The 260445-nt window shown below is 37.0% G+C and overlaps 6 protein-coding genes, 1 non-coding gene and 1 pseudogene across 24 annotated transcripts; 7 read left to right on the forward strand and 1 right to left on the reverse strand.

Annotated features, from left to right (window-relative positions):
* Positions 1-2969: 2969 nt before the first annotated feature.
* Positions 2970-20984, reverse strand: RMI1 (RecQ mediated genome instability 1). 7 transcript variants are annotated; one of them, XM_057720043.1, is made up of 5 exons: positions 20853-20984; positions 17697-17772; positions 15715-15775; positions 6457-6654; positions 2970-5708 (listed from the first exon to the last, which is right to left on the reverse strand). In XM_057720043.1, the coding sequence occupies exon 5, from the start codon at positions 5675-5677 to the stop codon at positions 3797-3799; it is 1881 nt and encodes a 626-aa protein (XP_057576026.1). In that variant the 5' UTR covers positions 5678-5708; positions 6457-6654; positions 15715-15775; positions 17697-17772; positions 20853-20984; the 3' UTR covers positions 2970-3796. The 7 variants fall into 7 exon arrangements, with proteins under 7 accessions (XP_057576026.1, XP_057576028.1, XP_057576024.1 ...); XM_057720045.1 differs by having other exon boundaries at positions 6457-6553; positions 20853-20953; XM_057720041.1 differs by lacking the exon at positions 17697-17772 and having other exon boundaries at positions 6457-6553; positions 20853-20983.
* Positions 20985-21083: 99 nt separating this feature from the next.
* On the forward strand, positions 21084-32670 carry HNRNPK (heterogeneous nuclear ribonucleoprotein K). Of its 5 annotated transcripts, XM_057720049.1 has the most exons (18): positions 21110-21233; positions 21543-21592; positions 23225-23303; positions 23411-23495; positions 23937-24034; positions 24694-24750; positions 26193-26236; positions 27116-27188; positions 27721-27792; positions 28295-28408; positions 28727-28855; positions 29431-29738; positions 29853-29907; positions 30198-30281; positions 30562-30577; positions 30655-30737; positions 31133-31302; positions 32014-32670. In XM_057720049.1, the coding sequence occupies exons 4-18, from the start codon at positions 23438-23440 to the stop codon at positions 32045-32047; spliced, it is 1395 nt and encodes a 464-aa protein (XP_057576032.1). In that variant the 5' UTR covers positions 21110-21233; positions 21543-21592; positions 23225-23303; positions 23411-23437; the 3' UTR covers positions 32048-32670. The 5 variants fall into 5 exon arrangements, with proteins under 5 accessions (XP_057576034.1, XP_057576031.1, XP_057576030.1 ...); XM_057720047.1 differs by lacking the exon at positions 21543-21592 and having other exon boundaries at positions 21098-21233; XM_057720050.1 differs by lacking the exons at positions 21110-21233; positions 21543-21592 and adding an exon at positions 22143-22302.
* Positions 32671-38768: 6098 nt separating this feature from the next.
* Positions 38769-40047, forward strand: LOC130846031 (homeobox protein NANOG-like). The gene has a single exon (XM_057723992.1). The coding sequence runs from the start codon at positions 38769-38771 to the stop codon at positions 39669-39671; it is 903 nt and encodes a 300-aa protein (XP_057579975.1). The 3' UTR covers positions 39672-40047.
* Positions 40048-40750: 703 nt separating this feature from the next.
* Positions 40751-42985, forward strand: LOC130844374 (phosphoserine aminotransferase-like; annotated as a pseudogene).
* Positions 42986-50768: 7783 nt separating this feature from the next.
* On the forward strand, positions 50769-63143 carry QNG1 (Q-nucleotide N-glycosylase 1). Of its 2 annotated transcripts, none has more exons than XM_057725074.1 (4): positions 50769-50813; positions 51876-52135; positions 57994-58189; positions 61995-63142. In XM_057725074.1, exons 2-4 carry the CDS (start codon positions 51962-51964, stop codon positions 62225-62227), a joined length of 603 nt encoding a protein of 200 aa, XP_057581057.1. In that variant the 5' UTR covers positions 50769-50813; positions 51876-51961; the 3' UTR covers positions 62228-63142. The 2 variants fall into 2 exon arrangements, with proteins under 2 accessions (XP_057581057.1, XP_057581056.1); XM_057725073.1 differs by having other exon boundaries at positions 50783-51364; positions 61995-63143.
* A 9814-nt stretch (positions 63144-72957) lies between these two features.
* LOC130846851 (5S ribosomal RNA) lies at positions 72958-73076 on the forward strand. Its single transcript, XR_009051646.1, has one exon. It is a non-coding gene; the product is annotated as a 5S ribosomal RNA (ribosomal RNA).
* A 1560-nt stretch (positions 73077-74636) lies between these two features.
* KIF27 (kinesin family member 27) lies at positions 74637-159232 on the forward strand. 4 transcript variants are annotated; one of them, XM_057722349.1, is made up of 18 exons: positions 74637-74758; positions 79849-80233; positions 87857-88057; positions 91948-92891; positions 98370-98513; positions 109394-109600; positions 115546-115715; positions 116194-116297; positions 117877-118032; positions 120716-120921; positions 125340-125537; positions 131240-131353; positions 133731-133907; positions 139683-139898; positions 144998-145204; positions 146639-146837; positions 148794-148958; positions 155836-159232. In XM_057722349.1, the coding sequence occupies exons 2-18, from the start codon at positions 79936-79938 to the stop codon at positions 156318-156320; spliced, it is 4191 nt and encodes a 1396-aa protein (XP_057578332.1). In that variant the 5' UTR covers positions 74637-74758; positions 79849-79935; the 3' UTR covers positions 156321-159232. The 4 variants fall into 4 exon arrangements, with proteins under 4 accessions (XP_057578332.1, XP_057578334.1, XP_057578335.1 ...); XM_057722351.1 differs by lacking the exon at positions 148794-148958; XM_057722352.1 differs by lacking the exon at positions 125340-125537.
* Positions 159233-173552: 14320 nt separating this feature from the next.
* Positions 173553-241381, forward strand: GKAP1 (G kinase anchoring protein 1). Of its 4 annotated transcripts, XM_057724829.1 has the most exons (14): positions 173822-174064; positions 174506-174635; positions 183093-183345; positions 186391-186534; positions 194056-194133; positions 197372-197495; positions 200242-200264; positions 222216-222372; positions 231121-231218; positions 234969-235032; positions 237896-237966; positions 238661-238738; positions 239862-239948; positions 240960-241372. In XM_057724829.1, the coding sequence occupies exons 3-13, from the start codon at positions 183136-183138 to the stop codon at positions 239910-239912; spliced, it is 1098 nt and encodes a 365-aa protein (XP_057580812.1). In that variant the 5' UTR covers positions 173822-174064; positions 174506-174635; positions 183093-183135; the 3' UTR covers positions 239913-239948; positions 240960-241372. The 4 variants fall into 4 exon arrangements, with proteins under 4 accessions (XP_057580813.1, XP_057580812.1, XP_057580811.1 ...); XM_057724830.1 differs by lacking the exon at positions 173822-174064 and adding an exon at positions 173553-173598 and having other exon boundaries at positions 239862-241381; XM_057724828.1 differs by having other exon boundaries at positions 239862-241381.
* Positions 241382-260445: the final 19064 nt, after the last annotated feature.

Here is a 260445-nt window from a genome sequence, read left to right on the forward strand (position 1 = left end):
AGATGATGAGAAATCACTAAAAGATATTAAGCAAGGCAACACAGATGATCAGAAATGTTGATTCATTTATAATAACAATAAACACTTACTGGAGTTACAAAGGTAAATCACTTAGCCATACCCTCAAGCAGCTTATATTCCATTAAAGCAATGGCTCTCAACCAAGGGCAATTTTGTCTCCCTGGGAATATTCTGCTATTTCTGGAAAGATTTTTGGTTGTCACAACTGGAAGGATTCTACTGACATATGGGTAGAGGCCAGGATGTTGCTAAAGGGAACCTGTAACAGCTCTCTACAAAGAATTATTCGGCCCAAAATACAGCAGTAGAGTAAGGGAAGCAAATAAGTACAATAAAACATAAACAATATTAGTCTGTACAATGCACAGAGGGCATGAAAGTGGGCAGGGGAATTCATGAAACACTTCAGTGGGCATCTAAAGCTTAAGCTGAGTGGAAATATGAATGAATCTGGGAGGTAGAGGTATTACTATGAGTCATGCATGAGACATATTCCCTACATTTGGGTAACAACAATGACTAAAATTTAGTGGCAGACCAGGTAGGTGAAGAATAAGGAGCCAAGATGAGGCTGAAAATGAAGGCAAAGGCCAGGTTGCAAAAGGCCTTGAAGAAATATAGATGATGAGTTTGGAATTCACCCTGTAGGTAAGGAATAGGAGGAGATTGATATTAAAGGTTAATAAAGAGAAAACAAATTTATTCAAGAAAGATCATTCAGGCAGAATTATGGGAAAAGGCTTAAGGGCAAAATAAGGCACAGGCCAATTAGTACACCTACTGGGATACTTAAGGCCAGAGAAGACTAGAGCCAGAATCAAAGCACCAATCAGAAGGATGGATGGGTGTAAACTGATACAGCCACTATGGAGAACAGTATGGAGGTTCCTTGAAAAACTAAAAATAGAATTACCATATGACCCAGCAATCCCAATACTGGGCATATACCCAGAGAAAACCATAATTCGAAAAGATACATGCACCACAATGTTCACTGCAGCACTATTTACAATAGCCAGGTCATGGAAGCAACCTAAATATCCATCAACAGATGAATGGATAAAGATGTGGTACATATATACAATGGAATATTACTCAGCCATAAAAAGGAACAAAATTGGGACCTTTGTAGAGACATGGATGGACCTAGAGACTGTCATACAGAGTGAAGTAAGTCAGAAAGAGAAAAACAAATATCATATATTAACACATATATGTGGAATATAGAAAAATGGTACAAATCAACCAGTTTGCAAGACAGAAAGAGACACAGATGCAGAGAACAAACATAAGGACACCAAGGGGATAAAGTGGGGGGGCGGAGGTCATGAACTGGGAGATTGAGATTGCCATATATACATTACTAATAAGAAAAAAATATCAAATTGTACACTTTAAATATATGCAGTTCATCGTATGTCAAAATAAAATGGATTGGGACTTCCCTGGTGGTCCATCCTAAGAATCCGCCTTCCAATGCAAGGGATGTGGGTTTGATCCCTGGTTAACGCAGGGGCAACTAAGACCACACACTGCCAATGACTGAGCCCTCGAGCTCTAGAGCCCGTGTGCACAACTAGAGAGCCTGTGTGCTCTAGAGCCTGTGCGTCACAACCAGAGAGCCCACATACCACAACTACTAAGCCCATGCGCTCTGGAGCCCATGCACCACAACTAGAGAGCCCTTGAGCTGCAACCAGAGAATCCACACCCTGCAACTACTGAGCCCACACACTTTGGAGCCCAAGCACCACAACTAGAGAGAAGCCCGTGCGTCTCAACAGAGATCCCGCATGCCACAACTAAGACCCAACACAGCCAAATAAATATTAAAAAAAAAAAAAATTATAGGTTGATATGGCAAAGTACTATACTCAGTCTTAAGTGGTTGAATATGAAGAGAAAATAAGGTTTAATCCCAGCTTTCAAGCATTACTCACAGATAAAGTACAGGAGAACATTTAGAAGATAATAAAAGATAATGCCATTTGTTTAGATCTCTTTGTAGTAAAAGAGCTTTGCAAGTATATAAAAGTGGTTATTATCAGAGGATACTGCAGCAAAATCTGGACTGTGTCTTGGACTCTGATTATCATCCTTCAACCAACAATAACAAAAGATTTTTAGAATATTTTTCTACTACATCCATATCATATTTTTATATGTATTTATTTTACTTCCAAATATATTCCTATTACATTATTTTAACTAAAAACATGTCATTTAATTATTTGTTTGTTTTAAAATTCAAGACACTGAGATTTTTTAAAGACAAAAGAATAATAAAAATAACTTTACCTTTCAAATGTGACTATTTTTTTTTATAAATTTATTTTATTTATTGGCTGCGTTGCGTCTTCGTTGCTGCACACGGGCTTTCTCTAGTTGCTGCGAGTGGGGGCTACTCTTCATTGTGGTGTGCGGCTCCTCATTGTAGTGGCTTCTCTTGTTGTGGAGCACGGGCCCTAGGCACGTGGGCTTCGATAGTTGTGGCACATGGGCTCAGTAGTTATGGTGAACGGGCTTAGTTGCTCCGTGGCATGTGGAATCTTCCCAGGGCAGGGCTCAAACCCGTGTCCCTTGCATTGGCAGGCGGATTCTTTACCACTGCGCCACCTAGGAAGTCCTCAAATGTGACTTTTTAACAGCAAAGCAAAGTGGGAAAACAGTCTCCCTTTTATTTATTTATTTTGGGGGGAAACAGTCTCCCTTAAAAGAAAAATCAGCACTTACAACAAAACTAAAGGAATACTTACATGTAAGAGCTAATTCAGAAAGGAGATAACAACTAAAGACATGGATAAATATTTTTTTAAAGCTCTTTATTGGAATATAATTGCTTTACATTCTTGTACCAGCATATGAGGTACACCAAAGTGAATCAGCTGTATTTATATACATATCCCCATATCCCCTCCCTCCCGCGACTCCCCCCCACCCTCCCCGTTCAGGCCCTCCAAGGCATCACCCATCATCGAGTTGATCTCCCTTTGTTATACAGCAACTTCCCACGACCTATCTATTTTACATTTGGTAGTATATATATGTCTATGCTACTCTCTCACTTTGTCCCAGCTTCCCCTTCGCCCCCCGCCCCCCCAACCCTGTGTCCTCCAGTCCATTCTCTGCATCTGCATCCTTTTAATCAAAAAAAAAAAAAAAGAAAGAAAAAGAAAAAAAAAATACTTACTGGATCTTCTTAATAATAGATTATCCTTGAAAATAAGGTTTTTAACTATTCAATATAATCTCTGAAATAGTATCTAGTTAAGATAATATTTGCTTTAAATATATCAGGTAGCTATTCACAATCAGCAAAATAAAAACCAGCAAAACAATCTGCATCTGAAAGTCTGACATTCTAATCCACTGGATTTACATTTTTTCCTAAGAAAAATAATGTAACAAATCTTTTGGGGTACTCCACATACTAGAAGTACTCTACCTATTTATAATTGTTAACTTTCAACAGTATGACTCATCAATAAATACCAATACAATACGTTAGCAGTCCGCTTACGTGAAATAACAAGTGAAAAACAAAATTTCTCAACAACAGTGGGTCATCAAATTCCTTCAGCAAATAGTCACTATAAAAACTTTTATTAAAAAAACTTAAACACATAAACATGATTAAACATTTTAAAATTAAACTGAAATCAGTTATGAAACTTCCCTTTCCCCTTTTACAAAAAGAAAGTTGCAAAAGGACAAATTTAATTCTAAATATTTCCTTGGTTTTTTTTAATTGTTTTCTAATAATCATTTTAGTAAATTATTTCTGTAATCGCCTCTTTAGGTTCTCAAGGTGCTCCATATTAACATCTTGTAATGCCAGTACCATTGCCCTAGACAAGGAGGGATTAAATGAAATAGTCATTAGACAGCACAAATCTATTAGAGCTCTCTGACATTTCTGCAAACCTTCCAGGAACTTTTGGTATTTACAAGGATTCTTTTTTAACTGTTTCATTTCTGGTACTGAAAACCCTATCAGACTAGTAAGTATTTCATCTACAAAGTCTACATCTAGATATGCAGTACCATCAGAAATTTTTGCTGTTATACTCCAAATGCCACCAGAACTTGAGAGATTTCCAGTTAAGGTTACAATAAATGCTTTGACTTTTACTGTTGTAACTTCCTTTGGTTTGCTGGCCATTAGAACAGACAAATAGATGAAAGGTGGAGAATACAAATCCATGGTGACAGAAAGATTAGTGCTATTCTCTGATGATCTTAAAGAACAAGTCTGTAAATGGTGCTCATTTTTATGAGAAATGTGTGAACGCCTTTCTGGGACACAATTGACCAGCTCTCCATCTAATATTTTATTATTTAAGGAATGTCCATCTGAACTGCTGGTTTGTTTTATTTCATTGTATGTCTCTGAGTTCTTATCTTTATTTGTAAAATCAGGGGGTAGGGGTACATTATGACTAACTGAAAGAATACTACTGTTTTGGTCTCTAGCAGATGGACAACTAAAAGATTTGTCTTCATTAGTCATTTGCTCAGATAAATTATTTTCATTCCAATTATTGTTTCCATTTTTGCAAATCAAAGAAAAATTATTCACAGTGTTAGATCTATGTGAAAATCTCTCTATACTTTCATCTGTAGTCCTGTTCAAAGTCAATGGCTGTACTTCTTTGGTCTCCATTTGTTCTTTCTGGACAGCTTGTTCTAAAAGCAACACCTCCTCCAACGAAAAGTCATCTAATTCCTCATCAGTAAAAAGCATAGATTGGTTTCGTGGTCTGTCCTCTGGTCTTGGAGAAATAACAAGTCCTGGTTCAAATTCTGACTGTCTGATGGGAACAGTATTTGAAAAACTACCTGTGCTAAAACAACTTCTTTCCAAAGAGGTGTTATTATTTGCTGCAAGCTCATCGTTTTCATCAAGACTTGCCAAGAGTTCTTCATCAGAAGGTCCTGACGCAGGATGTAGATCATCTGTAATTCTGGGGATGGTTTGGTTAGAATTATTTGGTATGACTGGAACTATAGGATCAGGTTCCCCAATTAATCTTGCAAGAACTTTTTCTTGGGCATATTCCTCTAAAAGAGCATCTACTTCTCCTCCCAACACCTTAACATTTTCTGGTTTCAATAAGAGAACACCAAGACGGAAAGAAATGTTTCCATAAATCAAAATTTTTGTACCTGGAGGAAGATCACTATGAAGAGCTGGAATAGACTGATATTCCATTCCCTGTATTTGTACAATTCCATCAGTTAGCTGTAGCATCAACATCCGTGAAGGCTTTGCTTCCCAAGGTTTTGGGGTTACTTGTGTTTCAGCTGTAATTAGGTCATTGGTTGTATTCTTTCCTCTCAATTTTTGTATCTGGGCATATGCAGGTTGACTTACATCAACCAGTGAATTAATCTGCAGAGCAAAAAATCCATTCAGTTCTCCTTTCGGAACTTCTAAAATGCCATCAGGTAAAAGACGATGCTCCAAATCTCTCAGATCAGTAAGGAGCCATTGCTCAAACACTTGTTTATTCACTTGTGCCTGACTCAAGTTAACGTTATCATTTTCTTCTTGGATCCAGTTAATACAAGCTTCCAGCCACATTAAAGGCACTTTAACATGCCATGTAGCTAAAAGCCAGGTTTCAACTCTTAATGCAATACTAGTTACACTCATTTCTTTTACATAAAGGAAATATAGGCATTACCTGAAAACAAACAAACAAAAATTATGATAATTCAGTACACCTAAATATAGTTTCTACAATTCTCTACAGTGCACAAACAGGAGTAACCAAACTTTTGGATTTTTCTCTCTTCAGCATCTTTATAATTCTTTGACTTTCTACATGGCAAAAATTCAAATGCCACAAGCAATCAGATGGTATAGTGAGAAAAACAAAAGGTTTAAAGGCTAGCTCTGTCAAATTATAAGCTCTATGACCTCATATAAATTTATCTTCTCTAACTTAATTTTTTCATCTATAAAATGTCAATACCACCTCCAATCTAAGAGGGCTGTTGTGAGGATTACATGATTAACATTTGTAAAGCATAATGTCAGACCTATGAAATACATGCAATAATTAGTAGTTATATTAATATAATAATCAGATTCTAACCATTTAAAATTTAGTTAAGAAAATATTTACTAAGGTTCTTTCTATATCTGTAGTTTATAACCTATTAAAATTTATACCACTGTATTCCATAAAATTATAACAAGTAACAACAGATTCTGAGCTGATATAAAGCACCTTATTTGTTTGGCTAAATAATACTCAACAGTCCTAACAGGTAAATATACTTCTGATTTTCTTAATATGATAAAAAAAAGTAGCAAAACACTAAAGACTCACCTTTTTTTCCACAAAAGTATATTTTTTCCTTCTACAAACAAAGATATCTAAGAGTTCAAATTTATAAAACTTTTAATATGCCGATGAGAAAACTTACCATACAGAACAGGAGCACAGGATTTGATGACAGGATTTGGAACTAGCTGTTCAGTGGGGTACTTGTAACCTCTATTGCTCAGAAATGGCCCCAAGAGCTAAGACAAGAGGCAGTAAAGGTTATATGAGGAAGCTGTAGAAAGAATCACTGGCCAATTTTCATAAGTGCAACAGTTTGATGGTATGGTTTTGAAGGTTCCTATTATCAATGAGGGTAGAGTGGAGGTAGTACAGAATAAAAACATGAGGTTTGGAATAATATAAACAAAAGTAAGTGACCACTAGAAACTTAGATACTCTACCTTAGCTTGTTTCCTTGCCTATATACTTACTTCATAGGGCTACTGTGAAAATTAAAGGATAGGAGAAGATGGCAGGCAGAGCACCAGCACAGGCACAGCTGACCCGAGGTGGCAATCCAATCATTTAGGCCGCTCACTTAGGCCCCAGCAGAGAAGCAGGCCACCCAAAAGGTGTCCAAGGCCCACAAGCAACTTGAGGCTGAAGCCGACCAAAGCAGCTGAAAACAGAAATTGAACAGTACCACCTGCAGAAGGAGAAAAGGTTCAAAGCCAAAGAAGCTGGAGCTCTGGGATCCATGGCAGTGGCAGCACTGGCGTAGAAAAGGAGACCCAGGTGATAACCATTCTCCAGATCTACTTCTGACAAAACAGGGATGAAGACCTAGATAACTTCTTGGCCTTTGTCTGCAAAACCTGGCCAGAGATCCATGAAAACTATTGCATAAATGGATGGGAAAGAAGCCTTTTTCCATAGACTGGCATTTTAGATGCCTTCATGGAAAATGAAATTTTAACAAAGCTGAAGTTATATTTTTGTGAAAAGAATTAAATTACCCCTGTATATTATACAGTAGGTCCTCGCACTTTCTGGAAAATAGCAAATCCAGCTTCCTTGTAAAAACTTAAATATTATCCAAATATTTCATTTCTTTAACCTTGCATTTCTTAGAAATTTAATAGGCATATATTATCTGGTTTCCTAGATCTTTTAGCTCAAGCAACATATATATATCAATACTGACTTTTTCTTTTGTAGATGTAGCTTTTTCTTGTTTGCTGTTTTGTTTTGTTTAATTTTTAAGAAAAAAAGGGATTAAAAAAAATTTCCCCTAAAGTTTTCTGAAGGTCAGGGGCTTTATCTATGAAAAAATAGTAAATAGTTATTTGTAACCTGTGCTAGTCTTAAAACAGCCTTTTTCTGGCTAAAGCTTAGAACAATGAATACTAGTATAACTGTTTGGGCTGCTTTTAGTATCTTTTAATCAAAATTACTAGATGACAGAATTCAAGAATTTGTTACATGTTATAAATTTGGTGTACTGATAGTCATTTAAAAGCAAAACCCCTTATCATGTAAAAAAATGAAATAAAACAAAGGAGAGCCAGTATATGATCCAGTGGTTCAGAGTACAAGTCTGGTGCCAAATTATCTTTCACTTACAAACTCTGTGACCCTCAAGAAGTTGTCACATTATTAATTTAACAAATGGTTAAAATTTAAAGGAAGAGTTACAGTTATTGTGAGGAATACAAGAATGACATTTTAAAGGAGGAATTAAGAAGGTCATAACTGGGATTTCACTGGTGCAGTGGTTAAGAATCCTCCTGCCAATGCAAGGGACACAGGCTTGATCCCTGGTCCGGGAAGACCCCACATGCCCGTGGAGCAACTAAGCCAGTGCGCCACAACTACTGAGCCCACGTGCTACAACTACTGAAGCCTGCACGTCTAGAGCCCATGCTACGCAACAAGAGAAGCCATTGCAATGAGAAGCCCACACACCACAATGAAGAGTAGCCCCCACTGGCTGCAACTAGAGAAAGCCCACGTGCAGCAACGAAGACCCAATGCAGCCAAAAAAATTAAAAAATTTTAAAAAAAGGTCATAACTACCTACTGATGAATCTTTACATTAAGAAAATAATTGAGAGTACAGATATATATATTTTAATTACATATGAAAAACACTGTAAAAATTCAAAGGTAGGAGAGGTCCCTGCTCATTGTGATAAAAATAAACCATGTAGACCCAAATCAGCACAAAGAAACCAACAATCTCTACATGAGCCCTCTAATTTATCAAATGGAAATATTTTCTAACTTGTGGCTAAATAAGAAAAGCAAACAGTGTGCTAACTTTTGTGTACAGAAGAAAGGAAAATAAGCATGTTTTTATTTACTTTATACATAAAGGACCTCTAGAAGGATATACAAGAAACTACATAGAACTTTAAATACATAGCTACACTCAACAACAAAGAATAAAATCTTGTGGGCCAGGAACAGAGAAGCAACCTAGAGTTTTAGTGCCAATATAAGTGGGCACTAAAGCCGTCAGGAAAAAAGGGACTTACAGGCTAAAGCTCCAAGGCTTTAAGGATCCAGTGTGCCAATTATAGGGCAGAAGACCAGAACAGACTACTTGTCAGAACTGGGCCAAAAAAAAAAAAAAAAATGTTCCACTCAACACCTACCTATGGCCTATGGAGGGAACAGAGAAAACCCAAGAACAGAAATGGGGACTACATAACTTGTATAGTACATATAACATGGTCCAGATCTAGGCTATTCACATAAAGTAAAAACCCAAGTCTCTAATGACACAGCTGATCTAGAGCTATGCCAGCCAGAGGTTCAGGTTGAAGCAACTCCAAAAATACACAAAGCAGAAAAGCACACATGGGAAAAAACTCTATCCAACATGAGCTCTCAAACCAAAATTATAACATATTTGAGGAAAATTATCACATGATCCACATCAACACACACAACAAACAGGAGAATTTATACCTGGAGAAATCTGTTTTTAAATTAAGAATCTTAAATATTTTTAAAATCTCCTTGAGCATACTAAATACACTTTAAAAAGTAGGACTAACATCCTTAAAGAAGAATATAAGATAATTAAACAGTAACAGGCATTTATGAAAAGAATTAACTGCACATCTTGGAAATAGAAAACAGTCTCAGAAATTTAAAACTCAGTAGATGGGGGACTTCTCTGGAGGTCCAGTGGTTAAGACTTCACCTTCCAATGCAGGCAGTATGGGTTCTATTCCTGGTCAGGGAGCTAAGATTCCACATGCCTCCAGGTCAAAAAACCAAAACATAAAACAGAAGCAATATTGTAACAAATTCAATAAAGACTTTAAAAATGGTCCACATCAAAAAAATCTTAAAAAAAAAAACAAAAACTCAGTAGAAGGGATAGACAAAAGGCTAAAAACAAATGAAGACAGAACTTACACTTTGGAAATTACCTAGAACAGAGTGAAGATTTAAGAAATTAAGCAAAGAAGGGGAAAAAAACCTAAGTAGGGAAAAGAGACTCCTACCTTGAAGTCACAGTTTCAGGAGAAACTAGAAGAGGTGAAGGAAACAGGTGTGTGTGTGTGTTCGCACTTAAGATAATGGTTGAAGGTGGTCAAAAGGAACAAATTTCCAATTATAAGATAAACAAATAATAGCGATGTAATGTACAACATGATGACTACAGTTAACACTGCTGTATGATATATACGAAAGTTAAGAGAGTAGATCCTAAGAGTTCTAATCACAAGGAGAAATTTTTTTTTCCTTTTATTGCATCTACATGAGATGATGGATGTTAGCTTAACCTACTGTGGTAATCATTTCACAATATATGTAAGTGCTATAAGCCTTAAACTTATATGGTGATACATGCCAATTATTTCTCAATAAAACTGGAGAAAATATATAAATAAAAGTGAAGTTTTTTCATAATAAAAAAAGATAATGATTAAAATTTTTCTAAAGTTTAAGAAAGCTATGATCCTGTAGGGTATAAAAGCTCAATACTGCTAAGCAGCATGTGTAAAAAATCTACCTCTAAACATAGCATGGCAAACTGTAAAACATCAAGAACAAAGGAAAAAAAATCTTTTTCTTTTTATTAAGGTCTTAAGATTCAGCAAGCTGGATCTAAAATTTGAGATAACAAAAATGTAGAAAATACAAAAAGAATTCAGAGGGAAGTTAAGATATTATGTTTTGTCAAGGAGGATAACAGAGATTCTGATTGCGTTTACAATTTTATGAAGAAAAAATATAAAATTATGTGTTTAAGGGTAAAAATGAAAGACTTTAAAACCACATTCTTATAATCCCCGCAAAACTCAGACAATGGATTTTTAAAAAGCCATAAAACTCTAAGAACAAAGAAAATGGAAGAAAAAACAATGGCAACAAATTTTGGAAACTGGAAAGCAAACAAATTAGTACATGATTTAGCAGACACTAGAAAGTTGAATTCTAAGGTAGTATTAAAGATGGCTGATATAAAAACCCAGAACCCATAAAAGGCAATACTAAGTATACTTGGAAGTAAAGGGTACTCTAAAAACAAGATTGGTTAGACAATTCTTTAAGCATTTAAGACTATAGTATCCCTATCCCGCATCAGTAAGACTGCTTTCTACCTTCTGGAGAGGGTAAAATAGAGGCTCTCTAGTCTGGGGGTCTAGAGTACAGTTGAAGGTAGTATACTGAAAATAGGGAAACAAAAGAATTTATAAATACTAAATACTGAACACATGCTACTCTCTTCCTCCACAAAGCTCCAAGAAATACCAGCTACTAGGCCTATATTCTCCAAGGAGACTAGAAAATCTTACTTCCCTAAGAGAAAAGACGTAAAGATACTAACATGAGAGGTTCTACAATTAAACAGCCTATATTTGAGACTGTGTGCACAGACTCAGAATTGCAACCAGCTTTTTTTTTTTTTTTTAGTATTTTATTTACTTATCTATTTATTTGGTTGTGCTGGGTCTTAGTTGCGGAAGGTGGGCTCCTCGGTTGAGGCACAAGGGCTCCTTAGTTGTGGCATGAGAACTCTTAGTTGCAGCATGTATGTAGGATCTAGTTCCCCAACCAGGGATGGAATCCGGGCCCCCTGCATTGGGAGCTCGAAGCCTTAACCACTGTGCCACCAGGGAAGTCCCCCAACCAGCTTTCTACTTCCTCTTAATTATGAGAAGATATCTGAGGAAAACTTCTAACAAAAAACCACATTGTAGGAATTCCCTGGTGGTCCAGTGGTTAAGACTCTGCACTTCCGCTGCAGCGAACACAGGTTCCATTCCTAGTCAGGGAACTAAGATCCCGCATGCAGTGGTGTGGCCAAAAACAAAACAAAGCAAAACAAAACAAACAAACAAACCACATCAACAGAAAGAATACAATGAATTGACTATGAAGGAATATGAAAGCTTCAAAAAAACTATGATTAATATCCTCAGAGAAGACATCATATCCATGAAGTAATAGGATGCTACAACAAGGATGACAGCAGAGATGAAAAACAGTAGAATGAATGGAAGATAAAGTTAAGAAAATTTCTTCCAAAAGTAAAACATCACTACAAAGAAATCAATGGAACATAGGAGAAAAAAGGATAGCCCAGGAAATCTAACAGACTAAGAGTTCCAGAAACAGAAAACAAAGAGGGGGTAAATAATCAAAGAAATAAATTTTTAAAAATTCCCAGAACATAAAGACTTCCAGGTGGAAAGGACCCAACACAATAGATAAAAAGAGACAATATGGAATATCTTCATAAATTCTATGATACAAGGACAAAGATTCTGTAAGTTCAAACAGGTCACATTAAGAAGATCAGGAACTTTAATAAATAAAAAAGATCAGGAATGAAAATAGCTTTAGATTTCCCAACAGAAGCTAGAAGGTAAATGAACAAATCCTTCAAATTTCTAAATTAAAATTATTTCCGGGCAAAGTATCTACCTGGGAAAAGTATCAATCAAGTATGACACTGAAATAAAAACATTTTCAGATCAGCACTGTCTAAAACAATTTTTGTAATGGAGGAGGTGCTCTAACATAACAGAGGAATAAACCAAGAAAGAGGAAAACATGATATCCTCAATCTTACACAAAAGAGAAGCAAAGCATTACAGGGAAGATATTTGCAGGATTTAAAGACAAGCAGCCCAAGGGACTTCCCTGGTGGCATAGTGGTTAAGAACCTGCCTGCCAATGCAGGGGACAGGGGTTCAATCCCTGATCCAGGAAGATCCCACATGCCATGAACAGAGCAACTAGGCCCATGCACCACAACTACTGAGCCTGCGCTCTAAGCCACAACTACTGAAGCCTATGCGCCTAGAGCCTGTGCTCTGCAAAAGAGAAGCCACAGCAATGAGCAGCCCACGCACCACAGCAAAGAGTAGCCCCTGCTCGCTGCAATTAGAAAAAGCCTGTGTGTAACAACGAAGACCCAATGCAGCCAAAAAAAAAAAAAAAAAAAAAATGTAGTGAATAGTGTCGTTACACAGAAACACAAATAAAACAAGGTTATATACTGATCAGTTGGTGAAAATGTCATGCCCAGAGGCTCACAGGAACATAACCCTGTCTTTCCCCTAGGAACAATGGTTCAGTATTCCCTAAGTCAGTGTTCACAGGGACTTTATATAGAACATAACTACCAGGGAATAATGAGATGATGAACAAAGAGTACAATTTACAGTAGCCCCAAAAACTTCAATCTCACAGAATATGTGTAGGATGTATATGCTGAAAACTATAAACTACTGTTGAAAGACAACCTAAACAAATGAAGAAATATGCTGCGCTGAAGACTGTGATCAAGTTTCAATTCTCCCCAAACTTATATGGAGATTCAATGCAATTCCATTCAAAATCCCAGCCTTCTTTTTTTTCTTTAAAAAAATAATGGCAAGCTGATCCTAAAATTTACATGGAAAGGCAAAGGAACTAGAATAGCCAAGGTAATCTCGGGAAAAAAAAAAAGGTGGAGGGAGATTCACACTGAATTTAAGACAGTATAAAACTACAGTAATTAAGACTGTGAAGTATTGGCAAAAGAATTAACATATAGGTCGATGGGAAGAGAAGACAGTCTAGAAATAGACCCATTCATATATGGTGACTTGATTTTCTACAAAGTTGCAAAGACAATTCAACGGAAATAGGATAGTCTATTAACAAATGATGCTAAAACAATTGGACATCCATTTGCAAAAATATGAACCTTAACCAATACCTCACACCATATACAAATTAACTCTAAACGGACCATAGACCTAAATGTGAAAACTAAAACTATAAAATATCTGTAAGAAAATTAGGTGTAAAAAAAAAAACCCAAGCATAGATAACAGAGAACAGATTGGTAGCTGCAAGAGGTGGGGTTGACGAAATGGATGAAGGGGGTCACAAGGTACGAGCTTCCAGTTATAAAATCAGTAAGTCATGGGAATGCAATGTACAGCATGGTCACTACAAGCAAAATACTATATTGCATACTTAAAAGTTGCTGAGAGAGTAGATCTTAAACCTTCTCATTAAAAGAAAAAAAAAATTTTTTGTAACTAAGTGTGGTGATGGATGTTAACTGGACTTATTATGGTCATCATTCTGCAACATATACAAATATCAAATTATTATGTTGTATACCTGAAACTAAAATGTTATACATCAATTATACCTCATTTTTTTTTTTAAAGGGGAAAAGAAGTTAGAGGAGAAAAGTCTTTGTGATCTTGGTTTCTTAAAAGTTTTCTTAGATACAACACCAGAAGCATAATCCATAAAAGAAAGCAATAAATGGAGCTTCAAAATTTTAAAATTCTGCTCTGTGAAAGATGCTGTTTTTTTGTTTGTTTGTTTGTTTTTTAAAGACACTGTTAAGAGTATAAACACAAGCCAAACACACACAAAAGACAAGCCACAGACTGGGAGAAACACATAATTGACAAAAGACTTACATACAGACTATATAAAGAATTCTAAAACAAACTAATTTTAAAAAGAGTAAAAGATTTGAGTAGACATTTCACCAAAAGATATGTAGATGACAAGTAAGACATTAAGGAAATGCAAAATTAAAATCACAGTGTGATATTACACATCTATTAGTGTAGCTAAAATAAAAAATAACTGACAATACCAAGTACTGGAATTCTCATACATTGCTGGTGGGAAAGCAAAATGGCATAGCCACTTTAAAAAACAGTTTAGCAGCTTCTTAGGAAGGAAAACAGTTTAGCATTTTCTTACAAAGTTAAACTCACCACACAACCCAGCATTATTAGGTATTTACTGAAGGGAAATGAAAACTTACACTCATTAAAAAACCTGTATGTGAACACTTACAGCAGCTTTCTTCATAATCACCAAAAATGAGAAACCACCTACGTGTCCTTCAACTGATGAATGGATAAGCACATTGTAGTACATCATTACAATGGAATACTATTCAGCAAGAAAAAGGAATAAACTACTAATAGATGCAATAACATGGATGAATACTGCTACAGATGGTATCCCTCATAAAATTAACATGTTGAAATCCTAATGCCAAATGTGATAGTTTTAGGAGGTGGGGCCTTTGCAAAGTGCTTAGATTATGAGAATGAAGCCCTCATGGGACTTCCCTGGCGGGCCAGTGGTTAAGACTCTGCACTTCCACTGCAGGTGGTACAGGTTTGATCCCTGGTCAGAGAACTAAGATCCTGCATGCCGTGGGGTGTGGCCAAAATAAATAAAAAAAGTCAGAATTCTGAAAAAATATTAATTAAAAAAAAAACTTACAACCTAATAACAAAAAATAAATACATGGAGACGTCTCCACACAGCTACTTACCCCTTCTGCCACAGGAGGTTACCGTAAAAAGACTGTCATCTAAGAACCAGGAAGCATATCCTCATCAGACACCCACTAAATCTGCCATCACCTTGACCTTGGACTTCCCAGTCTCCAAAGAAATAAATTTCTGTTGTTTATCAACCACCCAGCTTATGCTATTTTGTCACAGTAGCCCAAACAGACTAACACAAATCTCAAATGAAGCATACTAAGTAAAAGAAGCCAGACAAAGACTGCATAATTCCATTTATATAGCATTATGGAAAAGGCAACACTACAGAAACAGGTGGCAGTGATGGTGATGTGACTGTTTGTCAAAACTCATAGAACTATACAACAAAAAGAACATGAATTTTACTGAATGTAAGTTATGCCTTCAATAAAAATACTGAGGACAAACACCAAAACGATAGAAATATAATAACTAATTTTCAAACTTGCTGAGGAAAACACAGAATAAAGAAAACACTCCAAAAGGAGGCACAAAAGGAAGTGGCAAGTACAATAAATAGAAACAATAAACCAGATGGCAGAAGTAAGTCTAAATATATCAGCAATCATAATGAACATAGATTAACTCACCTGTTAAAAGATCCTCTCAAAGTGAAAAAATGAAGTTCAGCTGTATGCTTAAAAGATGGACCTAAAACAAAATAACATCAAAGCATGAAATTAACTAAAATAAGGTATGTTAAAATCTCCAAGCATGATTTTATGAGGCCATGGTTGAGTGACATCTTTAAGATAGAGATCTGTACTTGTATAACCTAAGATTCTCAAGTGCTATTTTATCACATCTGTTGTCATTTTTTTAACCTCAAAAATTAAGCTAGATCCAAAGCTCCAAGGTGTGCTTCTTGAATAATAAGTTACCTTATTTCCTCTACTAAAATTTAAACACCACAGCACTGGCAAGTGGGTGCAGTATATTTGGCAGAGGTGTAGAAATGAGATGACAGTCATTAAGTAAACTGAAATCAAGACAGCATACTTTCAGTAGAGCTATATTTAAATGAATTATCAAGTAAAAATGCCACAATCAATTAAGTTGTTTGCAGAATGTTTTGTACTATAAATTACCCAGGGTATACAGTATATACCCCTAAGTTATTATATGCAGCTATTTAACACAAATGCTATCTTCTACCTGAACTTGTTAAATAGTAGAAGTTAATAGTTAATACTTCTAGGAGGAGGAAGGAATCAATAAAAAAGGAAGAAAGACTGACTGATTGCCAATTGAAAAGATCAAGGCTGGAGAGAAAATGAAAGAAATGAATTTCAGTGGTGTTAATTCTATATCCCAGCAGTAGGGAGAACTGAAGAAAAAGGTTTAATAAAAATTAAAATCTCTGATTTGTAAGATTTTAAACTTTTTCAAAATACATACTCTTACATCTGTAATATTATCTAAACCTCAAAATAATCATTTATGATAGAAAGGGTAGGTATTGTCATATTTGGGTAAGAACGACACAGGCATGAAGGTTAGGATCTAAAGATCATACACAGAAGCAGACCCAGAACTAGATTTTGCTAATCTCCAGTCCTATATATTTTTCTAGATCTTGTTTCACTTAAGTGAAAAGAGAAAGTAAAGCCAGTCCCTCATTTACATATACCCACTTGCATATAAAACTCATTCATAAATGACCATTCTATAAGCACTACACTATTACAACGAACAGACTTTTCTCAGATCTCATTTAAACAAGCTCACATAGTACATTCTCAATTATTTCTTTTAAATAGTCAAATGAAAGAAACACATCACCTACTGCATCTATCCTTGTAACAGCTTCAAAAAACAGTGCTATCATTAAGTACTACTTTTTTTTTGCTGTAACTCCACTAAAATATCACACAAAAGTTTTTTTTTAATTTTTAAATGTTACAAACTGACATTTTAAGGCTTATGTACTCATTTATTTTATTTTTTTAATTTTGTAGTCATTTCAAACATGCACTTCCTTGTATTCTGTTGTTGAACACAGCAAGTGAGAAAGCTCCTTTCAGATGATAGTTGGGACAAATTCTGAGAAATTAGTGCTTAATGAACCACAGGGAAATTGTTCTATTAATGTGTGGCAGTCCTAAGTAATAATTTTCTCCAAATACTACCTTCTATTTTGAATCTCCACTTCCAGAGCTACATGGTATACTATAATTTTATACTATTATCATAACCAAATGTACATTTGCTACCTAGAATTCTTCATTTAACAGCAAAGTAAGTAAAGTGGAGGGCACATTGATCTGAAACATGGTTTAGTCCGCATAACTGCATGTTAAAACAATTTTAATAAAAAAAGATGTTTCTTTGTATAATAGGATTTTTTTCCTACAGGTAAAAAAGAAAAGCTTATTAATTTTTTAATTAAATGGAAAAAGTATTATTACATGGGATTATAAAGTTTAGATTGGGTTTCAATAACCGAGCCCCTTAATAATTTAGTAAATTGTATTACTTGCATCTACTCCTTCAAGAGAATTCCTAAGGTTTTTGTTCCTCCCTTTCTTGAGAAATTGAGTAACCATAGTCACTACAGGTAGAAGCAACTCACAGAGGAGGTGTTAGCTAGAGCAGCACAACTTCCCGTCTGCTCATACATAAAGAACAGCTCCTGATCCTCAAGAACACTGTCCAGGAAAAAAAAATTTTTAAAAAGCATACACTGTTGAAATTGTACATTAAGAAATGTTCACTCCATATGATCTATTTCCTTTATTTGCAAAACTTAATCTTGAGAAAACTATCAGAAATGAGGACAAAGATTTACATGCCAGAGTATTTATCACTGTGCAGTTTTTTACACTGGAAAAAAAACAGAAACAATCTATTCAACAACAGTTAAAAAATTTGATTACATTGGATCCATGAAAGTCTTGTAAAAAAACATTTTTAAGGACTATTTAATGACATGAAAATATGTTCATATTTTGTTAGGAAAAAAATGCCAGATGTAAAACTACATACATCTTAATCTCCATTAATTTTATAATCATGAAATAAATGTTAAAATGTTAAAAAACTGATTTACATCTTGCACCTGCTACATGTGGCTGACCACAGTAATCTACACTCTAGATCTTGACTGCAGGAACTGAGCAGAAGAGAACAAAGTAGAATATTGCTATCATTCACCACTAACACTTACGCAAATTTGATTTATAAGTTAATTTTCAGCCAGCCTCACATTTTAATTTTTTAAAAAATAGAAAAAAAGGCATTTTTGGACACTGTATGTGGCATTCAATCAATAGCTAAGACTTAAAAGCACTAACAAATATTTAAGTTATAACCAGTTCATGTTTCCACTGTCTTCATCTAAAAAATACAGGTAAGTCTGTGTTTTAACTCCTCGGGGATGACTTTGAGAAGGCCCACTCTGAAAATTATGGGAAAAATTTTTATATTTAATGACTGAAATCAGAAAGAAGTAATTAGTGGAGCTGTTTGTGGATCCTCCATAACCTAATGTAAGGAAAAGACAGAGGGTTAAGGAGTCTGAATCCCATCTCTTCTATGTGACCTTAGACATGTTCCTTAACTTTGTCTTAACCACAAGTTACTCGCAGGACTGTAATAACCATTAAACTGTCAACATGAGGTCTGGCAAAAACTCAGAAAATGGTAGTTATAAAATTTTAAATAATCATCCAGTGGCAAGTGTACAATCTCAATTATATTAGTTTATCTAAAGTAAATCCCACAAATATTTGCTCTAAATTAATCAGGGGTCCAAATAATCATACAATTATTTACATGAGACAGGAGCCACAATGTATCAATCAAGTTGGTAAGTCCTTGAATAAGCACAGATATACCATAGTTTGGCTGAAAATAATAGAGGATGAAAGGATGGTGAAATGACAGACTTTCCTCAAGCTAGCAAATTCCTGAATGAAGCAGGTATAATATAGTTTGGTTGAAAAGATGGTGAAAAAAACAGACTTTCTTGTTATTAAAAGAGGTAAGAAAGACAACAAGCAGAAAAAGAAAAAAAAATCTAACAATGGCATCTGGAAAAGGGGAATAAGACCCTTCAGCAGTTAGGGTCCACTCAGAAGACAGTGAATCTAGAAAGTTCTTAGAGCTGCTTACTCTGCATTCCTGCCCATCAATCATCACTGTTTATCAAGGCAGAAAATGATGGTTGCAAAAGAAATACTAGCTTGAAAGAGTCATTAGTACAGTACCCCTCTATGGCCTATTTGTGTTAGTGAAGTGTCCCAGGTTTTAAATGACAGGTCAAATTATATGTTGCAAATCCTGACTCACAGATTAAATCTCTATAATCCAAGTATCCTCAGCCACTTAATACACTCAATCAATTTTCTTGGTTGAACATTAAAAATCCGAACTAAGTATCATAAAACAAAATGCAAGGTAAGTTTTACCTCCCAACAAGACTATAATATTCTTCATGGTGGGGGCCATTCAAAACTTATATTACAATTCAAAGAGCCTTTTATAAACTCCACAATCCCAGATACTATGCTCTAACAGTTTTTGTTAACTATCCTCCCAGTCAGTAAATTTGGTGCTTCAAGAAGTCCCCAGTTCCTCCTAAAAAGTTTTCTTCCTAATTAAGCAAGTAAAATAGGATGGCCGAAATCCTAGACATTTTTTAAAATGCTGGTTACATCGAATTTGCCAAGTATTCAAGAGGGAAATCAAGTTAGAATGGAATGAATCAGCACAAATTCATCATTACACACAAAAAAAGTGTATTCTAACGATGGATTTAGCTTCATATGTAAATTATAACATTTTCATGCTTCAACATAAGTTTGGGGTTGCGGGTGAGGGTTAAGACTCAGGATGTGGATACTGGGTACTACTGACAATTTCCCAGGTTTGTCGCCGATTCAGAGTGACGTTAAGTGCCTTAACAAAAGAAATCATCAAACCCTGACACAAAGGCCTTAGAAGTAACCGAACACAAAGCAAGTATAAACTGAACACGCTAAAACGGTAATATATCTGAAGGCGAGGGTTTTAGTCTGTTTTAGCCACTGCCGAATACCCTGACACACGATGGGTGGCTTTAAAGAGGTGAAGGAGCGGAAAGCGGAAGTCTATAACGCATTTTGCGATCTGCATTCATTGCAGGAAATGAAAGCAAATGAAAGCAATACTTCCTGAAATTTGTCACACGTAACTGCAGCAACAACACTACAAAATACTCGTATCACAGGCCCCATTAACAAGAAAAGAAAGAAAGAAAGAAAGAAAGAAAGAAAGAAAGAAAAAGAAAGAAAGAAAGAAAGAAAGAAAGAAACAGAAAGGAAGAAAAGAAAAGAAAAATTATAAAGGAAAAAGAGAAGAAAAAGTTTCATCAGAACAGAGAGCCCTGTAAGGACCCCGGTAGTACAGGCTCAGGGCCGGAAGCAAAGGGGACGAGTTCTCAGGGCTCAGAAGCTCGCCCGCCACAGCCCAGCGGGACGGCCCGCGTTTCCCGGAATCCCGCCCGAGCCGCCAGCGGACAACGGGCCGTGACCCGCCGGCCAGGCCCCCGGCCTGGGCCACGCCTGACGGGTGCTGCGGCCCGTTACAGACAGCGGGTTACCGCGGCGTGGGCCGGGCCGGCGGGCGGGCTGCACTTACCGACGCGCAGCTCGCCTCGCAGCCCGGGCGGGAGGGGAGTACCGGGGTGGGAAAGAGACGCGAATGTGGGCTGTGAAAACGGGGGCATTCTTCTGGGCCTAACACCGACCTGGGCGTCCCACCTTCCCCTCGCGCAATAGCGGTTCCCCGGCCGCGCGACTGTGAGGACAGGAACCGCCACGGCGCGCGCCTAATCCTCTTTTGCTCCTTCCCGCCCAATTTGCCGCGCGCTCACGCCCCTCCTCCAAACCCAGAAGACTCCTCCAGGCCCCGAAGCCGCCCCTTTACCCTCCCCCTCCCTGTGCGCGTGAACGGGACAGCCTTTAGTTCTCGCGAGAGGTTTCCGCCCCCTCCCCCCAGCTAGTGAGTGCGCGAACGAGAAAGGAGGAGGGCGCTCCAGGCGAAAGCACTGCAGACGCCATTATCCTCTGTTTCTCCGCTGCAGCAACCTCGACGTCTTGCCTACTTCCCGCTTATTTGCGGCCCAGAGGTAATTAGGGTTATTGGGCCTTGGGTATTATGGGTTCGGACAGGGGTTTGGCCTCCCTCAAGCCTGCGTTGACTTTTTCTAAGTCTGGTTTTTCTCGGGCCCTCAGCGGCCTTACAGCCTGAAGGGAGGCGCCGGCAGGAGGCGGGGCTGTCGCCGCCTCTGGCACCTTGATTGACGCGGCCTTGGGCCAATCGCTTCGCCCTCGCGCCACCGCTGTACCCGGGGCAGCCAATCGGGCCCGGCGGCGGGGTAGGAGAGCGCGGGGAGGCGGGGGAGGGCGGTGGGGGCCTACGCTCGTTCTCTGTCTAGCTGTGACCGGCTGAGGCGGCGCGGCGGCGTAGGGACGGTAGCCTTACCAGGTGAGGAATGGGGCTGGGCGAACGGCGCGTGGGGGCAAGGGCCGGAGACCAAGTTCTCCACTTGGGGGAGGTGTTCGGGGGCCGCTTGGTGGTTGGCCGGTTCTGGGAGGGAACGTTGCTGGGTTTCCCCTCCCCCCACCTCCGCCATTTCCCTGAGCGTATATCTGCAGTTGGCCTTGTGGTAGAGGCTTCGGGGAATCGCGAGGCTTGTGCTGGTGGGATGAGCTGTAGTTTTGTAGTGTTGGGAACTAGGCCTTGTGTAGGAAGGAGAGAGGGCCGGCGGGCGGGCGGGTCCCGAGGGCGGTAGAGAAGGCTGCCGCTGTCTTTGTGTGGGCCCCGCCGCATTTGGGCGCTCCGGGCCTGGAGCGGGAGCGGGCGAGCTGGAAGGGTCGGGGCTGCCTCCGTTGCTTTGTCTCTCCCGCGGTGGGGGGAGGGTGCGGGGGACGAGGTCTCGGGACCGCGTGGTGGGTGGGGGAGGGGGTCCGCTCACGGCTCCGCCTAGTAGCACGTAGTCGCCATTACGCGGGCCGCCATTTCCTGTCGGATCCGGGTGAGGAGAGGTGCGGCGCTGGTGCTCTCGCCTCGGGAGCTTTTTCAACTTCTGTTGCTTGGCAGTTGCCGATCCCGGTATCGGGCTTTGGGGAGAGAACGGCATGTTTGCGCTCGGCTGGTCGTGCACGTACTTAGCGGTTTTTGCGGTCTGAAAAATGGTGACTAAAGGACCTGAAGGATATTTGTTTATTCTTGCAGAGTCCGCTGTTTGTCTTTAAACCTCTTTTTCCAAATTTTCCACCTCCTCTCCGTATTTAATTGAATGATGGGCCAGGTTAGAGTTTCAGTTAGTCGTTGGAAGAGCGGAAGGCGTAAATGTGGCCTTGACTCGTAGCTCTAAGCTGTTTACCTATTCCTCTTCCAGCGGTGGCCACAGGTCGCCTCTTCCTGCTATTTATGAGAGGGGAGCTAAAAGGCTGTTGGCGTTCCTATCGCCAGTCTGGTGTTGGAGATAAAATTGTCAGGTTATACCGCTGTTAACGTGATTTAAAATATCCCGCTAGTGATGGTATTGGTGTTCAAGGGTTCTCTTGGATAGTCGAGTAGTATTAGCATTTTGGGTGTTCTCCTGCATCAGGTTTGCAGGTTTATCGCTCCAGTAGATTGACCTGACGGTTGGTTATGGCTTGAAATCGCCTTTATATTTGTAAACTTCAAAGATTTCAGAGGATAGTTTTTCAAATCACCAATGGGAAGAAACCCAAAAGCGGTTTAAAATCCCATTGTAAAAATTTTGTGTATCTATTTATAAATGTATATTTCCGCGAGCAATGCTGAGACTCGTGGGATTATATCCCATTAACATGCGTTTGGCTCCTCTAAGTATCATATAAAATAACTAATTGCTACGGTTGGACTTTATCCAGTGGCTGAAAATTAGTGTTTTTTCCTTTTACAAAAAAAATCAGATCTGGCTTTTGGTTTGTGTTTTTGTGTTTTAAGGCAATCGTTTGGAAGTTTAAGACCCTAAAATAAAGAAACAAGTTTTAGAAATAGCTGCTTTGTTTATGTCCAAATTGGTGTTCATTAGTATTCAGTAATAACCAGAAAAGCAAAACTGATTTGTGTTGGTTTTTATAGGCTACTGCAGCACTAGGGTGTCAGTTGGTCCTGCCCAGAACACTTCAGTTCTGCCCTGCAAGGATATATTTAATAACTGGTACGTTCTAGAAACAGTCATTCCTTTCCCTTGTTTTTAACACTTAGCAAGATGCACAGTTTACTTTGCAATAAGCCAAATGTACTAGCCTCTTTATTTTTCAACAGATTGGTGTGTTCCTTTAATACAAGAAAATGGAAACTGAACAGCCAGAGGAAACCTTTCCCAACACCGAAACCAATGGCGAATTTGGTGAGAAGACATTTTAACAACTTCATTTTTGTTGTTCTGATAGTTTCATTATGTGTTTAATTTGAGATCTGTGTCAGTTAGTTTGGCTTTTATTTATGAACTAGAAGTAATTCATTTGCATAGGTAACTATAAACTGATTACGAGAAAGCCAGTAAATATAAAACTAATTTTTTTTAAAAGTTTCTACTTTGAAGTTTGCCACAATATCCTGTGTTTAGAAAATTGTTATTTGGAATGGAATGTGCTTCAATTCATGCTTAAAAGTCCAAGAAAGAGTGCTTTTGGCCTTTTTTAAAACATACTTAAGATTAGCAGCAAATCCCTTCAAACGAATGAAGTTAAACTTTCTCTAATCTGTAGGCTAAAACTAAAATGCAGTTAAAAGTAACCTTTCTTGAAGATGCTGGTGCTCTCTTGAAATCTGAACTGTTGGTTTCTAGGTAAACGCCCTGCTGAAGATATGGAAGAGGAACAAGCTTTTAAAAGATCTAGAAACACTGATGAGATGGTTGAATTACGCATTCTGCTTCAAAGCAAGGTAACTTTGAAAGTGGTTCTTCAAGTAGAAGTTAAGTTCTGATTGAGCCTTCTGGGAAGCCTTCAAAACCTTAAAGGCTGCAGATCATAAAAGATTTGTGTGGCTTTTTCTAAACATTAGACTTTGTAGACCATGGTAATTCTGTTGTTTTGCTAACAGTTAAAATGAAAGCCCTTAATATAGTGAGCTACTACAGGCCAAACTAGGAGATGGGTGTGGATGATCCTTAAAACATTAATGGATTAAAGATTATGTGTGATTACATTGTGGATTCATTAGAAAACATCCTGGTTGGAAGCATACCTGATTGATAACATACCTCACAATGTGAAAGTACCTACCAGCATTTAAATTATTTAACTGGCTTGCAGGAAGGCATTGTAAAATTAGTCGTGCTAGTTGCTTAAGTTTTATACTCAGTGTATTTCTGGCATTCTCAGTATTTAAAAGCTCTGTCTTGGTGTTTAGTCCTTAAAGCACATAGACTCAAATGATAATTTGATGGTTTTGATAACCCCAACTAGATTTTCATCTCTGTAACCAAAAAAGAGGTTAGACTTGTGTGGTGTTTGTGGTTTTTTTGCTAAAGGCTTAAGAGCATAGGAAGGAAGACACATTTTTAGGAAAAGACGAAGTAAGTTTCTCTTTATCTTCTCCAGAATGCTGGGGCAGTGATTGGAAAAGGAGGCAAGAATATTAAGGCTCTCCGTACAGACGTAAGTATTAAAGACTTTAAATTACTACACCGGCAGCTTCAGTTTATGTGTTTGTAGAAATTTAAAGAATTGCATCATAGAAATCATTTAATAGTCTAGATACAAGCCTTTTATAATAATTGATTACATAGATGATTTTCAAGGTTTGCCATTCCTCATTTAACAGTGCCCAGATTGAGATGGAGGGGTCTATGTTAAACCTCCTCACTTTCTAATAACTTTACACCAAATTATTCACTTCAAGCAAGATAACGTCTTAGTTAGAAATAACAGTATAAAATCCCTTAATTGCACCATTTCCCATGTGTGAATCAAGTACAGTATTACTGAAAACCATTGCAGGTGGCTGATTAAACTCCAAAATTTTTATTCCCTTTTTTTTCCAATTGGCCCATCTATTCTTTAACAGCTTGCACATGGAGCACAAAGAAATTGAGGTTGCATGATTTAGATATTGGTAAAGAATAGAGTAGGCACTTAATCTTATAACTGGGAGGCCGTTTGTCAATGCCAGTGATTTGTTTGAGTCTTCATATTTTATAGTGGGTTGACTCCTGTGATTAGACACATTGATTGTTGGTATCACCAGAAGTGAGCGTATTTATAGGGCTTGGGTACACCAAATTTCTTAAATTTTTTTTTCTCATTTACACACTCTTGATGTTTCCTTGCTAAAGTTGAGGCAAATAATGACTGTGTTAAATACTTATTTGATAGTATTTCATTTTCTCTCTTGGTCGCAGATCTTTGTATGTTCCTCTTGATTACTGTAAACTGAACTTGAAATGTTAAATTTTACAAACTTGCCTGTTAGGATCTAGGAATGCATTTTAAACCTCCAGGAAACCAAACTAGTCTTTTAAGAGTTAGGGTTTTTGGTGGTATGGAAATTTTTGTTTTGTCTTATAAACCTCTTTCCTCTTAATCCAGATGTTCTATATAATTATCTGGGTTAATAATTTCCCCATTTCCTCAAGAATTCGAGTCATGACAGGTTTTGTGTCTACCCTCATGAGCCAGCCTGCTAGTGAAACATCGTTTGTTTAAAAAAAAAAAGTACCATCATTAAAGGTCCTTAAATGTTAAGCCACAATCAGATATAGAGAAGTCCATTATTGTGTTAGTCTTCAGAACAACTTAAGCTTGTTTCATTAATTGAGAGTATGAGTATAGTTTGTATTAAATTAAAATTTATTGCTTTTCCCCCTTTTCCCTCTCCTTGTTTTTTTGGCCATATATCTCCGTTGCCCATGTACTGGATCGACTTACCCCTGCGTTGCCCACCATGACGTTGGCCCATCCGCCCCTGAACGCCCATGTGAAAACCCTGGTTGGCTATGCCCAAAAATGTGCTCGTTGCCAAACGGGTACCATACTTGACAACTTCTGATTGAATGCCCATGCCCAATGCCAACATCCACGAACGCCAATGACCAATGCAGTACAATGCCAGTGTTTCAGTCCCAGACAGCAGTGGCCCCGAGCGGTATGTCCCAACAGTTTATGCCTCACTGCCTGATTAGAAAGAGAGAAATGTATTTTATTACCTGCCTTTTATATAATTAAATAGTATCCCCTTTAGACGGTGTATTGTTTTTCAAGTTTCTGTCTTATTTTCCCCATTAAGTCTTTTTGTCACTGAACTTTTACCGTGAGTTGCCCACCCAAACGATCCACTAATTTTATTTCGATGGAAGGAGCACAGCTTCAAGTGTTGCATATTTGCTGCATTGTAAATCAAATTGTTACCGAAATAGTCTCTCGCTCTGTCTTTGTGGCCCACCTTGCTTCCCAACATTGCCTGTTCATAATTTTTTCTGATGAAATGCTAACTCTGGTTCACTTTTCTTCACTTCTCATTTGTGTTGTCTTTGTTTTTGTCTCGCATTTGTATTTGTTTTCTTGCAGAGCCCATTAGTGATCTAATTTCTAACTGGTATCCATAACCTTACTCCAAATATAATGTTCACCACTTGCATATTCCCCCACTTTGCCTAAGAGAAGGTGTGCCAGTTTTACCAATGTAACAGCGAGGGTATCCTTAATTAACTTAGTGGTGGCGGGGAACATAAATATTCAACTCTGCTTCAGTTCTGGTCAGTTTATTGCCCACTTAATCTGAGCCCTTCCAAGAGCCCATTCTTTCTGTCTCTCTGCAAGTCTCCTAATATTGTTACCATGTTTGTATTGGGCATAAAACAAAATGCATGTGAAAAATGTATAAATAGGCTACTTTAAATGGGGAGTATTAAATAATTGTATGTTCTTTTCTGTAAAAGTTTGTTTGACTACTGGTGATGACCACAAAACTCATTTTTCTTTTCCACCTTTTTTTGTATTATCTGGTATTTGTGATGTTTGACAGCATATTGAGTATCAGTGCTGATATTGAAACAATTGGAGAAATTCTGAAGAAAATCATCCCTACCTTGGAAGAGGTAGGCTAATTTTTTTAATGTATTTGGCAGTTGGGGGGTGCTTAAAGGATGTTTTAATGGGGCAAAGTGGGGGAGGTGGAGAGACATTTTATATAACAGCTTTGTAGCAGCAATGTGTTACACTCTGCTACTTAAGGTTCAGGGTTATTATACCCACATTACTTGCTTAAAAATGTAGTCTAGTCACTCTGGGGTGGATAGGAACTACCTGTGGTCATGCACTTTCATGGGGTTTAGCATGTATTTTATGGGCTTTAGTTTTAGAGGAGGTTTTCAGTTAGAATAATGATTGCAGGACTGTTGGAAAGGATTATGTTTGATCTAGTTCGAGGATTTTTAAATTCTCTGTAATCATTTATTTACTAGGTGTATAGAGAAAAGCATTGTACATTGATTCTTAGTGTAGATAAGCAGTTTCTTGTTACTTAATAATATAGATGTGAAATATGTTGTAGTAGCTTTACCAATATATGCGACAATAGCCTGATCACACTAGACACTTAACCTATTACTCTTATTTTTCTACTTTCAGGGCCTGCAGTTGCCATCACCCACTGCAACCAGCCAGCTCCCGCTCGAATCTGATGCTGTGGAATGCTTAAATGTATGTCATAGTGCCATTGAACCCCACTGAAGTATGGAGCCTGGCCCATAGGATCAATTTTATTTTCAACATAGTGTACTTTTCCCGTCTCTATAGAAAAAGGCTTAAAAACATGATAAATGAATGGTCTTACAACTCACTGTTGACCCTGCTCCATGCTGCAGTGGGAATTAACTACATTTGCAAAGTGCTTTGCAGTCATTTTTATTATGGTGTTATTTGAATGTTAATAATAATTTTGTGGTAACAGCGACATGCTAAATGGCTGCAGTGTGGGTATGGTGTTGCAGGACCTGAAAATAAAATAGTTTTTTAAGGTGGTGCAGAATGTCCTTTTTGGGCCTGGCTATTGAGGATAATAAGCACATAACTGGTAAAGTTATTGAAATATAAATTCAGGTTGCTCACTGCAACAGTATATTGGTATGCTTATAGCAGATAAGTGTGTATTCTTGGGGATTCCTTGATTTGGGACTAAAATTTTATAACTCTCCCTCTGCAGTACCAACACTATAAAGGAAGCGACTTTGACTGCGAGTTGAGACTGTTGATTCATCAGAGTCTGGCAGGAGGAATTATTGGGGTCAAAGGTGCTAAAATCAAAGAACTTCGAGAGGTAAAGCCATTGTTTTGTTTTTTCCTCACATTTGGCTTGGTGGGCTTCTCATTCCCCCTTTGGAGTTCCTCCCCTAAGATTATCTAGTTTGCTAATTAACAAAAAGGCACAGCCATGCTAGAGAAGTTATTTTGCCAAAAATTTATCATGCAAAGTCCTACTGTTACTAACAAGGTTTTTATTTGGGGGAAAATTTTACTGAAATACAAATTTAATCTGTCTAAACGTGGGTTTTCTGGTGGTGGGTTTTGTTTTTTCTCTAGTGCATTTCCTTTTTTCTGATTAATTAATGCTGCCTCTTTTGTAAACCTATTACAGAACACTCAGACAACAATCAAGCTTTTCCAGGAATGTTGTCCTCAATCCACTGACAGAGTCGTTCTTATTGGAGGAAAACCTGATAGGGTTGTAGAGTGCATAAAGATCATCCTGGATCTTATATCAGAGGTACCTTTAGAACCCTTTGTTTTATTTACATTTAATTTCATAAAACATGTCATATTTAAAAGTAGTTTCAGAACGTTTAGACAAATGGCTTTTACTTTTGCTTTCCCTTCCCCTGACAATTTTCTATCACCCTGCTTTAGCAGGAGAATCTGGAGAGTTGTCTTTTGATTGTTGGAGAGGTTATTAATAGCCTTTGTTCCTTCAACTGAAGTTTCTATGGTTCCTCTATGGTTCTACATTGCATACCCAAGATACTGATCCCCTCAGGGTGGTCACTTCATAATCCCCACTGTGAAATTTGAAAGGGGTTTGTGGTCTGTTACTTAAGCTCTAAGAATAAAATCAAGTTGTTAATCCTTAAGCAGTAAAACTCAATTTTTTTGGTTTGAAACTCATCAAAAATGAATTTTTTAAATGCTTCCTATTATCTTTGCATATATTCCTATCCCTATCTTGGGTACCTCCCAGGATAAAATACAAAGGGCTTGCTTGGTATGTTCTGATTGTTAAAAGAAATGGTTGGTGTGAACTAAGGCCTTTTCTCATCTTGTAAAGTTGTTATGTTTTTGTTTCAGTCTCCCATCAAAGGACGTGCTCAGCCTTATGATCCCAATTTTTATGATGAAACCTATGATTACGGTGGTTTTACAATGATGTTTGATGACCGCCGTGGACGTCCCGTGGGATTTCCTATGCGGGGAAGAGGTGGTTTTGATAGAATGCCTCCTGGTCGGGGTGGGCGTCCCATGCCTCCATCCAGAAGAGATTACGATGATATGAGCCCTCGTCGAGGACCTCCTCCACCTCCTCCTGGACGAGGTGGCCGGGGTGGTAGCAGAGCTCGGAATCTTCCTCTTCCACCACCACCACCACCTAGAGGGGGGTAAGTTTCATCCACACATTAATATACAAGAAGCTGCACTTTATGGGTGGAGGGGGTAGGTTTTTATTTGATAATTGTGACCAGCTGAGATTACAACAAGTACTATGCTTGCAGAGATCTAATGGCCTATGACAGAAGAGGAAGACCTGGAGACCGTTATGATGGCATGGTAAGAACTTCAATAATTCATCACTGTTTTTATGAGTGCTAAAAGGGATCTTTCAAGTCAGACAGCTAACATTTTGTTCGAGATTATTAACTGAAGAGCTTGTCTTACAAATGGATTTTTTATCCACTTAAATCATTGTTTCGGGTGTGTACTTGTTTGAACTTTGTTTCCCCCAAAATATGATTACTGCTAATTTATATAGAGGTGTGAAATAGAGATGGGTTGTATAAAAATGGTGGTTCAGACAAATGTAGTGCAGGTTCATGTTAATAGTTTTATCTCTAACACAGGTTGGTTTCAGTGCTGATGAAACCTGGGACTCCGCAATAGATACATGGAGCCCATCAGAGTGGCAGATGGCTTATGAACCACAGGTTGAGTATTATGGGTGTTTATATTCACGTCGGTAGTAATTTTAAGATGCTTGTTTACTTATCAATAAGTGTTATATTTCCCCCCATGTAACATTTTTGGTTCTTGGAATGCCATGTACCTGAATGGTTTCTTCCCCTGAGGATTGTCTTCTGAAATTTACTTACTGGGAAGATATGGGAGGACTTCGGTTTCCTAACTATGGGGGATTTTTAGGAATGTTAAAATATCTGAAGTTTTGAAGGCAAAGTAATTTTCTATTTTTTTCTGTTCTGTTTTTAGGGTGGCTCTGGATATGGTAAGTTTTCTTCTTTTTGAAATCAAACATTATTTCATGTTTTGTAAAAAGAACTTAATACTCATTATTTAAATCAGATTATTCCTATGCAGGGGGTCGTGGCTCATATGGTGATCTTGGTGGACCTATTATTACTACACAAGTAACTATTCCCAAAGATGTAAGTATCTTTAATATTACAAGGAACATTTAATGAGTCATTTTAAGTTCCCTGACTTTCAATAAAAGGTTTTAACAAAAATATTCCATTTTAGGATTAAAATTGTATTTCATGGACTTCTGTGAGGTGTCATTCTCCAGTTTAAGCTTTCACGTTCAGTGCTATTAAAAGCAGTTGTGGAGGTTTTGAGCCCCTGGTTCATTTGTTAAAGGAAATGTCAGTGGGAGGTGTAAATACATTGTACTTCAAACCATGACTAGTTGGGGGTCATTGTTTAGCACAGCATAGTCAGTAAGTTGGACAAAGTTAATACTCTTGATGACCGCTGAACACACAGGATAATACATTTTCTTTGAAAGTATATCATAAACACTTGTCTTTAAAAATCTTTTCAGTTGGCTGGATCTATTATTGGCAAAGGTGGTCAGCGGATTAAACAAATCCGTCATGAGTCAGGAGCTTCGATCAAAATAGATGAGCCTTTAGAAGGGTCCGAAGATCGGATCATTACCATTACAGGAACACAGGACCAGATACAGAATGCACAGTATTTGCTGCAGAACAGGTCAGTTTGTTTAGCTTTGTGTTGGCCCACACATACTAAAATCTTAAAAAGCTTCTCTTCTCAACTGATTTTCCTTTTTAGAAGCCATGGTGTCTCAACCTTTTGGGGACCTAACTTCTAAACATTCTAATGGCTTTGCTTTAATTTTCTTCTGCTCTCTTACTAAAAAACGAAGACATTCAATACTAATCTTGCTGGAAGAAGCCTTAACCAAGCAAACTTCTCATTTCTCTGGTGAAAACTGCTGCCAAAACCACTTGTTATAAATTATACAGAGCCTGTAGAAAATATAGAAGATTCAGTGGATGTTGGTCTAGTTCTGTGTGGAAGACTAGTGATTTTGTTGTTTTTAGATAACTAAATCGACAACAAATCACAGTCTGCCATATGGCACAGGCCATGCCTCTACAGGACAAATGATTGGTGCTGTAAAATGCAGCATTTCACACCTTAACTGGCATTTCTTTGTCTTTTCTACCAAATATTAACAACTTTTGATTTTCTTAATTCTGCTCTACTAATGTCTAATATACTATTAATCTTTTTTCTTGGATTTTACATTGCTCTAATTTGTAATTGCTAATGTTTTAAATCTTATCTCTGTAATGGACATGTTTATCGTTTTAATTTAGCATTGAAATTGTCTTAATGTTGATTAAGATGTTACGAACAAAAATTCTAATTCGTACTTTTTTTTCTTTTCTTTTATAGTGTGAAGCAGTATGCAGATGTTGAAGGATTCTAATGCAAGATATTTTTTCTTTTTTATAGTGTGAAGCAGTATTCTGGAAAGTTTTTCTAAGACTAGTGAAGAACTGAAGGAGTCCTGCATCTTTTTTTTTTTATCTGCTTCTGTTTAAAAAGCCAACATTCCTCTGCTTCATAGGTGTTCTGCATTTGAGGTGTAGTGAAATCTTTGCTGTTCACCAGATGTAATGTTTTAGTTCCTTACAAACAGGGGTGGGGGTGGGGGAGGGTGTGCAAAAAACTAACATTGAAATTTTGAAACAGCAGCAGAGTGAGTGAATTTTAATTTTTGTTCATTGTTGGTGGTTTAAAAAAAATCCCCCCATGTAATTATTGTGAACACTTTGCTTTGTGGTCACTGTAACATTTGGGGGGGTGGGACAGGGAGGAAAAGTAACAGTAGTCCATATGTCCCTGCCATCTATTCAGAGCAGTGTGCAGAATGTAATGCTCTTTTGTAAGAAACGTTTTATGATTTTTAAAATAAATTTAGTGAACCTATTTTTTGGTGGTCATTTTTTTTTTTTAAGACGGTCATTTTTCAAATGGCTGAATTCCCCCTAACCTGCCCCCAACCTAAACACTAAGTTTAATTTTCGGTCCTCTGTTGGATATAAATAAGTACATCTCTTCTTGGACTTAGGCAGAATATCTTGACACATTCAGTTCTGGTGATTTGAAAGTCCATTGCTTGGGAGGAAATTCCACCACACATTCATGCTTATAATAAGCTGGGGATTTTTGTTTGTTTTTGCAAATGCTTGCCCCTACTTTGCAACGATTTTCTGTTTGTAATCGTGAAGAACCAAGGTGGGGAGCAATACAGCAGATGGAGTAGTTGGTATAAGTATATACCAGAAGCCTAATGGCGGCAAGTTTTATTAATCAGAATAATACTTGGTTATGGAAGTGACTGATGCTAAATAAATTTCTGATTATTTTTTATTAGATAATTTCTCACCTATAGACTTAAACTGTCAGCTTGGTAGTGTCTATTAGTTAAACTTTGTAAAATATATATATATTCTTGTTTTTCCATTGTATGCAAATTGAAAGAAAAAGATGTACCATTTCTCTGTTGTATGTTGGATTGTGTAGGAAATGTTTGTGAACAATTCAAAAAAAGATGAAAAAAGTTCCTGTGGATGTTTTGTGTAGTATCTTGGCATTTGTATTGATAGTTAAAAGTTCACTTCCAAATAAAACTCCCATAATGCTAGATTTGATGTGTGCCCAATTTGAACAAGGGTTGATTGACACCTGTAAAATTTGTTAAAACATTCCTCTTGTAAGGAAATACAGTAATCTTAAATTATATATTTTTCGTGTGAAGTGTTTTTCTAGCATTTATAAACCAAATTTGGTAGGGGTGGTAAGTTAAAAATTCCAGTAGTTGGGCTGTTATTTTTAAAGGGGTGTCCAGCATATTGAAAGCTGTCATTCCAATTCTACAGATCCTCCTGTTCTCACATTATCTGTGAGATGCTTTGAGTTTCTTAGGATTTATCTTTAAAACAGCGCTGGTTTGTTGTCAGGATAATTACATAAAAACAAAATATTTTTTTCTGATTCTCGGCTCATTAAATCCTTCAAATGCTACCTGTTAACCTCCAACTGTCCAGAAAGCCTGAGAACAACTCAACAGTAACATGGAAAGGAATTCATGGATGCAATTTTGTTAAAGTTTAGAAAAGAGACTTGTGTATGATAGAAGAATGTAGAGTGAGCAGAATTTTCTGAAATATGTATGAGTAGTACACACAGTGGTGTTTAAAACTTCATTGATACTCGTTTTTAGGGAGGGGGATTGGGTGTTCTCTTGATAGGTGACAGTGATATCACAACATTTAAAATGCTACCTGTGATAAGGTTTCCCCAAAGGTGAAATTAGTCTGAATTGCCACTTGGGTATTAGTAGCTTTCCTCTTGGGTACTCTTAAGTATGGCTAAGTTTGGATTGTGTAGGTTTAATATAGTTACTCATGTTGAAATGTGCCCCTCCCCTAGAGAAAAATTGTCAGGAATGAACATTTTAGTCAAATTGTTATTCCTACTGGGGGAAAGTATCCCTGGAGAGAACACTGGCTTTCAGAGTTTTCAATTGTCATTCAAAAATTAGTTATGTAAGTAGACTATTGGCAGAAAGTGTTCTTATTTTTGCCTTTTAAAAATCAGATCTTGAACACAACCTACTTAAAATATTTGATGTTGGTAAATTGGGACTATAACATTGCAGAGAGAGGCCTTTTTCATTTCGACTCTTACAGGTAAATGTTTGAACATGGGCTGGCAATTTAAGAAAATTCTCAGAAGTAAACAAGCTTAAAATTCACTGAACAAATGGAACACAACCAGTTTTGTGAAAAGTAGTATTAGGCTGATTTAAAAGTTTAAACGTAGTTTCAAACATGTTTTTAGCTTAACTTCTTTAAAATTGGTATGTGAACAGACTGTTGGAAACCAGATTGCACTAAAGTTTTATCAGGAGTGAGGAAAGAAATTTAAAACTTTTTGCTACTATTCAAATGTTAATAATTTATGTAATGAAACTATGATATAAAGTACTTGAAATTTATTGAGTGATCCAACGGTTACTCCTGAATCTGATCACTGATACCACTGGAATACATAGAGACTAGGAAAATGGACAAAGCAGTTTTTCTCTTAACCATATCAGTGGTCTTATATTTAAAAGCCTTATGTTGTTGGTACTCAAAATGGAATTACAGTTCCACAAACACATGATAGGTTGTGGTTTGCTTAAGACTGCTGCTAGATAAGGGACCTATATTTTAAATTTTCCCTTTAGACCAATGGAAACCTATTGTCCATAAGCGTTCAATGCCATTAAAATCTTCATTGAAAAGGGACTTAATCTTGGTGTTGGCTGAATGTAAAGTAGCCTTGAATAGCTATATTTTACATCTTACACTTACCAAGGTTTGCCCATTGTTGCAAAGCTTGAAGTGAAACTGACCCAACCTTTTTTTTTTTTTTTTTTTTTTTTCCTCTTGCGGCCTGTAAGATCCCCAACAAGGGATCGAATCTGTGCCCCTTGCAGTGGAAGCACAGAGTCTTAACCACTGTACTGCCAGGGAAGTCCTGACCCAACTTCTTGGTGGCACTGAACTCTTGGGAAGGAGTATCTCAAGTGTTTCTCAAACTGTTCTTAAGACCACATTCAAAATCAACAAGTGCTGGTTAAAAATAAGGATTTATGGATCACAGTTAAGCTCTACTGAACAACAATCTTTATAGAGAGGTGCCAGGAATCTGCATATAGCAACATGTAGTAAGAGAACCACAAGTTTTCCATTTTTTTTTCATTAATTGATCAAATATGTATTTAGTTCCTGCAGTGTACAGTGGTAGGCGCTGAAGAGGCAGTGGTTAGCAAAAAGTATTTGGAGAGACCAATAATAAACTGGCATTGAAAAAGAAACAGTACTGTGAGATGTGTTTAAGAAAAGAAACCAACATACATCTGTACATGTATGTATATACATGCACAACAATAGTTGCTTGAAACAAAACTAGTTAAACTAGCAAAATCCCAGTGTGTTGACTAAAGTTCGACCCTCTGTTCCTCTTAGATGAAAAAGTAAAGATGTTGGGGCATATACGCACAGATTAACATTTACCCAAGCCAGGCCTCAACACTGCCAGTCAGGGAAAAAAAATTTGACTTGAGGAAAAGGAGAGAAGGGAATACCTGGAAAATTAAAGATTAGGCAGTTATACATTTGTATTTAAAATGGGGAGCTAATCTGATAAGTAAAGGTTGAATGTGTAAAATGGAAATGTTTTGTGAGGCTGGGCTTCCATGTTTGCTAACTGAGCAGCAGGCACTAGCAACAGTGTTGGGTAAAATGATAAACCAGCTATCCTATGACATCAAACCTTTCTATCCTCCATCTCGCTTTTTGTACAGAACCCGTAAGAATTTCCTATCTTCCCTTTCTACAGCTCTCCCCCTATTTCTCCCTGCTCCCCTCAAACTCAGACTTGTAACACCCGAACCTGTGATTGTGAAGGAAATAAGGGTTGGTCACCGAAACCTCACACTTCAAAATCTCAAACTCCACCCACCCCCCACCTTTTTTTTTTTTTCCTGGCCACAGAAAATCTTAGTTCCCAGACCAGGGATGGAACCTGTGCCCCCCACCCCCACCCCGGGGCATTGGAAGCTCAGAGTCCTAACCACTGGACTGCGAGGGAATTCCCCATTTTCCCCTTTTGGACATCTTATTCCCTTTGACCAGTTTTTCCCTGAAGTCTTTCTATCATTGACAGATTTCACTGGAAAAGAAGGGCCACCTTGTTCACCTAGTACGAAAAAAGTCTGTAGAGTAGGGAGGGAAAGCATATAATATCTGCTTATCAGACCAAAATGGGGAGGAGAAGTGATTTTGATAGTAATGAGACAGATTTGACAGAGTAGAAAGTGTCAGCTAGGTTCCTCAGAGACCACCCTGGAGTTCAGCCTGGGGCAGGGCAAGTGAGAGCAGAAATTCAAGGTTGAATAAAAAGCCAAAAACAGAGAAGAAAGGCTCAAGACTGACTTCTGTTTGGAACCCTGCAGAGTGTCCCTATGACCAAATAAGCTTGTAAAGCACAGCAGAATTGAGGCATATCATGTTTGGGCATGGACAAAACCTGAGGTTTCTTTCTCGTTCTCGCCTCAGAATTCCCTTTGATTCCTGTGTGGCATAGGAGGAACACTAGTTAAGTGCTAAGGGGCTTGCCATGGAGCCACCATGATGAAGGAGGCAGTCACTGCATAGCAGGAGCTATAAGGTAGACAGCCCAGCTAGGGACTAGATGGAGACAGCAGAATCTCAAAGGACTGTCAATAGCAGTGAAAGCCAAAATGAGATCGAGTTGGTCAAGGAAGACCACTGGGCTGAGTGCTGAGAAACCAGACCACCAGTTATACTAGCTTTGGTCATTCACTGGTAACTATAGGGAGAGTAGGTGGCAAAATTCAGACGCCAGACAGATTACGCCTCAGAGGTCAGAGTTTACTCACAAAGGCCCTTTCCTTCCATTATCAGAACATCTAAACCCTTTGAACCCAGACCTTGGAAAGTCTTGGAAAGGTGGAGGTGAAAGAGCTTTTTATGAAAACAAACAGCTCTAATAAGAGGTCTGACCTGTAAGTTAACTGAATAGTTATCTACCTTGAATTAGATCATTATAAACTGGAAGAGATCAACTTACATTTACTTGGAAAGTTTGTGTTTTTTCTAACATCAATGGGACTAGAAACTTCTGAGGAGGGTATAAGGGAATTTGGGACCTCTAGAAGTCCCCATTTTAAAAGCAGGAGAGGGACTTTCCTGGTGGTCCAGTGGTAAAGAATCCGCCTTGCAATGCAGGGGAGGCCAGTTCGATCCCTGGTAGGGGAACTAAGATCCCACATGCCACAGGGCAACTAAGCCCAAGTGCCACAAATTACAGAGCCCACACACTCTGGAGCCCTCACACAAGTAGAGAGAAAACCCACACACCACAGCCAAAGAGAAGCCCGTGCACAGCAACAAAAAGCCCACATGGCACACTAAGACCCAACGTAGCCAATAAATAAATAAATATATACATATGTATGTATATAAAATAAAAGCAAGAGAGGTAAGGCTAATACTACTAAACTATATGTTCCGGGTGGAGGTGACCCTAGTTGGGTTGGGGCCTTCATTTGGTAAATCACGTTGTCTTTTTATCTAGATCATTTATTCATAGCTGTGTTTCAAATTGGCACCAATTCTGTGTATAGTCCGGACTCCAGAATTCTGTGGGCTCAGGCTGACACTAATCTCCAGCTGAGACCAAATCATGGCTTGACTGATTTCTTGCCCTATCCTGCTAAACTCACTCCCTTTCACCTAAAAGCATTTCCCCAGCAAGTCATTTGCACAAGGATCCCTGGGTTGGGCTCTGTTTCTAGGGACTTGATCAAAGACAGCTGAGCTAGAGCTAGAGCAGAAATTTATTTCACCTAGACATCCTTGACAGATTTTGATGCAGTAAGTAATGAGACACTGAAGTATTTCCTTCCGAGGGAGGAGTGAGACTTTTTTTACTTTATGAGGAATAGCTGCATTCTGTTAGGCAGGAGTAAAAGTATATATATGGGAATGAAATTGTTTGGATGCTGAACAGCCATAGGGGTGAATTTTGTTAACACAGCATAGTTTTTCCTTTCTAATCTAACCCAGTTTTCCTTTTAGAATTTTTCTCTCCCAGTTGTATATAGACTTGATGAGATAGAAATCTTGGTCATTAAAGACCCCTTATCATCCAAAAATGTGGACATTTGACTCAGGCTTGCCCAACAAGACACTTTGTCCTGGGAATTTGAACCTTGAACAAAATAAAGGAAGCAAGTTAAAATGATCATAGTTTTTTCAGCAGCACCTGTAGAAGAGACCTTCGGGCAGATTTCTGTTTACACATCTTGTTCCCCAGCCTCCCCTTCCAACCTGAGAGCTTTCTCATAACTTTTTTAAAAATTCATTTTCCTGATTTTCCTAGATTGGGCTGGTTGGCTCCTGTTATAGCACAGGTGACTCGCTCCATCCCATCTTTTTTTAATACTTTTATACCTGGAGATCTTCACCTTTCTCTGAGTTCTTCTACTTAGATTCTGAAGCCTGGACTTTTCCTACCATCTAGCTATTTGGTTTTTGGTTTTTGTTTTTTCCCTCTCCTTCAACAACATGAGTGTGGACCCAGCTTGTCCCCAAAGCCTGCTTGGCCACAAAGCATCTGATTCTAGCCAATCTTCCCCAATGCCTGAGATTTATGGGCCTGAAGAAAATTATGCATCTTTGCAAATGTCACCTGCTGAGGCCCTCAACACGGAGACGGTCTCTCCTCTTCCTTCCTCCATGGATGTGCTTATTCAGGACAGTCCTGATTCTTCCACAAGCCCCAGAGGAAAACTACAGCCCACGTCTGCCGAGAAGAGCACAGAGAAGGAAGAGAAGGTCCCGGTCAAGAAACAGAAGATCAGAACCGTGTTCTCTCAGACCCAGCTGTGTGTGCTCAATGACAGATTTCAGAGGCAGAAATACCTCAGCCTCCAGCAGATGCAAGAACTTTCCAACATCCTCAACCTTAGCTACAGATTCCAGAACCAGAGAATGAAATGTAAGAGGTGGCAGAAAAACAACTGGCCAAGGAATAGCAACAGTGTGACTCAGGGCCCAGCAACTACAGAATACCCAGGCTTCTATTCCTACAACCAGGGATGCCTGGTGAACTCTTCCACAAACCTGCCCATGTGGGGTAACCAGACCTGGAATAACCCAACTTGGAGCAACCAGAGCTGGAACAGTCAGCCTTGGAGCAACCACCCCTGGAACAGTCAGACCTGGTGCCCTCAAGCTTGGAATAACCAGACTTGGAACAATCAGTTCAACAACTATGTTGAGGAATTCCTGCAGCCCCAGATCCAGTTTCAGCAAAATTCTCCGGTCAGTGATTTGGAGGCTACCTTGGAAAATGCTGGGGAAAGCTATACCCTAATACAGCAAACAGCTAAGTATTTCAGTTCCCAGCAGCAAATCATGGATTTATTCCCAAATTATTCTATGAACATACAGCCTGAAGATTTGTAACGATGGCTGTGTTATTCAGCCTTAATTTCAGCAGTGACTATATTCTCTAAAATTTTTCTTTTAGAATTATGTATCTCTCTGACTTGATAAGCTGCTTTTCATTATGCCTTTTGTGTCAGTTTGGGGGGGTATGATTGGAATCTAATCAAAGAGGTTTCAGAAGCATGGGCTTCTACGGACAACATGATAAAAGATGTCTGGCTATAGATAACTAGATTATAATACTATTTTTTGGATAGCTTTAGGATCTAGAACCTAAAAAATACAAACTATGTGACGAAGGATTGTTCATATTTTCTGGGATGGGTAGGCTTTACTTGTTAAGAACCTCAGTTGTGTTAAGGTGAAGGGTTAAGCTACAATGTGCTTTACAGACTTCCTCTGCCATTTTTGCTATTTTGCTACAACCCCTAATTTGTTCATCACTCTAGTATTTGTAGAAAGATGTTTTGTATTTGGCCACATCATAATAGTACCAGTTTGGCTGGTTCATTTATAAGTACAAATAAATAAAAAATATCCATTTAAAAAAAAATTCATTTTCCTTAAATTAATTAGGTAGCCAGTTGTTATTATATGCAGCCCATTGAATGAAGAGGCTTTTCTAATTATTGATTGATTGATTGATTTTTTATTGAGGTATAGTTGATGTACAATATTATTGCAGGTGTACAATACAGTGATTCACAATTTTTAAAGGTTATACTCCATTTATAGTTATTATAAAATATTTGCTATATTCCCTGTGTGTACTATATATCCTTGTAGTTTATCTTACACATAGTAGTTTGTATCTCTTAATCCCCTACCCCAATCTTGCCCCTCCCCCCTTCCTTCTTCCCACTAGTAACCACTAATTTGTTCTCTATAATCTGTGAGTCTGCTTCTGTTTTGTTATATTCACTAGTTTGTTGTATTTTTTAGATTCCACATGTGAGTGATATCATACAGTATTTGTCTTTTGCTGTCTGGCTTATTTCACTAAGCATAATACCCTCCAAATCCATCCATGTTGTTTCAAAAAGAGGCTTTTCTTGTACAGGCAGCATTGCTAATTTCAGGGAGGAGAGCCACAAAGTATGGGTGAGAGCTTCCTGCTCCACCTCACCTGCCACTGCTGCAACCAATGCCACTTGAGCCTTCACAGTTATGCCATCTGGGGCATAAATCAGTCATTTTCTAGGAGAGTTCCAGGCCCTATGTCAAGGCCGCCACTGAACATCCAGAGCAGGTAGCAATGTGCTTCGAGTTTCTGGCTTTTTCTTCTACTTTCAGACTTTAATAAAATGCCACACCTCACAGGCAAGGGATCTGACTTCCCTAACAGCCACCAAAGGGGCTGTATGATGTGATCTGGAATGATGGAGGAGTTAACTCCCTGTGGGGAAAACTCTGACCAAACAGAAATAAGAGATAGGAGACAGATGGGCACTGTCCCATGATGGATCCTCTCTGGCCAACTCCACTCCCCGTGCAGCCCAGGATGCACTGCGGACACTTGAAGGTAGGCAGTCAATTTCAGCTCAGGCCACCAAGCTGCTGAGCTCTGTGTTGTCAAGAGATACAAAAAGATTATTAGACCACAAAGGAGTTGGCATTAGAGTTCTTGAAATGAGCCACAGGCTATCAGCTTTACCTGAGATTAATAACAGCACATAGAGTCTCGTGCAGAAATTGTTAGCCATTCCAGATAATGATTTTTGTTCAAAGAGGCGGGTTGGTTGAGTCACTTCAGTGCTGTCCCCTTAAACCTGACTGACCTGAAAGTAGGAAGGTGTGCCAACTATGTGATGACAGGAGCTTGGTCAGCTAAGGCCCAGAAGCCTAGAAGTTTGGGAACTGTGAATGTCATCCATTCTAAACTTAGAAGTTATAGGAAAATTCTGGATCCAAGCCCCTGGAACCTCAATTAGGTTGCCTCCTATATGTATTACTGCACAAATGAGACCAGGCCCAGAGGAGAATTTTACTTTATCCCTGATGTCAAGGGAGCACTGCCGGTTTTTGACACATCCTCAAATTTCCCATATAAACCAGTTTGGTGTTTACAAGTTTGGTGCAATTTTTGATGGTGCCCAGAAGAATGCTGGCTCTGCAGGGGTCACAGTGGTGACCTATCAAGATATTCTGCTAGAGTTTGCCCTCAGAGAGTGCCCCTCCATTCTGGAATACAAAGTGCAGACCAGAAACAACTCTTTATTCAACACAGCTTCCTGTTTCAGCTTCTACAGCATCAGCTTGGTCTTGGAGTAGATTAAGAATAACGGTGGTGAAGGACTTCCCTGGTGGTCCAGTGGTTAAGACCATGCTTCCACTGCAGGGTGCACGGGTTCGATCCCTGGTCAGGGAATTTGCACCAAAAGAAAAAAAAACAACAACAAAGACTAACAGCAGTGAAGCATCCATGAAGCTTAGCTCTATAAAATCTCAAATGATTTATGATATTATTGGTAATTCTCAAGCATCCTATGTATATCCAATGAAGCCCAGAATAGAAGCAAGATGAATATTCCATTCTACATTGGCAGTGCCTAACGAGATGATGCTTTAAAATAAAAGATTTCTCGACAAAGCTCTTGAATTAAAAATAATCTCCTTGAGGGCTTCCCTGGTGGCACAGCAGTAAAAACAGTTGATTGAACCTGGTGTACCCCCCAAAAAAAAAAAAAAATTAAAAAAAAATAAATAAATAAAAATCAACGAAGAAGGATAAAAAAAAAAAAAAAAAAAAAGACACAAAACTCCGGACAAAAAAAAAAAAAAGAATTCGCCTGCCAATGCAGGGGACACAGGTTCAATCCCTGTCCAGGAAGATCCCACATGCCACAGAGCAACTAAGCCCATGGACCACAACTACTGAGCCTGCCTTCTAGAGCCAGCGAGCCACAACTACTGAGCCCATGCACTGCAACTACTGAAGTCTGCACGCCTAGAGCCCATGTTCTGCAACAAGAGAGGCCACCTCAGTGAGAAGCCTGAGCACCTCAATGAAGAGTAGCCCCTGTTCTCTGCAACTACAGAAAACCCATGTGCTGCAATGAAGACACAGTGCATCCAATAAATATAAATAAATAAATAAATAAATATTAAAAAGAAAAAGATGTAAGAATACCAACAATAAAGAGATATTAAAAAAAAATAATATCCTTGAAAGGGCATAGATCTGTGGGAGGTGTCACGGTTTCTCTATTTTATTTTATTTTTTCAGATCTTTATTGGAGTATAATGGGCTTTCTCTTTATAATGCTGACAGGATAGAAGATGTTCAGAAGCTGGTAGCCTTCATGAAAAATTCTTTGGAGATACATCTATGAACACATCCTAAACCAATGTGTACCTGTCCTTGAACAACATACAAAATTCAAAGTAACTTGGGAACGGCTACAAAAAACTTAACAAACATTTATTATAGAGTCTTCTGTTTTTTCAAGGAACAACAGCAAAATATCCACAGCTGGTGGGACTTAGACACCTCAATTCTGACTTGAACTGGAAGCATTTTAAAAATCTTCTTGCTTTTCTAACAAATACTAGTTTACGTTGCCTTTGCTGCTACTCCTTCTAGCTAGATCTCAGTATTCAAACTTGATTTATGGACTTATGAAAAGTGCAGTGAATTGTTTCTAGAGGCACACAGACACACAGGGTGGAGGGTGGAAAGTGTCCTCTAGAAGCACGACTCTTGGTCCTTTACAAAATGACAGCAGTGAGGTCTCCTGGGTTCTACAGCTGTTAATTCAGATCTGGACTGACTGTGTGCTGTGTCTTCCAGACTGAAGGGCAAACTGGAGATCTTTCTTTATACTGTTATTCTCATAAAGAGATATAAGTGACATACTACATGTTTATATAGGAAGGTCTGTTTTTACTACCAAATAGCTTATATCTCTATGTGTTTATATTTCCAGTAACTCAGTAATACATATAGAGACTTTCAGAATTTGTTAGAATCCTTGACTTCCTGCATTATAGCATTACATTAGCAACAGTCATGCTCCCCCCCTTCCACCCTCCCTCTCTTTTAAAGCTGCTTTACCAAAAAAATTTAGAAGTTCTTGGGTTCACTTTTGCTTTCCTTTCAAAGAGTAGAGGTTGGTTCATTGGCTCTTTTTCAGTTATGCTGTTGAACTAAAATTCTCTGTTCAACTCCCTTATCCTTTGTTCACGTGAATATTCTCTTTATAGTGTTTGACCAGAGGGATACTGTGAGTTCTGGAAGATCTTTGCTGAAGAGTCTATACATTGTCAGTATTTTATGTTGAATAAGTGAAGAACATTAAAATCCTAAAACATCTAAAAAAAAGAAAGATACAGAGAGAGAGGAGAATTTCCTTTCCTTTCTCCCTCCACAAACTGCTCTGAGGCCGTTTCTTCACGTAGCTTGTCCAGTGTAGTGTAGACTGTGCCAGTGCTCCTACACAGTGAAGCTGTGTCTCTTCCAGGCTCACCACGAAGCAGTAGCCAGCACACATACTATGGCCCCTTGTATTACTTGCCAACCGAACCTCCTCTTTTCCTCCCCCTGTCGATGCTCTCGTAGATAAAACATCACCTCATAGATAAAACATCAGCACTTAACCCCTGCCTCAGTTTCTGTCACAATAAATATTCCTTTGTATCTGTTTATTTTTGCACTTTTTTTTAATTGGCTGCATTGGGTCTTCATTGCTGCGTGTGGGCTTTCTCTAGCTGTGGTGAGCGGAGGCTACTCTTTGTTGTGGTGAGCAGACTTCTCATTGTGGTGGCTTCTCTTGCTGCGGATCACAGGCTCTAGGCTCGCAGGCTTCAGTAGTTGTGGCACATGGGCTCAATAGTTGTGGCTTGTGGGCTCTAGAGCACAGGCTCAGTAGTTATGGCACATGGGCTTTGTTGCTCTGCGGCATGTGCGATCTTCCCAGACCAGGGCTCGAACCTGTGTCCCCTGCATTGGCAGGCAGATTCTTAACCACTGTGCCACCAGGGAAGTCCTATTTTTGCACTTCATTTATTTATTTATATATTTATTTATTTATTTATTGCACTTCATTTAAAAATTTATTTGATTTTTTTATTGGCTGCATTGGGTCTTCGTTGCTGCACATGGGCTTTCTCTAATTGCTGCGAGCGAGGGCTACTCTTCATTGTGGTGCACAGGCTCCTCATTGTAGTGTCTTCTCTTGTTGTGGAGCACAGGCCCTAGGTGCGTGGGTTTCAATAGTTGCGGCACATGGGCTCAACAGTTGTGGCTCACGGGCTCTAGAGCACAGGCTCAATAGTTGTGGCGCATGGGCTTAGTTGCTCCGTGGCATGTGGAATCTCCCCAGAGCAGGGCTCGAACCTGTGTTCCCTGCACTGGCAGGCAGATTTTTAACCACTACGTCACCTAGGAAGTCCTATTTTTGCACTTTTTAAGAGCAAGTTCTTTACATATGTTATTGTTGTGAATCCCCTTTCCGTACACACTTTTTTTTTTTCACTAATATCTAAGTGATCTATTGCCAACTGGCACCAATTCTGCAAATCAAAGTATGCATTGAGGGACTTTCTAGGTGGTACAGTGGTTAAGAATCCACCTGCCAATGCAGGGGACACGGGTTCGATGCCTGCTCCAGGAAGATACCAGATGCCGTGGAGCAACTAAGCCCTTGCATCACAACTGTTAAGCCTGCACTCTAGAACCCATGAGCCACAACTGAGCCCATGTGCCACAACTTCTGAAGCCCATGCACTTAGAGCCCATTCTCTGCAACAAGAGAATTCACCACAATGAGGAGCCCGCACACCGCAATTAGAGAAAGTCCATGTGCGGCAATGAAGATGCAACACAGCCAACAACAAAAATAAATAAATATTTTTTTTTAAAGTGTGCATTGCAAACATGATTGTGTGATCCTCTTTACTAGAAGATACACCAGGCAATCTGTCTACTTCTGTTCCCCAGAATCTCTCCCACATATTTGGGTTTTTTGGTTGATCGGTTGGTTGCTTAGTTGGTTTCTTCCAGTTTTATTGAGAAATAATTGACATACAGCACTAAGTTTAAGGTGTACAGCATAATGATTTGATTTACATACATCAATTTTATTATGAAGTAATTATCACAATAAGTTCAGTGAACATCCATAATCTCATATAGGTACAAAATTAAAGAAATAGGAAAAAAATTATTTTTCTTGTGATGAGAACTCAGGATTTCTTCTGTTAACTTTCATATATAACATCCAGCGATGTTAATTATATTTATCATGTTGTACATTACATCCCTAGTATTTATTTATCTTATATCTGAAAGTTTGTATCTTCTGACTGCCTTCATCCAATTCTCCCTCCCCCTGCTTCCACATATTTAAATATCAGTTCTGGAAGTTTCTTTAGCTTGTCTGTGGGCAGTGCAACAACCCTTTGCTTGATAATTTCCAGAACCCATTCCACTGACAGCTCAGCTCCAGCTTGTAGCAATCTTGAGCTAAAGAAGATGATTACCACATCAATATTTTATGTTATATCCTGAAATGAAGGCTGAGTTCAAAGTTGTTCAAAGAGATCGCATGTGTAAAGCAATGCATACACCAAGTTTGGATTGTGATGAAGAGAATTTGGCAGGCAGGAACTGATGGTCTCTAATATCATTCAAATCACTTCAGTGATTGAAGTCATGTTTGCAGTCTGCTAACGGAACATAATTGGAACTCAGCAAACCTCTCAAGGACAGTCTGGCTTGTTCCAGAACTTTGCTGTGTTTTTCAGACAGCAAGGAAAGGATTATCAGTTTACTGTAAAAGGATATAACTCAGGAACAGCCAGATGAAAGAGACACATAGGGCAAGGTATGTGGGAAGGGGTGTGGAGCATCCAGGCCCTCCCAGCATGTTACTCTCCTCGAATCTCACCAATCTGGAAGCTCTGTACTGTTTTTTTTAAATAATACTTAGTTCCTCCTCCAAAGCAGGAAATATTAATATTAATATTTCACTGGTCAAAAACAAACTAAGGCTCAAAAAAATTCTAATTGGTTTTGAACTGTAGTGAGAATGTTAATATATGATGGAAATGATATATTTCTTCCATTATAACTGCATCTTTTAAAATAGAAACTGAAGTATTTAAGAGTCAGGGCTTTCACTAGAAAAAGTCCATTCTGTCCCTAGGCCAAGCCTGTAGATAGGACATTGTACATACAATAAGAAGAGAGTAAGAAGAGAAAGAGCCTTCAATGGTACTAAGAAAACTAGGGTAATATTGGGTTGGTCAAACCCCATATAATGCTCTAGAAATCAAGGGTGAATTTTAAGAATGTAGTCAATTTTAATCGCTATACATGGATAAATCAAGGAGAAAATGAATGGAAAAATTACATAGTAGTGAACCATATCTGTTTTCTGTTAAGCCTTCTTCGGGCTTTAGTCTATTGGTCACTTTGGGAGAGTCAGGAGAAATGAAAATAGCAGATATCCTACCTTCACAAAATCCATTTTACTTCTTTGCTTTCCTCCTTCTGTATATATCAGAAACTACTCTCTAGCAATGTCTATTGTCCATACGTTGCTCTAGCCAACTTTTGCAAATTTTGCTCAAGAATACATTTTAACACACTTTAAGTATCTGCCATAGCCAATCAGGGCAGAGAACAGTGGATGCAGCAATGATTGTTGCCAGTGCTTAACGTTTAATTTAGCTATTCAGAATGATGGCTTTCCTGACAACTGGAATAATTTAACTTGATTACTTACTGTTCGGGAGGGGGAAAGTAATAGGGACACAACGTCACTGATCATGACTCCCTCCCTTGATCTTCTCTTCAAAAGCCTATGCCTATGGCGTAGGGCTTCTTTCAAAGGTTTTCAAAAGAAACTTACTCAGTTGGTATGTTTCCTTGACCCCTTGCCCCCTTTATTTTCCTCCTTCTTTTTGTGGACACGATGCCAGTAAGGGTAGCGCCATCATACAACCATTAAAGCCACATACTACTGACAGTGAGGCAGAAAGCGAAGAGCCTAGTTCCTTGCTGGCATTCTCAAATAGCTGCACTGGCCCTGGAGTGCCTACCTTTGGACTTATTATATGAGAATAACAATCCCCTTTTTGTTCAGTCACTAGAGTTCAGTTTTCTGTTGCTTGAAGTATAATTCTACCCAGGCATTTGATCGTCTGCCTTCCCCACTAGATCATAAGATCTCAGATAGCATGTCTGTATTTGGTACCTGTGTAAGATAGGAAGCTTTCATAGCAAATAATAGAAAAAGGAAAAAAAAAGAAAGAAACAACATAGCAAATAATAGAAAACCCAGCTCAAAACTGCTTTAACTATAAGGAAGTTTATTAACTCAGATAACTGGAGATACAAAAATAAGACAAATTTAAGAGTTAACGTAATCCCATGACTCCAGTTCTGATATGGAGGAGGGTCCTGTGGGGCTCCTGGGCACAAAAGACTTTCTTTGCCCCCCATTTCTTTGATTACTGGAAATGGGCTTCATTCAGCCTCCATGATTTTCCCTGAGTTCCAACAGGCAGATTCAAGCAGTTGTTAATTAGGTAAGGGAGGGGATGTGAGACAAGGGAGAAGCAAACAGTCAAGAGAAACAACAGTACAGCCTTGGGACAAGGTCCAGGTTCCTCATCAACGGATACACACAACAATATCTTTGAGCTGTTTTGCACATACTGAAACTCCTAACAGGTGGGAGAAGTTAACGGAAGGTGTGCTGCCCACAAGCACATAGACCTCAAACTGGTTGGAACCAGAAGGTTGAGGATGCTGACTCCCACTTACCTCACCATTAACCAATCAGAAGAATGTCCACGAGATGATCACGATCTCTTTGAACCATTACTATAAAACTTCTCACTCCCTTCTCCAAGTTGGGACAAGCAGTTTTTTGGTTTTTTGTTTTTAATTTAATTTAAAAAATTTATTTATTTTGGTTGCATTGGGTCTTTGTTGCTTCGAGGGCTTTCTTGAGTTTCAGTGAGCAGGGGCTACTCTTCATTGCGTGCTCAGGCTTATCAGTGTGGTGGCTTCTCTTGTTGCAGGCTTCAGTAGTTGTGGCATGCAGCACAGTAGTTGTGGTTCGAAGGCTCTAGAACTCAGGCTCAGTAGCTGTGGCCCACAGGCTTAGTTACTCCGCAGCATGTGGGATCTTTCCAGACCAGGGATCGAACCTGTGTCCCATGCATTGGCAGGCGGATTCTTAACCACTGCACCACCAGGGAAGTCCTGATGATTATTTTTACTTTTTTTTTTAATTAATTTATTTATTGGCTCCGTTGGGTCTTCGTTGCCACACACAGGCTTTCTCTAGTTGCTGAGAGAGGGGGGTTACTCTTCATTGTGGTATGCGGGCTCCTCATTGTAGTGGCTTCTCTTGTTGCAGAGCACGGGCTCTAGGCACGTGGGCTTCAATAGTTGCAGCACATGGGCTCAATAGTTGTGGCTTATGGCCACTAGAGCATAGGCTCAGTAGTTGTGGCACATAGGCTCAGTTGCTCCACAGCAGGTGGAATCTTCCGGGAGCAGGGCTCAAACCCACGTCCCCTGCATTGGCAGGCTGATTCTTTTTTTTTTCTTTTTAAGAACTTTTATTGAGATACAGTTAACATACAATAAACTGCATATATTTAGAGTGTACAATTTGGTATCCCAATCTCCCAATTCATTCCCCCACCAACCCTCCCTGCTTTCCCCACTTGGTGTCCATATGTTTGTTTTCTACATCTGGGTCTCTATTTCTGGCAGGCGGATTCTTAACCACTGCGCCACCTAGGAAGTCCCTGATGATTATTTTTAATAGTTGATTTTCAAAGATGTGAATGTTTTATTTGATCCTTGGAGATTTAAGTCTCTGCAGATGAAAAAAATTCATGCCTCTATACTAAAATTTCATCACTAGGCAAACTTAGATCACTAAATTGACTCCTAAATCTCTCTCCTAATGCTGCTAGAAAGTGTATGTGTGTGTTCTCTTTTGTTAAATTTGCGGCTGTAAGGTGATACTTATATCGTATAATATTAATGTCTCTTGAGTTGGTTAGAGCCACTGACATAGTCCCTTACTTGACCAGGATGGTTGGCATTGGTGAGCTTGGTTTGTGGAAAGTGCCTTCGACTTGGAGATCAAATCTCAGCCCAGACCACTGCTGTGATTAGGGACTAAGCCCTGAACCACTTGGCTTCTCTTACAAAAAAATGGGGATTACAATTGCTGCTTTTGACATGGCTGGAGACTAAAAGGGATTTGGGCTTCAAGCACAAACCCAGGCACACAATATTAATTAATTAAATTAATTAATTGGCTGTGTTGGGTCTTCCTTGCTGCATACAGGCTGTCTCCAGCTGGTGGGGGTGGGAGGGGGGCGGTGCTACTCTTTGTTGTGATGTGGGCTCCTCATTGCCTGTCGCTTCTCTTGTTGCACAGCACAGGCTCTAGGCACGTGGGCTTCAGTAGTTGCAGCACATGGGCTCAATAGTTGTGGCGCACAGGCTTAGTTGCTCTGCAACATGTGGGATCTTCCTGGACCAGGGATCAAACCCGTGTCTCCTGCATTGGCAGGTAGATTGTTAACCACTGTGCCACCAGGGAAGTCCCACACAACTTAATTTAACAATTTAACACACTTGTTTCCTCATCCTTTTCTCCAAACATTCCAACTAATCCTAAACCTCCGAATGAGCCAGGATTCAGCAAAGAAGTGGCCTGCCTGGGGGATGGGGATGGGGAGAACCGCCGAGCCTGCAGTACTCTAGGGGTGGCTCTGCACCCCGCACCGAGACCCGCGGCCAGAAAGCTCCTCGCGGCCCAGGAACTGGATGCAGGGCCTCGCCAAGGCTGTCTTGGCCAGACTTCACCCTCCGTGGAGAGAGGGACCAGAGCCGAGTGAGGACAACGCAGTACACCGCTTGGACTCATCGCGATTCGGGCCACAGCGGCGCACGCACCCGAGGGAGGGTGGGAGCACCCGCAAAACCGCTGAGCCGCACGTCTCAGGGTGGGCAACTCCCGGCCGGCGCGCGCCGAACACCCCGAGGCCATTATTTCCGAAGCTTCAGAACCGGAAGCGGGTCCCGGGCGCGCGCCCGGGCGCGAGGGGGCGGGGTCGCCCTCCCGGAAGTGCCTGAGGCCTCGGCCCGGCGCCCGGCCCAGCGGTCTGCACAGTTTCCCGGTGGTGCGCGCGGGGCTCTACGGGGTCTGGCGTCCGGGGCCAGTCGGTTCTCCTAGCCTGTCTGAGAGGGCAGGAGCCTTTTAGGGCGGCGATCCCGCGGTGGGAAGGGAGGGAGAGTCGTAGGGGACCCTGGCCCTTGCCCCAGCTAGAAAGGGAAGAGAGTTTGGCCAGCCCACGGGCGAAAGCGTCGGGTCCCTTTCCACAGGGGAGGGGCGGGATGGACGGGCTTCTGACTCCCAGGGAGTCCGCAAAGTTCATTGCTGAGAATAGTCGCGATGTGTTCATTGACGGCGGAGGCGTGCGGAGGGTGGCCGAGCTGCTGCTGGCCAAGGCCGCGGGGCCCGAGCTGCGCGTGGGAGGCTGGAAGGCCCTTCACGAGCTGAACCCCAGGGCGGCCGACGAGGCCGCCGTTAACTGGGTGTTCGTCACAGACACGCTCAACTTCTCCTTCTGGTCGGAGCGTGACGAGCACAAATGTCTGGTGGGGTACGGGGGGAAGATGTACACTGGGTACTGGTCCTTGTGCGCCGCGGTCAACAGAGCCCTGGACGAAGGTTGGTTGCCCTTCTCCCGGTCAGACCCAGCAGCTTTGAGGTTTCCGTTTACTGGGAGGGTCCCCCAGAGCGGGTGGGGAGATGGAATAATGTGTGGATAAGGCGAACTTGAAGTTCTTCATTGCCGGTACCTCTGCTTAAAGTGTGAGAAGCGGCTGGCATGAAATCTTTATTCGGTGGGAAGTGACTCTACTATTTATCATTGTCGCAGCTAAGTCGAAAAGTCAGTTTTCTAAAGAACGCCACTTTGATGACCTCTGAGGGCAGATACTGTAACACATTTTACAGAGTCAAAATACATCTGATGTAATATTACAGTTGTTAGAAGTGGGTGAATAAGTACAGATGAACAAATAGAGAATGAGGGTTCTACTTTTTAAATTATTCATCCAGTTTTAGTGCATTCCTGTAGCAGTTACGTGGTTTCATTTTAATTGTGTGTTGGAAAAGCAAGGGCTTAGTGAATGTAAAAGTATGACGTTGTTGCTCTGCATTTTCTTTTCTTCCTAAGGGATACCAATAACTAGTGCTTCGTACTATGCCACAGTGACCCTGGATGAGGTTCGGCATATACTCCGTTCTGACACAGACGTTCCCATGCCTTTGATAGAAGAGAGGCAAAGGATTCTTAATGAAACCGGGAAAATTCTGCTTGAGAAATTTGAAGGTTCTTTTCTTAATTGTGTCCGAAAAAGTGATAAAAGTGCTCAGAAGTTATTGCACCTGGTAGTTGAAAGCTTTCCTTCTTACAGAGATGTGACTCAGTTTGAGGTAAGTTGCTTCTGTTGGGGATTTTAGAGTTCTTAATTATCTTCTCGTAGTTAACTCTTTTACTTCCAGAACTCCTTTTGAGAATAAAAATTTTAATTTTGAAATTTTTTCCTTATGGAACAAAGGAACAGTAACAAAATTATTAAATAGTGTTTCAAAGACATTTCTTAATGTGTTCTAATCAGTGTATTTCCTTTATTCTTTTGTCCTTTTCTCTTTGTCCTTTAAAATGTTTCAAACCTGAAAAAACACTAGACCTTCAACATGATGTTGTCACCTAGGAATAATGAGGTCCTTTTAGTACTTAAAAAAATTTACTTTATTGGATGAGTATAAAGATGTATACTAAATTCTCTCTAATAAAATATATTTCTCTCTGAGTTCTAATGTATATATAGTATGTGTTTTCTTTTTCATGCACAGGGTGCTTGCACAGTATTATTTGCTTTATGGTATAAAAAAGTTTAAGTAGGTGTACTTTTAAAATGATGAACATTCTGTATACTCTCCAAAATTTCGCGTTTTATGGCTTCAGCCACCAGGGAGAGAGGGAGAAACTTTCTCGCTTGCAGTTCTAAAACTCCTGGGCAAAGACTGATTGACCTGGCATGGATTATGACCAGTTAAGTGTGGCTGTGGAGACTAGAATGGATGGGACAGAGGTAGTTCCTGGGAAAGAGGCCCTAGGCCACTGTTGAACTTCACTTCTTCTGAGGAACCATTTTACTAATGCAGAGGTTATTTTTAGATTTATCTTTGTCTTTAAAGTATGTCATTTCAACCCTGTTTTTCAGGAAATTTGGATCAAGTTCCTTGGTCCATCATCCTGACCATTTATAAATGTATTAAACAGTGTGTAAAAGAAATCAAACTGCCATTCATGTGGCTAAGAATCTATATATTCCAGAACTGACATGCTTGTTGTAGAAGGAGGGCTAAGATTAAATTTAACATGACTTTAGGATGGAATGAATCAGGACACCATGTAGTTTGTTTACTTTCAGGTTGTCCTGAATTTTTGTTTTTGTGAAGGAAAGGAGTGATTTTTTTGGTAGATTATAATATTGATTTAGTAAGCATTTGCTGAATTATCTCTTTTATTTACAGCATAGTGCTTTCTTTTGATTTGTTATATATGCTGAAAAGTTCAATTAAAAACTGTACCAGGATATAGATTAATTTTAAGGCTGATACATTTTAAAATGAAAATTAAACCATTTTCCATCAGTACTTATTTCTAAAATACATTCTTACAGAAAAAATCCCCAAAATGTAACAAAAATCAGACCTAAACATTTTAACACTTTCTTAAAGGAGTATTATGTTTTTTCATTTATTTTTTCATAAGATTATCATTATTGTTACCCAAAAGTACTGTTTCTGGAACCCATGTGATTCCTAACATAACACTGAGCATATAGTGGGTGTTCACTTAAGCCTTTAATTAGTTAATTTACAGTTACCTTTGCATACTCATTTAAAAGATATGCAAATAGTTAAAGCACTTTGCTCAATTAATTCTAAGTCTAAAGGAATTCTAATGAACTTTGATACTGCTTCTGAATTCAGAAAGTGCTAAAATAAAATGTCTTTTAATCCATATTTTAAAATTTTGTAATTGCAAAAGTAAAACAGATTAATTATAGAATTTGGAAAGTACAGAGAAGCAGTCTTTATTCTGCCAAGAGATAACACTGTTCACAATTTGTTCTTTTTCACTGTGTGGGTGAATATGTATACATATGAGTGGGGGAGAATTATGCTATATAAACTGTTTTTAAATTAACATATTATGAGTATCTATGTCAATAAAACTTCTTTCACAGCACAATTTTATTGCATACTACTATTCTTAATGGCTTCACAGTGTTCCACTGTATGGATGGACATTACCATAATTATTTCCCCAAACTATTTTACCACAATAATTGATACACAGTTTTATTTTTTAATTGAATTTTTTATCTTATTTTCAGTTTTATATAATAATCTATATTGTACAATAGTTCACACCCACAGTTATTTTCTTAGAATGGATTCCTAGTAATGGGATTACTGAGCTAGAGCCTGGCCAGGATTTCCAGGCTTGTAATCTATAAAAATGGTACCTCTTCTCTAGAAAGACGATAAGAAGGATGGTAAGCAGCATATTGGGGTGCCCTTTTCCCTACTCCTTCAGGAAATGGTCATGGTATTGGTTGCTATATTTTTGAATCTTCAGCAAGTTACATAAAAATAGTTACAATTGTTTTTAATGTTATACTTTTTTACTGAGATTATCATTCATTTTTAGACATTATGAACAAATTAATGAAATTAGAAAATTTGTCTAAATGAGACAGATTTAGATCAATGATTTCCCAGCCTGGCTGTGCCTCAGAATCAGTAAGGAAGCTTTAGAGTTCAGATACATTTCCAAAGCACCACCCTTACAGATTCTGATCTCTGGGTAAAAGAACTATTTTTTTTAAGCTCGTCAAGTGATCCTGATTTAGACTATTCAGTAACTATATAAATATCCTAATGAATAGATTGGCTTCCTTTATGCTAATGTACTGATAAATAACTTGAAAAGCATGACCTTTTTTGATATTTTAACTGATAACAATTTATGTTACTCTTAAGCATTTGTAATTCTTGACCTTTCGAATTTGTTCATGATAAGTTTGTTGCAGAAAATCAACTCATGGTTATAGAATTTTACATTGATAATTATTTTATTAAGATACTATTTTGAAAATATTTTATTTGCAAAGCAATATCATGAAACATGTAGGGAAATTGTTATTTGGGGATTTACTCATATTTTCAGTGATATCAGTTAATATTTTAGAGACGTAGAATTTGGTTACTAAAAACCATATCAGCTTGTTAAGAAAATGTTTTATAGGTGATTTGAATTTACTTTTAGATTCCTCACTTGAATTTGTTTTCATTTTCATTTTAGGTTACTGTAATCTAATCTTTATGATATATGGGTTGGCTACCATGGAAGTAGTGCTCATGATGTGACAATTTGTGTTTTGTTAGATGCTAGCACTGATTTTGTTATATAAGTCTGATTCCTAGATTTTTCCAGTTTGCTCTATGAATCTTGTTAAAAACAGGAAATAACTCCTATTATAGTAAATATTATGATATAATAATTTTGTTTGAAAGTTTTATTTTGCAAATTAAGTTTTATGCCTTACTGTTTGATAAAGTGGACTTGAAACCTAGTTACCATATATAAGTCCAGTGTATGTAGGGGAACAGCTGTCAGATTGTCATATTTTGATAGGTTTGGGAATATACATTATTACTACACGACATAGGGATATTTCTTAGTGGTGATTTGTTCCCCCAGCACTCAGTGCAATTTATAGTCTTAACACTATGTCAAAAAATGAGTATGTGTTTGTCCTAGAAAACAAGAAACCCAGTTTTTTAGTGGTGGCTTTAGAAAATTCAGTTTAAAAAAAAAAAAAGAAAGAAAATGTAGTTTACTTAGTAAAAGTAGGTCTGGGTTGATTGCAAGGGGTACACTTTAAGGTTAAGCAATATTAGATTAATTCTCATTAGGACAGTGTGGCATTGGATTTTTTTTTTTTTAGTTAAAGGAATCTATATCATATGTCATCTTTTTTTTAATATCATCTTAAAGAATTTTTATTTGGAGCCTTTCCTTGAAGAATTTAATTTCATTTTTTATTTACTTCTTTATGTCATTTACTTATTAAAACATTCTCCAAGGTCTTCCCTGGTGGCACAGTGGTTAACAATCTACCTGCCAATGCAGGGGACAGGGTTTGATCCCTGGTCCGGGAAGATCCCACATGCCGTGGAGCAACTAGGCCCACACCACAACTACTGAGCCTGTGCTCTGGAGCCTGAGAGCTACAGCTACTAAGCCCACGTGCCACAACTACGGAAGCCCACGCACCTGGAGCCCATGCTCCACAACAAGAGAAGCCACTGCAATGAGAAGCCCGAGCACCACAACAAAGAGTAGCCCCCACTCGCTACAACTAGAGAAAGCCCAGGCACAGCAACAAAGACCCAAGACAGCCATAAAGAGAGAAAGAGAGAGAGAGAAAGTTTAAAAAACAACAGCAGCAACAAAAACATTCTTCAAGGTGGTCAGAATGTATTTTGGGAGCCAGTGATACTGATTATTCATATTTAGCAGACTAGCAGTTATAAAAGATGATTTGAGGTTATTAGCATTGGTTTTAGGACTAGGAGTAGAGTGTAATTATCTGTTTTTCTCCATAGTCAATGCTAATGAGCATTTGTAGTTTCATAGAGAATTTTTAAAAATATTTATTTATTTTATTCATTTATTTGGCTGCATTGGATCTTAGTTGCGGCATGTAGGCTCTTAGTTGCGGCATTCATGTGGGACCTAGTCCCCTGACCAGGGATCGAACCTGGGTGTTGCATTGGGAGCGTGGAGTATTAACCACTGGACTATCAGGGAATTCCCTATAGAGGATTTTTTAGTTAAATTATGACCTATTATCTTTTTTTTTAAATTAATTCATATTTTGGCTGTGTTGGGTCTTTGTTGCCATGTGCAAACTTTCTCTAGATGTGGCGAGCGGGGGCTACTCCTTGTTGCAGTGCACTCTGCACAGGCTTTTCATTTCAGTGGCTTCTCTTGTTGCAGAGCATGGGCTCTAGGGTGCACGGGCTTCAGTAGTTGCAGCATGTGGGCTCAGTAGTTGTGGCTCAAAGGCTCTAGAGCACAGGCTCAGTAGTTTTGGCGCACAGGCTTAGTTGCTCTGTGGCAAGTGGGATCTTCCCGGATCAGGGCTTGAACCTGTGTCCCCTACATTGGCAGGCAGATTCTTAACCACTGTGCCACCAGGGAAGTCCATGACCCATTATCTTATTAATTTATTTTTTTCTTTAAGAACTTTTATTGAGATACAGTTGACATGCAATAAACTGTATGTATTTAAAGTGTACAATTTGATTTTTTTTCTTATTAGTAATGTATATATGGCAATCCCAATCTCCCAATTCATTCCCCCCAAACATTTTTCCCCACTTGATGTCCATATGTTTGTTCTCTACATCTGTGTCTCTGTTTCTGCCTTGCAAACCAGTTGATATGTCCCATTTTTCTATATTCTGCATATATGTGTTAATATGCAATATTTGTTTTTCTCTTTCTGACTCACTTCACTCTGTCATGACCCATTATCTTATAATGCCTGATTAAATTTGTTTCTTCCATGTATAGATATAATCGGTAACTAATTTTGTTATATGGACTTACATGTTAACTTGGACCATTTCCAAAAAAGATAGACTTGATAAATTCTAGCTAGTGATCAATCTCAGTTGTGTCTTTATCTGTGAAATAAGTTAATCATTTTATCTGAAAGGAAACAGTCAAAAATGGATATTGTAATTCTCTTAAGAGGCAAATTCAGGAATTATTATTTTCTTCTTTATATGCTTCTATATTTTATACAATTAACATGAATTATGTTGCAATCAGAAAAACATATACATATTTTTTAACTTAAGAAACTTTCTAAAGAAATACTACCTAGCCCTTAATGATAGCGAGCAGGTGGATTATAGTGACACGGAAGTATCTGTATGAAGTAATGCCATTGAATAGTGCCATGGTTACATAAATTGTATTTTATGTGCTTTGAAAAATATAGGAAGTAAATTTGGAGTGATAGAGATAATTTAGTATTTATTAGACTCCCTTATTTTTTTCTGTAAAAGGTCTATAAATTCTTACCAAATAGTAAGATTATTCTACCCTTGAAAATGTTTTCTGAGTATGCCTTTTTTTTAATAGCACACATAAAGCTTTCACATACCCAGGTAACATTTATATTCTCTTCACTCATCAGGGAAAAAGAATTTCTTTTTACAAACGGGCCCAAATTCTCGTGGCAGATACGTGGAGTGTATTAGAGGGAAAAGGAGACGGCTGCTTTAAGGACATCTCCAGTATCACCATGTTTGCTGACTATAGATTACCTCAGGTTCTTCTTTACCTGGGAGCCCTGAAATACTCTGATGAACTACTGGAGAAGCTTCTCAAAGGTTTGCCAGCTTAATTAAGACATTCTTTGTTATACTATCAATTGATGTTGAGTCTTTGTCTAGTTTTTTTCACAAAAGGTCTTCTTTCCTTAAAAACAAAACAAAACACGATTATTGTTAAAAGTACATGTAAAGAAGAATGCAAGGGCAATTAAATTACAGAGGACATTGCTTTTTGTTGCTTATACTGTGGAATATAGATATTGTTGGAAATCATACTATTTGGATGTCATCATTTCAGAGTCTTACAATGAAATGAAACCTAAATTTATGTCATGTGAAGGTGTGCAACACTAAGGCAGTTCAGGTTTGTGTTTAAGGAGTGTTAAGTAAGCTAAAGAGTACACTACACTGTGAAATAAAAGGTGGGCTGAGAAATAGGTAATATGGACTGGATTTTGAGTTAGGAGGCTCCATGGTCTGTCATGGGCTTATCTTGTACAAGTCACTCACTTTCCTAGGCATATTTATTTACCATTTTTGGGTTTGATTATTGATCCCCAAGAGTGGGAACCTTATTATAATATATCTATATAGATAATTGTGTTTGGATGAAAAGTAGCTTTTTGGTTTTTTTTTAAACATTTCTTTGTATAAGGAAAATAATTATATTGTACAGTTTTCATGTTAATTTCTCTTTTAGGTCCAGTGTTTTCAGCTATGTTTTTCTTTATTTTTAAAAGAATTAGTTTTTATGACTGAATAATTTTCTCCTGTGAAATAGATTTCAGTCACCCAAAATAAGAATAACAGCGTATAAAAGTACCATTATACCTATGGTTGCCTCTACCAGGTTTTTATGCAGCCTTGGGCAATCTCTTTTGCCCATTTCCTCATTGGAAAAATAACAAGCTATTTTATGTCATAATGTTTATGTCCAGGGTCATTAATTGTTGGATACCTTTAAAGGGACATTTAGCAGTCAGGGCTTCTACCTACAGCCATATTCAGTTGATCTTTTTTTTTTGGTCAATATATATATAGAATGTTCATTCCTATCTCTATAAACACTCTTTTGTCTGGTTTCCCTCACCCACATTTTTTTTTTTCAATTCAAATCCTACATATCCACAAAAGCTTAGTTCAAATGTTACCTCTTCCACATAGCTTTTCCTGATTCTTCATGATTTTTCCATCTCTTTTCTCCTGAATTTTTAGAGCACCCAGTTGTCTCTGCTACTGTGAAAAAAACTCTGAGAAGGGATCACCAAGCATAGTTGTACAGAGTTGTCTGACTTTTCTTCTGCCATCCATTTCACCTCCAGAGGCTCTTTTCCAGATGTCCAGCTGCAGCTGTTACTGCCTCGTATTATGTCCAGCTTTGAACTATCCTTAGCTAGTTTGACATAGGGGGAACAAATTCCTTTGCCTCTTACTTTATTTAAGCAAAGTTGGAATTATTTTTTTCCAGGAAGTACTTTGCAAGCAAACTAGAGTAGAACTATCAATAGAACCTATAAATATAAAGAAGCACACAGAAGTCTAGGACACTGATTTTTTTAAATTATCTTAAGTGAAATCTAGAACCATACAGCTTGATTAGATGAGGTGTGGAACCTTCCTAACTGGTCTCCAGTGATACTTTTTCCAAACTTGAGGATATACTACACGTATAATCCTTCTCTTTTCTTCCAGGTATCTCCAGGGCATCCCTACTTAGATTTCTTTTTGTTTTATCTTTAGCCCATCACTTCACTAAAGGCATATTTTTAAGCCAGTTATGAAGACTGACAGTGCAGTTTGGCTAAATTAGACTCTTCATTGTCATTCTAAGGCTGACTTTTAGGCCTGATATGTTGGCCAGGTTACCTTCCCTGACTCTAATCTACGTCAGTCCTCTCAAATGGTTTCATCCTTTTTCTGTTTCAAAGTCCATGTCCTCTCCCATACTATAAGTTGCTGTATTAGTTACTTTTGTTGGTTTCCTTATGGCTGACATAACAAATTATCACTAACTTGATTGCTTAAAACAATAGAGATTTATTCTCTCACATCTCTGGAGGCTCGAAGTCTGAAATCAAGGTATTGGCAGGGCCATACTCCCTCTGAAGTGTCTTGGGAAGAATCCTTCCTTGCCTCTTCCTAGCTTCTGGTGGCTTCCAGCAATTCCTTAGCTTTGTAGCCACATCACTCCAACCATGGTTTTCTTCCCTGTCTGTCTCCTCTCTTTGTATCCTCTCCTTTTTTAAATGAAGACAGCAGTCACGGCATTGAAGGTCCACCCTAACCCAGTATGACCTCATCTTAACTAGATTACATCTGCAAAGACTCTTATTTATGAGTAAGGCCACATTCACAGGTACCAGGAGTTAGGACTTGAATGTATTTTGGAGGGGAAGGATGAGGAGGAACACAGTTCAACACTAAAGTTATTTGTTACTGTGTAACAAATTATGCTTATATTTAATGACTTAAGAAACATTTATTATCTCACAGTTTCTATGGGTCAGGAATTTAAGTGTTGCTTAGCTGAGTGCCTCTGGCTCAAGGTCTAGTTGTTAGCTGGGGCAGTGGTCTTATGTAATGGCTCTACTTGAGTGGTGCTATCTACCTCCAGATTCACTGTCATGGTTGATTTGGCAAATCTGGCAAATTGATTCGCAAGAGAACTGAAGGATGGGTTTGTATGCTGGCACCTGGGCCAAAGTAAGGAAATCGAGGAACACAGCCATTGTCTGCTCTTCCACCTGCCCCAGGGATCAGGGAGAGATGGATGGAGGGGACATTAATTAAGGTCCTAGGTGACATAGTGGAACTTAGTGGGGCTGGGACATTTTCCCTAGGTCTCAGTGGTTCACAGGGCCTCTCAGGTACTGTGAAGCTCTGAGCAGTGGTACAGATTGGTGGCCAGAGGCCAAATATAGCTTGCAGATGTGTTTTGTTTGGCTTGAACAGTGTTTTAAGCAATTTTTAATTAGTTATCAACACTTGACAAGTAGGGTATTTCACATGAAAATCAACTTTCTGACTTGTAAGAGTAGAGAAATACAGGAACATTGGGTCTACCTTTACATGGGGCAGAACACGCTCACTAGCTCACCACAGTTTGCATCTGGCTGCTGCATTCACTTACTCTATCTGCCTTATCTTTACAGGCAGTTGAGTTGATGAGCCCAACTCTAGTCTCCCTGGCAAAGCACTGCCAGTGCCCACCCTGCAGGATCAGATATACCCTGTAGATGGGCATTGAGTAGACTGCAGGTCATATAGGAGCTTGCAGCTCCATATTCACACAGAGCTGACAAAAAGGATCCTGAATCCAAACACAATCATGTTTTCCTTGCTTAAGCTAAGAACTTTGATTTCTTAGGTTTTCCTTGATGTACCTGGAGTGTCCCCAAGACAGTGTTAAGTGGGGAAGGGAGGTGCTGTTTATTTGGCCCCCTAGGAATCCTCCAGATTTTGCAATAATGTTTTTTTTTCCTGACATCAAACCCAAATTATAAATCCTCTCTTTTAAATAATTTAATAATCTTGCTGTCATATTTTAAAATGTATAGTTACCTCATATTTATTTAGCAAATATTTATTGGGTAGATAGTATATGCAAGGTGCTATGCTATGTCCTAGGAATATTGAGACAACAAAGCCAGACGTGGTCTCTGTGCTTGTGGAACTTAACTTGCAATTTTCAGTGAATGTCTGAATTTAGAAATGGTTTAAATTACCAAAAATAAATTCTGAGATGTACAATTTTAAAATGAGTACTATTTAAATACTGTGTTTTGTCCTACAGTAAAGTTTTGAGTAGATTTCATTTCACTAACTATTAGTGCTTCTTGCTCTGTCTTTTTTCGTCTTGCAGGAGAAATGCTTTCATATGGGAATAGGCAAGAGGTGGAAATCAGAGGGTGTTCACTTTGGTGTGTTGAGCTGATCCGGGATTGTCTTCTGGAACTTATTGAAAAAAAGGGTGAAAAAACTAGTGGAGAGATCAATTCCATTCTTTTGGATTATTACTTATGGGACTACGCCCGTGATCACAGGGAAGATATGAAAGGAATTCCGTTTCATCGCACACGTTGCATATATTATTGACCCACAGTGTAAACTGATCCTAAGAGAACTTCCATTTTTATATCACATAATTATTTGTATAATTTTGCTTTGATATTAGGAGAAGGTGGTAGAGGTTACAGCAATAAGAAAATTGATTACCCAGGCTCTCTTAAAATATTTTTCCTGGGGCTTCCCTGGTGGTGCAGTGGTTAAGAATCCGCCTGCCAATGCAGGGGACAATGGTTCAATCCCTGGTCCGGGAAGATCCCATGTGCTGCAGAGCAGCTAATCCCATGGGCCACAACTACTGAGCCTGTACTCTAGAGCCCATGAGCCACAACTGCTGAGCCCATGTGCCACAACTACCGAAGCCCATGCACCTAGAGCCTGTGCTCTGCAACAAGAGAAGCCATGGCAATGAGAAGCCTGTGCACTGCAATAAAGAGTAGCCCACACTCTCTGCAACTAAAGTCTACACAAGAAACGAAGACCCAACATAGCCAGTTAATTAATTAAAAAATTTTTTTCCTGACATATTACTCTGTATTCCCAACTTTTTCCTTTGTTTGCTGATTTAGTTTTAACTATATTTTCCCCTTCTATGGATACAAGACAGAAATAGTAAAGGAAATTTAATGCTTTCTTTAAATTTCAGATTTCTTAAAATTAATCATGCCTTATAATGTGATTGATCTTTGGTGATAATATTTCATCCATTCAATTAGTATCTTTTTTCAAGGTGTAGTAATATTCTATATACCTTAATCATCTGATATGAGAGAAAGAGAGCAGAATCTTTGCCATATGAATGCTGCTGCTCTTGTAAGAAATCAATCTTGACAGATTTTTAAAAACTTTTTATTGATAAACAGTGATTTTCCATTTAGGATATCTGTTTAGTTTTTTTTTTCTTCAGAGTAACTACATTGGGAATTTATCAAATAAAGATTTTAAAAATTTTTCTTAAACCTGGAGTGAATTCTTTAAATTGATTTTACCACATATACTTTTAAAAGGTTTACAATGAATTTGATTATTTACTTTATGTCGCAGGACTCTCATTACCTACCAAGCAAGCCCTTGTTTCCCACCCTCACCCCCACCTTCCTTCTAACATATCTTGATTTTTGTTAGTTACCTACCTTGTCACCTCACTGTGACTTTGTGTGAATCAGAAAAACCAGTCCTTTTTCCAAGCACTTTACTGCCATCTGCTGGAAACTTGTCATAGTAACTTTACAAATGACAGTGAGTGAGTATGTCAATAGGGTCCCCTGGAGTCCTGTACTGCACAGCTTGCACCACCAGGAGTAGTGGTCCTGTATCTATCTCTCCACTAGGTGACTAAGGGGAAGGTGATCTCGTCCCCAGTTCTGGAGACCCGAGTTAATATGAATGGCTTATTATTCATGATAATCCTATTCTCTGCCTGTGATAGCTCTAGTAATGGATATATAATCTAGTTCTGGCCAGTGACACTGGAGGGAGAGTCTGCAGGGAGGCTTATGGGAAAAGGTTTCTTGACTTTAAAGAAGGGGCCATGGGAGAAGATCCCTCTTCTTCCTCTGAGCAATGTTCTGTCTAAACTCAATAGCTGAAGCTGTAGTAACCATTGTGTGGAGCCAGAGCTCTCCTGTACCTGCCCTGCCTGAGTCCAGCCTAGCTATGGTCTTCATTCCTGAGATAATAAACACAGCACCTTCTTATTGTCATTATTTTGAATCAGTTTTCTGTAGAAAGTATCATAGTTAATAGTTTCCAATTTAACCCGATCTTTTTAGGCTCCAGAAGTGCAAGTGAAAGAGTTGCTTAGACCTCAGGACTGGCCCAGCTCCTCCCCCTGTCGCCCTTCTTGCTCCTCTCCCACTCCCACCCACCCTTGTACCCTCTCTCCCACTTCCTGTCTTTTCCCTCTTTCCCCTCCTCCCACCACTCCCTCTCCTCCCCTCTCTCCTTCCTCTGCCTGGGCCAACTCTGGGCTTCCTGCTTCCCCCATTTACTTCTCCATCATGTAAAGGACAGGGAAGGCAATTTAGGGCTGTTTGGTGCTTTCTGATGTCCGAGATACAGCTGTCTTTTCTCTTGTTGCACTGAGCATAGCCAGACTTGTGATCCAAGATGTCTGCGTTCTAGTCTAGGCAGCAGGATTGAAGAAGCTATGAAGCTGAAGAGTGCAAGTGTTGACAGGAAGGCTCTAGCAGCTACCACGTGGCAGTTTCGCTTTCATTTCACCGACTAGTAGAACTTAAGTCACATGACCACAACTAACTTCCAGGGAGGCCAGGAAAGTATTCTCTACTCCAGGAATTGGGTACCAGCTAAACTAAGGAATCTGGATGGATACTGGGAAACAGCAAGTTTTCATCTCCATGCGTGGCTTTTATACTTTCCATACATAATACAGACTAAGAATTTAAATTAAATAACAATTCACCTAATGGTTTTAATGGCCAATGATGCTCACTTTCCAGATCTATTGTTCCATTAAGGGATTGCAAAATAGTAAGGTTCTAATTCTAATATTCTTGGTTGTGTGGGCCTTGCAGAGAAAGAGCTTTTCTCTTGATGGATTTCAGGATAGACTGAGGAGCATAATGAGTTTGGAGCCAGCTCCTGAAGTTCCAGAAGGTGAGAATGTAGAAATAGGATCTAGAAAGGTTTTTGGCTGTGTTGATTTATTCTGCACAGTAATTTCTTAAAGACAATTAATGTAAATGTGCACAGCTCCTGGAGCACCTTGCGCATCACAGCCCCCCATTCAGGGATGTCCTTTGTTTACTGCCGCTAAACCAGTTCCCTAGCAGAGATGAAACATTACTTCTAATTCCTTGGTGACTCAGTTTCTTTTAGTAGCTTTTGCTTTGTAACAAGTTCAAAAAGCATTTTGGCTTTTGTGGGGTTTTTTTTTGAAACATATTTCATTAATTTCTTTAGGACCATCTGGTGATTTGCCTCCCTCTAAAGACTCAAGTAGTTTAGCTCTGGTACCATGTCAGTATCCTCTAGCCAAAGTAAACAGGTTGGGTTACTTATTTGTTGCAGCATGGGGTGTCTCAGTAAGAGGATGACTTGGGAGAGGGTCTAAGGAAGCAAGGTTCTCTCTAGATTGGATGCTATCAGCCAAAGGCAGTTCTACCTCTGGCTATTTCAAATCTTATCTCTAAGGAGGGCAGGCTGGGGCAAGGAAAAGCTGAAATTGGTAAAGAAGCAGGAGTCACTCATTTCAGCCAAGACAGCAGGATGTTTGGTACTGTGTGTAAGGCACAGGTGGCATAGGCAAAATTATCAAGTGGCCTTATTTTGTCTCACTTTATCAAGGTCTCTGAGTAACCTTGTCTGAGATTATGTTCAACAGGATAACACCATGGCATAGCTGTGAGTGCCAGGTTAGCTTTTATCAGGGGCTGCTTTTGTTCCTTTCTCAACCTTTAACTTCCCCCTGATTAGCACTTACAGAAATTAATAGATTTCATTCAGTTCAATCCAGAAATCAATGAACTCCTTCACTGTTCCTCTCCCCTGAAGCTGAATGGGAAATGGTCTAATAAGCTGGTTGAGGAGGTACAGGTTTAATGAGCCACAGTATGTGACTTGAGGCAACTACACCTTCCTTTTCCTTGTAATTTTATGACCCATCTCTCTCTCAGTGTACTTAGATCACTTTTTTCCTTTTTTCCTCTTTTTTTATTCTCTGCCGTTTGGTAGATGTTATTGCCAAAGACAAAAGCTGAACAAATAAGGAAATTGATCTTATTCACTTAGTTACAATATAAAGAGCACCCCAGATGCAGGTTTTCTTGGCAGGATGGTGTTGCCCTACTCTTTTATAGGGAGGAGTAGACAAGCTACAGATGGGGGATTCACAAATGGGGTTGTTTTGTAATCAGGAGGCATCTCAGTTCGCTGAACAGGAAATTTTTATCTTTGAGTCTAGCTAGTTTGAGGCAGACAAATAGTTCTAATCTCAGCTAATCATTCACGAGACAAAGAATGAGCAATTGGAGAGTCTGTGTCTGGCCAGGTCAGCAGGTTTAGGTGAAAGGGGAAAGATCCGTGTGTGGTCTCGTCACAGTCACAAGTCAACAAGGGAGGCATGAGAAAGAGTCGACGGTTAGTCTCGTCTAAGTCACATAGAGAAGGGTCATCCTTTTGGGTAAACCATCTCTCAGAACATAAAAGGGTGGGGGACTTCAGAAAACAAAAGGTTGGAGGGATTTCTTAATGTTACTGTTTTCCAAAAGTACAGAGCTCAGGTAAAGTCCAACATTGCACCATCAACCATTTCTTGTGCTTGTGCGTTGACTGGGAACAAAATAGGCTGCCATGGCCTAGGTGGCATTTTTATTTGCTCTCAAAGTATGGGAGGTCATGACCCTCAAAGTAAGGAAGTCCAGAATTGTGAGTTCTCCACCGTATAAAATATCCAGAGTTAAGATCCATGGGTCTGGCCTGCCCTAAGGGGAATCACTATGTGTTCACTGCCTTGCTTCTGTCATCAACTGTTGAATAAATCAGTTAACATCTCTATGCCTACTTAATTTACATATGTAGGAGGGTAATCTGAGTCTGATTTTCTAGTTCTGGTTCCAATTTTCTTTTTGTATCATTTTATAAAATATATGCATGTCTCAAGTCATTTACAGGCTGAGGTAGGACAACCCTGTGGTGGTTAATTTTGTGTCAGCTTGACTAGACCAAGGTGCCCAGTTGCTTGGTCAAACACTAGCCTAGGTGTTGCTGTGAAAATATTCTTCAGGTGTGATTAACATTTACAATCATTAGAGTAGAGTAAAAGAGTTACACTCCATAACTTGGGGGCTTCAACCAATCAGTTGAAAGCCTTAAGAGCAAAGACTGAGTTTTCCAGAAGAAGGAACGACTCTGCCTCAAGGCTAAAATATAGAAACCCTGCCTGAGTTTCCCACTTGCTGCCCTGCCCTGCAGATTTTAGACTCAAGACTATAACATCAACCCTTTTCTGAATTTCTAATTTGCTGGCCTGCCCTACAGATTTCAGACTTGACAGCTCCCACAATCACATGAGCCAATTCCTTAAAATGAATCTCTCTTTTTCTCTCTCTAGATAGATGAATGGATGGGTGGATGGATAGATATAGATTATAGGTCCATAGTTAGATCTATACCTATATCTCTCTCTCTATATATATTCTCTTGGTTCTGTTTCGCTGGAGAACCCTAATACAGGTATGAATAAATAATATGGCAAAATAATTTTTGTCTAACTTGGGGATATTGAACATAAAATAAGAAATTAATAAATGTATAATGGGACTAAGTAATATGTAAGATTCCTTTCAGGTATAAAATTTGCTGACTAAAGCAATTGGAAGTTTGGAGGATTTATTATTGTAGCATTTATCTAAGTTTCTCTTTTTCCCATGCACTACATTCCTTTTTTTCCTTTCTGTTTTGATTTCTCCCATTGGGTTAAGGATATTTTAGTTTTAAGTGAAAAAAAATAGACTGAAACTAGCTTAATGAAAAAGAAAATGTAATTATTTAAAAAAAAAAGTATAAATCCGGGGAAAGAGCTGGCCTTAGCAATGCCCATTTATAATCAATACATTAAAATGCACAAAGATCACACCCTGTATTTCGTTTTGCTCCGTTGGAGGAGATGACTCTAATAGCTAGTGATTACAGGCAGAAGAGTGTACATCTTTGCCAATAGCCTATGCAAACATCTGCAAACATCTGTGGCGTGGCTGATGACCCTGGCTTGAGTCCCAGGTGCCCTGCCTGGGGCCTGGAGCAAGAGCCAAGTGATTGGCTGGCCTACCAGGTGGAGCAGGGGCAGTTCTTGAATAAGTAGAGGAGGTCTGCTTATAGAAAGGAAAAGGGATGGTAGGCAGCCAGAACAACCTTGTCTTCTATACCTTTGTGTGATCAGAATTCTTCAGCAGGTGGAGATCAATTCAAGTTGTGAACTATTGAAGAAGAGCTAAGAAAAGGGTAAGTCTTACATTTGGAGTTGGTCTAAGGAAAGAACCAACCTAATTTCCTGTCTGGAGGTGGGAAAAAATCTAATAACTCTCTCCCTTTCTTCTCCATTTCTATTTCAACATTCTCAGGAAGACTGAGGGTTTGTTGGCATATGAATTAATCAGTATTTTTTGGTTGCAGGAATGGAATTCAATGATTAAGATGCAGCAACTTTCATGAAGCCTGAATTGAAAAGAAACAATAATTTAATAAGAAGTCTAGAAATACTTTGAGTGAAAATGGTATTTGGAAAGCAAATAAAAAGTATAAAATTCTATGAGTTCATAATTGCACCCCCCAAAAAAAATCCAAAAAAAAAAGAAACCCTATTTATTGACTTTGGAGTTTGGTAGGGATCAATTCATTAGTCTCAAAATTGATAAATAAAAGAGAAAAAAAAAATCAAGCATGGTTCCTCTACTAACAGCATTTTAGGATAACCTGATAGAGGGAAAGCTCTTATTTATAGAACAATTCTAGCTAATAAATGCAAAAAGGAATACTAGAATTAGAGTATTACCATTTTGAAATCCTTAATGAAATAATAGATCTGTAAAATAATCATCAATGGTTGTTAAAACCATTAGGTAAAATGCTGATGGAGAAATTTTAAAGGGATGGATTAGGCTGAAAGCACCTGAACTCACTGGTAATTGTAACATCAGAAGCGGGATACTCAAACATTATGTGCCTCCTGGTGTGTTGCAATAGGGAAGTACACAGCCCTGTCTATGAATTATTCTTGCCAGAAAAATTGAGCCTGAATCTAATCAAGAATGTAGATCTATAAGTTTACAGGAAATGTAGGAAAAAGAGGAAGAAGTTAAATGGCAACACAAAGATGCGATCGCCAAATCTAGAATGTGAGACATTCTAAAGGACGAATGGCACAGAGACTTTAAAAGGTAAATGATTAAAAAAAGAAGAAGGGTGAGGGTTGGTGAAGATGTGGATAAATTGGATCCCTTGTGCACTGTTGATGGGACTGTAAAATGGTGCAGCTGTTATGAAAAACTGTGTGGCAGTTCCTCAAAAAATTACAGATAGAATTACCACACAATCCAGCAATTCCATTCTGGGTATATACCCAAAAGAACTGAAAGCAGAATCTTGGAAAGATAGCTGTACACCTTTGTTCTGACAGCATTATTCTCAATAGCCAAAAGTTGGAAGCAACCCAATTGTCCAAGAGATGAATGGATAAACAAAATATGTTATGTGCATGCAATGGAATATTAGCCTTAAGAAGGAGGGAAATTCTGACACATGCTACAACATGGGTGAAGTTTGAGGATATTACGCTAAGAGAATAAGCCAGTCACAAAAGGAAAAATATCGTATGAATCCACTTACACGAGGTGCCTAGGGTAGTCAAATTTATGGGGACGGAAAGTAGAATGGTGATTTCCAGGGGGGAAAGGGGTGAATGGGGACTTGTTACTAGGTACAGAGTTTCAGTTTTGCAAGATAGGAAGTTCCAGAGATTTGTTGAACAACAGTGTGGACTTAACACTACTCAACTGCATACTTAAAAATGGTCAAGATGGTAAATTTTATTTGTGTATTTCATCACAGTTTTTAAAAAGCTGGAGAGTTAACTTACTGAGAGAGTAATTAAGGGACATGTCAACCAAATGCTACATGTGAACCATGTTTGGATCCTGATTTGAGTAAATACGGAGAGAAAGACCAAGAGGGAGAGACAGAGAGAGAGAGAGGGAGAGAGAGAGACATAAATTATGTAGAAAGGTATAGTTGAGCTCAATCTTTAAGGAGGCAGTGTTGACTTTGTCATCTGACACAAATAGGCTTCGGTCTTGCCTCTGTCACTTACCAACCATGTAACCTTGAGCAAATTACTTGCTTTCTGTTTTTTAGTTTGTTCTGTTTCAATGTTTATTTGGCTGCGTCGGGTTGTGGCACGGGCTTCTCTCTAGTTGTGGCATGTGGGCTCCAGAGCGTGTGGGCTTGCTCAGTAGTTGCGATGCGCTGGGTTAGTTGCCTTGTGGGCATGTGGGATCTTAGTTCCCTGACCAGGGATCGAAGCTGCGTCCCCTGCATTGGAAGGCAAATTCTTAACCACTGGACCACCAGGGAAGTCCCTGTATTGTAGTTTTTTATTTCCATAAATATTTGTTGCATCTCTGCGACAAGCTTAGTGTTTACTATATATTAAACCCTGACAACGCTCAACCATGGGGTTGAGCAATTCCATTCTGGGTATATACCCAGAATAAATAATAACATATGGTCTCTGCTGATGCTGGAGAATAAAATGTGAGGCAACAAATAGCAGGGATGAGTCTAGAAAGGTATGCGAAAAGTAGATTATGGAAGACCTTGTATACCAGACTGGGCTTTATCATGAAAGCCATTTTATCTTTTTCATAAAGAGCCATGAAGTTTTTATATTTTAAAATTTGTCCTCTATGTTTATAAAAATAATGTTATAAATTTTTAAAATTTAACTGCAATTCCAATAAAAAAATCTCAATGGAACTTTCTTCTGGAAATTGACAAACTGATTCAAAAGTCCTTCTGGAAGAGAAATGCTAAGAATAGTCAAGAAAAGTTACAATAGTGAGGAAGGGCTTGCCCTATCAGCAAAATATACAGTCTGTCTCTCTGAATGTTTGCCTGTATTACATTATGAAAAGTTGTTGCCAACTTTATAAGTGAAAATGGTTTATCATTTTAATTTGCATTGCTTTGGTTTATTAGTCACTGTAAAACATCGTTGACATGTAAGCTACATTTCAGCTTTCTTCTAATCCTCTGCCTTCTAGGTTGCCATGGTTTTGTCCAGCACCAGACTTGACTTAGGGGCTGGCAAATCTTTAAATTGCTACAAACTATCCTCTGTCACAAATTACCTGAGTTAGAAATGCAGACTTTACTGAAGATTTTGCAGGGGAGAGAGTGGAAGGGGTTCACCTTCCTCACAGCATGCAACCTAAAGGTCCCCATTAGCCATTTCTCCTCCCCCTCCCCCTCTCCCCCCTCCCCCTCCCCCTCTCCCCCCTCCCCCTCCCCCTCCCCCTCCCCCTCCCCTCCCCTCCCCTCCCCTCCCCTCCCCCTCCCCCTCCCCTCCCCTCCCCTCCCCCTCCCCCTCCCCTCCCCTCCCCCTCCCCCTCCCCTCCCCTCCCCTCCCCCTCCCCCTCCCCTCCCCTCCCCTCCCCTCCCCCTCCCCCTCCCCTCCCCTCCCCTCCCCTCCCCCTCCCCTCCCCTCCCCTCCCCTCCCCCTCCCCCTCCCCTCCCCTCCCCCTCCCCCTCCCCCTCCCCTCCCCTCCCCCTCCCCCTCCCCCTCCCCCTCCCCCTCCCCCTCCCCCTCCTCCTCCTCCTCCTCTTCTCCTTTATTTATTTATTTGGCTGAGCCAGGTTTGTGGCACGTGGGATCTTCATTGTGGCATGTGGGATCTTAGTTGCAGCATGCGGGATCTATTTCCCTGACCAGGGATCAAACCCGGGTCCCCCCGGCATTGGGAGTGGAGTCTTAACCACTGGACCGCCAGGGAAATCCCCCATTAGCCATTTCTGTTCTCCTTGGAATTCCTTTATCAGCTATCCTTTCCCTTCTCTCTGATTAAACATCTTGGGCTTCCTCCATCTTTCTCATTCCTTCTCAAGAGCAGTCAAATCATTCTTCTCCTGGTTCATATGAGCAATACTGTCCTCTTCTCTGAAGCCTGGGTACCTACCAAGTCAAACTCAGGAGGCTTAATTTCCACCTGGTTGTAGGCTAGCAAAGCATCTTCTCAGCAAAATTGTTTCGCTTGTACATGGATTTTTCATTCTAGCTGCTAAGTAGTAATATTCTCCATGACTTTGCAGAAATTGTATAGGAAAAAGGCAGATCTGTGGTCAAGCTTGTGTCCTGCATAGATCACTGTAGTAGATGTGCAGGATGGATTTGTGAGGGCAAGATGGGAAACAGGAAAATCACAGTTTCTTGCCCAACCAAATGGTGGGAGTACAGGTGCTCCACTCCAGCGCCCTCCCTGCACTGCCATCCAATTGTTTTGCTTCGGTCTAGAGAGGCACATGCAGCCTCTTCCCATAGCTATGTCCAACCAGAAGGCCAGTTTCCTCTTGATGCCGCTCCCACAGGCTCTCCAGGTCACTCTGAGAGCCTCCTTTGACTTAAGAGAGAAGCCTCTCACTTGTGAACCCTCTGTTCCCCACTCCACAAGGACCAAAACCCTATGATTCTCCTTCAAAACCCCAAGTCCCCCTTTTTAAGGGCTATAAAAGGAGATAGGATTGGAGTTGGAATAGAATTAGCTTTGTTTTGCTGTAAATCCTGGGGGTGAAGGGGGTGGCAAGGATTGGTCTCCAGTTTACAATGTGAGGAACTTAAGTAAACCCTTCTCTTCAACTTTGGATTCCAGACACCAATTTGGGGGCAACAGGAAATGTCCCATTCCAATCCTGTTAGGCATTTGTTGGCCTCGTCTGCAAATATGTGGCCTCCTGAAACCTGCTGTCGCGTCTTCTTGGGAACTCCCAAACCTAAATTGTTGCTGTTATTCATTGCAGTTTTGTCAGCAGGCCAGTATACTCTATCAATTTATAGTCATGACTGGCAACTTTTTAAAAAAAATTCTAAAAAGTGCAACATAACAAATTCACATCTTTGGATTTTAAAAATTCAAAATAATTCAACTTAATAACTTAAGCAGCTTCCCTCCCATTCAGTTTTAAGTTTCATAAGAGAAGGACTGCTTTTTAAAGTTGCTTAGATTGTGTTATTAAAAATGGGAGGCATCGTCTACAGCCATACCACCCTGAACGCGCCCGATCTCGTCTGATCTCGGAAGCTAAGCAGGGTCGGGCCTGGTTAGTACTTGGATGGGAGACAGCCTGGGAATACCGGGTGCTGTAGGCTTTAAAAGAAAAAAAAAAGGGAGGCATCGAGGCATTTAAAACTAAATTGGGGCAAGGGTATTAGACGCGAAGTTGCAAGAAGCCAGCGCCGCCATTTTGTTTTCAGCTTCATGATGTTTCCCTTGGCTAAAAACGCACTAAGTCCTCTCACAGTTCGAACCATTCAGCAAACAATGGCAAAGCAGAACCACCAGAGCAGGCACCTGATTTCCATGACAAATATGGTAATGCTGTATTAGCTAGTGGAGCCACTTTCTGTGTTGCTGTATGGGCATATACAGCAGCACAAACTGGAATAGAATGGAACCTGTCCCCTATTGGCAGAGTCACCCCAAAGGAATGGAGAGAACAGTAACCATCCCAGCTGGTTTAATACTGAATTGTTTTAAAATCAACTCATAATTGATGCCAAGTAAAAGCACTGTGTCCCCATTAAAATATGACATGATTGACGAAATAAAGTATATTTGAAACCTTCAAAAAAAAAAAAACGTAAACTGGAGAAGTTAAACATAGAATTACCATATGACCCAGGAATTCCATTCCCAAGTCTATACCCAAAAGAACTGAAAAACAAAAAAACATTAAACAGGTACTTGCACATGACGTTCATAGCAGCATTATTCATATTATCCCCCCCAATGCAAACAACCCACATATCCCTGAACTGATGAATGGATGAATGAAATGTGGTATGGGGACTTCTCTGGAGGTCCAGTGGTTAAGACTTCGCCTTCCAATGCATGGGGTGTGCGTTCAATCCCTGGTCAAGGAGCTAAGATCCCACATGCCTTGTGGCCAAAAAAAAAAAAAAAAAAAAAACCAAAACATAAAACAGAAGCAATATTGTAACAAATTCAGTAGACTTTAAAAATGCTCCATATCAAAAAAAAAAAATCTTAAAAAAATATGTGGTATGTCCACACAATGTAATATTATTCAGCCTAAGAAGGAATTAAAATCCTGATACATGCTACAACATGCGTGAACCTGGGAAACGTTGTTTAGCAAAAGAAGCCAGGCACAAAGGCACAAATTATATGATTCTATGGCTATGAAATGCCCTGAACAGGTAAATCCATAGAAACAGAAAGCAGAGTAGTGGTCATCAGTGGCTGGGGGAGAGAGGAATGGGAGAGGTATGGGGCTTTCCTTTTGCGGTGATGAAAATGTTTTGGAAATAGAGGTGATGCTTGCACAACATTGTGAATGTCTAAAACTCCATTGAATTGTACACTTTAAAACAGTTCATTTTATGTTATGTGAGCTTAACTTCAATAAAAATAAACAGAATTGGTAGCTAAAATATTGAAAGCAATGTGAATCTTTCTCATATTTTACAAACTCGTGGAGAGTTACTCTGGCTTAGCACTGCGAGAGGGTTCCCTGGGTAGTATTTACTTTGGAGCGAAACTGGGAGGCGGGGCCTCTAGGTGGCCGCTCTAGGCTCCTCCCTGAAGGGGCTGGTTCTGGGGCGGGGCTTGGTGGACTGGGGCGGGCCCGGGGCGGGGTCTGGGAGCTTCCTGATGCCCTGAAGGGTGGCGGGCGCATCAGCGCGGGGTTCGCCGGTTGCCTGGAGACCCGCAACAACAAAAGGCGCGGGCGGCGGCGGCGCGGCGGAGCGAAGTGAAGCCGAGGAGTCCTGCGCTGCGCTCGCCGCCGGAGACGGGCTTTCTCGAACCGGTCAGTGAGTGGCAGGCCGTTCGGGCCGGGCTGGCGGGGTCGGGTGTGGAGCGGCGCCGGCCCGCTCTCTGCGCGGGTGTCCCCGGCCGGCCGTTGGGAGGAGAGGACGCCGGCTGGTGTGTTGGGAGCCGCCGCGGCTTGGCTAGCGGGCAGGGCGGTTGGGGCGCCGGCAAGGCGGAGGAGGGCGCCCGAGCGGCCTGGTGTGTGCATGCTGGGACCCCCAGGCTGGCGGCCGGGGAAGTTGGGTGCCCCTTGAGGTAGAAGGGCTTGGGCAGCTGGGACGCGCGGCAAGCCCGGGAATCCCGGACCGAGCCTCCCTGAATCGGACGCAGTGTATTTCTTGTTTTCATACTTCCAGCTGCGGGATCGGAAGAGGGATGGGAAGGGGGTTTCGTTTTGTCACAGGCCTCCTTTTTCCATTGCGGATGTTGAAACGTTGGTGCATTCTAAGCTCTGCAGAAGTCTGAAACCCCCTCCCTTGGAGCAGGTGATAATTGAGAAAGAAAGGGTGCCCAAAGTATTTCTTTGAAACACTTTTGAAGTAAAACTTCTCCCCCTCCAACTTTTACAGTCTTTGTTGTTTTCCCCTCTTTGCTTCCTGCCTTCTCTGTCTAGTTCTTTATACATTTGGGGCCTTTTCTGAGATGCTTATGAGATTCACTATGCATTTGCCAGAAAGTTTCTTACGAAAATATTTATTACTTACAAACTACAATTTGTAGACAATCACTACTTCTGAAAAGCCAAGGGCACGGGATGGCAACGGTATCTGAAGACACTTTTCTGATCAGTGACGTGGCATCAGTGATCAAATATTTCTCCTTCCTTTGCTCAGATATCAAAACTCCATTGAGTATACCTAAATATTATCAACCAATCAGATTTCACCATTCTTTACATTAACTGGTGAGATTTATACATATGCTTCTGAGGGCTGTAATTGATCAGAATCTGAAGAAGTGTAAGTGCTATGGATTTTAAAAGAAACGTAAATTCTTTAAAAAAATTTTTTAAATTCATTAAAAATTTTTTTTTGGCCGCGCAGCAGGTCTTGTGGGATCTTAGTTCTCCGACCAGGGGTTGAATCCAGACCCACCAGTAGTGAAAGCCCCGAGTCCTAACCGCTGGACCACCAGGGAACTCCCTAAACCTAAATTCTTGTATATTAATTTTTTGCAAGCTTTGTGTTTATGGGCCCTTATCGGTTTTTACTGATTAGAGTAGGTAAATTTCTACTGCTTTTGTAGCCAGGTTGTTTATAGATATTCCTATTAAAAAAACCAAGAATGTGAAAACATCTCAATTACACTTGGCACTTTTTATTAGCAATTTTATTGGAAGTAGTTAGGTTTAGTTTAACATAGACCATGACTTTTGTTTTAATGTGATGGTATAAAAAAGTAATCTATATGATAAAAACTCCTAATATAGGTGTTCAGAGACATTTGGAAGAACCAAGTCATACTACATCCCTGTAGTTTCTTTGGAAAAGTTTCCAGCACCAAATGATTGTGGAGTCCTTTATTATCCAGGAAAAGATTTACCATATTTATGAGTATTTTTTTTTTTTCAGTGTAGAATTTCACTGGAATGATTAAAACTGTCAAAATTAGGTGCATCTCTTCGTTTGGCCATTAAAGATAGTTTGTTGACTCTGTTTTGGGATTTTACAACCCAGGGGAGCTGATATTTTTTTACTCTCATTGGATTCAGTAGAGTGATGTAACTGTTTCTTTGTTATTGTGGTCTTTTTCAGACTGTCCACTCACAAAATTATAAATGCACGGTATTGCTATGGAGTTTTTTTTAAAGACTAGTGAATATTAAATGTTTTAACATTTCCCTTGCATGTAGTGCTGAAAATGTTATTTTAGTCTATTAGTCTCCTACGTTACTTAATGATAGTGTTCAAGACTCTTCTCCAAAGAGCCCAGCCCCACTCCACACTGATTATTTTTCATCTGCTTTTAAACATAGATCACTTGTTTGTTACTTTTTTTTTTTAAACTTTTATATGGTGTAAGTGTTATCCTACCAAGACTGAGCATTCATGTACAAGTTTTTATGTGAGTGTGTGTTTTCATTTCTTTTGGGTATATACCTAAGAGTGGAGTTGCTGGATCAAATGATAACTCTGTGTTTAACTTTTTTTTTTCTTTTCTTTTTTTTTTCTTTTTCTCTGTGTTTAACTTTTTGAGGAACTGCCAGACTCTTCCACAGCGCCTGCGTCATTTTACATTCCCATCAGGGTTACATATTCTCTACCTTCTTGCCAGTACTTATTATGATTTGTCTTTTTTACTATAGTTGTGTTAGTGGGAGTGAAGTAGTATCTCATTGTGGGTTTTTTTTGTAATAAATTTATTTATTGGCTGTGTTGGGTCTTCGTTGCTGCACATGGGCTTTCTCCAGTTGCGGAGAGCTGTGGCTTCTCTTCTTTGCAGTGCGAGGGCTCCTCATTGCCGTGGCTTCTCTTGTTGTGGAGCGTGGGCTTTAGGCCCATGGGCTTCAGTAGTTGCAGCATGTGGGCTCTAAAGCACAGGCTCAATAGTTGCTCCCAGGCATGTGGGATCTTCCTGGAACAGGGACCGAACCGTGGCCCCTGCATTGGCAGGTGGATTCTTAACCACTGTGCCACCAGGGAAGCCCTCATTGTGGTTTTCATTGCATTTCCTGCATTGCTAATGATGTTGAGCATCTTTGTATTTGCTTATTGGTCATTTTTATATCATCTTTGAAGAACTGTCTTTTCAGAACCTTTGCCCACTTTTAAATTTGGTTGTCTTTTTACTGTTGAGTTGTAATAATTCTTTATATATTCTGGATAAAAATACTTATTAAATATATAACTTGCAAATATCTTGTCCTATTCAGTGAATTGTCTTTTCACTTTCTTTTTTTTTTCTTTTTTTTGTTACAATATTGTATTTCTTTAAAAAAAATTTTCATTGGAGTATAGTTCATTTACAGTTTGTGTTAAATTTTGCTGTACAACAAAGTGATTTAGTTATACATATAAATAAATAAATAAATAAATAAATAAATAAATATATATATATTTACATTCTTTTTTATGTCCTTTTCCATTATGGTTTATCACTGGATATTGAATATAGTTCCCTGTGCTAAACAGTTGTTTATCTATTCTATATATAATAGTTTGCGTTTACTAATCCCAAACTCCCACTCTGTCCCTCCCCCACCCTCCTTCCACCTTGGCAACCACAGGTCTGTTCTCCATGTCTCTGAGTCCGTTTCTGTTTCATGGATACGTTCACTTGTGTCATATTTTAGATTCCACATATAAGCGATATCATATGGTATTTGTCTTTCTCTGACTTACTTCACTTAGTATGATAATCTCTAGGTCCATCCATGTTGCTGCAAATGGCCTTATTTCATTATTTTTTATGGCTGAGTAGTATTCCATTGTGTATGTGTCCACATCCTTGTTATCCATTCATCTGTCAATGGACATTTAGGATGTTTCCATGTCTTGGCTATTGTGAATAGTGCAGCTGTTTTTTCACTTTCTTGATGGTATCCTTTGATACAAAACTTTTAAATTTAAGTCCATTTTATTTACTTTTTCTTTTACTGCTTATTGCTGTTGCTTTTGGTGACATAAATAAGAAACTATTGCCAAATTTAGGATTACAAAGAGTGACCCTTGTGCTTTCTTTTAAGATTTTTATAGTTTCAACTCTTACATTTAGGTCTTTGAACCATTTTGAATTAGCTTTTGTATATGATGTGAGGTAGGAGTCCAACTTCATTCTTATGCATGTGTGTATCCAGTTGTCCCATGACCAGTTGTTGAAAAGACTGTCTTTCTCCCGTTGAATTACCTTGGCACTCTTGTTGAAAATCAGTTGCCCATAAATGTGAGGGTTTATTTCTGTATTCTCAATTCTTTTCCATTAAGCTTAAAGTCTGTCCTATGCCGGTACCACACTGTCTTGATTACTGTTGGCCTGATTTTAAAATTGGGGAAGTATGTCCTCCAACTTTGTTCGTTTTCAATATTGTATTGGCTATCCTGTGTCCCTTGAATTTCCACATGAATTTTAGGATCAGCGTGTCAGTTTCTACAAAGAAGTCAGCTGGGATTGATAGACATTCTGTTGAATCTTTAGATCACTTTGGGGAATTTTGTCATTTTAATATGTTAAGTCTTCCAGTCTATCAACATGGGATGTTTTTCTGTTTATTTACATCTTCTTTACTTTCAACAATATTTTGTAGTTTTCAGAGTGTAAGTTTTAGACATCTTTTGTTAAATTTATTCCTGAGCATTTGATTCTTTGTAATGCTATTGTAAATGGAATTGTTTTCTTAATTTATTTTTCAGGTTGTTCATTGTAAGTATAGCTACCAATTTAATTTTTAAAAACAGATGATTGAACTTGGTGTACCCCCCCAAAATAATAAATAAATAAATAAAATTTAAAAAAAATAAAATAATTTTTAATGTATCGATTCCATCAGAGATATTCAGAAATAAGTACCACATAATTTAAGAGTGGACAGCAGTTTTTCTGTTAGTTTTGGTTATTTTTTAATAGAAAATTTAGTTTTAAGTTTACATTGACTTATAGAAATCCTTAAAACCATTTTTATGGATTGATTTCTAACTTTTTTGACAAAGAGGAGATGTTATTTTATAGTACATAGCTATAAAATCTAACACGAGGGTTTGCTTTGCACTACTTGTGTACATCTGTACAATTACCCAATTATTTCCTTATGTTATGTTTCTAACTCCCCAGCTATTCAATATTTAGATTAATGAGCCGGGGAAGATATTACCACTATGGAAAGAACAGCATAACGGAATCCAATTTACTTATCACTTTGCTTCATCATTTTCTAACCCATGGCTCCCACCCCCTAGATTATTTTGCAACAAATCCAGATATCGTATCATTTGATCTGTAAATTATAGGTATACTTTTTCAAGATAGATTTACTCTTTGTAGCTATCTTATATTAGAACAATACCTGCTTTAATTGACTTTGCTTTAGAAGACGGTTAATTTATTAGGATGGAGGAATCAATAACTAAATTTTGTTTTTATTTTGATACACAGGGGTCCAGATCTTACGTAAGATGGATGTTTCTCACACTAGATACTGAATGTTAAGTAGAAAATCTATTTAGTAAAATCTGAGCTGCCATGGAAGAAATACCAGTAAAAGTTGCTGTAAGAATTAGACCTCTGCTGTGCAAAGAAATTCTTCATAATCATCAAGCTTGTGTGAGAGTTATTCCAAATACCCAACAAATTATCATTGGGAGAGATAGAGTCTTCACTTTTGATTTTGTTTTTGGCAAAAATTCCACTCAAGATGAAGTTTATAATACCTGTATAAAGCCACTAGTGTTGTCACTTATTGAGGGCTATAATGCAACTGTTTTTGCCTATGGACAAACTGGATCTGGGAAGACATACACCATTGGAGGAGGCCATGTTGGTAAGATTCTCATACTCTTTGAATTTTATTTGAGACAGTAGAAAGAAATACCACAGTGCCTACACATAGTAGGTGCTCAGCATATTGATTGAATGAAATAATGAATAGGATAACAGATGTGTTCATAAGATCATCATCTTTGAAAGATTTGTTTTTAAGTATTGAAATTTCATTAAATAATTTAATTTATGATTATATTTGCTTGAGGAAAAACGTTTAAGACAGTGTTCAGTGTTCAGCCCTTTGCTGTTTTTCCCCACTTTTGAGATATAATTGACTTGTAATGTTGTATTAGTCCAAAGTATACAGCATAATAGTTTGATATATCTATATATTGCAAAATGATTACCACAGTAAGTTTAGCTAGCATTAATCACCTCAGATAGTTACATTTTTTATTCTTGTGATGCGAACTTTTAAGTTGTACTCCCTTAACAATTTTCAAAAACACAATACATATTTTTTTGTTTTTTTAAATAAATTTATTTATTTATAAAATATTTATTTATTTGGCTGTGCCTGGTCTTAGTTGCCGCACTTGGGATCTTTGTCGCCACATGCAGGATCTTTAAGTTGTGGCATGTGAACTCTTAGTTGCGGCATGCAAACTCTAAGCTGTGGCATACAAACTCTTAGTTACACCATGTGGGATCTAGTTCCCTGACCAGAAATCGAACCTGGGCCCCCTACATTGGAAGTGCTGAGTCTTAGCCACTGGACCACCAGGGAAGTCACCATTTTGTTAAGTATAGTCACCATGCTGTACATTACATCCCCAGAACTTAATTATCTCATAGCTGGAAGTTTTTACCTTTTGACCACCTTCATCCATTTCCCCATCTCCCAAACCTGGCCTCTGGCAACCCTTTGTCATTTGGAACAGAATTTAAAATAGAAATGAATTAACATGATCAGATTTTGCATCTTTTAATATTGTAAATGTTATGAATCCTGCAACCAAGACTTAGAGGCAGTAGGAGAAATGGGTTATGCAAAGTGTTTTTTGAACATTTTCTAGCCACATTTCTGTTTTAATTTTTTAGCCTTATTGAGGTATAATTGACAAATAAAATTGTAAAATATTTAAAGTGTACAGCATAATTTGATAAATGTATACATTGTGAAAAGATTCCTCCCATCTAGTTAACATATCCATCACCTCATGTATATATATATCTATTTTTATTTTAAAAACTGAATATTTTAGGATATCATTTCTCTTACTTGTAATTCTAATTGGGAAAGGTGGGATCACAAGATTTTCTTTAGAGCTGGAAGGTACCTTGAAAATAATTTCTTTTTGTTTATAATTGAGGAGCTCCAGCCACAGAGCAATGAAAGGCTTGTTCAGTTAGGTAGCTAGTGACAGCTGGGATTGAAAGCCAAGTCCTCTGTTGAAATCATTTACTATATTGGTATTTTTTTTACTAAAAGCAAACTTTGCTGTGCATATTTATCATTTTCTAAAATTATTGTTAGTATTCTCTAAATGTGTAGTGACTCTCAATGTGTTTTCTGCTTTCATACTTCTGAAACATAGAATATGTGACTTTATCAGAAACATCTCTCATTATAAGCAGGGATTGATGGAGCTGGTTAGAGGGTAGCTATGTGGTCTGAGGAAGCCCTCATTCCAAAAACTAAATGGAGGGGTTGTAGTGCCCAATATCCTCTACCCCTTCCCACTTTTTAGAATCACTGTTATACAGGATTAAGAGATTAAAGATAGCTAGATTATTTTAGGGCCTCACAATTAAAATTTTTAATTTTTCTACTACAAGTTGTGGGTTTTCTTGAGGATTTCAGCTTTTTTTTTGATTGCCAAATGTTTTATGATTTTTAAGACTCAGTATATGCCTTATACTAATAGGAGTCATACAGTTTTCACAGCTTGGTGACATACAGCTATATTTTTTTCTTTGTATGAATTTATTTATTTATTTATTGGCTGCATTGGTCTTCATTGCTGACGCAGGCTTTCTCTAGTTGCAGCGAGTGGGGGCTACTCTTTGTTGTGGTGCTTGGGCTTCTTATTGTGGTGGCTTCTCTTGTTGTGGAGCATGGGCTTCTAGGCACGTGGGCTTCAGAAGTTGTGATACGTGGGCTCAGTAGTTGTGGTGCACGGGCTTAGTTGCTCTGCGGCATGTGGGATCCTCCTGGATCAGGGCTCAAACCTGTGTCCCCTGTATTGGCAGGCGGATTCTTAACCTCTGCACAACGAGGGAAGTCCCTATATTGTTTTTTAAGAGGCCATGAATACAATTTTAATTCCTTAAGGGAAAAGGCTATTAAAGTTATCTATTGTCCTAAAATATTTTAGCTGCTCTAAAATACTTCATACCAAAAGAAATAGATCACCATTAGGAAACAGTTTTTGATGTTGTTTCTGCTAGTTTTTAGAAAAGTTAATGTTCATTGTAAAAAGAATTGCAAGTGATGCTTAAGAAATCAAATGAAACAAATGAAAGCTCCCTCCTCTTATTCCTGGGAAATAACAGTATGATGTATACATTCAAGAGTCCTCTAAATATTTTTCTAGGCATATTATAAGTACTCACACATGTAGTTTTTTGTGTTGTTGTTGTTTGTTTATTTGTTTAATGAGGTATTTCATATCTGTGATTCTGTAACTTTCTTTTTGCATTTAACAATATAAAATATCATTTCATTTCTTTCCATTTGGATCATAGAATTTCACCTCTTTTTTTTGGCTCTACATATAATGTTCCGTGTGAATGGATCGTAGTTCACCCATTCTGGTAGTAATGGATAGTATTAATGGTTGGTTTTGATTTTTATTATTATAAAAAGTTGTGGTGGATATATCTTTATACATTTAACTTTGCATCCATGTGTTAGCATTTCTGTAGAATAGGTTCCTGGAAGTAGATTTGTTGAGTTGTGGATATGCACATTTAAAATGTGGATAGATACTGACAAATTATCCTCCAAAAGGGTGTACCAGTTTATATTCCCACCACCCATATATGCAAGCCATTTATTTGCTCATCTCCTTGCCAGTTATTGGAAATTATAAATCCAAAATATTTTTTTTCACCACCTGATAGTTGAAAAATTGCACTTTGTTGTTTGAAGTTAGATTTCTTGATGTATTTGTGAAAATAGCATTTCTGATTTCCCAGGCTGTCTGTAAGACCCCATTTCTGGGTCAGTCATCTGCTGTTTGACTATTAACCAAATAATGTAGTTTTTTCTCCAATAAATAATTTATTGAACCTTTGCAGTGGCTAGAATACCATTCCAGGCACTGTGGCAGAATGAAAATCTTTTATTTTTCAATATGATGCTATTTAAACTAATATTCATTTCCCTGCTTTTGAGAACCTTGGGTTTACCGGCTTTTACCAGGGCTAATCTTCTCTAAAACCTTTCATTTTCATACTCTTTAAATAGTGTGTAAGAGCTAAATGAGGGCTATTGAAGTATGAAACTTTACAGTTTCTCTCTCTGAAATAGTCTGATTCAGGAATATAAGCGTGACAGTGAAAATGTGATCTTTAGGTTACCAGAATACATTCTGAAGCTTTATTTATAAATATTATTTGTAATTCAGCTTTTTGATAAGTCTTGAATTATGGTGCTTTGTTATCTGTTGAAGTGGGAAATGAATGAGCTATTTCTGATCAGCCTCATATTCTGGCTAATTTAGAATGCACATATTCAATATATGCCGGTGTTATAGATAGTACTATTGGCTAGTTCCTGGAAGGCTCTCCTAAAGGAATTTTCACTTTCTCTCTTGTACTGGAAAAACCTGTAGCTTCCCTTATTTGCCACATGATGGCAATCAAAGGCGGTCTAAGTTAGTCATGTTCAGCTTTTCAGGATGTTTGTTGCCAAAAATCTGAACATTGGTAGTTAATCTTCAACTTGGAAGCAAGTTGTTTTTAAGTTTCATTAGTAAGCCACCTTTTTGTAGCTTGGAATATATTTTCCATGTAACAATGCTAAAAATGGTTGGCAGTTTTCTAAATTGGTCTACAGAAACTTATTTAACTTTGTCTCAGTTTATTCTCTTATTCTAAATTTTTTTGTACTTTTTTTTTTTTTACTATTTTAGAAATTGTGGTTAAATAAATAAATGTAAAGCAAAATTTACCATTTTAAGGAGTACAGTTCTGTGACATTAAGTATATTCACAGTGTTTTGTGGCCATCACCGTTCTTCCCAAAATTCTTCATTTCCCCAAATAGAAGCTTTGCACCCATTAAGCAGTAACTCTTCTCCCCCCACCGTCCCCCGGTAACTTCTTATTTACTTTCTTTGACTGTGAATTTGCCTCTTCTAGATACTTTATAGAAGTGGAATCATACAGTATTTGTCCTCCTATATCTGGCTTCTGTACTTAGCATAATGTATCTAAGGGTATCCTCCATGTTGTAGCATGCATTGAAACTTCATTCCTTTTTATGACTGAATAATTTTCCGTTGTAGGTATAAATCATCTTTTGTTTATTCATTCATCTGTTGATAGACACTTGAGTTGTATCCCGTTTTTGGCTACTGTGACTAATGCTGCTATGAACATTGGTATACAAGTATCTGAGTCTCTTGTATACAGTTCTGTTAATCTTTTCCACGTTATGGAAGTGATGGAGGAGACGAGCCAGTGATAGAGGAGAAGAGGTGTAGAGATGTTCCCTTCCTCATTCCTGGACTGCCTCATTGGCCTGGAAGGAACTGGTCTTTCTGAACCTCTCTTTTGCACATGTGCTTTGTTGCCATTGGTCTCTGGTCTTCTCCCCTGTCCCTTTCTTCTGCCTGTCTACTCTCAAACTACCTGCACCTTTCCATCCCAGAAATTTCAAAACATGCTTTTTGGCTAAATGTGAAGAAATAGAACACAAGTATTTTTTTTAAAAGGGTTCTTGCTAACATAAATCAGTTGCATTCCAATGACTGGGACTCTATCCAGACCATAATAAATGATCTAAAGAGAGATATTTTAGTGCATAGGACTGTAAAATAAGTTGATCTAACCTGGGCTCAGTTTCTACTACCACTGCCTATTTTGAACTTCACTGGTGCCAGTTATGCCTGTTGCATTCCTGGGGTTTTCAATAAATATTTTCTTAGTAAGTCTTTTATTTTTGCCTTAAACTATTATATAAATATCATTTTGTTTTTTTTGTTGGTTTGTCATTTGATTGTCAGCTTCTTTTTTTGTGCTTCTTCCAATTCTATACAGTATATTTAGTTTATTTTTGTTATCTGTATTTAAAATTTTTGTTTTTAGACTAGATATATTTATTTCTAAAGGTAAAAATTCAGATATTACCACTATAAGATAAAAATAAAAGTTTTCCTTTCTTTTCTCTCTCCGTTCTAACTCCCCAGAGGTAGCCATCATTTTTTTGTGAATTTTTTCAAAAGTATTCTTCCCACAGATATGTATGTTTTCTTTCACCCAAATGAGATTTGCTTTGCAGTTGCTTTTTTTTAACTTCATGGATCTTAGACGTCTGTTTAACAGGTGCGTGGTATACCATTGTTAACCATGCTCTTACTAATGGATTTATTAGTATTTGGAATTTTCTTTATCAGTTACAAGAAATTTTTACAGATCCTTGTACAAAATCTTTGGGTATGTGCATATGTATTTCTTTAGGACTATATCTGAGTCAAAGGGTGATCATGTTTCAGCTTTTGGTACTGTTGATACTAATGGTTCTCCAAAAAAGCTGTGCTGGTTAACATTCTCATAGTATTTTAGAGGACCAGTTTGCTCATTTTGAGGAAATGGGGCATTATCAAATTTAAAAATCTTTGCTCATGTGGTATTTTAAACAGTAAATAATCATAAATATTGATTACAGTTTTTCATCAGTTACATTGATACTCACAATTACATTTTGAATGCAGTTTTTCATCAATTACAATGATGTGATTTTTTTAATAGTATTTTAGTGTTAATAATTGAGAGAATGGTAGGTAAATCAGTCTTTACTATATCTTAAAATAATCAGTAACATTTCCCACTTCCCCTCTGTTTTACACACACCCACTGCCATCTACCACCTTACTTCTCTCTGCTCCTCTTTGCAGCAGAACCTTGAAGGTATCATCTGTGACTTGTGGTGTCACTTCTTCTCCTCTCGGTCTTTCTTACACTCACTCTGTTCAGACTTTCACCTCCACTACCACTGACACTGCAATTGTCAGAATATCACAAATGACCTTCACTTTACTAAATTTAGTGGTCAATTCTCTTCAAACCGGCCTTTCAGCAAATTTGATACACACTCTCCACTTGGTTTCCAGGCCACCAGATTCTTGGTTTTCCTCCTGCTTAACTGGTCGCTCGTCATGTTCTCTTGCTGGTTCCTTATAAGTGACCAGCAGATGATGAAGTGCCCAGGACTCAATATTTGGTACTCTTCTCTTCTGACTCTTAACTTTTCCCCTTGGTCTCATCCAGCCCCATGACATTAAATATCATTTATATGTAACTAGGTGACTTCCAATTTTTTATCTCCAGTTTAGACTATTGTCTTGAACTCTAGTTTCGTATCCAGCTGCCTATTCAACCTTCCCAATTGCATCCTTAATAGATATCTCAAACTTAATAGGTCAAAAAATGAACTTCTGCCATTTTCTCCTTAAACCAGCTCAACACACACTCTTCTCTGTGTCAGTTGATGGCAGCTCCACTGGCTCAGGATAAAACCCTGGAGTCGTCCTTGACTCGTCCCTTGCTCTCACATTCCACATCCAGTCTGTCAGGGAATCTTAATGGCTCTCCCTTCTACATAAATCTGGCTTCTGGTCACTTCTCACCTTTCTCTGCTGCCAACCTTATGTCACCATCTCGTCTGCCTCTCCCCCGAACCCTCTAGACTCCTGGATTAGTTGCACTGGTCTCGTAAGTGGTCTCCCCACTTCTGCCCCTGCCCTTCTATGATTGATGTAAAACCCAGCAGACGGAGTGGTCTTTTAAATCCCAAGTTACTGCTCTGCTCCAGTGGCTCTCATCTCACTTGGAATGAGACTTAAAGTCTATCGTGGTCTGCAAGGACCTACATGGTCTGATTTCTGTCACCTTGCTGACCTCATGCCCTGCCACTCTCCCCTTGCTCCCTCTGCTCCAGCTACGCTGGCCTCCTTGTTTATGGGTCACACCATTTTAGCACCTTCACACTTGCTATTTATTCTCTCTGGGATACTCAGATACCTACATGGATCCTCTACCACCTCTTTCAAGTTTCTGCTCAAATGTCAGTTTCTCTGTGATGCCCACCCATCATTACTTTCCTATTTGAAGTTACAAGTACCCTCCACCTAAATACACTAACACTTCCAGTCCCCCTTATCTTGCCCTATTTTTTTTTCCAGGCATACTTAACACCTTTTAATATACTATATAATTCACTTATTCTTTTTTGCTGTTTTCTGTCTTTCCTCCTACAGTTCCATAAGGGCAGGGATATTTTCCTTGTTTTGTTCACTGATGGTTCCCAGGGTCCTAGAATAGTGCCTGGCACATAGTAGGTACTATATAAATATTTAATGAATGCATCAATGAAGTTTGAGTAAGCACACATGTGAAAAATTTTACTTTATAATATCAAGTTTCAGATGTGCTTTCTTTTTCTAAATTTTCAGCTTCAGTTGCGGAGGGTCAAAAAGGTATCATTCCTCGTGCTATCCAAGAAATATTTCAAAACATCTCTGAAAAACCTAGCATTGACTTTAAGATAAAAGTGTCTTATATAGAAGTATACAAGGAAGACCTAAGAGATCTTCTAGAATTGGAGACATCTATGAAGGATCTTCACATCCGAGAAGATGAAAAGGGAAACACAGGTAAAGTAGCCTACTTAATTGATAGCCTTCATTAGCAAATGAATATGATTTAATTCAGTTTCTGGATACTTCCAAGGATTCTTCAAAAACAGACACAGAAACAAAATGAATTTGTTTTTACTTTTAAATTGAATAGCGTATTGATTACCAGTAGCAGTTCACTTACCCAGGTGAAAAGTAGAAGTTCAGACTGGTAAGGTGACGTTATTAAGGTGTAATTCAAAGTACAGCTGATCCTTGAACAGTGTGTGGGGGGATGATGGTTAGGGGTGCTAACCCTCTGCATAGTCAAAAACCCAAGCATAACTTACAGGCGCCCGTCTGTATCCACGGTGCTGCATCAGTGGCTTCAGCCAACCTCGGATCGTGTAGTACTGTAGTTATTACTATTGAAAAAAATCCACATGTAAGTGGACCTACACAGTTCAAACTCATGTTGTTCAAGAATCAACTGTATTTATGTCCTGTAATTGCCACCACCCCCTAGGCTGACCTTAAGAAAGACTGTGACATAGCCTAAATTAATTTTTGTACTTTTCTTCCTCCCAGAGTTACCCTGAGATTGGGGATGGCTTCTCCCTTTGGTGTTCATCCAAGTTGATGGAGAACTCTCCTTTCTTCCTTTTTTTTTTTTTTTTTTTTTTTTGAAAGTAACTATTTATTTATTTACTGGCTGCAGTGGGTCTTTGTTGCTGTGCGTGGGCTTTCTCTAGTTGTGGCGAGTGGGGGCTACTGTTTGTTTTGGTGCACAGGTTTCTCATTGTGGTGGCTTCTCTTGTTGTGGAGCACAGGCTCTAGGCGTGTGGGCTTCAGTAGTTGTGGTGCACGTGCTTATTTGCTGTGCAGCATGTGGGATCTTCCGGGACCAGGGATTGAACCTGTGTCCCCTGCATTGGCAGGCGTATTCTTAACCACTGTGCCACCAGGGAAATCCCATCCTTTCTTCCTTTCTGATTTTTGTCCCAGCACACCTGTTACTTCCTCTTTTTTTTTTTTTTAATTTAGAGTTGATGTGTTTCCTTCTTCATATTGACATTTACTTGTCCTTTGTTGTGCTTCTCAAGGTCTGACTTTCTGTGCTGTCAACCTGTTAATCTCATTAAATATCTATTTGTTTGGAGATGGGAGAAGATTGGAATGGGAAGGTCAAAATACAAGTATTTTAAAGAATAAAACTTTCTGCTTTTCTGATTTAAGGTAATATGTTCAACATAGAACATTTTGAAAACATAGTAAAGTAGAAGGAAGAAAGTTAAATATCAACTTTAATCTCCGAACTTAGAAATAGCAACTTCCAGTTTTGGTGTTTCCTTCCAAATTTCTTTTTCTATACACATTTGATTAAAAAAAAAAATACACTTGCAACCCCACATATTGTATTGCATCTTATTTTTTCACTTAATATTTATATTGTAAGAATTTCATGTCATTAAATATTTTTCAAGTTTATGACTTCACGTGGTCACGTGGTGATTTTGTCTTCTGAATATATTATAATGATCTATTTGACTAATAGTCCATTGTTGGACATTTAGGTTGTTTCCAGATTTTCACGATTATTAATAGCAATGACTGTTCTTGGATGTCTTCTAGAAAACACATTTAGTAGAACCTTCCTGGAGATAAAGGATCCTGCCAGAGGAGTGATTCCCTGGGGGAATTTCCTAGCAGTTAGGAAAATAAGATGGCTGTCTCCTTCAGCAGCGCCTGCAGGGGGCAGTAAAACTTGCCCCCTTGTAGGCCTTGTCCTGGCAGCCCTGGATGTTTGAAGAAATTGGTTTTTTGGGTGTTTGTTTGTTTGTTTGTTTTATAAGTTTATTTATTTATTTTATTGGCTGTGTTGGATCTTTGTTGCTGCACACGGGCTTTCTCTAGTTGCTGCAAGTAGGGGCTGCTCTTCGTTGTGGTGCATGGGCTCCTCATTGTGGTGGCCTCTCTTGTTGCCAAACACGGGCTCTAGGCGTGTGGGCTTCAGTAGTTGTGGCACATGGGCACAATAGTTGTGGCTCACGGGCTCTAGAGAGCAGGCTCAACAGTTGTGGTGCACGGGCTTAGTTGCTCCGCGGCATGTGGTATCTTCCTGGGGCAGGGATCAACCCATGTCCCCTGCACTGGCAGGTGGATTCTTAACCACTGTGCCACCTAGGAAGTCCCAAGAAATTGGTTTTTGTTTTGTTTTTTAGAAAGAAAGCATACGTGGTACTTTGTGACATTATTAGATAATTTTGTATAGTTTATCTTTTCTGGACAAAATTCAGACTGATGGCTTGAGCTTCTGCATCTTATAAAATGTAATAATTGAATGTTTTTATCTTTTATTGAAAGTTACAAAAATAATACATGTTTATTGTAAAATAGTACAGAGGTATACACTATCACTCGTTATAAACTTGATCGAAATACTCCATAGCTGATAGGAATCCTGCAAAAATTTTTGTAGGAGCTAACAGTCTTAAGACAAATTGCCATATATCTTATAAAATGCCCCACTCACAACCAAAATGCATTTGTCTGACATATTCATCGAGTTTCTCTGTGTCAAGTGGTAGTTGGTATTCAACCTGGATGCTGCACAATTATATCACCTTGGAAGCTTTTTAAGAAATATTGATTTCTGGGCCCCACTTTTCACAGATTCTGATGAATTATTCTAGGATGGGGCGTGGCTGTTGGTATTTTCCCTTTCATAAAGCTCCCAGGTGATTTTCAGCTGGATTTGAGGACCATAGATAATGCTATGGTCCATAGATAGCCTAACATTAGATAAGTTTTATAGAAGTTGTACTGTGATATATTGTTACATTGTTATATTTTATAATCACTGATAGTTCAGCACTCCCTGTTGTAGTACAGATACTGTAGAACTTTAAATGAACTGAGCTGTTAAAGGTGTCATGATGGAAACAATGCCAGAAAAATGAATATTTTTTAAAGAAAGAATGACACAACAGGATCTGATTAAAGAGGAATCATGGTGCTGTGGTTTGAGTACAGACTCAAGAGGTTTACTGCTGTGATTCAAATCCCAAATCCACCTACTCCTTTTTGAAATATTTTTGGATGTAAACAAATAATTAAAATAGAAACTTTTTTGATTTTTTTGAATTGCCTTCCATTCTGATATTACATAGGGGAAACCTGTTTTTAAAATGAATAACCAACTTTATTTATACTGAAATTTTCATTTATCATTGGTTATGTACCAAAAACCTTAAACTTGAGGATGACTTGAATATTAGGAAAACTCAAAAGAAACTAATTTCTTTTAATTAATCTACAACTCGATTAATTCTTTTGAGTTATATGTATATATAATTAATCTATTAGCTTTTAGTCACTGTATTAGACTCTACAAATCAAAATACTGGAGTAAAGAATTTTTCTTTTTTTTTCATCTTAAAGAATTGAGTGTGATGGGTGATGCCTCAGAGGGCCGGGACGGGGAGGGTGGGGGGGAGTTGCAGGAGGGAGTGGATATGGGGATATGTGTATAAATACAGCTGATTCACTTTGGTGTACCTCATAAGCTGATACAAGAGTGTAAAGCAATTATATTCCAATAAAGAGCTTAAAAAAAAAAAGGAATTGAGTGTGATGTGTGATTCCAAAAAAAAAAAAAACCCAGATTGTTTACAACATTCATATATGTTATATCTTTTAGAATTTAAACATCAAAATGAATGCCATCTATTAAAATAGTCCTGTTAGAAGGTTATCTAAAATTATTTAATGATGTTGCTGATGTGACTTTTATTTTGAAATGCTATTGATTTTTTTAAGGGACTGTCTTAGCTGGGCAACTTAGCAAATGATAACTGTTGTGTGATTAATTTAACTCTACTGGATTTTGATTAAAACTTGCTTTACAAACTTGCTGTTGCTATTTTAAGTGATTGTTGGGGCCAAGGAATGCCAGGTGGAGAGTACAGATGAAGTGATGAGCCTCCTGGAGATGGGGAACGCAGCCAGGCATACGAGTACCACCCAAATGAACGAGCACTCCAGTAGATCACACGCAATTTTCACAATCAGCCTTTGCCAAGTGGAGAAAAATAGAGAGGCAGCTGAAGATGGATCGTGGTATTCCCGTCGGCATGTTGTCTCAAAGTTCCACTTTGTGGATTTGGCTGGATCAGAAAGAGTAACCAAAACGGGGAATACTGGTGAACGATTCAAAGAATCCATTCAAATCAACAGTGGGTTGCTGGCTTTAGGAAATGTAATAAGTGCTCTTGGGGACCCACGCAGGAAGAGTTCACATATTCCATATAGGGATGCTAAAATTACCCGGCTTCTGAAAGATTCCCTGGGAGGCAGTGCCAAGACAGTCATGATCACTTGTGTCAGCCCATCCTCCTCGGATTTTGACGAGTCCTTAAATTCTCTCAAATATGCCAACAGAGCACGCAACATTAGAAACAAACCCACCTTAAACTTCAGCCCTGAGTCAGATCGTATGGATGAAATGGAATTTGAGATTAAGTTGCTTCGAGAAGCTTTGCAAAGCCAGCAGGCTAGTAGCAGCCAAACTAGCCAGATCCATCGGGAGGGGACTCCTGATAAAAATAGGATCCATTCTCTTGAGGAGCAAGTTGCTCAGCTACAAGGAGAATGTCTGGGTTACCAAAATTGTTTAGAGGAAGCCTTTACCTTCCTGGTGAACTTAAAAGATTCTGTCAGACTAAACCAAAAGCAGCAACACAAACTGCAGGAGTGGTTTGACATGACCCAGGGGGTCAGCTCACTCAGAGGACACCGAGGCATTGGAAACCTGGAAGAAGGACCACAGCATATTACAGTTCTCCAGCTGAAGCGAGAGCTTAAGAAATGCCAGGTACTTAGACACCACCTTTGTAAGTAACTTGTTTAAAGACTAAATTTTTTTGGGCAAGTAAGAGTCACTTGGGAATTTCAGAAGGTTTTTTTCGGTGTTTTTTTTTTTAAGAGGATTATATATAAAATCTCATTTGCCTTTACTCTGTTTCTTTCTCCCTTTCCTTTTCTTATTGTTTCCTCCTCATAATTCATGTCTTTCTTGGCTCCTCCTCCTTTCTCCTTTAAATGTATTTTAATTTGTTTTATTTATTTAGTAGACTCTTGTGGACCTGATCATTAATTTAGAGGATGAAGAGAATGGACTGGAGAACTCGAGGTTTGGGGGGGCGGGGGGTGAAGGGGAAGCTGAGACGAAGTGAGAGAGTAGCATAGACATATATATACTACCAACTGTAAAATAGATAGCCAGTGGGAAGTTGCTGTGTAACAAAGGGAGTTCAACTCGAGGATGGATGATGCCTTAGAGGACTGGGACGGGGAGGGTGGGGGGGAGTCGAGGGAGGGAGGGAATACAGGGATATGTGTATAAATACAGATGATTGAACTTGGTATACCTCAAAAAAAAAAATAAATAAAATGAAAACAAAATTAAAAAAAAAATTGAGGATGAAAAGAAACGCAGTTTCAGAAACAAAATTAAGTTAAATTTTATTGAGTTTTTAATCCCTCAAGTCAGTGCTTCTTGAAGGAAAAATACAGTTCATCTCTTGAGTTTGGAGTTTTGACTTTTTAGACAAACAAATAAATCATCATACTTGATAATATTTAAGAAATGTAGCTATGTACATGTATATTGTATATATGTATTTTGAGTTAAGAATTATATCTCCCCACTTTTCATTAAAAAAATTTATTATTTAAAGATTATGTGTCACTGGGGAGATAATGGAGAATAGACATACCTAGCTCTGCTTACGTGGAGTTTGCAGCCTGGTGGGCAAGTGGATATTACACCGTTTTTTTAAAAATAAGAAAACATACAGGTAGTAATATAGCTTTCTAGTTAGAAATCTTTCCTCAATATCTTTTTATATGTATTAGAAAGAAACTTCTATTACAGCACTTCTCTAACTTTTTGTTCACAAGGTTTCTTTACTCTCTTCAGATTGGTGTCCCCTGAAGAGCTTTTGTTTATGTGGGTTGCATTGATTGATGTTTACTATATTAGAATTAAAACAACAAATTTAAACTATTAATTCACTCAGAACTAACAATAATAACCTGATTGCATGTTAATATAAAGAGGATTTTTTCATTAAAATAACTATTTTCCAAAACAAAATTTAATAATAGTGGAATTGCTTTATATTTTTGCAAATCTCTTTTCATGTCTTACTTAGTAGAGGACAGGTGGATTTTCTTATCTGTCAGCATTCAATTTGTTGCAATATGTTGTTTTGGTTGAAGTATATGAAGAAAATCCAGCCTCATCTAGATTTGTAGTTGGAAGGGAGGAATATTTTAATGACTTTTTCAGATAATTGTGGATATTCTTTGATATTACATCAAAACTCAACAAGTAGAAACTTCCTAGTTTACTTGCAATGTGGGATTTGAAACCATTTTGTGACATTAAAATTCACAGATTTTTATCTTGTACTTTGCATGGATATTTTATCCACACATGATTTTGAATCAACATGCATTGGACACTAGAAAAATATTTGTTTAATAAGTTATGCAGCTCTTTCAGTGTTGACACATTTCACCATACAGTATCAAAAAATCGCATTCCTTAGTATCACCACTGATCTCACCTGCAAAGTCTTTAAGTATTCAAAGCTGTCAAGTTTATAGTAGCAGAAGTGTTTTCCAAAATTCTAGTTTTTGCACAAAACTTGAATTTTATCATTTCCAACAAATACTATTAGTTGTTTTCCTTGAAATGCTGGTTCTGTCACACACCCAAGTATGAGAAGTTTGTTGTTCTTTAGAGTAAAAATAGCACCCTGTGAAAAATGTGGCTAGTTCAGCTTGCAACTCAAACAATTGCACAAGATTTTTTTGCCCCGGATAACTATCACCCTTCAGTATACAGCAGAACTACTTTATGCATACCTCTCATTTTCACACATAGAATACTCAGAAAGTGCTCTCATGTGTTGAGATTTAATAGAATATTTTTTTAATTGCTTTATCAAGATATTCTTAAGTGAAACTGACATTTGTTGGTTTGTTTGTATTGCTAGTGCACAGCAGTGAAGAATACAGTGACTGCCACTACTGTTTGGTGACTCTTTCCTTATTCATATTAGGAGCTAGCAGTTTTACATATCATTGTTTTTACACCATCAGTACAAATGTCAACATGGTGAAAAAGGCAAATCTCATTTTAGTATAACTAGGAAAATGGTTTTGACCTCATGGATACCCTGAAAGGATCTAAGGTTCATGCTAAAAGGTTCACTACCGAATACACTGTGAGAACTGCTGCTCTGTTACAAAGCTTTGATCTTTAAATATGAGCATATAAAATGCTACTTTTAAAATCCCAGATTTTTTTTTTTAAGGCAGTAACTCTGCTCTGCCTTTTTCCTAAATAGAGCAGGCCTGGCCCTCCCTCTTTGGTATAAGAAACTGGCAGAACAGGAAGTACAGGTAATAGGAAGCTTGAACTTTGGTACACTATAGGAGTTGGTGGTAGAAAGCATGCTTCTAAGGTGACTGATGTTGGAAGCTCACAAAACCCTCCTGCTTCGGAGTGAAGTGGGCAATAACCTCCTCTCTCCATCTGTTGGAAACTCTAAATTTAAGCTTGCTCTAGGTTATGTACTCTAGATTATGATTTCCCAACGATATTGTCTTGATGAAAACTGGTACCATGATCAGATTGTTTTGGGGAACGCTAGATTGCAAAAAGCAAAAGGTTTCTTAATCCCAAGACTTCCCAGAACTTTGAAAAGTACTAACGTATATTATGAATCTCCAAGTGCGAGATATAGTATTGTTTCCCAGTTTTTAAAAATGGATTTCCTTTTTTGGTCTGCAATCTTCTAGGACTAGTAATCTTTGGATACCACTGAACATCATATAGAGAAGTGATTGGTATCATTCCTCACCCCATATGTCTCTTTAAAAACTTGTTTTTCAAACTTCCTTTTCTGTTCTTTTTTTTCTGTGAGAGAATTTAGTAGTTAAGAACATGGGTAACAAACTCCCAAGATTTGAATCCCAGCTCCTCTGTTTACTAGCTCTCTGACCTTGAACAAATACTTAACCTCTCTGTGCTTCAGTTTCCCTAATGCAAACACTAATAAGCTCCATTTAGGGCTGTTTTGAAAGCTATTAGAGCGTTATTAGTCCCATAAAGTCATGAGAAAGATGCCTGAGCTGTAGTAAGGCTCAGTACATGTTAGCTTCTTATGATTTCCTCTCATTTATTTTTCATCTGCCTGTGCCTAATTTATACATCCGCGGCAGCTAAGGGTTTGGACTCAGTAGTTGCAGGCAGGGTCACGTGCCAGGGGTTCTGTGACGGCAGCTTGATAAATGCATCAGCTCACGGAGACAGTGGGTCTGTGTGCGGAGAGGCACAGACATTCTCTTTGCTCAGCCCTGCTTCCTTGGCCTGTTAAGCAAGCAGGTAAGTGCTTTCAAAAAAAGTTTCTAGTCAAGATGAGGTTGTGGAATTTTTTTTTTTAATGTTTGAAGAATAAAAGGCAATAGACTTTATCTTCAGCAGTTTAGGGTCAGAGAGACCGTTACATGTCTAAGTTAAAATAGTAACCTCAAATGCTTGATTGATTTATAAAAATTTTTAAATTGACATGTATAATAGCATAGCCATGTGCAAATAAAACTCAAAGCCAAATAAATGGGAAAGTATGTGACAAAAAAAAAATAAGATGAGGTTGTGGGCCATCTCACAGGTAGAATAATAGCTGGACCGTTGCTAGGGAAGTAAATGTCATTTTGAAATTACTGTCTTCTCCTTTTTAGATGCTGTCAGATAGTGTCATAACCTTGGTTTTTACCACTAGTCAATTAGTGGAACACTCCATCCCCTCATAAATACCTCTTAAGGGACTTTGTTGCTTTTTTACTCCAAAATTTGAACACAAGAACAGTTTATGAACATGAATATACTCAACAGATACACCCTTTTAAATAAATAATAAATGATAAAACTATAGTTTATAAAGTGTATGTAAAAATATTTAAATATGCAGCACTGGGAGAGCAAATACATTTTAAGCTTCTCGGATGGACAATTAATTGCCCATAGCAGAGGATATTAACTAATGAGAACTATAGTTATATTTTATTTTAAAAAGAGAAAAGTCATAAAGGTCATATAAACATATAGGGTTATAAGGACCATCAGGGTCATGTGTCACTCCTTATTTGGTCATTCAGAGATTCCAAGCAGAGAAAAGAATGGACTTGCCCAAAGCCCCAAGGGGAGGCTGTAGCAAAATCAAGGCTGGCCTGAGTCCCTGGGTTCCCAGTGCAGAGGCCCATCCACCTCCATGCCACCGCCCGAGGTGTGAGGAGTTACGCACATGCTCCTTTTTTGTGAATTGTCTTGTTTGTAAAGGGAACACCATTTTGTAAATCAGCCATTCATTCTTTTCTTTACCTGTGGCTTAGTGGAAAGAGCACGGGCTTTGGATCCAGACAGGCCTTGGAGTTGACTGTCAGGAATTTGGTGTATCCTCCGTTTTGTCTTGGGAAGAGGTGCTAACTCACTGAGCTTTAGTTTCTTCATGAAAAAGTAATCATGTCTATTCAGTGAAATATTTTTGAAATGCCAGCTTACAATCTAGCATAAAGTAGACCCTTGACCAATGTTAATTTTCTGTTTAGTTCAAAATTTGTTTTAAAAGTATTATTTGCATATCCCAAGTTTTTTTGGAGATAGGAATAATTCAGTAGAAACTAAGAAAACTGTATGTTTAATCGTATTTCCAGACATCTTCAAAATATATCTCTTCATAGTGAAAGGGTGCAAAATTAGCAAATGTTCTTTATTTAAACATCCAAATGCATTCTTATACTCTATAGGTCAGTTTGGGAAATGTGACGTCTTTAATTTTTAAAAACCCACATTAAGATTGAACCTGGTGTACCCCCCCCAAAAAAATAAATAAATAAATAAATTAATTAAAAAAAAAAAGAATAAAACAAACAAACAAACAAAAAAAAAACCCACATTAAAATTTCATGGCAATTCTAGAAAACTTGTAAAAATCTCATTGAATGTACTCTAGAACCTGAATAACTGGCTTCAATTTTAAAATGCAGGAAATAAAAATAAGGAAAGTCTTCCTATCTTTGTGGTGATTCTTACATTATAGCAGTGATAGGGCCTCTCAGCTGTTTCTGCCTTTTTTATAAAGAAACCAAAAAAAGGGTAAGAAAATTTTAAGAGACATCATCAAGCTGTCATTAAACCACAGTTTTTGTGGTATTATGTGGGCTCTCTTGAGTATTTTCCACGGTGAATCTCTCTTGTGCTTTCTTTTCCTCATCCCAGTGTGCTCTTGCTGCTGATGAAGTAGTATTTAATCAGAAGGACCTGGAGGTGAAGGAACTAAAGAATCAAATGCAAATGATGGTGCAGGAAAACAAAGGACATGTTGTATCTTTGAAAGAAGCGCAAAAAATGAATAGGTTGCAGGTAGAGTTTCTTAATATACCTTGCTCTGTATATTTCATTGGAATAGTACCTGACTAAATAAAATAGTATTATAAATAAGTGGGAATGTTTACAAAAATACCTTTCAGTTGAAGAGTTCTGAACACAAGCACCTAAAAGAGTTATTGCAGCTTTCCCCCTAAATTGGTGTGAAGGGAAAAATTTTTGTTGTTAGCTTGACTTCTTTAAAAAATACAAAGCCTAATTAATACCCAAGAACTTAATTTGCAAATCGTATTATGGTTATCCTTTCTTTATACTTTACCTTCTGTTGTTTGCCAGAGTAATAGGCAGTGTGATCTTGTTAAGTGTTAGAAGGTAAACACATAATTTAAACTTTTTGATTTGTTAGATTATTTTATATTCTGTCAGTGATTTGCTCTTTAATTTTGGCTAAATCTTTCAAATTCTCTTAGCTTTTCTTTCTTTTTTTTAAAGAACTTTTATTGAGATACAGTTAACAGACAATAAACAGCATATATTTAGAGTGTACAATTTGGTATCCCAATCTCCCAATTCACCCCCCCCCAACCCTCCCCACTTTCCCCACTTGGTGTCCATGTGTTTGTTCTCTACATCTGTGTCTCTGTTTCTGCCTTGCATTTCCTCTTTCATAGTTGTTAGCATTTGCCTTATGTATTGAGGTGCTCCTGTATTGAGTGCATTTGTATTTATAATTGTTATCTCCTCTTCTTGGATGGATCCCTTGATTTTTATGTAGTGTCCTTTCTTGTCTCTTGTAACATTTTTTATTTTAAAGTCTATTTTATCTGATATGACTATTGCTACTCCAGCTTTTTTTTTGATTTTCATTTGCGTGGAATATCTTTTTCCATCCCCTCACTTTCAGTCTGTATGTGTCCCTAGGTCTGAAGTGGGTCTCTTGCAGACAGCATATATATGGGTCTTGTTTTTGTATCCATTCAGCCAGTCTGTGTCTTTTGGTTGGTGCATTTAGTCCATTTACATTCAAGGTAATTATCGATACGTATGTTCCTAGTACCATTTTCTTAATTGTTTTGTTTTTGTTTTTGTAGGTCCTTTTCTTCTCTTCTGTTTCCCGCTTAGGGAGGTTTCTTTAGCATTTGTTGTAGGGCTGGTTTGGTGGTGCTGAATTCTCTTAGCTGTTGCTTGTCTGTAAAGCTTTTCATTTCTCCATCGAATCTGAATGAGATCCTTGCTGGGTAGAGTATTCTTGGTTGTAGGTACTTCCATCTTGAAATATATCATGCCACTCCCTTCTGGCTTGCAGAGTTTCTGCTGGGAAATCAGCTGTTACCCTGATGGGAGTTCCCTTGTATGTTATTTGTCGTTTTTCCCTTGTTGCTTTTAATGACATTTCTCTGTCTTTAATTTTGTCAGTTTGACTACTATATGTCTTGGCGTGTTTCTCTGTGGGTTTATCCTGCCTGGGACTCTCTGAGCTTCCTGGACTTGGGTAGCTATTTCCTTTCCCATGTTAGGGAAGTGTTCAACTATAATCTCTTTCAGTATTTTCTTGGGTCCTTTCTCTCTCTCTTCTGCTTCTAGGACCCCTGTAATGCGAATGTTGGTGCATTTAACATTGTCCCAGAGGTCTCTTAAGCTGTCTTCAGTTCTTTTCATTCTTTTTTCTTTATTCTTTTCTGCATCAGTGATTATCACCTCTCTGTCCTCCAGGTCACTTATTCGCCCTTCTGCCTCAGTTAATCTGCTATTGGTTCTTGTAGTGTATTTTTCATTTCAGTTATTGTGTTGCATATCTCTGTTTGTTTGTTCTTTAATTCTTCTAGGTCTCTGGTAAACTTTTCAATCTTTGCATCCAGTCTTTTCTCAAAGTCCTGGATCATCTTCACCATCATTATTCTGAATTCTTTTTCTGTAAGGGTGCCTATCTCCACTTCATTTAGTTGTTTTTCTGGGGCTTTATCCTGTCCCTTCATCTGGTACAAAGTCCTCTGCTTTTTCATTTTTTCTATCCTCCTGTGGCTGTGGTTTTCAGTTCCACAAGACGAAATACTGCTGATACTGCTTGATACTGCTGTCTGCCCTCTTGTGGAGGAAGCTATCTTTCTTAGCTTTTCTATATTAACATGGTTGTGCCTGCAGTGTAACATTGTGTGTCCCTAAGTATTGTACTCTTTGGCTATGAACCCTCCCACCCCACAAACAGTTAATTTCATTTAAAGCCTTTAGCTTCCTGTCAGGGAGTAACTACTGCCCTAGGTAATAATCTGATCCAGGACAAATTAGGCTTTGATTTTGACATTATTTTTGTTTTCTTTTTTAACCCTTCTAATTCTGTAATAATTTAAAAACATAAAATGTATATAAAATAAAATGTGTTGTTCAGTGATTTATGACAAGGAGAACAGCTGAGTAACCACCACCAGTTCAAGAAATAGCAAAATGCCAGCCCTCCCGAAGCCCTTGCTCTCACCTCCTCGGAGAGAGCTGCTCTCCTAACTTTCATGGTGATAATTCCCTTGCTTTGTTTTGTGGTTTTACTATGTATCCTTGAACACTACAGTTTAGTTTTTGGAATTTTTATAAATTTAATCATTCAATATATTATATATTCTTTAGTATCTGGTTTCTTTTATTGAACATTTTGTCTGTTCTGATTCCTCCACGTTGTTGTGTGTAGCTGTAGCTTGATTAGTAGTTTATAGTTGTATAGGATTTCACTGTATGAATATACCACAATTTATTTTTCTGTTCTACTGTTGATAGACTTTTTTTCTTCCATGAATTTTCTTATATATGTCTTCTGGTGCACATGCACACACATTCTTTTGAATTTGTTGTGCCTAGTAGTTGAATTGCTAGGTCATAGGGTAGGCGAATCTTCAGCTTCAGTAAATAATACCAAACTTGTTTTCCAATTTAAACTTGCACCAGCACTATATGAGCATTCCTGCTGTTCCACTTGCTTCCCAGGATTTGTTCTTATAAGTTTTTAAATCTTAGGCAATCTGGTAGGTATGTAATGTTTATTGTGGTTTTAATTTGCATATCCATGATGACTAGTGAAGTTGAGCACTTTTTCATGTTTTTTTGCTATTTGTATACTTTCTTTTGTTTGTTTGTTTTAATTTATTTTTATTTTTGGCTGCATTGGATCTTCATTGCTGCTGCAGGCTTTCGCTAGTTTCGGAGAGCAGGGGCTACTCTTCATTGTGGTGTGTGGGCTTCTCGGTGCAGTGGCTTCTCTTGTTGCGGAAAACGGGCTCTAGGAGCGCGGGCTTCAGTAATTGTGGCACATGGGCTCAGTAGATGTGGCTCGTGCGCTCTAGAGCTCAAACTCAGTAGTTGTGGCACACAGGCTCAGTTGCTCTGCAGCATGTGGAATCTTCCCAGACCAGGGATCGAATCCATGTCCCCTGTATTGGCAGGTGGATTCTTTTTTTTTTTTTTAAAGGTTCCCTCTATACTTTAAGAGAATTTTTTTTCTTTTTTTAAATTTATTTATTTATTATTTTTTTGGGGGGTACACCAAGTTCAATCATCTGTTTTTATACACATATCCCCATATTCCCTCCCTCCCTCAACTCCCACCCCACCCTGCCTCGAGTCTCCCCCACCCTCCCCGTCCCAGTCCTCTAAGGCATCTTCCATCCTCGAGTTGGACTCCCTTTGTTATACAACAACTTCCCACTGGCTATCTCTTTAACAGTTGGTACTATATATATGTCTGTGCTAATCTCTCGCTTCATCTCAGCTTCCCCTTCACCCCCTGCCCCCCCCAAACCTCGAGTTCTCCAGTCCATTCTCTGCATCTGCGTCCTTGTTCTTGTCACTGAGTTCATCAGTACCATTTTTAGATTCCGTATATGTGAGTTAGCATACAATATTTGTCTTTCTCTTTCTGACTCACTTCACTCTGTATGACAGACTTTGGGTCTGTCCACCTCATGACATATAGCTCCATCTCATCCCTTTTTATAGCTGAGTAATATTCCATTGTATATATATGCCACATCTTCTTTATCCATTCATTTGTTGATGGGCATTTCGGTTGCTTCCATGACCTGGCTATTGTAAATAGTGCTGCAATAAATATTATGGTACATGTTTCTTTTGGGATTATGGTTTTCTTTGGGTATATGCCCAGTAGTGGGATTACTGGATCATATGGTAGTTCTATTTGTAGTTTTTTAAGGAACCTCCAAATTGTTTTCCATTGTGGCTGTACCAACTTACATTCCCACCAACAGTGCAGGAGAGTTCCCTTTTCTCCACACCCTCTCCAACATTTGTTGTTTCCAGATTTTGTGATGATGGCCATTCTGATCGGTGTGAGGTGATACCTCATTGTGGCTTTGACTTGCATTTCTCTGATGATAAGTGATGTTGAGCATCTTTTCATGTGTTTGTTGGCCATCTGTACGTCTTCTTTGGAGAAATGTCTGTTTAGGTCTTCCACCCATTTGTGGATTGGGTTATTTGCTTTGTTGATATTAAGCTGTATGAGCTGCTTGTATATTTTGGAGGTTAATCCTTTGTCCATTGTTTCATAGGCAACTATTTTTTCCCATTCTGAGGGTTGCCTTCTAGTCTTGTTTATGGTTTCTTTCGCTATGCAAAAGCTTTTAAGTTTCATGAGATCCCATTTGTTTATTCTTGATTTTATTTCCCTGATTCTAGGAGGTGGGTCCAAAAGGATCTTGCTTTGATGTATGTCATAGAGTGTTCTGCCTATGTTTTCCTCTAGGAGTTTTATAGTGTCTGGCCTTACATGTAGGTCTTTAATCCATTTGGAGTTTCTTTTTGTGTATGGTGTTAGGAAGTGTTCTAATTTCATTCTTTTACATGTTGCTGTCCAATTTTCCCAGCATCACTTATTGAAGAGGCTGTCTTTTTTCCAGTGTGTATTCGTGCCTCCTTTGACAAAGATAAGGTGCCCATATGTGTTTGGGCTTACTTCTGAGTTTTCTATTCTATTCCATTGATCTTCCTTTCTGTTTTTATGCCAGTACCATACTGTCTTGATCACTATGGCCTTGTAGTATAGTTTGAAGTCAGGAAGCCTAATTCCACCAACTCCATTTTTGCTTCTCAAGATTGCTTTGGCTATTCGGGGTCTTTTGCATTTCCATACAAATCGTAAGATTTCTTGCTCTAGTTCTGTGAAAAATGCCATTGGTAATTTGATAGGGGATTGCATTGAATCTGTAAATTGCTTTGGGTAGTACAGTCATTTTCACTATGTTGATTCTTCCAATCCAAGAACATGATATGTCCCTCCATCTATTTGTGTCGTCTTTAATTTCTTTCATCAATGTCTTAAAGTTTTCTGCATGCAGATCTTTTGCCTCCTTAGGCAGGTTTATTCCTAGGTATTTTATTCTTTTTGTTGCAATGGTGAATGGGAGAGTTTCCTTAATTTCTCTTTCTGCTCTTCCGTTGTTAGTGTATAGGAATGCAAGAGATTTCTGTGCATTCATTTTGTATCCTGCTACTCTACTAAACTCATCAATTAGTGCTAGCAGTGTTCTGGTAGAGTCTTTAGGGTTTTCTATATAGGCAGGTGGATTCTTAACCACTGTGCCACCTGGGAAGTCCCTGGATACTTTCTTTTGTGAAATGCTCATTCAAGTCTCTTGCTTGTTTTTCTGTTGGACTGAGTCTTTCTATATTATCTTCTAGGAGCTTTATTGTTTTCCCTTTCAGATTTTGCTTTATAGTCCTCCTGAAATTGATTTTTGTGTATGGGGTATAGTAAAGATCAAATTTCAGTTTTTTCCCAGAAGTAAAAGTCACAGACCTAGAAAACAAACTTATGGTTACCAGGGGATGGGGGTGGGGGATAAATTGGGAGATTGGAACTGACACTACTATATATAAATTAAATAACTAATAAGAACCTGCTGTGTAGCACAGGAAATTCAATACTCTGTAATGGCCTGTATGGGAAAAGAATCTTAAAGGGGTGGATATATGTATTATATATGTATAACTAATTCGCTTTGCTGTACGCCTGAAACTAACACAACTTCATAAATCAACTATACTCCAATGAAAACTTTTAAAAAGAGAGAACATGGACCCACACAAAATTTTTTTTCAGTTTTTTCCATGTAGATGTCCATTTGTTCTGGCATCATTTACTGAAGAGGCCATCTTTTCACCACTGTTCTGAGTTCTCTGTCATAAGTCAAAGTTCATTTGTGCATGAATCTGTTGTGTATTTCTGGGACTTCTGTTGTATCCCATTGGTTTATCTATCTTTGGAACAATTCTTATTTATTGTAGGTTCTTACCACATTTCTTATTTATTGTAAGTTCCTAATAAGTCTACATATTCTGTAGAGCAAGGCCTCTGCTTTGTTTCCCTCCTCCCCAATAATGTCTTGGTTGCTCCATATAAATTTTAGAATCAGCTTTTCAAGGACCACAAAAAAAAAAAAAAGGAAGGAAAAAAAAAGAAACTGTTCTGTGATTTTGGTTGGGATTGCATTAAACCTGTAAGATACTTTTGGAAAGAATCAACATCGTTTGTTTGTGAGTCTTCTCATTAACCCATGAAAATGGTATATTCCTCCATTTACTCGTGTGTTCTTTGGTTTTTCACAATAACGACTTTTGTGTGTGTGTGTAGAAGTATTGCATATCTTTTGTTAGATTTATTCCCAGGTACTTTCTTTATGTGACTGAAAATGGAATGTTTTCAGATTTTCATTTTCTTAATTGTTTGTTGGTATGTGTAACTGTATTGATTTGTGTGTATTGATAGCTTATACCCAGCAACCTGATTAAATTCACTTTTTAATACTGCTATTTTATTTAAATTCTTTTGGATTTTTATTTATAAGTATGTCATCTACAATTGATGACATTTTTATTTCTTCCTTTTTGATCCTTATGCATTCTATTTTTTTTTTTGACCTTTCTTCATTGGCTGGGATCTTCAATACTGTGTTGAATACAAGTGGTAATAGCAAGTGTCCTTGTCTTGTTTCCAGCTGTAAAGGAAAAGTTTTCACTCTTTCACTATTAAGTATCATGTTTGCTGTAGATATTTTTTTATTTATCGTTTATCAAACCAAGGAAAATTTCTTTGCTGAGAATTTTTATTATGAATGGATATTAAATATTATCAAATGATCTTTCTTTTTTTAATATATTTATTTATTTATTTATTTATTGGCTGTATTAGGGCTTCGTTGCTATGCCTGGGCTTTCTCTAGTTGCTGAGAGCGGGGGCTACTCTTTGTTGCAGTGCACGGACTTCTCAGTGCAGTATCTTCTCAGTGTGGTGGCTTCTCTTGTTGTGGAGCATGGGTTCTAGGCATGTGGGCTTCAGTAGTTGTGGCACGTGGGCACAATAGTTGTGGCTCGCGGGCTCTAGCGCTCAGGCTCAGTAGTTGTGGCGCATGGGCTTAGTTGCACCGTGGCATGTGGAATCTTCCTGGGCCAGGGATTGAACCCTTGTCCCCTGCATTGGCAGGCGGATTCTTAACCACTGTGCCACCAGGAAAGTCCCTCAAATGATCTTTCTTTATCATGATTTTCCCCCTTTATTCTGTTAATGTGGTGAATTATATTGATTTTTCTAATTTTTAAACCAGTCGTATTCCTGGAATAAACTTTTCTTTGGTCATGATATAGTGTTGTGTTGGGGGTCCCCAAAACCACCCTCAGGTTGGATGATGTACTAGGAGGACTCAGAAAATAGCTGTTCTCATGGCTAAGATTTATTACAGTGAAAGGAGAGCAAAGGGAACAGGGACAGAGAGTGATGTCCGGGAGAAACCAGGCACAAGCTTCCAAGAGTTGTCTCCCAGTAGAGTCACCCACATGTGCTTAATTGCCCCAGCAGAGTTTGTGACAACTCACGTGAAATATTGTCTACCAGGGAAACTCAGTAGAGACTCGGGTCTTATTGAGGGCTGGTCATGAAGGCATTGTCTGCCTAGCATGTTCCAAAATTCCAGACTACCAGGAAGGAAAGCAGGTGTTCAACATAAGCCACCTTGTCTGCACAAATGCTTTGAGCACCGTGAGCCACTCTTATGAGTTAGGGTGTTGGAAATCCTCTTAGGATCCAAGTTCCCAGACACCAGCCAATGGACAACCTCGTAAGCAGGTCTTTCAAAGGATAGCAGTCAGGTCTGCTGTGTTAACTCTTTTCTACAAATGTCCTTCATTTAGTTTGCAGTTATTTTGTTTAGGATTTTAGCATCTCTGTTCATGTGTGAGATTAGCCTATATTTTCCTTTCTCAAAATATTCTTGTCAGATATTGTAACAAATTAGGTTAGCCTAATCATATATAACTTAGGTAGCATTCCTTCTTTTTCTGTACTTAGAAGAGTGTGTGACAAATTAGTGTTATTTCTTCTTTAAATGTTTAGTTGAATTCACCTAAAAAACATTTGGGACTGGAACATTTCTTTATGGAATGTTTGATTATGAATTTAGTCATATCTTCTTTTTGCCCCCCTTTTGATAAGGTTTATTTTTCTAAGAATCTGACAACTGTGTCTAAGTTTTCATATTTTTTGGCATAAGTTTGTAGTAGTCACTTATCTCTTCAGTGTTTTTAGACATGTGATGATGTCCCATTTTTCATTCCTGGTTATTTGTGCCTTCTCTTTCTTTTTTTTCTTGATCAGCTTCACCAGGGCTTTATCAATTTTATTAGTCTCTTCAGAGAGGCAATTCTTGATTTTGGATCTTCTCTAGCATATGTTTATTATTTAATTAATTTCTATCCTTATCTTTATTATTTAATTTTTTCTGCTTTTTGGGGGGCTAGAATCCTATGCTGTCTTTCTAAATTCTTTACATGAATGCTTAGTTCATTGATTTTTAGCATTTCTTTATATTTTTAGCCTTCTATAATGTGTGCATTTAAATTTATATATTTCCTCCTAAGCTTATTTTTATCTGCATTCCACATTTGGCTCAGAATATTTCCTTATTTTTATTGTACTTTTTGCTTTGACCTATGGATTATGTAGTTATTTTATTTCCAACACATGGAGGATTTCTTTTTATTAATTTTTAGCTTAATTGTATGGTTTGAGTTCTTTGTGTTGAAACTGGCTTAATGGCTTAGCATAAGGCCAGTTTTTGTAGATATTACAGATGTGTTTGAAAAGAACGTGTATTCTGCAGTCATTGGGTTCTCTTAATCCTGTTATTCAAATCTATATCTTTACTCACTTTTTTGGGTATTTTTGTCATGTCAGTAATTTAGAGTGATGTTAAAATCTCCCACTATAATTTTGGATTTGTCTTGAGAATACTGACAATTTTTGCATTATATATATTTAAGCTGGGTTTTTAAGTACACAGAAATGTAGAATTGTTACATCATCCTGGTGAATGACCTTTTTTTTTAAATTCACTTTTACCTCATTTTATCTCTTCTAATGGTTTTTGCCTTAGAGTCTATTTTATATTAAAGTAGTTATACCAGCTTTCTTTTGATTAATATTTACGTACATGGTATCTCTTTTCCCATCTTCTTTTTAATCTTTCTTTGTCTAGTTTAGTTGTGTTTCTTGTAAATAGCAGGTTAGATAATTTTACAGTTCTTTCTGGCAGTCTTTATCCTTTAATTGGATTATTTAGTTCATTTCTAAATTTAACATAATTACTCTTACATTCTGGTTATAATCCCACCATGGTGATTTTTACATATCCTATCTGCTCTATATTCCTTTTTCTCTCCTTCTTACCTTCTTTTGGATTAATTGTGTATTTTTAAATTTACTTTATTACCTTAGAAGTTGTACTTTCACTTTTTTTTAGTGGTTATCCTGGAGAGTATATCATGCGCCCTTGACTTAATACAGTTTACTATTAATTGGTATTTTTATTCCTTTCCTAGAGAATATAAGGACTCCTTTTAATATTCCCCCTCAGCTTATATGCTGTTGATGTTTTATATTTTAATTATCTGAATACATGACTCTTAAAGTTACATTTTATAGCTCAGCATTAACACAGTGAAACTTCAGGGTTTTTTTTTTTTTCCTATTTAAACATTATATAGTACATGTGAAGTAGTGAGATGAATGACGTTTCTTGTTTACATAATTTTGTGCTTATAAAATAAAAATTGATATTAGAGCTTTCTAGATAGGATACAGCTTAAAATTTTTCTTTAGAGGATACATAAAAAGCTAAGCCACACGTGGCATCTCTCTCTCCCCCACCCCCCCATATATAATTTGTTCTGCCTTTGATTTCCAAGTTCTTTCTCCCACGACTCTCAGTTGCCTATCTTCTGTCTCTTTGTGTTTCTGGCTTTCTTCTTCACTGAGTAAAAGCTTTCACTTCACTGCACCTGTTACCACTTTCTGTCTCCTTTGCTGTCACCTTAGCTATTTGCAATTTTCTACACTTTTCAACTTTCTAGTCTCTTGTTACTTCTTGGATTTCACTCTAAAAGTTCAGCCTTTTATAACGATCAGCTAATCATAGTGCTTCACGTTGGCAAGCTAACCAGTCACAGTGTATGGGGCACTGTTTTGCACAGTCTTTAGGCTATATTTGTTGCTGCTTACATTTCAAAAGTTTTTACCACTCAGGACAATCCTAAATTCTTGTGAACACCAGAAGGCTAGTCTTTGTATTTTGTTCTTTGGGGATTTTTTTAGAAGAAATTTGTTTTTTGGCTGCACCATGCAGCATGCAGGATCTTAGTTTCCCAGCCAGGGACCCGACCTGCGCCCCACTCCCTGCAGTGGAAGTGCGGAGTCTTAATCACTGGACTGCCAGGGAAGTCCCAGAAGTCTAGTCTTTGGGTAAATGAGGTTTTACTGTTTTGTTAAGGTAGTTGTGATTTTGGTCAGTGTACGATTTATTTTTAATCATTACGCACATACTGATGTTCTCTACTTTTAAAATTCTTCTCTCTCTTCTACAAAGAATGAAAAAATAATAGAACAACAACTTCTTGTGGATCAACTGAGTGAAGAACTAACAAAACTTAACCTGTCAATGACTTCTTCAGTAAAGGAAACTTGTGGAGATGGGCCAGATGCCACGATACCTGAAAAGAGACCATATACTGTACCGTTTGATACTCGTTGGGGGCATTATATTTATATTCCAGCAAGATCAGACTCCAGGAAGGTAAAGTCTAAGCATTAATTTCTTTCTTATTTTGAGATTAAAAAATATTGTACATTATATAATATCACAGTGTATATGTATAGTCTTAGCAGGTTTTTTTTCTGTTTGGTTTCATAGACTTTTGTTTATACTCTTTTTTTTGTTTGTTATGTGTACTCTTTTTAAGTCATGCTTCTTTTTAATAGAAAAATTAATAAGTAGGAGAATGTATAGTTATATTTAGAAGGAATAGTTGAAGGTAATGCTCACATTTATCAAGGAGAACAAAAACTACCCTTTGCCATTGTATTTTCAGACATGTCTGAGCCTGATATCTTTATGAATTTTTTTCTTTTCTTTAATCACACCAAGTTGATGAGGTTGGAGGTATTTATTTTGACTTGTTTGGTCTGTCTAATTATTTTCAAAATGACATTTTTGTATTATTCAGCCTTGCCAAGTTTGACATAATCAAGACTGTATAAAAATTAGTATGAAGTTTCATTTTAATTTTTATTTATAAAAATGTGTACGTGGGTGGTAAATATGTGCACATAACCATGGAAAAGACTACTTAGCAGATTCATGAATTTTGGTTTCTATTTATTAATTTTAGGAAGGAAATGATTTGTTTGAGATCTGTGTGTTGGTTACAGTCAAAGGGATGAGAAATATAAGAGTTGTCATAGACTACGAGGTCAGGCACACTTAGGTGTGAACACCAGCTCTATGTGTAGGCCTGGATGGATGACTAAACCTGTGTGAACCCCAGGCTCCTTATCTGTCAGAATGCGGGACGTGTCGGGGGGGGGGGGGGTGTATGGAGGATTTACATGAGGTGGTGACTCCAATGTCTGGCACACTGCATCCTAACACAAGTTCATGGGGTGTCTCTACTATGTCACAGGCTCCATGCCTCAGAGTGAGTGAGACAGATGCTACTGTTACCTCTATAGTTTTCAATTTTGAGTGGTTGGATTTAAAATGTAAAGTGTTGTTACTATTAATTTCAGTTAAACTTTCTACAGTCATTGTTTTTTTCTTGGTTGAATACATGGTAAATTTTCATAGAACATTTGAGAAGAAAGATAAGTTCTTTGTAGGATTCAAATTGGATATCTATTAATTCAAATTAATAATTATATATCAAGTCTTCTATATTAAAAAAATTTTTTTTTACTACTGGCTAGTAATGCAAAAGAATTTCCTATTTCTGTTTATTCTTTTATTTTATAAAAATGACATTGTTTTCTGATTATAAAAGTTAGACATATTTATTATTTCAGTCTCTTTCTTTTTACTAGACACTCTCTCTCACACACACACACACACACACACACACACACACACACACACACACACACATTCTTTGAGGAGACAGAGATCCACAGGCTCTTGAGAATGGGCTGGTCCCCTCTGTTCTTATCTCTAGCTGTTTGATTAGACCTGAAGCAGCCATGACTGGAATAAAGACTTCCATAGTTATTGTTTCAAATGAGCAAATTGTTTTTATAAAATTTTAATTAATTTTATTGTCCCCTTTCACTTTCAAGGGTTCTAGTTTGGAAAACATACTGTGTGGTTACCATAGCTTAGGAGAGGGCAGATACACCATATGACTTGTAGCTCCTCTGTGGTTACAAGTAATCTCAAAGCTCCCTTGTGACCAAGTGGGATTAAAGGTCCTGACCAGAGGGACTCTGCATTATGTTGAGGAGCGGAAACACTCCCAGTGCTGTTTCCTTCACTATGGATGGACATATATATTCAAATTAGCAAATTCTTTATTGTTGTTGTTGTTTTTTAATCTTTATTGGAGTATAATTGCTTTATAGTATTATGTTAGTCTTTGCTTGTACAACAAACAAATTAGCAAATTCTTAGTTTTGTTTTGTTTTTAAAAATTTCTTTCTACCCCAAAAGAACCCTCCTAGCCACTAAAAGAAGGGGAAAGGGAGAAAATACAAAGGTAATATGATTAGCAGTTTTGAGAGTTCTGTTGCTCCTATTGTGTGTCCAGGAATCCTGGCCCCCTCTCTTGCTTGAACTGCTTACTGCAGCAGACATGAAGGCTTGCATGGGAAGACACAAAGCATGGCAAGCCTTGTTCAAGTCCTGTTTCCTGTTCCATTGTTCTAGAGTGAGGGGAAGGTTTCATATTAAATACCAAAACTAGCTAAGTTAAGCCAAAGAAGACATCTGAAATATCACTTCATTTTTTCCTGGATTTCTGTCTCCTTGGCAGAAGTTGAGCTAATATTTTCTTGAAGTAAAAATAGTCTGACAAGGGAAATATTTCTTCAACTTAAAATACTTTCAAAGGAAAAGGGGGACAATGGCTTAATTAGTTTTTAAAGTGATTACAGAAATAGTTTGATTTTATTTCTTATATGCTTGTTTATACATATTGGAGGGAAAGAGTGAAAAGATCTTATTTATTTTAGAAGTGTATTATGTATATAAATATATATATGTATACTTTTGTAGCTAGCTTTTCTCACTTAATGTATTACAAACACTGGACAGTCATTAAATATTCTATATCATGATTTAGATGGCTAACAATATTTTATCCTAAGTGCATACCATTGTGTACTTTTTCCCTATTGTTGCACATTTAAGTTGTTTTCAACCATCTCTTAATCTAAAAAGTTTAACACCAAGTTGGAATTTTAGAATTTATCTACTTATGTAGAAATCCTAAAGAAATTTCCCCTCACAACTAAATAGTATAATTTATCAAATTGATAGGAAAAAAGAGAAACTCATTTGTCTCAACAGGTACCAGAAACTCATCTAATGTAAACTCGTGTAAAACTGAATCTAAAATAAAATTAAAAAAAAAAAAACAAAACTGAATCTAGATTTAAACTTAAGGAAAAAAATGTAACAGAGGTTTCTATTTTCTTCTTAATGTGGTAAATATAATTAAGGCCAAACGCCAGTGTTATATCAATATATACCAAAAAGACACTTTGGAAGAAAAAAGTTACAAAGGTGGTCCCAGCCATTACTTAGGTTTAAAATAATACCACATATGTTGATGATGCTACCATTTTTCATTGATTGTAAGACCCACTTTTTTTTTTTTCACTTTATCATCTTTGATGGTAGGATATGTTCTACAATTGATGGTATGTCATAGATGATAGCTTTTTTCTTTCTTGATGGTATAAAAATAATGATGTGTCTTACAGTTGATGACATTTTAGATTTGATGAAATATGGTATTATGAAAAGGAAATAAAAGCAATAGGTAAATAATATCACTTTTAGTACTTGACGTAATTGTATAGTGAGAAAACCAACTAAAATGTTCTTAAGGGGTATATTTTTAAAACCTTCTGGAATCTCCAAATTCACAAAAGTGGAAGTATTTGTAAACTCTTTTCTCTTTTTGCTAAAGGAATTACATTTTTATTGAGTCACAGAATTCTCATGCATTAAATCCCATACACTGAAGTCAACAGCCTTTTCAGTTTTCACTAAGATTTTATCTTTCACACAAAGGCCATTTTTTTCTCACAAAATAATTAGTTTTGCTTTTTAATCACTTCTTTGCATACATGGTTGCTCAGGGTGGAGCAGAGCTGTGTGAGATGTGTCTGCTGAGCTTTAACCAGGTTCCCTTGCCAGCCAAGCACTCTCCAGCAAAACATACCAACTTCACAGTAGCAGAATGACAAATTATATCTTATGAACCTTTGTGGAACTCTCAAGTTCAGCTACAGAGTTAAATGTATGAAAGCCACAATCTATGGTAAATGAGTTGTAGCGCATCTCATGAAACAAAATCAAATGCATCACTAGTGAGAAGAGATTATCTTATTGTATGATGATTGAGAATATTATGTTCAGGTCTGGGTACGACACCTTAAGTCAAATTAGATTATTTTTAGAGAACAACCAAGTTGCTGAAGGACCTTGTGGAAAATCTGAAGAAACTCTAGATTTAGTCTGATTCAGAGGGGACATGGTGACTGTTTTCAAATATTTGAAGGCTTATCATCATTGTTAGACTTTGTCTCTAGAACTAGGACCAATGAGATGCCTGCTAAGGGAAGATAGAGGGATTTATTAGTGAGAACTGTCAAAGTAGTGTGAGAGGTCTCAGGGCTTGTGTGGGTCCCCACAGTGAATTTGTTTAAGCAGAGGTCAAGTGATAATTCGCAGTATTACAGAGGAGGGTCAAACATGGGATGAGTTGAACTCTAATCTTTAAAGTTCTGTCCAATCCTGTTGCTATGTATTTCTAGGAAAAAAAATGGTTAGAATAAAAAAATTGCCTTCTAGTTGGATGTACCTCAGTTATCTGAATTATTCCTCAGCTTATTGAGTACTTACATTGTGATCAGTACTGTTTGGGGTATGGTTGAAAATGCAAAAATATCCTTTGTGGGAAGCAGGGAGTGCGGAAGCAACTGAAGAAAGCAGGACCCGACACTTAGGTAGGAAGGGGGCAGATTATAGAAGGCTTTGTGAGCCAGAAGGGGCTAAGAACCATTCTTTTGGGTTCTGACTGTTAAGGAATTAATTTACTGAATGTTACTCATTGTGGCAGAACCTGTTTGGTGTTTATTATTAAGCTGGGTCATTTTGGTTTACTTTGTAAAAGGAAAATTTTAAAGCAAGTTACAATCCCAGAGAACAAAGTTTGATTCTGAACAAAAACTTTTATTTGCTCCTGAAATAAGTCTCTCCCCCCAGATCCCCACCTCCACCCCCAACAAAGAGAAACCTTGAATCCCGTTGGTAATGGTGCAAATGGCCATGCTAGGTACAATGTGCTTGTTAGATACATACTTCTTGGGTTGGTTCGTCTGTAAATAATCTCCCTCGCCCTCCCCTATACCCCAGAATTGGGAGGCCACCTAGAAAACTTTACTCCCCATCCATCATGGTGCTTATGTGACAGATGGTCTTATTGGGTGACCAGCAGTGGAGGCACAAAAATCAGGTATCAAGGAATATCCAGTATCAGGTAGGCTTTTCTGGGAGAGAATATGTAGGGGCCTACATCAGTTGAATCTTGAACACAATATGATATGCACATTCTACTATACATTGTAATTTTAATAGCTTGTAATGATTTATATTAATAAATTGAATGTCTCCTCTGAGATCTTATTACTTACCTTTTTTGAGAAATTACCCTGAAGTTTGGTTATAGAGAAGTAGTTAAAAAGGAAATATTTGGTAACAGAAACTAGAATAAAAGTATAAAGGCAATTTCTAATTCATTGTTGTTTTCTGAGGTGAATTTTGAGAACTTAAGGTCAATAAAAGCATGTTATAGAAAGTTTCCAGGCTAGCACATGAAAATCTCTTTATCCCATGATACATATTAAGTATGTACTTAGAGCATTAATTCACCTATCCCTGACTACCACATGTAAAGTCTCAGTAAATAGATTCAAATTTCCAAATCAGGAATATTTTGCCCTGGCAGAGGGCGTGGCAGTGGCTCTGGATTTCTTCATGTGGTGGGGCTTGGATTAGAGGGGAATTGCAGATGTTTAGCAACACTGCAAAGCTCCAAGTGTTTAGAACTGGGAGGATTGGGTTTGGGGAGGGGGCAACAGTTGTCTCCTATTACACTGAGTATGGGCTTCACATTTGTTGGGGAGTGCCTGAGCTATGTTTAAGAGCTGTGATGTTTTCACCCATGTCGCTTTTTGGTTTCATTTTTGAGTGCTATTTTCCCTGAAGTTATAATTGTAGGGCTTTCTAGAAGAGGAGGAGCTGTGTAGATTCTGAAGTGTGTGTCCACAAGGCACAATAGTATTGTGAAATGAATTTTGACTTTTTTTGTTGGGAGGGGGATGTAGATTTTCAGTGATTGGCTATTTTAAGAGTACCTGTCTAATAATTTCTTAAAAAAACATTTTGAGTGACAAGATAAAAATAGACACTTTTAAAAATCACTCTTTTTTTTGTTGTTGTTGGGTGGGGGAATCACTTGTAAGGTCTACACAAGTGCTTCTGTATACTCTCTGGACCGACTAGTTGCCGGATTTCGAACACGAAGTCAGATGCTGCTAGGTCACTTAGAAGAACAGGATGAAGTCCTCCACTGCCAATTTTCTGATAACAGTGATGATGAAGAGTCAGAAGGCCAAGAGAAATCTGAAATTAGGTATGTTAATTATAAACTGGTTTAATAAACATAATTGCATGATGTAATAAATATATACAGACATAGGTTTTTTTCATTAAAATGTATCTTTTTCCATTTAGTAGAAAAGTAAGTGATTTTTGCTACGTGTACTATCAACTAATGCGTTACAAAAGCAGTGTTTGAATACAAGTCATCAGTCTAACAACTGTAAAATAATTTTGCTTTTAGAGGGTTTAAGGTGGTTAGATTTTCATTTTCAGAGAGAATGATTTTGGATTTCCTAATTCTGCTGCTGCAGTGGCAACAAACATGATGAATTTTCCACTGGGTCCAACATGGTAGAGGATACATTTTCATTTTGTGGAGTATTAGTAAATTCCATTTATTTTATATAATTCATAATTTAAAGAATAATTTTGGGGGAAACTAATTTGAGGGCAGATTAGAAACCACTGAAAGACAAGTTACCTTTGATCCTGATCTTTTTTTTTTTTAGACATAGAGGTCGCTCCTGGATTCAAAAGCCAGGCTCAGTTTGTTCTCTTGTTGAACTGAATGATATTCAGGATCAAACACAAAAGCCAAGATTGGAGAATGAAGGTACACAGACTTTCTCAAGTACTTTAGATCTAATATTTATAAGACACTTCTCTTTTTCTTCAGGCAATAATTTAAGAAGCATCTAGGAATTCTTTCAAAGGCGGGAACTTGATTAAGAGTACTTTCCTGACTTTCCTTTGTATTCTCTGTTCTAACTCTGATTTTTTGTCCTTTTTTACTCCTTAATAAAAAAGTTTTTCCATCAGTCAGTTCTAGCTAGAGTTATAGGCTAAATCTCTCAGAATAGGGATTTTATATTCAAAGCTGAGTCAATATACATTGTACTCCTGACTTGTTTAAAATACACCTTAAGTAATTTACTAGGTGCCTACTTTAGGGCTTTACTGGCACCCATGCCTACCATTAGTGATATATTTGGCATTAGAGCTAGCTTAGTCTACAGAGTGCTTGTAGTATTCACAATTGACAAGAATTTTTATGCATCAAAAACCAGTATAAAAGACATTTATGTTGCAAATACTATGCGAGGAGATTTTAGCTCATTTCTCTTGGCCTATGAGTGGTCAAAACACAAAGAGTAAGAGTACAGAGCATATAAATAACATAATAAATCAGTCCTACACTGTGAAAGTAGCATCTTTTAAAGAGCCTATGCATGTGATATTAAAGAATGAAACAAGGGACTTCCCTAGTGGCGCAATGGTTAAGAATCTGCCTGCCAATGCAGGGGACACGGGTTCGATCCCTTGGCTGGGAAGATCCCACATGCCACGGAGTGACTAAGCCTGTGTGCTGCAGCTACTGAGCCCGTGTACCACAACTACTGGAGCCTGTGCGCCTACAGCCCGTGCTCTGCAAGAAGAGAAGCCACTGCAATGAGAAGCCTGTGCACCACAATGAAGAGTAGCCCTGCTCACCACAACAAGGGAAAGCCTGCGCACAGCAACAAAGACCCAATGCAGCTAAAAATAAATAAAATTTTTTAAAAAGTGAAACAAATTTTAAAAATGTATAAATAATATATATAAGTGCTACCAAGTAGCTATCCTTGTTACTGGTCTACAACCAGGTAAGAAACATGTCAGAATGTAAATCAGTATAGTAGCTCCTTCATTGAGAAAGTCATACTATGAAAAAATGTCAGCAGAACTAAAACAGTGAGATGATTAGTTTATATTCTGGTGCAAGACAGTAACAAACAGTGCAGGGCCGCACTCTGATTAGCCTGGGGTAGACTACATTCTCTGAACTACAAGTTAATAGTTAAATTAAAACCTCTACCTGTCTGGAGATTTTATACCTTTCTTAAATAACTCAGGTTTAAAGAAAAAGGAAAATTGCAGAATATCTAAGGGCAATGCAAAATTGTGTATCAGAACCTATAGGATATGACTAGAGCATATATATATGTTTTAAGGAAAGGAAAACTCACTGTAAGCTGGAAAACTAAAGTCGCAATTGCCATGTATTTTTGCCTCTTTTTTTTTCTTCTTCTCTGTCCCTTCCTCTGTTACCTCTAGACTGCTTCTGTGTCTGCTTTTTTTAAAAAAACTCTACTTCTGCTGACTGTTTCTAAGCAGATAGTTTTATTTCTCAATTTGTTTCTTTTGTTTTAAAGATTTAAAGATTGAATGTCTCCAGGAGAGTCAAGAGTTGAATTTGCAAAAATTAAGGAATTCAGAACTTATACTTACTGAAGCTAAACAAAAACTGAGAGAACTTACTATTAACATCAAGATGAAGGAAGATCTGATTAAGGAATTAATTAAAACAGGTAATAGTACCCTGTGAACCAGCTTATTTGAGAAAGAAAATCTTCTAAAGTTGCTTCTGATGTTGTAACACTTTAATTTTTGACGCTCAGGACTATCCTCGTTAGCTTGGAATTTGGTATAACAAGGTGTGCTCTAGAGCCAATATGTGGAGGTTAATTATCAAAAGAACTCTGTTATATTTGATTTCATCTATGAATTGTTCTAACCACTGTGAATTCTGTGTTCTAAAACTCTATATGGCACTTAATGTTTTTTGCCACTTTTTAAGAAATATTAAACTAGGCATCTGGGAATAAATCTGAGATGTTTTCCTAACTCATTTTAGTAAATACTTATTTTAAATTATTACTTTTTATTTTCTTGGATAGTTAATTTTTAACATTAATTATAAACTATATGTTTTAAATGTAGATAATTTTTGTTTTTTCTGAATATGTAAGGATTTGTCCTTGAGAGCTGTCCTCTTGAGTTAGCTGAGCTTTCAGCTCCTCCCCCAGTCTCTAATTCTACCAGGGGCGTATGTACCACATCCTCTCCTCACTCTCCAACTCCATTACGCTTGCCCTAAACTGCACATCTCAAGCTGTTTGGGTTCCTCCCACTAAAATACTCAGAGTGTAAGGCTTGACTACTCTGAAATTCAGTGAAGAATTGAAGGAACAAGACACACTAGCATTTCTTTTCCCCAGTTTCAATGTAAAACAACTCTGGTCACATTTGGGGGAACTGAAGGAGATACTATCTTCCTATTCTTCAAGCCCAAGACTATAATCACACTCAAACTACATGAATTGTGGGTCCCAAATCCTCTACAGCAAGGAGAAACCTGCCTTGCCTCTCCCTCCTCTATCCTGCAAGCATGCTTTCTGGCTGTCAGTCCTCTTTTCTCAGCTTCCTCTCCCATAGCTGCTGTCCAAAGCATTTACCTTTCTTATTCCTAGTGATGTATGGGCTCTGCATCATCCCAGCTCCAGTTATCCCAGATGTTTGATTTTGACCATGCTCCTTCCTTATAGGCAGGATCAATGCCAGTAAACCTCTCTTAGGAGTATCTAGAAAATGGTTTGGGGGTTTAAATAGTTTCTCCATCTCCGTGATTTCAGGGTACTGCGTGTAGAACTTGAGGATATTTACTGCTCTGAAATAAATGATGTTCTTTCAGATAGGTTATCTCACCATGGGATATCTAACTAAACAAGCACACTTTTGTAGCCTGGTATACCCATCCTGGCTGCCTTAAAACAGAGGATACCTGAACTTAAACAGAGAAGGACCTCTTCTTGCTCATTAGAACGAAGGGCAGTTTGGAGCATCTCACCTTAGAAACAGTGATTAGCAAAAGAGTCAATGTGTACTTACTTTTAAGAGTCCTCTCACTAAATGAAGACTTCCCCAAACATCAATTTTAATACACATTTTTTCACATTTTAATATCTCTGAAATCAGGATGCACCTTGAAAATTGGTGGCATTTTAGCATATTATCATGGTGTAATTGGTACTGTATTTTGTTTCTTAGTGGTTCATAAAATATTGGTGTGTTAATTTATGGGGTCTTAGATTCATTAAAACATTGTTCTTATATGTATTTTAAAGTTAGTCAAAATCATAGAATTGTAGAGCCAGAAGACAACTTACAGTGCATTTAGTTCAATAACTCCTTTAATTAATATGTTAAGAGATTTTTAGTATACCAGTATAACAACGTGTCCCAGTGATTATTCATCCCATGAGCTCTAGACTCTTACTTCCCAGTGCCACGAGTTTGCTAGTCTAGTTCAGGGACAGTTGACTAATCGGAATAAATCAGAACCAAGTTTTTAGGGTCGGTAGCTGGACTTAGAATGCCAAGAGATGTAGAAATATCTATATTCTGTTTTTCTCTATGTTCTAAATATTCACAAGAAAAGCATTTTTACAAAATTTGTCTTTAACAAGATCAAAGGAAAAAGGAAAGGGGCCAGCTCTAGATTAAAGGATTCTTAAGAAACATAACAATAAGATGTATTGTGGCCTTGTTTGGATTGTGATTAAAATAGACTAATTGTAAAAGACATTTTGAGACAATTGGGGAAGTCTGAATAGGGACTGGTGGGCATTAGCATTCTTAGGTACACTAATGACTTTTTGGTTATTTCTATATTCTGTATAGATGCTTATTGCAGTATATGTAGGTAATGGTATGACATCTGGGATTGCTTTAAGCAAAATCTTGACAACTCTTGAATCTGTGTGATGGAGGTTCATTATATTATTTCCCTACTTTTGATATGTTGAAAAATTTTCATAATAGTAAAAATAAAAAAAGAATTCAGAGACTGATTATGGGTAGTAGGAAGACAAAGTGCAGTAATAAGCAAGAGGCCAAAGAGTTACCCCAAATACCTTTTTAACTGGAGTTTGATGTCAGCAAAGGTAAACTGCAAATTCAGAACAAAAGATGAATCAGGGAGAAGATAGAATGGCACCAGATGGGGACAGTCACTAGGAACTAATTATTAAGAGACCAGGTGGCAAGTTGCATTTGATGGGGATGGGAGGGGACAGTTGGGTTTTTAATGCCGTGCCTTAAATAGCTACACTGCCCAGCTTTTTAAGCTTTAGGGGAATTTTATGTTTTTAGTGTCTTACTTAGTTTTTTAAACATAATTTATAATTGTTATTGTTATTATTATTATTGAAGGTAATGATGCCAAGTCTGTAAGCAAACAGTATTCTCTGAAAGTAACAAAACTTGAGCATGAAGCAGAGCAGGCAAAGGTGGAATTGACTGAAACGCAAAAGCAGCTAGAGGAACTGGAAAACAAACATCTTTCTGATGTTGCTTTGAAAGTAAAATTACAGAAGGAATTCCGTAAAAAGATGGATGCCGCGAAGCTGAGAGTCCAGGTAATTTAAAAAATGTAATTGAGAAAACTTATTTAAGGCTTCCTGCTTTTGAGGATTCTTATACCTAGTTAGGAAGGAAGTGTAGGATTCAATTTTTACTACCGGGATGGCAAGTTTTCTTTTCCAGTATGCTGGTGGGTTTACATAATTTTACTCTGGATAGTATATTTCTTCATTCAAGAAGTGTATTATTTTAATCTTTTAATCAAAAACCACATGGTAAGAAATAAAGATAACTACAGAAGTAGTGTCATTTTCTGAAGGACAAAAATGGTTAACTAATGATTAAATAATACATATAAAACATCCGGTAAGTATGTAGCACTTTCTTGACACTCAACAAAGGATAACTATTTCAGACAGTTTTCTGAAATCATAACTGATTGGTTTAAGAAAGGTTAATAACTTTAAGTACTACATCTTATTCTTAATTTCCTAATGCTAGACTTTGCTATAACTTCAAACATAGTTACAGTTTAAAAATTCTGTTCTATGAGAAATATTCCATTACAGAGAGATTTTGTGTATGAAGCCGTTCCCAGATGCTTTTGGTATAATCAGGGAGCTTTGTTAGTTTGCTTATAATGAATTTACTAAAAATGCCGTTTCCATTTCTTTTGATTCATAATCTATTGCTTTCGTATTGTTTCCACCATAGGTAGAATGGAATGGTAGTTAGCCTAGTCAGAGCATTAGTTATCTGTATTTGAATCTGTGCCACAGTTATTTTCTTTCAACAAGTTAGGTGTTCACTGCGTACCTCCTGTATGCCAGGTCCTATTCTAGGTGGGGATGCAGATGAGAACAGAGCAAAAAAGTCGCTCCTCCTAGGATTTTGAATGCTATCTCAAACATCTGAAAACTGGCACAACAGTGTAAAGCAGTTATATTCCAATAAAGAGCTTAAAACAAAAACAAAAACATTTAGACATCGCCATTAAAATTTTTTTACTTAAGTAGCCTCTCAAGTCAACACCAAGTTAAAATAACATGACTTGACACTTTGCACTTTCCTTCAGAATACATATTTTCGCTTAGCAATTCACCTCAGAGAGTCTTGGGATCAATTCTTTTTTATTTCTTGACCGTTTAAATTAAGGTTGTGATGTCTAACAAAGTATTTATTTAATCAAAATATTAGTAGAACAAAACAGGAGTTCTCCTTTGTGATTATTATTAAATTTATTTATAATTTCATAGGTTTATATCCTACCTTCAGTTCTGATTGTAATTCTTATACTCAATAAGTAAGAACCAATCTTGTACTGGTAATCAGTCTATTCAGATTTTCTATATCTTCATGATTCAGTCTCAGAATTTTGTGTGTATCTAGGAATTTATCCATTTCTTCTAGGTTATCCAATTTTTTGGTATATAATTGTTGATCATATTCTCTTATGATCCTTTGTATTTCTCTGGTATCAGTAGTGACTTCGCTTTCGTTTCTGATTTTATTTATTTGGGCCCTCTCCTTTTTCTTGATGAGTCTGGCTAAATTGTCAATTTTATTTATCTTTTCAGAGAACCAGCTCTTAGTATCATTGATCTTTCTCTGTTGTTTTTTTAGTCTCTATTTCATTTATTTCTGCTCTGACCTTTATTATTTCTTTTCTTCTACTAACTTTGTGCTTTGCTTGTTTTTCTTTTTCTAGTTCCTTAAGGTGTAACGTTAGATTGTTTATTTGAGATTTTCCTTGTTTCTTGAGGTAGGCCTGTATCACTGTGCACTTCCCTCGTAAACTACTTTTGCTGTGTCGCATAGATTTTGGACAGTTGTGGTTCCATTTTCATTTGTCTCAGGTATTTTTCGATTCCCTCTTATTCCTTCCTTCCTTCCCTCCCTTCCTCCCTCCCTCCCTGCCTCCCTGCATTGGGTCTTTGTTGCTGTGCGCAGGCTTTCTCTAGTTGTGGTGAGCAGGGGCTACTCTTTATTGAGGTGTGCGGGCTTCTCATTGTGGTGGCTTCTCTTGCTGTGGAGCAGGGGCTCTAGGCACCCAGGCTTCAATAGTTGTGGCACACGGGCTCAGTGTTTGTGGCTCACGGGCTCTAGAGTGCAGGCTCAGTAGTTGTGCACATGGGCTTAGTTACTCTGAGGCATGTGGGATCTTCCCGGACCAGGGATCAAACCCATGTGTGTCCCTTGCATTGGCAGGTGGATTCTTAACCACGGTGCCACCAGGGACATCCCCCCACTTTGATTTCTTTATTGACCCATTGGTTGCTTAGTAGCACAGTGTTTAGTCTTCACGTACTTTTATTTTTTCCAATTTTCTTGAAATACTCCAAATTATTATTTTTCTAAGTTGTTTATTATATTTACCATATAAATCTATAGCTTAAGCCTTGTTTGTAGATTTAACAAAGATTACTTTTATGGTTGAGATTAAAAGGTTAAATGAGAGATTATTAATAAGGTTTGTGAATTATCATGTTCTTTTTTGTTTTCCATGTTTCTTGCTGTGTATCTTTTTCTGCTGAGGGTACTGATAGGAAGAGGAAAGAACTTAAGTTCAAAAGAAACATCTCATAGGCTGAGGACTGAAATAAGTTTCCCATATAGTTTTAGAGATTTCTATGGCTTTGCTGTATGCATGCACAGCTGATGGGGATGAGGATGCTAAAGATGATGAGGATGGTGGTAGGGATGAGAAGGAGGGTGATAGTTAAGTGTCTGTGAAGTGCTGTATACATACTAGATGTTTTATATGTATTATTTAATCATTTAATCCTTTTTACACTCTTACGAATGAGGAAGCTGAGGTTTACAAAGGTAAAATAACTCAGTCACATAATTGTGATGATAATGGTTTTCAGTACTCTAATATTACATTCCGTTTTAAAATATTGAAATACTAGTGGTTTTATTGCTATAATGAAGTTATTTTAGTTTTTAAAACTTAAAAAATTTGTTTTAACTAAAAAAAATCTAAAATCTGTTTTCTTTGTCTTTAGATATATATAGCGTTATATGCTGCATTAGTATTTTAATGCTAACAGAGGTGCATGTTTGAGCATCTGTGGAATAAGTGCAAAAGACAGTGACAACCTATCTCACTTTTAAATAAGATTATCAGTACTTATACTGATATTTTCAGTATCATATGGAAAAGACACTAAAATGCTAGTATTAACATTTTTTGCTCCAGTATTGCAATTACTGTCAAAAATAAGTGACGAAGCCAGGATCCAAATCCAGGCATGGGAAACTGCAGAGTCCTGTGGCCTCCAAGCTAGTAGTACACAAAGTAGTCCATCTGCAGATTGTTCATTATTGGTCTGTAATGAGATAAAGGTAAATGGGAGCACAGCTTCCCTCATCAACAAAGCCTTACATGAAAACACCGTCAGCTGAATCTAATAATGTGCTTCATGGTGCAGGCTGACAACAGTCTGTGACTGGTACTGGTCCACAGACCACACTTTGAATAGCACTGCACTAAGCTGCAATGCCTCTGTGAGTACTTAGTTTAATTAAAACAAAATGTGTTTATGTCAACAGCTTATTGCCAAGATAAAGGAAATAATTAATTGTAGTTTGAATAACTTACAAATGACCTCACCTTAACTTCTTTATGTCACGTAAGAGGTACTTAATGCAGTGCTAAAGTACATAATACAAATCTAATATATGTTTGATCAGGATTAAATTGAAACACTCTGGTATTTTATACTAGTAAACTCTTCACAAATGTTCACAAATTTTTAATGCTATCTACGGATAACTTTAGCTAGAGAGGAAAAGCTTTATTTAAGATAATTAAAATAGTAATTATAATCGTTGGTCACTCTCAGGGAAAATGGTATCATTTCTGATCCTCTTAACTCAGGGATTAATGACAGGCTACAGCTGGGTATAAAGATGAGCACAGTGGAATACTGTGCAGTCACACAGAAAGAACAAATCTACGTGAAAAGACCTCTAAGATAAGTTAAATAGGAAAAAAAAAAAGGAGGTGGAGAATAGTCTACCTAGACTATATATAAAGTTACTTATGTGCGTATAAATTATTTCTCAAAGAATATTTAAGAAATTGGTAATTTTGTTTCAGGAAGCAGGACAGGTAGGTTAGCCATCTGAAATGAGTCTTTTTAAATGTAAGTTCAGTTTTGTATTGTTTTAATTTTTATTATATACACAAAATATTTTAAAATTAAAACAATAAAAAAAGCTACAATGTCAATTTTGTTCTGTTTGGCTGTCAGCACCAGGAAGTCTCATCATTCTTTACATCTGGTGAAAATTATGATACTTGCCCGATTGTAAAAGTATAAATGTAGAAAACATTTGTGAAACTATCAAGAATAAATTAAAATCTAGGCAAAAATGCCTACCTGTGTCATTAAATGAAAAGTTAAAATTTACTGGAGGGATATGAGAGATGCAGTTTTTCATTGTGAAATATTCCATATGATCCCAGGTCTTACAGAAGAAGCAACAAAATAGTAAGAAATTGGCATCACTGTCGATCCAGAATGAGAAACGTGCTAATGAACTAGAGCAGAATGTAGATCACATGAAATATCAAAAGGTACAGCTGCAAAAAAGACTTCGAGAAGAGAACGAAAAAAGGAAGCAACTGGATGCAGAAATTAAGCGGGATCAACAAAAAATCAAAGTAATATTGTCATACTTTCCTGCTAAGCATAATACGAAATGTTCAACGGCTCAGAGCTAACAAGACCAAGGTCTTGATTCAGTTGGCTTATGAGATATCTAACCTTGGCCTGTCCTTGACTGCTGTCCTCATTCACTTTAAAACTTTGTTGATCTACATAGTAAAAGCTATTTATTGAATTCTGAGTACTTTTCTTGAAGGCTTTGACTTCACAAAAGTGCAGTGATAATTTCTCTAACTAGGACCTTAACTTCAGTTTTGAGGCTGTCAAAAACATAAATTTATAAAGCTGACTTTCTAAAAAAATATCTAACATTTGAATAGGGTTTCCCATTTTCAACGTGCTTTCAGACATTCATTGTCCATGTGGCAGCACAGAAAAAAAGTACAAGGGAAAATGGTACCATTTCATTCACAGTGTGTAGAAAAGTGATCAGACCTGTATGCCCAGCAGTTCTATAGAATGGATTGGGCTGGGAAGGTGTCAGCCTGGGCTCTGGAGCCAGGCTAGCGTGTATTCAAATCCCAACTCTCTCACTTCCTGGCTAGACCATTTATTCAGAAAATCACTTACCCTCTCTGTGTCTGTGTGTTCTTATCTAAAACGGCTTTATCATCCTTGCCTTAGTAGGGCTCTTTGGAAGACGAGGGCGATGATGATGACCATGGCAGCAGCAATAACAAGCACTCATCTGGCACTGTGCACCAGGCTCTGCTCTGTTGAAATGTTAAGCTGAACCCAAGGCTTAGAAGATAGAGATTTCCTAGATTTAAAAAAAACTCTGGAAAATAATATATTCTCAGACCTTAAAAAAGAGACAGAATTTAGTGATGGAAGGGAACTTAAAGAGCATTTAAGCCAAGTTACTGATTCTTTTTTTTTTAACAGCTTTATTGAGATATACCTCACGTATCGTACAGTTCACCCATGTAAAGTATACAGTTCAATGAGTTTTGGTGTATTACATTATTGATTCTGTTAATTGTGGTAAAATATAATATAACATGAAATTGACCATTGTAACCTTGTTTAAGCATATAGTTCAGTGGCATTAATTACATTCACAGTGTTGTACAACCATCACCACTATCTTTTTCCAAAACTTTTTCATCACCCTTAATAGACACTCGGTAACCATTAAGCAATAATTCCCTTTCTCCTCTTCCCCCCAGCCCTGGTAACCTGAATCTACTTCTGTCTTCATGAATTTGCCTATTCTAGATATTTCATAAAAGTGAAATCATAAAATATTTGTCCTGTGTCTGGCTTATTTCACTTAGCATAATGTTTTCAAGGTTCAGCCATGTTGTAGTATATATCAGAACTTTATTCCTTTTCATGGCTGGGTAATATTCCATGGCATGTGTACACAACATTTTGCTTCTGCGTTTATCTAATAGACACTTGGGTTGTTTCCACCTTTTGGCTATTGAATAATGCTGTGATAAACATTGGCATACAAGTAACTATTCAAGTTCCTGCTTTCAGTTTGGAATTGAAATACCTGGGTGTGGAATTGCTGGGTCATTTGCTAATTCTGTGCTTACTTTTTGAGGAACCACCAACTATTTCTGACAGTGGCAGTACCATTTTACATTCTCACCAGCAGTGTATGTGGGGTCTTGATTTCTCTGCATCTTCGTCAACACTTGTTATTTTCTGTGCTTTATCTCATTTGTCTTTTTCTCTTTTCTGTATTTTTAGATTTTCCTTTTCTCCTCGATTCTTTCTTTAAACATCTTGAACTTTTCTCATCCTAAAATTATTCACCTTCAACTTTACGCTTCTCTCTTTCTCTTCTCCCCTTTACAACCAAACTTCTTGGAAAGTTTGCTATATTTGATTCCATTTCCTTTCTTCTCATTTGTTCTCTTATCCTCTCCAGTCTGGTTTCTGGGTCTTGGGTGTACCATTCACTTCAAAGCTCTTGAGAAGTTCACTAGTGCCCTCTCTGTCACTGTAGTCCTTACCACTGTAGCTGCATCCAGCATAGTTCACCACTCCCTCCATCTTGAAATATTTTCCCCTTTGCCTCTGTGAAATTATGCTCACCTTATTTTTTCTTCTCTGCTTGTTTGTTCTTTGTCTTTGCTAGCTTATCCTACATTGTTTTTTCTTTACCTATGGGAATTACTCAAGGCTCTAGCCTGTGCCCTCTTATCTTCCATACTCTGTCCTGGGTGACCTCTCCCCTTGTCTTTTTCCATGACTGCAGTTTAACTCTGACAACTCCTAGATTTAATCCTTAATACCGGATTTGCCATTTGAGCTCTGGATTCATATATCCAACCATTAACAAACATCTTTATTAGTTTATCTTATAGTGAATTCAGGATCTTCCTTACTTGTCTTCCCATTATTCCACCTCCCTGCTTCATTCATGGGGGAGAAAATATAGTTTTCCAGTGTACTTTACATGACTTTTCAATGCATTCAGTTGGGTAAGCTAGAAATTTATCAGTCATCCTTGACTCTGTCCTCTTCCTCATTACCCATATCCAGTGAACCACAAAGTCCTATAGATGGAGTCTTCTAAATATCTTGAATCTATTCAATTCTCATTTCACTGCCAACAACCTAGTCTGTTTGTTGTAGTCCTTCCTCCAATGTGAGGATCAGGCCTGCCTGTCAGTCCTGTGGTCTTTGGATCTCAGCTTCTCATCTCTAATGAACGCTGGCTTAGACCAACAAGACATAGCACTCTTTAAATCTATGTTTAGGGAAAAGAAAAAACTTTTGAGCAGAGCACATAGTCTGCTGAAACGCAACTCTGCCTGTAACTTAAAGTTTTTACATTCTTATCTGGGATAATTTTGTTCCTTCTAGCCATATCTCTCATTCTAGGGAAATATGACCCATTTAAGGTGGAGAATGAGTGTTCCACAAAAAAACAGTCTGCCCCAAAGATATATTGGAGTTTCTACTTCATGCAAAAACAAAACCTGCTCAGAGCCCTAAAGGGTATCTTGTCTTCTGTTTGGAGCTAACTCTAACATTCCATTTTTCATTTGACTAAACCGTTTCCAGAGAATACTATGACTTGTGCATAGGTTCTCCTTAGAGCAGCAGTTCTTAACTGAAGTCCATGGATGAGCTATAAAGAAAAGGTATGGGAATCCCTGAAATGTGATCTGGGCTTTTTACTTCTCTAAGCACCGATTTCCTCATCTATAAAATGGGATTTATAATGGTATGTTTCATAGGATTATTGTGAGGATTAAATGGGGTAATTGAATAGATGTAAACAGTGTAGTACTGTACCTGGTAGACAGTTATTTTAATTTATAACAGGGATTACAATATAAGGTAAAGGTAATAATGTCTAGAGCAACATGCAGAAGAGGGGATTAGACCACCTGAAGTATAGTTTCAAAGCATTTGTAGAAGAATAGGAATAGTAGAGAGTCAGCCCCAGTACAAGGTGCTTTTATTTCAGCATCCTGAAGTTGCTGTGACTATGACGGGCTACATTACAACTGAACTAGAGCTAGGGAAGCATAAAAAATTAATGGATGGTAAATATAACAAGGGCCAAATTCACTCATAATTCAACTCAAGTGAGCATAGAAACTTTCTTTAGTCTATAGCAGACCTGTGTTCTTTATGACACCCCTCCCAGCCTCTCCTGCCCAGTCCGTGTCATGATAATTGCTGGAAATATGGGAACTAACCAGATATCCAATCTGTTTAAACCTTATTCTGATAGTTTAAAGGTTTCCTTCAAATAATTCTCAGTTCTCTTGAATAAGAATATTCAATCACTTGGGCTCTGGCCTCTTCCTCTCCGCGCTTCTCAAAGATAGAGTCAGGTGTATGTGGTGTTCAGGTGTGTAGCTTTATTGCATCACATGGAGTTGAGGAGGAAGGGACTTCCTGAGTTTCAGTTGGTCCTTGGTTGTGATTGGCTGGAGTCTACTCTCCTTTGTCTACCTTTCCTTACTGGCCCCTGATGTGAAGCCGGTATAGATCATAGACTGGCCTCCCTTTCAGCTTAGAGCGTGGAGGTGCTTTGGCTTCATCTCATCTCTTAATGGAATTGCAAAGCCCTGTTGAGACTACAAGGTCTTCCATCTAGCTTCCATCTTAATGGAATTGTAAAGCCCTGTTGAGACTACAAGGTCTTCTATCTCCCGGTGGCCTGTCCTCACCTTCAGTTTTGGGGTCAGTTATCACGGGCAACTGACCCCTGTTTGTTCTCAACTCAGGATCCTCATCATCTGAGGCCAAGCAGTCCAATTAGTCTCTATTTCCTGATCCTACTTCCCTGTTTTTTCAGCAAGACTAGGCAGACCCATTTGGGTATGAGGCCTCTGTGCTGCAGCCCTCATTCTCTCCCTCTGCTCTCATTGATACCTTTATTTATCATCCCCTTTGTGGGCCAAAATTCAGGAAGAGAAAAATTGGGACACACATTTTTCTTACTGTTTTTTTTTCTCCTTTCTGCCATGTCTGGGACTAGAATATGGTAGACTTCCCTTTTACTTCTTTTTTATCAGTACTTCTGAAATTACCTATGGAAAAGATAGAGTTTTCATTTTATTATTAATTTGTCACAGACTAATACCTTTGTAAAACAGGAACTAGTAGAAAAATGAAATAAAAATTAAAATACACAAGTCTATCTTTTAATTATCAGATTCAACAGACAAAACTATTCTGTTAAATTGTTGTAAAAGGTTCTAGACACTTTTTTAAAATAAAATTATTTATTTCATTTTTATTTATTGGCTGTGTTGGGTCTTTGTTACTGCATGTGGGTTTTCTCTGGTTGTGGAGAGTGGGGGCTACTCTTCGTTGTGGTGCGCAGGCTTCTCATTGCGGTAGCTTCTCTTGTTGCAGAGCATGGGCTCTTGGCATGTGAGCTTCAGCACTTGCGACATGCAGGCTCAGTAGTTGTGGCTCACAGGCTCAGTAGTTGTGACACACGGGCTTAATTGCTCTGAGGCATGTGGGATCTTCCCAGCCCAGGGATCGAACCCGTGTCCCCTGCATTGGCAGACAGGTTCTTAACCACTGTGCTACCAGGGAAGCCCAACACTTTTAATTTCTGTACTTATCCATCATGGACCAGTAAGAAATAGCAGTGCAGACCAGCCCACTTGGAGTTCATGGCCTCCTTTCTGATTCCTGCTAAGCTTTGGTGGTGGACAGTAACATTGTCTCTAAGCCCCAGTAGAACACATGGGCCCTCTTGACTTGATTCTTAAGAAGTGAATGGAAACTAAAGGAATTTGGAAAATACTCTTCAGAGGACCATGATCAGTCTTGAAAGACTACTCGCATGCTGCACAATTTGACTTTTGAATGCTGGAAACTGAATATTACTTTTATTTTCACATTTCTTCTGTGATAAATTCTAATGTCCTTGTTGCATATGGGTGCCTCGGGTAGACTAACTGAAGGTAATGAACTCACAAAGGCAGAGGAGAAGAGCAGATTTATAATTTTCATACTCTTATCCCTGTTACGCTAATTTGTAATACTGGCATAGAATGAAAAAATTACCTAGTTTTTCTAGTAAATCCCGATTTTTGCTGAGATTTTATTGGCTTGAATTGAGGGGCTAACATTATTTTCTTCTTAAATAGCCCCAGCCTTCATCTACTCATTTTCTTTCCTTTTAAATGATTATCTGCATAAATATTTAATGATGGCCACGTAGTAAAAGCAATAAGGTGTTTTCAATTCCTGTTTTCTGTAGGAACTACAGTTAAAAACAGAACAGGAAGAAGGTCTAAAACTGGAAGCTGAGGACCTTGATGCATTTAAGATGAAAAGGAGAAAAGGTTCGTTTGGAAGTATAGACCAACTCCAGGTTTGTCAATTCTATTTAGTGTTTCCTGGTTTCTCTTCAATTTGATGATTGTTTAAGTAGAGGTAACAAGTGGTGGACTCTGAATAAAATCTTCAAACACTAGACTTTGCCACTCGAGTGCAAAATTTCTAATATTTCTTCTGAAATTTTTATTATTAAAATTAATTTCTCATTCACATATGTGCTGTATTCTTATTTCAGTAGAAATGGGTTTATGTGAATGTTGTGGAATATAAACACGAAAACTAGATTGTATTTATTTCCATGGTCAAGACTGATTTATTCCCCTGGAAACAGTTATATTTCTAAAGATAAGAGCTCTCTACTCAAACACAACCAAATTGTATATACAGCATATATAATATTTTAAAAACTATTGTTTTAGTGCCACATTTAAAAAATGAAATCTGTAAATTAATATCAAAGTTAAAAGAAACAAAATTTTAATTTTATGAAGTTAGAAATGGCAGTCCTAAAAGTCTTAAAGAAAATTACTGTACTTAAAACTGTAACTATCCTCAAATGCAGATACATCACATTAATTCTGAAAAATTTATTTGATCTCTCTTCTTAAATTTTATATATTTTAATAGTAAAATTTAGGACATGAATGTATTCTCAGTTATTTTACTAGTATATTTAAAAATTGGTAAAAAAAAATTGGTTAAAGAGTTCTCTCTCTGACATGCTTGGTAATAATATTTCTGGGTGGAAGGGTATGTGGGGGAGTAGGAGAGGTAGGAATGCATAGAATAGTTAGATCTGCTTTTCAAAATGTTAAGAATCTAAATTTTAAATGAATACAATAATAGATTCCCACAGCTTGCACTGATTGTGTTGGGTTAAAAATAATAATAAAACAAACAGAAACCTTCATGCTTTTTAATGTTGTAAAACAACATTTTCCGGAATTTGACTCTAAACAAGAACAAGATTATAAATTAATCAATTTGACTATCCAAAGAGCTTGTAATAGGACAATGATTTGATATGAAGCTCTTATCATATCCCATAGGAGCTTCATATCAAATCAATCTCTCCCTCCATTTTTGTGTACATAGTACCTAGGAGTTAGCTGTATATAGCATTTATTATCAACAATCATAATTTTTTGGTTTCTCTCTTGTTGGAATGGAGCTTATAGAAGATCTGTTATTCATCTTTCAGACCCCACTCATAGTCAAGAAATGTTTATAGAATACATTTTAAGTTAATTGCTGTCTTCATAGGGTTTCATATATGGGGTTTCTAAGATATAGTTGGATATAACAAAACTAAAGTATTTCTGTAGTTGTTCTGGGATACCCTTCCTGTTCCTAATAATTGTAGAGCTGCTATTTTAGGCTTCAATATGATTTGGATGTGCTGTTGCTTATAGGACCATAGTATCTAGGTCTGGATGGAAAACTACATAGCTCTGGACCTACTTTGCCTTGGCCACTCTGCTCTCTTTTTCTCATGCATATCCACTGTCTCATTGTCTTAATATAGATTTCTAGGAACAGTTTTTATCAAGTTTGAGAAGAACTGGAAAATGGTACTATATTGATTTGTTTTTGTATTATTTGTTATTTAGGTGGCATTGCTTCATTACCATGTCCCAGTGCAGATGGGCACTTGGTAGAGTTCATCTTGGACAGTCATTACATTCACATTTTTGTTTGTACTTATTTCTAGGTATCCTTAACTCAAGAGAATACGGAGATGTTTGTTTTGGAATTGTTTACAGCTCAGTTTATTTTATTTTGCAATTATTTGATGTGGACAGTCTACAACACAGAGTGGATTTCCATGCTCCATCATCTGTGTCTTCTACTATGTGTACTCATTTATTCACCTCATTGGTTAATTGATTGAATCAGGAATTCATTGTCATTCATTTAACATTTTATTGAAAGCCAATCATGGGCCAGGCAGTATAGCAGGCACTGGGGCTAGAGAGGCAAAAGGCACTGTCCCTGCAATCAGTCAAGGAGCTCAAGTAGGGGAGACAGACTGAAGAGCAATCATCATTATTAGTGCTGTGACAGAGGTGTACACCTCCATAACAGAGGAGATTTCCAGCATGTTCTCAGAACTAACTCAATATGTATAAAGAAACTTGTCAGCCTAAAAAATCCCAGACTCAAACGTATTTGGGGAATAAATTTTAATTCCTTATAAAGCAACACAGAAAGATTTTAACTTAGAAACACTTATTTCTTGACAATTTTGAACAGACACTATTTTGTTATTCTCACTCTTCATTTAAGGTGTTCCAGATAGTTTTTAAATGCTCATTTAAGGTGTTTTAGTCAATCTGAAGTTATATTATTACCATATAAATTTTATGGTGAGGAAAAACAAATTATAACATTTCTTTGGAATTTTAATGTAGAAATTGGATGAGCAAAAGAAATGGTTAGATGAAGAAGTAGAGAAAGTTCTGAACCAACGCCAAGAATTAGGGGAGCTGGAAGAAGACTTAAAGAAACGGGAGGCCATAGTTTGTAAGAAGGAGGCCCTGTTACAGGAGAAGAGCCATCTGGAAAATAAGAAGTTGCGATCTAGTCAGGTATTCTGTTTAATATGCTCTTTGATTCTGGTTGTAAGCCATATAAACTAGGATTTATTTTTCTCTATGAAGTAAATCATACCACTGTAAAGTTAGAAACCAAAAGAAAACTCTTCTGGTTTTCAGTGTATTTCGCTTATTAGTGCTTATTTAATGACCATCAGTAAAATCTATTGCAATCTTGAAGTAAAATGTTCAGTATTCTACCGACTATGATTTATTTATTATTAACTTTTGGGGGTATTTAAAAAATTGTAATGTATTATACATAACATAAAATTTACCATTTTGACCATTTTAAAGTATACAGTTCAGTGGCATTAATTATATTCACAGTGTTGTACAACCATCGTTATTTCCAAACTTTTTATTACCCCAAACAGAAACTCTGTAACCATTAAGCAATAACTCGCCTTTTCTTCTGGCAGCCTCTATTATTAACCTTAGTGGATATTTTAAAAATAAATTGTCAAAACAATGACATGAACATTTAAAAACAACGATTAACCCTCTCCTTGGAAAAAAAAAAAATTGTACCATTTGATACTGTAGAGTGAACGTTGGTAATTTGGAAGAATAGACTTGATAAACGATCTATCACTACTACTCAGGGGTTTGCAGGGTTCCTATAAAAGAAAGAAGATTTTGTATAATGTAGATTTGTTTATTTTTCTAATTATAAAGACAAGGGAATCTTTACAAAAATTTTTGTTGTAGGATTTGGGTTTTATGAGCTAGTCAAAGAAGTGGTTTTATGAAGGACGTAGCCTCAGTTTCAGGTTTTGAAAAAGGAATGACTGTTGAGGGAGTAGAAGGACCAGGAGAAGCATTTTTGGATATATGTGTATATATATATGTATATATATATGATATATACGTATTTTCAATAATAGCAGTAGCAACAATAGCATCTAAAAATGAAGCTGGCTTGCCCCAGACTTCCTATACAAACCTTTGCCCCCAGCTGGCCTTGAGTCCAGGGTTAGTCTATAACATTGAGTCATGGCACAGAGAGATCAATGACCTGCCTGTTTATTACCTACCTTTAATTGAGCATCGAGACCACTAGGATCTGAGGTGATGGTGACGTGTTCTTAACTTCTCCACCTCAGTATAACAGGTGGACAGGCATGGGGACCTGCACTTACCTCTGCTCTGTCCTCTGTTCCCCAAACATGTTGAAATAGCTTTTAGCTGCAGGCTGTTGGACACTGGGCTAGGGGCAGCCCCTCCAACCAGCTTAGTTGCTGGTGCTACATCCAGGTGTAAAATCTTGTTTACATTGTCTGTCAGGGTCAGATTTTAAAAGCTGCCCCCACCCCCCCAAAAAAAACCCGTGTAAATGACAGCAAAGGAGTTTAACAAAGTAACGTATCAAGTGAATAAATAGAAGAAAATAACTGGGACCTTTATGATATGTTTTGTATCACAAAAGAAAAAAGAGGAAAAAGTAAAAAAGGAATGAGAAGGAAACTCTTATTCCTGAAATACACTTACTTTGTGATGCAGGGGGTAAAAAGAAAAGAAAATAGCTGTTTTCTAGTTTCAACAAGATGTAATATTTAGGAATCAAGTACATACTGATATAAGTAGAGAGTGCAAATAAATGAAACCCACAGCAGATCATAGCAAAATTGATTCTTTGAAGGTTGTTTTAATAAAACAGAAGAGAAACGTGAGACATATTTCTGGGTTCTTTTTGAACAAAAGTCATAAGACTATTACATATTTTTTCAGTATTTAATAAATATTATAAGATGCATTCGTATACATTTCAGACAAGAAACACGATATAAAAAAGCCTATATTCATGTCATACAAATTTAACTCAAAATGAATAAAGACCTAGATGTAAGTGCTAAAACTATAAATGTCTTAGAAGAAAACATAGGTATAACTCTTTGTGACCTTGGTTTCTTGGATATTACACCTAAAGCACAAGCAACAAAAGAAACATTAGATAAATTGGACTTCATCAAAATTAAAAAGATCTGTGATGCAAAGGATGTCATCCAGAAAGTGAAAAGACAACCGACAGGATGGGAGAAAATATTTGCAAATCCTTTGTCTGATAAAGGACTTGTATCTAGAATAGATAAAGAACTCTAACAACTCAATAATAAAAAGACAACCCAATTAAAAAATGGGCAAAGATAATAGAAACTTCGTTGAAGAAGATACAAATGGCCAATAAGCACATGAAAAGATGCTCAACATCATCAGCCATCAGGTGAATGCAAATTAAAATTTAAATGAGATACTGCTTCACACATACTAGGATGGCTATAATCAGAAAAATAGATAATTTGTTAGTGAGGGTATGAAGGAATTGGAACACTCATACACTGCTGGTGGGATTGTAAAATGGTGCAGCTGCTTTGAATAACTATCTTGCAGTTCCTCAAAAGGTTAAACATAGAATTACCAAATGACCTAACAATTCCACTCCTAGGTGTATATCCAAGACAAGTAAAGACATATGTGCTTATTCATAATAGCCAAAAAATGAAAACAACCCAAATGTCCTTCAACTGATGAATGTATAAACAAAACGTGGTACATCCATATAATGGAATATTATTCAGCAATAGAAAGGAATGAAGTGGGACTTCCCTGGTGGCACAGTGGTTAAGAGTCTGCCTGCCAATGCAGGGGACGTGGATTCAAGCCCTGGCCCAGGAAAGTCCCACAGCCCGTGCACCACAACTACTGAGCCAGTGCGCTGCAGCTACCAAAGCCCGTGTGCCTAGAGCCCATGCTCTGCAACAAGAGAAGCCACTGCACTGAGAAGCCCACGCACCACAACATAGAGTAGCCCCCGACCACCACAACTAGAGAAAGCCCGCATGCAGCAACAAAGACCCAACGCAGCCAAAAATAAATAAATAAAATAATAAATAAATCTTTAAAAAAAGGAAAGGAATGAAGCACTGTTACATGCTACAACACGGATAAACCCTGAAAATGTTAAGTGAAAGAAGCCAGTCACAGTAGGCAATTCCATAGAGACAGAAAATAGAATACTGGTTACTTAGGACTGGGTGGGGGCTTGGCAAGGAAATGGAATGACTGCTAGTGGGAATGGGGTTTCTTTCTGGGGGCTGATGAAAATGTTCTAAAATTGATTGTGGTAATGGTTGCACAACTTTGCAAATAAACTAAAAACCAAAGAATTATACACTTTAAATAGGTGAACTGTATGGTATGTGAACTATATTTTATTAAAGCTATTACTCAGAAAAACCTATAAACACATAAAGGGAAAAAACAGTAAGAGACAACAGAGGACAAAAGGTTACCAAAAAATGTAAGATGGGAAGCAGATAAATAAGTGGTTCCTGACTTAGCAGAACAGAAGAACCTGAAATCCAGGTGCCTAGAAGAGGGACACCAATGAAAGCCAAACTTTTAGCTTTTAGCTTTCAGCTTTATGAAATATAATTCACATAAACATGAAAAAGACTCAGAAATGAAGAGACCACGATTTTTAGAAGGCAGGAGCAAGGCCTAAGAATGAAAACAGGGCATAGTCAGGAAACCGTCCTTTTCTAGTTCTGGGACGAGATGATTTGTTTTCTGAAGATGGAACCAGGCACAGCAGAGGGCCGGGGTAAGTCAGAATAAACAGGGAATGAATGAAAGTCTGAATTCTGAGATATCCATTTCCTAACCCCTACTTGGATTCCAAAATGCTGACAGTCAGACTTATACTTCCCAGCAGGAGATTGGTGGATTTTTCTGAAACAGCCCCAGAAAAAAAGACCTTAAAAATTTACAGTTGGGAGCCCCCAGCTAAGTGGCCAGATCCCAGATATATCCTGTTGTGACACATCTAACCCACCACAGTTTATCAGCATTTTAATACCTGATCCTTAAGTATCATGGATATTTCAGGAACGCTGCTAACATTAAAGACAGAGGCCAAAACAAAAGGAAAAAAATGTTCAGAGAAATTAGAGACAGAGCAAGGAGCTGAAAAAATTCTTATAAAAACCTCAATATCTTTAAGGTGGTAAAAGATGATACTCTATCCATAAAACAAGAACTGCAGGCTATAAAAAACATGAAAGAACTTTTGGAAATTAAAAGGGTTGGAGGATAATGTTAAAGAAATGCCTCAGAAAGTAAATAAAAAGATAAATGGAAAATAGGAGGAATAAAATTTAATCGGCAGAAAAACCCACAAAGTCCATCATCCAGGTAACAGGAATTCCAGAGAGATACAGCAGAGAAAACAGGAGAAGAGATGAGCAAAGACATAATACAAAACATTTGCCAACACTGAAGATATGAGACTCTGGGTTGAAATAGCTTATCAAAGGCACAGCAAGAGTACCAAAAGTATATCATTGTGAAGTTTTGAGTACACTAAGGGGGAAAAAAAGATCCTGAAAGCTTCCAGATAGAAGACTAGTCACTTGAAAATCTTGAGAGTCAGAATGGCATTGGACTTCTCAACCTTCTTCATTAGAAGTTAAAAGAACTGAAGCAGTCTTAAAACTCATAAGGAACATGGTTTCCAAACAAGGATTCTCTTTTTAGCCTAACTATCAATCAAAACGGGAAGGTAGAATAAGGACATTTTCAGGTGAAAAAAATAATCTGCTACCTAGCCTGTCTCAGGAAACTACTAGAGGATGTGCTCCTTAAAAATGAGGGCACCAGCTATGAAAAAGGAAGACTCAGGATCCTGAAAGTGTAAACTAACTGGAAAATTTCAGGATAATACCAAAGGAAGTCCAAGTCCAATTTGGAAAGGGAGAATGGAGACTCCAGGCAAAATGTTTCCAGAAGAAAATGGAATGAAAAGATTCCCTGATTTAGGTTTTGACCAACCGAAAAATAATGTTGAGAGGAATTTTATAGTTCTGTTGGAGAGGAATTAGTTATAAGGTACCAAAAAAGTTGTTTCCTATGGAAATATGATCATCTTGTACTAGATAGTTCAGATATGAATAATATTCACAAAATCATGTAAACTATTGATTTCATTAAAAACTGTAATACAACTTGGGAGAATAGAGGGAAGGAACGTATAGAAGAGGAGGTGTAAGAGTGCTAAATCCTTGTCTTCCGTATAATAAGCAGATAGTATCTAAAATTGGTAATGTTATTTAGAAACATGGACGTAAACACTGGAAGCAATGGCTTAAAAGGTTGAAGATGGTTGTTTCTAGGGAGCAGAACTCAGGGAAAAGGGTGGGGTGGGAGACTGCTTTTTTAAAAAATTATAAACCTTATGGTAGTATATACATATAATTACTTTGATGAACATCTCTTTAAGATTATCTTAAAAATCTTATAATGAAGATATGAAGATCTCCATAAATCATAAATCTAACTGGCCATCATTTTGACCAGAATGATATAAGAATAGAAATTATGTTCAAATAACAACAAACTAAATGTCAACCTCTAGGAAGTGTTAACATAATTAATTCTACTATGTAACAGGCCAAGAAAGAAAATATGGAAAATAATACAAAAGAAGAATACTGCCTCTCAAAACCTGTTTTGTATAGTCTGGTATGACCAAGCAATACTTAGTAATAAATTCATCATTTGAAAAATCTCCGCCTTTAAAAAAAAAGGCATTCACCTTAAGATGTTAGAAAATGAAGCTCCTTAGCCCCCCAAAAAATCCATGTGAGAAAACAATAATGTGAAAGCTAAAAAGAGGTTCACTTAGTAATTTTCTCTGTGTTTTTCCTAATTTATTTACAGTCTAGATTTCTAATTACTGATCTTGGGGTGTCTGACTGATTGTCTTTTTAGGCTTTAAATACAGATAGTTTGAAAATATCAACTCGCCTGAACTTGTTGGACCAGGAGTTGTCCGAAAAGAATGTGCAGCTCCAGAGCAGCGCAGCTGAGGAGAAAATAAGGATTTCAGAACAAGTTCAAGCCCTCCAGAAAGAAAAAGATCAGCTACAGAGACGAAGAAACAGCGTGGATGAGAAACTTAGAAATGGTAGTGTGTTATCACCTGAAGTAAGTCAGTATGCTTTGGAACTGGAAGTGCTGTATGATGGATCACCTGGATGACTTCCTCCATCTTTGTTACTTAAACATAAAAATGATGATAAATCTGGTCAACGTTGTTTCCTTGAGACTTTGTCAGATGTAATGAGTTTACCTGGCACCTGTTTGGCGCCATAAGGCATGCTTGACTAGAGACTGTGATGTCCTCTTGTAGAGGTCCATGAACGTGGCTCCTTCCTGGCATTGCCAGGAACTGGGAGGCTAATACTTCCCTTGAGTATGGCCTTTCTCAGCTGGGGTTTCTCATCTGAAATCACAGAACACAGAAAATGATTTGAGGGACTTTTTCTCATTTCTTCCAAAGGCACTCTTTTTCTCATTTCCACCTTCTCTCTATGCATCTTTCTTGAATGATACTTGCTAATTCACCGCATATAACAGATGTCTAGGGCATTAAGGGTTTCTCTCAGAAAGTACAGGAGCATGTTCCACACTAAGTCCTAGCCAAGTGGATATATAAAATTCAAACCCCAATAAAAATACCATTTAGGAGTTTTTTTAAACTATGTAAAAGATGTTTCATTTATTGGCGACCAAATTGTGCCAGACTGTCTTTTTTTCAAAATTTTACTTCCGTTGGCAGTGGTCTCCATACCTTATTACTTTATCAGACAAAGATGAACTTCTGAGCCTGGATTTTCTCTGCACATATTTATAGTTGATGTCCAAAGTAAGGGAAAGTTGCTAAGAGAAAATAAGTGACTGGGAATCACGCACCTTGCTGTATCTTGTAGTGTTTTGAATTGGAGCAAGCGTGAGAAGACGTTAAAGGGGCTGGTTAAGGAACGGGAAAGGATTGCATGACATTATTGTTCATTGAGTTGATAAAAGAAATTGAAGACACACTTGATTGGGGGCTATGTGACATGATAAGCTTCTACTGCCCTATTTTATAACTTAAGTTGGGTAGCTTCCTCTAGAATCACAGAATGAGGTTGTCCTCCTGAGGCTGTTAAATTGGCGTCCCAAGCCTGCAGATGTGAAGGTCTGAGAGCCTTCGATTCAGCAAAACATATGAGCGTGTAAGGAATTCTTGCCTGCCCAGGACAGTTACTGGGCCCTATGGCAGAAACAAAAAAGCAGAAAATACTGTGCTCCTCTTGAGGAATTCATACTCCATCTAAGGAGAAGAGAAAGAAAGATGAGAAAACTAAACCATGAAGAACATAAAAAAGCAAGTTATAAATGATGTAATAAAGCTATACTTGTTACATTATTTATACAAAGCAATGCAGTGATCATCTGGGGGAAGATTCAATTAAGGCAGCCTTGGTGGATCAGAATCTTGAGCTGGATTATGAAAAACGTGGTATGTAGTGATAGATATAAGAGAGAAGGCCATTTTAGATAGAACAGTGTTAAGGCACAGAGATGGGAATGAGCAGATTATGTTTGCAGAGGGGTAGAGTGTCCATTCTTTTTAAAATTTTCATTTTTTTAATACAATTTTTAAAGGTTACACTCCATGTATAACTATTACAAAATATTGGCTGTATTCCCTGTGTTGTACAACACATCCATGTAGCCTGTCTTACTCCTGCCATCCCCCTACTCCTGTAATGCCCCTCTCCTCCTCCACTGTTAACCAGTATTTTGTTCTCAATATCTGTGAATCTGCTTCTTTTTTGTTATATTCACTAGTTTGTTGTAATTTTTAGATTCCACATATAAGTAATATAATATAGCATTCATCTTTCTCTGACTTATTTCACTTAGCATAATACCCTCCAAGTCCATCCATGATGCTGCAGAGGGTAAAATTTTGTTCTTTTCTGTGGCTGAGTAGTATTCCATTGTATATGTATATCACATCTTTTTTTATCCATTCATCTGTTAATGGACACTTAGGTTGCTTCCGTATCTTGGCAGTTGTAAATAGTGCTGCTGTGAACAATGGGGTGCATATACCTTTTTGAATTAGTGTTTTTTTTTTTTTTCTGGATATGTACCCAGGAGTGGAATTACTGGATCATATAGTAATTCTATTTTTAGTTTTTTGAGAAACCTTCATAGTTTTCCATAGTGGCTGCACCAGTTTACATTCCCATCAACAGTGTATGAGGGTTCCCTTTTCTCCACATCCTCACCAACATTGTTATTTGTGTTCTTTTTGATGATGGCCATTCTGACAGGTGTGAGGTGATATCACATTGTGGTTTTGATTTGCATTTCCCTGATGATTAGCACTGTTGAGCATCTTCTCATATGCTTACTGGCCATCAGCATTTCTAGTGTCAATTCTTATCTTCAAGAAACATTTAACTTTCTATTCCATGAGGAATTGTGTAACTAAAATCATAATGAAGTGTTTTGTGGTGAAGATACTGTACAATGCATGATACCTATTTGGCAGCAACCCTGGATTCGTTTGAGGGAAGGGTGAGCCTCCTACAATTGTTGGGGTCCCATTTAGTCTTGTGAGTGTCTGTGAACCCTTCTTCCACATGGGTGGTTCTTCTTAGTGTAGTTCTGAAGTGGACTCTGCTCTCACCACTGTTTTCAAGCCAGACTAATAGTACCAAATGGATCTCCAATAGCAGATGATCAGGAACATGAGATTCTGCTGTGACCCAAGACCTCAGTAAAATCTAGATGGAATGGTTTGCTGTTTTGATGTCTTTAAACTTCCTTAGAATTATTTTTTTTCCACAATAAATCAGAATATTTTTTCTAATTGTATTACTTCATGGGAAATGATAGAAAGATTTTTAGATCACTGTACTAGTATAGGGTTACCCAACAATTTAATATAGACAAATCACCTCCTTTTGTGTGTGTGTAAAATCCAGAAACTAAAATTAAAAAAAATAAAATATTATTACTCTATTTTTCTAATAATGTAGAGCAGTTGCCTAATAAGTGGAGTATAGGAAGAATATGTGTGAATATCTCTGTTTATTTCCTCTTTTAAACTTTCAATTTCACGTTTTATTGTTAGAAAATGAATATAATTTATAGAGAAAGATATTCAGTGCTTGCTCAAAAGGTTTGTTGTTTTGCCGATGGGAAATTTGTGCTCTAAAAGGTTTGCAGACTACTGCTTTAGAGCCTTGTTACTCTCAGTGTGATCTCTGTACCAGCAGCAACAGTACTACCTGGGAGCCTGTGAGAAATGCATAGCCTCAGGCTCCGCCGAGACCTGCTGAATTAAAAGTCTGCATTCTTACAAGATCCCTGGTGCATGTTTGAGAAGCAGTGCTCTGTGACAAAGCACAGTCAACGCTTGAGAATCTAAAGTTTCTGAGTTGTGGCAAATTTTTCATCCTGGGATAGCTTCCCATTACCACTCATTTTTGTCAGTTTACAACCTTTTGCTGGGTTAGATGGAACCACAAATATTTATATGCTGGAGCCTCACTAGAGCTTCTATCCTCAGGGTTCTGTAGTCCTGCTACAGTGCTTCCCTAACTTAGATCCAAAACTCTAGAAGCTAAATTTGTACCAAGTTGTTCTCAGCCATTACATAAAGGCAAGCTCTTTCCACATTTATTTTTGGTAGGATATAATAATCATAGTGTGCTCTCAAAAGTCAAATATGTTCTTGGGTTATTCACTTTTATTTTCTGGTTCTTCTTATTCACCTAAGTACGTTTCAGGATTTAAGTTTGTTTTTCTTAAAACGGTGAACATTATTTTCTTCCTTATGGAGTGATTATCAAATCTTCAAATTCTTGATGATTAGCAATTGCACAAAGAAATAAAATGGCTGTTGAACATTTTTTTTTCCAAAATGGCTCTTTCAGGATATTTTATAAAATGGCTTAAAGAAAAAAGTATTATTCAACCTCCCACTGGAATAGGTTATTACATACCTTTTCCCTGAATTCCAGAAAAGTAGTTTCGGAAGTCATTCTAACTATTCTTTGGGGAGATCAGAGATAGTAACATTATTTTTCTTTGAAATGCTGTGGGGAGGAGTGGAGAGAAGTTTTGGGGTCATGTACTCAAGACATATGAAAATGTTTTTTTCTTCTCTCCCTTCATTAAGTCATTCAGCAGATACTGAGTTTTGTTTTTTTTTTTTTTTAAGGTTATTCATGAATATTACACTTTATTTAGTTTTTTCGGTTATGTCGGGCTCCTTGCGGTCCTTTCTGGTGTCCGAGGCCATCTGCTTGAGTTTTAAACTACGTAACGTACTGTGCTAGGCAATAAGGATGTGAGTATGGACAAGACCATCTCGCCTCAAGGAGCTTAAAGTCGAGGTGGCCTCCACCACAAGTACGGGGAATACAAACATATATATCCGAGTCTTACCACAGACAAAATAATTTCTTACCAGAGATTTAGATCCACCCCCCACCAAATAAGATGTTATTTGGATAGTTCAGAGAACTGCTAGGTTTTCTGACAGGAACTCATCAGATGTTTTTCTTCCTACAAAGGAAATTTTCTCTGCCATATGAAAAAAAGGTTTTGCTGCCACCATTTTTAATGCCTGTACTTTCCTTCTAATGACATCTCCTAGGAATCTTATGAAATGTTTCATGTCCTAAATCCTCACTACTTTTTCTTATGCTATACTGTGTTTTTTCCCTAGAGACTCTCCTCTGATTACTAGTTCTTAATAACTTATTTTAATATATTCTTTCCTTCCTAGCAATATATTGTTTTGATAGATCCTTGAAGGGACACCTGAGGTCTCCAGATCTCACTGACACATAAAATGCACTTTATGAGCCACGGAGGGAGATACATGACAACATTGTCAAACTTGTGAGCTGAGGCTTTGTTCAAGTGCTTTCCTTGGTGATCAGCATTTGCTTACGACCTTGGGATGTTTCGTAACTCACCTAAATTTTCCGCTTCTTCCATTTTACTACCCAAGGTTTACTATAAGGATTCAATGATTATTTTATGTGTGTGTGTGTGTGTGTACATGTAGTGCATTGTGTAGCATAGCAAGCACTCAAACTTTTTTTTTTAATTTAGTAGAAGAATGGTAATGTCCGTTAGACTTAAATAGCACAGTAAGATCTTAGTATATGAAAAAGTCCAAGTTATACTATTTCATTTAAAATGAGTGATTTCTATTGTATTACATCTAGGAAGAACATGTTCTTTTCCAACTTGAAGAAGGGATTGAAGCTTTGGAAGCTGCAATTGAATACAAGAACGAAATTATCCAGAGTCGCCAGAACTCGCTCAGAGCTTCATTTCAAAACCTCTCTCGTAGTGAAGCAAATGTCTTAGGAAAACTAATTTGCCTGAGTCCTGTTGAAATTAGAGCTATTCTTTTCAGATATTTTAATAAGGTTTGTTTTTCAGGGACAGAGGATTTTCTTATAAAGAGGGGTTGAGATGCTCATACAGCTCGCATTTATGTAGAATTTACAGTACTGAGTGTTGTCTGAAATCTTTGTTCTTATCCAAGTGTGTAGGCCTAATTTTGTGAGGTTCTTAAAGTTGAACGGCCTTTTGAAAGAAGGGCTTTTTCAAATAGTTTTAAAAACCAAAGAATTTAAGTTATATTCCTCAATCACTATTTCTTGGATGTTTTCTAGATTTGGTTGTTCCTACTCAGCATTCATGAAAACTCAAGGGCCTTCCAGGTTTGGGTTCCCTTTCCTTCATTGCTGTAGGGTTTAGATCTTTCTCATCATACCCTGTGTAATGAACTGGAGGTGAAATGGTGCATCAGTGACAAAGATAGTAATAGGTTTTAGCATTAGCCTGGATGTGCTTAATATAAACTAGAATATTTTATACAGATTTGACAATTTACTGATAGAGATGTTTCATAGCATTGAAAACTATATCTGTCTTTGCTCTAATGTCTTCTCTTAAGATATATATTATGAAGTGTTAAACAAGTAGATAACTCTTTTCTCTGAAAAATACATTCAGTTTAAGGGACTAGCAGACAATTAATGAAAAATAAAACACTGAAGTTTTAAAATAAAGTTCTAATTCTGTTAGACAAGTGAAATAAAGATGAATGAATTAATGGAAATGTTATACACAGCCCTCCTCTTGGATAATTACTGTCAGTAGTAAGCTTCTGTTATTGATGCGAGTGGGTGTGTGGAGGGCAGAAATATGGTGCATATTGTCTGAGGCTTTGATATAGATAACTCTTTTGTGGTGTTCTTAGAGCAAGGGTTCTTAACCCGAAGCACCCAGGCCAAGGTCAGTGAATTTTCTGGTCTTAAGAACCCTTTGTAGAAATGAGTATTTTTCTGGAGAAAAGGTCATTGCATTATTAACAAGTTCTGTGACAAAGATATTGTCTGAAGTGTTTTTTCTTCGTATCAGTGCAGAGAGGAACCTATTGGACTAAATATACAATGTGAGACCAAACTCTATAGTTTAAAAAATTCTGTCCCTTATACTTATAACATTCATTTTGGAGTTAAAAATGAGAATTATCTTTAGATTCTTGATATCTTTTTAAACTGGAGAAATAGAGTTATAGGATTATAAATGTAAACTACAAAGATCATGTCTAAGAAATGATGGAGGGATGATTGTTAGAGCAACATTATATTTAAAATGAAGTTGTTATCAATTCAGAATCCCAACAAATTAAAAAGGCTGTTAGGTTATTTTGTCGGTATGTTACAAAGCATTTGCCTAGTTATACCATGGTAGTTAAGGGAGTTCATCTTTATGAAGTCTAAGAGAAGTAAATCAGTCTGTTATATTCAGCTGTCTAAGACACTTAAAAGATCAAAAAATGTCTTTGCTAGGTGGTTAATTTGCGAGAAGCTGAACGGAAACTACAGTTACAGAATGAAGAAGTTAAAATGAAAGTTCTGGAACGGGATAATGTGGTTCGTGAGTTGGAATCTGCACTGGAACATCTGAAATTGCAGTGTGACCGGAGACTAACCCTCCAGCAAAAGGAACACGAGCAAAAAATGCAGCTGCTGTTACATCATTTCAAAGGTAACTGTCCCTTCTCGTCAGTTATGTAGAGGTGATGTGTAGGAGGGGGATTGGGAAAGGAAGATGGGACAGAATTGGATCACTTAAAGCCCAACATGCATAAGTAGTTACTACTTGTATGTGTTTTATGCTTTACGTGTTTTGGTCGACATGTTAGGATAGTTGACTTTGATGTAGGGCTATTCATGCTTGAAACACCATCTCCTCTGCCTGTCCCCAGTGACACAGAGAGAACTGCTGCAATCCTGTTAGTTTGTTGTTGGTCTAGCTTTTACGTAGGAATGTGGGATGACTTCTGGCTTGGTGGTGTACAGTTGAAAAGTTCCCTATCTCTATGATATAGAACCTTGATATTTAAATCACTTTACCTTCATAAAATTAAAGTGATAGGTTCTGTCAGATTTCTGGTAATATTTCTTGTTATAGTTATCAGTCAATCATAAATTTTATGCATTAAGGTTATCGCTTAGGTCAAAATTAGTCTACCATTGATGGGCACATAGTGTTAGTGCACAGTAGTTCAACCATCAACTGTGGTATGGGAAGAGTTGTCATAGCAGTTGGTCTTCACAATACCTGGGCTTATGGCTGGTACACAAACAGTTGCTATGGCAACAAAACCACTGCCTGGCAATACTTTAATGCCTGGAATGCTTCAGTCCAGGCGTCTTAGCTGCTTAGTCTTGATTCTTGTGAATGTATAGCTGGAAATGGGTTAAAAGGGATCTGGAAGAAGCAACCTGAGTAAGCAGAAAATTGAAAAATACATGCATTTGAGTGTTGAGGCAGTTTGCCTCTAAGTTATTTCTATGACCAGTTAATTAGCAACCAGTTGCCTGATGACAGGATTTCCTTGACTGGATTCCATATGTTATTTCATTCAAATATGTTCTCCTTATCTTATGTTAATTCTGTTGCAGTCTCTAAAAGTGATATTTTAATAGAATTTTAATACGTTTTTCAAATGGTTGGCATTTTACCACACAAGCTCATGCTTTAGCCAAATGAGAACATTTTATCATTCCTTTCTATAGCTGGGACAAGTTTTTCATAACAAAGTTGTAGCTGAAAATGTTAACAACTTATGAATTCTCTAATTTCAGCTGAATATAGGCCATAAAATTAAGTTGATTTTTATGATATCCTTCATGGGGATTCTGATTTATGATGTTATTAATTTAAAAAATTTTTAAACAGGATGGTGGGTTAATGTAAAATATACAAATATGCTTAGATCAGTTTTTTTCAAAACAACCAAATATAACAAAAGATAATTACAAACCAGCAGGACCATTTTATAGATTTACCAATAGGAAAGAGTAGGTCTGAAAGTGTATATTTCTGAAGGTCAGCAAACTGCGTTTTACTGGTTCTAGAACATAACCCAAAGGGGGAAGTTTTAGACATTCCTAAATATTAATTAGAAGCTTTAAGTTATATTGTGGCATAAACTAGAGCTTTACTTATGCTTTTTTCCTCCCTTCTTTTTTGGTGGTGTTTTCTTTTGTAATTTAATTCTTCTAGCCTCTTTTGACAGGTTTCTGGTTTTTGAGGGCTCTTTTGATTGTATATTTCTTGCACCTATAAACCTTAGGCTCATGACTTTGCATATATCCACGGTTCCTGATATAAACTTTAAGACATTGATGCAGCTGGACTGAGTTCCAAATGTGAACCTTCCTTCTGCTGTTCTGAGGATAAATTTAGTTAGCAGCTACTCAAAAAGTGCTTACGAATCACGAAAAATGTGATGGTAGGGGATAGGGTGGAGAAGGGCTCATACTACTTTGAAAAATTTTACAGGCAGAAGACTCCAAATTGTAGCTGAAAACAAATTCATCCAAGTAACACATACATATAACCTACTTCTGACCCTTGAATAGAGTCTGGGAGCTCTGTTAGAATTTTCAATCACTTATTTTAAACTGATTTTAAATGTAAATTTCTGTTTTATAGAGCAAAATGGGGAAGGCATTGTGGAAACTTTAAAAAATTATGAAGATAAAATCCAGCAGCTGGAAAGAGATCTTTATTTCTATAAGAAAACCAGCAGAGATCTTAAGAAGAAACTTAAGGAACTGGTAGGGGAAGCAATTCGGCGGCAACTAGTACCATCAGAAAGTAAGAGATTTAGTGTTACTTGTCACGCCAACACCGTAGCATGGTTTGTAGTGGAGTCTTTCCCAATTGATTGATTATTTAGCATTAGATATTTAACTTCTCTGTCTCTGTAAGCAAAAATAATTGTCTAGTCTTTGTGTAAGACAGAACCACTGGAGAAGAGAATAAATGAACAAATGTATGTGTGTAAAGGATAAATGATCATTTATTGGATTGCCTGCCATGCACCAGGGGCTCTTATAATCTCTAACTCATTCAATTCTTTTTTTTTTAATAAATACATTTATTTATTTACTTATTTATTTATTGGCTGCATTGGGTCTTCGTTGCTGCACCTGGGCTTTCTCTAGTTGTAGTGGGCAGGGGCTACTCTTTGTTGCAGTGCGTGGGCTTCTCATTGCGGTGGCTTCTCTTGTTGCGGAGCACTGGCTCTAGGCACTCGGGCTCAATAGTTGTGGCTCCCAGGCTCTAGAGCGCAGGCTCAGTAGTTGTAGCGCATGGGCTTAGTTGCTCTGTGGCATGTAGGATCTTCCCGGACCAGGGATGGAACCCCTGTCCCCTGCATTGGCAGGCGGATTCTTAACCTCTGCGCCACCAGAGAAGTCCCTCTAACTCACTTCATTCTTAAAATAACCCTAAATATAGGATAGCTTTTGTTTTCCTGTTTTATAGTAAATTAAGCCTTCTGATTATCATAAAAAGTAAAATAAATAGAGAATAATAAAAGTAAAGGTAAAATAATATTGTATGCATTTCTAAGATCAGTCAGGTTTTTTATATCATGACCTCTGGAAATTCAAAAATAATAATAAAACCCACTGTTGAGACAAGGATGTTCTTGCATAATTATATGTAGATATATAGAATTACTACCTGCCTCAATGAAACGATGAACCATAACAAAGAACTTTGCAAAAGCAAAAAGTGCCATGAAGGTGATATATTGCTATGATTAAAACATATTGTCTTTAAGCCCACCAATAGAGAGGAATCAATATCTCTAAAATAATATATTTTCATTTTATAAAAGAATTAGCCTTCCTTTAGAGAAAGTATTCTTCTAATAAGTTAAGAATGACTTTTTAAAGTTGACTTTACAGCCTTATTTAGGAATACAACTATTTGGTACCTGTAAAGAAAACTACTTAAAGATGGGTATGACAGGATGTAAAGAGTACACCTGAAACTAATATAATGTTATATATCAATTATATCTCAATTTAAAAAGATAATTATAAAAAATGAAACCATAAAAAATAGAGAGAGACCAGTGGAAAATTATATATATGCACAATGAAAAGATATATGCTGAATATATAATATAAGCAGAATTAACATAGTTTTAAATCTTAAAACTTAGTAATATTTTAGAAAAGTAGTTCTAATGCTACCTTATATTTATTGTATGTATCATTCATAGGCATTTTCCCAAGTAGCTCCACTTAGTCCTTAAATTCAGGGTAGGATGGAATATGCTAACCCCATTTTTAGATGAGGGAGTTAAAGCTTAGAGTGGTCCAGTGACTCATGAACAGACCAGTATTAGAACATGGTCTAAGGTTCCTGGTCTTCTGATTCCTGGTTCTGTGTTCTAGTATAAAAGTCATTTTAGGATAGAGATGTGATACAAACATACAAATTCTGTCAAAGAGACTAACCTTTCTGATTTTCAGTGTAGTAATGCAGAGGTATTTACTCATATAATTAAAACATTTACTTGAAATACTGCCAGCAACATATAGCTGAACCTTTTACTTGGAATGTTATCTGCAAAAAATTAAAATGTAAATAGGAATTAAGTAGGAAACAGCAACTAGCATAAAACCATTTTTGCTTTAAAAAAATCACTTTCAAATTTGAGATACCTGAAATTAGATGTTTATGGTTTTAAAGGCTCGTGTTTATACTGCTGAGTCTACTAGACATCTCTTAGAATGACAGTGTGGTCTATGGTGGTAAACAGGTTTAAGAAACCTGGATCCTCATCATGCTGTTCAATGAAACAAACACAAAGCTTTACAAAAGAAATTAGAACACTTCCTAACACCATACACAAAAATAAACTCCAGATGGATTAAAGACCTACATGTAAGGCCAGACACTATAAAACTCATAGAGGAAAACATAAGCAGAACACTCTATGACATACATCAAAGCAAGATCCTTTTTGACCCACCTCCTAGAATCATGGAAATAAAATCAAGAATAAACAAATGGGACCTAATGAAATTTAAAAGCTTTTGCACAGCGAAAGAATCCATAAACAAGACAAGAAGACAGTCCTCAGAATGGGAGAAATTAGTTGCCAATGAAGCAACGGATAAAGGATTAATCTCTAAAATATACAAGCAGCTCATACAGCTTAATACCAAAAAAGCAAATAACCCAATCCACAAATGGGCAGAAGACCTAAATAGACATTTCTCCAAAGAAGACATATAGAAGGCCAACAAACACATGAAAAGATGCTCAACATCACTAATTATTAGAGAAATGCAGGTCAAAGCCACAGTGAGGTATCACCTCACACCGGTCAGAATGGCCACCATCAAAAAATCTAGAGACAATAAATGTTGGAGAGGGTGTGGAAAAAAGGGAACTCTCCTGCGCTGTTGGTGGGATTGTAAGCTGGTACAGCCACTGTGGAAAACAATTTGGAGGTTCCTTAAAAAACTACAAATAGAACTACCATATGACCCAGTAATCCCACTCCTGGGCATATACCCAGAGAAAACCATGATCTGAAAAGAAACAAGTAGCATAATGTTCATTGCAGCACTATTTACAATAGCCAGGACATGGAAGCAACCTAGATGCCCATCAACAGATGAGTGGATGAAGAAGATGTGGCACATATATACAATGGAATAAAATTGAACTATATGTCATGAGGTGGACAGACCTAGAGTCTGTCATACAGAGTGAAGTAAGCCAGAAAGAGAAAAACAAATACTGTATGCTAACACATATATATGGAATCTGAAGAAATGGTACTGATGAAACCAGTGACAGGCAAGAGTGCAGAAACAGAAGTAGAGAATGGACTTAAGGACACGGGGCTGGGGTGAGGGGCAAAGGGGCAGTTGGGACGAGATGAGAGAGTAGCATAGACATATTTACACTACCAGCTGTAAAATAGATAGCTAGTGGGAAGTTGCTGTATAACAAAAGGAGATCAACTTCATGGGAGATGCCTCGGAGGGCCAGGACGGGGAGGGTGGCGGGGGGGGGGGGGGGTGGGAGTCGCGGAAGAGAGGGGATATGGGGATATGTGTGTAGATGCAGCTGATTCACTTTGGTGTACCTCAGAGACGGGTACAAGAGTGTAAAGCAAATATATCCCAATAAAGAGTTTAAAAAAAAAAGTTAAATAATCTTGGAGATGTGTAAAGTGAGATAACTCCTGTCCTACCAACTTATCTGGGAAGTCTAGTTTTGTTTGTTTGTTTTGTTTTTGTTTTTGTTTTTTTGGCTGTGCCATGTGGCTTGTGGGATCCTAGTCTCCCGACCAGGGATTGAACCCAGGCCGCCAGCATTGGAAGCTCAAAATCCTAACCACTGGACAGCCAGGGAATTCCTAAAAGTCTAGTCTTAATAACAATGTTGAAGATGTTATCTCAGCTAATTTGCTACGAGGGTGAGTCAAAGATTATCCCCACTTAGGTTATATTAAAACTTCTGATGCCCACACTGTCTTAGCGCTTTCTGTTCAAGGCTACAGTCTCCCGTCATTGCTGTGCAGGTTTGAATGTGTTACATCAGTTCATTTGTAACTGCAGTATGAGCAAAAATGGATACCCCACTTGTGATTTGCACGAAACAACGGTAGCGTGCAGTGACTCTTTTTTTGTGGTCTGAGGGTGTACCTGGTGCCGTTATTTATCGAAGATTTTGTGCGCAGTATGGAGAAAGTGTTTTGTCATGAAGAAGTGCGTATGAATGGATAGAGAAGTTCAAGGAAGGTCGCACAAGTGTTAGCCATCAAGAAAGAGCCGGATGCCCGTCCACAACCACGGCTGATGACAACATTGAGCGTACACGTGAAATGATCCTGTCAAATAGACAAGTGACAGTGGATTATGTGGCAAATCAGCTATGGCTCAAAGGTTAAACAATCAACAGTGCTTGTTACAGTGAGATGCTTATTGAAGAGCTGAAGCCTAAACTTCGGATTAAACACAGAGGACTGCTATCCAAGGGCGTTGTGATCTTGCATGACAGTGCACGTCTGCACTCTTCTGCCCACACTGTTGACACTCTGCAAAACTTCGTTTTGAGGTGTTACAACATCCTCCCTATAGTCCTGATCTTGCTCCATCAGACTTTCACCTGTTGGGTCCCCTGAAAACACCCCTGTGAGGACGAAGATTCACTTCTGATGAAGTGAAGACAGCAGTGCATTTTTGGCTCTCAGCTCAGCCTAAAACATTTTTTAATGAGGGAATATGAAAGCTTGTTGACAGGTCGACAAAATGTTTTGAAAAGCAGGGAGATTATGTCAAAAAATGATATAATTTGTCTTCTCTAGAAGAATTAAATTCTACAGTCAAAGTGCGGATAATTTTTGACTCTTACTCGTACTTCCCCTAGAACCGTCTTAAATATCTTTATTTTTTGGCTATAAAAAGTAATATGTAGTCATTATAGAAAACATTGAAAATGTAGAAAAAAATAATTTAAAAAATCACCCATAATCCTACCCACAACTATTAACATTTCAGCATAATTGTTTTCAATGTTTTCCTTATGCTTTAAAAAATTTCATTTGGAGTCATATTGGTGATACAGCTTGTACTATATCCTATCTCAAAATGCTGCTCTAGTATAATGACATTAAATAAGATTTGTTTGAAATATAAAATACAGCAGTTTAAATATATCAAATTTTGAGTTCCCTAAACTGTATTATATGCCTAATAATCAGTATCCTAGTTAACACGTAACTGTGTTGGTATTCAGCTGATTGGGTTTTAATAGTCATCTTTTCCTTGTCTGCCTGCAAGACTTTATCAGCTTTGAATATTTTTAGCATTTTCAGATAGCAGAAGAATTAATTATTTGACTAAAATATCTTGGTCACTTCTTGGTCATGCTTCTGTTACAGTGCGTCTATTTTCTAATATTTTATGAGGATAAAATCAGTTTATATGGCCATGCAGTCTATGTACTTGTTTAAGTATTTAAAATTCTCCTTGTATCAGTTTAAATTATTATAAAACTCTTTGTGTCAGGATACTAGAAGATCTGGTTGGATCCTAATTTCTTTTACTGGCTGTGTGACTATGGGTGAATTAATCTTTCTTTAGTTTGTTCCTTCAGTGGTGACATTCTGGAAGAGGGAAACTTTGTATTGTGAGGAATCAGAGTGGGCTTGGGAGTGAGCCTTTCCAGTGAGCCCATCTCTGCTCCTTCTTATATGCTCTTAAAATTAAGATACCTGGCTCCCTTCCCCAGATACTGTGACCTGGGCATCAGGATTTTTTTTCATTGAAATATAGTTGATTTACAATATTGTGTTAGTTTCAGGTGTACAGCAAATTGATTCAGATACACACACACTCTTTTTCAGATTCTTTTCCATTAGGTTATTAAGCATCAGGATTTTTAAAAGCTTCCAGGCGACACTAATGTGCAGCAAGGTTTGGGAGCCACTGTGATCAGTGTGATCAACTTTGTACCTGCTAATTCCATGTGAGGACCTAGGTCAGATTTTTTGCTAATTCAGATTTTTTGTTTGTGAGAGGAATATTAAAAACTAGAAAATTAGTCCTTTTTTTTTTTTTATTGAGGTAGAGTTGATATATGGTATTATATAAGTTTTAGGTGTACAACAGAGTTAAAAGTTATATAGAAAATCGATTATGTTTTAAACCAGGGTCACAAACTAAAATGCCTGCAGGAGCCAAGAAGCCAAAGTGAGCAGTGGGACTGCAGCAGTTGTCTAAGTTGGCAGGGACAGCTCTGCTCCAGCTGCTGTTGCCAGGCAGAAATTGTCAGTTTCTCTCATTTTTTCTATAAAATATGGAAATCTGTATTTTTATATGAAACTTTCCACTTTTTAAATTTTGCATCACATATTATCTTATAGGCTAAGTAGAACATGTCTGTGGGCCAGATTTGGCTTGGTAGCTGCCAGTGTGCAACTTCTGTTTTTAAACTTGGTATTCACAGGATGAGAAGTGTACTAATTGCGACATCAACATATGTTAAAATTGGCATTTTTTCCTTGCATTAGGTCTAATACCTATATGGACTTTCCTTAAATAAGTTTTATCTTTGATATTAGAGGATTCTATGATTTGAGGGCCTTAAGCTTTGATATCTTCACTCACTCCTATCACTCATTCCAGCGGGGTGGTCCCCACTAAGGGGTATACTGTTATTTCCATTTTGATGGTGGAAGTTGTGGCATGTACCCCAGAGAACATTCAGACAGAAGAACCCTGCTCTCATGCTTGGAGTGCCAACCAAGACTAGATTTTCACACATATAATGCCAAGTCCCAGAAGATTCCCTGGAAATATGACCAGGATTTGGACTGTGATTCACCAGTGGCAAGCCCAGCAGAGGCAGGTGTGGAAGGGCACCAGAGAGGCCTAAAGAACTCCTGTGTTTCCAGGGGTACCAAAATCTCTAGAAGACTGTTTCTCAGTTTTGTTCCATTAATTGAAAGTTATTCACATGCAAGATGCCTCTAAGTGAATAAGAATAATTCATGTTCACACTTCTGTTCATGTCAAAGAAGTCACTTAACAAAAACCAGAAGACATAATTTACATTGCATGATAATAATGTAGTTATGTTAGGATATCATGATTAAAATACTTGTTTTGTAGGAAACCTCTAACTTTTTTCCTGCTTTTTGGATTATTTTTAGATCATGATGCTGGAGATGGAGTCCAGAACCCAGAAGACACAGGCATGGTTTCAGACGAATTAAAATGGGCATCCAGAACTGAAAGTATGAAATTAAGTGGAAGGGAAAGACAATCAGACAGTTCCACAAGCAGTTTAAGAACACAGCCAAATTCTCAGAAGCTCTGGGAAGATGGCCCAGAATTTCCTCCAATTTGTAGCTCTTTAGCACCCACTAGTGGGTATTTGTTAAGCAATGAGGACAAAGCAGAAATAGATGAAAATCAGTTTACAGAATCTCACAGTCGGCCAACACCCCAAATTCAGCCAGTAGGAAATGTGGGACAGTTGCATGGTGTCACGCCTGTAAAGTTGTGTCGCAAAGAGTTACGTCAAATTTCTGCCTTGGAACTATCGTTACGACGTTCCAGTCTTGGAGTTGGGGTTGGATCTATGACTGCTGATTCCATTGAAGTAGCTAGGAAAACGAGTGACTTAAAAACTTAGGCATGTTAATAAGAAAATTTTTAATTTAGTAAATGTGTAAGATTCCTTTTTTCTAACCTGTTAAAAATTGAAGCTTAAGATCACTAGCTCCTCCCTCAGCATAAAAGAAGAAGGGGAGGAAGGAATCCCTATTGCTTTTGTATACCATGGATGTGTATATCTTCTATAGTATATTTGAGGAGTTTTAATTTGTATTTCCATAATAACCAAACACGTTTTACAATACTATCAAGTAATGGAACATTTAAATATTTCCACATATAAATTTGCTTAAAATTTTTTCCAGGTATATTTGAAGAACAAAATTAAGAGTAGGATAATAAACTAAAATATCCATCAAATGTATATTATTATATAAAAGTGTATTATGAAGTATATTATTATTATTATACAAGTATGTTAAAATATAGTAATTATAATATCATAAATTTATACTGTTATTCACAAATATAAGTATATTTTGTTATTTTTTTAAAAAACGGTTAAATATTGTTTGTATCAGAGGGAGAGTCACCTGCTCCGTATGTTTTGGCACAGCTGAAAATTTGTGCCACAATGCACTCTATGGGCTAATAAGGCAACTGGATAGGTTTAGGGATTAAGGTTAATTTATGGTCCTCAGCGGTTGAGTGATCAGTCTTGACTTTTTAAACATGGTCTCTGCTCTTTTTCTGGAATTGTTTTTAGAGTATTATATTATTGGTTTGTTAATAGTATGGAATATAGGTTTTCATCTCTCTCCTGCTCTGTCTATTCAGCATTATCTCTCATTATGCTACTAAAATTGGGAGAAATGAATACAGTTCCATGGAATAGGGAAACAAGGATAAAATAACGCTCAGGCATTCTAACATATCAAGGAAAAGGTATCTGGTCACATGGAGTACACCTGTAAAGTTTGAAGTCTAGCCAGAGGATCTTCAGCTAATAAATTGATGGGCTTAATCTGAGATTTTTTTCTCTACAACCTGGTTAGTCAGGTCTGTACATAGACGGCCCAGATTGCATGGGGGTTGTAAATATGTAAATGAAATTTTTTCTTCAAGATTTTTTTCGTCTAAATCTTATTATATAATATAAACCTCAGTTTGGAATTAAGAACTAAACATTGATTTGTCCAACAAATACAGTTTGTACTTTTTCATCGTATTTTTCAATCACAGGAAACATGCCCTTATAATGACCAGAGGTACGATTCTGTTACATATGTTGTTATTTTTGTTACTTTTCCAGACTTTTGCTTGTAAAATAAAGTTTTTTTCTTAAACTAGTTAATGTTTGGGTGGGGCAGTAGCAAAATCACCCTGATTTATGGAAGCTTACTCCATTAGAGTAACCCACCTTATTACTGACTCCAGTTTTTCTTATCTGATTATACTAATTCTTTTCTTTCTGATTCATGACAGCTAATTTTTTTTCTTTTGTTCTTTCCTCTGTTGTTATTGACCCTGACCATCTTACCTAAGACCCAAACTATTGCCCTGTGCTCAAAGACCATTTTCTTTTTCTCATTTCCAGCCCCTAGGGAGTAGGGTTCCTTGGTCTTACTGGTAAAAAACAGTTCCTATAGGAGAAGAAAACCAAACCAAAACAAACTTCTATATTGATGAATAGTTTCTGTATCTCTTAAGTATGGTATTAAGACTCATTTGAATTATGGGTTAGATAGACTTCTGTGAGCTTAACCTGGAAACGGAACTACAATCTATAACTTAGGCCCAATGAGAAACTATTTCAACCAACAAATTTACAAACCAATTTAGAGATTTTATTTTTAACAGGGACTATTTGAAGTAAGATTCCTGTTTTCAGCTAGTTTTCTCTTTTTTGCCTTTGGTCTGTATAATATATATTAAATATATATCATTAGAATGTGTGTTTTAGATAGACAGTAGCAAAAGGCCAGTGCCTTAACAAAGCACAGCAATCATATATTTATTAATAAGTACATATTTATTAATGAAGGCCCTAATTTTAAGTTCCTTATAAAATTAAATAATGATTTACAAATAATTCACATAAGAATATATTTTGACATTGGGATTCTGCCTGCCCAAGAAATGGACAGATTTGCTTTACCTGTGGAAATATAAACAAATTTTCCAAAGCCAGCTCACTAACAAAGCAAGAAAATTATATTAAACCAACAATGAGGAGATTTGACAATGCAAATGTGAACTGACATCTAAATAACAATAGGTACAATTTTTTTTCTTCCTTTTGGTTAAACATATATCCTTTATATGCTATGATAGATTTCATATACATACTCAAACACACACATATAAATAATGTCCTGAATAATATATTCTGGGAGTGAACCTCTTGTCTTTCCAGTTTAGTCAGTGCACTCACAAAGGAAAGAAAAATTAAGGCACCTCTCCCAAGGCAAATACAATATTTTTTACATTAACTAGTAGTAAATTTTACCCTCTGTTTCACATGCTCTCCTTAGTCTAAACGTTTTGTCATTGTTTGCCTTTTTTATATGTATATAAAATATGTTTGTGGGGGTATTTGTTGTTGTTGTTCATTATTTTTTTTCCACCTATAACAGAGCACTTGGAAAGAAACATACTTGCCTCCATAAAGTGCTAGTTCTTTCCCTAACTCCAGTGTCATAGGTAGAAAGCAAGAGTTGGAGATTTCTATGAGTGTGGAAACCGTGGGTGGCAAGAACATCAGTGAAGGTGCTTTTGTGCTTCAATGTTTGTTTTCTTTTGCTAATGGTTTTATCCCCCCTCAGTTCTTCATATATCTTCAGGAACTCAGGGTCCAAGGAGTCAGCAAAAATATACATATGGTCTTCAGCAATGTGGACTTTATTGCCATTGGCTCATTTGTAATAGTCCAGGTCAATAAAGTGATAAATGCTTATTTAAGAATGGGTGTCTTATATTTTAAAACAAAGGTTCTTGTACTAAGTCTCAGAATGAATTGCTAAGGAGTCAGGTCCTTAGTGGGAGTTTGGGTCTGTAGTCAACACCAATCCTCATGCAGTAAATGCAAGTATGACGTTTTGCTCTTACATTTATCTCCTTAGGCACATACTTGTGATTTTACAAAACACTGGAGTATGAATAATGAAAGTTCAGCATCCACTCATGTCTACAGTTCCTCTCGCAGCTTCACTGGAATTTTTAAAAATATTCATTATGTATATTTTACATTTAAAGATATAATAGGCTGCAGGCTGCCTTAATTAGTACTGATAACACATTTTTCTTCTACATTTATATTTTCGAAAGTTGAAAATAAAGATGAGAGTGAAATCCTGCCACAATAAATATCTCAAATGCATTGGGTATGTAGTATTTTGAGTGCGTCTGGGCACTAGTGTTCAAAGGGTGGGTATGGGAGCATCTGTCTAATGGGGAGGAATATTTTATCACTATCATTGTTTACCTTGATGCTGACAATAAATAGGCTGACTTTTCACAAGTTTCACTGTTTTTAAATTCTCTACAAACAGTGCACCCCTTAATGCCTGCATCAGGGGTGACTGCTTCCATTCCTTGCTTTTGGAATGCAGTGCATACATGGCACCAAATACTGGAGTGGTGTTTGATTTTTATAATAGCCTTCATGTTGACACCAACAGTACCCCAATGTGGTGGTAATTAGAACAAGAGAAATTACAAAAAGCTCAGAAAAACTTGATGTTATAATGTTGGCTTTTGATATTTTGCATAGTTAAGCTTATTTGTCTCTTTTTATATCTTTTTTTCCTAGGAATTTCCACAATGAATCATCAGAATTGCCACTATTGTAATTTAATTGAACCCAAATAAATTGACTTAGATATAGGTATTAGGTTCTACAGGTATTATGTTCTAAATTATTCTACTGGTATTAGGTATTAGGCTCCAGATTATTACACAGAACTCTATTGAGTTATCTCTACAGTACTTGAAGAGAAAAATACAAGTCTCACAGACTTTGTTGTAATGAGCAAAATCCTTATGTGCCTAAGGAATAAAACCATTCACAACAGATGAGTAGAAAACCAAACATCTAAAAAAATGTAAACTTACGATTGTTGAAAATTTAAAACTCCATTTGTTAGTAAATACTTGTGTAATTAAAGTAGAACAAAAGAAATGTATCTTGAAACAATATTTGCATACTGTATTATTGTGTTTTCAAGCTTATTACAGTATATACAAAGCGAGGTATGATTTTTCAAGTCCAAAGTGGTAAATATTGTTAGAATTTATCTGATCTAAGGGGTCTCTTAAAAGAGCCACTTCTTGAACCCTGCCTTAAGTAACAACAACAGATTATAGGCAGATAATATCTTACTTACCCCTCACTCCCCACAGTGTTCCAGGATTCAAATAGCTCTGATAAAAACAAGAGAAAAAGAGGTTTATTTTAAAGCATTCCATAGGCCAGCAAGGAATTTTCAAAAATATTTTGAGAGAATATATTTTATTTCTCTTAAAACAACACAAATTTAACTTCGATCTTTGGCTATCTCTGTACCCTAAAGCATGCTCCTAGTTAGTATTGAATTTGCCATTTGAAAATATACATCCCAGTTTTCAGTACTGATTCCTCTTCCTATGATTACTTTAACTCAGGATTGTATGAAAAAAAGCCACCCTAGACAGAATTTGAATGGAAATTGTGGAGCCATTCAATAGAAAATTACTAGAAACGTTAGTTTTAGGTAAATTCCATCCGTCGTATCATAAACGAGAATTTAAGTGAAGGATGTAAGTGATTTTACTATTGAAGAACCATGAATAGTATGCCAAAACAAACACTGTAGGCAGAATTGACAGGATTTATCTTTATAAAACAATAACAGTTTTGCTTAATTTTTCTCTCTGCTAAAATGTCCCGGAGTTTTTCTACTGAAAAATCTTTGGATAAAAGACTTCCATTCATGATTACAAACCAGCAGCTATTAGACTGCCTTGAGAGGCTGGACTGATGTTATTCATTTTTGTTTGTGGCCTGCAGTGGTATTTTATTGTTTGCCATGAAAGGAGGAAGGAATTAATCTGAATTCAACTGATTTATAATTTTGATAATTTGTAAGTATTAAAATTATCAAAGTTTTGTTACTTCCTAGCGTGCTTATTTTTTTCTAGATAAGGAAAAGGGCAAGGTATTTGTATACTGAGGTGCCAGTCTTCTTTTGGAATTCTCATCACCTGGGTGTTGGGCAGCATTTGAATTGTTCCATTCAAAGCCTGGAACTAAGCCTATCTGTTCATTTTCCCAGCCAGCACTAGGTGTCACTGGCTGTAAGACGACCAGAACATGATCAGAATGACCCAGGTTATAATCTTATTAATGGAGTACATTAAATAATTACATTTTCTAAGACACCAAACAGCCATTTAAAAAAAAAAAAAGCAATTTATGAGTCACTCCCTTGCATTTAAAATCAAAATCTTATTTTTCAAATGCAACTCTATTTAATAAATTGGGAGTGAAACTACTATTTTTACTACATGTAAATAGTTTGTAACTTTATCAAATAAATATATAAAAGCACTTTGAAAACTAAAGCATCATATATGTTTATGATAGAATTATAAGTAGGTTTTCCACAGAGTTGGTTGTGAGAATGAGATAACTTTTTAGCACAAATGTGGTTGCTTACTCTATAACAAGAAACATTTAAAACAAATTCTCAGAGTTTTAATTACACATGTTAGCAACAGTAGAAATAACTATTCTCTGGAAAGTTTCATGTGAATTCTGTTCTCACAAGAAAATATTTTAAAGACTTGGCTGAGTCTATTTTTATAGGCCTCAGAAGTGCTTCATGACTATTTCTTTGATTTATAAACAATATGTTTTTACTGAGTTTTTAACCACCAGTTTTTGGCTATTTGTTACTTATTTCTTTAGTAACAGTTACATTTTTTAGTTATTGATGAATTCTGGCTAGAAAATAACTTTTTTTTTCCCTGGGAAAGAATTTATTGAAAAATACCATTTTTCCTGATTCATTACAATGATATACAGTCCCCTGTATTACAATGTGCCTGAAATTAGGTTGTGTCTTTTAATAAATGATGTCTTACAATACTGAAAATAACTTTTCTGAAAACTGAAAAGTCTAGTTTCTATTTGGTAAATATTTTAAGCTCTATATTTACCTCAGGGGAACTGTAATAGTTAATTTTTTGGTACCTGTATAAGTATGTGATCATATTAACAGCAAAGTCAACCTTTGGCATTTAATACTCTTAGCTACTATATACAAGAAGTGTATTAGACTTAAATCTAACATTACCATGGTGGTCTCCTTTATAAGGATTCTGAAGGAAGCTCATTCTCCTTAGTTTGCGAGTATCTGCCAATTTAAGGAATATTTTGTCTCTATTTAGATCAAAGCACCCATGACCTGTGCAGCCAAGTAATCAAAGAGAAGGCCAAGACTTCAAGTGCAATGGAACCTACAATCAGAAGTATTCTAGTGGATTGTGAACAAATAAATCAGAGAGGAAGAATACTAACACACACTTTTTCCCTGGAAGAGTTACTTTCTTTGGTGCTGAGGTCCTCTTATAAGGTTTGTTACAAAGTTAATGATCTCACTAATCACTGAGAAAGAAAACTAGATATAAGGACCTGGTTATGTGAGTTTAATTGGGCTATAGCAAACCAAGACACCCTTTAGAACCAGGCCAGTACCGCAGCGTTTAGTTCTTATGTGGGGAAGAATCTGTGCCTCTTTTCAAAGGGTGAGCTGATAATTAAAGTTACTTGTATTCTGAAAACATCACAAAAATGGTATCTATAGACAACAGATGGAAATTTTCTTTAGATATTCAACTTATAGGCATTTCCCCGCTTTATGTTTTCTATTAACCTTTATTATTAAGGATAGAGCTGAGAACTAAAAGCCCCATCACTCAAGAAACTAACATTCCAGTGATAAGTACTATGGAGAAAATAAAGCAGAGTAAGGGTATAGAGAATCAAGGATGCTTTTTTTTTTTTTTTCAGGTGGAAATTATTTCTGAGTTAGGCAGACACACACAAAGCTATAAAAACTAAATATAAGCTCACTGACTTACAAATTGCTTTTCAATTGACCCAATGCATGCATGCTGAAAAGGGGCAAGTATCATAAATTGCATCTGAACGCAGAAATCACATCCAACCAGTTTTTATGGGAGGGGAAGCGCACTGACTAATTTTGCTGAGCCATTTTGTCTTTTCACAAACAGCAAACTGCTCTAGATCTACTGCTTTGAACTATACAGTTGCTTAGGACTTATTTCAAGTTTAGGATCACATTTTACTTAAAATTTTTTTGAGATATAATTCACATAACATAAACTTTACCATCTTAAAGTGCACAATTCAGTAGTTTTTAGTATATTCACCCTGTTGTGCAATCTAACTCCAGAACATTTTCATCATGTCAGAAAGAAACTCTGTACCTATTAGTAACCAGTCCCAATTTTCATTTTCCCCCATCCCCTGGCAACCACTGATCTCTCTGTCTCTGTGGGATTACCTATTTTTGACATTTCATACATCCTTTAGTGTATGGCTTCTTTTCCTTAGGATAATGTTTCCAAGATTCATCCTGTAAGAGTATTTTATTCCTTTTTATGACTGAATAATAATCCATGGTGTGGATATACCACGCTTTGTTTATCCATTCATGAGTTGATGGACATCTGGATTATTTCCACTTTTTGGCTCTTATGAATAACCATGGTATGGAATGCTATAAACATCTGTGTACACGTTTTTGTGCGAATATGTTTTCAGTTCCCTTGGGTATATGCCTAAGAGTGGAATTTCTGATTCATATGGTAATTCTATGTTTAACTTTTGGAGAGATTGCCAAACAGTTTTCCATAGCAGCTGCACCATTTTACATTCTCATCAGATGTGTATGAGGGTTCCAATTACTTTACATCCTTGTCAACACTTGTTATTGTCTGTCTTTGTTATTACAGCCATGCTAACGGATGTGAAGTGCTATCTCATTGTGATTTTGAGTTACATTTTCCTAATGACTAATGATACTAAGTATTTTTTTCATGTGTTTATTGGCCATTTATTTATCTTCCCTGGAGGAAGATCCATTCAAATACTTTGCCCATTTAAAATTGAGTTATTTGTGTTTTCAAAGTTGAATTGTAAGAGTTCTTTATATTTTCTAGATACAAGTCCCTTAGATATATGATTTGCAAATATTTTCTCCCATTCTGTGTTGTCCTTTTATTTTCTTGATGGTGTCGTTGGGAAGTGTCAGTTTACCAGCTTTGTCCTTTGACTATTTGGGGTCCCTTGAGTTTGAATATGAATTTTAGGAACAGCTTATCCATTTCTGCAAGAAATTCTGTTGGAATTTTGATAGGAATTACACTGAATATGTAGCTATATTTGGGGAGTATTGCCATCTTAACAATATTAAATTTTCCAATCTATAAACATGGGCTGTCTTTTATTTATATCTTTAATTTCTTTTAACTATCTTCTGTAGTTTTCAGTGTACAAGTCTTAAGCTTCTTTGGATAAATTTATTCCTGAATATTTCTTTCCTTTTAATGTTATGGACTTGTTCTCTTAATTTCATTTTCAGATTGTTCATTGCTAGTGTATAGAAATACAACTAATTTTTGTATATTGATCACAATTTGTGGTGGATAGTAAATCTGGGTTAGAAACACATCATACCATGAATCAAAGAAGTTAGGTAATGTTTACCCATACAAACTGACTGAATGAACAGAAATCCACCTTTTTTTTTTTTTTTAATTGGCCACGCTGTATGGCTTGCAGGATCTTAGTTCCCCAACCAGGGATCAAACCTGCACCCCCTGCAATGGAAACTTGGAGTTCTAACCACTGGGCAGCCAGGGAATTCCCAGAAATCCAACTTGCTATTGTTGTTGATGATGATGATAACTTTTTAGCTGATTATTTTAAGGTTATTCCTTCAAGAATTGTTTCTGTTTTTATTATTGCTAGGTGAAGGGTGGTAAGAGTGTAGAGCACTGCTAGGTAATTTGGCTTTGGTAGTCTCTAGTCTCAGGTCTTTCACGTGTATTTTTCCTATTTAAGTAAAACACAAAAGGAACAATCCTCAGCACCCTGTCTGTATCATGAGGATACTTTCTGTATATTCCTCGGTGCTATATATTTTAAAGATTAATGGTGATGCAGAGAAAGCTAATTTATTCAACCAAGTTCTATGTGCTAGATCTTATGCTAAGTGCTAAATGCTAAAGAAAACATAGTTTAATAACTCACAGACCCATCCACCAAGGAGCACACAGACAGTAACATTTTGACCATTTGAATGCATACAAGGAGCCTGGCACTGTAGTGACATACAAGTCAGTAAAAGGCTACGTTTCTGTTTTAATGGGGCTCACAATGTAAAGGAGAATATAATGCCTCTGCTTAAAAATATAGAGGGGGGACTTCCTAGGTGGCGCAGTGGGTAAGAATCCACCTGCCAATGCAGGGAACATGGGTTTGATCCCTGCCCCAGGAAGATCCCACATGCCGCAGAGCAATTAGGCCTGTGTGCCACAACTATTGAGCCTGCGCTCTAGAGCCCGTGAGCCACAACTACTGAGCCCATGTGCTGCAACTACTGAAGCCCATGTGCCTAGAGCCCGTGCTCTGCAACAAGAGAAGCTACCGCAATGAGAAGGCCATGCACCACAATGAAGAGTAGCCCCCACTCGCCGCAACTAGAGAAAGCCCATGTGCAGCAACAAAGACCCAAAACAGCCAAATAAATACATAAATAAATAATTAATTAAAAAATAGAGAGAGAGAGAGCACTGTTGGAGTATGGAGGAAGAGCTTTGAATGTTGAAGGGTAAGGGAAGGCTTCCCTAAGAACGTGCCCCTGTGTCTTAATGGACAAGTTGGTTTTTGGAAGATATAAGAATAAGAGGAATAGCATTTTAGATCAGGAAACCCCACTGCAAAGGCTAAGAAATGGGAGACAAAATCATATACTCAGGGAACTGCAAGCAGTTTAGCAACAGTCCTGGTACATTGGGGACTCCAAATGAGGATCTGCTGAGTGACTGAATTAGTGTTGTATGTAAGGGATGGCTGGAGCTGAGGATAGGAAGGTGGCTTAGATCACAAAAGGACCACACTAAAGAATCGAAAGGCAATGGAAAGCCTGCTGCATTTATTCTGTACAATTTACATAGCAATTGGTTTACTTTTGCTGCCCCAAATCCTTTTTCTTTAGACATGTACAAAATACCAGAAGAGAGTTTAAAACCCATTAAGAAGAACTAATTATTTACAAATAATTTACAGGTGATATCTATGTCTATATCTATACATAACATCAATTTTAATCACTGCAAGGCTCCTGAGGAAAATACTTTATTTTGGTCTATGCGAGAGGGTATTTTAAAAATTAATTATTTTTGAAAGTATAAAATAGTCTTTCATAAAACAATTCCATATTCATGTAGGTCATTTTTCAAATTCAAGTTAGTGACATTTGACTTCATATAAATAGTACACTATAAATAACACCACAGTAAGGGTAAGGGAAGGAGGTAGCTGAGTCAAAATACTAGCAAAGCCATATTAACACTTCTGTTTTGTAGTGGGACAGTGTGAAGGTAGAATGAAAAAGTTTAGCTTTTAGGGCTTTGATTTATTCAATTCTCTTGAGAAAGGTATTTTTAAAGTATTAATCAGGATTAGTTTTACTTACAATCTTAATATCACTGTGGGATGATTAATGATCAGTCTGATTAATGATTGCTGAATTAATGATTCAGTAAATTGACTGAATTAAAAACAATAATACTAGAACTTCCTTGGTGGCACAGTGGTTAAGAATCCACCTGCCAATGGGGACACGGGTTCGATCCCTGGTCTGGGAAGATCCCACATGCTGCAGAGCAACTAAGCCTGTGCACCACAACTACTGAGCCTGCGCTCTAGAGCCCGTGAGCCACAATTACTGAGCCCTTGTGCCACAACTACTGAAGCCTGCACACCTAGAGCCTGTGCTGCACAGAAGAAGCCACCACAATGAGAAGCCCGTGCACTGCAAGGAAGAATAGCCCCGGCGTGCCACAACTACAGAGAAAAGCCAATGTGCAGCAATGAAGAGCCAACGCAGCACTCCCCACCCCCACCCCCCCGCCCACACACAAAATAATAATAATAATAATACAACCTTTCCCTCTTCTCACTTGGCATTCATTTTTTTTCTTAAAGAAGTGTAATTTTAATTTTTTTCAAAGTGACAACATATAGTTTGAGTCACATAATTACAAGGCTCATAACAATAAACAGAAGGTCTACTCCATTGTTTGTCACTCTGATGCCTGCTTCCCAAAAGAAAACTCCAGTTCTGCTATTTAACTCCACATTTCTAAAGAGCACATTCCTACTGCCATGTCTTAGCTATTCCGTTTTAGCCATTTTATGCCATTTACTAACTTCCCAATATGATTATATCAAATTGCTCAATGTTTATATATTTTAATCCCTATTTTATATATTGTCCACAGCATCCCATGTTATATCAGTCAGGATAGTTAATTATGCTGCATTAATAAATTATCACAAAAACCTCAGTGGTCTACAACAATAAAGGGTTACTTCTCAATTATGCTGCACGTCAGCAGCAGGCCAGCTGCCGTTCACTCTATGGTGACTGCATTCAGGACTCAGATGGCCAGAGGCAGCCTCTAACAAGTGCCCATCTTGTGGCAGGGCCAGAGACATGGCTCTAAAGCCTCTGCCTGGAAGTGACACATTCAGTTGTGCCCCTATTTCCTTGGCCACCATAAGTCACAGTGCCAGGTCTGACATCAATGGGGCAGGAAAGTACAATTCTCCTCCAGGAAAGTAACATCAAGTATTCTTAATCATATAGTCCACCACAATTATTTTGTTTTCCCTGGAATTTATAGTCACCTCTTTCTTGGGTTCTTTAGTTTTCTCTATACCCTATCACCATTTCATCTCTATATGTTCCAGCAGAGCTGTGAAATTTCTTTCATAAGGTTCAAACACAGTAGGTAGTTGATCACTTCTGTGGGGTTTTTTTAGTTGTTGTTGTTTTGTTTTTTTCTTGGAGACATCCCTTCTGGAGCCCTCCATCCTCCTGTGTCAGAATGGACTGTTTGCTCTCCAGGCCTGCTACACAGCTGCACAGCTGTCATCCTGGCAGTTCCCTTCACCTTTATCTGAGGAATTCTCCCTATTTTCTCTTTTGTTGGAGCTCCTGTTTACCGGGTAGGTCCCATGTGTTTCGGTTTCTTGGTTTACACCCTTATTTTGATGAGGCACCTCACTCTAGCAGATTCCTGAGCGTATGTGAGTTAAAAATTTTTACTTTGACATCTTTTTCTGCTCCCTGCATTGGCTCTATTTCCTCTCTTTTCCTCTTCTTTCTTTCCTTCCTTCTTTCCCTCCCTCTCTCTCTGCCTTTTCTATTTTTTGTTCTTTCTTCTGTTTGTTCATTTCAGGCTCTTTCATGTAAGAAAGTTTCTTCAAATACCTGAAGATCCTTGACTATTTCCCCACATTTAAGAATGAGATGATTAAAAGTTGATGAGAGCTTCTGTTGGTAGGAACAGGACTTGTCTACTGTTGGGCTTCACTGTAAAGAGACAGGTGACGAGCCACATTCTCCATTATAGAACCCCCAACTGTCAATATTTGTAGGCGTTTTCTCTTGGACTAGCTGGTTTTCCACCCAGAGGAAGCTTCTAATTCCCTGATAGGATCCCAGCATTCTAAAATCTAAATTTGGAAACGAAGCTGGGGGGGGGGGCGGGGAGCGATATGTCTCATAATTCAACGTGCACAATTTCACTTAATTCTGCTTTTCTACGGCCTGAGTCATCCCAGTCCTTAGCTCTGCCTGGTGTCCAGAAGAGCCGAGTCAAACTCTCCAGAAAGTAAACTTCCTATTTGCTGAGTTAAGGCAGCAAAGAATGGGGTAAGGACTGGAGGAAGGAAGGATTCCTACTGTTCTTTATAAAATCTTCATAATAAATTCTCATTCTCAGCCCCACTCTACTTCTGCTTTCAGAGGTGCGGCAGCTCTAGTTTCAGAGCGTTTCCAGGGTCTGGGAAGTGAATAGGTTCACTCTGGCTGGCTCAACCAGCTCCCAAAGCTTAGATATTACATTTCTCAGTTTGGGTAAGTTAGTTATCATTCAGTTATCACTCATCCATCTCCTTCCATGTTCCTAAATTTGCTGACATCCTTCTTCAGCAGGGATCTCTTTTCCTGTTTGCTTTTTTATAGTTTTATACCTTTTTTATCCCTTCACTCTCATTTTAATGAGGTATCTGGAGTGAGTAGAGAAAAATGTGATCAATGCACCATGTTTACCCAGAAGTCTCCTTACCATTAATAGATGACATTAATAGATGTAATGAACATGTTTCCTAAGTTATAGGCAATTCTATAAGAATTAGATATAAGTATAATAATATACCTAAATTTTATTGAGTGCTTATATGTGGTAAACAGTCCTTTAAATGCTTATGTGTGTTATATATATTAATATTTTATCCTCACAATAACCCCATGAGATGGATGCTGTGATTCAACACCTAGCAGTCTGACTCCAGAGCACCTATGCTATATAATGCGGTATGTCATTTTCTAAACTACAGGTAATCTTGTTATTTTCAACTTGTCAGGTCTCTAATCAATTCCTATTTATTGTTAATTTAAGCTATAGCTGAGGTTTTTCACATAGATTTTGAACATTTACAGCACATGGTTTGATGTGGCAAGGCTAGCATCACTTTCGATGCGTCTATGGGAAGATACGTGTTGGAGGTAGAAGAGAGTAGTTCATGACAAATTTTAAAGCATAGTCATTTAAACTGGGAATCTGGCATGTGTCTGTTTTATAATACAGACAGATGGGCACTTCCTCTTAAAGAAAGCAGTTACCATCTGTAATCTGAGAGGTCAAAGAGAAGCAATTAGAAACCTCACATTAGTAATACAAAACTTTAAAGTGCCTGCGTAAATGAAACATGATAACTGCAAGAGTTTAACATCTTAAATCACTGATGGCCTTGAACACCCTAATTCAGAAAATTCAGCCCCTCATTCTATGAAGATTTTAGGACCAGGCTCATTATCACTCTCTTCAAGCCTGCTCACTACTCCAACACCACTGTCACTTCTGCAGACAATTCTTTGCAAGATATAGATATAGAGACACAGACATAGATATATAGATATAATCTTTCAAATACTGCCTCCCAATTCCTTGACCACCTCTCTTGGAACGATCTTTCCCCTCTGCTGTCTCAGCTACCCACTCTTATGGTCATTCCCTACACCTTGACATGACTGACATTACTTTTAATTTTAATTTCAAGCCTACTATTCTCCAACCCATCTCTTTTCAGGTCATTCTCTGTGATACCTAAACTCCAACAATTCTTCAACCTGATCAGAAACACCATTCCATTCACCCTCCCATCTTTTCACAGTTCCCCACCCCTCTCTTACCACATCTGAAATTATAATGCCTCCTTTGCATGTACCCTCAACTACCCTTTGCCCATCTTCCCCCATCATACTTGCCCGGCCAAATCTCAGTCCTGGATAATCCAAAACTGCCTACTCAGTGCCTGAGCATGAGCAACTAGATCTGGCTGGAGAAAAATGCACAACCATACTGGCTGGTCTCACTATAAATTCATGACTGCTCACTCAAGGTGGGCCCTTAATAATGCCTGGAAACCTTACCATGTTTCCCTTGTCAATTCCCTCTCACACTCACAGACTAGTATTTCACCTCTCTTCCTCTCTCCCTCCCCTGCTAACACTCCCCTCATTACTTTCAGTTAATAACTACATGAGTCAGAGTAGGCTAAACTGCTACAACAAACAAAACTGCTATGGCTCCTGCTCAACAGAAATTTATATCTTGCTCACATAACAATCCAGAGTGGGTGTTCCAGGTCAACGGGCAGCTCACCTTCATCCCTGCACATTCTTTCTTGTGGTTCTGCCAACCCCAGGGACTTGTAGTCATCTGCATAATCCAGCTGGCAGGAAGGAAAAACGCATGAAGGGGGCACATTGGCCTGGCAGTGGCCGACATCATCTCTGCTCACATTCCAGTAGCAATAACTTCATATTTGACCATACCCAAACTGATAGAAAGGCTGAGGAAAATAGTCTCTGTGATCAAGAAGAGAGAATACATTGTCATGGACAATTCGCAGTCTCCCAAAACTATCTTGTTTCTTATTTTACTGAGAAAATAGAAGCAACTAGAAAAGAACTTCTGCTTTGTCCCACTATCAAATCCACAAGCCTACTTCACTATGTCCCATATATGTGAGGACTGGAGGGATTATATTTCTAGGCTGTCCCCAATCACAAAGGGGCAGTTTCCAAGCTTTCACTTAGAACAACATGGTCATAATGACCATACCACCTAATCACAAAGTTCAAACATTGTGATTTGTGCTTTTCGATCTCTGTGGTTTTGGATATTGGGATCAACACTCCTTTCTGCCCCTGTCTTTGTGAAACTCCAATGCATCTTGCTTTGGTGATTCTGCATTACTCTGGTTCTCCTCCCACTTCCTCCTCTCTTCCTTTGCTGGCTTCTTTATCTAGATTAGATCCCTTCTTTGTTTGTTGGATTTTCTCATATAAGTCTGAGCTTCTTAAACTTTAATGTGATACAAATCACTTGGGGGTCTTGTTAAATTGAAGACCTGATTCAGCAGGTCTGGGGTGGGGAGGGCTGAGATTCCACCTTTCCGACAAACCCCTGGTGATGCCAGTGCTGCTGGGCCATTGACCACACTTCGAGTAGCAAGGTTCGAAAGAAGATGTTCTGCAACATTCTGCCCTTTGTTTTCTTTTTTTCTCTTACAGTGATATCTCTGCTAGGCTGATAACTTCCCAATCTATCTTCTAGTTCAACCCTCTTTCCCTTACTTCAAAAAGCAGTTCCTATTCCTATCTCTGTCTTTTTTCTATCTTTTATAATTATCTCCAAACTCAAAACCTCCACTGCCTTTGATTTTTCTCTTCCTGTTTCATGTATGTTCTCATGCTGTCCCCTCTTACTGGAAAATCAATTAATCAATTGCCAAATTCTGTAGATTCTGTTTCCACATCATCTTTCAGCCAAACTCTTTTAAACTCCTCCTGCCTTACCGTTAGTTCAGATTTACCATTACCTCTTACCTGGCCTATTGCAAGTCTATCTGACCATTTTCCCACCTCTAATTTCTATATTTACTCACAGATAGATCAAAGAAAAGCAAGGCTTTTAAACCACCAAACATTTAAACCATGAAAACTAAGTAATGATTTAAATACAAATTGTTCCATGTGGCATCCCAGGCTCCATTCTCCTCTCTGTCTGCCACTTCTCAACATGCCCTAGAGTCTTACCATTTGCTTTTCCTGAACACTACTTCCATTGATTCACCTTCATATATCTTCTCATGCTATCTCTTCTTGCTGTAAAACCATCCCCATCTCCTTCAAGGTCAGTCCCAAATGCCTTCTCCTCCTACTGCCTTTCTTGATTCCCCAGACAGGTCTGAGCAGTTCCCTGATATTCTGCAGTACTCTAGTTTTCACATGGCATCTATCATGGTTTGTCTTTTATTATAACTGTTTTATCCTTGTTTTTTTCCTTCTTCTGAAGGCAAGGATAACATCTTCAACTCCCCTCTGTAACCCTGGACCGTGTTACCTATGGGGGCGTCTACTATTAGTTGAATCAATGTGATTTAGGAAGATAATGTGATGCAACGGTAAGCAGCACAGAATTTGAAGTCAGGACAGTTGTGTTCCGGCTCTGCCGTTTACTAGATGTGAGGCTTTGGGTAAGTCACTTAACTTGGGTTGTAAAAGGAGAATCCTACTACCTGATGGAGCACCTAGGGAGATAACGTGAAAGTGCTGGTAACCCCACAGAGTACTGAGCAATGTTCGTTATTTTCCTTACAGAGATCTGATGCAGTATTTCTATTCAAGTCTTATTTGCATCCCTACTTCACTGACTGGAGGTCGAGCCCCGAGGGGCTGGGAATTCGGGCCCCCACGTTCCACTGGCCCTTTTCCACTGCAGGGCTCTCTAACTGCTCTCCGCGATGCAGGTGAAGCCGCCGAACTGCGGGGGAACGGCCTGGAGTCGCTTTCTCTCGGGAGGCCGCCCTCCTTCCACCCACTCCGGGAAAGCCCTTCTCTTCCCGGTAACCCCGAAGACCGCGGCGCCGCCGCCTACGAGAGACGTTTGGACCCTGCCCGGCCCCCGTAGCTCCCCTTCTCCAGCAGGTGGTTCTGGTCCTTTCCCCCAACTCGGGGCGCTCGCGTCACTCGCGAACCTCTATCCACGCGCCAGAGGCGCAACCAACCGAGAAAATAAACAAACCCCCGCGCGCGGCGGCTGGCGCGCCAAGCCCCGCCCCCGCCCCGCCCCGCGGCTCTCACGCCGCCCTCTCCGCGGGGACTTCCCTCCCGCCCTGGGCTCGCGGCCGCGCTCTCCCCGCCCCTCACCGCAGCCCGCAGCCGCGCTCCCCGCCGCGGTTCGCCCGGTCCGGAGCCCCGGGGCCCGTTAGTGCTCGGCGCCCGCTCGCGGGGCCGCCGCGCGACCCCCGCCCGCGCGAGCCCGCCCCTGCCCCCCGACACTTGACCCAGCGCAGTCCCAACGCCCAGTGCGGCCGCCCCGGGAGCCGCGGAGCGGCGGCGGCGGCGGGGGGAGGAGGGAGAGGAGGGCCGAGCCGGCGGCCGGGGAGGCCCGGTGAGTACGCGGAGGGCGGGCCGCCTCGCGGGAGTCCGTTCCGGCGCCCCTGAGGCGGCGGTGGCGGCTTGGCCGCGCCGCTCCGTGCGCCCCGGGCTCGGCAGTTGGGGACTCGGCCTGAGGCGACGGGCCCCGTTGGCCGGAGCCGCTGGGCAGAGTGCGCGGGAGGGCCGCTCCTGGGGAAGGGCCGCGGCCCCGACGCTCGGCGCCCGGCTTGGGGGCAGCGGAGAGAGACCCGCGCCGACCCCAGGCCCGGGCGCCCGGGCGGTGCCTGCGCCCCCTGAGACCCTGTGGGGGCCGGGTGCGACCGTGGTGGCGGGGTCGCCGAGTGACAGGTGCCGCCGCCCCCTCCCCGCCGCTGGCATCGCGCTCCCTCCCGGGGAGCCAGGCGCTCGGAAATTTCTGGAGCAACGACCTGACTCGCTGTTTTCCCCCTTTCAGGTTTTGAAGCCGCTTCTCTGCCCGGGTCAGGTCTCGCCCAGTTCTGTTTCTTTATGTACTTTGCGCGAATAAGTTTTGGAGCATCGGTTCACAGCCTGTGGGTGAAATTTGGCTTTCATTCATGAATGAGGTATAGTGAATTACTTTTTGAGTAAAGTGCTCCTCCTCCTCCTCCTCACTAGCTATTGAGAAGTAAAAGAGAAAGATTTTGAATTTTGTTTGCTTTTTGCAGTTATTGTTTGGAACAAGCAGACTTCCAGAATTTCTGTCATCTGTAGCGCTTAGGGTGCTTGGTAGATACTGAACAATGATAAAAATGGCTTATTAAATTCTGTTCTCTCCACCTTCTTTTAGATTTTTCATTCTTACCTTAGCTAGATTCTACAGTTGAGTAGGTGCTATGGCTTTCATTAGAAGCACTAATGAAAGATCATCTTTCCTCACTGAAAAGCTAGTGAAGTTTTCTCTACACCGTTCAGTATTGTCTACTTCTTTATGTGGTAAACGTGCTTTTGATTGTAACCTGAATCATCGGTTTAATAAATCTGGCTTGCAGCTATAAGAATATTAAACTTTGTGGCAATTAAAAATATAAAAAATCTTTAATCTATGGAAATGGTAGATTTTTTTCTCAAATTAACACAAGTTCAAATTAGTCAAATCCTAATTAATGGAAGATATTGTCGTAAATGGTTACAACAAACTTCTCTCTAAGATGTCAGTCAGGTGGCTTCACTCTAGAAGAGTGAAGAAACCAGAAGTTGAGCAAGAGATCATTGGGGCAAATAAAAATACATGTGCTTTATTCATGGGCGAATCCCTTAGGTCCTTACTCGATACCTGCTTGTACTTTTTGCTTAGGTTTTTCAACACACAGAAATTAGGCGCTGCAGATTGGAGAGGGGAGGCAGTATTTAATATGAAGAAAAAAATGAAATTTAGGGCATACCCATTAAGTTTATTTGATTTGTTTGCATTTAGTTTGTTGAGAGCAAAGTTTTGGTATGCTCTTGGCCCTTACTGGTTGTGAACCTTAATTTATAAGAAGCCCAAGTGAAAGATACTGTGTAGATGTGTTATTTGCGGAACAGAACACGAAATAATACAATAAAAAATTTCGCCAGGTGTTAAATTACTCATACTCAATGCCATTTCATGTTTTTTGTTTTTTTAAATATAAGCTGCATTTCAGTGAGGCCACACTAATTGCTATCTACATGATATTCATCTCTTTTTCATCAGGCTTACTGATTGATAGTGTTAATGGAAGATGACTGTCATTCATTTTATGAGGAGGGATATATTTGGTTTTTCTTGATTGAGGAGCTTATACATATATCAGTTTTGAAGTGCCTTAATTGTGGTTGCCTGGACTGAGATATGGCTACTCCTACCATCTTTCTTGACCCTAGAGAGATCACAATCTAGAGGGATGACATCGTAGTGGCACTGGTCCTCAGAACCTTGGTAGAGGAGCCCAAGAGGATCAGCCATTTATAAATCCTGCTGCTTGCAGTTTAGGCTGTTCATTTTTAAAAGTAGTTTACCTAAGCTCTTGATGTATCCTAGTTCTTTTTAAGCAATACTTCAAAACCAGTTGCATTTCCTAAACAAATATGTTTCCTAAACAAAATTAGTTGTGGTGATGATCAGTTAGTACAGTGGCACTTACAGTGAAGCAACTTTGAACTGCTAATAATCACTGTTAACTCACATTTGCATTCTGGGAATTGGGGATTATCTCTAGTGCACTTTGCATTTTCTTTTGCTCCATTCTATTTTAGAGCACGTCTTTGAATGTGTAGTTAGCTGTGTACTTGGGGAATGTAAATATTAAAAAAAAAAAAACAAATTCAATAAATGTGTCCATTGTGTGCCAGGTCCTGTTGTTTTGTTAGGGATGGAAAGAAGAGGCCCTTGCCTTTCAGGATGTTGAAATCAGGATTATAAGGGGCTAGGCACAACAGTAAACAGATAATTAAATCTATTCAGTAATAAAAGTAAATATAGAGTACAAAAATATTACAGAGGAGGGAATGATTAAACAGGCAGGTCAGAGAAAGTTTTATAGAGACACTAGCACCTGAGCAGGATTTTAAGGAACAAATACAAGTTGTAAGTGGAAGAGATGGAGGGCATTTTAGGCAAAAGGCACAGCAAAAAGATAGGAACGAGGAAAACTTAAATGTATGGTCAGGAAATTTTTAAGTAGTTTGTTTTGCTAGAGTACAAAATCTGAGGAAGGACAGTTGCTATAGAAAGCCCTAGCATATGCTCTGATATTTAATAAGTAATTGGCTTTTCTAATATTGAGTATATATAAAGTGGAGACTTCACTGTAATTTGATATTGCTGTGATTTTAAGTATAGAGGCATTAATAGTTTTTACTAATGATATTCATTAAGAAATTATAGAATGTTGCACTTATGTGTGATGAGCTGCCTGCAAATTTATATTTGTAAACTTGTTTTTGTGCGTTTGACCTGAAATATTTGTTTTCAGATTATCTTGTGAATTTTCTTCTGTCTTCCTTCAACTACTTAAATTAGCCTTTAAATTATTTTTAAAAGGAAACTTGGGATTTCCTTGGTGGTCCAGTAGTTAACACTCTGCACTTCCAGTGCAGCGGGTGCAAGTTTGATTCCTGGTTGGGGTACTAAGATCCCATATGCCACGGGGTGAGGCCAAAGATAAATAAATAAATAAAATAAAAGCAGATTCAAAGGGAAGAGGGAGAAACATAGGATATAATCATTAAATTTCTGGACTAAAAACCTGATTTGTGTAGTATTTTAGTTATTTGTAACTGTTTAACATAGAGCACTAACCATTGCATTCATAGATTGATCAATGTAGGTAGCTTAGTGGATGTCCACTATGTTTTTGTTTTTTATACCTTAATTATGTCCATGTTATTTAAGTATATGTATATAAATGTCTGAATATTTATATATACTTAAGTGTCTGGATTTTAAAGACCATGTGATATAGAAAGAAAGGGAAAATAGTAGGTGGAGAGAAAAGAGCTCTGTTTGAATCTGTTCATCCAAGTATTTCTTAGATATGACTGTAGGAGGAGGTGCAGAAGTTTGGGACACAAAACCTCTAACTCTAGCCTCACAAAAATACTAACCCTAGCCTTTTGCTGAAATAGTATCTTTAGAAGTCTAATGTTTTTGTGGTCTGCTTATTTATCTCTCTCTTCAAGATTTTAAAAAAAGCAGTTTCAAATGAATTCCTGGATTGTATAACATGATTATCTTTTTACAAATTATGAAAAATTTGTTAATGAAGGCAATGTTCTCTTAAAAACATGCAACATGATTAGTCTTTGCCAATTGCTTTCTGTCATTTGTCTTCTCAGTCACTAACGTAAGGGACCTGAGGCATGTCATTGTTAATTCTGACCTGTGGTTGCCCTTTCTAAGTTTTGACAAAGGGCAGAAAAATCAATATTATATTGATTACATTATGTTTTCCTTTTTGAATATGGGTATAGATGACCATTTTCCCTTTTAAAGATGAGAGTTTTTTTCTTGTAGAAGGAATATGGTCGTTATAGAATATTTGGGGAAATAGTGAAAACTATAGAAATGAAAATAGGCACATGAGTAGTCCCATGCATTTCCTTCTTTTTGATATATAAATAAATAATACACGTATTTACAAATTGGGGATTATTTTTATATTTTTATTCCCTTCTTTCATTTAAAATTTACATTTCCCCCCTCTTCTACTTCTGAAGTACTGGTTAGTGTACAGTCTATAGATTTTTGACACAGTATGTAGGTTTCTCTCATGGCTAATGAGGTAGTTGATGTGTTGACTATTTAATCACTTTGTTTTTAGTACAGCATGTAGTACAGATGATGAGCCCTTCCAGTTGTTTCATCTCTTCACTCTTTCAGCTGCTAAGTAGAGCTGTTTTGGCCTTTAATATTTACTATTATGTAAAGTATAGTGCAGGTGGCTACCACTCTCCTGTTCTCACCTGTACCCCTGACCAAACAAGGAACCACTGGAGGCGAGCATGTCCCCCTTTCCATATACCCTTTCATTAGTTAAAGAAAATATTTTAACACGTAGATTGCTAAGATGTAGCATACTAGGTAGCTGCCTCCTCAGGAAAATAATTATTTTGAGTGTTTATCACTGATTCTTTTCTCAGTTAACAGTATTTGTTGTAATGCATTCTTTTCATTGTCTTTGTTTTATTATTTCTTTTCATTCTTTCAGGAAACATTTATTGCTTGTCATGTGTGTCCACTGTATAAGACATAGTCACTACTGTGATTCTTGGGTTTCAGGTAGATTGGTGTTTTCCTTATGTAGTATGTTAGGTATAATCTTCAGGTCTTTGACGCTTCAGTGGGCAACTGCTCAACCACAAATTCTCAATGCCTAAAAACTTTTTTCCTTTCATTTAAAAGAAAAAAAATTTTTCTGTGAGCTTTGGAGGGATGTTTAGAACATCTGTGAACATTTCACTCATGTAGTACAATCCAAATATGAATTTCATGGTTTTGATATTAGTCCTAAAATGGAGAAGGAATGTATTTGTGTAAGCTATCAGTGATGATAATGTTAGATTATATTACAGTAACAACCTGAAAACCTAAGCAGCTTAAAGCCCCAGAGTTGCTTTCTTGCTCAAGCTACGTATCTATTACAGGTTAGTAAGGAAATTTTGTTCATTATAGTTTTAGACTCCATCAGACTTGACTGATGGAGACTTCATCTTAACATATGCTTCCACAATAACAGAAGCAGAGAAAAAGTGAACATGGTGTTCTGGCTTTTAAAGCTTTTTAAAGCTTATATTTCACTGGTAAGTCACATGGCCAGCCTGAATTCAACATGAGAGTGATACATAATTCTTTTTCAGGGAGGGGCAGTGAATATTTGTGAACAGCTATCATATACAGTTTATAGTTGCAATAGTTAAAATTAAATACTGGTAGTTGTAGAACAGCTGTGTAGGATTAGTGTACCTAAAGTGGCCAAAGCTACTAAAACTTACAGGATTTTAACATGGCATGTTGAAGTTGAAGCAAAATTAATGTTTTCCATAATATTTTTGAGTCTGGAATTTCCTTTTCATTTTGTAATATTTTCTTACTTATGGTAACTTACAAAGCCTTAATTCTCATGTTTGTGGGATTTAAGTCTGAAAATATGTCATAATTTTATCACTGTGATGTCATTTCTGTATGTTGTGGTATTTTATCTTAATTTGTAAATTTCTGAGCATGGGAGCAGTAGATATTAACGTGGTATTATAATAAAAGTACTTTGATTTCATAACTATTAGATGACATCTTCAAATACCAGCTCTTTTGATTTTTCTTATTGTTTAACAAAAAATTGAAAGATTTCCAAATAATTTTCTAGATTCTTAGGTTAAGATGGAAGATTGAACATATACTTCTCATTTATTTTATTTTTAAAAAATTTATTATTTATTTATTTACTTTTGGCTGCGTTGGGTCTTCGTTGCTCTGTGTGGGCTTTCTCTAGTTGTGGTAAGCAGGAGCTGTTCTTCGTTGTGATGCTCAGGCTTCTCGTTGCAGTGGCTTCTCTTGTTGTGGAGCATGGGCTCTAAGCGTGTGGGCTTCAGTAGTTGTAGCTCGAAGGCTCTAGAGTCCAGGCTCAGTAGTTGTGGCGCCTGGGCTTAATTGTTCCGCAGCATGTGGGATCTTCCCGGCCCAGGGATTGAGCCCATGTCCCCTGCATTGGCAGCTGGATGTTTTTTTTTAATTAATTAATTTATTTATTGGCTGCATTGGATCTTTGTTGCTGCGAGTGGGCTTTCTCTAGTTGCGGTGAGCGGGGGCTGCTCTTCATTGCAGTGCTTGGGCTTCTCATTTTGGTGGCTTCTCTTGTTGTGGAGCACATCTCTACGCTCATGGGCTTCAGTAGTTGCAGCATGTGGGCCCAGTAGTTGTGGCTTGCAGGCTCTAGAGCACAGGCTCAATAGTTGTGGCGCATGGGCTTAGTTGCTCTGTGGCATGTGGGATCTTCCTGGACCAGGGATTGAACCTTTGTCGCCTGTATTGGCAGGCAGATTCTTAACTGCTCTGCCACCAGGGAAGTCTCTATGCTTCTCATTTTTTTCCCTTCTGAAAACATATGTGTGATTAGCTTTCAGAATGGACCTCAGTGATCCTTATCTCCTAGTATTCTCACTTTTAAACACAGTCCCCTCCCACAATAAATAGGATGGACCTATGTAAGCAGTAGGATGTTATGGAAATAATAGTAGCTAGTTCAGATATGAGCACTGTGGCTTGAGACAGACATGATAAGACTATAAAGAAAAACAAAGGAATAAGTAACACAAATCAGGATGATAATTATCTCTGGCCAGGGTGGGAATTGGGGGGATACTATTGTGGAGAGGTGGGGGGTGGTTAACATTTTGTTAATCTTAGTGTTGGGTACTTGGAGTGTTCCTTTATTTTTTTAAACTTAATATTTTATTCAGTATGTACTCAGTACATTTCAAAATAAAAATAAGTTTCTGAATTTCACAACTTAAGAAAATTTTTTTCTTTTGAATTGAGAGAGAGTCTTCTAGTAGTTACAAGTATTCTTACTTAGACATTGCAGAATAAGGTTCAGCAAATCTAGTTTCAGGTCCTGACTTTGTCAGTAACTTGCAGAATGACTTAACCAGTCTGAGTACCAGTTGCCTCATCTGTAAAACCAAAGGATTTGGGTTAGATATTGCAAGAGGACCTTTTTTGTAAAAAAAAAAAAAAAAAAAAAAAAATTTAATTGACATATAGTTGGTTTACAGTGTTGTGTTAGTTTCTGGTGTACAGCAAAGTGATTCAGTTTTTTACATATATATTCTTTTACTAGAGGACCTTTGATATCCTGTCTTAAGTTTAAAAGGTTTTTAAAAAGCTGAAAGGTACCAACAGAGGATTAATTTCCAAAATATACAAAACAGCTCACACAACTTAATATCAAAAAATAGGCAAAGACCCAAATAAACATTTCTTCAAAGAAGACATACAGATGGCCAACAGGCACGTGAAAACATGCTCAGTATTGCTAATTATTAGGGAAATGCAAATCAAAACTACAATGAGGTATCACCTCACACCAGTCAGAATGGCTAGCATTAAAATGTCTACATATAACGAATGCTGGGGAGGGTGTGGAGAGAAAGGAGCTCTCCTACACTGTTGGTGGGAATGTGAATTGGTGCAGCCACTATGGAGAACGGGATGGAGATGCCTTAAAAAACTAAAAATAGAGCTATCATATGATTCAGCAATCCCACTGCTAGGCATATATCCAGAAAAAACTCTAATTCAAAAAGATACGTGCAACCCAATATTCATAGCAGCACTGTTTACAATAGCCAAGACAACCTAAATGTCCATCAAGAGATGAATGGGTAAAGAAGATGTATAAAAATATACAAGCCATAAAAAAGAATAAAATAATGCCATTTGCAGCCATATGGATGGATCTACATATAATCATATTAAGTGAAGTAAATCAGACAGAAAGACAAATATTATATGATATCACTTATATGTGGAATCTAAAAAAATGATACAAATAAATTTATTTACAAAACAGAAATAGACTCACAGACATAGAAAACAAACTTATACTTACCAAGGGGGGATAGTAAAGGGGGGGAGATAAATTAGAAGTTTGGAATTAACATATACACACTACTATGTATAAAATAGGTAAACAGCAAGCATTGACTGTATAGCAGAGGAAACTATATTCAGTGTCTTATAATAACCTTTGATGGGAAAGAATCTGGAAAAGAATGTTTATGTACATATGTATATAAATAACTGAATTGGTTTGCTATGCACTTGAAACTAGCAACATTGTAAATTAACTATACTTCAGTAAAAGAAAAAAAAAGCTGAAAGAGGGTGCACTGAGACTAGTGAACTAAAAAACAATGGTGATTTTGAAAAGTTTCCTCTGGTTGAGAGAATTTAAGTTCTCTATTTTGCTGTCACTTCTCTAGAATGAAACTTAAGGCAGAATTTGTGTATGATAAGAATGTTCTTCCTTTCCTGCCTTTTTTTTCCTGTCTTGGAAGTTGGGGATTAGCATGTGGTTGGACCATTGATCTCTGTGTGCAGTAAAAAATGATATTCTTACTTTTCCATATTGGTTTAGGATGTTCTCCATAAATATGTATATTTAGGATATTTATCAGATTAGGCAGATTTAGGATATTCTTCATAAATATCTATATATTAGGATGTTCTCCATAAATATGTAAATATATGGCAGTGTATTTAAAAGAAAGAGGAAATCATTGATTTTTGGAAACTATATGGAAAAATGAATATATTGTATTGGTAATAATTGTGAAATCTCAGTATATCATTTTTCTGTTTTATATTCTACAACGTTATGTTGTTTACTTAAGTTTAAAAAGTATGTTATTGCCAACAGGACTATGGGGATGAATCCAAATGTTACTAAATTCAGAGTCAGGAAAAGTGTGTGTGTGTATGTGTGTGTGTTTATTTGTTCTAAAATCTAAAACAAAATTTGCTGTGTTTACTCATCTGTCTCCTTTCTCTCTTCCCACAGGAATTATTCTTGATAGAAGTTTTTTAAAAGAAAAATCTTTACAATGGCCTCAGCAGTACTTAGTTCCGTTCCCACTACTGCTTCTCGTTTTGCCTTGTTGCAAGTGGATAGTGGCAGTGGTTCCGATTCTGAGCCTGGAAAAGGCAAAGGTCGGAATACTGGAAAGTCTCAAACAAATAAATCAACTACAAATGAGAAAAAGAGAGAGAAAAGAAGGAAAAAGAAGGAACAGCAACAGAGTGAAGCAAATGAGGTAGCAGTTATTTATGTCTGCTTTCTCAGTAGATTGTATGCATCATAAGGACAGGTATTATCTTGTTGACCTATGTATCCACAGTTCCTGGTCCATAGGTACTTGGTAAATATGACTTGAATGAATGGATATAAATTTGTGCGTATTTGAAGTCAAATGTAATGAACATATTTTAAATGCTTTTTTTGGTGTGTGTGTGGTCTATGGAAGCCTGTGTGCTCATTCCAAAAAGTTTCTGAGAAACAAGAAAGTCGTAAAAGGAAACAAAGGTCATTTGTAAGTATAACTAGAGACATAACAAATTAATATTTTGGTATGTGTTTTCTGTAGATGTATATAAGTTTATTTGAATATATAGATATGTACATACACACATATCTATACATTCATATTTTACTTAAACGACAATGAGATTATATAATAGACTTTCATAACTGGCTTTTTTTAAAAAATAAATTTATTTATTTTTATTTACTTATTGACTGTGTTGGGTCTTCGTCATGCACATGGGCTTTCTGTAGTTGCGATGAGTGGGGGCTATTTTTCTTTGTGGTGCGCAGGCTTCTCATTGCAGTGGCTTCTTTTGTTGTGGAGCACAGGCTCTAAGTGCAAGGGCTTCAGTAGTTGTGGCACACAGGTTCAATAGTTGTGTCTCATGGTCTCTAGAGCACAGGCTCAGTAGTTGTGGCACATGGACTTAGTTGCTCCGCGGCATGTGGGATCTTCTCAGCTCAGGGATCGAACCTGTGTTCCCTACATTGGCAGGTGGATTCTTAACCACTGTGCCACCTAGGAAGTCCCCATAACTGGCTTTATTAAAATTAGAATGAGCAGTTTTCCATGTAAGTAAATAAAGACATACATTATTTTAAACGACTCCACATTATTTAAAATTTTATGGCTTTGTCATAGTTTACTTAATCAGACTCTTGTGATAAATATTTAGCTTGTTTCCCTTTTTTTTTTTTTTTTTTTACTATTATAGACAATAATCCTGTGACTATCCTTGAACATCCATTTTTATGCATTTGTTGGTCATCTGTTTCTTAAGGGTAGTAAGCAGTCCCTTCTCTCCTAGACATTCCTAGCATGAATTACATGACTAACATTTAATGTGCCCACTTATTTTTTTATTATTATTTTTAAATTTATTTTTTATTTATTGGCTGCGTTGGGTCTTCGTTGCTGCACGGGGCTTTCTGTAGTTGCGGACAGCGGGGAATTCTCTTAACTGCGGTGTGAGGGCTTCTTATTGCCGTGGTCTCTCTTGTTGTGGAGCACGGGCTCTAAGTGCGTGGGCTTCAGTAGTTGCGGTGAGTGGGCTCAGTAGTTGTGGTGCACAGGCTTAGTTGCTCAGCAGCATGTGGGATCTTCCCAGACCAGGGCTTGAACCCATATCCCCTGCATTGGCACGTAGATTCTTAACCACTGCACAACCAGGGAAGCCCTAATGTGCCCATTTATTTTTAAAAGAAACGCTGAAAAACAACTCTAGCCTGTGTCTGTTTGCCTTTTAATAGAAGGAGCAGTCAGGTATATAAGGACCTTTCTTAATATCACTTAATGAGAGAAATAGTAAAGGTGGTTTTTTTCCTATATTCATTTTATAATAGCCCAAGACTTAGAAAAAGCGTTTTCAATTTGTTTACTTCCATCACCATTGCTTTCTAAGTAACTCTTTAAGATGCTGCCATACAGAGAGTCACTTTAAAAAACATTTTTTCTCACCATTCCACCTTTTAGAAATCCAGTCTCACAGAACTTTTGATTGCCCATTTTCTTTTTGGAATTAGATGTGGGGAAACAGAAAATAAGGCAATAGTGGGGTTTACATTACATTACTGAGAATGAGCCTTAGGATCCTCCCTTCCCACTTCCAGTTATAGTTTTGTCAGTCTACTTTCTGTAATAAATCAGCAGTATACCTGCCATGACTTCCTCTCTAGCAGCATCTCCTCTATGCTGTTCCACAGCAGGAACCAGCTACTTAAAGTGACGTTTGTATCTCATCACTCCTTGCAGAGCAGTCTATTGATTATCTTCAATTGTTGATCCTTGATTTAAAGCCTCTTTATTGGTTTCCTCGGGCTGCTTGTAACAAAGTACCACAAACTAGGTGGCTTAAAACAACAGATATTTATTCTCTTAATGGTTCTAGAGGCTGGAAGTTCTAACCATGGTGTCAGCAGGGCCAGGCTTTCTCTGAGACTGAGTAGAATCCTTTCTTGCCTCTTCCTAGCTTCTTTGGTAGCTGTCAATCCTTGGCATTCCTTGGCTAGTGGCTGCATCTTTTGTTACATGGCGTTCTCTTTGTGTATCTTTGTCTATACCCTTCATTGGACTAGGGCCCACCCTAATTCAGTATAATGTTTATCTTAACTTGATTATATTTACAAAGGTCCTGTTTCCAAATAAGGTCACATTCACAGACAGCAAGGGTTAGGCCTACAACATATATTTTCAGGGAATACAATTTAATCCATAATAGCCTCACAGTATTTTTCCTCCGTGTTTCAACCTCTGTGTCTAGGATTATTCTTATTTTGGGGAGTGGCTTGGCCAGTACACTTTTAGCTCATTATGTTACTTTGTGGACTAGGCTCTGTATTTTTCAAGACTAGCAAAGTAGTTGCTAGAGTTCCTTAAGCTGTCTTCTCTCACTATTTAAACTTTTAAATTTATAAACTATTAAACTTTAATCTTATTGAACTCTATTGTTTTGCATTTTAAAAACATACTTAATCTGGTTCTCTACTCTATAAACTTCCCTTTAGTAAAGCAGAATCATTAAAATGGTGGTATAATAGAGTATAATCCATTCTCACTTATTAATCATTTCATCTAGAACTTCACCAAAATTATCTCAAATGCTGGTGAAATTAACATTCTACAAAGATTACAGAATATTCAAATAGTGACTTTGTGAGTTAGCATAATGAGTGTTTAGAAGTATAAAAATATTGATTTCTTAACTTCCAAAAAACTCATTAGTATCCCAGGATTGGTAAACTGAATTTAATATATTTTTGTTTGTTTGTTTCATAGCTCAGGAATCTTGCTTTTAAGAAAATTCCCCAGAAATCTTCCCATGCCATTTGTAATGCTCAACATGAGCTTTCATTACCAAACCCAGTACAGAAGGATTCACGAGAAGAAAATTGGCAAGAGTGGAGACAAAGAGATGAGCAGGTACAGCTAAGTAAATCAGATTGTTTTGCTTTGGTTTTCAGTGAATTTTTGCATTTGTAAGATAGTGGTGCATCTGACCATGACACCACTGTTCTGAGGAGAATTTTATATTGGGTTAACTCACATGTTTACTACTTTTAATAAGAGGTTCTGGTTTTTATCTACTAGGAAAGCAGATTGACACATTTGTTATTTTTGTTAGTTTTGCAATTTCAAGCAGTTATTTTCTGAGTTTTTAATTCCTGTGCCTTTTTACAAATGAGGGAGAGATAGGGAAGTTACAACAACAGGATTAAATTATTTCAAGTAAAAAATATCGCATTTGTAAGACCAGTCTCTTATTAAAAATACTCAGTGACAGTTTTGCTTAAAGAAAAGAAATACTTTGAGGGGAAGCTTTTCCTTTTCAGCCTTGTTGAAAAATAGTTTATGACATTTGTTTACACAGTGTTTTGTTCTTTCATTCCTCTATTAAATAAATGCCATTAATAACCAAATCAAGAGATAATGTAATAAAACCATTCAGTTTCTTTTTGTGTGTGTGGTATCCAGTAAAATAACACACAAAGCCTGGAGTGTACCCTAGGAGATGCTGTATATATGGGAAAGGAATAGTTATTTTCTTATCTGTTAAACTGTCATTTGATCTGTTGGGAATAGGTATTGTTTTAGCAGATGTTTGGTTTAATGGAGTGGCTATGTCTGTCATGCTTGGCTTACCAGTTTTAAAAGAGTTAGACTATACTAAACTATGCTCTTAACACAAACTATGTTAATTATAACATTTTCTATAGAATTTTGTAGTGCCTCAGACTCATCATTATGAGCATCAGGGCTGTTCAAAAATGATATTTCCAGGCACTGGTAAATTGGGTAAATCATCTTGTATTATTCTAGAGGGGTTATTTGATTCTTTTTTCCTTCTACAGCATTGATTATGACAAATTTTTTCTGGTCTACAAGTATTATTAATGTAATGATCTACTTGTTTAGATAGTAATAGAATTTGCCAGTGTCTTCACCAGAGAGAATTTCTCCCAGTGGCCCAAGGGGCACTGGAAAATTAATAAAGGAAAACTACTTAGTTTTGCACCAAAATAAATTCCACGTAATATGGGAACCAAAGCACAGATGTTTGATTGCCCTTCTTCTTGCCGCCATTGATTGCTGCCAAAATGACCAGGTAATTATGAGCAGGAAATAGTCAGCTTGGCCCCGACCCCGTATAAGAATATCATCCGATCATCCAGGCTGAGGAACTTTGAGGAATTTCTGCTGGATATACTATTGATGGGTCACTTAGGAAAACCTGGTGCCTTATTTGGAAGCCTCACTTGTAGTAAAATAATCAAGGTCATGAGAAGTAAAGTAGTTCCTGGGATAATTACACTGAGAAGTGAAGAAGAGATAAGGGCAGGCCTTGGAACTGATGGACAGTATACCACCTGGAATCGGTTTTACTGTGTGGAATAATAGATTCTAAAAGTAGGGACCAGACAGTGACTATACTAGGCAGAAGGCATGCAGTTGTGTTGGGTGCTCTCCCTCACACAGGGAAGTCGTGCTATGAGAAACTCCACGTGTTGAGGGCTGAGCCAGTCAAAAAGCTGAGTATACAAATCTTGCCTGTTATGTGGCTGCTTATTTAAACACAGAAGAGAAATGGTAAGACAAAGTTTCCTACTCCTAAATCATCAAAGCGATAATGTAAATTTACATCAGCTAAGCCTCAGCGTAAAATCTGAGAGCTGGCATTAAACAGCAACAAGATAGACAGTAAAAATGCATCCACTTCACGTACTGAGGATCAAACACTGGATCTTAGCTGATCTCATGTCAACTGAAGAAAAGTTTCTGCCACATAAAAGGAGAAGAACTTTGTACTTAATGTCCAAAGTGAAATTGTACTTTGAAAAAGATTTGCTACAGGGAATAGAAATTGATTTTAGACAGCACCTGTTTTTTGCTTAAATAATAAAAACCAAGGAGCTAGAACACTTTGTAAAAGTCAAGGTGACAGTAATGTTATATAAAAAGGTGAAATAATAGACTGAGATGAAAAATTGGTTAAGAGAAATTGAAAGGGGGGATGGGCAAAATATAAAATGTTTTGCAGAGATGTATACATCAAAGAAGGTATATGTTTCACAGTTGAAGTGGGTGAATTTTATGTGATATGTGATATATAAAGTATGTGAATTGTGTCTCAATAAAGCTGTTTAATAAGAAGATGAACAGGCCATGACTTTGATTTGATTGTACTCAGACTTTTTACCATTTCTTTTTAATATTGAATCAAGAGCAAGAGACATATTGTTCACCAACACCTGTTGCCTGGGAATGAATCTCTGTGTAGATGTTGTTCAGGTATAACCTATTATATTTGCGATAGTGCATTGATAATACTGATTCCAGTATTACCTTTTTAAAAATTTACATCATGACTCAAAAATAATGAATGAATAGAAAAATCTCTTATGGATGTTCAGTGATAAATAGATCAAATTTTATTGTATATTTCTTCCTCCTGTTGTATTGATTCAGACTCCAATATCACTGGTTTTGTCCAACTCTGAAGTGAAATCTCTGCTAGCATGTGCTATTAATTGCTTTTTCACAGTGTGTCCTCTAGTATATCTGATAAAGGCATTTTGCCAATAACTTGTTCTGTTTTTTGTTTCTGAGCATAATATTTCTCATTAACCTTGTGGCTGGTATAAGTCTATTGGTGATAATTTGACTTGCACCTCGTTTCGCGATGAGTGCTCTTTGTTTTTTTTGGTTCTTTAGCAACAAAATTCATCACTTTTGTTCTGGAAAGCATTACTTGGTGCTTGTTCTGGAAAGACTCATACAGGTCATTGTGCCTTGAAAGTGAAACAAAAACTATAATGTCTTTAGGCCACTGGTCTGACCATGTTTGATAGCAGGAAGCTAGGAACAAATAGATTGATGACTCAATTAATTGAAATTTCAAATATTCACTATCTTAATTTTCTATTTATAATTTTCCTTTACAGTTGTTTATGTGATATCACTCTTGTCCTGACACATACAGATTTATATTCTGTATTCACTGTATTAGAGTCCTGTTCATTTCAAAACTTATGCTGTTTTTACGTGTTGCATTATTTTACTATTTTCATTACTACTTTCAATCCTTCAGTGACTCATTGAACCATTTTTATTACTTTGAGATATAATTAATTAAAGCATACAACTTAAATGTAAACAGCACTCGAAAGATATGAAGATGCATTAGTGGAGATGAACTGAACCTGATCATTAGTATGAACACATAGATACAATTTTTGTAGAATATCGACAATCTTTAAAATCATAATGTTCAATAAGACTGTTGGAAGATATCTGGGAAATAATTTAGCTTTCCAAATTAGTGAAAGGTATATGGTCCACGCTTTTAAAATCACTGAGTTAGAGGACCAGAAGGCGCTACTGCTACTGTGGCTGAACACTTGGCTGCAAGTGTTAGATATCCTCAGAATGTTGTTCTGTGTTGTTTTACAATAACCCTCTTCCCATGATGCCTATAAGAATTGAAGATTAATTCTTCATTTGGGATTTGTTTTGCTTGGATTTAAAGTGGGTAAAATTTTTTTGGTACTTCACTTTACAAATTTTTAATATCTAGTTACGAAATATTTACTGTCCTCCTCATTTTTCTTTGGTTCTTCATACTCTTTAACTGATCATAAACTCTTGAGCTATAGGTTATTTAAATAGAAAAAAAATGTTTTACTACTAGATGGGGATAGGAGGCAATGAAGGAAGTCAAGAGGAAGGGGATCGGAACTACTCCATCTTGGGCACATGTAAGTATCTTCTCCAATCCTGTAGGCATTTTAGTGCCTACTGTTTCCTCTTTTTCTTCCTTTCCTCCTCCTCCCATAAGCATAAAGAAAATGAGGAGGAATTCTCAATTTGTAAACTTACATATAAGATACTTTTTAAAAATCATGGTTTTATTTGCATTTCTTGTCCAGTGCCTGTCTTTCAGGCCCAGACTTTTTTTTTTTTCCTCCTCCCAGTTCTACCTACTACATGTACTGATTAATTACATTGATATGAATCTTAGGATTAACTGATTCTCTAATTAAGACATGTTTAGGGAATTTGGAATCATGTTTTCTTTCTCTTTCCTAATATTGGAGTCTTGTGCTACCTTTCTACCTGTTAACTGGAGTAAAAAATCTTATCTTTGATTCGTTCTTCTTTCATTCTTCTTTTTTAATCAGTGTTCCAAAACTTGGTCATTCTTTGCTGAGAAATGGCCTTTGTTTCCTGCATTGCTATGTTTAGGTCCAGGTTCCTGTCTGCTGAGACTACAGTGGTTTAGCCAGACCCATCAATTCTAAGTTCTCATTCTTCTAATATGACAGTTTGTTTCTTTAAAATTACTTTTAGCAGTGTTCTTCTTTCATCTATCCTGAATCCCTAATTTTTAGGGAATGTCTGGAACCTAATTTTACCCTACCTAAGCAATCTTATTTTCTACTATTCTCCAACATAGAGAAGGGGAATTCTAATTTACTGTGTGTAACTCTTGTGCCAGGTAGGCACTGTGCTAGGTACTTTACATCTATTATAGCTTTAAATTTTCAAAACTACCCTGCAAGGTTGATATTTCTGTTTCATTTTTAGGTATGAAGAAAGTGAGATTCACGGAAATTACATAACTTGCCCCAGGTCACAGCTAGCAGAGGTGGAATAGAAATTTAAATTATCCACCTGTGTGATCTCCCAAAGCCTGTGTTTTTTCCACATCTCTCTTGTGTTGTGCAGAATTCATCTTTTATCATGTATCCCGTATATATTTATTCTTAATACCATACTTTTGTTCATGTGACTCTTTCCTCCTAAAAGTCTTTCATTCCTTTTTCTACCTATCCAAATTATCTCTATCCTTTAAGGACCAACTTAAATTAGTTTCTTTATCTGTATGCATCTTTGAATTCTATTTCTTGTTTACCTTTTTTCCTCAACTTTTGTAGCACTTTTAATATCTTAGTCTGTTTTCTGTAATGTTGTGTGTTAGTATTTTATTCTCAACTGGAGTAGAAATTCTTTGAGGGCAAAAGCCAAATTTATGTTGCTTGTTTAAAGGCCTACAGGCAAAGCACATAGAAGCTTCTCTATGAATCCTTATAGGCTGATTGATCATACAGTGGCATTTTGGGAAGTTTTTTCTAGTTTTCACAGAGTTAAACTGAAATTTAAATCATTTTTGGCTAATTGTATTTCCTTGTATACTACTTTTTGTTACCAATTAAAAGGTAAATGGAAGCTCTAAACTGCTATATTTAGAATCAAGTGCTGGGGAAAGCTGTATTTTTCACTTTTAAAAGTTCCATTTCATTAAGTTTTTATCATGTTCTTAGAATCAGCTACTTTAATATTTAAGTTACGTGAAGTAGTGTGAAAAAAATGACATCTTGCAAGACTCCCAACTTCATCACCTGTTCTCCTGCCCACTAATTTATTTTTGAAATACCAGTCATAATTTGTAATGTATTGGAAATAATCTTAAATGCCTTTTCTGTAAATGTTAAATGCCATTAATATGGATTAAAAGCTTAGTGGTAAATTGAACCAGCTTTGCTAAGAATAAACTTAAGTAGTTTTGTTACTTCTATGTTGGGATGACTGCTATGCTCTAATTATATTGAAATATTTTGTAGTCAGTTTGCTTTGGGTTTAGGTGGAGAAATTGATGTAAACTTCCTTTTTTGTGAAACACTAACATGAATCCAATTCCTTTTTACCTTTTAACCGTATGTTGTTTTTTAATATACATTTATATAATAAAGTATTTAAAAGGTTAACCTTTTAAAAAAGGTTACTTTTTCCTGATTATTACTAATTTGGACTGAATTAATTCTTCATTTCTTTTCAGTTATTGCATAGAAAAAGTATGTACAGTTTACTTGGGGTTTAACCAGAATTTCTAATGCTATATGCCCTTATTTACCATTTTAATTCTAATTGTATTTTTCTCTGAGTTAGATTAATTTTTTTCTGTGATAAACCTAATTTTCCCCCTCTTTTTGTTGTCTTAGTATAGATTGGATGAAATGCTTTGATTAGAAATAAAAGGTTTATTATTAGTTCATGGTGTCCAGTGTTAACATTTTTCTAATTTTTAAGGTATTCTGTTGAAACAGATGGATCCTTTTTGGAATTGGTTTCTGTTTTAGTTTAGATTTTTAAAAAATCGTTAAACAACAGAAACAATTCTGAATAACTTTGGCAAAAAATAATTTGACAAAAGGATACTGAGTGATTCACAGATTTGAATTAAAAACTAAACAGTGAGACCTTGGGAAAGATGGAAACTAAGGAATTCTGGGTTGCTCAGAGGCATGAACTAGTAGAACTAGTATACTCACTTTTGGAGGCTATCATCAGCTGATTGAGCCCCACTTACTTTGTTCTCAAAATTTAATTCCTAGAACAAAAAAGAGTTCGGTCCTTCGCTCCCATCCTGTTGTTGGTGGTGGTGGCAGCTGGGATATTTGTGTGGGTATGGTAGTGGGTGGCATACAGAATTGGGTGATTGGCTGTCTTGCTAGACTCCTAGGACACTGGATTGAATTGTAGTTATTCAAAGGAATAAAGGGATTATGGACAGAAAAAACAAGTGTTGTCCACTAAATTTATGCTTTTATTATACAGTATGCATAGGTTGACACATACATGTAAACAAATCCAGGATGTTTACTCCTGTCATGTGGCAACTGTCCTATTCAACTGCAGACATGCCTTATCCCCAAAGATAGACAACTCAGAGTCCCATCCGGCTACTGTACCAATTCTGTTTGGCAATTAGAAAAAGTAATTTCTTGGAGAGAAATTTGATTGGAAGGTGGTGGAAGCTAGACTGTAAGAAGTTAAGGTGAGATTGAGTGGTGAGAAGGAGGAAGCAAAAGACATAGATCACAAAGAATCATTTTATTATAGTATTAGATAACTTTAAAGGTAGGGAAGTCATACAAAAGGAATAAAAAGATAGTGAAAAGCTGCACTACAATATTTCTGTAACATCAGGCGTATACCAGGACAATTGGTCATCTTACTTAAAGTTTCTATACTTGTGAATTAGTCTATATTAAGGAAATGATATGTTTTATAATGCTTATTGAGTGTTCAGTATTATATTTTTGAATAATACTCACTTATATTTTCTGTGTCCAAAACTAGATACCATCTTTGACATCTATTGTGGTGTCAATTTCTTTGTAAGTTTTTTTTTTTTAGAGTAAAAAGATTATGTATTCTATAACAGATAATTGACAGGAAATAAAAATATCAAAATTCTAAGTTTTTGCTTTGGTATCTTCTATAAAACAGAGTTCTCTACTTTGGGATGGATAGATAACGTTGGAGAACCCAGACTGTTTTTTAAGTATTTTGTTTTCTTATCCTATATATGTTGTCATGGTTATTTTGCTGGTGTCATATAATGCTATCATCTGTTTATTGCGAAACTTTCTTTACTTTCAGCTGACATCGGAAATGTTTGAAGCAGATCTTGAGAAGGCATTGTTGCTAAGTAAATTAGAATATGAAGAACATAAAAAGGTATTTACACATTCATTGATTTAGATATTTTAGGTTTAAGTGGTCAAAAGTTAGAACCACCCTTCCTGAATTTTGTGTAAAAGCTCTCCTTTAAAGTTTGTCCTAAGAATTCATCCTTGTAACAGAGTGTTAACAAAGTTTTTATGAGATTTCTCCTCAGGTTTTGAGAGAGAACAGAAACATGAGGACTAAGCTTTGTCTGGTGATTTGGAAGGTTTAGTTAAGAAATATCTCTAACCAAGATGAAGGGGAGAGAAGAAATGAGGTTAATAGCAGATGATTTATTTTAACTTATTGTAAATCAACTTTGAAAGTAGTTAAATTTTTAAAATTTAAGTAACTATAAGTACAGGGATATCCATTGAGACCCTCTGCTAGAGAGGCACTACAATCAACTAAAGTAAATGGGAGGACATTTCTGAAAATTTGGCCTTGTGAATTCAGCACTTAAGCTTTGATATTGGGCTGTATGTTGAAATGCATTCTGCAGCTTATAAGATTTAAGCAAAAAGTGTTTGTTTCCGTTTTCTGCACTTAAATTGAGCATTTATTTCATCTCCATGTTATTTGACATTTTAGTCCTTTACACATATTGGGAAATTTTTTTGGTCTACAAAATTTATTCAGCTTGTTATTTATTGCTCAGTGGTTGATCATAAATGGCCTTTGGTCATGCTTAGGGGCCTTTATACTATGTCATCGTATGCTAGATCCTTCACTCAAGATTAAGGGAGAAGAAAAAAAAGATAAGGGAGGAGAGGAATTAACATTTACGGTAGATGATTTTGCTATTTATAGCTCAAGGGAAGAGGATGAAAGTTGTTGTTAGACTGGACTTGGTACACTATCTATGTTAGTTTCATTTTCCGTGCCCTATTCCTGTTATCCAGAATAATAAAGAATAACTGTAATCCTTGTTGTTACTTGTCCCTTTAGACACAAAGCTGGTAATTTACTATGATTTAATCATTTAAATGGACTTTCAGATTACAATGGAAAAATCCTCCTGACTTGCTCAGTTCAAAGATAAAATTTATCAAAGAGAATATTATCATACAAAGATGATTTGTTGTTTTTAGGTGTATGTGTAGATTCTAAAGCTAAAAGGATTAGCTGTACCTGTAGAGAAAGAGTAGAGTAGATGGTGTTGATAAAATATGTTCCCAGCCAGTTTTTTCGTAGGCCTGGTACCTAAAAGTATAGGTTTTATCAGACTGTAATGACTCTCAGAGAATGGAGAAACTCTTTTGTATGCGATGGCTGGTTTGATGTGATTACATTGAAGTAGCCATTGAGTTAATATTCCAGTAAAATAACTATGATTATTTTAGCCTAGGGATTTTTATAATAGCTAAAGTGTGGGATGGCACTTTCTCTCCTGTCACTCATTCACCTGATATTTTTTTGAATAGCCAAAATTTGCTAGGCATACAGTACAAAGATAAAGACATGGTCCAAGTTATTGAGTTTAGTGGAGGGAGACACATATATAATTGTAGTATATAGTATTAAGAGATTTTATGTTTTCAGTGCAGTGGGAATTCAAGAAGATAGAAGAGTTTTTTGTGCCTTTGATGGGGGTGGGTTTTAGGAAAGGATTCTTCTTCTTTTTTTTTTTTTAAATAAATTTGAAATGTTAAAATTTGTAAATTTAAGGTGTACAGTGTGTTACTTTGTTACATTTATATATTGTAATATGACTGCCAGTGAAGCAATATTTATCATCTTATAGCATAGTATTGTATTATTGAGTATATTCATTATACTGTGCATTGGATCTCTATGGTTTATTTATTACTCATTATAAGTTTGTATACTTAAACACCATCAGTCTTATCCCCCTATCCCCATCTCCTGGTAACCACCATTTTACTCTGTGTTTTTAATAGGATCGACTTTTTTTTTTTTTAAGATTCCACATATAAGTGATATCATAAGGTACTTGCCTTTCTCTAACTGATCTTGCTTAGCATAATGTGCTCAAGGTCTATTATGGTTGTCGCAGAGGGGAGGATATCTTAGGAAAGGATTCTTAAAGAGGAGTCTTATTCAATGTATTAGAAATAACAGCAGTAGGCAAGAGGAAGTAGGCATTCTCGGGAAGGAGTGGCAAGTATACAAGATACGTACATGTGAAAGTAGCATTTTGAAAAACTATAATTTATGGACCTAGAGTTGCTGGAGATACTGCCACCAGAATAGAATATTTAAAAAACCTCATGTGCAGGTTAAGGAGAATGAGTTTTATACATTTGTTGGCAGAGAGCTATTGAACATTTTTAACATTTAGATTGATTTCAGGTTTTCATTTTAGAAATGTATGCTGTAACAGTGTAGAAGATGAATGGAGGGGCTAAAATCAGTGAGCATTGCAGTGTCAAGCTAGAGAAGACAGGGGAAGTGACAGACGGTATGAATAAAAAGAGAATAGATTTAAGAGATCTTTAGGAGATAAACTCAACAAGACCTAGTGATAAATTGCTTATGAAGTGTATAGGAAGAGCAGGCAAGGATGACTGAGGTTTCTAGCCTAGACAGTTGTGTAGATGATGGTGACATTAAACAAGGTACTTACTAGAAGATCGAGTAGGGAAGGCAGGGTAAACGTATTTAGTTTGCAGTTGTTTATTGAACATTCTGTTTGAGTAGTCCATACACATACAGGTCATCAGGTAGAACTTTAAATTTTGAGTTTGAGGAACAACAGGTATAAAAGCATAAGAAGAATAGGTTAAGAATGAAATAATGGTGAACAGCAGCTGCATTTTTAAGAATATAGTTGGGAAAAGAGAAACCAGTGAGGGAGACTTAAGAATAGTCAGAAGTGTATTGAGTAAACCAAGAGGTGCTTGAAAAAATATTGTCTTTGGATTTGGCATTGAAGAGGAGGGTGACTTTGGTGTCAGAGACTAGCAGAAGCCAGATTTCACTGTGGCTGAGAGAGGAAATTGACTGTAGGTTATTGTGTTAAGTTTGGTCCTGAAATGAAGAAGAAGAGGGTAGCAACTAGGAATCATAGACTAGGGTATAGCCTTTTATTTTTATTTCACTGTTTAAGAGGCAAGAGATTGAGTGTGTAAATAAACAGGTGTCTTTTTTTTACAATTTGGCTAACCTACGTTTTGATTTTTTTATTTGCCTCTTTAAAAAATAAAACTTTAAGAAACATATTGCCTATTGGTTAGTTGATTTTACTAGTGTAAACCAAGCTTAATTATTGTTGGTAATTTTTTTTTAGGAATATGAAAATGCTGAAAATGCATCAACTCAGTCAAAAGTTATGAATAAAAAAGACAAAAGAAAGACTCATCAGGGAAAAGACAGACCTCTCACAATATCACTAAAAGAGTTTCAATCTGAAGGTAATATATGTAGGAAATCCGTTACGCTAGAGAAGCTATTCTAAGTCCTTGTATACTTATGTTTTAAGTATCTTTCTAATTTTTAAAATAAGTAAAGATTGCTTTAATAATATATTACTTAAAAAATAATAATATATTACTTAGAATGTAAAAAATGTAAACCTACTTGGAAATAAACTGTTTGGGGGTTAAAGTAATTTAAAATCAGTCATTAAAACCTCATAAAATTTCAATAAGAATTTATCTTTTTGTATTTTGTCCTTTTTCTAAAACTTGCTGAAAATAAAAATTGATATTTGTAGTTTTTGAGTCATCTTGAAACATATTGTCCATATACATAAAATGATTTGGCTTACACTAGACCAGGAATAGTATTTTCAGATTTCATCCATTACTGGTTAACTTCTTCAAGTTATCTGGAACAATATCTTAGAAAATTAAAATACAAATTTTTAGAATGAGGCTTATTACCAGAAATCTTTTTATAATATCATTTGTATTGGTTTTGTTGAACAGAGAAGACAGAAGGAAGTTATACCATCCACAGAACTTTTGAAGACAGACCACAAAGCATATTATTTTTGAATTGGGAAATGGTGAAAACTCTGTCTGTGCTGTATAATATGGTAACTACTATTCATGTGTGGCAATTTAAAGATAAGTTAAAATGAACTAAAATTTAAAATTCCTCAGTTGCCTTAGCTACATTTGATGTTCAATAGCCAAATGTAACTAGTAGCTTCAATATTAGACAGCACAGGGACTTCCCTGGTGGCACAGTGGTTGAGAGTCCTCCTGCCAATGCAGGGGACACAGGTTCAGGCCCTGGTCCGGGAGGATCCTACGTACTGTGGAGCAGCTAAGCCCATGGGCCACAACTACTGAGCCCACGTGCCACAACTACTGAAGCCTGTGTGCCTGAAGCCCGTGCTCTGCAATAGCGGAGGCTGCCGCAATGAAGGGCCCTCGTACTGCGGCGAGGAGTGGCCCCCGCTCGCCACAGCTGGAGAAGGCCTGCATGCAGCAACAAAGACCCAAAACAGCCAAAAATAAATAAAAAATTTAAAAAATAGATAGCACAGGTATAGAATGTTACTGTCATCACAGAAAGTTTTAATGAAGAGTGCTGTGCTTATTATACCAGTCAGAATAGTTGCTGACAGGATAAATAACAAGGTCCTACTGTATAGCACAGGGAACTATATTTAAAAAAAAAAAAACAAAAGAAAAAAAAAGAATAGTTGCTGACCAAATGAACAGCTCTTTGTTCATTGACCAAGAAGTCAATTTGACTCATGAATTTAACCTTAATATATTGGGCATTTGTACCATGAGGATTAATAGGACCATAGCAAAAAACAAAAAAACAAACCAGAAACCCAAAATACTTTACTGTTTTCAGAAACAAGCCTATCTGTGAAGTTAGGAATAAATTTAGAGGATTTTATTGCTTTCATTTAAGGATGAGGAAAGTTTTTCCTATAGCCTGCCCCTTTGATTAAGTTGCTTTGTTTTGGGGTTAAAAGAACAGATATGTGTTAAGTTTCCAATTTTAGTAAGAAAGATTTTGTATAAGAATTATGTCATTAAAAACTAGGCAGAGACATGAATGCTTTTTAAAACTTCTTATTTTTCATATGTTTAAGTACTATGTAAATTTATCAGATGTGTTGAAAAAGACATTAGTATGAGACTGTTAAAGGGGAGCTGTGCAACTGTTTCAAAACATGATTAACACAGTCATAGTTCTTCCTTGGGTTTTTGGCATCACATTGTATACTGAATAGAACATGCTAGAAGAATGAGTGGGTAGCCCACCAGGATTTGGTAGTTTGACCTGAAACTTGTGATTTTGAGGTTTACTGGGTTTTTGGGCTCTCTTCTGATCTATGGATGCTTTAGAGAACTAGACTAGCTGTTAGATTCTCAGATAGATTTCTTATAAGAAGCTATGCTATTAAATTATTTTTAGTCCTTGAGAGTGGAAAATTTCTGCTGTGCACGAGAAGCATTGTTAAATGTTAGATACCCTGATCATCTCCAGTTTGAGAATACTTGCTGCCTATTTGTACTTTAGTTCAACCTTATATCTCTGTGATTCCCTGTCTTCCTTGTCATCACTTCCCAGCAGTACTGTGTTGTTACCAAGACAATGATTTGTTTAATTTAGATGTAGTTATGCCAGCTTTTTTTATTCATTTATAAATATACATTAATTTCTAGGATTTTTTCATAGTATTATTAAGTCACTATAATATGTATTTTTAAAATTAAAAAAACTAGCTAATAGTTTTAAGGGACACAGATTACTATTCTACCTTATATTTTATTCCACAAAGGCAGTGATCTGTACAAATTTTACAGTAACAGTGCCCTGTGATTTGATTTTTGACATATTTACCCCCCCAAGTTCTGTCCTCCAAAATTATGTGAAACCACAAATCTAAAATATATGGGATTCAAATATTTTTAAATTTAATAATACCCCTTGGTATGGGTGGCATTTACTGGGATATAAGTCCTTCAGCTGAGCAAATTAGTAATTATATGGTAAATTTTAGCATTTTATCCCTAGAAAGTAAATTCTGATATGAGTCCCAGACAACCCCCAAATGGCTTCTGTAACTCTTACTATAATTTTGAAATTCTTTTCAGTAACTCTGTTTAAATATTTTTTACATATTGAAATATTTTTCTATGTTAATGTCCTTTAGTGAAGTCTCACCATTTTATTTTTCATTTACAGATCACATTAGTAAAAAGACAGAGGTAAGTGTTATTATAACTCTTTATTCTAGAAAACACTTGATGGTTTTAAGAATAATACTTTAGTGTTTAGCAATAAGTCTCTTTTGAGACATAGTCATTTAAAGGGTAACCCATAAATTTGTCATGAATGGTCTCAATCATGTTTCTTGCAATTAAAAGGATATAAAGTAATTACAGTAGAGTAAAAATACTATTTGCATGAAGTATAATATCATTTGACCTTAGCATCCTAATTATTGTGTGTCTAAAGGTTACCACATATCACCTTAAAATTTTAGGGAAAAGTGGTGTAATACTTCAATCTTTATTAAAAAAAAATCCTGAAACCATGACTCAGGATATTTTGGAATTATGGAAATTGTGCGGTAAGCTGTGATTTTATAGTTTATACCTGTGGATAAGATCATCCTGATCATGTGCTTCTCTTACCATTCACCATTAGGGGTAGTGTAGCCTACACATAATTTTCTAGTGTTACTGGTTACTTTTTTTCTTTTAAGACTCTAATCCAGCCTCTGTAAACCTTTTAGAATTGGAAGATACTACTATAAAATATCTTCTAATCTTGAGGAAGGTACTAATGAAATGTTAGAGTTCTTTTGACTTCTTTAGGTAATAATTTGAAGGTTTCATTATTCTTCTGTTACGTATGTATTCTTGTTAGTAATTCCATTAATTGTTTTTTTTTTAAATGGTCAGATGTTCTTTGATTTCACTTTTTTTTTTAAAATGGTCAGATGTTCTTTGATTTCACTTTAGAATACATACATGGTTTTGACCAGTTTTTGTTGTTGTTTTAGGTGTTTTCTTAACAGGTCAGGGAAATGAAATCCATCTCTAAGAAAATCACATCTAAATAACTCTGACTGTATTAATAATATAGTCCTCAACTGTGTGCACAAGCACAAAATTGATTTAAGACAGATGATAGAAATTCTTTTAAAATTATTTACAAACCACTGTCACTGTATTTAGATTAAAATTTAAATGACCACAAATATAGACTGAGTATTAATTATATGTTTGGAAGTGGAAAACATGTACTTTAGGACTGATTTCAATTTTTTTTACCCATTGATTTATTTGGTGGCTAGTTTTATGCAAATGAGAAAGTAGATACAAATGGTATACCCTGTTCTTAAGATACTACCAGCAACTGTTAGTGGAGGGAAAAATAATTTTTATAAACTATTCGTGCTTGCTTTTTCTTCTTCACTGATTTGAAAGAAAAAAAAAAGCAAACTGATAGGCTGTCATCTATTTAATATATTTAACCCAAGTTGTATTTAAACAAGCATAGGTATGTGACATAACATGTTTTGTCTCTCATTATAGTTTTAGAGCTGTGTGCTATTTGTCTTCTATTATTAAATAATTTGATATGTAACAAAATTCACTTTGAGTAATCCTGATGATTAAGACATTTTAAACATTTGTAAGTGCATTCTAATTATAATAGATTTCCTACATAACTGTTTTAAAAAATTAGTCAAAAGAATATGTAATTCACATTATCCTATGACACTTGTTAAAAATATACCAAAGTTATGTTCAATTTCTGTTAGAGGTATTACTCATTTTCTAGGGACTTGGATATTTAAATGTGCAATGATTATGCCATTGCTCTATGAATTTAGAAAAACTTTTTTCCAGAGAGTTAAAAAAATAAGTCTGAAGAAAATTCTGATTTCAACTCTAAAATGAAATATGTTTTCTACTCCTGAAAATATGCTAATTTTTGTTACCTTGTGTGCTCAGTAATTGACTTAATTCTTTCCATCTTTAATATGTTACTTATGCCAAGAGATTTTTTTCCATGGCTACTCTAAAATTCCTAACCTCTGTCAAGAACAATATGCATCGTATTTTAGCCATCCCCTTTTAAGTCTGGAATTTACTGGATAAAATTCAAAAGAGATTTTTTTACTTTATTGCTAGGTGAGGATGAGTACTTGTACTTGTTCTCAGGTTAATTTCATCATTCTCCCATTTCTTTCTCCATTCATGTTGGTTATGAGGTATTAATCTCAGTGTTTTCTTTTCAGTCACAATTCTTTGTAATCTTTCTCACCCTAAGACAGTTGGAATAAAAATGACACTTGTAGGAGTAGAAGGTGGAAACAATTAAATTTTCTTTGTTAAATGTCTAGGAGATGCTACATGGTTAAATCAGTACCCTCCCCATAATTTGCTGCAATAGTTGAGAAGATCCCAAGAGAGTTCTGGTCAAGGAGAGTGAATAATAGAATAGGTGCTTGTATATACCTCTTAAAAACCTCAACTAATCATGTCTTTAAGGAACATTATTTGATCCTTAAAGTTGTTTTGTTTTTAATTTTAACTTGTTGCCTTTTTAAATGCCAGTGCTTCTGGGTAGAGTATCACGTAGCTACTCCTTTCTCTTTAGTCCCACTTTTATCAGGCCTTCCCAACTCCAGTCCTTCTAATGCCATTGAATAACTTTGAAAATTTTAGTGATCATCATATGTCTTGACATCTAAAAGGTCAAGTCTTCAATAAGCCTAAATAGACTATCTCTAGAAGAGAACACAAGAAGTTGTAACAGTGGTTGCCAAAGGGTGGGGAAGAAGGGATTACTGGGACAGGGATAGGAGAAAGGCTTGCTTTTCACAATATAAACTGCTGAATTTTCTATCATGTCTATGTACTACCTATTAAAATTTTATATTAAAAAGAAAAAGCACTGGGTGAGAGAAAGAACCAGGGAACAAACCCAGTCCTGTCTGGCTCCACAGACTGTTTCCTTTTTATTGCACTATGCTTTCAGCATGTCTACTTTAGATATATGAACTTGTATAAATAATTTATTCATTTTAGGCCCTAATTATATTTAAAAGTAAGATCTGTTGATTTCTAAAAGTATGATAAATGGTCAATGTGTGATTGAAATAAATATTAGATGCTAAAAAATGAACGCTATAGTTAATACTACGAAAACACAGGAGAATAGCAATAATAGATCATTAAATTTTAAAAACAAATTCTCCCTAGCTTTAAAAAAATCTCGCCTAAAATCTGACTTTACCTAAGTAATTCAACCTATGTCCTACCCCTCTAAATGTCCTGAATCAATTTTTCTTCCTTATTTATATTTATTATATTTATTAGCTCTCTTGGTTATAAGTAACAGAAGGAAGAATAGGGAAAGAACTGGCCTCATAGTTATTGGAGCCATGGATTTTATATAGCCTTAGGACTCTTCATTTTTCTCCCAAGTCTCAGTTGACATTTATGGCCTCACCTCATGGCAGATCACATGGTTACTGGAGGACCTCAGGGATACATCTTTACAGGATTTCCTGTAAACTGTTAATTAGCTCTTGAGGCTTGATAAAGTCAAGTTCAGGTTTTGTTGTGTTTTGTTTTGTTCTTTTAGGAGAAGAGGGAAGCAAAAGTATTTGCTGGGTGGTGCATCAGACTTCCTATCATATTAGCATCAGGGGGCATAGAATGTCTAGTTATTGTTATGGTGTTAAAATTGATCAGTGATTCTATCATTCTCCAATAAAGGAACCAGGATTCCTTGGAGACATGGCTCTGCTTCTACGGCTGCAACAAGGCATATATAAGCTAAGCCTGGAGAATCTTGTAGTGCCAGAAAATAAGGAAGTGCTCAAAAAACAAAAGAATAGGAACTTGGGGCATATCAGAGGGACATAGGAACCAACCTGGAATACCTTCCAATGGCCAGAGCTGGGACAGTTTGAGAAACAAAATAAAATCCCCGAGTTGATACTAATATAGTATATTAGTTGAATAAATAAGTGGGAGACAACACAAATCTCCCATACAGAAAATTTGCGGTAACTTAGGTAGCTATTCCCCCTCGGGAGAGGGAGCTACATCCCTCCACTTCCCTTGAGTGTAGGCTGAATTTAGTAACTTGCTTCCAAAGATAGAGTATGGAAAGGGAGGGAAAATAACTACACTGGAGAAACCTGGCAAACACAGCCTTGACCAGGTGATCAGTGTTATATTATTAGTGATAAATCATGTTTATAGCAGGTACTCTTGATATGTGTGATGAGAATGGCCTATTTTTCTGTGGTTTCCCCCCTAAAAACACATCTAATCATGAGAAAAATATCAAGCTCATATCAAGGGACATTCTGCAAAATACCTGACCAGTATACCAGTATGACTTGAAAATATCAGGGTCATCAAAAACAAAGTCTGAGAAAATGTCATGAATCAGAGAAGGCTAAGGAGTTAGGATAACTAAATGTAATATATCCTGGATGGGATCTTGGAACAGAATAAGGACATTGGGAAAAACTAATTCTAGGGAAATCCAGATGAAGTGTGGAGTCTAATTATAGTAGTATACCAACGTTGTTTCCTTAGTTGTAACAAATGTACCATAATAATGTAAGAAGTTATCAACAGCGGAAATTGAGTGAGAGATATGGAAACTCTGTACTATCTGCAACTTTTCTGTAAATCTAAGACTATTGTACAATTAAAAGTTTATTTTAAAAATTGATCAGTGGGTTCAGGTTTGTGAGCCAATATAAAGTTTCCCATCAGACTTTCATGTGATGCTTTTAGTAGCTATTGATGATTATTTCCTTGATCCATTATTTCTTTGGAGCTTGTTCTTCAGTAAATTTAAATTTTTACTTCAGGAATACATGCATATAGTAATAATTGAATGGTAGAGTTTATGAAATCAGTAGTATCCCAGCTATTGTCATTCCCTTACAGTGTTTTAAAATCCTTCTCAACTGTGTCAAGCCGTGCAAGAGTATTTAGAGTTTTTCTGAACATGCTGTATTTTTTCATACTGCCTTGCCTCCCATGTATTCTTCCCTCCATCTTTCTCAGTGATGTCTTGTTCATGGATAGTTGTTAGTTCTTGTGAGGGGGAGTGAAATCAGGAACAATCTATGTCACCATCTTGGTGGTGTCACACCCCTTCCATCTTTTTTTTTTTTAATATAAATTTATTTATTGGCCACGTTGGGCCTTTGTTGCTGCACGAGGGCTTTCTCTAGTTGCGGAAGGTAGGGGCTATTCTTCATTGTGGTGCACGGGCTTCTCATTGCAGTGGCTTCTCTTGTTGCGGAGCACAGGCTCTAGGTGCACGGGCTTCAGTAGCTGTGGCACACGGTCTAAATTGCTCCATGGCATGTGGGATCTTCCCGGGCCAGAGATCAAACCCGCGTCCCCTTCATTGGCAGGTGATTCTTAACCACTGCACCACGAGGGAAGTACCCCTTCCATCTTTTTTTTTTTTTTGGCTAAGTGTGCTTCAGAACTTGGCCAAAGAGTCACTTTTTCCTGGAAGGGTTCCCTAATCGTGGTCTTATTTAGATGCCCAAACATCCTGTGTATACGTAATAGCGCTCAACACCCTGTTTTATCATTGTTTTGCTTCTTCACTAGAATTTGGGTTCTTGGAAGTCTGGGACCATATCTTACAGCTTTAATTTCTTTGGTGGTCTTAACTCCTTTCACATAGTAGGTAATGTAAATGAATGTTGGTTAATGAATGAATGTTCTGCCTTCTTGCTAAAACTTTCTCTAGCCTTTTTTGGTCTGCTTCTCCTGTGTACTGTTATCACACTATAACAGAGGCACATGGGTTTTAATTCCTCTGCCAGTTCAAGGACATTGTTAGGGCCTTCATGGAGCTCTGCATTAAGAAGAATTCTGAGACTGAATCCTTGTTCAGCAAGAAAAAGTGTCACACTATCAGTTAATTATGTTTGCCATTTATAAAAGAGGAATAAGTGGCTGCATGCTTTACAGGTATTTGCCATCCCTGACATATATAGAAGAGTGCTTAATTATTGTGTTTATTATTATATCATGTGGTAGTTTTTGTCTTTCTCCGTAAATTGTGAGTTCCATAAGAGTAGCTGATGTGTATGTGGCATAGTACTAATTGCATAGTAATAATTTAACAAATAATTATTTCAAGTCAAATTCACGACTTGAGTCCATCAGGGTCTATTCTAAGGGAGAGAAGAAAGTAGCCTTATCCTATGTATACTGTCATCTTTAATATTATGCTTATATAAAGAAACCATTATTCCAGTTTTCTCTTGGAATAAACTCAAAGCACTCAAGTGTGGCAAAAGAGAAATAACGCAGATGGAACATTTTGAGGTTTGCATTTACTGTATATTAAGGTATCTTAAAACTGTTTTTGGGGTTGTTTTAAACTGTAAAGCTGGGAGGCTGTTGGTCTAAGAGGGGCCTTGGAGCCCTTAGAAATATGAAAGGAATTGTTAATACATTTGTATTTGTCATTATACTCTATAAATGATGTGTTCTTCAGATAGGAAACAGGTACTCAGTGGGAAGCTAGGTTTGTTTTTTAATTGAAGTATAATTTACACAAAGTAGAATGCACAGGTCTTAAGTGTGTGCAATTTGATGAAGTTTGACATATACATAAAGTTATATGACCTACATTTCTATCAAGATAACATTTTCATTACATCATCAAAAAATTCCTTTCTGCCCTATCCCAGTCATTCTCTTATGTCCTCCTTTGCCCCCCACAGGCAACCACTTTTGTGATTTCTACCATCATAGATTATTCTTGCCTTTTTATTTAAAATAAAGCATACAGGATGTTATTCTTTGGTCTGGCTCTTTCCGTCAGCAGAATGTTTGAAGATTCATCCATGTTGTTATGTATCAGTAGTTTTTTTCTCCTTTTCACTGGTAAATTATATTCTGTGGTGTAAATATATCACAATGTGTTTGTTTATTCATTCTCTTGAACATTTGGTTTGTTTTCATATTTTGACAGTTATGAACAAGGTTGCCATGACATTTTAAAAAACAGCTTTATTAAGGTATAATTTACAGATACTATAAAAGTTATCCATTTTAAGTGTACTATTCAGTGGATTTTAGTATATTTACAGAGTTGTACAGCCATTACCATAATCTGATTTTGGAATATTTCCATCATCCCCAAAAGAAACCTTGTGCCCATTACCAGTCCACTCCCTGTTCACCTTTTGCCCTGCCCCCACCCCCCAGCCTAGGCAGCCGCTAATCTATGTTTTTTTCCTATATATTTGCCTATTCTGGACATTTTGTTTAAGTGGAATCATACTATATGTGATCTTTTGTGAGTTCTTATGCTTAGCATGATGGTTTTAAAGTTTATCCATGTTGTAGCATGTATCAGGACATGCTACAGTTCCTTTTTATTGTTAATAGCATTCCATTGTATTTTTATTTCTGTATTCATCAGTTGGACATTTGGGTTGTTTCCACTTTTTGGTAATTGTGAATAATGCTCCTATGAATACTTGTGTACAAGCAATTGTGTACAAGTTCTTTTATGAACATGTGCTTAATTTCTCTTAGGTAAAAACCTAAGAATGAAATGGCTGTGTCATGGGGTAGGTGTACTTTTAACTGTTAGAAACTGCTGAAGAGTTTTCCAAAATGGCTGTACCGTTTTACACATGTGGTAGGAGTTTGTGAAATATGGAAAGTTATTTTTGCATTCCTGGCAGGGAGGCTGACAAAAGGTTTTTTATGATGCCAGCCTTAGTTCCTTGCACTAAACTTTAAATGAGAAAACATTTTCAATAATTATTTGTATTCTTCTCTGCCATTAACAGCAGAAAGTGCGATTAAAAGCAAAATGCTTTTTACAATAATAAATTATAATAATACTTAGAAATAAATCTGATAAATGATGTGTAACACCTTACTGGGAAAGTTATAAAACTTTATTGAAAGATAGTAAAGACTTAAATGGAGGCACATACCATGTTCATTGGTTGGCAGACTTATAAAGGGGTCACTTTTCCTCATATTAGAATGTAAAATCATTGTAATCTCAATCAAAATCACAATTTAGTTTTTAAACTAAAAATGAAATAACTTCTAAAATTAATGTGCAAGTGCAAAGGACCAAACATAGCCAAAATGCTCATGAGGGAGAAAAAGATAGGAGGACTTGACCAATCAGATACCCAAGTTTTTTTGTAAAACTAGTAATTAATACAGTAAGGATTTGGTGCAGTGATAGACAAATAGACCATTAGAACAAAATTGGCCCAGAAACAGACCAACCATGCATGTACCGTTGATTTATAACAGAGTGATGTGGAATATTACTGGGAAAAGGATGTACTTTTTATAATAAATGGGATTTGGGGGCCAACTGAATATATTTATGGAAAAAAGGATTGGATTATTACTTCACATCATTCACGAAAATTCATCCACAGTGAATCAAAGACCTAAAAGTCAAAGGCAATCTTCCAAGTCTTTTAGGTACAAATATAGGAAGCATAGGTTTATAATTTTAGGGTAAGAAAGACACAAAACCCACTAGATTTACATTTATCATTGAATCAAGGACTTCTTTTCATCAAAGCATGTTAGACAAGTGAAAGCATGATCTTCAGAGTAGGAAAAGGTTTTTTTCCAAAGAAGAGCTCAGTTGAAGAATGGGTAGAAACCTCTTTCATAATCAGAAAAATATAAATTAAAACCACAGTGAGAATATTATTTACCCTCTATGTTGGCAAAAATCAGAGCCTGATGATTTGAAGTGTTGCTGAGGATATAGAATAATGAATAGTACACTGCTTAGGAAGAGGTAACCTGTTATAAACAGTTTGGTCCGACATAGTATTGGATGTCCTAGTCAGAGCAATTAGTCAAGAAGAAGAAATAAAAGGCATCCAAATTGAAAAGGAATTAGTAAAACTGTCACTGTTTGCAGATGACATGATATTACAGTTGACCCTTGACAAATGCAGGGGTCAGGGGTGCCAACCCTCTGCATAGTTGAAAATCCATGTGTAATTTATAGTTGGCCCTGTATACGCAGTTCCTCCATATGAGAGGTTCCTCTGTATCTGGAGTTCCGCATTCAGAGATTCAGCCAACAGTAGATCGTGTAGTACTATAGTATCTACTATTGAAAAAAATTCACATGTTAAGTGGACCCATGCAGTTCAAACTTGGATTGTTCAAGGATCAACTGTAATATAGAAAACCATAAAGACTTCACCAAAAAGCTATTAGAACTAACAGATGAACTTTGCAGGGTACAAAACCAATATACAGAAATCTCTTTCATTTCTATGCACTAATAACGAACTATGAGAAAAATTAAGAAAACAATCCCATTTGCAATTGGGAATAAATAATACCTTGGAATAAATTTAACCAAGGAGATAAAAGACCTGTACACTGAAAACTGCAGGAATACCCTAGGAGATACTGCTGGTTCAGTTCCAGACCACCATAATAAAGCAAATACTGCAGTAAAATGAGTTGCATGAATTTTTGGTTTCCCAGTGCGTATAAGTTATGTTTATACTATACTGTAGTCTGTTAGGTGTGCAATAGCATTATGTCTTTTAAAATGTTCATACATTAATTAAAAAATGCTTTATTGATAGAAAATGCTAACCATCATCTGACAGCACAGGATTGCTATAAATCTTCACTTTGTCAAAAATGCAGTATCTGTGAAGCACAATAAAGCAAAGCACAATAAAACGAGGTATGCATGTATTCTGATCCACTGGTCCATTTATTCCTATGCTAATATTGCATTGTGGTCATCACATCATAATGAAAGAGCAAGGGACAGTTGTTAGTCATATTAAGAAAAATCAAATTGGATCTCTACCTTCCATCATACATTAAAATCTGTTCCACATAGTGTAAATACTTGTATGTGAAATACAAATTATACCACCCTTAGAACTATAAAATATAGGGGAATATGTTTCTGACCTGGGTATAGGGAAAAACATAACAAAAACACTATGAAATGAAAGATTGATAAATTGGATGCTGTTCAAAATAAGTAACTTATTTTCCACAAAAATACTAAAGAGAATTTTAAAAGACGAGGCACAAATTGAGGGAAACTATTTTCGAAACAGAGAACTGATAGAAGATTAGTGTCTGGATACATAAAGACTATCACATGGTTAAAAAAGAGATTGCGGTCTTGTTTTCTTACTGTCTCATAGGATAAAAATTTTTTAAATTAGGTAAGAGACATCAGGCATTTTACAAAACAGGGAAATATTAATAGCAAAAACCATGAAAAAGTGTCCAACTTTGCTACTGTTGGAGAAAAGCAAATTAAGGCCACACTGAGATAACCATTTCCCCCCCTACTCAACAGGTAGGCAAAAATTAATAAGTTTGGAGGTACAAAGATTCAGAGGTTATAAATCAAGGGAATTATGGATCAGTTTACATTGGTGGGAATATAAAGTAGTACAGATATTTTGCATAAGTTCGGTGTTCCTAGAAGTTTGGATGTACATTATAACCCAGGAGTCAATAAACTACTGTAGAGAGACAGGTAGCAAATATTTTAGGCTTTGGGGCGTATCAAATCTCTTTCACAACTACTGAACTCTGTCACTGTAGTATAGAAGCAGCCACAGGCAATATATAAATGAGCATGGATGTGTTCCAATAAAATTTTATTTACAGAAAACAGCAGGCCCCTTTTGGGCCATAGTTTGCTGACCACTGATAAGACTTAACAGTTCTCACATAGGTATACATGCCCTAGAGAAACTTTCCCATGTGTCCTGGGAACTGTGTACTTGAATGTTTAAAAATGTGTAATAGTCCAGAAAAACAAAAACAAAAAAAACCATGGAAAAATCTAAATGTTAGTCTTCAGTAGAATGGATAAATTTTAAGTATAATCACACAATGGTTTAAGTAGTAGCAAAAATTAATGTTTAGCTCTAGGCCACAAAATGGATGAACCCAAAAGAGAATAAGTGCAAAAGTGTTAGAACTATATCAAAGTGTTAACCAATTTTATAAAACATAAAATCAAGCAAAACTACTCTTGCCAAAAATGTTTGAGCTATATACAAATCAAGCCTGAAGATCAGACTTCCATTTTACAGAAAATATAGGCATTAGAAGTACAAGTTAAATTATACCTAGTGGAGCAAATCAAGCAAATCTAGAAGATGGACATTTTTAGGACAACTAGCCTGGTCTTTTCAACAAGAAAGTATCTATGGAGAGGGAAAGGTGGAGTGTGGCGGGTGGGGGGGATGTTCTGGGTTAAAGGAGATTTAAGAAATGACCAGTGTAATGTTTAGACCCAAATTAGATTAGCAATAAAAGACATTTTTGTACAATTTGAGGAAATTTAAATATGAAGTAGGTATCAAGGAATGTTTTTGTTAGGTGTGATGACATTATGGTTAAATTAGAAAATTTATTATTTGTAGCTAGCTGCATGTGAATTTTGAGATGAAATGTCATGATGTCGATAGCTTACTATAAAATACCTAAGCGAAAAAGGGGGTGTGATAGATTGTTAAGGAAGATCTTAACAGTTGTTAAAACTAGGTATAGGGTATATGGGTGAAAATTTCATAATAAAAAGTAAAACGAACAAAATGAAAATATATTGTTTCCTGGTGCATCTATAAGACAACAGTAAAAGATGGAAATGATAAACACTAAATTTGTTACTCTTGTGGAAGGCACATGGTATAGCTCTAGTTTTTAAGTAAAATGGTGGAATCATGGCTGTCCTTTTAAAAAAAACAGTTTTATTGAGTTATAATTTACATTCTATAAAATTCAACCATTGTTAAGTATATAATTCAGTAATTTATAATAAATTTAAAGAACTGTGCAACCATAACTATAGTCTAAATTTAGAACATTTCTGTTATCCACAAAAATTCCCTTATATCCATTTGTAGTCAGTTTCTACTCCACTGTTAGCCCCTGGCAACTGGTGATCTACTTTGTGTCCCTATAGATTTGCCTTTTCTGGTAATCTATTGTGAATGGACTCTTATAATATGTACTCTTTCATATCTGGTGTCTTTCACTTAGCATAATGCTTTTGAGTTTTATCTGTGTTATAGGATGTCAGTAATTCATCTTACTTTATTGTTGCATAGCATTCCATTGTATACATGCTATTTATTCCGCAGTTGATGGACATTTGCTGTGATTGTTTGATACATGTCTTTGTGTGGAGGTGTTTTCATTTCTCTTAGGTGGATAGTTAAGAGTGAAATGGGTGCATTGTATGGTAATTTATGTTTAACTTTTATTTAAGTGTCATGTCAAACTGTTCTCTGAAGTGGCTGTACTATTTCTCATTCCCACTGGCATTGTATGAGGGTTCCAGTTTCTCCACATCCCTGTCAACACTTGATATTGTCTCACAATTTGATTATAGCCACTTTAGAGGCTATATGAGTGGCTATCTCATTTTAACTTGCATTTCCCTAATGACTAATGATTTTGAACATATTTTCATTTACTCATCAGATATTCTTATATCTTATTTGGGGAAATGTCTTTCACATCTTCTGCCCATTTTTAAGTGTATAGTTTTATTATTGTTTTGCAAAATTCCTTTAGATATTTTGGATATTTTGGAAATATGTGACTTGCAAATATTCTCTCCCAGACTGTGACTTGCCTTCTTATTTTTTTAAGTCCCAAAAGTATTCATTTTTTAATAATAATTTTATATATTTAAAGTATGCAACAACTTAAGGATGTTTTGATATATATGGTGAAATGATTACCAGGGTCAAACTAATTAACATATATATCACCTCACATAGTTTCCATTTTTTTTCCTGTGGTGAGAGCACCTGAAATTTACTCTTCACAAATTTCCAGTATACCATACAGTATTATTAACTAAAATCATCACGCTGTACATTAGATTCCTAGAACTTATCCTGCATAACTGCAACTTTGTACCCTTTGACCAACATTTCTCATTTCCCCCACCTCCCTGCCTCTGGTAAACAGTATTCTGTCCTCTGCTTCAAGGAATTTGACTTTTTTTAGATTCCATAAATAAAGGAGATCATATAATAATATTCTCAATAGCCAAAAGGTGGAAACAACACAAATGTCCCTTAACTGATGAATGGATGAACTAAATGTGTTATATCTTTACAATGGAATATTATTCAGACGTAAAAAGGAATGAGGTACTAATACATTCTGTGGATGAACCTTGAAAACATTATGCTAAGTAGAAGAAGCCAGGTGCAAAAGTCTCATATTTTGATTCCAATTTTATGAAATGCTTGGAATAGGCAAATCCACAGAGACGGAAAGTAGATTAATGGTTGCCAGAGTCTGGGGAAAAGGAGGAATGGGGAATGACTGCAGGAGTTTCTTTATTTTTTATTTATTTATTTATTTATTGGGGTATAGTTGTTTTACAGTGTTGTGTTAGTTTCTACCGTGCAGCGGAGTTCCCTGTGCTATACAGCAGGTTCTCATTAGTTATCCATTTTACACATATTAGTGTATATATGTCAGTCCTAATCTCACAATTCATCCCACCCTCCCTTTGCCCCCTTGGTGTCCATACATTTGTTCTCTGCATCTGTGTCTCTGTTTCTACCTTACAAACCGGTTGATCTGTACCATTTTTCTAGATTCCACATATATGTGTTACTATACAATATTTGTTTTTCTCTTTCTGACTTACTTCACTCTGTATGACAGTCTTTAGGTCCATCCATGTCTCTACAAGTGACCCAATTTTGTTCCTTTTTATGGCCAGGTAATATTCCACTGTATATACATACAATATCTTCTGTGCTTGCTCACAGGATCCTTGGTGGCAACAGCAGCAGTGGAAGCTGTCATGCCACCTCTGGGGTCTGAGATAGCAGCCACAGCTCATGCCCACCCCTGGAGCTCATGTAGGCAGTACCCTGCTATCTTTGAGCGCATGGAGAAAGGAGCTCCTGTGGCGGGCCCACCCCTCTCCTCATGCACCCCCCAATGGTCCCTTGCCTCTCTGGCAGGCCCAGGCTTCTTCCCAGACTCCCTCAGCTGTGGTGCACTAACCCCCTTAGGCTGTCTTAATGCAGCCAATCCCAGTCCTCTCCCTGGGGTCTGACCTTTGAAGCCTGAGCCTCAGCACCCAGCCCCTACTTGCCCTGACGGGCAGGCAAGCATCTCAGGCTGTGGGGTGCTGGTCGGTATTGATCCTCTGTGTGGGATTCTGTCTGCTTTGCTCTCTGTACCCCTGCTGCTGCACTCTTCTCCGAGGCTCTGAAGTTCTCCCCACCCCCATGCTCGCCAGTGAGGGTGCTTCCTAGTGTGTGGAAACTTTTCCTCCTTCACAGCTCCCTCCCTGAGGCTCAGGTCCCATCCTGATTCCTTTGTGTCTCTTTTTTTTTTGTTTTTTTTTCTTTTGCCATACCCAGTTACATGGAGATTTTCTTGCCTTTTTGGAAGTCTGAGGTCTGCCAGTGTTCAGTAGGTGTTCTGTAGGAGTTGTTCCACATGTAGATGTAGTTTTGATGTATCTGTGGGGAAGAAGGTTATCTCCACGTCTTACTCCTTCACCATCTTCCCAGATCCTTCCTTCTTACTTTCTTAATGGTGTCTTTGGAAACACGAAATTTTTTTTAATGTTGATGAAGTCTAGTTTGTCAATTTTTTCTTTTATGGGTCACACTTTTGGTGTTCATTTAATAACTCTGCCTAACCCAAGGCCACAATGATTTATTCCAGAAGTTTTATGGTTTTAATTCTTCCTTTAAAGACTATAATCCATTTTTTTTCTTTTTTTTGTTGGAGTAAAATACACATAAAATTTACCATTTTAACCATTTTTAAGTGTACAGTTCAGTGGTATTAAGTATATTCACATTATTGTGCTGCCATCAGCACCATTCATCCCCATATCTCTTTTCATCTTGTAAAACTGAAAATCTGTACCTTTTAAACAATAACTCCTCATTCTTCCCTCCCCCACCAACCCCTGGAAACCACCATTCTACTTTCTATGACTTTTGACTACTGTAAGTAACTAATATAAGTGGAATCATACATAAATATTTGTCTTATTGTGACTGACTTATTTCACTTAGCATAATGTTTCATGTGTTATAGCATATTGCAGAATTTCCTTTGTTTTTAAAACAAATAGTCCATTTTATGTATATACTGCATTTTGCTTATTCATTCATCTGTTGCTGGTCACATGGGTTTCTTCTATGTTTTTTTGGGGGGAGTGGGGGGAGGGGATTTCCATGGTTTAACTGTTGGGAATTATGCTGCTGAATTATGCTGAATGTGGGTGTATAGATACCTGTTTGATATCCTGCTTTCAGTTCCTTTGGGAATATACCTAGAATTTCTGGATCATGATAATTCTATTTTTAATTTTTTGAGGTATCCCATACTGTTATACACAGCAGCTAAACCATTTTACACTCCCACCAACAGTATGCAAGGGTTCCACATCCTTGCAAACACTTGTATTTTTTTTTTTCATAGTACCCATCCTAATGGGTCTGAGGTAGTGTCTCATTGTAATTTTGATTTGCATTTCCCTAGCGATTAGTGATGTTGAACATCTTTTCATGTGCCTGTTGACCATTTGCATATCTTCTTTGGAGAACTGTTAAAGTTCTTTGTCTGTTTTTTAATTGGGTGGTTTGGTTTTTGTTGTTGTTGTTACTGAGTTTTAGAAGTTCTCTATATATTCTGGATATTACTCCCTTATCAGATATATGTATGATTTGAAGATATTTTTTCCCATTCCATGGGTTGACTTGGTCACAGTGTATAATTTTTTCAATATGCTGCTGAATCCTGTTTCCTAGTATTTTGTTGCGGATTTTTGCATTGATGTTCATAAGGGATATTAGTCTGCAGTTTTCTTGTAGTGTCCTTGTCTAGCTGGGATATCAGGGTTATGCTGGCCTTATAGAGTGAGTTAGGAAGTGTTTTCTCCTCTTCAGTTTGTTGGAAAAATTTGAGAAGGATTGATTTTAGTTCTTCTTTAAATGTTTGTGGAATTCACCAGTGACATCATCAGGTCCAGGGCTTTTCTTTATTGGGAAGTTTTTAATTACTGATTCAATCTCCTTACTATTCAGATTTTCTGTTATTTGTGATTTAGTCTTGGTGGGTTTTGTGTGTCTAGGAGTTTGTCCATTTCATCTAGGTTATCCAATTTATTTGGCATATACCTGTTTATAATACACTCTTACAATCCTCACTTAAGTAGAATCAGTAATGTCCCCATTTTCATTTCTGATTTTAGTAATTCAAGTCTTTCTTTTTTTCTTAACTCATCTAGCTGAAGATTTGTCAATTTTTAAAAATCTTTTTGAAGAAACAACTTTTGGTTTCATTGGTTTTTCTCTATTATTTTTCTGTTCTCTACTTTGTTTATCTCTTCTCTAATCTGTATCATTTCCTTCCTTCTACTAGCTTTGAATTTAATTTGTCCTTTTTCTAGTTCCTTAAGTTGTAAAGTTCTTGATTTAAGATCTTTCTTGTTTTTTTTTTAATTAATTTATTTTATTGGCTGTGTTGGGTCTTTTTTGCTGTGTGCGGGCTTTCTTTTAGTTGCGGTGAGTGGGGGCTACTCTTCATTGTGGTGCACGGACTCCTCAGTGCCATGGCTTCTCTTGTTATGGAGCACGGGCTCTAGGTGTGTGGGCTTCAGTAGTTGCAGCGCATGGGCTCAATAGTTGTGGCTCATGGGCTCTAAAGTGCAGGCTCAATAGTTGTGACACACGGGCTTAGTTGCTCTGGGGCATGTGGGATCTTCCTGGAGCAGGGATTGAACCCATGTCCCCTGCATTGGCAGGCGGATTCTTAACCACTGTGCCACCTAGGAAGCCCTGTCATTGTCTTTTGAAAATTTATTGTGATGTAACTTATTGTGGGTCTTTTTGAGTCCATCTTACTTGGAGTTCTGTAAGCTTCTTGGATGTTTATAGTCATGTCTTTCATCAGATTTGAGAAGTTTTTAGCCCCTTTCCCTCTCTTTTCTTCTCTTAAAACTCCCACAATTTGTATGTTGGCCTGCTCAATGGTGTCCCACAGGTCCCTTAACCCTGTTTGCTTTTCCTTAATATTTTTCTTTCTGTTCCTCAGCCTAGATAGTTTCTGTTGTCCTGTCTTTAAGTTTACTGATTCTTTCTTCTGCCTGCTCACCTCTGCCTTTCCATCCCTCTAGTGAATGTGTCATTTCAGTTATTGTACTTTTTAGCTCCAGAATTTCTTTTTGGTACCCTTTTAGGTTTCTTTTTTTAAATCCCTATTTATATTTCCATTTTGTTCACACGTTGTTTTCTTGATTTTCTCCACATCTTCCTTTAAATCTTTGAGCATTTTTAAGACAGTTGTTTTAAAGTCTTTGTCTAATATAACTACCATAAATAAGCCTTTTTCAGGAACAGTTTCTGTTGACTTTTTGTCCTTTCAATGAATTACACTTTCCTTTCTTTGTATGCTTTGTGATTTTTTTTGTTGAATATGAGACATTGGAGTCTAGTAATGTAGTAACTCTGGAAATCAGATTCTCCTCCTTCCTTAGGGATTGGTATTTTTTATTACTGTTTTGGGTTTTTGTGTTTGCTTGTTTTGATTGTTGTAAACTTAATGTCTTAGGTCTTTTGTGAGCCTTTCCTTGAGCATTTGTAGTCACTTTCTAGTTTTCCCCTCATAGGCAGTTGTTTTTGAATGGGCTGTTTTTTAATGTCTAGCTCTCAAAAGTGGAAAAGCAAAAAAAAAAAAATGAAAGGGTGGCAGGGTGGGGGAAGGGCATTAGCCCTTTAAATCCACTGAAAGTTTCTTCTGCTGGAGGGGGAGGGGCTTGCAAAAATGAAGGGAGGTGCAACAACACTGGCTCCTGCCTCTTTGTCTCTTGGTCTGCACCTCTGTAGTCTGAAGTGGCAATTAGTGACCAGAGTACAGATCCCCCTTATTTGGTGGAGAGGGTCCTTTCTTGGCTCCCATAAGCTGTCTTAAGCTGCTCCAGGAAGGTGTACACAGCTGCCTGCCACATCGCTGAGGGTGGTGGATGGGTAGTTGCTACTGTGCTGAGAGCTGACATTGACCAAAATTTACTGCAATTTACCATCCAAGTGTTCCCTTGGAAGTTACAGATCTTCAACAGACTTCAGAGTTCCAAAATAGTTATTCCAAAATGAGACAGGTTCTGTCAGTGCCATTATTGTCTATGTGAGGACACAGGTTCCTGGTGCTTCCTATTCTGCCATCTTCACAGAATCTTCTCCATGATCTAATTTTGAATTAATTTTTGTGCATAATGTGAAGAAAGAGTTAAAATTTGCTTTTGGCTTGTTTATATCTAGTTCTCCCAGCACTGTTTGCTGAAAACAGTCTTGTTTCTTTAATCTAGTACCTTGACACCTTCATAAAAAATGACCCAAATGTGAAGGCTTATGTCCAGTCTCTCAAATATGTTCTGATCTATAAGGCTAAACTTACACAAACACCATACTGTCTTTTTCATTATATTCTTGGCACATAATAGGTGCTCAAAATTTTAGTTAAATTGAAATTGAATTGGCTAGACTTACTAAGGAATCTGTGTTCTTACACTTGCCACATTTTTCTTTTTTTTTCTGTTAATGTGTGTGTGTTGTGGGAGTGGTGGTGATTTATTTATTTTTCTTTAATTTCTCTGTAGTTTCCTGTCAAGATATCTTTTGAAAACTTCTATCCTTAGGCTGAAAAGAAATTTTATGCCTCACTAAAGAAAAAAAATCAAGGACAGAGTACCCTTTGGGATAGGCATGCTATCAAAAAACAGAGGACATTAGCTGGAGCTGCAGTACTTAAGGTAGTGAAATCCAGAGGCTGATTAGTTGCCATCATCATGCTATACCTTCCATAGAAGCTCAGCAGTCTTTTAAGCATTGTTATGTTCGTTGTTTTAAAATAAAATCTTACCAGAATATACTGGAAGTATTTTATGAAGCCCTAGACTTAGAGTTATATCTGTACACTTAGCAATAGAATCACTCATGGACAAGTTATTTAACTTTCCTGTGGACACTATTACTTTGTGGGGAAATTATTTTTGCCCTATCAATTTCTTGCAGTGTTAATGAGATTCAGATAAAGGGATATTTCTGTAAGTGCCTTGCAAAATATAAAGTGCTCTACAAACATTTTAAATATCATTTGTATATTAAGCACTGATATACAGTTTTTTTGTTTCAAACACTCTAAGATAATGTGAAAGGAGAAGGATGAGTAGGCATTGAACTTTTGGGTCATTTGCTCACAAATACAATTGAAATTGGTAAAATTGGGAGTATTAAAGCTGAAGAATGTGGGACATAGGGAAAACCTATGATTGTGAGAGGAACATTTTCTTCAGTTTCTGTCTTATGACAGGAAGTTGGAAAGGAAATGATACTTTTCTTGGAGAACATATAAAATCTCTAATTTTACATAATTGAGTAGATTGTGATACAGTCTTCTCTTTATCATTTGTGTGTAGAATTTATATAAAAATTGTTTTTAAATATACTGTAAAGGTTTGAGCAATACAGGGCTAGCATAGTTAAGGCAGTGTGGTATGGCATGAGGGTAAGACATATAGGTTGCCAGAATAAAATTAAGAATCCAGAAAGAAGCCTCTATATTTATGTTCAATTGATTTCGGACAAGGGTGCCAAGACAATTCAATGGGAAAAGAATAATCTTCTTAACAAATGATGCCAGATAGCCACATGCAAAAGAATAAATTTGGACCCATTCTTCATGCCATACACAAAAAGTAACTCAAAATGGATTACACTCAACATCACTAATCATCAGAGAAATGCAAGTCAAAGCCACAATGAGGTATCACCTCACACTGATCAGAATGGCCATCATCACAAAATCTGGAAACAACAAATGTTGGAGAGGGTGTGGAGAAAAGGGAACTCTCCTGCACTGTTGGTGGGACTGTAAGTTGGTACAGCCACTATGGAAAACAATTTGGAGGTTCCTTAAAAAACTACAAATAGAACTACCATATGATCCAGTAATCCCACTCCTGGGCATATACCCAAAGAAAACCATAATCCCAAAAGAAACTTGTACCATAATGTTTATTGCAGCACTATTTACAATAGCCAAGACATGGAAGCAACCTAAATGCCCATCAACAAATGAATGGATAAAGAAGATGTGGCATGTATATACAATGGAATATTACTCAGCTATAAAAAGGGATGAGATGGAGCTATATGTCATGAGGTGGATAGACCTACAGTCTGTCATACAGAGTGAAGTAAGTCAGAAAGAGAAAGACAAATATTGTATGCTAACTCACATATACGGAATCTAAAAATGGTACTGATGAACCCAGTGACAAGAACAAGGAAGCAGATACAGAGAATGGACTGGAGAACTCGAGGTTTGGGAGGGGGCGGGGGGTGAAGGGGAAGCTGAGAGGAAGCGAGAGATTAGCACAGACATATATATACTACCAACTGTAAAATAGATAGTCAGTGGGAAGTTGTTGTATAACAAAGGGAGTCCAACTCGAGGATGGAAGATGCCTTAGAGGACTAGGGTGGGGGGGGGGTAGTCAAGGAAGGGAGGGAATACGGGGATATGTGTATAAAAACAGTTGATTGAACTTGGTGTACCCCCCCCCCCCAAAAAAAAAAAGGATTACAAACTTAAATGTAAGAGCTAAAACTATAAACTATAGGAGTAAATCTTGATGATCCTGAGTTAAGCAGTGATTTCTTGGATAAATTGGACTTTGTCAAGATTAAAACTTTTGTGATACCAAGGATACCATCGACAATGTGAAAAGAAAACCCACAGAATGGGAGAAAATGCTTGCAAATCATGTATGTGATAAGAAGCTTGTTTCTAGAACATATAAAGAACTCCTACAACTCAAAAATAAAAAGTAACCCAATTAAAAATTGGGCAAAGTGGACTTCCCTGGTGGTCCAGTGGCTAAGACTCCACACTTCCAACGCAGGAGGTGCAGGTTCGATCCCTGGTCAGGGAACTAAGATCCCACATACCGTGCAGTGTGGCCAAAAAGTTAAAAATAATAATAAAGTAAATTCCATGTAGTTAAAAAAAAACAAAACAGCAACAAAAAATTGTGCAAAGTATCTGAATAAACATCTTTCCAAAAAGATATATAGATGTCCAATAAGTGCATGAAAATGTGCTCAGCACCATTAGCCATCAGGGAAATGCAATTCAAAACCACAATGAATCTCATTCACACCCACTGGGGTGTTTATAATTTTAAAAAGATGCATAATAACAAGTATTGGTGAGAATGTGGAAAGATTGGGACCCTCCTACACTGACACATTGATAGGTTATAAAATAGTATGGTTGCTTTGGAAAACTATCTGGCAGTTTTTCAAAAGGTTACACATATGTCCCAGCAGTTCTACTTCCAGGTGTATACCCAAGAGAACTGAAAACATGTCCACATAAAAACTTGTTGCATGATTGCTAACAGCATCATTATTCATAATAGCCAAAAAGTAGAAACAGCTCAAAAGTCCATCAGCTGATGAATGGAGAAATAAAATATGGTGTATCCATCAATGGGATATTATTTGGCAATAGGAATGAAGTGCTGATAGATGTTATAATGTGGATGAACATTGAAAACATTTTGCTGAGTGAAAGAAGCCAGTCACAAAAGACCTTATACAGTATGATTCCATTTTTATCAGATGTCCAGAACAGCCAAATCTATACAGACAGAAAGTAGGTTAGTGTTGCCTAGGGAACAGCTGAGGGGAGGGATCAGGAGGGAATGGGAGATAATGCTAATAAGGTCTGGGTTTCTTTTTGGGCTGATGTAACTTTATAAATGGGTTATGGTTGTGCAACTCTGTGGATGTATTAAAAACTAATTGTGCAAATTAAATGGGTAAATTGTATGGTATATGGATAAAAAATAATTTAAAAATTAAGCAATACCCAACTCAAAAAATATGAAGTAAAGAAAAGGACATTCGCAAGTGTGTCTCTACTGGTTATATTCTAGAGAGAGAGAAGAATCAGATAGTTGATTGTCTCTGTGTTACCATTTCTTTTCATTCTCTATCCTTCTAGTGGCTGACTAGGTTTTTTAAATGCATGCACTTTTGTGTTGCTTGATAGTAATTCTTAATTCATTTTTGACAGGAATTGAGTTCTTCTCAGACTTTATCACATGATGGAGGATTCTTCAATAGACTGGAAGATGATGTTCATAAAATTCTTATTCGAGAAAAAAGAAGAGAACAGCTTACAGAATATAATGGAACAGATATTTGCACAGCTCATGAACAGAACCAGGCATGTAAAATAGAAAATTGTCTTAACATCACAGTGAAATTATTTTTCTTTTTTAAAAAGCATAAGCAGTGGAATCCAATTATGGTTGTATAAAGTTACAGTTTTAGGATATTATCTTAGTCATTATTACACAGATATTCATATTAAAAAGTATGAGATACTTCATTAATTAATGAATATTTGTTGAGCATGTGCTATAATGCTAGGTATTGTTAGGCACCAATGTAGGGGAGTGGGAATATCAAGATGGATAAGACTATCCTTGCCTTAGACACTCAGAGTAGTAGGGATAAGAGGAGGTAGACTGTAAAGAGAATATCATTCAATATGATGAAGGCTTTAAGAGAGATATGAACAATAAAAAAGAGGTTTTTGAGTAGAAAATGTAATAGATTACTCCTTGGATGAATTGGGAAGGGTATGTAAAGAATTGACATTTGGGTTGGATTTTGAATGGTGAATAACTGTATAAACTGAAAAAATAGAGAAAACTTAAGGGAACTGCAAAAGCAATGGCCCAGAGCTATGAAAAACCTTAGACTGAATATTTAGGAAACTGAAAAATTCTGCATCTAAGAAGTATAGATAACATGACTAGAGAAATAGATTGGATTTAGATTATAAAGGTCTTTTTATGTGAAACTGAGAAGTTACAATTTTATCCTGCAGACCAGGAGTTGCAAACTGACTGGTCAGCAGTCAGTTTTTGTAAGGCTCACTAGCTAAGAATGGTATTCACATTTTAAAATATTGTTTGGAAAAATAACAGAAAGAAAGAAAAGATCTTATCATATAGAGACCTCTAAGTCTGCATTTATTTTTCTCACCACAACCACCAGTCTTCTCTTTTACTTCCTCTTAAACTGTGAATCTGTTCTTTATCTTACATTGATCTCTGATCCATCAATAACTGTTCTTCCAGCCTGCCTGGAACTTATATATAAATAAGTAATTTCAGTAATGTCCCCATGACCATTTTCCCCTTACTTCCTTGATTTTCCGGTATTCCCTTCTTGCTAATACACAGCATTGGCTCTCACAGTACTGTCTGCCTTCCCTATTGTAATTTAATTTCTGGCTAACCAGATATTGCTGGACAGTGTTTTTTTAAAGTGTTTATAAATTCTTTTCTGAAAATCAGTGCTGTGTGACTTTTGCCATATCTTCATTTCTATCGACACTTAGTGGTCCTTTTCTGTTTTTTTTTTTGTTTTCCCCCCTTTGGCTGCATGGGTCTTCATTGCTGCATGACGGCTTTCTCTAGTTGCGGCGAGTGGGGGCTACTCTTCATTGCGGTGCGCAGGATTCTCAGTGTGGTGGCTTCTCTTGTTGGAGAGTATGGGCTCTAGGTGTGCAGGCTTCAGTAGTTGCAGCATGCAGGCTCAGTAGTTGTGGCATGCGGGCCCTAGAGTGCATGGGCTTCAGTAATTGTGGTGTATGGGCTCAGTAGTTGTGGCACACGGGCATAGTTGCTCTGTGGCATGTGGGATCTTCCCAGGCCATGGATCGAACCTGTGTCCCCTGCATTGACAGGTGGATTCTTAACCACTGTGCCACCAAGGAAGTCCCTTAATGGTCCTTTGATTCATCTTTTTCTGACTTTAATAAATTCCTGCAGTGGCTATTCCAAATGCAAAAGCCCATTTTTCATCCTTTTACTCTCTTCTGTTAGCTTTTTGTTTCCTCTGATAAAATCAGTCATTCAACAAATTAAATACTATGTAGTGTTATATAGGATACAAAAGAAGCCAGATTCTTAAGAACTTTTTACTTCAATACAGCATTTATGTACAGTGCAAGCAACCATGTTTCCATTTGCAGTTAGCATATTTGTTTCCTTTTTTTACACTGATTATGATTTTCCCCTTTGTGGTTCATATCTTATTTTTTTAAGCCATCTCAGACCACTGTTGGATAGTAAGAAGGATATTAATATACTTGAGCAAATAATTAGGTGTTTCAGATCTTTTGTAGAGCAAAGTTGAGTACACATAAGTTTAATTAAATTATTAAGTAATGTTAGTGATATTTTAAAACCAAAGTAACAGTGCAGTATAGTAGAAAGAGAACAGTCTCTGAAATCAAACAAACCTAATAACACAAAATATAGCACTGCAGCTTATCAGATGTGTTACATTGGAATGAACTTACATGCCTTTCATGGACTATTATGAAAATTAGCAATTTGATATAAAATGTTTAGCAGAACATGTTGTACACAGCATGCACTTAATAGATAAACTGTTTTTGTACAAGGTGGAAAGTGGTAAGTCCAAAAAAGGTAATTCATAGGAATGGAGATGAGGGATAGCTTTCTTAGGAGAAAATAGCTTTTTTTCTTGTTTTTTAATATTTATTTATTTGGCTGCGCCAGGTCTTAGTTGCAGCATGTGGGATCTTTAGTTGCAGCATGCGGGCTCTTTTAGTTGTGGCACGCTGGATCTAGTTCCCTGACCAGGGATTGAACCTGGGCCCCGTGCATTGGGAGTGCAGAGTCTTAACCATTGGATTACCAGGGAAGTCTGGAAAATAGCTTTTGAATTGGATTATAAGGGACAGTAGAATTTGAACATGCACAGGTGAAGGAGAAGAAACTGGAATGCCGTGAGTTAAAAGAATGGAGGCAGTGAAGAATAAACCAATTTAAGACAAGATTCATAGAGGAATATAGTATAAATTTGGCAAAGTGGGTTTGGAAGGATTGTGGAGGACTTAAAAGCCTGATTTATGATTTAGTCAGGAGGTAATAAAGGATTTTTAAAAGTTTTTGAGCAGAGCATGAAGTTCTACGTGGTAATATTAATTTCACTGTAGTGCCTCGGAAAAACTGAAGGAAGGTGAAGACTAGTGATAGGAATCAGACAATATGCAGTATGGTAAGGATGTAGAACAATAATAACAAGTTACTAGTGGTAATGTAATTTGGTATAACCATTTTAGAGAACGATTTGGCATTAACTTTTAAAGTTGGAGATGATGAGGAGGCTGTATGTTTTAGAAATTCTACCTTAGATTAAACCCTGGAGACATCTTCAAGAAGAATGATCTAAACTCAGTTGTTTGTGACAACAAAATCAGTAGGAGAAATGAATAAGCTACAGCAATACATAGCAACATGGATGAATATCAAAAACATAATCTTTAATGAAAAAAGCAAGTCACCAAATAGTAATAATTTGATTCCATTTATATAAGTTTCAAAAAATAGAAAATTTAATGTATTACTCAGGGATACATCTATATGTTGTAAAACACTAACAAAGGAAGAGAATGCCAAACACAAAATTCATAATAGTGGATATTCTCAGGAGAGTAGGGGAAAGGAATATGATTGGGGAGAGGCACATGGGGGATGCCAAAATATTGGTAATGTTCATATAGTCTGCATGTTGGTTTGTCTTTTTACCTTACATGTGTCATTCACTTACATGTGCAAAATTTTTCATAAATAAAAAGATTAGGATTTTTGTCATGTCATTGAGTGTAGTGGGGAAAAAAAGAAAGATTGAGGCCATTAAAAAGTACTCTACTGCCTTTTTATCTACCTCCTTCCTCTCTTTGCCCTCCTTTTTCAGAGAAAGCAAGCCCTTCTTTTTGCAAAGGTTAAATAAAATCCTTTTAAACTGTACATTAATATATCAGAAATTTTTAAAGGTGAAAAATAAATCCACCCTAATTCAACCAGTCTTAACATTTGGTTTCATTTTTGAATAGTGCTTTTCTAGGAAAATGCCAGCTGCATAGGTATTTAAAACAATGATCAGGAATAAAGTTTCTGGCAGCCCCGCATATAAGCCATGGTTATATTCTGTCAGATCCACATGCTGTGATTTGTTTGATCATTACCCTGTTGTTGAACACTTAGGTTGTTTAGAATTGATCACTTGATATTCATTGAATATATTCATATATTTAATTTTTTAATGAATTTCTCCTTGGAATACATTCTTAAAAATAGTAATTGCATCAAAGCATGTAAACATCTGTGTTGCTCTTGATGTGTATCAGCATTGTCTTCTAGCAGCAGGATGTGAGTTTACTAACTTCTTCACAGATTCACTGGCATTCCCTCTAATGGCCTTTGTGGCTCTATTTTATTAATTGCCTTTGTGGCATATTTCACTCTCTTGTTCTATGAATACCTTATACTCACTATGTCAAAACTCGAGGTCATTTACTCTCCAAACTAAGCATTTGGCTTGACTTCATCATTTCTGTTTTTGGTTTTATTGTTTTATCCAGATATTCAGACTGTGAACCTCTTTTTTCACTTTTCTGTTTTTCAAGGTTTGGGAGTTTTTAATCTTTGAAATAGTTCTTGGATCTATTTTCTCTTCCATTGTTATTAACATTTGTCTAATTTAAGCTCTCATTATCTCTTATTGGTATAATTTCAGTAACCTAGTAAGTCTTTATGCTTCCTGCCTTCTAATTCTAGGTAGTTTATCTTACACAGTGCTAACAGATGACTTTTTTTTTTTTTTTTAATTTTTTGGCCACACCACACGGCATGTGGGATTGTAGTTCCCTGACCAGGGATCAAACCCGCGCCCTCTGCATTGGAAGCGCGGAGTCTTAACCACTGGACCACCAGGGAAGGCCCAACAGGTGACTTTTTAAAAGGCAAGACTCCCATCCTGCCACACCATGTCCTTAAGCTTCAATGTCTGTTGAATCAAGTGCAAATGTCCTTGATCTAACATTTAAAGTCTTCAGGCTTTTCAAACTAAGAGTCCCAACCCATTTAACCAGTCCTGAAATCAGTTTAGTAGATTGCTACCAGCTTTAACCAAAAAAAAAAAAAAGTCATTAGCGTATGTGACATCTGTTCATATTTTATGAAATTTCTGTGTATATATGTATATATACATAACATACAAATATACATATATACACTAACATGTATGTGCATTCTGGGTCATGATATAAAACATTCCTTAACATGGGTCATTGTCAAATAAGTTTGAAAGCATTGTTCTACAGTGTAGCTTTAGCCTACGTAACTTTAGCTGTACTCTTTCCAGTTTTTAATCCTAGCTAGAACAGAGCACTCCTATCACAATGCTGAATCCTTTCCAGCTTTGCTCAAGGTTCATTTCACATGCCATCTCCTCTCTGAAGCTTTCTCTCATTACCCTATCCCAATCCCATATGATCTTTCCTTCTTTTTCTATACCCCATAGCATTTTGTTCTTCTTATGGCACATTTCACACAGCACATCTTTATTTGTTATCATTCTTAATTGGTTACAAATCCCTTGTGGACATAGACTTATTACACCCTTATACACCCTTTTATCTTCATTTTAGTATAATATCTTCTACTTAGAAGATGATTTTAAAATGTATTTAATGACATAGGACTTCATAAAAATGGATATACATTAAAACAGTATGATTTCTATTTTAAAAAGTGATGTTTGTTGTAGAAATTCTGGAAATAGCTGATGAGAAGTGAAGAAATTATAATAATGGCAAAAATAAATATTTGAGGGCTTAGCATATATTTGCCAGATATTATATTAAGTACTTGTAATGATTATTTCATTCAGTTCTCACAGTTAACTATGAAGTTGATAGGTATCTTTATGATCCCCAGTTTGCAGATGCAGTGGGATAAAAATTGACCCTAATCTCTTTCACCTGGAGAAAACTACATTGTTGTGTCCTACTTTGCTATGAGTTTATACTTTTTCTCCAATGATGTAGAAACATACATGGACCACTTTTCAGTTAAATACAGAGATGATGAGCAATTCAGATCATTAAGTACTATATTGACCCTTAAACACAGATTTGAATTGCTTGGGTTTACTTATACGTGGATTTTTTTCAGTTGAGGTTGGTTGAATCTGCGGATGCAAAGGAACTGCATATACAGAAGGCCAACTATATACAACTATATGTGGACTTTTGATTTCGCAGAGGGTTGGCGTCAACCTCAATATTGTCCAAGGGTCACATGTAATGTTTTTACATTAAATAATTATGTTTACAGCTAAATTGCTTTCAGTTATCCATACTGAGATAAAAGTTTAAATATACCTGTTTGATATAATATTGCTTACTTCTGAGATTGTACACTTTTTCACTTTTTATGGGTCATATGCCTGCATATGGGTGTGACTGTTTTTTCTAGTTTTTTTATTTGCCTTTTGATTTTGTTTCAGTGTTTTTGGAGATTTTTCATCAAGTTAAATATATCAGTCTTTTCCTTTTTGTTTTCTCCCTATATTCAGAAGAGCTTTCCTATTCAAAGATGATAGCTAGTCATATTATAAAGATTTTATTTTAATACTTGTGTTTTTTGTTTGTTTGTTTGTTTTGGCACATGGGCTTAGTTGCTCCACGGCATGTGGGATCTTCCTGGAGCAGGGATCAAACCTGTGTCCTCTGCATTGGCAGGCGGATTCTTAACCACTGCGCCACCTAGGAAGCCCCAATACTTGTGTTTTTTAAAATTAAAATAGTATTTTATATTATTCAATGATTATATACTGAGTATAAAACAATTTTTTTATAGTTTTTTAATTTTTTTTTTTAATTTATTGGCTGTGCTGGGTCTTTGTTGCTGCGCATGGGCTTTCTCTAGTTGTGGTGAGCGGGGGCTACTCTTCATTGTGGTGTGTGGGGTCCTCATTGTGGTGGCTTCTCTTGTTGCAGAGCACGGGCTCTAGACACGCAGGCTTCAGTAGTTGTGGCACACTGGGCTCAGTAGTTGTGGCGCATGGGCTCTAGAGCTCAGGCTCAATAGTTGTGGCACACGGGCTTAGGTTAGTTGCTCCTCGGCGTGTGGGATCTTATGGAGCAGGGATCAAACCTGTGTCTCCTGCATTGGCAGGCAGATTCTTAACCATTGCGCCACCTAGGAAGTCCCTAAAACAATTTTGATGAAAGGAAATTTTTCAACAATAAAGTGAAATCTTCCATAATCTCAGATTCTAAGAGAGTTATTAAAATGGTGTATGTCCTTCAAGGATTTTTTCTTTGCATATAGTATTATAATCTGGGGATCATACAGATGTATTTTATGATTCTGTATCTTCATTTTTAGTGATTTCAGAGTTTTCAGTTTTGTAAATTTGTTATATATTTAGCCTACGTCCTTATTGTTGGACATTTAAATTGATGTCCAATTTTTTTGTTATAATCTGTAGTGAACAGTTTCATAGATACTCCCCTCTCACTTATCTATTTAAGATAAATTCCTCGAAGTGAGATTCCTGGGCCATTGTAATAATATGTATATTTCTGATTTTGATCCAAATTTTTTTTCTAAAATCATCTTCTTCACTAAGCTTCAACCATGCTTGCCTCTTTACTGTCCTTCAGATTCTCTAGGCTGTTTCCTGCCTCAGGGCCTTTATATATACTGTCCTTTCTACCTGGAAAGCTCTTACCTCCTTCCACTTTTCACTTAGCCCGTTCCTACCTAATCACTCAAGGTTCATCTTAAGTGTCATGACCTCAGAGAGAGCTTCCCTGATCCACCAGGGAATAATCCACATTATTCCCTTTATAGCACTGTGTTTCTTTTCTTCATTGCTTAAACCTTGGTTTCTGAGTGCGGCATTTCTTTATGTAATATCTGCGTCCTCCACCAGACAAGTCCCATGAGGGCAAGAATCTTTTCAGTTCTGTTCACCATTGTGCACCCAGCACCTAGCACCTAGCACTTAGGTGCTCACTAAGTATTTTTGGAATAAAATTATGTTCCCACAGTACTCATTAGATAAAGAGAACCAATATATATTATCAAAAGTATGACTTTGAGTTGATTTTTTTGCATTTAAATTTATTTATTTTGGTATATTGTACAAGATGGCAGGGATTGAACTTGATTTTTCCCAGTTAGCCATTTGTCCCACATATTACCATTATTCTGTAATTCAGCCTTTTCTCAGTTCTTTAAAATACCATAGCTAGTTATGTTATAATAAATTCTTGTGTCTTAAATTTCTTTCTGGACTTCTTTTCTGGTACATTGCTTTGTCAGCCTCGGTGCCATGACATGCTGTTTTAATTATTTTTGCTATATAGTATATAATTGTTTGGTAGGCAAGTTCTACTGCATTGACTTTTTGTTTCTATCCTGTATTCTTCCAGATGAAGTTTTGACTATCTTGCTAAGTTCCAAAGAACAAAACTCTATTGAAATTTTTATTGAAATTTTATTGAATGTACAAATTAATATTTAGTAATATTTTAATCTTCCCATCTATAAAGATTCTATCCTTTTCAATATTTTATCATTTATTGATCCTGAAAATTACTGAATTTTATTCTTAGGGATATTTTTTATTGCTGTCTGGAGAAAATGTTTTTTATAGTTATATCCTCTATGTGTTAATTGCTGAAATAGAGAAAAGCTATTTATTTTTGGCTTTTGTATTGTTATTTATTTTGTACTTTTCTCATAAGTTTTCAATTCTTTTAGATTTTTATAACAGCTTGTCACAGACCACTTTTATTATGTTTATTCCAGGATGGAAATATCATTTCCAAGCCCTGATATTGTTCTAGGTTATGTTTGTAGTTTGAGATTAGGCATAATATGTTACTTGCTTGTATTGTACATAATTACAGTTATAAAATTGAGTACAAGTGGAAATGTAGTCAACAGTTTAGGTTGCTTTAGAAAATGAATTAAAATTGGGATTTCTTTTCCTCTTAAACCTTCAAAAAGGATATTGTAAATCAGAATTGGTAGAACTATCTTAGTTCTAAAATGGTGTTTTCCCCCTTTAGGAAGTAGTTCTGAAAGATGGAAGAATTGAAAGACTAAAGTTGGAACTTGAGAGAAAAGATGCTGAAATCCAGAAGCTGAAAAATGTGATCACTCAGTGGGAGGTTTGTATATATTTACTGTTGTAAACTAAAATAATTCTGTAACTTTGTACATTTTCTGTTTTTATTATGTGTAAATATGTTTAATATTTGATTGATAGGAATAATATTTTTGCTATTTAGGTTTTTTAACTCATTAATTATATATAATCTGAATGATAGTATATTTTTATCATAGTAAAATACATATAACATTAAATTTGCTATTCTAACCATTTTTATTTTTTTAATAAATTTATTTATTTATTGGCTGTGTTGGGTCTTCGTTGCTGTGCATGGGCTTTCTCTAGTTGTGGCGAGCGGGGGCTACTCTTCCTTGTGGTGCGTGGGCTCCTCATTGTGGTGGCTTCTCTTGTTGTGGAGCACCAGCTCTAGGCACAGAGGCTTCAGTAGTTGCGGCACACAGGCTTAATAGTTGTGGCGCGCAGGCTCAATAGTTGTGGTGCTTGGGCTTAGTTGCTCTGTGGCATGTGGGATCTTCCAGGAGCAGAGATCGAACCCATGTCCCCTGCATTGGTAGGTGTATTCTTAACCACTGAGCCACCAGGGAAGTCCCTTCAACCATTTTTAAATGTACAATTCAGTGGCATTAAGTATTTTCTCAATGTTGTGTAACCATCACCACTGTCTATTGCCAGAACTTTTTCATCATCCCAAACAGAAACTCTGAACCCATTAACCTCCCTATTTCCCCTTCTACTGCAGTCCTGGAGTGAATTTGCCTATTCTAGGTACTTCATATAAGTGGAATCATATGATATTTGTCCTTTTGTGTCTGGCTTATTTCACTTGGATAATGTTTTCAACCTGTTGTAGTATGTATCAGAACTTTATTCCTTTTTATGGATGAATAATACTCCACTATGTATATACCACATTTTTTATTTATTCATCTGTTGATGGATACTTGTGTTGTTTCCACCTTTTGGCTATTGTGAATAATACAGCTGTGAATATAGGTGTACAAGTATCTGATTCCCTGCTTTCAGTTCTTTTGCTATATACCTAAGAGTGGAATGTCTGGGTCACATGGTAAAATTCTATGTTTATCTTTTTAAGGAACAATGAAACTGTTTTTCATAGCAGCTGCACCATGTTACATTTCCACCACCAATGCATGAGTACCAATTTCTTCATATCCTGGCCAACACTTGTCATTTATACAATTTATTTTAATCACAAACCTTTTATTCTCCTCCTTTCTTAGGCTTTTGAAAAAAATCTCTTACTCATCTCAAGTATCATTCTTTTTTTGAACTAATATTTATTCACTCAATAATTATTTGTTGAATGCCTGTAATATGCCAGGTACTTTTCTGGACCCTATGTAGCGGTAATAGTGAAAAAAAAGTCAAGTTCCAGCCCTGATGGTTCGTATATTTTCCTTCCTCTTCTACTCATACCTTTAAGAGTCATCCCTTTTTGAACTGCACCCACTTCTCCTTTAGCTTTTTCTTTGTCATTTATATATCTTTTTGCTTTTGTTGAGCGATTACCATGTGTTAGGCACAGTGAATACAAAGATGAGTTAGTAAGAAGCTGAGAGTCTAATGGAGAATATAATCATGTAAATAATTGCAGTACAGTGTAGAATTTGTTATTGAGATTTGACAGAGTGCTTCAGCAGCTCAAAACAGGAATGAATCCATTGCCGCTATTGAAAATTGGTAAGGATTTCACCAAAAAAAAAAAAAGTTTTTCGAGATAGAACAGTGCATACAAAAGCATGAGAATCATAGGAAATGCATTGTTGCTGACATTTAGAGAAATGGGAAGTTGTAGAAGGTGAGATTGGAGATGTTAGTTGAAGTCAGAATTTGAAGGCATTTGCATTTTAGACAAAGAGGGCAGTAAAGGTTTTAGAAGGGAAGTGGCATGAGAATTGTTTTGTGGAAGATGATGCACGTAGGTGAGGTGTGGAGTGAAGACCATCTGGTAACACAATTAATAGGTATTAAGTGTAAGAAGAAGAACACATTTTATCTGGTTTGGGGAATGGGAACTAATAGATCCTGTTTTGGACATGTTGAATTTGAAATGGCTGTGGATGCAGGCATAGATGTTCAGGATGTCGAACATCTGTGTTGGAGTCACAACATGTGTGCGTTTGACTTCTGTGTTCTCTTTTTCATGAAGTTAAAAATAATAATGAGGGCATTGCACAGTGCTAGGATTTTATACTTTTATGTTTTCATAGATACATTTACTGTTCAGGATTGTATATGCAAAACTATATGTTATTTTTATGGGCGGTATAAAGAATTTTCATGGGTAATTATGCTCATTTGCAATTTTTGCTTTATGAGCTGGCTTTAGGCCTTGAAGACTAACTAAAGACGTGCCTCCATATACACTCATCTGAACCTTGGACGAGAGGCTTGAGCTAGAGATAGAGTTTGATGAGATATTGACATTGATTGAAGCCCTGAGACTGAGAATTTCAGTCTGTGGATACAGTTCTACATTCCCAGTAGAAATATTTCTGTATTCATAGTGCGTATAGTTGTAGTTGACTGTGTATGTTTTAACCCTTCATATTTTTATGTTTCCGTCTGACTTATTTCCCTCCTTCATTTCTTAGCTTCTCAAAAGTCCTACTCCCTTTTATGTTTACTATGGTGCTTGCTTCTTCCCTTCAGTGTATTGTCTGCAGTGTTACTCAGTCACATTATTGATTTATCCTCAGCAATTTACTGGACAGAGTAGTAAAAGTCATCTATTGGGCTTAATTTAAAATACATCAACTTTGTTTTACAAGAAAGATTTTTTGAATCTGGTAACTTCTGTACATATCTGTGTGCACGTTGAGAGAAGAAAATGACAATTTTCTTGTATTGATCGGTTTTCTTTCTCTGACCTCTTATATTTCTATAATTATTAAATATATTATTTTCTATAATGTATATTAAATATTTATAAATACTTCAGTGTGTGCTATAAGATACGTTGAATAAGTGTAGTGTAGGGGAAAATTCCCCAAAATATAGATGTTAATGTGGGAACACAATTCCTAAATTGTTTGTAATGTATAATTGTGTCATTTATGTAGTTTGATAAGAAGCTAAGCCATTTTTTTAGAAGCTGAAAAATAAAAAGATATTTCAATAAATTACTAATTCATTTCAGTCAGAAATTACATTAACAATATTTAATGAAATAACAAGATTAGTAAAGCCTTAACTGGTATAAAATTAATACACTACATGGATTTTAAATACATAAAAGTAAAATTTTTAATTTTTATAAGTAAAAATTAAATAAAATTAAAATTTTAATTAAATAAAACTAAATACAATTAAAAGTGATTTTCTCAGTAACATTGGCCACGTTTCCAGTAGTTAGTAGCCACATATTGGACAGTGGCAGATATAGAACAGATACAGAGAGTTCTAGTATAGTACTGGTATAGACTATGAATCATTTTTCTTTTTGTTTTCATATAATTGTTTTGACTTGTATAAGGATTTTATTTGAGGAAGAAAAGAGAGACTCTTTGGGAAAAGTTAGTTTTATTCTGCATTTTCTCCACTTTTATTCTACTCTGTTTTTCAATCACCTATAGTATTGATTTATGTTATTATACCAGGGATTTAATTTATAGACAGTTCTAAATACATTTTCTTCCATCTTGTTTCTTTCAGAAGTAATTTATGTCTTTGAGCAAGCCTAGAATTCATAGCTCCATAAATTGGTAGTAAATCAATTATATCATTTACTTTTTTAAAAATTAAATCTTTTTTCTTTAATTATTAGGCAAAGTATAAAGAAGTAAAGGCAAGAAATGCACAGTTATTGAAAATGCTTCAGGAAGGTGAAAGTAAGTGATTTCTGTGTTTTTAGAATTAAAAGTTAATCTTAAAAATATTTGAAGATAACTTTTCAAGATATATGATTTATTAACTCAACAAAATAAAAAGGTTTCCCAAAATGATACAAACTGGATTTTTGTTGATAATTTTATTATTACAAGTCTCTCTTACAGCACCTTAGTATTACACAAGTTTACAACTATTCAGGTAAGAAACTCTTGAAATTTCAATTCTTTTGAATTATCGGACTACATTTAGAGGGAAAACAAGAATAACATTTGCTTAAGATTCTGCTTATTAATTATTAGAGGAGAAGGCCTATCATCATTTTAGGTTTTTTTCCTTCCCCACCACCCGCCCCTTCATACTTTTGCTGCCACTCTAAACTTTTGGCAATAGATCACCAGCAGGAAGCCAAGGAAATCAATCAAAAATAGAGATAATAACATTAGTAAAGTTGATGTTATATGAAACCCCCAAATCAGTTGCATTCCTGAATATGTATTCATGGTGACACTAACCTTGAAAGCTTTCTGAAAAATTTCCATTAATAACAGAAAGGGAAGCATGTATTAAATTTGCAAAAGAAAATGAACCATAAAAGAGACATAGAGCAAGACACGAATAGATGAGAAAGTCTTCTTCTGAATAGACAAGTTAAGTGTGAAAAACAATTTCCTTTGTTAATAAATGTTAATGAAATCCCAAATATAGCTCCTGTGAGGACTGTATAGCACTTCAGAAATTATGACGCTCATCTTAAAGAATAACTAAATAAGATACCCCAGATTGTTTCAGATATGAAGATATTGGGAGTGGAATTGTCCAACCAAAATTTAAACTATTAAATAACAGTTATCAAAACAATAAGAGGGAAAACCAGAAATCATGTCCAGTCGAACAGAATATATAGTCTTGAAGTAAAGTCAAACATTTTTTATAACTTTACTATTTTTATAATGTAACTTAACTGTTATACAGCCTAACTATGATAAAATAGAAGTTAAATAGTAATGGGAAAAGGCATTATTTGAACAATTAGATATCAATATCCTGAGATTAATTTAGATCTATGCATGCCACTGAGCTCCATGTGGACCATTTATTGAATAAAATTATGAAAATAAAATAATTGTTTACAGGATATATTTCTAATTGAAGAAATTTAAGGGTATCTGAAGATTGGATGTATAATTTTTAAATACATAAAAAGTAATATTTCTTAAGGACACATTTGTGAAAAGTGAGAAAGTTAACTGATAAAAACTTACTCTCAAAAATAGATTAAAAATGCCTAGCAGTAAATAATACCAGTAAATAATATTATAAGTAGTCCAAGTACAAGAATTTTATATAGGACCTTTACATGAAAAAAACTCACAGTACATTAGAGTTTACAAACTCTTGTATTTATAATATAAATGTAAATATAGTCAGTTATGTTATAATACAATGTGTTCCTAAAAATCACTAATCTCTGTAAAATCGTACAGTTAAAACCGCAAAGTTTATAAGGGAAAGTGGAGTTAGGAGCATACAACACTCAAAAATTTCATCAGTGACACATTTAAAAAAATGGGAACCTAATAAAAAGAGTAACACAGTTTTATGCATGTTAAAATGGTTAAACACCATTTATATTATTTACTATAATAAACACGGCACTTTACTTTGAAGACAACCTAAAGTTTGCTGTAGAAGTAGGTTTCAGAGGGAATTCAGCTTGTGTGTGTTACTGTTAAGTGATGGAAGGATGGAAAGTTGGTGTGGTCTTGACACAGTGGTAGATATTTGAGGTGTGTGTGTGGGTGCAGTTTTGTGTGTTCATAAAATTGTGCTTAAGCAAGTACACAATTCATGTTATGTTCAAGTTGTTCCCTGATGTGTCAGTCTCTTTGAAACACAAAACAGCATTATAGGAAAATTGACTGTAGTTAAATATTACATAATTGTTAAAAATCACTCTCAATGAGTGCATTTAATTCTGAGGATGGAGGAAAAAGTATAATTGGTTAAAGTTAATTGGTTAAAGTTCCCAAGTTGATTCTTGAGAGAGACTGATTTGTTTTGTGATATAGTATCTCACCTTAGTGCATGTCATATTTGAATGACAGTGTTATGCTGGTAGAGCTGTGGTGATATCAGTACTCTTATATATTTGAACATTTCCTCCTTTACTCATTTTATTAGTTTTACCTCTTCAGTCTCTCCTAGCTTGTTTTCAGAGTTGAAGAATTAGTTTTTCATGTATTAGCCTTTACCATAGGTTAAGGAAATTGTCAGCAATGTGGAAATTTTTAAAGCTTAGGGAACATAGAGGCCAAAGGATAGATTTCTTGCTTCTCCAAAGAGGGAAAAACCTCTAGACAAATGAATAGTTCTGAGACTACAGATGTTATATGAATAACTGTGCTATATGAGCTACATTTATTTGATAGTGCTTTAATGGTATGAAAAGTCAGACAAGTAATTTTTGTGGGCCTTATAGTACGCGTGCCTTGACAATTTTAACAGAACAAAACAAAAACACTCTACATGGTTTTTAAAATCTTGCTTTAAGATTAGTCAGGGTATTTAAAGTTTTTTCCCTACGTAAAATGTTTTCTGTGTCCTTGTCCTTTTTGGTATAGATAGAAAAAATTAATCTTTTGTCATATCTATACAATTAATATTTTAACACCACAGAAAATGTAAAGTTTCCAATACAAACTGCTTGTGGTGATGATGATGAGAATTCACCAGTGACAATTAGGAGGGTGTGCGGACGGCTACTCTCTGCCTGACTGCACTGCTGTCTTGGTTCACGAAAAGTATTGTTAAAGTATCTGAGTTATTGAAAAGATTATACTGCTGTTTTTCCTTTTTTGTCAGTGAAAGATAAAGCAGAAATACTTCTGCAAGTTGATGAATCACAAAGTATCAAGAATGAGCTAACGATACAGGTAAGAAGAACTGTATATAAGACTGATTTTATTAAGCTATTCTTTAGTCCTGAATTGACACTTGACTAAACAAAACCACAGCCCATCAATACTGCAAGAAATTGTTGTAAACTGTACTTCATTATTATGATGTATTAGCAAATGAATGAAGATTCTGTTTACTGTACTGAGGAAGGTATGTATGTCCTAAAGAATAGGGGAAGATAGAGGGCTTCCTAGGTGGCGCAGTGGTTAAGAATCTGCCTGCCAAGGTGGAGGACACGGGTTCTATCCCTGCTCCAGGAAGATCCCACATACTGCGGAGCAGCTAAGCCTGTGCATGCAAGAAAAAGAATAGGGGAAGATAGGGTTGTATTTTAGTTGATGTGGACTATGAATATATGGAGATAGAAAGGACAGATTTCTTACGCTGTTCCAAAAGGACAGACAGAACTTAACCCTGTTCATGGACTTGATTTTCTCCCCTTCCCATTCCTTATTACGTGGTCTTGTCTTAGAACAGTGAGCTTGTCTTACCTATCTTTAATATATAGCTGAGTAAAATGCCTAATTGAAATTGTATGTGGGGAGAGATGTTCTCTTCTGATGCTCATTAATCTCGTAGTCAAGAATCATCATTGTAAGTGTTCAGAATTAAGAGTATTTACCAAAAGAAACCAAAAAAAGTCTTTTTTTATTGAATATTTGGTTATAGGTAACTTCACTTCATGCTGCATTAGAACAAGAAAGATCTAAAGTGAAAGTATTACAAGCAGAATTAGCCAAATATCAGGTATGCTTATAATTATGAAAGTGTTTTCATCACAAATAATACATTTGGAATAGATATATACATGTGAGAATAAATGTACTATTTTGTTCTTAGACCAAAATTTATTCACCAAACATATTAATAATTTTTTATTATTGGTTATGTAATTTACATCTTAGAAAATGTTGTTTATTCTAGATATTGGTATATATAGCAATAACTAAAGTAATTCAAAAAGATCTTTGGTACTACACAGACGATATGGCACATATGCCAGTGAATCATATCGAGGGAAAGTACATAATGACATTTATGCCATTATATAATAAGTTTGATCATTTGGGAACAGCAATATCGCTTAGATATCTTCATTGTAAAGATATCTTTCCCTCCTTGTAATTAATAAATAATATGTGAAGTTACAGTTTGAGATTGTGTGAACATCCTTTTCTTTTTACCCAATGGTTTTAGCATTCGAATTGATATTTGTATCAGTTATTATTTTGGTAGTTGCAAAATAGTGATTTTTCTAATTCTATCATTTCTTTTGCATTTACAAGCTGGCATTCATCATTCTTTTCTGGGTGAAGCAGTAAACAGTATCAGGGCTTTGTTTCAATATATGTGTATATGTGTGAATATACACAAACACACATGTATTTGTATATACATATTTATGTGTCTGTGATATAAAATGAGTTAAGTAATGTAGGGTCATAGTCAAAAAAGTTTGAAAGCCACCGCTGGTGGCCTAGAGAACATAAAAGTTGTTTAGCTCCAGCTTTGACATCTCATCAGTCCAGGAAGGAAGATTCCCTTTGCCAGAAGCTTTGAAAAGGATCTTTGAATTATTATTACTTTTTAAGAAATTCTTATTTAGAAGCAAGGTAAGAGTTTTAAGCTCTGTAAAATTGGTACCTATGTATAGTGGGTATCTACATTGTAGAAAGTTTTTTAGTAAATTTATTTTTTATTTCCCTGCAATCAGGAAATAAATCTTGTTTTTTAATACCTGTCATCATACATCTCAAGTTTCACATAACCTCTTCATAATTTTCTTCTCTGAATGAATCTTTGCAAAACTTTTATCTGGTCAGGAGTGAATAACAGCATTCTTATATTTGATTTTTTTTTTTTTTTAAAGAAGGTTGGTGTAGATGTGTTTGAACACCAAGAGGGAAGTTATAAGCAGTAAAAGGATGAAACAAAGAGAAGCTACCAACACTATTAAGTGGGTCTGGGTTCCATGTGCCCCTGATCTAACCCTCACTCTAAGAAATGTATTTTTACAGACAAGTAGTTCCCAAACTTGGCTGATGATCAGAATTTCAGATTGTTCAACCCACTTCTAATTATCATAAATAAATAGGCTGGGACAAAGTCTAAACATCAGAATTTTTAAAATACTACTACTTAGGTGATTCTAGTGATTTGAGTGTCATTGCCATACCATAGTTTATAAAAATGTAGAAAAATTATAAGATTATTATAAATACATCAAACCATTATTTATGGTTAAAATGGAGGGTAGAATAGTTGTGATTAAATTTTCTTTTTTGTAACTTTGTGCTTTTCATATTTTTAAAATGAGTATTTGCTTTTTGAATCAGAATAAGACAGAAAATGATGTGTTAAAAGTAATTAATGAAGAATACTTCTTGTTATTTAAGCTACCGTTCTCTTTTTTTGGCTTAAGTCAAATACCATTGATGGCGTTTCATTTGGAGCAAATTAAATATAGATTTATATATGTCACTGAGCAATATGAAAAGTATAATCTTCTTTTCAACCCACTGATGAACAAAATTAGATTTCTAATGCTGTCTTGTATGAACAAAACTATACAGAACTTGAATCAGAAATTGAGTTACCCAAAAGGGTAATGAAGTGAATCAACAACTTTGCCGATCATATGGAGTAAATTGTTTATTTTGATCAAAATTTTTATTTAAAAAAAAATCTGGGACAGTGCAGATGAGCTATAAAGAATAAAGATACTGGTGATCATAGTAAGTCCAGACTAGTTCAAATAGGTAACTGTTTTCTACAACCTACTTTGATCATTTGTAAAAATAACCATGTAAAAATAATTTAGTGGTATGTTCCTTCAAATTTGCAACAAACTCAAAAAAGAAGTTGCTTCCTTTTCATAGTCAGAAGTGCCTTTGATCTCATTTATTCTTAAAAAGAGAATGTCCCCAAATGTTATTTCTTAAATAATTTACCCTATTTTTCTTTACAGGGTGGCAGAAAAGCGAAAAGAAACTCAGAATCTGACCAGTATAGGTGATTCCATTAGCCTTTGAGGTCAACACAAAAATTAAAACTTTCAGGGTTTTGCAAAAGTGTATATATTTAATGCTGTGCAACTGCTAAACTATGCAGTTTTTGTTGAAGAAACTTAAAATGATTAGCTCATTAACGGTCTATAATTTTATGTCTTTTTGGCTTAAAGTGAAAAAGAAAAAAATAGAATCCCAGCAGAACTCAAAGATTGTTTACTGTTCATACTTCTTATCACTTTAGTTTTTCATCAGTCAATAAAATTAATTTACTCTTCCATTATGTTTGATTTTTTAAAATTTCAGAAACTGTGTGAAAATATTGTTTTGCTTATAGCACAATCAGTCGGATTTAAGCTCAGTGAATATTTCCTCAGCACTTTGTGCATGCTAAACTCTATAGGACATACAAAATATCCTCAAATGGCTTATGCTCAGGGGAAATAGAAGGTGTGGGTGGGTAATGACAACAACAAAAATAATTACCATACTTACTAGAGTGTGATATCACATTGTTTGGAAATTGAGAAAACCTGCACAAGATATTGGGTTGGCCAGAAAGTGCCTTCAGTTTTTAAGTAAAAATAAAAGACTTATTTTTCATTTTCACTAAGAACTTTATTGAACAATACATTCACCCTTTTGTTCCACTACCTTCTTCCATTTTTCAGGCCACTTCATAATTCCATCTTCCCAAAACTTTTTATCTTTTTGAGTAAAGAACTATTCCAGGTGCCTTTTACAGTCTTCCAGGGAGTTGAAATTTTTTCCCTTAAGAGAATTTTGTAAAGACTTAAATAAATGGAAATCTAAATGTGCAATGGTGAATATGGTGGATGAATCAGAACTTCCCAGTTGTAACAGTTTTTCCTTGGTCATCAAAGAAACATGTGGTCTTGCATTATCTTGATGGAAGATTATGTGTTTTCTTTTGACTAATTCTGGATGCTTTTTTGTTGAGTGCTGCTTTCAGTTGGTCTAATTGGGAGCAGTACTTGTTGGAATTAATCATTTGATTTTCTGGAAGGAGCTCATAATAGAAGACTCACTTCCAGTCCTACCATATACACATCACCTTCTCTGGATGAAGACTGGCCTTTGGTGTGGTTGGTCGTGGTTCATTTCACTTGCCCCATGATCTCTTCCATTCCACGTTATTGCACAGTATCCACTTTTCATCGCCCATCACAATTTGATTAAAAAATGGAACGTTTTCTTTAAGTAGAGAACCTCATGTGGAAATACAGTCAAGAAGGTTTTTTTCCTTATGTGGAACCCAAACATCAAAGTGATTCACATAACCAAGCTGGTGCAAATGATTTTCAGTGCTTCCTTTGGATATTCTGAGTATGTCAGCTATCTCCCACGTGGTATAACGTTGATTGTTCTTCAATTAATGTCTCGATTTGATGTCTATCAACTTAAACTGGTCTACCCGACCATGGACCTTTATCCAGCAAGAAATCTCCAGTGTGAAACTTCGCAAACCACTTTTGACATGGTTGATCAATCACAGCACCTTCTCCATACACTGCACAAATCTTTTTTTGCATTTCAGCTGCATTTTTACCTTTCTTGAAACAATAAAGCATAATATGCCAAAAATGTTGCTTTTTTTCTTCCATCTTCAATATTAAAATGGCTACATAAAAATTCACCAATTTTGATAAATCTTTTTTTAAGTGCATGCTGATATGACAGCTGTCACGTACAGTCTAACAAAATTGTTTTAAATTAAGTTAAAGACAAGTGCTACTAGAGCCATCTTACGCAAAAAAACCAAGTGAACCTTTTGGCCAACCCGGTAGTTTCTGGAGGGTGGATACCTTTTTTCTAAATTTTTTGAGGAACATCCTGTGCAAAAGGAGCAAAATTTGGGCTGAAATATTTATGTAAAGAACAGTCTGGCTTGAGGATAGAAATGTGACACACTGAGAACAGGAGGAGTGTTGATGTGGGCGAGGAATGAAGATAAATTTTTTATTGGTATAATCTATTAGTAGTTTATGGGATTGATTTTTTTTTTAGTGTAGTCAGTGAAATACAGATGATTCATTAAGATACAGAGAGGTTTTTTTGTTTTATAACAAAGATAAACACATAAATACTGGTATTGGCCTCCAAAACTAGCATTATATGAAAGACTCCACTTCATGACAGTCTTTAATAAGAAAAAATACTTAATGTCATCATTGCTTATGTGTCTGGTTTCTTCCATGAAGTTACATGAACCTTGCAAAGAATTGTGACATTATTCTCAACACTTAGTTCTCTCTGTGGCACAGAGTAGATTAAATACTTGAATGTAAGACCTGAAACCATAACATTTCTAGAAGGAAACATAGATGGCATGTTCCTTGACATAAGTCTTGGTGAAGATTTTTTGAATCTGACACCAAAATAAAAAGCAACAAAAGCAAAAATAAACGTGGGACTACATCAGATTAAAAGGCTTCTATGCAGCAGAGTAAACCAAGGTAATGAATATTAAAAGCGACATCACTCACTGATATAATTGCTTAATAGACATACCTAAAGAAATGTTTCAGAAATCATAGTACTTAGTGTTATGCCTTGGGACAATTCAGATGCCCCAGAGAATGCTTCCAAGTTTTGGATGACCTAGAAGATTATGTTATATAAGATTATACTGTGTAAGATTATATTAGCCATCGTTTGAGGCAGCTACTCTGTACCACTCTGAGATGTTTCACGTGCATCATATCATTTGCTCACTTTAAAAAACCTAAAAAGTACATTTAATTAAATGTATTATTGAGAATACTAGAATTGAAGCTTTGGAATCTCAGAGTGGAGGGAGTTTTAATCCCATTTCATAAATATAAAGAGTGCACTTGTAGAAAATTTATATTGTCTACTTAGTATATTTTGAATCCTTTTTAAGCTGCCTTCTATTCAGGAAACAAAGGCAGGCATGGACAACTTTTTTTTTTGTAGTGTCATTGGTTCATGATAAAGGAAAGATCTAGTGGCCATCCTATAAGTCATATGGAAATATGTGGGAAAATTTCAAAAACAGATGTTTAATAAAATTCAAACTAGCCAGGACTTCCTAGGTGGTGCAGTGGTAAAGAATCCGCCTGCCAGTGCAGGGAACACGGGTTCGAGCCCTGCCCTGGGAAGATTCCACATGCCGTGGAGCAACTAAGCCTGTGCACCACAACTATTGAGCCTGTGCTCTAGAGCCTGTGAGCCACAACTACTGAGCCCATGTGCTGCAACTACTGAAGCCCATGTGCCTAGGGCCCATGCTCCACAACAAGAAAAGCCACTACAATGAGGAGCCTGTGCACCACAATGAAGAGTAGCCCCCACTTGCAGCAACTAGAGAAAGCCCATGTGCAGCAACAAAGACCCAAAGCAGCCAATAAATTAAAAAAAAAAAAAATTCAAACTAACCAGTGATTTTAAACAAAAAAGAAAAAAAAGGAAAGAAATCATAAAGATCAGATCAGAAATAAATGAAATAGAAAAGAAGGGAACAATAGCAAAGATCAATAAAACTAAAAGCTGCTGCTTTGAGAAGATAAAATTGATAAACCATTAGCCAGACTCATCAGGAAAAAAAAAGAAGATGCAAATCAATTAGAAATGAAAAAGGAGAAATAACAACCAACACCGCAGAAATAACAAAAGATCATGAGAGGCTACTACAAGCAACTATATGCCAATAAATTGGATAACCTGGAGGAAATGGATAAATTTTTAGAAAAGTACAATCTTCCAAGACTGAACCAGGAAGAAACAGAAAATAGGAACAGACCAATCACAAGCACTGAAATTGAGACTGTGATTAAAAATCTCCTAACAAACAAAAGCCCAGGGCCAGATGGATTCACAGGCAAATTCTATCAAACATTTAGAGAAGAGCTAACACCTATCCTTCTCAAACTCTTCCAAAATATAGCAGAAGGAGGAACACTCCCAAACGCATTCTATGAGGCCACCATCACCCTGATACCAAAACCAGGCAAAGATGTCACAAAAAAAGAAAAGTACAGGCCAATATCACTGATGAATATAGATGCAGAAATCCTCAACAAAATGTTAGCAAACAGAATCCAACAGCACATGAAAAAGACCATACACCATGATCAAGCAGGGTATATCCCTGGAATGCAAGGATTCTTCAATATACGCAAATCAATCACTGTGATACATCATATCAACAAATTGAAGGATAAAAACCATATGATCATCTCAATAGATGTAGAAAAAGCTTTTGACAAAGTTCAACATCCATTTATGATAAAAACTCTCCAGAAAGTGGGCATAGAAGGAAGTTACCTCAACATAATAAAAGCCATATAAGACAAACCAGCAGCCAACATCATTCTAAATGGTGAAAAACTGAAAGTGTTCCCTCTAAGGACAGGAGCAAGACAAGGGTGCCCACTCTCACCACTATTATTCAACACAGTTTTGGAAGTTTTAGCCACAGCAATCAGAGAAGAAAATGAGATAAAAGGAATCCAAATTGGAAAAGAAGTAAAATTGTCACTCTTTGCAGGTGACATGATATACATAGAAAACCCTAAAGATTCTACCAGAAAACTGCTAGCACTAATCGATGAATTTAGTAAAGTCGCAGGATACAAAATTAATGCACAGAAATCTCTTGCATTCCTATACACTAACAACAAAAGAGCAGAAAGAGAAATTAAGGAAATACTCCCATTTACCACTGCAACAAAAAGAATAAAATACCTAGGAATAAACCTGCCTAAGGAGACAAAAGACCTGTATGCAGAAAACTGTAAGACACTGATGGAAGAAATCAAAGATGATACAAACAGATGGAACAGAATAGAGAACCCAGAGGTAAACCCACACACATATGGGCAGCTTATCTTTGACAAAGGAGGCAAGAGTATACAATGGAAAAAAGACAGCCTTTTCAATAAGTGGTGCTGGGAAAATTGGACAGCTACATGTAAAAGAATGAAATTAGAACACTTCCTAACACCATACACAAAAATAAACTCAAAATGGATTAAAGAGCTAAATCTAAGGCCAGACACTATAAAACTCCTAGAGGAAAACATAGGCAGAACATTCTATGACATCCGTCAAAGCAATATCCTTTTTGACCCACATCCCAGAATTATGGAAATAAAATCAAGAATAAACAAATGGGACCTAATGAAACTTAAAAGCTTTTGCACAGTGAAAGAAACCATAAACAAGAAGACAACCCTCAGAATGGGAGAAAATACTTGCCAACAAAGCAACAGACAAAGGATTAATCTCCAAAACATACAAGCAGCTCATGCAGCTTAATACCAACAAAGCAAATAACCCAATCCACAAATGGGTGGAAGACCTAAACGGACATTTCTCCAAAGAAGACATACAGAAGGCCAACAAACACATGAAAAGATGCTCAACATCACTCATCATCAGAGAAATGCAAGTCAAAGCCACAATGAGGTATCACGTCACACCGGTCAGAATGGCCATCATCAAAGTATCTAGAAACTATAAATGTTGGAGAGGGTGTGGAGAAAAGGGAACTCTCCTGCACTGTTGGTGGGAGTGTAAGTTGGTACAGCCACTATGGAAAACAGTTTGGAGGTTCCTTAAAAAACTAAAAATGAAATTACCATATGATCCAGTAATCCCACTACTGGGCATATACCCAAAGAAAACCATAATCCAAAAAGAAACATGTACCATAATGTTCATTGCAGCACTATTTACAATAGCCAGGACATGGAAGCAACCTAAATGCCCATCAAGAGATGAATGGATAAAGAAGATGTGGCACATATATACAATGGAATGTTACTCAGCCATAAAAAGGAATGAAATTGAGCTATATGCGATGAGGTGGATAGACCTAGAGACTGTCATACAGAGTGAAGTAAGCCAGAAAGAGAAAAACAAATACAGTATGCTAACTCATATATATGGAATCTAAAAAATGGTACTGATGAACCCAGTGACAGAGCAAGAATAAAGATGCAGATATAGAGAACTGACTTGAAGGCACAGGGTGGGGGTGGGGGCAAAGAGGAAGCTGGGACGAAGTGAGAGAGTAGCATTGACATATATACAGTACCAAATGTAAAATAGCCAGTGGGAATTTGCTGCATAACATAGGGAGATAAACTCGATGATGGATGATGACTTAGAGGGCCAGGATAGGGAGGGTGGGAGGGAGTCGCAGGAGGGAGGGGATATGGGGATATATGTATAAATACAGCTGATTCACTTTGGTGTACCTCAAAACTGGCACAACAGTATAAAGCAATTATATTTCAATAAAGAGCTTTAAAAAATAATCAAATCAAATAATCATCTCAGTAGATACAGAAAAAGCATTTGACAAAATTCAACATTTATTTATTTATTTATTTTTATTTGGCTGCACCAGGTCTTTGTTGTAGCATACAGGATCTTCATTGCAGCATGTGGAATTTTTAATTGCAACATGCAGGATCTTTAGTTGCAGCATACAAGATCTTTAGTTGTGGCATGTGGGATCTAGTTCCCTGACCAGGGAATCAAACCCAGGCCCCCTGCATTGGGAGCACAGAGTCTTAACTACTGGACTACCAAGGAAGTCTCTCAACATTCATTTATGATAAAATCTCTCCACAAAATGGGTATAGAGGGAATATACCTCAACATAATAGAGGCCATATGTGATAAGACTACAGCTAACATCATACTCAATGGTGAAAAGCTGAAAGCATTTCCCCTAAGATCAGGAACAAGGCAAGGATATCCACTGTCACCACTATTACTCAAGATAGTATTGGAAGTCCTAGCCAAAGCAATCAGAGAAGGGAAAGAAAGAATTCAAATTTAAAAGGAAGAAGTAAAACTCACTGTTTGTTAATGACATGATACCACATATAGAAAATAATAAAGACACCACCAAAAACTACTAGAGCTCATCAATGAATTTGGTAATGTTTAATGATACAAAATCAATCCTGTATTGATTTGTTGCATTAATATACACTAACAATGAACTCTCAGAGAAATTAAGCTAACAATCCCATTTACCATTGCATCAAAAAGAATAAAACACCTAGGAATAAACCTATCTAAGGAGGTAAAAGACCTATATTAGAAAAACTATAAGAAAGAGATTGAAGATGACACAAACAGATGGAAAGATATACCATGTTCATGGGTTTGAAGAGTTAATGCTGTTGAATGACTGTATTACTCAAAGCAATTTATAGATTCATTGCAATCCCTATCAAAATACCAAGGGAATTTCTCTTCTTTTTTTCTTCAGGTTTTTAATGCAGTATAATTGCTTTATAATGTTGTGTTAGTTTCTGCTGTACAACAAAGTGAATCAGCTGTATCTATATATATATTCCCATATCCCCTCCCTCCTGAGACTCCCTCCCACCCTCCCTATCCCACCCCTCTAGGTCATCCCCAAGCATCAAGTTGATCTCCCTGTGCTATGCAGCAGCTTCTCACTAGCCATCCATTTTACATTTGGTACTATATATATGTCAATGCTACTCCCTTACTTCCCCTTCCTGCCATGTCCTCAAGTCCATTCTCTACATCTGAGTCTTTATTCTTGCCCTGACACTAGGTTCATCAGTATGTTTTTTTGTTGTTGTTGTTTTTTAGAGTCCATATATATGCATTAGTATACAGTATTTGTTTTCCTCTTTCTGACTTACTTCAATGAGGTATCACCTCATACCATTCAGAATGGCCATTATCAAAAAATCTGGAAACAATAAATGCTGGAGAGGGTGTGGAGAAAAGGGAACCCTCCTGCACTATTGGTGGGAATGTAAATTGATACAGCCATGATGGAGAATAGTATGGAAGTTCCTTAAAAAAACTAAAACTAGAACTACCATATGACCCAGCAATCCCACTACTGGGCATATACCCAGAGAAAATCATAATTCAAAAAGACACATGCACTCCAGTGTTCACTGCAGCACTATTTACAATAGCCAGGACATGGAAGCAACCTAAATGTCCATTGACATATGAATAGATAAAGAAGATGTGGTACATATATATAATGGAACATTACTCAGCCATAAAAAGGAACGAAACTGAGTTATCTGTAGTAAGGTGGATGGGCCTAGTGTCTGTCATACAGCGTGAAGTAAGCCAGAAAGAGAAAAACAAATACCGTATGCTAACTCATATATATGGAATCTAAAAGAATGGTACTGATAAACCCAGTGACAGGGCAAGAATAAAGATGCAGATGTAAAGAATGGACTTGAGGACACAGGGTTGCGGGTGGTGGTGAAGGGGAAGCTGGGATGAAGTGAGAGAGTAGCATAGACATAGATACACTACCAAATGTAAAATAGATAGCTAGTGGGAAGTTGCTGTATAACAAAGGGAGATCAACTTGATGATGGGTGATGCCTTAGAGTGCCAGGACAGGGAGGGTGGGAGGGAGTCCTGGGAGGGAGGGGATATGGGGATATATGTATAAATACAGCTGATTCACTTTGGTGTACCTCAAAAGCTGGTACAAGAGTGTAAAGCAATTATATTTCAATAAAGAGCTTAAAAAAAAAAGATCGAGACAAGCAAAGAAAATGGCTAAAAGTCATCTTTAATCAAACACACACAAAACAATTTGTATTTTATTCCTATATATCCCATTAAATAATTAAAAATTAAAAATTTTAAAGATGTCATTTAAGATAACAAAAATGTACAGCACTAATCCCAAAACAGCTGTGCAATACTGTCAACAGGGAGAAAAGTATAAAAGTTTATTGAGAGACAATAACAATCTAAATAAATAGGTATACAATGTTCCTGGAGTAGAAGGTCTAATGTTTTAAAGATTTTAATTCTGTCCAAGTGGATTTTTAGATATAAAGCAACCTCAATCATTCTCAACAGAATATTTGCTTTGTTTTGTGGTACTTGACTAGATGAAGGAAAGGGCCAAGAAAAGCCAAGACACTCTTGAAGATGAAAAATCATTTTGGAGGATTTGTTCTACTAGCTACCAAGAATTCTTACAACATTACATTAACTACGACTATGACACTGCCTCAGAAGTAGACAAATAAACTGATGGAATAGAGAGCTTATTTAGAGGACCTTTGTATCAATAATCGGTTTAGGAGAAGAGTGGTACTGCAGACCAGTTGGGAAAGGACTGTCTTTTCAATACGTTGTCCTGGTACAATTGGACAAAAAATATTTACCTCATACCATACAAAAAATTAATTATGGATAGATTGAAGAGCTATTTGTGAATGGCAAATACTAAAGCTTTTAGGAGATAACTGTCATGGGTTGCACAGTGGCCCCTCCTTAAAAGATATATTCATCTGGAACTCCACAATGTAACCTTATTTTGAAAAAGAGTCTTTGCAGATGTTTTTAAAATAAGGATCTTGAGATGAGATTATCCTTGATTAGGGTGAGCCCTAAATACAATGATGTGTGTCTTTATAACAGAAACAAACAAAAAAATACTTTTTGCATTTCAGTGAAGCCTATATTCTCTTCCCATTTACTGCAATATGACCTGTTTCTTTTCTTATGCGTGGTTAGTACACCAAATCCAACAGATTCAGTTTCTACTTTGAAGAGAAGCTACTGCTTTTGAAATACTTGTTTTCTCCCCCAATGGCCAGAAGGCTACAGAGCATGCTTCCCCTCCTCCTCCCTCATCTCTCTTACTCCTTCCATCTCCATTTCTTCCTCTCTCTCCCTTTGCCTCTCCTACTTCCTCTTCCTCCCCCTCTCTCTAACCCTTCCTGCTTCCTTGTACTTGCTTGTTTAGGTGATTTAAAAGTTATAGCATTTATAGGCTATCATTAAAAAAAATCTATTGGGTTGGCCAAAAGGTTCATTTGGCTTTTTCCGTAATATGGCTCTGGTAGCACTTATTTGTCTTTAACTTTATTCAAGACAATTTTGTTAGATCACATGTGACAGCTGTCATATCAGCATGCATTTAAAAAAATATTTATTGGGACTTCCCTGGTGGCACAGTAGTTAAGAATCTGCCTGCCAATGCAGGAGACATGGGTTCCATCCCTGGGCCGGGAAGATCCCACATGCTGTGGAACAACAAAGCTCGCGAGCCACAACTACTGAAGCCCGTGTGACTAAAGCACATGCTCTGCAACAGGAGAAGCCACTGCAATAAGAAGCCCATGCACCACAACAAAGAGTAGCTCCCACTCCCTGCAACCAGAGAAAGTCCGTGCGCAGCAACGAAGACCCAATGCAACCAAAAAGAAAAAGAGAAAAAAGTCTAAAAAAAAAAGACATCAGAATTGGTGAATTTTTGTGTAGCCTTTTAAATATTGAAGATGAAAGAAAAAAGAGCAACATTTTCAGCATATTATGCTTTATTATTTCAAGAAAGGTAAAAATGCAATTGAAATGCAAAAAAAAAAATTGTGCTGTGTATGGAGAAGGTGCTGCAACTGGTCGAACATATCAAAAGTGGTTTGCAAAGTTTCGTGCTAGAGATTTCTCACTGGATGATGCTCCATGGTTGGGTAGACCAGTTGAAGTTGATAGCAATCAAATTGAGACATTAATTGAGAAAAATCAATGTTATACCACGTGGGAGATAGCCAACATACTCAAAATATCCAAATGAAGCGTTGAAAATCATTTGCACCAGCTTGGTTATGTGAATCACTTTGATGTTTGGGTTCCACATAAGTTAAGTGAAAAAAACCTTCTTGACCATATTTCGGCATGCGATTCTCTACTTAAATGTAAAGAAAATGTTCTGTTTTTAAAACAAATTGTGATGGGCAATGAAAAGTGGATACTGTACAATAACGTGAAATGGAAGAGATCATGGGGCAAGTGAAATGAACCACGACCAACCACACCAAAGGCCAGTCTTCATCCAGAGAAGGTGATGTTGTGTATATGGTGGGACTGGAAGGGAGTCCTCTATTATGAGCTCCTTCCAGAAAACCAAACGATTAATTCCAACAAGTACTGCTCCCAATTAGACCAACTGAAAACAGCACTCCATGAAAAGAATTAGTCAACAGAAAACACATAATCTTCTATCAGGAGAATGCAAGACCGCATGTTTCTTTGATGACCAGGCAAAAACTGTTACAGCTTGGCTGGGAAGTTCTGATTCACCCACCATATTCACCAGACATTGCACCTTCAGATTTCCATTTATTTAGGTCTTTACAAAATTCTCGTAATGGAAAAAATTTCAACTCCCTGGAAGACTATAAAAGGCACCTGGAATAGTTCTTTGCTCAAAAAGATAAAAAGTTTTGGGAAGATGGAATTATGAAGTTGCATGAAAGATGGCAGACAGTAGTGGGAAAAAAGGGTGAATACGTTATTCAATAAAGTTCTTGGTGAAAATGAAAAATGTGTCTTTTGTTTTTACTTAAAAATCAATGGCAATTTTTTGTCAACCCAATACAAATAACAAGTGCTGGAGAGCGTGTGGAGAAAAGGGAAATCACCTACGTTGTTGGTGGGAATGTAAACTGGTGCATCCATTATGGAAAACAGTATGGAGACTCCTCAAAAAACTAAAGATACATTTGCCATATGATCCAGCAATGCCACTCCTGGACATATATCCGGACAAAACTTTAATTCAAAAAGATACACGTACCCCTGGAACTTCCCTGGTGGCACCTTCCCTGGTGGCACCTTCCCTGGTGGCATATTGGTTAAGAATCCACCTGCCAATGCAGGGGACATGGGTTCAAGCCCTGGTCCATGAAGATCTGACGTGCCGTGGAGCAACTAAGCCAGCGAGCCACAACTACTGAGCCTGTGCACCACAACTACTGAAGCCCGCGTGCTTAGAGCCGGTGCTCTGCAACAAGAGAAGCCACCACACTGAGAAGCCTGCACACTGAAAAGAAGAGTAGGAACAGCAGCCCCGCTCACCGCAACTAGAGAAAGCATGCCTGCAGCAACAAAGACCCAACGCAGCCAATAAATAAATAATTTATAAAAAATAATAAAATAAAAAATAAAACTCTCTTCAGCTTGTCATTGCAGAGACTTTTAATGATTCTGCCATCTACTATATTAGCTATCTCCTAAGTATTATCTTCTGTACATTTGATAAAGTTGACCCATATCTTTCCATGTTGACAAAAATGCTGAACAGAATAGGACCAAGTACAAAGTCTTGTTGGCATGCTGCTGGAAAGTTTCTTTCAGGCTCACTTCTTTTTTTAAAAAGGCATTATTTTGGTGTAAATATTGAACCAGCTTTGAAGCCACCTAATTTTTCTATTTTCCAGCACACATTTTCCCATTTTATTCATGGGGATATCGTATAAATTTTTGTCAAATACTTTGCTGAACTTAGGGTTACAATACCTGATTATCAGCCCAGTAATGCTATCAAAACTTATCAATAAAGCTACTCTGGCACAGTATTCTCACCAAACCCATTCTGTCTTCTAGTGCACACTACCTAATTTTGTTTAATTTTAATGAGTAAAAAATTTTTGGAGGGAAAAAATTACAACCTTACAGAAACTCTGTAAGTACCAAAAACTTTCTTTTCCCCTATCATTTAAGAAGTTGTCAGTCCAGAATACTTTGTTTTGTAAAAACAAGGACAGTCTCTTACATAACCACAATACAACCATCAAAATAAGGAAATTAACACTGTTACATTACTACAATTCAATTCTTAGCCCCCATTCAAGTTTCTCAAACTTACAGAACAATGTCCTTTACCGCAAAAGCACCCAGCTCAGAACCACATGTTGCATTTCATTGGCCTGTCTTCCTCCTTGTCTCCAGTGTGGAACAGTTTCATAGCTTTCCTTGATTTTCATAACTTTGACACCTTTGAGGATTACAGGCCATTTATTTAATAAAATACCTCTCAGTTTGGGTTTATATATTTCCTCAAGATTAGATTTAAATTAAGCATTTTAGGCTGGAAAATCACAGAAGTGATGCTCTGTTCCTTTCGTTGTATCCTATTGATGCATGATACAGGTTTGTCCCATTCCTGAGGATGTTTGCTTTGATCGCTTGTTTGATATGGTCTGCCAAGTTTGCCCAGTATAAAGTTACTTTTCTCCCCTCTGTTATTAATAATTTGTGTGTGGGGGGTTGCCTTAAATTACGTAAATGTACTAATCTTTACCAAATTTTCAGTTCATTCATTTATATCTTATGGACTGTGGCTTCCTATTCTATTAATGAACTGTAATCCATTATTTCGTCCTCAAATTGTCCCCAATTTGGTTATTAGGAGCCTCTTCAAGCTGACTTTTATGTACTTTTGACACATCCCATCATTCTCTTTGCACTTTTTTTTTTTGCTTTCTGGGACAAAAAAGATGTACTTTTCCTACTGTAGCCCTGTGAGTCAGGTATTTTCCAGGGAACTCTAGGTCCTTTTGTAAGAGGGGAAGAAAGCCGAGATCTGCCTGTTTGGTGTGCTTATTGCCCCAAGGTGTCTCAGTGGACAGAGTTAGGAATACACACATGCACACACACACAGACTCATGGATACACATATTTCCGTTTACAGTGATATCTATACCTAGCATTAGACTGCACTTCAGCACTACAATTGGGGCCATTTTAAACAGTGAAATCACCAACAAAAAGCCCCAAATGTTAAAAAAACAAAAACAAAAAACTAGACTGTGAAAAAGATACTTGTTTATAATATGAGAGCCGAAACAAAGGCAGAGTGTCACTTGTCTGACCTCAGCTGGGAACGTGTGCATCAAGTAACTCAAAATTTTTTACCACTCTGTGCATGTCTACAAGTGATTGTGAAAGCATCACAAGTACTGATTTTGAGGTTACAAATGAATTTTTGCATGTAAGTGAATTCGTAAATAATGAGGATCTGTATTCATTTGATCAATTTCCCTGTTTATAACCAACCTTCCATGGGTGCTGCCATTCCCTCCACTGTGGTGCCCTCGTCACCTTGCTCAGACTCTGGACTACAGTGCCTACCTACCACCTAGTTTCTTCTCCTCCACTCTCGCACTCATCTAATGATTTCAGGACTCTTTCAGGGAGAGAGAGGAAGGAGATTACTTTGTTTTGAAGGATTTAAAAAGGATCTCTTCAAATTAATGAAATGTTTCAGAGGTACAAAAGATTAGAGAAATATGCAACAAACACTTGTGTATCTAACAATGTGCTTAAAGAATAAAACAGGGGACTTCCCTGGTGGGGCAGTGGTTAAGAAAACTCCTGCCAATGCAGGGGACACAGGTTCGATCTCTGGTCCGGGAAGATCCCACATGCCTCGGAGCAACTAAGCCCATGCGCCACAGTGTGTGCTATGGAGCCTGCGAGCCACAATTATTGAGCCCACGTGCCACAGCTACTGAAGCCTGTGTGCCTAGAGCCCATGCTCTGCAACAAGAGAAGCCACCCTACGACTCTGAGAAGCCCGTGCACTGCAACAAAGTGTAGCCCCTGTGCGCAGCAAAGAAGACTCAACACAGCCAATGAAATAAATAAATTTATAAATTAAAAAAAAGCCAATGGAAACTTTTGGCCAACCCAATATTAAAAAAAAAAAAATAAAACAATACAGATAAAACAAAGCACCTCCCCCACCTATCCTTCCCCAATATCATTCCTTTCCCTCCGTCCCAGAGGTAATTACTATCCTGATGTTTTTGTTGTCATTCCTATGCATGTTTTAACACTTTAATATAACATTGTTTTGCATGTTTTAAAACTTGATATAAATGATAAACTATAAATGATCATGATATGCAACTTGCAGTTTTTGCTCAATGTTTTTGAGATTTTATTAAATTGATACATATGTCTCTGGTTTCATTTTACCTGCTGTATAACATTCTACTATATGAATATTATAGGTGAATATTTAGGTTATTTCTCACTGTATCTATTGCAGTCTTGTATATGTCTTTTGTGAGTTTATAGGGGAGTTTTCCAAGGTCTATATTTATACTATCCACTGGAATTGTTGCATTATAGGATATGTATATCATCAACTTTACTGGATACTACTAAATTATTTTCCAAAGTGGCTGTACAACACTTGCTTTTGTCAGATTTATTTTTGTCATTTTAATGAGGAGGAATTGATATCTTGCTTAAATTTGTATTTTCTATATAAACTAAAGAGATTGGGCATTTTTATTTGAGTGAAATGCCCATTCTTTTTAGGTATTTGTTTCTTATTTACATACAGGCATTCTTTATACATTCTGGATACTAATTCTTTGTTGGTTATAAGTTTCCCACATTTATTTTTCGTTATATAGCTTGTCTTTTCATTTTGTTTTGAAGTTTTTTTTCTTTCTTTCTTTTTTGTTTTTTGATTGTTTTGAAGTTTTTGATGCACAGAAATTTTTTATTTTAATGTAATTAACTACATCAGTTTTATGATTTGTGCTTTTTGTATTTTATTTATGAAGTCCTTTCCTAGCTGCTAAAAGCTATTAAGTTTTGCTTTACATATTTGGGTTGCCAATTTCACACAACTCCCTCCCTACCCCACTCAGGCTATGATACCATCTGCTGACATGTATATTAATACAGTCATACTCTTTAGGGATTATACCTTGGTTATCCACAATTGAAATTGAGTGTTTAATCTTCCAAGAAAGATAAAACTTTATCTTGTAAACAACTAAGCATTTCCCCTTAAACCTAGTTGAAGAATATTAGGAAGGTCTTATGTATTTACTAATTAAGATAGTCATACTAACACATGGTCTAGAGAACAGAAGCAATGAATATATATATTTTATATATATATATAAAATCAGCTCATGCAATTACAGAGGCTGGGAAGTTCTACAATCTACCATCTGCAAGCTGGGAATCCAGGAAAGCCATTGGTATAGTTCTAAGAACTGCAGGGCCAACGGTGTAAGTCCTAGTCGAGAACAGTCTACCTGACTGTTTGAGCTGATGTCAGTTTGAACAGGGAGAGAGAATTCAGCCTTCTTCTGCCCTTTCATTCTATTCAGACCCTCACAGGACTGGACAATGCCCACCCATACTGGCGAAGGCCATCTGCTTTATTGAGTCTACTGATTCAAATGCTAATTGCATCCAGAAACATCTTCATAGATACACTGAGAAATAATGTTTAATCTGGGCACCATGTCAAGTTGACACAGAAATTTAACCATCACATCCTACAATTAGCATTTTTGTAAGCCTTGGTACTTAAGTGGTTTTATTCTTCCGTAACTGTAAATTCTCCCACTTTGGGGAACAGGTACTTAGAAAGAAATAGATAAAAAAATGTTGCCATATCCTAACTGAATTCATGCCAATTTATGAGAATCTTATTCTTTAAAGCAGAGTGGACCAAATCTGGCCTGACGCTTACTTTTCTACCTTTTCTAATTTTCTCACTTTTTCTACAGCCTGAGAGTTAATAATTGTTTCTACATTTTTAATGGTTAAAAATCAAAAGGGGAATAATATTTCATGACCCATAAAATTACATAAAATTAAAATTTCAATGTCTATAAATGAAGTTGTATTCTAACGATTGATTGATTATTGTCTATTGCTGCTTACTTAGTGTTACAACAGCAGTGTATTTGCAATGGAGATTGCATGCCATGCAAAGTTTATAATCTTTACTACCTGGCTCCTTATAGAAAAAGTTTTTTGACCTCTGTCTGATAATCTCTTCTCAGACATATCTTTAAGGATGGGGAGGGCTAGAATAAATATAGTCTCAAGAACTTTCCAATGCTAGAGAGTTTCAGGCAAATATAAATTGTTATGAGACTACGTTGGAAGACAGTTCTCCACTGGTCTGTTGCATTTTTGCACGTCTGGTGAGAAGAGGCACTGACTGCTTCTGTTGAGGACTATCTTTTCAATGATGCTTTATATAGTGAACAACAGCCTTGGAAGATATAGTGTCTGGCTCCTTCTGGAGCAAAGGACAGGTATGTTTACAGCCTTGGAACATAGTGTTTGCCTCCAAGGCAAAGGGCAGCCTGGTTTACTGCCTATTACAAAAGATTTGGGTTCTCTAAGCTCACAACACACAGCAAGTACAGATGATACTGGTCCTCTTTGTCTTGCCCTGTGGGAACTGGGCCCTGGGGAAATGGTGCATGACAGTGCTGACACTCTGCCTACTGCTGTTGCTGCAAGAAATAAAGTCCTTTGTCTATGACCTGGGTAGCCTTGCGTCTTCCGTCCACGTCCACATAACTGTGGCAGCCTAACTTCCTAGCTGGCAAGTAGGGCAAGTAGAGGCTGATACTAGATCAGCCTCAGGTTTACCCCATTGTAACAACTAGGTACTAAGTTTTGCCCTCTTTTAGACAACAGTGACAGAGACATGAACTACATTGAACATGAGAGGGAAATTTGCAACTGCTATGGCAGAAACCAGGCAAATTTTTAGAACTTTGGCTAGTTGGCTAGGGAGTGGGCATACAATGCTTGTTAAGAATGGCAACAGTTAAACTGTTCTTCAGCTCAGCCCTTCCTTTAAGTCTATCATGCTAATCTTAGACCTATCCAGAGATGACAGTAAAAGGTCTCACAGGTTGGTTGGTTTGTTTGTTTTTAAACAGCACATCCAAACTGCTATAAGAAGCTTTGGCCTCCTCAGAGATTCTCCTGAGGCAGACTAATTCCTGTGGGAAACCACAAATGAGGCATCTAGATTAAGGTTCTTACTGCCTCAGACTGTTTTATAATGCTGATGAAGTAACCCACTGAAGATTGAGAAACAGACCCAAAGAAATATAGATAACTTCTTGCAATCAGCCCTGAAATCATGGAAAACTCTTTCCTAGCACTTATGTTGAATTTAAGAGATCCTATTTTGATAATGGGATGCCTCCAAGAAGGTTGTCAGCTGAAGGACATAAACTCTGGCCACAGCTGGAAACCGTGGCTGTGGCTACCACAGAGCCTAAGGACGACAGAGTGTGGGCAAATGATGACTTTGCTTCCTAGTACAGGGTTTTGGGTGGACTGAAACATTGGAATTTTGTTTGGTTAGGCGGAGGTCAGCCACTGCATTGCTAAAAACAAAGTCTACACACCTTGTTTTCCACACACAGTCACTCTCTCTCTCTCCTTCCTTGCCTCTTGCCCCCTCCCTCCTCCTCTTCCCCAATCTCAGCTGCTTTAAGGGAAAGATGATTAGGGGAGGGGCCAAGGTTTCCGGTCCCCCTAACAAGGGGGACCAGAGGTCTATGCCCCTGGCAAGTATACTGGGAAACTTTGGGGAGGAAAGAAGTCAAACCTGTATATGGCTCTACTGGATACAGGTGCCCAAGCCACCATTCTACCCGACCCGTAGGGGAACTGGCTCCTGGATTCAGCTCAGGGCTCAGGCAGGGTTCACCTGGGTAAAGAGAGCTAACATGACCTTGTGGGTGGGGCCCCCCAAGCCAATTCAATGTATTGTTGCTGTTACTTTTACATCTAAATGTACAGTAGGAATCAACGTTTTACACACTTCTGTTTTCTCACCCCATAAGTGCCAGGGGACATTCTCCTGATTGCAAAGAGCTGCATGTAGTGAATGTTAGTACTTTTGAGGCTCCACGATTTCAGCTACAAGTCTACAGTACTGATGATTTTGCCCACTGGAGCCCCTGACAAGGGGAGGCAATCTCTAGATCTGTAGGTGTCCCTTGGAGTTTTGACTCATAGCTTTACTAACAGGGCTGCCACATATACCCCTTTTGAAAAGCAGCTATTAGCTTGCTACCGAGCTCCTGTTCAAAATGAAGGCCTGAGTGATAAAAGCTTTGCAACTCAGCCTAATACTCCCATTTTGGGGTGGGTCAAGTTGGACTGAAGGACACCAAGGTGAGAAGGGCCCAATAAGTCTTGCTTGTCAATGGAAATGGTATGTTCAAGAATACCATTGTTCTGGCCCCAGTGGCACCTTGCCTTTATATGAAAAAGCAGTAGCTATCCCCCAGGAGAAAAGTTATCCTTCACCTTCTTCTCCCTTTGGCTTTTCTCCTTACAGCAGAGGCACCGGCTCAATAGAGCCCTCAATTCAGTTTCCCCTGAACGTCTGCATCTGATTCATTGATGGTTTGGCTACACTGAGACCTGATAGGAGTTCTTGGAGCTGTTGCAGCTGTTCAATCCCAGTGTTGACACGTAGAACCTAAAGTGGATAAGGTCACTACACTCAGTGGGCAGAATTCAAGGCCACTCTCTTATCTCTTACCAACAGTCCTCTTGATAAACACTGTTATATTTGTACTGACTCTTGGGCTGTTGCCAATGGCCTAGCTCTTTGGTTGGAACTTTGAAAACTACAGATTGGCAGATGAAAAACACTCCTCTTCTTTGGGGATGTGAACTGTGGAAACAAACCACAGCTGTTGACCCAACCACTTGGGTCTCTCAGGTAGATATCTATGGTAGGGGCCACTGTGATGAGACTAACTGGAGTCAAGTTGCTCACAGAGCTTTGCACTGCCTTCACTGCCACTACTGTTGCCTGTTTCTGTC

Source organism: Hippopotamus amphibius, chromosome 2 (genome assembly GCF_030028045.1).
Source record: "Hippopotamus amphibius kiboko isolate mHipAmp2 chromosome 2, mHipAmp2.hap2, whole genome shotgun sequence".
Lineage (NCBI taxonomy): Eukaryota > Metazoa > Chordata > Mammalia > Artiodactyla > Hippopotamidae > Hippopotamus > Hippopotamus amphibius.

Excerpts from the sequence above, each read along its gene's own strand:
- GKAP1 (XM_057724830.1), top strand. The coding sequence starts at position 183,136 with ATGGCCTCAGCAGTACTTAGTTCCGTTCCCACTACTGCTTCTCGTTTT. Across the intron at positions 197,496-200,241 it reads AAAAGAGTTTCAATCTGAAG|ATCACATTAGTAAAAAGACA; the intron begins GTAATATATGTA and ends TTTCATTTACAG. Across the intron at positions 235,033-237,895 it reads AATGCTTCAGGAAGGTGAAA|TGAAAGATAAAGCAGAAATA; the intron begins GTAAGTGATTTC and ends CTTTTTTGTCAG.
- HNRNPK (XM_057720048.1), top strand. The coding sequence starts at position 23,438 with ATGGAAACTGAACAGCCAGAGGAAACCTTTCCCAACACCGAAACCAAT. Across the intron at positions 24,035-24,693 it reads GCATTCTGCTTCAAAGCAAG|AATGCTGGGGCAGTGATTGG; the intron begins GTAACTTTGAAA and ends TATCTTCTCCAG. Across the intron at positions 29,739-29,852 it reads CCACCACCACCTAGAGGGGG|AGATCTAATGGCCTATGACA; the intron begins GTAAGTTTCATC and ends CTATGCTTGCAG.
- QNG1 (XM_057725073.1), top strand. The coding sequence starts at position 51,028 with ATGGACGGGCTTCTGACTCCCAGGGAGTCCGCAAAGTTCATTGCTGAG. Across the intron at positions 51,365-51,875 it reads CAACAGAGCCCTGGACGAAG|GGATACCAATAACTAGTGCT; the intron begins GTTGGTTGCCCT and ends TTTCTTCCTAAG. Across the intron at positions 52,136-57,993 it reads GAGATGTGACTCAGTTTGAG|GGAAAAAGAATTTCTTTTTA; the intron begins GTAAGTTGCTTC and ends TTCACTCATCAG.
- RMI1 (XM_057720043.1), bottom strand. The coding sequence starts at position 5,677 with ATGAGTGTAACTAGTATTGCATTAAGAGTTGAAACCTGGCTTTTAGCT.
- KIF27 (XM_057722349.1), top strand. The coding sequence starts at position 79,936 with ATGGAAGAAATACCAGTAAAAGTTGCTGTAAGAATTAGACCTCTGCTG. Across the intron at positions 115,716-116,193 it reads CAAGAGAAATCTGAAATTAG|ACATAGAGGTCGCTCCTGGA; the intron begins GTATGTTAATTA and ends TTTTTTTTTTAG. Across the intron at positions 131,354-133,730 it reads GAAGTATAGACCAACTCCAG|AAATTGGATGAGCAAAAGAA; the intron begins GTTTGTCAATTC and ends ATTTTAATGTAG.
- LOC130846031 (XM_057723992.1), top strand. The coding sequence starts at position 38,769 with ATGAGTGTGGACCCAGCTTGTCCCCAAAGCCTGCTTGGCCACAAAGCA.